This window comes from Ochotona curzoniae, unplaced genomic scaffold (genome assembly GCF_017591425.1).
Source record: "Ochotona curzoniae isolate NIBS_2020 unplaced genomic scaffold, NIBS_Ocur_1.0 contig_50, whole genome shotgun sequence".
Taxonomy (NCBI): domain Eukaryota; kingdom Metazoa; phylum Chordata; class Mammalia; order Lagomorpha; family Ochotonidae; genus Ochotona; species Ochotona curzoniae.
In genome coordinates, this window is record NW_024466446.1 from 6,408,044 (window position 1) to 6,696,401 (window position 288,358).

Genomic DNA, 288,358 nt, shown 5'->3' on the forward strand with positions numbered 1-288,358 from the left:
AGCCAGCAGCCAGGAACTTCTTCCTGGGTCTCCCACACGGTGCAGGGTCCCAAGGCTTTGGGCCGTCCTCCACTGCTGTCCCAGGCCACAAGCAGGGAGCTGGATGGGAATTGAAGCTGCTGGGATTAGAACTAGCGTAAATATGGGATCCTAGCACATTCAAGGCAAGGATTTCAGCTGCTAGGCCACTGTGCTGGGCCCTTCATTGAATTTCTATAAATCAAGAACACATCATGGTCATCCCTGATACCCTCTCTAATTTACAGCTGTATTACAGGTTCCCCTTCTGTGCTATGTATTTCTTATCGTACATCAACCAGCACCACATTATTGTAGACATTCATAGATTGCAGCGGATACATAGATTGAGAAGGACCTAGCACTCCTTTACAACTGTAATTATATGAAGTGTCCAGTGCCTATTATCTTTCTTGAAGACCTTGTCAACCATCATCATTGTCATTCCAGCAACTAGCACAAGGGGGGGTGTGTGTTGAATTTAAAATTTATTCTAAATTAATATGGAAGGTGCCTTTTCACCAGACTAGAGACAGCCAGTCAGGAGGATATTAAGTGGCCAGGTGGATGTGAAGATATTGAGCATCAGTTGAGAAGGGTAGAAATAATTTTTATAAGGAATAACTCAATTTTCATAAAATTTTAAAATGTTTAGGTAGCAAAGAATATAATGAGCCAAGTTTTGCCTTTCATTCTATGAATTTAATACTAATAATGCTAATAGATTTAGTTGGGGATTTTGTTTGTTTTGTATGCCAAAATTGAAGTAAACATGTTGTCTTTACAGCTTTGTTTTTTAACTACAGTGCTGATACAAATGGTCTTTATGAAAAGTGAAAAGAGGGCCCGGCGCGGTGGCGCAAGTGGTTAAACGTCCTCGCCTTGCACGCCCGGGATCCCATATGGGTGCCGGTTCTAATCCCTGCGGCCCCGCTTCCCTTCCAGCTCCCTGCCTGTGGCCCGGGAAAGCAGTCGAGGACGGCCCAAAGCTTTGGGACCCTGCACCCGCGTGGGAGACCCGGAAGAGGCTCCTGGCTTCAGATCGGCATAGCATCGGCCGTTGCGCTCACTTGGGGAGTGAATCATCGGATGGAAGATCTTCCTCTCTGTCTCTCCTCTCTGTATATCCGCCTTTCCAATAACATAAAAAAAAAAAAAAAAGAAAAGTGAAAAGAGAGAAAACCTCTGGATGTCCTCCAGGTGAATAGTCAGAGTTGATTTCTCTGAACTTGAATCAGTCCTGCAGGTGCCACAGGTGCCTGGGCTCTCAGCATGTGCCTGCCTTCCTTGGAGAGACAGTCATCCAGGGGTTTCCCTAGATCCGGGCTTGTGCTCAAAGCTGTGTGTAGAACAGGTGCCTCTTGGGAAAACCTGTAATTTTAACTGGACCAATTTTGTGCGTGAGAATTTTCTTCCCTAAACGTGGTAAGCTTTCTCAGCTAAAATGCCAGCCAACTTTCTTGAATTCTCATGGAGGACGATCCAGTTAATGGAAGTGCTTCCTTCCAAGACTCTCGGGGCTTCTTTCTGTAGGAGTTGTAGTTCTGATGTTTACCACTTACGTGTTTATAGATTTGGGCAGATTCTTGTTGATTTCTAGGCAGTAAATTCCCTTGGCTTGTTTTCTGAAACTTTACTCAATAAGGTGTTGATTTTATTCAGGCAGTATTTGAAGTTGGAGCGCAAGTCTTTGAAACCCAAGTTTCAAACTGTTTTCAGGTTACAAGATGCTTATTTAATTTGAGAACATTCATTTGAACTGTTGGTGATTCAGGAGACTTTCTTAACTTTTCATGCCATCAGTTGGGTTTTTTCAAAGTGACTTTTGATTGGTAATCTGGAGGTTCTCATTGTTTTTATTTTTATCTTTTTTCACTTTTTTAAAAAAAATTATTTTTATTGGAAAGTCAGATATACAGAGAGGAAGAGAGACAGAAAGATCTTCCATCCAGTGATTCACTCCCCAAATGGCTGCTTTGGGCTGTTCTCGACTGCGTTCCCAGGTCACAAGCAGGGAGCTGGATGGGAAGCAGGGCTGCTGGGATTAGAACTGCTGCCCATATGGGATCCCAGAGCATGCAAGGCCAAGACTTCAGCACCACGCCCTCTTCACTTCAAAATTGCCATCAACTATGTCATCTCAAAAGAAGGCAGGTACCCTTTCCAGTATGGTTTCATAGATTGGATGTGCGCGCGTGTGTGTTTGCGCGTGCACATGTGGTATTGCTTTGCAAAAAAAAAAAAATTAGACCTTCTGATCCTTTCAATTTCTTTTTTGTGCTTATGAGAAGAATTTGGGAGTCCTAAGGAGCTAAATTGCTATAGGAACATTTCAGGCAATACAGCAGCAACAGCCAAACTCTACAATAGCTTTTACATAAGTCCTTCTACGACTTTATAGTTTAACAAAATTCTTGTCATGATAATATTGAACCTTGAGGTGAAATGTAATTAAAAAATGCATTATGAAGGTACTTCAAAAGGTTTAGGGGGAAATGGAATTGAAAGATATTTTAGTCCAGAAGTTTTGAAATCTATGCATATTTTTAAAATGATACTTATTTCCCACAAACATCTTGAAGACCCTTCATATGTGTATTGCTTCAAGAGAAGGTCTTCACAGTGGATTATTCTAGTATAGAATTTTAGAACAGAAAGATATCGCTGATCTCTTCTTGATGGGCTGTACACATTCATCAGCTTTTTGTCTTCAGCCTGTAGAGGTGTCTTGTGTGAGCACTACTCCATAGCAGACTCACCTGCAACATTTCTGAATACAGTTCATTCCGGTTAAAAAAGATTGATTATTCAACAGTCTTGACAGCAACATTCCCCTTATTGGCCAAATTTTGATTAAGAGTCAGATGGCCATAAAACATCCAAGTCTGTTTCTCAAGAACATAACAGCATAAATGTATTAGCATTACCATTGGTACAGGTGGTATTTGTTGCAATGTTTATTGACAGTGTTAACATTATAATTTCCTTACTCGATTAGTTCTGCTAGTTGCTATAGTAAGAAATTCAGTATTGGCCAATGATTAGAAGTGTGGGTTGCTGTTACAGCATTCCAAAGCAAAAGATGTTTATAATTAATGTCAAGCAAAAGTATTAGGGAAATCATTTGAGCATTTCTCAGGTGCCTTGCTGGATCTTAGGGTGAGTAGGGTGGTGGTGACTGTTCTGTAGAGGCTTTCTCATAGGCAGGTGGAGCATTGGGAACCTGTGAGAATGAGAAAGAGTACAAGCTTGGCAACAGTGACTATGTTTTTGAGGAGGGGTTACATAAAAGCTGCATATCATGTGCATACTTCTGTAAGCGTTCATATCTACTTTCCACTCATTACAGTAATTGTTAAGTTTCACAGATGTCCCCGTTGAATCTTTATTGAGACAAAGGAGAGAAAAATATGATCCAAACCTCAAAAGCTTGTTTAGCCCCTGAATTATCCATGTCCAAAGTCCCAAACCCTGACAGATTCATAAGTGCTGGTCAAAGATACCAATTAAACATTGCCTCTTGGCCACACGGATCCTTGCAGTTGTTTCCAAAAGGCATGGTGATAACTGTGAGTCTGCCAAGCCTTTGTCTGGTCCTTCTAATTTCAGGAGTACTTTCTCCATTTTAAGTTACAGAGTGGCCCAGAAAAATCAGGTCACTTGCCCACGGTCACACGCAGCTAGTGACTCACAAGATAAGAATCAGATATGACAATGTGATTCAAGGCAGGACTCAACCGTTATGCATCTGCACTGGCATTGTCCAGCAGAGATGTAACACAGACATTGGACCTGGCTGGTAAACTGCCAGTTGGGATATGCTTGTCTCACATGCAGAGGGCCAGTGATTTGACCATCCAACGGCTGGCTGGGATTTATTGTCATATCAGAGTGCCTGGACTTGATGCGTGCCTCAGACCCTTCGTTCCAACTAATAAAGACCCTAGGAACCAGAGTGATGGCACAACTAGGTTCCTCCCACTTGGACTGATGGATTCTGGCTTTGACCCCTGCCTGTTGCAGCTGAACCAGCTAGTGGGAGGTGAACTAACAGGTAGGAATAGGCTCAATGTCTTTATTTTTACCTCAAAAATTTTTAAGATTTTTTAAAATGTCTAATAGCTGCTCCTAAAGACTAAAAAGAAATAAGTAAAATTAATACAATATTTCACTCAGTATGTTGATATAATCTTATATATAAAATTCGTTAATGAAATATCTATATTATTTCCCATATACAGTATTACTACAGCACATCTTAATTTATGATTATGATAATTCAAAGCAACATGTGTCCAGTGGTTACATAATGCATGAACATAACTCTCCATGTAAAATGAACTTAAGAAATGATGCTGTATGCAGAGCCAAGTTCTTCCTCTAGAACATAGAAGCTGGGTGTTCATTATTAACCCTGGAAAACTGAATGTGAGAGGACACAATTTAAAAAAATCTTTGTTTCTAAAAATAGTATTTATTGACTTCTTACTGCAGCAAAGTGTACATAACATCAAATGTGTTATGTAACCATTTGAAGTACATAATTCTGTAGCATTGACTACATTCATGTCATTCTTGCTTTTTAATTGGAGATAATTGTATTGAATTGCATTTAAAGCCACCATACAAGAAAACTTCTAGAATGAAGGTTCTCAACCTACCAGACGTTCACAATTTTTCTCTTGAAAGACCAGGTTGCTGTCCTGACGTCCAGGCTGTTCGTGTGGGACTGTTCTTTTTACGGTCCTTTGAAGACCAACTTGAAGGCTTTTGTCCTGAAATGTAAGTTCATAAATGTGAGTTGGCCGGCAGAAATAACAGTCCAGTAATGGGGAGGGGGGGTAACCCATCCTTTGTCGGTGGAATTTTAATCTAGGTTCTTCCATTTGTTTACCATGTGTCCTCAGGCTAGTCACCTTCTCGCCCAGTCCCAGGTTTTGCTTCTGTTTTAAGAAGATAACCTCTCGGAGTTGTTGTGGGGACTGAAGGTGAAGTGCAGTACCTGGCACCCATAGTTAGTATTTTGAAGGGAAGGGGAACAGTACTTCTACAACAAGAGCCTCTTGTAAGAGTATCCTTCAAAAATGAAGGGTGAATGCTTTCCCTCAGACATCGAGGGTGCCTGTTGCCAGAAGACTTGTGTTGCAAGAAATATTAAGAGTAGCTGTTAGATGAAAAACATATAGGTCAGAAATGCAGATCTACATAAATGAACAAGTGAAGGTAAAAGAAACTTGCCTTTGTTAATCTAGCAGGCAGTTTGTTAAAAAATAACAGCAACAGTGTAAGCATGCTCATACTCTTGCGGGCATTGCAGCAATGATGTAAGGGAAAGGACAGGATTATCATCATGGGCGACTCACACTCCTTGTGAACTGGCAGTGTAACTTGAAAGTGGGCTTGGTTTAGTGGTCAATATACTTATACAAACTCAAGAGAAAACTGCTTTCAACATTTATTAAAAAAAAAGAAACATAGTCAAGATAAAAGAGAAAATCAAAGCATAAAAAATGTTCTGTTAGGACCAAAAAAAGTGAAAACCAAATTTAGGAATTAAAAAATAACAAAAGCACTAACAAATACAATAAATACCAACTTATAGATGTTGGTTGAACAGCAGTGATTATCAGAGCGGATCACAAAACAGATTGAAGAACTATGTGTTGTCTACAAGAAAGACACTTTGAAAGACAAGTTTACAAATAAATGCAAGAGGAAATGTAAAATGTGTACAAACTGCAAGGATTTCCCTTTTTTGCACCAAAACAAATACTATTTATAACTTACCTAAACAGCAACTAGTTCAAGAAAATAATAAAGGTATGACATTGGCTTGAGAAAAGTCCTTATCAGGGCAACACGAATTCTGCTAAATTTGAAGCAAAGTCAAAATGAAATGTATAGTAATGCTTGGATGGAAAAATGGCAGCATCACTGAAGTTTATGAAGTTTAAAGGGACGGTACCTCGTAAAAATCAGTGTGTGAATTACTAACATATTTGAAGGAGTGACCCAGCAATGTTGAGGATGAAACTTACAACAGCACATCATCCACATGAATCCGCAAGGAAAAAAAATTAGGGCTCTTTTTCATGCCCCAGTTGAGAGAGGATCGGTGATTAACAACAGAAATAATAGACACCCCTACTGCCAGCTCAGCTGCTTCTATGATGCCAGCATTACCTGGATTCCAAACAGAAAGGAGAGCAATAAAAATTACAAAATTACAACATCTCTGATGAACATAAATGCAAAGATTTTTAATGAAATATTTGCAAGTCTAGTCCAAGAATGTATCAAAGCAATCATTCACCATAACCATATGGGACTCCAGAGATTCAGGAACGGTTCGTCATATGCAAATTGATACACCGCATCAGCAGAAGGAAGGGTAAAAATCATGTGATCATCTCAAAAAAACAAACAAGAAGCATTCAGTAAAAGAAAACAAAAAACCAAAAAGTGGGATTTCACTCCAGCTAGAATGACTGTCAAAAACAAATGTTAGGATACGGTGAAAAGAGAACTTCTATACATTGCTGTTTGGAATATAAATAAGTGCAACCATTATGAAGAACAGTATGGCAGTTTCTCAAAAAGCTAAAAACATCTGGTATACAATTCAGTATTCTAAGTATGTATCTAAATAAACTGCAGTCTGCATGGGCGATACCTGTACTCACTGCACATCTCATATGTTGCTCTACTCGCAATAGTCAAGATATGGAATCACTCTGGGTGCCCATCAGTCAATGAATGGAAAAGAAAATATGGTATATATACGCAATGAAACATTATTTGGCCAAAAACTGTATGCAATTCTAATATTTACAGCAATTTACATGGAAGAGATTAAGTGAAATAAGCCAGACAGAAACATAAATATGTTCTCTCTCTTCTGCAAGTTTTGAAAAATTAGTCCATCTGAAGTGAGAGATTGGAAAATGGAGAAGGAAGAAAGAGAAGGGTGGCAAAGCAGGTACTGAAGCAAAGATCAGCCAGGAGTCACAGGTTCTAATATTTCATAGCATAGTTAAGCTACCATAAGATTACATACCGTACAAAAAAGGACAACCAAAGGAGCTAGTCAACCCAAACAGAACAGGTAAGGCAATGGAAAAACTAGTTACTATCTGGTTAGTTCACATGCTATGTATGTGTTGAAATATTTTACTACTCCATAAAAAAATGTCTATCATAAAAAAATAAGTCAATAATGTATGGCTTTTTAAAACAAAAAGTACCAGTGCCAGGCGAGTTAACTGATGGATTCTACCAAATGCTGAAGGAAGAAACTGTGCTAATTCTGTAAATTCACTTGCAGATAATAGAAAGAGGGGAGACTTCCTCAATTATGCTGTGAGGGCAGCATTATCCTAACACACAAAAACCAGACAAAGACAGGTTTGATCAATCTCTCTCACAAAAATAGCTGCAGAAAACGTCTCTCCCCTCCTAAGCTTTGGTGAACTCCGGAGAGGCATCAGGGACAGACCCTCCTGCCCAACTTCCTAAGCCAGTTGTGTCCACTCAGCAGCGCCCCCTGCTTTCCCGGAACCGTCCGCGCACTGCAGAGCGTGGTCAGTGGGTGCGGCAGCCCACAAGCCGGCTCTTCTGGCAAGAGACATGAGAGATCGCCCGCCCCTCCTGGCAGCGAAGAAAAGAATCCAGAGTTGCATTTCTCCTTTTGCCATCTCAATAGACTACTGCCATCCCCAAATGAAATGCTTGCTCAATGTGGAATAGGACTTCACATCTTTTGGGAAAAGCCTTCCCCACCCCCGGCCACCCCTCACATTTCATTAACCTGGAATGCTTTCAGGTCAGGAATGAGAACAACAGAGAATTGCAACGTTCTTTCCTTCTGTTGCTCACTAGAGAGGATGGTTTGTACGCTCATGTGCTGAAATGCTTCTTGGCTTTGAAGTAGAGTTACTAAAGCCTGATGTTATAGTTTATGGACTAAACTGAAGCGTCCCACTCATGGGAGATCCTGGTGCCCAAAGACTGGATTGCCATTGGGTTAGCTTCCTGCTGGTGTGGGTAAAGGAAGAACGTTCAACAACCGCACGGAACCCCCACCCCCAAGGAGGAGGGAGACTGAGCAGGATGGGTGCTTGGTGCAGTGATGAAGTCTCTGCTTGGGACCCCCACATTCCTTAGAGGGGTGCCTGCTCAAGTCCCAGCTCCTCTGCTTTGAATCCAGCTTCCTGAAAATGTGTGCTCTGGAGCAAATGTCAGGGCAGTGATGACTCAAACGCCTGGGTTCCTGTACCCCATACAGGAGGCCTGGCTGGATTCTGGATCCAGCCCTGGCTGTTGTGAACAAATGGAATAAACCAGTGAATAGAATGTTTCTTTCTCCCTTCTCCCCTTTTCTTTCTCCCCTTTGTATCTTCCCTTCAAAAAATAATTAAGTAGAAATATAAAACAAATAATTTATACTGGTGATAGGATTGTTTTCTCATTGCGCCCATTTCTAGAGGCGTGTTGGATATCCTGGGCTGTATAGTGTAAGCACAAGAACTTGGAATTCCCAGGTAACCAGAGAAGGAAGGCGTGAAAAGGCAAGGCAGGAGGAGTAGGCACCAAGTGGATAACAGAACTAGCCAGAATTTTCCAAAAGATTGGTAAGGTCCAAGGCGTCTGCTATACTGCTATTTGCTGCACAAGGAACCTCAATCCTTCCACTGGCCCTCACAGACCATCAGTGCTCAGCCACACGCAACCTTCAGGTGGGTTCCCAAGGCTGCTGTGAGGAGAACCAATGAGACAAGGAGAGTTCCTCCTTAAGTTTCCTCCCTGGCAGAGAGGTAGAGGAAGAGCTACAAGAAGTACGGAGAAGTGCAAGATGCATCCTTAATAGGAATCAGAGCTACAGACGGTGGTGAGCACTGTATCCCAAGCTCCAGAAAATCAGAGAAAGGAATGGAAAGGAGAACCCTGGATCTACAAAGCTTCCAGCAGTGGGAACTACCAACCGTCAAGGTTCTGTATCCATTTCTTCTTCTGCAATACCAGCAGCCAACGAGCAGTAAAACTGCCAGGATCACCGTGAGTATGCCAATTCCCGCCGCCCTGGTCCAAGAGACAGACAAAGTTGGAATGAAACATCAGTCATTCTCCGTGTGTGAACCTTGCTGGCCCAGAGCCCCTGAGTCATGCCCTACCCTCCAGCTCCAATTAGACAGAGACAAATTCTTATCTAGAAGCCTCTCGGGTGTGTACCCACAGGGGTACTGCTCACTGACCTTGCCAGGCACCCAGTTCCAGCCACAGGAATTGCCAAATAACCTGATCTTTGTGTGGATAGAGTATTTACTGAGTCCGCAGTATCCTTTCTCCTAATTAGTTGGTTGTAACGACAACAACAACAAAAAGTATTTTCCCCAATTCAGCTCACCCAAAAGGAAATGGAAATTAACATTGACTGAACTGCTGCCACCAGGTGCTGTGCTGTATATTCTGCATGCATTAGCATCCTTAATTCTCACAGCAATCGTATAAACTGAGCAGCACCTATGCCCCCATCTCACAGATGAGGGAATAGATGCAGCAGTTACATTTCTTGCCCACAGTCACACAGAGCTAACTCAAGACAGAGCTAGGATTAGACCTGGCCCCAAGCATGCTTTTTCAAGTATGTATGATTTATTTAAAATTTAAAGTTTTAAAAGCAGGGTCCGATGTAGTCACCTAATGGTTAAAGTCCTCACCTCACATACGTCAGGATCCCATATGTTCACCTGTTCGTGTTTCAGCTGCTCCACTTCCCACTCTGCTCCCTGCCTGTAGCCTGGGAAAGCAGTCAAGAACATCCCAAAGCCTTGGATCCTGCACCTGCGTAGCAGACCCGGAAGAAGCTCCTGCCTCCGGGCTTCAGATCGACTCATCTCCGGCCATTGCGGCCATTTGGGGAGTGAATCATTGGACAGAAGATCTTTGTCTCTGTCTCTCCTCTCTGTAAATCTGCCTTCCTCATAAAAATAAATCTTAAAACAGTTTTAAAGGCAGAGTGACTGAGAACGAGGCCTCCCACCCACTGGTTCACTCCAATGCTTGCAACAGCCGGGACTGGGCCATTTTGTGCCTAGAACTCTATTTGGGTCTCCCATTTGAACCCAATGACTGAGCCATCATCTATTGCCTCTCAGGATGCTTTTGCAGGAAGCCGAATCACACTCAGGGCAGCCAGTACTCAAACCATCACGCTTGTTTGGGAAATGGGCAACTCACGTGGTAGCTTAACCTACTGTGCCACAATGCCCACCCACATATGCTTCATTTCATCTTCACTGTAATTTCCGGAAAGAATATGACATTCATTGTGCAGCTGACATGAGACTGGTAAAATTCACAAGTTTTCACTGCAAGAAAGTGCCAAAAGCGGCATTCACAGCAAGGAACACTCCCTCGACACCAGCAAGTGAGCACTGCAGTGTGAGCCAGACCCAGGCCTCCAATGGCCCAGGCAGTGTTTTCCCTTCAGGAGTACTCTTCCGACAGTAAAGGAGCCTCAGAGGATGTTCAAACGGCTCTTGTGACTGCGGGCAGCTGATTCCATCCCCCGTCGGCCTGTGCTGCAATTTCACCCTGCGGTCTCTCCTTGAACATCCTGACAAACAGAACCCTGTTCCAGCTCCTTACAGGCAGTCACGTTGCACTCGCAACCACCCAAATGACCCAGAGTACAAAGCACGAGAGCATGCCAGACACACCCAAAGAATCCACTGTCCAGGACAGCAAGGCCCCTCGGAGTTCACCCAAACGCCAACTGGAACGGGCTGCCTCTATGCCAAAGGCCAACAGAGGCACAAACCTGGTTCCTGCCATCCATGTGGCTCTGAGATGGAGTTCCTGGCTCCTGGCTTTAGCCTAGCATGATCCTGGCTACTGCAGCCATGTGGGATGCCGGCACTGCAGGCTGTAGCTTAAGCCACCGTGCCACAATGCCAGCCGGACCAGTTTCTTTCAGCTCCATGTTCTGATGACACCCTCCTTTCTGTCTAGGCCTCACAGCTTGAGGTCACTTCTGGGTCTTTACCTCTTCAATCCTTGTGCCTTTTTATCCAGCTCCTTACACGAACATCAAAACACTTCGCTTATTTCTGTCCCCCTGACTGGACCCAAAGGTAACTTGGTTTAGGTCATGCATAGAATCTTACCGCTGGGTTTCCCAGCTGGGAGGAAAGGCAAAGAGTAACTCAATTTTCAGCCTATGAGCTAAATAACTTCTGACCTTAAACAAAGAGTAGTTCAGGCCCCAGCTTCACTCTGAGAGATGCGAACTTCTGCCCTAGCCACTCCCAAGGTAGGTCAGTGCAGACGCTTGCCTCTGTTGGCCTGTAGCGTAGAGCTGCGTAACACGGACCTTGGAGGCAAGCAGATCTGGGTGTGATCACCACCACCACCGTGTCCGGCTACACACCGCTTGACTTCTCAAGGCCTTTCCTCATTTACTGCATGGCCAGGAAGACCCCACCAAGAGTGAATGTCACGGTGTGGAAGGCGAGACAAGATAATCAACGGTCCTAGCCCCTCTTCCCGTTCTTCTGTTGGCAGGGCACAGAGGTCGTGGCACCCTACCTTCCACCAAGGAGACAAAGGCAGTACCCAAGAGCGTGCAGCTGATGAGCCTTGCACACTTTACTCTTGTACATGCGAGAGAAATAAGGGCCTGTTGAGCTATCCCATGGGCGTCAGGAAATCCCACAGGGCCTTCTGAGAAAAAAAAACCCCAGCACGAAGTCAGCACCTTCGCTGAGTTCTACGTCTTGCTGGATCCTCTCCTGGCTCCCAGTAGAGACTCCCCATAACTCTTTGCAAAGGGTTCCAAACAGAGCACAGACAAGATGGTCCAAAGGGCAGCTCCTTGCTGTCCTGTTGGCATCCGCACTGGCAGGGAGAATGTGCCTGCAGCTTTGATGTGCCCTCTCTAGCAATGGCATCTTCATGCCTGACTCCCCGCTCCGGATGGTGCAAGAACAATGTTTGCGATTAGCAAAGCACCTAGCACATCTGTAAATTCGGTAAACATTCGGAAATGTTCCATCACACGACACTGACATGTAACCAACTCACAAGAACAAACTGCTCTTCTTTTCAGATAAAGTGATGATACAAAGGCTGTGATACCATCTTCACTCGGGGGTCAGTCTGCAGGGGGGTGTCACCCACACCTGCCTTCATCCTCACTGACTCTTGGACAACATTTTTCATGGCCTGCGGACCACCCAGGAGCCTGACTAGGGAAGACAAGACCATGCTTGAGTTAAAGAGGCATCTGGATCGGAGACAGCCATCTTTGCTTGCTTGTTTTTTCAAACTGGAAGCTTACCATGAAGGCCCAAAAGCCAAGAATGCAGGAAAAAAAAAATGGTAAGACTCAGCTTTTTACCATCCTTATCCCCTGCCTGCTTGGCCTCAGAAGAGCCCTTGAAAGACCACGGGGATCCCTCACGCTGTTATAGGCTTTCAGCTGTCTACAGAGTGTGACAAACATGAAGCAGTGGGGTAGACAGTCATGTGTTAGGGTACACCAGCAGTCTGTGGCAGCAAACAGCAAACTGGGAACACCTCTGGTCTGGGTAGAACTTACTCTTCCACTGTGATGTGTGCGTGACCATGCCCCTTCCTGGAGTAGCTGTAGATGAAGTGAGCCTCTTTCGTTGGCATCATGAGGGGTCAGGGCAGAGGACACCTGTCAGAAGGGGGCACATGGGCATGATTTAGCACAACCCAAGCGTTTTTGCTCATCTTATCCCAAAGACCCGCATGCATTCTCACCAGAGGGGAGCCACGCTCAGCTAAGACTGGATTCCCTGTGAATTATTTGCACCTAGTTTCCACTAGTTTCATGAGTTTGAGAAGCAGCTCTGCTTTCTTGCCGTTTTCTGCTACCTGGAAATCAAACTTGAAGAAGCAGCTGCCAACCAAAAAGAAGACTTTCAAATTGACTTAGTATTTGATTTCAGTTTGACTCTATACCCTAATCTTGTATGGAAAAAAAAACATTAAAAATGGATTTTTGTTTATTCGCTGCCTTCCTTGACCCAGGGCAACAGTGAATAATCCAAGAGTTATTTCTCCTCATAAGTATTATTTTATATATATATATACATATATATTTATTTGTTTGTTTTTATCGGAAAGGCAGATCTACAGGGAGACAGAGAAAGAAAGATTTCCATCTGCTGGTTCTTTCCAAAAGGTCACAATGGCCAGAACTTAACTGATCTGAAACTAGGAGCCCAGGAGCGTCTGTGGGTCTCCCATGTGGGTGAGGGACCCAAGGCTTCGAGTCATCCTTAACTGCTCTTCTACGCCATAAACAGGGTGCTGGCTGAGAAAGTGGAGCTGTGAGACCTGAACTGGTGCCATTATGGAATGCTGGCATTTGCAGGCAGAGGGTTTGGCCCATTGAGCCTTTATAGTGGCCCTCTATTATTGATCTCAGGACAAACCGCCGCCCATGATAACGTAACATGTAGCTTGAGCCTCACCATGAGTGCCTGAAGCAAGGTGGCCAACCACCGCATCCTCACTCCCACTTGCCAACAAAGGAAGCCAGCCCTGGCAGGTGCCTGGCTTGCCCATAAACCTCACACCCAACATCAGCCCAGAAAGCCTTGGAGCAGCTTACGTCTTACGATTTGTTTTCCTCTCTCCTGTAACCAATTTCTATTTCTCTAGAGCTCAAGCTCTATGGCTAGGATTTAAGGGAAAAAAAGATGAACTATAGCACCTGCAAATGGCCATGGCCATGATCCAAGTGTGCCCATTAAAAACCAACCAGGTACGCCCCGGTGAATTTCAAAGGTGGGAGCCTCCTGCACCCAGCTCGGATTTCAGACGACAGGGACGAGTGAAAGAGCCGACTGGGAATTTCACTAGGCAACCCCTTTCCTCAGGGGGTGGAAAAGGGCTTGATTGGTGCCATCTGCCCTTCCCGGCGGTAAAAAAGAAATGATGGTTGAATTCGCTATGTGTCTCGGGTAGAGTGAACTCAGTCACAGACAAGAAGCGCAAGTCAACTGGACATTCAATTACTTGTGTCCATTTCCGCCTCAAACTTTTTTTTGCCCTTGCAAATGGCGAAGGGCCAGCAAAGCCCCCCGCTGCTCATCCCACTCCAGAGACCGCCCTTGAGGCGGCGGGAGAACGCGCCTAACCCCAACAGGACGCGTCTCACCTGCGCCCTGAACACTCACCTCGCTTCCTGGCGCTACCGGAGGCCCCCGAAGAGGGTCTCCAAGGAGGAGCGCCACGCCCCCCACCCAAAGTTAGAGGCTTAAAAACATCGCGGGGGAGCGGGGTGGGGACGTCCTGGGCAATCGAGTGTTCACGACCACGGGCCGAGAATCCCCTGACGCTGCTCTGTAACAGCAGGACCCGCTTAGCATAAGAAATAAACACGCTTACCTTCCCTGATGGCAACACTGCGCAGCCGACGACCCGTGCGTGCGTGGTGTGTGTGTGTGTGTGTGTGTGTGTGAGAGAGAGAGAGAGAGAGAGAGAGAGAGAGAGACCTCTTAATCTAGTTTTTCCTTGGTCTCGAGTCCCATGATAGTCATGGGGTTGGATTCCTGACAGGGTCTGTGATTGCTTAATTGGCATGAAAGAGACCAAACTCATTCCTCGCTGGGGGGGAGCGGGGGGATCACTGTGACCTGTGTTTTTCCTAATCCCAGGGCTTGGCGGAAGTCATTTATTTAAAAAGCTGGTCTTTCCTTCATAGAGTTGCCATAGGAAATGGAGACTGGCCAGCGGAATTTGAATTTCAAAACAATGAACAAATGTTCAGTATAATCGTGTCTCCGTGCAACATTTTAATGCTAAAAATCCACAAGACACTCTTACACTAAAAATAAATAAATGTTTCATTTATGTGAAACCCAGAGTTAACTGGGTTCCCAGTATTCTTCCTCATCTCCACCTCAAGGGGTAGAAACAGCCCTTGGGCCCTAGCATGCTGGGTCAAATGTTTAATCCTCCCCCTGCAAGCGCTGTGATCCCATTTGAGCGCTGGTTCATATCCCAGCTGCTCCACTTCCCATGCAGACCCCTGCTGCCGCCTGGGAAAGCAGTGAAGGATGGCTCAAATCCTTGGGCCCGTGCAACAGGGAAGCTCCTGGCTCCTGGCTTCAGATGGGCTCTCAGCTCCGGCTGTTGCTGCCATCTGGGGATGGAAAGTCTCTCTTTGTACATCTGCCTTTCCAACTAAAATAAACAAATCTTAGAAAATAAGATAAAACCTCACATTTGATCTGGAAGCCACTCCGAATTTGCTCCTGGCTGGGTTTCCTCTCCCTGTCTTCCAGTGGCCTCCGTACCACCAGGCTCTCCCTGACCTCTCAACCCTTCCATGTTCCCCAGCCAGACTAACAGCAGGAGCTGTTCCAGCCAGCCCCACATTGTGTCTGTTCAAGCCGTGTGCCCTTTGGCCCATCACAGACTTCGGGAAGCTACGGTGAGTGCATCCAGAAGAGAAGGCCAGTGGGCTCCTGCGTTCACCGTGGGAGCTAAAGGAGATAACGCGTAGGAGACCGTGGTAGCCAGAGCAGAGCATGCCTAGCTTAGGGTGGACGTTGCTAGGAGGCCGTCTCCCCTACTCCTCGGACCCTGCGCTGTGGGGCTGCAGCCACGTCCCCTGCCTTTGCCGGCCGCTGAATGGTTCTCTGCTGCCGCCTAGTGGGAACCGGGGAGGATGGCTGTGATCCTTTGCAGGACACGGATGAGCGTTTGTGCTTCCACACCCCCAGACATTACTGTAAACCGGGATTCATGCTGCTGCCCCTTTTGCAGGGAAAACGAAACAAATAGAGGCACTTGTTGAGGTAGCAGAGAAGTCTTCCCCGTCTCTGCTGCTCCTGAAGACGGGCTGGGAGCAGGACTGTCCTGTGCTCTCCAGGACTCCTGTTGGAGAGGGAGGCGGCCAGGGGCTCCCTGACCACACTCCCGTCCAGCCGCTTACCCTCATGACCCTCATGTCGGAACGCCCCCTGATGCTGGAGTCCCAGAAGGGTAGGCTTACATCTCTCTGTCTCTGGATCAAGGAAAAGCCGGGCTGGCTTGACTTTTCCTTCCTGTGGTGCATGCATACGCCAGAGTGGGTGTGGGTTGGCTGGCAGAGGCTGGCACTGGGGCTAATTCTGTCAAGGTAAACTGCAGAACCACCTGGAGAGTGCAGGATCCAGGAGTGAGAGTGGGCCCAGTAGGGAAAGAGTGGGCACCTTCCACTTGGGTTGCCACTCCAACTGGCGAGCGTGAGAACCAGGGGTACCCGCCGGGATGTGTGTGGGCTGGGTTATTTGGTTGGTTGGGTTGAACCAGGTTTCACTGCCCATTGATACATATAAGAGCTGAATGGGATGTGGGACAGACTGGACCAGTCAGCTGTACATACTGGCAAGCAGAGGAACCAGGGCAGGTGGCAGGCCTGGTGGGGGTTCCTGCAGATCACTCTGGCTAGGCTGCAGCTGCCACTGGTGTATGTGAGCCGAGTGTGTGGTGGGCAGGATTGGACTAGGCTGCAACACCCGTTGGTTTGTGTAGAAGACAGGGCTGGAAACAGAACTGACCCAGCAATTGCAACCAGCAGCATATGCATAAGCTGACTGGGGCGAGGAACTGCGTCACATCCTGTGTGGGCAAGCACAGCATCTGGTGTGGGATCACCTCAGATGAAGTTTCTTTGGGGATCCCCCCAACTGAATCACTGGCATTAGAACCCCAGTCATGGAGAGAATTGCAGGGTCCGTGTTCTGACCACGGAGTGCATGTGTCAGAGCTGGGCCTCCCGGTGGCTTGGGTGAGCGGTGGCATATTGAAATGCACAGAGAGGATATGGCAGTACGCTGGAGCCTGCAGAGGACACCTGCCACCATGACGGAAGGTGGAGTAAATAGATCATCCCGATCAAGTGTTGGCAGTGAATACCTGGGCAAATAGAGACTGAGTCAACCGGTGCATTCTAAAGAGATTTCATTGTACTTGGAGTGGCAAGACTGGCAGTAATTCAGAACTGTTGAACTATCGAAACCTCTTAAGCAGGATCTTCAGAGCATGCCCCATATCGGGGACCATGGGGTGGTGTCGGCTGGCTGTCCTCCATCCCAGGGTGCAGAGGTGTTTGGGAGGGTGGGTGTGGCTTCTCTCCTTATCTTCCCCTTTCCCCCAGATACAGGAAGGAAAAAAAGACAATGTGGAAATATTGGTCTCACCCACCTTCCTGTAGCCCGTGACCCTTCGCACCCTAATTAACTAAGTAAAAATCATCAAAAAAATTTTTTTAATTATCTTAATAAAAAGAAAGCGGAACAATCAAGACATAAACAAACACCCATATAAGTGCTGGTGTTGCTGTAGGCAGTGGCCTCACCCACTACACCACAGCGTGGGTCCAAAATTACTTTTTAAAAATTTATTCTAGGGCCCAGCGTGGTAGCCTAGTAGCTAAAATCTTTGCATTGCATGCACCAGGATCCCTAATGGGCACAGATTTTAATCCTGGCGGCCCTGCTTCCCCTCTATCTCCCTGCTTGTGGCCTGGGAAAGTAGTTGAGAATGGCCCAAAGCTTTGGGACCCTGCACCCATGTCGGAGATTTTGGCTGTTACTGCGCAAATCCGAAGCTGGAGCTCTTCCGGGTCCAAAGCTTTGGGATCCTCCACCCATATCAGAGACCTGAAAGAAGTTCTTGGCACAATGCTAGGCAAAAGGTCAGGCCCTTATTCCTGAACATTTTTTTTCCATTGAAAACTCCAGTTCCTGCCTGTGCTGCTTGCCCCGGTCTTTTCCAGGTGTGTGACACGGGCAAGAACCACACAAACCCATCTTTTGCACTGTCATTCCTGGCACGGCACCTCTGCTCTGGTCACCTGACTCCCTGGAGACATTAGGGAGCTGATGTCTCAGGTTGCCATCTTGCCTTTCAAATTTAAAAAAAAAAATTTGGGGGGCCCAGCACCATGGCCTAGCAGCTAAAGTCCTCGCCTTGAATGCATCGGGATCTTATATGGGCACCGGTTCTAATCCCGGCAGCTCCACTTCCCATCCAGGTCCCTGCTTGTGGTCTGGGAAAGCAGTCGAGGAAGGCCCAGTGCTTTGGGACCCTGCACCCATGTGGGAGACCCAGAAGAAGTTCCTGGCTCCTGGCTTCGGATCAGCGCAGCACCACCAGCTGTTGTGCTCACTTGGGGAGTGAATCATTGAACAGAAGATCTTCCTCTCTGTCACTCCTCCTCTCTGTGTATCTAACTTTGTAATGAAAAATAAAATAAATCTTAAAAAAATTAAAATAGAAAACTTGGAAAATGCAAAAAAGTTTTTTAAATTACTACTAATTTCAGAACCAGATATAATACTTGCTAATATTCCATTGTTTTTCTTCTAAGTTCACTTGCAAATGCATTTTCTTTTTTTAAAAGATTTATTTATTTATTTATTTATTTTTTTTTTTTTAAAGATTTATTTTTATTATGTTTTCATTGGAAAGGCGGATATACAGAGAGGAGAGACAGAGAGGAAGATCTTCCGTCCGATGATTCACTCCCCAAGTGAGCGCAACGGGCCGATACTATGCCGATCCGAAGCCAGGAGTCTCTTCCGGGTCTCCCACGCGGGTGCAGGGTCCCAAAGCTTTGGGCCATCCTCGACTGCTTTCCCGGGCCACAGGCAGGGAGCTGGAAGGGAAGCGGGGCTGCCGGGATTAGAACCGGCGCCCATATGGGATCCCGGGCGTGCAAGGCGAGGACCTTTAACCACTTGCGCCACCGCGCCAGGCCCAAGATTTATTTATTTTTATTACAAAGTCAGATATACAGAGAGGAGGAGAGACAGAGAGGAAGATCTTCCATCTGATGATTCACTCCCCAGGTGACAGTGCAGCGGCCGATGCTATGCCGATCCGAAGCCAGGAGCCTCTTCCGGGTCTCCCACACGGGTGCAGGGTCCGAAGGCTTTGGGCCGTCCTCGACTGCTTTCCCAGGCCACAGGCAGGGAGCTGGATGGGAAGTGGAGCTGCCGGGATTAGAACCAGTGCTCGTATGGGATCCCGGTGTGTTCAAGGCGAGGACTTTAGCCGCTAGGCCACACCGAACTGGGCACCGCTGTGTATATAATGTTTTCTTGTTTCTGTCTAGAACGAGATACTTTGGCATGCTAATCATTTTTACCGGCTGCATCATGTTTAATCCAGCAGACGTACCATGATGGACTGCCTCAGTTCTGCATGGCCGGCTAGCTATGCGCCATCACTTTAATAACTACAGATTTTTTTTTTCTTCTTATCAGTTTTCCCCATGAGACAAGTCTGGGAAGAAACAATATGGGGTCAGAGGTGGATCTTGTGTGCTCTCTGCAAAAGCTTAATATCCTGGAGAGAGGGGTTGCCTGTTCATTTGATACTCTGTCACCAAGCTGGGCTCAGCAGCCACACACACACAATAGTAGCACCTTGCAATTGCCCACTTGGTAGTAGCTCCTTGCTAACACAAACATCAACGTCATCACTGACAAAATGTTAAAAATCAAAAGGGTCCCCAAAGTCAGGATATTTTTAGAACATGTGGACCAATGGCGCAAGTCTCACCAGAGAAAGGTCCCTGTCTGCTTCTCTCCCTCCTCCTCCTCATTCCTTCACGCCTAATGTGCAGCTGGCACAGAGTGGGAGCTGGAAAGACGCAGAGACCAGGAACACAGCTCCTGACTCACTGTGCCCACTGCCAGCGAACTTCATGCCCAAAATACTGACAGTATTTGTACTCCATGTGTATGGGCTGTATTTATAAACTTCATTTGAGCTTATTTAACATCTGAGAAGTCTTTTTCCAAGTTTTAACTATTACGGAAGGGGAGGGGCAGCTCTGTGGCCTAGAGGTTAAGTTGCTGCCTTGCAGTGCCAGCATCCCCTTGGGACACCGGTTCAAGTCCTGGTTGCTCTACTTCTGATCCAGCTCCCTGCCTGGTGGCCTAGGAAAGCAGCAGAGGATAGCCCAAGTCCTTGGAACCCTGCTCCCACATCGGAGCCCTGGGAGAAGCTCCAGGTCCCGAGTTTCAGCCCAGTTCAGCCCAGTCTTGGTTGTGGCCATATGGGAGTCAACCAGTGGTTGAAATCTCTCTTTAACTTTGCCTTTCACAGAAGTAAAATAAACCTTTAAAACATGATTATGCATTAAGATCCGCATACAAAGAGTGTATAATTCTCCAAAGACATAGCTAAGGTCGTATTTCCGTTTAGTTGGATGCGAAGGTTTGTTTGCGAGCAACCTGCATGTCTCCAAGCGTAGCCGTGTGGACTTTGAGTTAATAAGTAGTGGCCACACAGTAACTGCAGTGCCTCTGTGTGCTGGGCACCAGCGACCTGGGCAGGCCTTGCTTCTAAGAGGATGTGTGCTTCTCACGCAGAGACCGTGGAAGGCTTCAGAGTCTTGTGAGAGCAAATGCCGAGCACCTGTGCTGATGTTTGCCGCTGCCCCGCCTTCAGACACACCGCTAATTGGTCACAGGTGTTTCCCATGGAGCCCGCACCCATCCCCAGAGTCCTCTTGGTAGAAGATGTAGTCCACCTGCCCCCTTCTCAGCTGGGGGAGAGAGACACGCCAAGGATGCTGAAGCTTCTACCGAGGACACAGCCCCCAGGTATGTCGTTTCAGTTCCTCTCAGCCTCTCTGTTCACGCTCATGTATCAAGAGAATGGTGGCTTGAGGGTCTGCCCCAGCTCTGAGGGGCAACGGGCTTGAAGGTTTCCGAGTCTAGACCCTTCTAAGATAAAGCCGGAGTTCCCAGAGGTCACAAAAACACAATGCAGTCTCGTTGTGCCTAGGCTTTGTCCCTCCTGCTAATAAGGAGAAGGAAATGAGAAAAGGAAGCATCCAGAAGGTTCAAGTTGTACAGTTGAGCACTGGGGAAGGGTTAGGCGGCTGGGCCCCGTGGGCAAGCGAGGGCCACTTCTGTGGTCATTCACGGCGTAGATGAGCTCTGGGCTTTGAGAGGGTCAAGTGCAGAGCCAGGCCCGTGGAAGGCTTCCTCAGGGACCAGCCCGACTTCCAGGGCCCAGGGAGCTGGGTCTCGCTGCGTTCCCATCTGTCTCCACTGAGTGTGGCCACTTGGAGCAGAAGGGGTGTGGCTTGCTAAATGCCCCTGGGGTATCAGTCACTGCAACACCACACCATTGTGTCTGCTGCTTTCCTGTGTCTATCACAGTTAGTGAATGTGTTCAAAGATACATGATCGTTAGGATGTGGTTGTGGTCATCCTTGGATGCTGCTCAAAGTTAGAACTTTCTGTCCTGGGAAAGCCAAGAGTCAGAGTGCCAGAACAATGGAAGCACGCGACCGAGAAGAGTAGCTTGTTCTTATCTCATACCCATATGGGATAATGGCCTTGAAGGCAGCAGCTTAACCTTTTATATATATAAATGTGTGCGCATGTGTGTGTAGGTAGATGTAGGTGTGTAGGTGTGTGTATGTATACAGGGAGAAAAAGATACAGAGAGAAAGGTCTTTCATTACTGGTGCTCTCCCCAAATGGCTGCAGTCGCTGAAGCTGAGCTGATCCAAATTCAGAAGCCTGGAACTTCTGGGTCTTGCATGTGGGTGCAGGGTTCCAAGGCTTTGGGTCATTCTCTGCTGCTTTCCCAGGCCACAAGAAGGAGCTGGATGGGAAGTGGAGCAGCCAGGACACCAAATGGCACCCATACAGGTACCTGGGCTTGCAAGATGAGGATTTAGCTGTGCCTGGCAGCAGCTTAATCTGGTGTGCCACAGCACTGCCAGCTAGATTAGCATCTCCATCAGGTCAGGGACTGGAATCTATTAAATCTTGGATCTTGAGCACCTAGATCAATTCCTCATGCCTGGAACATAGGAGAGACAGATTGAACCTCTTGTTCATTTTTCAAATGACCACAACAACTGGAGCTGAGCCAATCTGAAGCTAGGAGCTTCTTCTGGGTCTCCCACGTGCGTGCAGGATCCCAAGGACTTGAGTCATCTTCCATTGTTTTCCCAGGCCACAAGGGGGAGCCGGATGGGAAATGGAGCAGCCAGGACACAAACCAATGCCCTCATGGGATGCCAGTAAGGCAGGGGATTAACTTGCTGAGCCACCGCAGTGGCCCAAAACTTACAGCTTTGATGTAGATATTGAAACAGATCACCAACAAGGAACAATGGCCTTTGGGGAGGGGAGCTAGAGGGAGGCCATTCCGCTGAGTCCTTCAGAGTCCAGCCTCTTATCATGAAATCACTGCAGTTCCTTAAAGCTTTGTGGAGATCCAGAAATGTGCAATGCCAACACAGACGAGTCATTGACAAATCGTGGTGACTTGTGCCACATTTACGAAAGACTTATTGTTTGAGAGGCAAAGCTGCAGAGACAGGAAGGGAAAGAGGGAGAGAGAGAGCGATCTGCTCTTTGCTGGTTCACTCCCTAAATGGCCATACCAAAGCCAGGAGCTTCATCTGGGTCCCCAACATGGGAGACAGAGCTCCAAACACCTGGGCCATCTTCCTCTGCTTTCCCAGACTGTTAGCAGGGAACTGCATTGGACTCCGAACAGCCAGGGTGTGAATTGGTGACAATATGGGATGCTGGCACCACATGAGGCAGTTTTGCTTGCTATGCCAACATGCTGGCCCTGGAGACATTTTTCTTTATCTTCTTAAATAAGGAACTGCAATAATTCCCCTTGACCCATCAACAAGTGATTGCAAATGCATTGGCTTCTTAACAAGGGTGTCTTGAGGAAATAGTCGGGGAGACGAGAGCTCTGAAACCCACACCCTTCCCTGTTGTGAGTTCCAGAGACCTCCTTCACCCCTCGTGACCCTGCATCACCCCCACTGCTTTCCCAGAATTTTTTTTAAGGTCTTATTTATTTTTATTGGAAAGGCAAATATACAGAGAGGAGGAGAGACAGAGAGGAAAACCTTCTGTTCAATAGTTCACTCCCCAGGTGGCCGCAACAGCTAGAGCTGCACCAATCCAAAGCCAGGAGCCAGAAGCTTCTTCCAGGTCTCCCACATGGGTGCAGGGTCCCAAAGTTGGGCCATCCTCGACTACTTTTCCAGGCCCACAAGCAGGGAGCTGGATGGGAAGTAGGGCAAGCGGGACACGAACTGCCATCTACGTGGGATTTCAGCACATTCAAGGCAAGGAATTTAAGCCACTAGGCTACTATGCCAGGCCCACTCCCAGCATTTGTCAATATCCTTCTCTGGCTTTCTTGCTGCTTTCACTTTTCAATCCTGGGATTACAATTCTGGGATTCAATCCTTGGGATTACACTAGGGCCTGCTCAGGTCATTTGGGATCATCTCTCCCTTTCAAGGTTCTTAAGTTACACCTGACAGTCCCCTGGGCTGGGTAAGCAGTAGCATGTGGGTTAGAGCAGGACCCTGGCAAGGAGCCCGCTCTCTGTGACTCCCCTGCAAATCCGGTGCAATCACTGGCTGGGTGGCCTTTGATCTCCTTTCTCTAAGCCAAGATCAGGCATCCATGATACAGGATTAATCCAGGCCCTGTTTGGTAAGCATGCTTCCTGTCTGCCCAGGGAACAGGTAAGAAAGTTTCAAAGGTTGCAGACAAATGGAATTCAGTAACTGTATCCAGGTGCAAGCATTTTTTATTTTTGTAGTTGATGTGTAGTTTTTCATAATCTGCCTTCTGCATTAGTGCTTAGAAGTTTCCCCCAGACTCATCGTTTCTAAGAGCAGGAGAATGATGAAATTTTTAGTGGAAACAAAAACCAATCTGGAGGCAGTCTGCCATCACGCGCATCTCGGCGGCCCTGCGTGTGATCTGTGCTCATCGTTAGCGTGGCCACTTTGGTGATGGGAGATTCTTCAAAAGAAAATGGCTCAATTGGCTAATCCTCCCCCTGCAAGCACTAGGATCCCATAAGGTCACCAGTTTGTGTCCTGGCTACACTGCTTCTCATCCAGCTCCCTGCATGCAGTGGAGGATGGCCCAAAGCCTTGGGACCTCGTGCCCACATGGAAGACCTGGAGGAAGCTCCTGGCTTTGGGTTAGCTCAGCCCTGGCTGTTGGCCATCTGGGGAGCAAACCAGCAATGGAGGATTTTTCTCTCTGTCTTTCCTTCACTCTGTAAATCTGTCTTTCCAATAAAAATAAATCTTTTTTTTTTTTTTTTTTTAAAAAGACAGTAACTACATGTCCTGATTAATGGAGTCTGTTGGACACTGGAAACCAATGTTTTCAAGTTAGGGTTTGTTTTTGTAAAAGAATCAGAAAAATCCCCTATTTCCCAAATCAATGAATTCAACAGCAAACTCAATTTTCCCAGAGTCCTTTCGCGGCTTCCCCTGTTAGCTCTTGGTAGCTGAGGACTGCCCACGATCCGGTGACCAGGCGGGACTTGAGCAGGGTCCCACACTGCTGAGCACACATGGGCATTGCCATTTGGTGGGAGAGGAACTGACAGCATCCCCGAAAGACAGGATCTCCTGCACCTGAAGATGGCCCAAAGCCAGAAACCAGGTGTTGGCCCTCCAACCAGAGAAGTCCTTTGTTGCTCTGAGAAGAGAATAATCGTCATGCCTGTTGGACAAGGCAACAGACTGATGTGGGCCCTGGGAAGAGATGTGTCGAATGTGGGACAAGGCCCGTGGTGAGGGAGGTGAGGTGGATCGCCCTACTTCCCATGCCTCGGGAGGCCTTGGGGGACGTAGAAATGGGAGTCCGTATTAGTCACAGGTGGCTGATGCTCCGCAGGGCCGTTGACCCAATGGATTATATTGGCACAAGGTTTGGCAGCATCAGACAGCTTCCCTGTCTTCAAGTCCAAGGGTAATTCCACGGAAGGGCCAAGAGAGGCTTCATTATCTGTGATTTTGTACGTGAGTTGGTTTCTTTAAGGTGGCACTGCCAACTGGTGGCGGACAGATGAACCCAGATCTGTTTGCCACTGGGAGTCTTACTCCACTTTTGCCTTCTTCCCTGGAAAACTGACTCTTCCTCCCTGGCCTCAGCAGTGGCATGGATGTGAACGATTCTATTTGTTCCCTGGCCTTATCTGGAAGCTGTCCCTATGTCCAAATATAGCCCCTGGCTTCACAAGGGGTGGGCAGTTAGCTAGTGATAAAGTGGTGGCACAGGTATTCTGGGTGAGTCTGTTAAGAGGCTGGTCTGCGCCCTCCCACCTCAGTCCTCCCCTGGCCAGAGTCCTGGGCAGCATACACACACAACCCACTCAAGAAATACTCATTAATGCTGCTCCTAGGCCTGCTGCTCCTCCCAGTGACTGCTTCTCTTGGCTGTCTGTGCTGTACACAGCCTGCGGCCAGAATCACAGAGTGGCTTCAATTGCTTCTCCCCTTGGGGAGAAGGTTCTCCAGGTTGACTCAAGTTTCCTTCTTCCCTTACCTAACCTGACGACCTCCCACATTCGGTCCCTGCTTTTCATCAGCAGGGAATCCACGCAAGACAGAAACCAAAGTGCTTGGCATGCCCTGCACTGGTCGTCATCCTCCTGTCCTCTCTTGGGCATAACCAGAGAGCCAGTTTGAGTTCTTGCCTTTATTCAGAGAGTCTGTGGCAGGAATAAGAGCAGGTGTTGGGGCATCCCTGTCAGACGCCACTTCCCATTCAGCTTCCTGCAGATGGGCACCGTGGAGGTAGCAGATAATATGCCTCGAGTGGCTGGGCCTTTGCTTAACTAGAATAGGTGACCTGCGTTGAATTCCTGACCTTGGCACAGCCAAGCCCCAGCTGTAGAGTTTAAAGAACTGGCACATGGAAGATCTCTGTCTTAAAACAAATGTTCAAGGATTCTTTTTTTGAAGTTTTACTTTATCTGAAGGGTGAATTTTACAGAGAAGAGGAGAGTCCAAGAAAGTCTTCTGTCTGCTCGTTCACTCCCCCAAATGGCTGCAGTGGCTGGAGCTTAGCTCGTCTGAAGCCAGGAGCCATGAGATTCTTTTGGGTCTCCCAAATGGGTACAGGGGGCCAAAGACTTGAGCCATCCTCTGCTACCTTCACAGGCTATACTAGAGAGCTAGATCAGAAGTGGAACCGCTGGGACATGAATTGGCATCCATATGGGTTGCCAGTACCACAAGGTGGAGGATTAGGTCTACTATGCCACCACACCAGTCCCAAAGATAGATGATAGATAAATATTTAAGACATTGTCACAAAAGAAAGGTACATAAGGAGGGCTGTGGTTAAAGCCCCAGGCAGAAAAATCCAGATAAGGGTCCAGTTGTGTGGGAAAGAGAGAAAATAGCTAGAGTGAATTTTTCAAATTTTTCATTCTTGCTCTGTGTGTCACCATGCACTGTGTCACCATAGTTAATATTTAAAAAAAAATTCAAATAATTGTCAAATGCTCTCACAAGTCAGGGGCATTCAAGTTTAAGAGTAAACAATCCTTAAAAAAAATATTTTTCAAACCAACCACAAAACACAGTTGCCTATGGAGACAGCAAAAACACAGTTGCCTATGGAAAACAACAACAACAAAAGCTCAGCAGGTGTTAGCCTCAGAGAGAATGGTCAGGCCCTGCGCTGTTCTGAGTGGTGGCCAGCCAGAGCGTGGGGGTACACTTCCCCCGGTAACTGTTAGCAGGAAACACAGCTCAACCACTGGTGGGGCTGGCCCACAGCCTGTATGCCTGCGGCCAAGGGACGCGTGTCCCCAAGCAGCTGTAACTCACGGTAGACCAGTTAGGAAGAATGTGGTGGTTGTTGATTTTTATCTCTGAAGCAAACGGTGGGTGTCCCTGCGAGAACAGGGGCTGACCTTGCTAGAAGATGTTGAGTGTTAACTGGGATTAGCTGGATGGTTTCCCACCAGACAGAAGCAGTTGACAAATCCACCTCCTATTACAGCAGAAAGCAGGGGAGGGGCGGGGAGGGCAGGGTCCCAGGGCAAGGTCTTTGCTGGAGGAGATGCTGGCAGAGACCCGGATGGGCTTTTGCAAGATCATTGGTGTAGCCATTTCTGCTTGCAGCTGCTTGGAGTGGAATGGAATTTCCAGTGCAGGACAGCCAGTGGCCAGTCAGACCTGAGGCTAAGCATGAAGAGCAGGAAGACGGCAGGAAGGAAGCCTGGGGCTCTCGGATGCCACTGTTATCCAGGACAGCAGGTTTGATTTGAAGGATGAAAGTCTTTTCTTTACTCTTGCGTCAGTTGAATTCCACCTCGCCGGAAATGCCAGCTCCCAGGCTGTGGAAATGACCCCCATTCACAAGAATCCACACTTGCTGTGTGGGCTGTAGGGTTGAGCAACGTTCCTGGGTTTGGTGTCATGGTGGGTTGGTTCCAGACCAAGCAGGGATACTGGCCCTTCCCTGCCTCCCTCCTTCCCTTGCAGGACATATAAGAGTAAATATAGCTGGCTCCACATCCCCAAGTTTGGCTCACAGTCTAGGATGGTGGGATGGGCTTGGCACTCAACACTTTGGTTGCACTGCCTCAGCATGTTCCATACCAGACATTTTACAGGATGGGTGTGCTGGGAGAGAATCCATCCCCCAAGTGTTCAGGTCCTCATCAGCGGAGGTGTCAGAAAGGGTCTTGCTGCTCTCTGATCCTGTGCGATGAACTAGGGCAGCAGGCAGCAGCGGTGGATGTGGGAAAGCATTTGCTGAGAAAGAGAGAGAGAGAGGTGTGGCTGACCGGATTTGATTGGTCCTAGCACCATCAACTTTTCCCCCTGTGAAGTCTAGAGAGAAGAATTACACCTGAACCCTGATTCTCCCTCGGGTCAGTCTTTGATCTTGGATCCAAGTGAATCCTTGGGGACCCACGTGAGTCCTTGGTCAGAGACTTTAGACCCACACTCAGGTGAGCAGCGTCCAGTTAGCTGACCTGTTGGGTTTGGATCAAGCCATAAGCTGTCCTTTGCAAATGAACTTCCCACGGAGCAGAGCAGAAGGTGCCCAACCAACCTTTGTCCCAGATTCCTCTGTGTGCCACCCCGCCCCTGCCCTGCACCCCACCTCTGCGCTGCACCCAGTCCTGTGCTGCAACCCCACCCCTGCCCTGCACCCAGTCTTGTGCTGCACCCTGCCCCTGCCCTGCACCCAATCCTGTGCTGCACCCCGCCCCTGCCCTGCACTCCACCTCTGCCCTGCACCCAGTCCTGTGCAGCACCCCGCCTCTGCACTGCACCCCTTCCAGCCGGCTTTGACTGTCGCAGGTGGAACTCAGGCTTTGCCTCTGTCCCCAGACCTCACCCTCCTAACAACCTTGATTGCTGCTTTTTCTTTTCTATTATTTGTGTCAGGAAATGGTTTGTGCACACTCCATTCTGTCCCCTCAATAAATCACAACCACTTTGCTCATGGAAGGGCACTTTTGGGTAACAGTAATAGCAAGATAGAAACCTATGTGTCATGTGGATTTTGGATGCTGAGGTTTTCCAGCCTTGTGGGAGAACCTTAGGATAAAACCTGACCCCTAGGAGGATCCTGGGAGGAAACTGGCTCCTTAACTTCAGGTAGTGTGGTAATCTTTCCTTTTCCTGAAGAACGGGCACCTCCCCCACAATTGTACTGATTGATTTCCTTAAAGGAAAAAAAGAGAGAAAATCCTAATTTAGCACTTAAAACTGTTGCACAGGATGGCGAGTGTAATCTCGGTTCTTATCTCACATGTAATAATTCTCATGCAGACAGGGACAGTGAGCACAGCACGAAGTATTTAAGTGAAAAACATCCTGCTACAGGAGTCGGGAAGGGAGTGCCAAAGAAGGGATGCCTGGGAAACGTAAAAAAAAAAAAAATTTTTTTTTTAAATTTTCATTTGAAAGGCGGAATTACAGAGCCAAGGAGAGACCTCTAGAGATTTTGCATGAATTGGTTCACTCCCCAAGTGGCTACAATAGCTAGAGATGGGCTGATCGAAAGCTGGGAGCTTCTTCTGGGTCTTCCACATGGGTGCAGGGGCCCAAGGACTTGAGCCAGGTTCCAGTGCTTTCCCAGGCCACAAGCAGGGAGCTGGATGGGAAGTGGGGCCTCCGGGATACAAGCTGGTGCCTGCATGCAGGTGAAGGCTTACCCTGCCATGTCATGGCACTGACCCAACTTGGTCTACTCATACAGGAACTCTGCCCCTTCTCATCCGGATAGGAGCTGCTCTCCTTGCCAGTTAGCTGAACTCCTCAGAGAATTGCCTGAATCAGAAGCTACTAGAATCCAAGGCATTTGCTAACCTCACCATGATTTATAACAGCAGCATCAGGGTAAAAAATTGCTTTTCTGTGACTGAGGCTGAGGAACCTGAGTGTTTTCTGCTCTTGTGGTTTCTGCCTTGCTTGCTTGGGGCGGGGGAGTGCTGTGTGAACTCCAGGACTGACAGTCCGCGTGACACCCGACAGGTCACGCAGGCAGTGCACTCCTCAGGAAGGAGGCCCCTGGTGTCAGATAAGACTTGCTCATTAACCCACAGCCCAGCAGTTTGTACTATTTAAAAGTTGCTTGCTTCAAACCCACCAATAGAAGCCTGCCAACCTGCTCTTTTTTAAAGTCAACAGTTAAACTCACCAATCATGACTATATAATTATGTGGACTTGGCCTGAAGTGTATAAAAACCCTGTGTTGTTCAGCCTCATGGCAGCTACTGCTACTGCTGCTGCTGCTGCTGTCCTGTCCCCAGTCCCACTGGGTGATAGCTGGGGGCCTAGGCTAGTTTAAATAAGCCACACTTATGCATTTGCATCGACTCCTGATGATTTTGGGGGAATCTCAAAATCTGGGTACAACAAGCCTATGTAGTTAAACTGTCTAAGCTGTGAATAATGTATAGTAAACTATTTTTTAGTGAAGGTGAAACACGACAGAAGTTAGCTGGGGGGTTGTTACTGTGGTGCAGCAGTTTAAACTGCCACCTGTCATGCCAACTTCTAATCCCATTTCCTGCCAATGTACAATATCCCAAGTGCATTGGCCCCTGTCACCATGTGGAATTCTGGGCTCACAACTCGGGCCTGGGCTTTTAGGGGAGTGAACCAGCAGATGGAAGATTTCTCCTTCTGTCTCTGTCACTCTGCCTTTTAAATCAATACATTTTGGGCCTATCTGGTAGCCTAGCAACTAAAGTCCTCACCTTGTACACCCTGGACCCCATGTGAGTGCTGGTTCTAATCCTGGTGACCCCACTTCCCATCCAACTCCCTGATTTTGGCCTGGGAAAGTAGTCAAGGACGACCCAAAGCCTTGGGACCCTGCACCCGCATGGGAGACCCTGAGAAGGCTCCTGGCTCCTGGCTCCTGGCTTTGGTTCAGCTCAGCTCTGGCCATTGTGGCCACTTGGGAAGTGAATCATTGGATGGAAAATCTTCCTCTCTGTCTCTCCTCTTTTCTCTATGTGACTTTCCAATAAAAATAAAATAAATCTTTTAAAAAATTAATACTTCTTTTTAAAAAATTAGCCACCTTAAAAGTGAACAAGGTAGTGGTTCAGTTAGTATGTTACAGTGCCGTGCAAACCTCTACTTGTTTCAGAACGCTTTCATCAGACCAAAATCAAATCCTGTGCCTGGTGAGTCGCTGATTCCATTCTCCCTCCCTGCCCCGGCTCCCCCTAATGTCACCTGTCTGTGGAGACCCCCACCGTCCCCTGGGGGGTGGATCTATTCTGCATGCTTTATACCAAGCAAGACCAGACAGTGTACAGCTTTTTGTATCTGATTTCTTTCACTTAGCATAGTGTTTCACAATATTCCTGCTGTGGGCTGGCTGTCGCAATGCCTCATTCCTTTTTATGTCTGAATGTGTATCTTATTTTACAAAACACAGAGGGTGAGCCCTTGGCGCAGTGGCCTTAAGACACCTGTTGGGATGTCCCCACGCTCCACGGCCAAGTCCAGCTTCCTGCTAACGCTCACACCAGGAGGAAGGGGGTGACAATGCCAGTCCTCGGCTCCCTTCCAAGCAAGTGCAGACCAGATTGAGTTCTGGATTCTTAACTTTGGTTTCAGCCAGTCCCAGCTGTGGTGGGCATTTGGGGAGTAAACCAGAGGATGAAAAGTCTCACGCTTTCTGTCCCTTAATTACTGTCCTAAAATGACTGCAGCAAGACATCAAGGTTTTTATAAGATCTCCCATAAAGAAGGTAGTAAGAGCTATTTACCTGTGTGGGCGGATGAAGCAGAGCAAAGCAGCAACTCATACTTAACAATTCAACATTGTCCTTTGAAGACCCAAGGCCAATCTCCCTCGGGCATGTGTTGTAAGTTGCCTTTCAACAACTTTGAATCAGGTGGCTATAACAGAGCCAGGCATGCACTGTCTTCAACCCACAGCCAGCTAATACCTTGAGAAGAAGGTCCCCGCCACAGAGGAGCAGTATGTGTTAAGCTCTTCCAAGTCTCCTGGTTTAGGGCAGCCCAATGACCCTATTAACTCCATCTCCCAGATGCGGAAGCTGAGGTCAGGTGGTTCCCTAGGTGTCACATGGTGGGTTAGCTGTAGATTCATACTTGCCAAGGCTCCATGCTCTGAAATGGCACACAGCCTGCTGCAACCCTGTATTCCTACATGAGTTGCTGATGTGTGGTACTACGCAGTTCTTGTGGTCATCGAGGGCCAGGAAGAAGATGGCTGTGTGGTTCTGCCTCAGTTGGCCTTTGTTCCTTTTTTAGACGTGTGGACCTGGCACGGGAGGCCTTTGACGGTTAATTCTATCAGTCAGCTGCTTGGTACTATAATGAAAGACTCGAGACAACTAACTTGATGAAGGGAAGGGGCTGATCTTGGCTTGTGATTCTGGATAGTTCTTGTCCAAGACTGAAATGGGTCCTGGTGTGTTCGCCTTCCAGGGAGTTGCTCACACAGGAGCACTGAGCAGCCTTTGTGGCAAGTGTATTGTCAGTCTTTGTGGTCTTTTATAAGGCTGGCAAGACCCAGTCATGAGGGTACCGTGTCTTTGACTCAGTCGCAACTAACCTCTTCCCAGAGGCCCTGCTTCCAAGAGCTGTGATTCTGCTAAGTCCCGCCCTCTTTGTACCATTAACCTATGGCTTTGAGTTCAGAGGCCAAGTTGTCTTCGGATTCCAGCATTCATGTGCATAAGGAATTACAGGTCAGGCTCTATGTCCAGATGCAGACACTGCAAGATGGCTTGTTTATCCTAAAGCAGGTTCCCCTGGGGGTTCTGTGTCCCCCTTTGAGAAGAGACTTGCCATTTCAAACGAAATTGCCTCTTTTGTCTTTGGGGCAGAAGCTATTTTGGGCCAGCAAAGAGCCTTAAAGAAGGTCAGGCAGCTTGCAAGCAAAGTGCACCTGACACAGGACAAGCCTGTGGGAGCGGGTCATGGGGCTGCATGAAGAGACAGCTGCTCCAGGCCGGACTCAGGAACAGCCCGGGGCCTCTGGGTGCCTTATCCTATTTGTGGCGTTTTGGCGATGTACACACTGATGAATGTTTCAGTGCAATCCAACCACTGGGCTTCTGCAGGGAGCCAGTCCACGTTAGACTGCTGAATCATCCCCTCGGTCCCAGCTCACCTGCCCCTTCAGCCCCACGATGCCCACTTGGAACATGCAGCAAAGGAAGGAACAGAAAGCTCAACTTCCCAAGGCATTTAAAACTGCATGCACCAATTTGTTGTCCCACAACACAGCTGGCTGTCAAGAGAGATAAAACTGCCCAACCGCCAATTTTGTATTAGTTCAGCAACGGATGAGTTCCTCAATCTTTTTTTAAAAAAATTATTTTATGTAAGGGATAAAGACAGAGGCAGGAGTGGGGATGAGAGAGATTTTTTTTTAAGTCACTGGTTCACTCCCCAGAATGCTGCAATAGCCAGGGCTGGGGGCTGGACCAGTTTGAAGCCAGGGGCCTGTTTAGGCCTCCCAGTTAGGTGCAGGGGCCTAGGCTCTTGGGCCACACTCTGCTGCTTTCTCGGATGCATGAGAAAGGAGTGGATTGAGAGTGGAGTGGCCAGGACATTAACCAGTGCCCATATGGAAGGCTGGTGTTTCCAGGCAGCAGCTTAAGTGCCCCAGTTCCTGCCCTAACGTCCCAAATCTTTACCCTAAACTTCTTGGTCTAGAAATGTGCTAGGGGGATCATGGACTAGAGAAGAGCTTTCTTTTAAATGTGGAAAAGGTTCTGTTTTCATTTCAAAGAGGTCCTCTACGTGCTCGTCTACGCCACCCCAGGAAATGGGAACTCGGTACAGATTTCACGTGTGGGTGCCACGAAACCAATCCCTTGAGCCAAGGGCTCTGCCCCCACCCCCAGGGTCTGCATGAGCCGGAGCTTGGTTTTGAACCCAGGCATTCAGATGTGGCTGTGTCTTCAGCGGTGTCTTAACTCCCAAGGGCAAATGCCTGCCCTGGATCTGAGGCTCTGAAAGGTGGAAAACAGTGAAATGAGTGGCTAGGGAGAAGTGCCACCAAGAGGTGGCAAGGATATTTTTTTCAGATTTATTTATTTTTTTATTGCAAAGTCAGATATACAGAGAGGAGGAGAGACAGAGAGGAAGATCTTCAGTCCGATGATTCACTCCCCAAGTGACCGCAACGGCTGGTGCTGCACTGATCCAAAGCCAGGAACTTCCTCCATGTCTCCCATGTGGGTGCAGGGTCCCAAGGCTTTGGGCCGTCCTCGACTGCTTTCCCAGGCCACAGCAGGGAGCTGGATGGGAAATGGGGCTGCCAGGATTAGAACCGGTGCCCATATGGGATTCTGGTTTTTCAAGGCAAGGACTTTAGGCGCTGCCACCATGCCGGGATCGCAAATATATTTTAAAAGATTACTTTATTTTACTTGAAAATCAAAGTTAAAGGGAGAGGGGATCTTCCACCTACTGATTCACTCCCCAAATGACTGCGATGGCTATAGCTAAGTTAATCTGCAGCCAGGAGTTTCTGTTGGGTTTCCTACATGGGTACACAGTCTCAAGGCCCTGGAGCATCTTCTGCTGCCTTCACAGGCCATAAGCAGAGCTGGATCAGAAGTGCAGCAGCCAGGACTTGAACGGGCACCCATTTGGGATGTCACAGGTAGAGGATTAGCTTGCTATGCCACTGTGCCAACCCCTCCTTTCATATATTTATGCATGTGATATATCTGCAGTGGCAGGAAGCTGGAGTCGGGAGTCAGTTCTGGAAATTGAATCCAGGTTCTTCTATGTGGAACGCAGATAGATGAACCCCAGGGCTCTGTGCCTACTGCTCACTGTCCTTTCAGTCAAAGAGTTCTTGTCCATTTTGCGTCTCTGCATTGCAGGCACTTTTCTGATGTCAGCACTCACACGGAATGCTGACATGGCGGATGTGGCCTTACCTCTTAGGCCAGCCGCTGCAAAAGCCATTTTTAGCTAGACACAGGTTCTTCCAAAAGAACAAGGAGAAAAGCGGATTCTTCCAACAGTGCAGCTGGACTGTCCTAACTCCCTGTGTCTGATAACAGAAACCCGAGGCCCCCGGAGACGTCCAACCAGAGTTTGAAGAGCGCCTGTGAGAGGTTTGCCGTTGCCCTCTCCCTCCGCTCCCAAAGACTGCTCAGCTCCAGGTGGGGGACACTAACGCACATGCAGATTCATCAGATGTGGTCTGAGTGCCTCTTTGGAGGATCCTCTGCTGCCAACGTGCCAGCTCCTAGGCTGCCCGGCTCACTGGAGTTACTCCTTGTAGCTGGCACAGTCACCAGCTTCCAAATGTTGTAGTTAGGAAGACCATTGGTGAACAGCCCCTGGGGCCCTCACTTCAGCTTTTAGGGATCCAAAGCAAAAAGAAAGTCCTTTGAAACTGGGCAGAGGCTTCACCCTGGTCCTTTAAGGAGATTTGAGTATCAACCTTACGGTATTTATCTAAGATCTCTTTTGTACCTGGAATCCTCACTCCTGCTTTTTTTTAGTCTTATGACTTGCGCTGTTTGCCGTTACCACCTCTTTCCATCTTGTGCAACTGCTTCGGACTCTCCTCTCACCTGATTTGCTTTCCATGTTCCATGATAGCAGGTGGAAGGTATTGCTGTGCCACCTTCCGTCCCAGAGGGCTTCACCAAGCGCTCTAGTAGGCCCTCTTCCAAAGGTGGCGATGCATAGCCTGTGGCTTTTTCTTTCTTTCTTTCTTTCTCTTTTTTTTTAAGATTTGTTTTATTTTTGTTGGAAAGGCTGACTTACAGAGAGAAGGAGTGAGACAAAGATACTCTAGCCGTTAGTTCACTGCCCAAATGGCTGCAAGGGCCAAAGCTGAGCCAATTCAAAGCCAGGAGCCAGGATTTTCTTCTTTGTGGTCTCCCAAGTGGGTGCAGGGTCCTAAGGACTTGAGCCATCCTCCACTGCTTTCCCAGGCCACAGGCAGGGAGCTGGATGGGAAGTGGAGCACTGGGACACAAGCTGGTGCTGTTAGGAAATGCTCACACTTGCAGATGAAGGATTTGCCTGTTGAGCCACCGTGTCAGCCCCTGTGGCGTTATTTTAAGTGACATTAGCTACAGAATGACCAGCAAGGGAGTCAGAACCTTGCAGTTCACCCTAGTCTTGACTACTCGCATGTCCTTCCCATCCTCCTTGGCCAGGTCATTGGAGACACGGCTGGACAGAGGGGACTTGGGACATCTCTCTGGCCAGCGGTCGGTCTAGCTGTCATTTTTTAGTGAGCCTTTCCCATCATGCCATCTTTGACAGTGATCGGACATATGGGAGACACAGAACATGTGTCCCTTCTCTGTGGTTTTCCTCCCACACAAGCAAAGCTACCAAGAGGCTCCAGAAACTCCGTAGGCTAGACTTGCATTGGACTACTTAGTGTGGGTGGGGCTGGTTCCGCCCAGGCTGAGTGATTCTACAAAACATCACTTAGAACAGCAAAACCACACCAGGCTCCTTCTGAGCCACAGGCCCCTGGGCGGCTGCCTGCTTCCGTGGTCTCATCTCCCCTCGGCTCTGTCTGCCTTAAACACACGGCTAACCCAGAGTGCTTCTACATATCCTGGCTCATTTCCCTCCGCCTGGGACATTCTCTCCGGGGCTTAGACAGCCCTGATCCTCATTTGGCTCAGGTCAGGTGCTTCATCTCTCTACAGGTCTTTCCTGAGCACCCTAATTAAATAGCAGCCACTTTCATTTTCTGTTCCTTAATTGGTCCACAGAGTGCTCGACCCATCTGAGGCTGCCCCGGTACACAGTCGTCTCTCATCTCCTTGTCAGCATGCCAGCTCCGTGAGGGCCGCAGCGTTGGTTTTCTTGTTGCTTCTCCACCTAGGAATGTGTGATGATCTTGTCCAGAAAGTGCTTTTTAATCTCCTCTGCAAAGCATTGTGAAAGACAAGGCCCGGCAGTTTTCTCGGGGATTCACATGTGCAGATCTCTTAGCTCAGCTGGCTGATCTGCGTGTAGCTCTTTAAGGAATTATCTCAGTTGTATCATATAAGACCACCTGGACACTGTGGGATTGTTAACGTGTTCTGAAAAGGGCCAGTGCCTGACATCTCCCTGACCGTGACAATCAGGCTGTTTGTTCTCAGGCGGTCCATGGCCTCTGCTAAGCCATTAGAGATGCTTCTCACCCCATCAGCCGTTCAGAAAAAGCCGTTCCACCTTATCGCACCCCCTAAGAGCCACTATCTGTCACTGCTCTTTCTGGTACCCCCGCCCCATCCAAGCAAGCAATGATGAAACAAGTACAGCATCGGGTGAGATACGTATGCCCGTCTCTTAGGTCCCATGAGTGGAAATTTCCATGTCCATATTTTAAATTCCTTTATTTGAAAGGTAGAATAAAGGAAACACATGTTTTCCATCTATTGGGTCAATCGGCTGCAAGCAGCCAGAGCGGGGCCAGACCAAAGGCAGGAGTCGGGAGCTTCTGGATCTCCCATGTGGGTGGTAGGGATTCAGGCACTTGGGCCATCCTCTGCTGTTTGCTCGGGTGCATTAGCAGGGAGCTGGGGTCGAAGTGGAGCAGCTGCCACACAAACTGGTGCCCATATGAGCTGCCAGCATCCCAAGTGGCAGGATTATACATTATGCCACATTGCTGGCCTCTCAGCATCTTGAATTCTCTTAAAGATGGGGTTTATGGGAAAGGAACAGCAAGAGATTTGGCTCTTTTTTTTTTTTTTAAAGATTGATTTATTTTTATTGGAAAGGCAGATTTATGAGAGCAGAGACAGAAAGGTCTTCCGTTTGCTGGTTCACTCCCCACATGGCCACAGCAGCTGGAGCTGAATCTGTAAACAGGGAACTGGACGGGAAGTGGAGCAGCCAGGAAACACATCGGCGCCTATACGGACGCCGGGGCTTGAAGGTGGCGGGTTAGTCAGTTGAGCTATCGTGCCAGCCCTGAGGGCTGATTCTAATTAAGGGATAATATCTATTCACTCTAGGTACAAAGCTAGGGATGAATAAATAAGACAGGCACTTTCCTTGATGACAAGGAGTTAATAGTTCAAGGGGTCTTATGGGACTAAGAGTCACGCTATAAAATGTTTTCCATTATTATCCCATCAAGAAACACTTATTAGCTACATACTGTATGTCACATTACATGTTTAGGGAATAAAATCTTGACCCAGACCAGGCACAGCTCCGGTCTAGTGAGGAAGAGTGTTAAGTGGCACACACGATGCCATGAAAACCTACACTCAGGGAACGTGGGCTTTTTAATGGGTTGAGGAGATTCAATCAAATTAAGAGATTCTGAATTAAGTACCACTTAAACTGAGATTTGAAAGGGGAGGAGCAATTAGCTAGCCAATGAGAGGAAGGAGGAACCTTCTGGATCACTGAAAAAGCAGGTTTTGTTGCAAAGGGCAACAAGAGGTCTTTGGACCAAGAGGAGTTGGAGGATGTTAGCTGAGCTGGAGGGGAAGGCACGGGCAGACGGACAGGGCCTTGTATGCAGTCCCAGATCCCACTGCCTGCTTTTCCATTTGGTCCCCAGGTAGGGTCATGCTGAGACGGTTCAGCAAGCAGGTGATCCCACTAAAACCAAGGCCTGGACTCACCACCCCGGGGCACACGGATGGAAGCAGAATTCGCATCTCCAGAGTGGCACGTGGCTGTGCCGGAGTCCCTGAAGTTAAGATTTAAATTCTCCACCCGCTATCTCTCGATTTTTTGGCTTTCATGTGGGAATGAGACAGTATTTCTTTTTGCAGGGTTCTTGCGAGATTTAAATGAGAAAATGTGTCCTAGCGCTTACTGTTACGCTTGGCCAGTAAGAGATACTGGATCACCAATAGTTAACCACTCCTGTCTCCGTTTGGCTTGATAAAGTTATCTCACAAGGTTATTAAGATCTGATTTCGTTCATGTGGAAGCAATAGGCTGAGGCTCTGGGCCAGGGCTCTAGTTTTTCAGAGCCCGTTCTGCTGGCAGTCAAGACAATTAGGTATGCCGGCCTCTCCATCCGCTTGATCGGACCCCGCGAAGAAGCACCTGCACCTGAGTTCCTGGAAAAGCGATTTAGCACTTTTTGCTCTGGGTCACTTTTTGGTTTTGGCTGGTTGACCATATTTCCATGAGGGGGAGGTGCGAGACTCTGTGTGTCAGACCAGCCCTGTGGAGGTGCAGAGGGCAAACCCACCACGCCCAGCCTGGGCTGGCCTTGCTAATAGGCAAGCCCAGAGCAGGCGGGGTAGGTGGTGGTGGTGTTGGTGGTGGTGATGGTGGGAGGGGAGGACGGGCCAATGAGAACAAGTTTGGCCCTTCGCAGTTTCCGTCCGCGCCCTAGGAGGCGCTGAGGCGGCGGCCGGGAGCCGCGGCGGGCTGGAGGCGGTTGGCGGCGGCTGGTGGCCATGGAGCGGGGCTCGGAGTCGGCGGCCGTGAGGCGGCACCGCGTCGGAGGGGAGCGCCGGGAGGGCCCGGAGCGGCCGGCGGAGGCGGCGTGCGGCGGCGCGAGGCCGCGGAAGGGGAGCCCGGGCGGCGGCGGTGGCGGCGGCGGCGGTGGCGGCGCCCGTGGCGCGGGGCTGTCCGAGGCGCGCGCTGCGCTCGGGCTGGCGCTCTACCTGCTGGTGCTGCGGGCGCTCGTGCAGCTGTCGCTGCGGCAGCTCGTGCTGCGCGGGGCCGGAGGTGGCGGCGCGGAGTTCGACGCGAGCCAAGCCAGGTACGCTGCGCTCCGAGCGGCTGCGGGGCCCACCCGGCACGGGCTCCGGCATCCACCTGTGTGTGCGCCGCGGGGTCGGCGGGGGAGCCGCAGCACGTGCGGTGGCGTGGGGGTGCGGGGACGGGGTGCAGGGGGAGCTGCCCACACGGCAGGTGTTGTGGCTACGTGCCCAGTCACCTGGGTCACCCTCACTGGGACCTTCCCTCCCTCCCCCGACTCCCACCTCGAACGCCCCCCCCACCGCACCCCACCCCAGCAGTTTGCGGGGCAGCTCGTACTTTTTGGTGCGCGCGGGCCTCCTCTTGGCTTCCCCAAGGACAGGGAGACTTAGGTTAGCGCAGGGTCGGCGGCTGCAGTAGCGCTTCCCGAAAGTGCGCTCCAAGGCAGACGGCCTCTTGATAGCTTTGCACGCAATTCCAGAAAGTCCTCTGTTCCCCCCGGGATAGCGTCAGACCTGAGTTTTTAAAGTCTTTTTAGCTGTGCCAGACAGGGCAAGCTTTATACCTCATCTATGTCCAAGCTAGCAGAAAAATGGGCTCTACAGCGTGTGTGTGTGTGTGTGTGTGTGTGTGTGAGCGCTTAACTTTTTTTTTTTGAAGGCAAAGAACGGAAAGTTTATTTTCTCAAGGGCTTTTGCAACACACCCTGGCCATCCTCCCGTCTCCCAGCTTCCAACGCAATGGCAAAAACCAAAACCCAAACCAAAAGCCCCTACCCAAAAAGCGGCGCCATGGGGTCTTCTGTTTGTTTTCCCTGGCGGTAGAATTGGTCATGTCTTGAATGGAAGTTACTAGGCTCCCTGTGCCTGCTCGAGGGCTGAGTCCGATCCTCACCATCAAAAGCTTTTGTTTGACCTCTTGTTTGTGGTTCCTGCTGCCTTGAGCCCTTAACTCAGAATCGGCTGCGCTCAGGAATGTAGCCCAGCGACCTGGATCTCCAGTATGCTTGCAGCATCACATCCTTTGAATACGACCCCTGGTGTTTATGTTGATTTTAAGTTTTGTTTTTATGGGAAAGACAGATTCAGAGACTGAAAGGAAGAGAGAGCTCTTCCATCCACTTGATTTCCTCCCCAGATTGTCACAGTGACAGGAGTCTCCTCCTCCTATACGGGTGCAGGGTCCCAAGGCTTTGGGTCATCCTCCACTGCTTTCCCAGGGCCACAAGCAGGAAGCTGGATGGGAAGTGAAGCACCTGCAGGTGGAGGATTAGCCATGCCCCTGACTTATTTGTTTGTTTTTGAGATTTATTTTTGTTTGAAAATGTAGAATGAGTTCGAGAGAAAGATCTTCTGTCCACTGGTTTTCTCCCCAAATGGTTGTAGCAGCTGTTCCCAAGCCAGGACACACTTTTTGGTCCCCTGTGGAATTGGGCCATCCTCTGTTGCTTTCCTAGGCTGTAAGCAAGTAACTGGATGGGAGATGGAGCAGCTGGGACTTGAACCCACATGGAACGCTGGCACCTCAGGCAGAAACTTAACTTGATATGCCACAGCACTGATGCCTATGTTGGTTTGTTAAGATTGGGAGAAACAGGATTTTATGAGTGGAAAGAGCTCTTAATGAGATGAAGGACAGTTGGGCCTGGCAAGAGGGCTCAGTGGCTAACTCCTTGCCTTGCATCGCCAGGATCCCAGTGGGTGCTGGTTTTTGTCCCAGCTGCTCCGCATCCCTTCCAGCTCCCTGCTGTGGTCTGGGAAAGCAGAAGATGGCCCAAAGCATTGGGACCCTGCACTTGCATGGGAGACCTGGAAGAAGCGCCTGGCTTTGGATTGGCTTGGCTCCAACGCCGATGGGGCCACTTGGGCAGTGAACCAGCGGATGCAAAAGCCTTAGTCTGTCTCATTCTTTCTGTGGATCGCCTCTTCAGTAGACATCTATTAAAAAAGAGAAGGAAGGTAGAATAAAATGGTTAAAGGCAGTCTTTTTTTGAAATGTTTGTGTGTTTGAAAGACACAGACAGATGAGAGAATGAACTAACTTCCATCTGCCAGGGCTGGGCCAGGCTGAAGCCACTTCTCCCAGGTGGGTGCAGGGACCCCAGCACTTGAGCCATCTTGCCCTGCTTTCCCTGATGGGTTGGCAGGGGTCTGCATTGGAAGTAGAACACCTGGGACTCGAACCAGCACCGTACGGGGAGCCCAGTGTTACAGGTGGGAGCTTAACTCCATGTGATGTCACCCACCCCAGGCTTTTTAAAGGAGACGTGGAAGAACTGAGCTCAGTGGAGGGGGAGGAACACAGGTGTGCGTGGTAGTAACGGGGCTCGTGTGCTATACGTTGCTAAGCCGTCATCGCCATCCTTATCTTCCTTGCTCGCAGGAATTACCTTGAACACATAACGGCGATCGGCCCCAGGACCACGGGGAGTCCCGAGAATGAAGTCCAGACGGTTGGCTACCTGCTGGAGCAGATCCGCCGGATCGAAGCTCAGAGCCACAGCCTGCACAGGATCTCGGTGGATGTGCAGCGGCCCACGGGCTCCTTCAGCCTGGACTTCCTGGGAGGCTTCACGAGCTACTATGACAACATCACCAACGTGGTGGTGAAGCTGGAACCCAGAGCCGGCGCCCAGCACGCCGTCCTGGCCAACTGTCATTTTGACTCGGTGGCCAACTCACCAGGTGGGACCTCCTTAGGAATTAGAAGTCGTCATAGCCTAGAGAGTTTATTTTTAAACATTCATATGTGTACATACGCACACGTACATATAAATTTGAAAAACAGAATGGCAGCGGGAGAGAAAGGTATCTTTTTATCTGCTGGTTCACTCCCCACATGCTCACACCAGCTAGGTCTGGACGACACCAATCCAGAAGGCAGAAACCCCACCCAGGTTTCCCCCAGGAGCGGCCGTGACCTGAGCACTTGGACCTGTTCTGTTTGGAAAGGTTTATTGATTTATTGGCTTATTTGCTAGGCAGTGTTACAGAGGGATGGGTTCTATCTGCTGGGTCTTTCCCCAAATGGCTACAACAGTCAGTCCTGGCTGAAGCCAGGAGCCAGCGGCTTCTTCCCGATCTCCCCTGTGGATGCAGGGACCCGAGCACTTGGGCCTTCCTGCTGCTGTCCCATGCCACAAAGCAGGGAGCTGGATGGGGAGTGGAACAGCCGGGATGGTGCCAGTGCCAAGGTAGAGGATTAGCGTGCTATGCCACTGCATTGTTTCCAACCCAGAAGGCTTACGAACATAACCCCAAGCTGCTTGCACAATTGTGGGGACTGGTTACACGGAGAAACCTCCTCCTTAAAAAACAAAACAAAACAAAAAAACGGTAGAGAGAAAGAAAAAGCTCTTGGGTCCCTGGCTCACTCAGATTGGCCGCAGTAGCCGGGTCTGACCCAGGCTGGATGCGGCAGCCAGTGTGTCCTGATGTCCCACATGTGAGGCAGGGACTCAGACCTCTGTTATCTGCCCTCCCCGGTGCGTTTGCTTCCAGTCCAGCCTGGAAGTGGAGCAGCATGGGGTTGGCATTGCAGAGTCACCACTGGCTGCAATTCCGTTATCCCGGGTGGGTGCCGGTTGGAGTCCTGTCTGCTCTGCCTCTTACCCAGCTCTCAGCTGATGTGCCTGGGAACGGAGCCACAGGTGGCTCCCGGGCCCCTGCACCCGTGAGGGAGAGCAGGTTAAAGCTGTTGACTGCCAGCTTTGGATCGACTCCGTCTGGCCATTGCAGCTGTTGGGGAGTGAACAACTGGTGGAAGAGCGATAGCTCTCTCTCTCTCTCTCTCTCTCTCTCTCTTTCTCTTTCTTTCTTTCTGTCTCCCTCCCTCTCTCTCTCCCTCTCTCCCTCTAACTCTGCCTTTCTAGTAAATTTTTTTTTAAAGGAAGTGGGAAGTGGAGGAGTTAGTACTGAGCTAATCCCAGTTTACATACCGTTTCTCATTGTGATGGAAGAGGCAGGATGAGAAGGCCATACCAGTGAAGGGTCTAGCCTTTTGGTATTCTTTCTTTTTTCTTTTTTTTATTGATTTTCATTGAAAGGGCAGATTGACAGAGAGAGGAGGAGAGACAGATCTTCCATCCACTGCTTCACTCCCCGAGTGGCCATAACAGCTTGAGCTCAGCTGATCCCAAACCAGGAGTCCGGAGCTACTTCTGGGTCTCCCATGTGAGCTCGGACTTGAACCATTCCCCATCAGGCCACAGGCAGGGAGCTGGATTGCAAGTGGAGCAGCCAGGACACAAATTGGTGCCGACGTGAGATGCTGTGCTTGGAGCTGGAGGATCAGCCAGTTGAGCCAACATGCCGGCTCCTAAGTATTCTGTTAAGTGCTTTATTTGTTAACATGAATGCCAGCAACCCACTGAGCGAGCAGGGAGTGTGTATGGCCCTGTGTCCTGGCGTCAGGCCGTGTGCTCCCAAGGTGTTTACTCAGCTGGGTGTTGTACTAGGCCCAGGGCTATCGGATGAATCACAGCCCCTGCCTTCAAGGCATGCGTGCTCTGGAGGACTTTGCTTCCAGCAGTTTCTGTTGACTTGTGAAGCGAGGGGTTGTAGTTCACTGGGAGTACCGTACTGTGCTGTTGGGGCCGAATTAGAAAGCCTGATGTTTGGGGCAGTGGGGGCAGTGTCAGAGCACAGGGCATGTCTGTGAAGTGAATGAAACTGCCTGCATTGAGCTTTTGTCTGTTCAAATCTGCATATTCCTCCCCAGCGTGTTTTCAGTAGCTAGAGATTGTAAGCAGGACGGAATAGGACATTGCGGCCTGTGGCGTGCGGTGGTAGAGCCGGGGAGGCCCCGAGATGGCAGCCCGCTCAGCCCCTGTCGGGACAGAGGAGTGAATGTCCCTGACCACCAGCGCTCTGAGACGGGTCGGGTGCTGATCCTCCCTGGCGGACACCTCCTGCAGGTCCAGCCGGAGGGGAGAGGCTTGGAGTGCTCTGCGGGTGCTTAGCCTCTTGTCTCGGTTCTCACTTGAAATGGAGAAAAGTCCTCGTTTTTTTTCTCAGCAGTGTTGCTTAGGGGAATCACTAGAAGGGCCCCCCGGAGCAGCACCTGGCAGGGGGGTTTGCTCTCCCCTCCCGGTCTTGCTGTGAGCTGTCATTTGGTTGTGATTCTGCAGAACTGCTGGAATGCACACCAGGCCCGTCCAAGTAGTACCAGTACTTCCAGGTTACATGGAGGCAACCACGTTATCTAAAATGAGAAGTACAGTTGGTTGTCTTGATACGGTGCTATTAGAATGTCTTTAGTTAGAAAGCTTGAGTGTTTGGAAAGCAGAGTTGGAGGGAGAGAGAGCCAGGGATACCCTGTCAGTTGGTTCGCTTCCTGAATGGCCGAGGTAGCCAGGACTGGGCCAGGCTAACGCCAGGAATCGGGAGGTACATCCTGGTCTTTTACGTTGGATGGTAAGGGCCCTAGTACTGGCGCCATCTTCCTCTGCCTCCCCAGGAACGCTAGCAGGAAGCTGAGTTGGAAGCAGGGCAGCTGGGACTTGCACCTCCGATGTGGGATGCTGGCATTTGTTATATAAAAACTCAGCCCTGTGTGTGCTGGCGGGGGAGTGGGGAGGACTGGTGATCTTTATGTCCCTCTTAAAGTAGGACAGCGTTTCTCTGTATCACATTGCTTGAATTCTGGAAGGGCAAAGAGGAATGTTATGTAGTTATCAGAGAGGGGGGCGGGGGGAGAAAATTTTTCCTCTGCCCTTCATCACTAGCGGGGATCAAGAAGAGGACAGCTAGCTCATGTTTAAAGGTTTATTTTATTTATTTGAAAAGCAGAGTTACACACAGAGAGAGAAACATGATCTTCCACCTGCTGATTCACTCGCCAGGTGGCCACAATGGCCAGAGCCAAGCCAAAGGAAGCAGGAGGCAAGGGTGTCTTCCGTGTCTCCCCCATAATGGTGGGGTCCAGGGTTAAGGGCCATCTGCTGCTGCTCTTCTGGGTGCGTTAGCGAAGAGCTGCAGCTGGGACTCGAGCCATGTGGGATGTCAGTGTAGCACGTGGCAGCTTAACCCTCTACCCCACAGCGTCAGTCCCCAGAAGTGCGTGGGTTTTTTTTTTTTTTGGCATGTGCACTTAAGTGTACAAGGGTGATAACTCAGGAGGAATGGGTACATCTCGAAAAAGGAAGTTTAGACTCAAACTCCCTCTAAGCGCAACTCCTTTTTGGAGAAATTACAAAGGGAAAAGAACCTTGAGTCCAGGGTGGCACACCGCAGGAAAGCCAATACAGGGCAGGTGAAGGTGAAGTGTGTCCTGTAGATTCTTGCTGTACCGTCTCCAGTCCGGCAAGGGTCCACAGTTGTCTTAGGTGTTCAGCCTTTGTCCTGGCTTGCAGGGAAGGAGAGAGGGAGGGACCATTCCCGAATTCGTATACTCGCTCTGGGTGCACACCAGTGGTGGGGTGAGAGGTTAAGGCAGGGGAGAGCTTTTCTTGTAGTTTCTCAGTTCTCAGTTGCTTTTGGCTCAAAATTGAGGATTAGTATTGTGTTACCCTTTTAAAGGTATTATGCAAAATGTTACAAGTTGCACAAGTAGTGTCTAACAATAAAGGCGGGGCATTTGAAACCAATTTTTTTTTTTTTAAGATTATTTTATTGGAAAGTTAGATATACAGAGAGGAAGATCTTCCGTCCGATGATTCACTCCCCAAGTGAGCGCAACGGTTGATGCTATGCCGATCCGAAGCCAGGATCCAGGAACTTCTTCCGGGTCTCCCTCACGGGTGCAATGTCCCAAAGCTTTGTGCTGTCCTTGACTGCTTTCCCAGGCCACAAGCAGGGAGCTGGATGGGAAGTGGAGCTGCCGGGATTAGAACCGGTGCCCATATGGGATCCTGGCACGTTCAAGGCGAGGACTTTAGCTGCTAGTCCACGCTGCCGGGCCCCAATTTTTTTTTTTTTAAATTTAAAAGGCATTGTTATAGGGGAGAGAGGGAGACAGATCTTCCATCTGTTGGTTCAACAGCTTCTACAGCCAAATCTGGGTCAGTCTGAAACCCAGAGCTGCTTCTGGGTCGCCCACGTGGGTGCAGGACCTCGAGAACTCGGGCTAGCCAGGTGTTCGCTGGGAGCGTGATGGGCCTGGGGGTAGCTGGGACTCGGAGCCCAGCTCACGTGGGATGCTGGCCCCACAGAGGGTGGCTTGACTTGGCTGCACCATAGCGCCACTCCGTTAGCTAAGATTTTATGAGTGCCCATATCTGCAGTTTACTGGAAGCTTCTGTCATTGGTTGGTTATTACAAACAGTGCTTCAGTGGTGCAGGGATTAAATTGCAGCTCGTATTGGTGACATGCAGAGAGCCAGTTTGAGACCCAACTGGTTTACTTCCTAACTGGCTGTCTGCTCATGTACCTGGGAAAGTTCCAGAAGGTGCCACGGCCCCTGACTTCAGGTTCATCCAGACCCGGTCAGTGTGGCTATTTTGGGGAGTGAAGCAGCAGGTAGAAGATGTGGGTCTCTCTGTCACTCTTTAAGTAAATTTAAGAAGTCTTTTTTTTTTTTTTCATGAATGCATCAAGTAGGCTTGCATGACTGTCCCTTCAGTGAATGAACTAATTGAAGCATGGGCATTTTTGCAGTGTGTCTGAGGACTCAGGAATGGTTAGTAAGGTGACCTGCAGAGGAGGCCGCCTCGGCTGTGGGGTTCCAGGGGCGGCTTCAATCTCCAGGTTAGTTCTGGATGCCAGGGCTGTGGCTCAGCCACCCGGCCCTTCCAGATGCCATCCTGGGATTGGCTTCCCTTTCTTCAAGGCATCTGACCCTTGTTTTAGTTCTCTTCACAGCTGCTAGGGTCATTAAAAAAGGGACGTAAATGGATAACTTCTTTTTTTTTTAAGATTTATGTTTTATTGGAAAGGCAGATATACAGAGAGGAGGAAAGACAGAGGAAGATCTTCAGTGTGATGGTTCACTCCCCAAGTGAGCACAACGGCTGGTACTGCACTGATCCAAAGCCAGGATTCAGGAGCTTCCCGTGGGACTTGCCATGCCAGCTGGTTCATCGGTGGGACACACTGTAGCTGGGGCCCAGCCGTGCTTCTGGTCCGCTTCTGAGTGAGTTGGCAGGCACAGCCACTGCAGGGATCCCTGCCCTTGTGGCTGGGTTCGCTGGCTGGCATGGCTGTCCTCACCCAGCGACGGACCGGGTTATGCTGCTCGACACGCAGGCCTTGCGCTGCTGCCCTGCCCTGCAGAGCGCCTGTGGGCATTGTGGACTCTGACCCGCAAGCCTGTTTCCCCGACCCGCAGGTGCCAGCGACGACGCGGTGAGCTGCTCCGTGATGCTGGAGGCCCTGCGGGTCCTGGCAACGTCCGCCGAAGCCTTACGCCACGCTGTCGTGTTTCTTTTTAACGGAGCCGAGGAAAACGTCCTTCAGGTAAGAACTGTCCTGTTTGAAATGCCAGGCTTGATTTTTCTCAGGAGCACGATAATCGCTGATGGTATGCGTTGATGCGCTTTGAGGGCCTGCTGCCATTGGTACACAGAGGAAATACTGCAGGACTCTGAGCACTCCTTAGCCGCTCAAGTGTTGGGAAGAAAGACAGATGGGCTTGGCAGTGCCTCATGCCCCCCGGGGGCACCTTGGTGGTGTGGCTAATCCTCAGGTTTGCCCTGGCTGTGAGGGATGATCTGGGGCAGGCACCCAGCATGAACGGCCAGCCCACTGGGCCTGTGGCCTGGGCCCTTTCTTTTGCACAGCCTTATCACTCAGGAAGCGCTCGTGTGTTCCTCACTAGTGTTGCTCCAAGCTTGTTTGGCACTGTCCTGGTAGTTGGGTGCCGGTCCTCTCAGCCGGCTGCACACAGCCGTTATTGTGTGGAAAGGGACGAGGACGTGTCGGGCACGGCCTTTGTGAGACTGTCACTTCTGTGTCGCTTCAGCAAGCAGCAGCGTTGGCTGTTTAAGCTCGTTTCTTCCGTGTTTGCTTTCCTTCCCGTCAAGGCCAGCCATGGTTTCATCACTCAGCACCCCTGGGCCAGCCTCATCCGTGCCTTCATCAACCTGGAGGCAGCAGGTGTCGGCGGGAAGGAACTTGTGTTCCAGACAGGTACGTGGGGCAGTGGGTTGTGTGTTTAATGTTGTCCTCTTTATGATGAAAGTATCAAGTTGTTATACTTGTGTAGTCTCATTAATGAGCATCCTTTTATTTTTAAAAGAGTGATCTGTTTTACTTAGAGAAAAGGAGGGACGTCAGGACCCCATCCGCTGGTTTGCTCCGCGTGTGGCTGCACTGGCTGGGACTGGTGAGGCTGAGTCTGAGTTAGGAACTCCTTCTGGGTCTGTCCTGTGGGTGCCAGGGGCCTGGGTGCCTGGGCCATTTCAAGACACGTGACCAGGAAGTGAAACAGCTGGGACTCTGACCAGCACTGTCAGCCTGCGTCCCAGCTTGCGCCTTGGCCCCTGTGCCGCAGCGTGTGTCTCTTACCTCTGAATCAAGAGAGTGTAACTTGCTTAAGGTTTCCCACATGGCTGTCCGGCTGCAGGACGTGGGCCGTCTTGCTGTTTTGTTTTCCCAGGCACATTAGCAGGAAACTGGATAAGAAGCAGGATAGCTGATACTCCAGCTGCTTGTCTTCATATGGATGCCGGTGGCACAAGTGGCAGCTTAACACACTGTGCCACAGCCCTGTTCCCGGAGATTTTGTTTTCTTAACTCCCAACCAGATCGTTCTAACTTTTGGATCTATTTCGGATAATCGTGACGAATAATTTTAAAGGACCATCACTTCATGAGCTACAGGGAGAAAATTTATCTTGAGGCAGTTAAGATTATCACTAAATTAAGTTGAATGTCAGAAAACATTAGTAACTTTTAATCAGGCAGGAAAAGTTTTAATTGATAAATACCAGAGTTCCTGACGTCTTTGAGACGATCCCAGGCTCCTGGATGTGAAGTCGCGGTGCAGTGGATGCTGACATGGGAAGCTTGGGACCATGGCCCTCTTCTGTTAGATTCTGGTAGTGCGTTGTGTGCAGGGCTGTGGCATTTGCCAGTGGCTTGTTCAAAGACTCGTTTATTGGGATGGCAGGGTAGCAGAGATTGGGGGATCATTCATGCCCTGGTTTCCTCCCTCCGTGGCCACGATGGTCAGCGCTGGGCCTGTATCCACGTGTCCCATACGAGTGGTTGGGTCCCAAGCCTTTGGGCCGTCTCTGCTGTATCCCGGGCGCATTACCAGGGAACTGGATCAGAGCTGGAGCAGCTGGTACCAATATATGAAGCTATATTAGATGCTACATGTGTTTTTAAAAATGTTTAGTATTGTATTTTGATTTTCTCCAACTTATTTTAAACATTTTCTTTAAAGAATAGTGTACATGTTATGTCAGCTAATGCTGCTTTTAAAAAGGTTTATTTGGGGTCTGGTGCGGTAGCCTAGTGACCAAAGTCCTTGCCTTGCACATGCCAGGATCCCCTGTTAGCACCGGTTCATGTTCTGGCTGTTCTGTTTCCCTTCCAGCTCCCTGCCTGTGGCCTGGGAAAGCAGTCGAGGATGGCCCGAAGCCTTGGGACCCTGCACCCACATGGGAGTCCTGGGACCCAGGAGCTCAACCCTGGTCTCTCCAGCTGGGTGTCAGGGCGCCCGATGCCTGGTCCCTTTGCAGGTGCATTAGCTGGGTGGAGGGGGAGCAGCTCGCACTCCGGCTGGCTCCCTGAAGGCCTGTGCCCAGATGGCAGCCTAAATGCCCCCCGGTGAGGCTTTGAGGGTCGCAAGGTGGCGCAGTCCGAGCAGCCGGCGAGGACAGGCAAGGCGCTGGCCTGTCACAAGATGCTGGCCTGTTTCCTGCGGAGCAGCGGCTGTAACGGGGCACGCGAGAGTCGGTCTCTCTTGCATGTCTGTGTGGATTTTTCCTGTTGGAAGCATGTTATAGATGTTACACATTTATTTTTATTGAAAATGTCCTTTTAAGGAGTTACGAAGAGTAAAGGCGAGAGAGAGAGAAATTCCTTTGGCTGGTTCATTCCTCCCTAGGGCCGCAGCTGGGTGTCAGGGAATTCACCCATATCTTCCATCTAGTGGGTGCCAGGGGCCCAACACTGGGCGCATCTTCTGCTGCTCTTGCCAGGCCGTTGGCAGGAAGCTGGGTCAAAGTGGAGGCGGCCGGGACAGGAACCAGCACCCATGTGAGGGGCAGGGGCCGCAGGTGCCCGTGTGAGGGGCAGGTGCCCGTGTGAGGGGCAGGGGCCGCAGGTGCCCGTGTGCGGGGCTGGCCTCTGCGTGCTGGGTCACGCCGCTGGCTCCCGTTCAGGAAGGCTGAAACACATTTATTTAGGGTTGGTCAGTTCCAGCCCCGGTTAGTTCCTTTATTTATCAAATACTTCCTTTGGCTAGGTCTGTCTAGCCCAGAGTCTGTACTCTTCAAGTTCAAGCGAATGTAGTTGTGGATAAAAATTTTACAGTTGCAGAAACTTCAGCAAGAGCACGTTGTCCGCTGTGTGGAGGGTCTTTGCCGGTGAGACCGCGCTGGGTTTGACTCCAAGAGGGTGGGCTGAGTGTGGGCTGAGTGAGAGCTTATTGTATGGATTAAAAGCCAGCGCTGCCAGAGCGAGTCCCTTGCACGTTTTATGGTTTTCTATCATGTTTAAAGTTGGATGGTTCATTTGTTGCTTCAATCACAAAATGAAAAGCAGACATTAGCAGTAGATAGACAATTTAAATATTTATTCTGAAATAAAATCCTGGGGTAGGTGTGGGTGAATGGGTTAAGGCCTGACCAGGACAGCATCCCACGTCAAGTGGCTGACACGGAGCCCCTGCCCATCCTGGCGAGTGCACAGGCTCGGGGACAGCAGGTGAGAGGCCACATGCTGGGAGACCTGCCACCCTGTGGGAGGCGTGCTGGGCGCCAGCTTCTGCCCCCGGGGTGTCACTGGTGTCAATGGAGCAGACTGGCAGATGATGGAAGAGCTCTTTATCTCGTTATGCCTTCCAAAGAAAAATGAATAATAAGTTTTAAGAGATAAAATTCCATGTTTCCAAAAAAATTTTTTTTTTCTGGAGGAGCATCCTGCAAAAGATTTGGAGACACTGTCGGTATCTTTCCCCTTTCTTGGAATTTGGTTCCCGTTTTCCTGTTTGAGAGCTCACTGTTGGGTTTCAGCTTCACTCCCGAGAACTTTCTGGCACTCCGATCCCTGCCAGGGCTCCGAGGCGTCTCCTGCCCGCTCTTGGTACTGTCTGCCAAAGACTGGCTTTCCCCGGGGACGTGGCTTCCACAGGGTCTCCTTGTTGGCCTCCGAGAGGAAGGAGAAGAGCCCTGCTCCTGTGTGTGGGGTTGTGTGTACGGGCCTTGTGCTGGCAGCTTTGTGACGGGCCCTGTGTGTGCTGCACAGCGCTGGTCCTGTTCTAGAGGGGTGTGCAGTTAGAGCTTTGTGTGCGTTGCAGCTTCTTGTCATGGCAGACATGCTCATTGGGGGAATTTTTGGAGGGGTAAGCATGCAACCTAATTTTTAAGAAGGGCTGGCAAGAAGAACTTGGCTCACCAGCCTGGTGATTTCATGAGCCAGGGAAGGCCTGCTTTAGTCATTTAGTAATTGCGAAGGTCTTAATAAAAATCTAAGTGTAGGGGGGCCAGTGTTGTGGCATAGTCTGTTAAACGGCCCTTCGCAACACGGGCATCCCGTGCTGGAGTGCCCTGTGAGTCCTGCGTGCTCTGCCTCCCGCCCGCCTCCCTGCTGACGGGCATGGGGAGGCAGGAGAGGATGGCCCGAGCACGCCACTCACGTGGCAGGGCCAGGCGCAGTTCCTAGCTCCCGGGTCCTGCCCGGTCCAGCCCTCGGTTGCTGTCACCATTTGGGGACGGAGAAAGTGGATGGAAGGTTGCTTTTTGTATTATTCTGCCTTTCAAATACACGAAAATTAAAAAAAAAATGTTTTCTCAAAAGTCCCATGTTGTAAAATATAAATGGATTGTGCTAGTAGTCCATTTGGAAGGCGTTCGGTTAGCTCCAAACTTGAGCTTCAGACAGACAGCCGGGTCACAGGGTTTTTCTTATGAAGATGACCATTCCCCTGTGAGCCCCACCACGGGGCAACCCGGGCAACAGCTTACACCTTCCTGGAAGCTTTTTCCCTTTCTTTGTGTGTATATTAGTATGTGTGCAAATGCATAGAAAAGGAATCATATTCCTGCTACTTTACAACCTTTTTTAGAATGCATTATTACAGGGCCCAGCGCGGTGGCGCAAGTGGGATGCCTTGCATGCCCGGGATCCCATATGGGCACCGGTTCTAATCCCGGCAGCCCCGCTTCCCTTCCAGCTCCCTGCCTGTGGCCCGGGAAAGCAGTCGAGGACGGCCCAAAGCTTTGGGAACCTGCATCCGCGTGGGAGACCCGGAAGAGGCTCCTGGCTTCGGATTGGCTCAGCTCCAGCCGTTGTGGCTGCCTGGGGAGTGAATCATCGGACGGAAGATCTTCCTCTCTGTCTCTCCTCTCTGTCCAAAAAATCATATCTTTTATTGATGTAATACACCTTTCCCACGTTCTGCCAGTTCTCAAGTCTGTTTTTATGCCCTTAGCATACCATCCATTTTAATACAGCTTTATAATATACCTCTTCTGGTGATATATATATATTTAAAAATTTTATAATGCAGTTTCATAGGCTCAGGGATTTCCTCTCCCCCTCTCTAACTCCTTTCACCCCACTGATTCTCCTATTTTATTACAATAGTATGACCCTTCAAAGCAGTCATTGTCCATCATTCTGTTTAAGTATCCTGATGTTATCGGTATGGGCAGTGGCCGAGTCCAGCCTAGTGTTAGAATGTCCAACAGTTCCATTGGGAGTCCAGCTTTGATTTGGAAGTAGAGATGCATACTGCAGTTTATTTCTCAATTAATTGATAGCTATTTTATATAAAAGCTTTGTTTGTTGTCTCTGAAAGTCTTGCACCTGTATCTGTTGCAGAACACATTAGGGATTAAGAAACTTCCACTGACCCCGGACCCGTCTTCCCCCAAACCTCCCCTGTTTGTATTTGTGATGTGTTAAAAATTCAGTGCTGTGTGTTTTAAAATACGCCCTGGGCTGGTCTGTGATCTGTTGTCGTGTTTTCGCATAGGTCCTGAGAACCCTTGGTTGGTTCAAGCTTACGTTGCAGCAGCGAAACACCCCTTCGCTTCCGTGGTGGCGCAGGAAGTTTTCCAGAGTGGCATTATTCCCTCCGATACTGACTTTCGCATCTACAGGGATTTCGGGAATATTCCAGGTATTCGTCAGTGGTCATAGGCGATGTTCCACCTTAATTTAGCAAAAGCAGGATCTCCTTGTTGAAAGTTTGTGAGTGGGTCCGGTGCAGTGGCCTAAAGGCTGGATTCCTCCCCTTGAACACGCCGGGATCCCATCTGGGCGCTGGTTCTAATCCTGGCAGTTCTGCTTCCCATCCAGCTCCCTGCTTGTGGCCTGGGAAGGCAGTTGAGGACGGCCCAAAGCTTTCGGACCATGCACTTGTGTGGGAGACCTGGAGAAGGTTCCTGGCTCCTGGCTTAAGATTGGCACAGCACTGGCTGTTGTGGTCACTTGGGGAGTCAGTGATTCGATGGAGGAGCTTCCTCTCCTCCTCTCTGTATATCTGACTTTACAATAAAAATAAATCTTAAAAAAAAAAATTGTGAATACATAGTGTTTTCTGGTTTCTCCCACTGAGCTATGTATTCTGACTCGCTGAAACAGAATTCCTCATCTTGTTTTTCAAGATTGATATCTTTAATTGAAAGGCAGAAATGCGGAGCGAACACGTGAGAGCTCCCCGCCGTCTTCTGCTTTGCTTCCCAGGTGGCTGCGGTCGCCAGGACTGGCCAGGCTGAAGGAAGCTGGGATCTGGGTTCTCTGTGAAGGCTGCCTGGCCCAAGCACTGGAACCGTCCTCTGCTGCTTTCTCGGGCACACCACAAGGAGGCTGGGTCGGAAGCAGAGCAGCTCGTCCTGCAGTGCTTCCAGTGCAAGCAGCGACCCGGCCTGCAATACTGGTCCCTAATGTTTGCTTTTCAAATACTCCACGTTAATCTAACTGCTTGCCTGTCTACAGTGGATCATCCCGCCCCCACAGTGTGATGGGCCGGGGAGGACTGTTCGGCACCTTCATTCCCAAAAGGCAGTGGTCGTTCCTCCAGGGAGCCTGCCTATCTGGCTTTGGCAACTTGCGTAGCTCCCTGGTGGTTAAGGCTTGGATTTGGCCTAGGAGGATATGGACGGTCAAGCTTTGGTTACCTCCCAGTCATTTCTGTCCCTGCCCATAGAAAGAGTGATCTCTCTTTGTATAGGCTCTCCCATTACGTATTGAATTGTATGCCACGGTTACAGATTCCGTGCAGACATGGAAGAGAATTTGGACTGTTCATAAGCGAGACCGTAATCACAGCACCGCTTTGACATTTTGGCTTTCGGGAATGTAATCCCTCGAACAGACCTAAAGCGAGGCAGGGTTTTAAAGCAAAATGACTTCCTTTTCGTTTCTTTTCTATTTGTCTTAGGAATAGACTTAGCTTTTATTGAAAACGGATACATTTATCACACCAAGTATGACACGGCGGACAGAATTCTAACAGAGTCCATTCAGAGAGCAGGTTGGTATCCCGGGTTAGCGTTCTGCACATGGTAAGACAAGACATTAGGGATGACCTACAAACCTAATAAAACAAAGACAAAAAGCTCTAACCTGTGCGATGGGGAGAAAAAACCCTCTAAGCTGCAGTATGTGACGGGAATAGGAGGGGTGAGCTGGATCTTTTAGTCTTGCAGTGTAATACGGTAGTTAAGGACGTGGGTGTATTTGTTGTCTGGAGTTGGAGAGCAAGCTGACCCCGGGTTACAGTAAGAATGCCGAGTGATGCGGGTACAGCCATCGTGGACTCTGTAGACTGGGGTGGCGCCTGGGCACAAAGCTGGGCATCCTGCCACAGTGTAGCCAACCATTGACGGTTGGTGAGGACGGGGAGAGGGCTCCGACACAGGTGTTGGGGGAGGGGGCTCCGGGACAGGTGTTGGGGGAGGGGGCTCCGGGACAGGTGTTGGGGGAGGGGGCTCCGGGACAGGTGTTGGGGGAGGGGGCTCCGGGACAGGTGTTGGGGGAGGGGGCTCCGGGACAGGTGTTGGGGGAGGGGGCTCCGGGACAGGTGTTGGGGGAGAATGGGCTGGATAAGTTGAGCGGGCTCTCCAGGGAGGTTTGGCATGGTTAGAGGAAGCATGTCTGATGTTGAGCCTTGTGAGAGAGTCAGCAGGATTTGGCCTGTCCTGGAAAAGCGGAAGTTACAATCAAGGGCCCAGCGTGCGTGGAGTCTGTGTGTCGGGGAGGCTGTTGGTGACTAGTCAGGCTAGGATGGAACTAGTGTTTCCTCAGATAGAGGGAGGTGAGACAGTGTGGAGTACATGGTGGATGACTTTAAACATCAGCATCGCTGCCAGGAGGCCTGAGGGCGCGAGGGTGGGAGAGTGAGGTGGAGACGGAGGTCTAAGTGAGTTCTGGGGAAAAGGCGTTGTCAGGCAGGTGCCAGAGCCAGTGGGAGAGACGTGGTGGGAAGGATGGGGTTATCCTAGGGGAGCAGCGGGGGCAAGGCGCATTGTGGAGCTTTGCGCTCATTGCTTCCTGGCTCGGACAGCCGACGTTTCTTACAGACCTTTGGTAAGTCTGTCTGGCCTGATGACTGCCCTCCCTGGTATCTGCAGCGTCCTTCCTGAGTGTTCTCTCCCCGGCACTGCTGCTTCTGTTGGCAACTGCCCCCCTCGGGGGGCTTTTGCTACCTCGGATCTCTCCCTCAGCCGTTTACCTGTCAGTGTCCCTGGGATGCTCCCCTGGTGTTCAAAACGCCCGAGGGCTCCAGGAGACGTTCCCACAGAGGTCCCCCCGCCCCGGCTCTCCCTGTTCATGCTGAGCTTCCTAGGAAAAGCTTGCTGTGTTGGGAAGTTCATGCGAGGCCCTCATCCCTTGGCTCACCCACTGCGTTACTGGGACCGAGCCTGGCAGTTCACACACCCTAAATAAAAGGAGCTTAGCGAGCAGCCTTGGGGTTTGCCAAGGTGAGGGCGCAGTTGGTGGCAGGGAATGGTTCTAACGAGGGGAGGGACAGAGCCCCCACGTGGACAGGAAGTGGGCCGGCGGGAGCGGAGACACTGAGGAATCTGGGAAGGCCTTAGGAGAGTAAAAAGCTGTTTTGGTTTCCATTACTTCCAACTCATTCTTTATTGAAACAGCAGATAGCTTATTTCTACCTAAATCTATGGTACGTGTAAATCATATGTAGGTGGTTTATTCAGCTTCATTGCCTTTCTCTAATAGGGGACAACATTTTAGCAGTTCTTAAATACCTGGCTACGTCCGAGATGCTGGCTGCTTCCTCGGAGTACCAACATGGGAACATGGTTTTTTTCGACGTGCTTGGCCTGTTCGTCGTTGCCTACCCGTCCCGGGTTGGCTCGATAATAAACTACATGGTGGTAATGGCTGTCGTCTTGTACCTGGGCAGGAAGTTGTTGCAGCCCAAACATAAGAGTAAGTCTTTCCCTCTAAAACTGTAAATATTGGCAGAGTTGCATGATTTGCTGAAAGTTTTGCAGTCAATATGTTTGTATTTTAAATCATAAGTGATGTTAAGAATCAAGCTTGATATATAGTAAGGAATTCCAAAGTCAGTGTAGTTTTAGTAAGATTAGATTGACCTTACACATTCCACAGCAGTACACCACAGGACCTGCTGAAGAGCAGGTTGGTAGATTCACTCTGAGTGGGTCTTCCCATTAGCAAGCCATTTCTACATTGCAGACCAAGAGCACACGGCTCTGAAGTTAGGAGTAAGTTGTTTGGGATGAAATTGATGCTTTCTGCATGAAATGTACTTGAAACATTTGGGAATCTAAATAGTTGTCATTACCAGGGGAGACATGTGGTAGGCAGGGACACAGAGAAGGGTGACGGAGCGGATTGCATGTTTGCATATCTCAGATTGCATCCGCAGGTGGGGCCAGGCCAGACCCACGCAGGGAGACAGGAGCTCGGGTGGGATCTCCCGTGGGTGGGATCTCCCATGGATGGGAGGACTCAGTAACTTGGCCATCATCTGCCACCTCTCAGGATCACACAGCGGCTAGAACTGGAAGGCAAGTGGGGGCGGGAAGCCGGGCACCCTGGTGTGGCATGTTGGCATCTTAGTGGTGCCTTAACCACTCTGCCAAATGCCTGGTTCTTTAGTGCAATTTGCATCATTTGTTCTCGTTAATTTTCCCGTGGTCTGTCTGCATCTTCCCATGTTAGCATGTTGCAGTGAAAATGCAGTGATGAAATTAAGGCTGTCCCACTTCCCTAGCAAGGAGTGCATCTAACTCCTAGAATATCCCCTTCCACAGATTCCCAGCAATGTTACATGGCTCTTACTCCATGATAGGTTTTCTGTTCTAGTGTTTATCAGCCTCAACACTAAAACTACAGATACGCTGAGAAGGCCCGTGTTGTGGCATAGTGGGTAAAGCACCTGGCTGTGATGGTCGGCAACCCATGTGGGCGCTGGTTCACGTCCCAGCCACCGTACTTCCAGTCCGGGTCCCTGCTAACATACATGGGAGAAGCAGCAGATGGCCGAGGTGTCTGGGACCCTGTACCCATGGGGGAGACCTGGCTGAAGCTCTGGACTCCTGACTCCTGGCTGCCTGAACCCTGGGTGTCATGGCTCTACAGGGAGTGAACCAGCAGATGGAAGATCTGTCTCCCTGGCTCTGTAACTGACTTTCAAATAAATCTTAGAAAAGTTAGGATAGTGATTTTGGTGATTTTGTTGTTGCCGCCTTTTCCCTGCTGGCTCTTGTGAAGGTGCTGATGGACTCGTGCTTTCCTTTCATCAGCTGGGAGCTACGCGAAGGACTTCCTGTGCGGCCTGGGCATCACGCTGGTCAGCTGGTTCACCAGCCTCGTGACCGTGCTCATCCTGGCAGTCTTCATCTCGCTCATCGGGCAGTCCCTGTCATGGTACAACCACTTCTACGTCTCCGTTTGTCTCTACGGAACCGCAGCTGTGGCCAAAATCATCTTCATACACACCCTCGCCAAGCGCTTTTACTTCACGGTGAGTGTAGGCGTGAGGGGGTGCAGGGGGCGCCGAGGGGAGAGGAAGCCGGGTTCCCTTCTGTAACGCCGTTTAGGTGTCAGCTATAAACCTGTTGGGTCAAAATAGGATTAGCGAGTAAGGTTATGGGAGAGCAGTCTGCCTCGGGCTGGGGAAGTGCATGACAGGGCCAAGGATTCCTTAATGCCACTGTTTCCACAACAGCCCAGCTGGCCCAGATACACCTGCTTTCTCAGTTTCTCCTGATAGGGACTGGAATGGAGGTGTGAAAGAGAAGTATGGTGGGCTGCTGTCTCCCTTCCCTCCAGTGGGGTGGGTCTGAAGGACCCTTCCCTGCAGGCAGGGCCCAGGGCACAGGGGGCCTTGGAGGCGAGCCAGCTATGGATGGTCACACTCCTCCTGAGCGGGTTATGTCTACAGCACGAGGCTCAGTTTGGCTTGCTCTTCTCCGATGGTAACCAGTGCTGACTGGGGCGCGGCTGGGACGGAAATGCAAAGGAAGGTTCCCATTTCCGTTGACGGGTTTCACTTGTCCGTTACACATGAGGCTGAGGGCACGATGGGAAGTGTTTCTTCGACCTTGACTTTTCAACACATCTTGTGAGGTGCTATGACCTGGCTGACCCAGCCCCTAAGAGCAGCGTCTCCTCCTCTGCGAAGTCGAGGGACTGACATGATGACAGCCACAGTGTGGAATGAAGGGTGGAGGGTACTGTGTGCACGTAGTGCTGGTTCGCCCTCTGGTCCTGGCGAAGGCAAGGAAGGGCACGGTGCTGTGTGGACGATGCGTGCAGGCTGGCCAGACGGAGAACAGGAGGATGGGCTGAGCTAGGTACTTCTGGTCAGTGCGCTGGCCAACACGAAGATGAAAAATAAGACATGCAGGCTGGGGTGGTGTGGGAGTGGGGCCGTGGAGCAGACTGGGCTGGGCTGTGGGGGAGGGATGCTGAATTGTGTGAGAGAATTCTGCTCAGTGTGTAGAATGCGTTACAGTGAGATGGGCGAGGGTACAAATAGAGAAGGGAGTGAAGACAGATTGGACAGGTGTGCTGTGATAAAGTCTGGGCTGTTAATACGGAAGCATTTTGTTGCTTCAGTTTCCGAGGCTGAGTGGCATTCAGTTTCAAATCGAATTGGCAGAATTACTCATTTTAAGCCCCAAGCCTTTTGATCAACACCTTGATTTTTACAGAAGATTTCTTTATCTGAAAGGGTTTCAGAGACACATCTTCCACGTGCTGGTTGCTTTTATGTCAGCACTGGGCCAGGCTGAAACAAGGAGGCAGGGGCTTCATGTGGGTCTCCCAGACACTGGGGCTGCCCTCTGCCACTTTCCCCGGCCGTTACTAGACGGCCAGATCGGAGACGGAGTACCTGGGTTGTGAACCAGCACCCCTGGGGCATGCTGGTGGTGCAGGCAGCAGCTCCACCCCCAACACCACAACACCAGCCAAAGATCAAGACTGCTGAACGTCTGATCTTTCATTGGCCAAAGGAGGTCGTCAGGCGAACGTGATTTAAAAAAAAAAATCACAGAAATCCTTCTGAGCTCTTGAGACGGTGTCCTTCGTAGCAAACATCCAGATACACGTGGAAATGAGAAGTCAGAAGAAGGAGGGACTGGGGCGTGCGTGTTTGCAGGTTGATATGTCTGGACTGTGATGACAACCGCATGCCCGTGTGCGGCTGGTTAAGGGTGTTGAGCCCTGCCTCCTCCTGTGACCACAGGAGAACCGCTGGACTTCAGGTCCCGAAAGAGACAGATGGAACTGTGTAATCCCAGAGCCGCGGGGCCGGGAGATACGGGCAGAGGTGCAGTTCAAGGCCAGATGGGGAGAGAAAATGGAGCTTACTCCAGATAGCTCATGCTGTTCCTCCCGTGGTCCTCTCTGAGTTGCCGTGGAACAGAAAAACTCAGGGGCTCGGGGGGAGTTTGGGGGAGGCCCCTCTCCTGTCCCAGGCAGAAGAGACTCCCAGAGGAAGGAAGTTAGCGCTTCTGCTTTTCCTCCGGCTCACCGACTCGCCTTCGGCTGGGCACTGATGGGCATTGATGATCTCACTGTCCTAGGTGGCTTTGCCAGCGCACGCGTCGTCTGCTTAAAGAGGAGACCCTCCACAGAGCTCTCCTGAGCGGTGAGGCCTGGGTGATGCTCGCTGGTCTCTCGGAGTGATGACTTGGGGATGCAACCACGTGTGTTCATCTTCTTTCTTGCAGAATGCCAGTGCCCAGTATCTGGGAGAAGTCTTTTTCGACATCTCGCTGTTTGTGCATTGCGGCTGCCTGGTAGCACTCACTTACCACGGCCTGTGCTCGGCATTCATCAGCGCCCTCTGGGTGGCCTTCCCGTTGCTCACAAAGCTTTGCGTGCACAAGGACTTGAAGCAGCATGGTAGGACGCTTTTGATCACGATCCAAGTAGAGAAAAATCCCCTACGTGACCTAAGCAGCAGCTTCCAGGCGCTGTTCCCTATGGCTTCCCACACAAATGTTTTTAACGTCTGCAGACCACTCTAGCTTTGTATTTTATATCCCATTCCGTTCTGTGTTTGAACACATACTAATAATGCATCGAATGTTGTATATTTAGGTTTCTTACTTGGATCGTATGCTGTCAGTGACGGTGGCTTGTCACCGTAGCCAACAGTGGGAGGTCAAGCACAGTCGTCTCTCACCTGTTGTGTGGGTGCCCAGGCCCACCAGTGCCGTGAGATTGGCCTGTCCCCGGGAATGTCACCAGCGTGCCTTTTCTTCCTCCCTAGGTGCCCAGGGGAAGTTCGTTGCCCTTTACCTCCTGGGGATGCTCGTCCCTTACCTGTACGCGCTCTACCTGGTCTGGGCCGTGTGTGAGATGTTCACCCCCATCCTCGGGAGGAGCGGATCGGAAATCCCGCCCGACGTCGTGCTGGCGTCCATCCTGGCTGGCTGCACCATGGTCCTCTCTTCTTACTTCGTAAGAAAAAAATGTTGCTGTTTTCTCATGTAAAGGAGTTATGAATTAGTGAGGCCAGTGTGGTGGTGTAGGAGGCTTATCTACCTGCAGCCCTGGCATCCCATATAGATACTGCTTCCCGTCTTGGCTGCTTCACATCTAGCCCAGCTCCCTGCTTGTGGCCTGGGAAAGCAGTGGAGGACGGTCCACGTCCTTGGAACCCTGAATCCATATGGGAGACCCAGAAGAGGCTCCTGGCTTACAGCTTTGGACCAGGCCAGATCTGGCTGTTACGGGCTTTGGGGCAGTGAACCAGCGGATGGATGACCTCTCTCTCTTTGCCCCCTCTCTGTAATTCTGACTTTCAGGTAAAATAAATGAATATAAAATAATTATGAATTTGAGAGAGAGGTTAGTTGACACCTGGTTCACTCCACAAAGGCCCAAGCAGGGTTGCAGGGGCTTGGTGGTCACCTGAGCCTAGCATGCGTGCGGATGGGGAGCTGGCCTTGGCAGTAGAGCTTGGACTCAGACCCAGGCTTGCTGATGCAGGGTGCCCGTGAACTGCCGGGCCCGTCTGCATTCTCACAGGAAAATGTGATGGGTTTAACCAGATGGTTTTGGAGCGAGCATTGTTCAAGTGAAGTGTTGAGTGGCCGCGCGTGTTGATGTTGCAGTTCACCTTGGTAAGAAATGGGGCTTTTGTGTGTGTAGGTGTGTGGCTGCATTTTGAATTTTTCAGGTTTTTGTGCTTTTCCATCCTCTCAAATCCCTTTTCAAATGGTCTTTCCAAGTGCCCGCGGGTGAGTTTGTAGAGTGAGGACCAGATGAGAATGGTCAGATCCTGCTTGGCAGTGCTAGTGGAGCGGGGGCCGTGTTAGAGCGCTCACGGGACCAGCGACCAGCCCTGGGGACACGTCTCTGTCACGTCACTGCCTCGTTGCCTCTGGCTGGTGGGGTGGTGCCACCCTTGCTGTGCCCAAGCATGCCTTCCCGTGCCGGCCAAGGAGAGAGTGTAACGCTGCTGGTCCTCATTTCCTTATTGTCAGCCTACCGCCCTCCTGCCCGGGGCCTCTCGGAGGCGCGAAGAGGTGGAGAAGCCCCTGGGAAGCCAGAGTGTCCGGTGCAAGAGCCTGCCAGGCGCGGTCAGCGTCTCCTTCTGGAAGGCCCTTGGGTGGCCGGTGGTGCGGCCTAGGAGCGACCACGTGCATATACGCAGCCTTGGGGACACTTCCTACCACAGGATCGGGGGCAGCTGGCCATGGCAGCCCTTCTGCATTTACAGGAATGATTGCAGCTTTAAGAGTACAGGCAGGGGTGTTACGGAAATGTTCTCTGTTCCCACAGGACTGACTTCTTTTGGATTTAATGTTGGATTTAATTTTGCTGTTGTGAGGATTAAAGGAGACAATGGCTCATCTGCAGAGTAGGTTTGAATGTAGTCAACTAAGTTATAAACTACCCCCCGCCCACCGCCGTATTGAAATTACAGTCAGTGACAGGACGCTGTGGACGCCCAGAGCGTTGGCCAAACGTGGGATCCGAATTCAGCTCTGCTCATCTCTTCTCCTCTGGCAGGGGGAGCGGTGTCAAGGGCTTAGCGAGAGGCAGACTGTGGGACCTAAACCACAGCGAGTACTTCCGGGAGCTTTTCTTATTCCATAGGGACTGACTGTACGTGTTACGCTTCCATCAAGGGGTCAGTTGCCTCGGTTCCCGGGGGGACTCTGCAGGGCGGACGGGGAGAGCAAAAATGTGCGCTGAGACAAACGGCACACACTGCCCATGGAAGAATTCCTTTTCGGTGTCCTCATTTTTTAAAGACTTTATAAAAAGTTATTTATTTGAAAGGGAGAGGCAGAGCGAGAGAGAGTCTCTCTTGCGGGTTTAGTCTCCTAACGGTTGCCTAATGGTCAGCGGGGTCTCAGACGAGCACGCTGAGCTGGGACCTGATGCAGACCCTGGTGTTGCAGAAAGTGGCTTGGCATCGCTAACCGCGTGGGCAGCACGGTGGCCCAGGGTGGTAAGATCCCGGGGAGCGAGCAGGGGCAGCCTGGGCACCTAGCCACCTTTCTGTCGCCTTCCTTCTGTAGTTAACATTTCAGTGTTTCCAGGGAGGACCCTTGTGAATTGGCAGAAGAGAAAATGTAGGCGTCAAATACGTAAATGCACCTTTCAAAAAAAAAGGATAAATTGCAGTGCAGGATGAAGTTGTAGGGCAGCTGTGGGTAGCAGCTAGCTTGAGGAGGGCAGGTGCAGGGAGCTTTTTGTTTGGGATTTCACTGGAAGAGTTTCTGCCTGAACTGCACCCGCCTTCCGGGGACAGGAAGTCAGTACCTGTAGGCTCTTTGAGGTGGGTCTGAGCGCCACCTGCAGTGTTGGGAATATTGGGAGACGGGGCCGGGGGGCACACAGGCTGGGTGAAGCACTGCTTTGCGAATGTGCTGCCCGGAGACCTAAGGTACCCAAGTGCCTGGAACTCTTTCGGTTGTTTAGGGTTTTTAAATTTTTATTGGAAAGGCAGATTTACAGAGAAAGGGGAGATACGAAGATCTTCCATCTGCTAATTCACTCTCCAAATGACTGCCATGGCCGGAGCTGAGCCGATCCACAGCCAGGAGCTGCTTCTGTGTCCCTCACGTGGTGCAGGGTCCCAGGGCTTTGGGCCGGCTCTGACTGCTTTCCCAGGCCACAGGCAGGGAGCGGGATGGGAAGCGGGGCTGCCGGGACACGAACCGTTGACTGTAGAGGATGCTGGTGCTTGCAGCTGGAGGACTGGCCACTGAACCCTCTTCTTCATATGGTACAAATGTAAGGTCTTTGGCCTGTGGTCACAGTTGTTTTGTTGGAGATTGCCATGAATGGGACAGCGCCACACTAAGGAGTGTGGACACCTTTTACCTTTACATAAGGTAAAATTATAGATATCTGCTTAGTTTTTCATTTTCATCTCAAAAATATTCCCACCTTCATGATCTTTTGTACTTTTTGGTCGCCGAGATGGAGACAGGAGGGGGAGCTGGGTCAGGTACTGTTCCTGCCTCCTGGGGGCACTTCCCGCCCCTAGGGAAGGGGCTTAGGGCTAGTCCTGTGTGTCCTGCCGGGGCCTTCCTGCGGCAGCTGCAGTGCAGGCCGGGGATGGGGCTCTGCGCGGCGGGGAAGCTGCTGCGTGCCATGCTCGGCTTTCGGCTCAGTTCTCCCGACTCCGCCTTCCTGCTGCTGTGAGCCCTGGGGACCTGGGTTCAGCTCCCAGCTCAGGCATGGCCTAAGCGGCTTTGGCTGCTGTGTGGGGAGTGAGCCAGTGGATGGGAGATCTGTCATGTGCCCGTCTGCCTATAAAGGAGATATAGTTTTTAAAAAGCAAAATATGCTCAGGGCATATTCCTAGATGCCAACTTCCAGGCTGAACCTTTTACTCTGAAAGTTCCGATTTCTGTTGATCCCGCTGGCCCTGGCAGTCTCCTGCCTGGTGCGTGTCGCCCTGCCGGGCAGTTTTTCTTCACATGCAATTCCACACGCAAAGTCTTTTTTTTTTTTTTTTAAAGATTTATTTGTTTATTGGAAAGTCAGATACACAGAGAGGAGGAGAGACAGAGAGGAAGATCTTCCATCCGGTGATTCACTCCCCAAGTGAGTGCAACGGCCGATGCTATGCCGATCTGAAGCCAGGAGCCAGGAGCCAGGAGCCTCTTCCGGGTCTCCCACACGGGTGCAGTGTCCCAAAGCTTTGGGCCGTCCTCGACTGCTTTCCCAGGCCACAAGCAGGGAGCTGGATGGGAAGTGGAGCTGCCGGGATTAGAACCGGCGCCTGATGGGATTCCAGTGTTCAAGGCGAGGACTTTAGCCGCTAGGCCACCACGCTGGGTCCCCACAGGCAAAGTCTTGAAGGTGCAGGAAAAGCCTAGTTGAGATGCTTCTAACACTTCAGCACGTCGTCAAGTTGGAGCTCTGTTTAAATAGAAATCCTTAAGCTTCAACCCTGTGATGTCCCCGCAGTGAAATGGCACGCGTTGTATCACAGGGCACCGACAGACACAGAAGTACAAGGTCATGGCTTGGCTGGTGACAGACGCACGTCTTCTGATCTCCTGTGTGGCTGAAACACAGGGAGTCAGGCCCTGACATGCAATGGAAAAAGCCTGGAAGGTGTGCTCTGTGTGCTGCATCATGTTAGCACGTGCTGGTCAGGATCCGAAGAATAAGTCAATCAGGAACGTGTTTTTGATACTGGTATGATTTTGTAACTTGTGCCGTTTTTTTCTTCCCGTCATAGATTAACTTCATCTACCTTGCCAGAAGCACCAGAAACACCATGCTTGCTCTGACCGTGGTGTGCGCCGTGACATTCCTGCTTGTTTGCAGTGGGACCTTCTTCCCGTATTGCTCCGATCCCGCCAGCCCCAAACCAAAGCGAGTGTTCCTGCAGGTGAGCGGGCCCGGGAGGTGGGCCTCTCTCGTCCACCTGCACAGCGGACTCCGCTGCCTTTCCTGCGCTTGGCCTGTCTGGGTGTGCTGAGCATGCGTGTGAGTGCGTGAGAGAGAGCGAGAGAGAATGAGTGAAGATGGTGAGGAAGACTGGTCGTGAAGGGCATCCTTGCCACCTGGGCTGTTCAGAGCTGGACCTGGAAATGCCTCCGTTACTGTTAAAATTAGCAAGCCGAAGTGTGTGGGAAGAGTGTGCCGGGGATAAAGAGCTGTTAGAGATGCCAGGGGGAAAATGCGTACTCAAGACTGTGCTGAGCCGTCGGCTGGCCACTTACACAAAAAACGGCAGCGACACTGATGTTATGTCACATTCAGAGGGACGTGCGATGATGAAAACGGTGCAGCAGAAAGGGCTGTGCGAACCTCGGAGCTTGCCTGCGCGTGCCTGTCCCGGAGCTGGTGCTGGTCATCGCTCCTGGAGGCTGGGCTGGCCAGACACCGACGGCGCGCAAGTTAGGGCTCAGGAGTTACTCATCCACTCCCACTGTTCCTTGTTGACCATCCTCAGGGCTGTTAGGTGGCTTATTTGATGGGACCTGGTTTTCTTTTTAAAGATTTATTATTGGAAAGCCATATTATAGAGAGGAGAGACAGAGAGGAAGATATCTCACACCCCAGGCAGCTACAACAGCCGGAGCTGAGCTGATCCAAAGCCAGGAGCCCGGAGCCTCTTCCAGGTCTCCCACACAGGAGCAGGGTCCCAAGGCTCTGGGTCGTCTTCAACTGCTTTCCCAGGCCATAAGCGGGGAGCTGGCTGGGAAGTGGGGCCACTGGGATTAGAACCAGCACCCGTATGGGATCCTGGCAAGTGCAAGGTAAGGACTTGAGCTGCTAGGCCACCATGGGAACTGGTTTTTTAACTGGTGAAGCGTTCAGTGAACTGAAGTTTTTAGGACAATCTGTTTCCAGTGGCATGTTAATTTTAATAATCCAGTCCATAATATTTAGGAAAAAGCCAGATTTTTAAAGAAATCCCGATGTGACTCTTTTGGGGGCGTTCTGCTTCCACCCTGTGTCTCCTTTCAAGAGCAAGGAAACTGGTTCGGTCTGCGTGCCACAGCTCCGGTTTCCCAGAGCAAAAGGAGCCGTAGAAAAGAGCTCAGCAAATGAAGCCCGCCCGGTCTTAGCTTGGAGGTGGGCAGTGGGCTGGGCCCGTCAGCTGCCATGGCCAGCCCGTGTCCTGTGGGTACTCCTCAGGGGGTTTGGGCTCTGCCGTTATCAAGCTGTCCTAAGTGATGGAGGGTACCTCTCCTTAGAATCCTGCCAGGCACCAGCCTGTCGCTGCTTGGGGATTTTGTCTGCTTAGGAAATTGCTCCATCTAACGCCTGGAAAGGAAGGCTCTGTGTGTGTGTGTGTGTGTGTGTGCGCGCGCGTGTCTGGGGTGCTTCACTTTAAAGGCTCCACTAAACTGTGACTGGAAACTTACATTCTCATAAATGTGTGTTGTAAATGCAATGCAACAGGCACGCACATAGCCCCTTAGCCCTGCAGACCGCAGGCGGCCCCTTGCCCTGGTTCCACGTCCACCTCAGTTTTCGGTCTGGTCACACTGGCTCACTGGGGCGAGTCCAGCCTGGGGATGTGGGTGAGCTGAGTGGGACGGCTGTTTGCTCATCCGTCTTAACCTGCTTACAGCACATGACTAGAACATTTCACGGCCTCGACGGGCAAGTCGTTAAGCAGGACTCAGGAATATGGATCAATGGCTTTGATTACACTGGGATGTCGCATATCACCCCGCACATCCCCGAGATCAACGACACCATCCGGGCTCCCTGTGAGGAGAGCGCGCCCCTCTGCGGCTTCCCGTGGTACCTGCCCGTGCACTTCCTCATCAGGTGGGTTGGCTGCTCTTCTGCCGCGGGGCTGGGTGGGTAGCACCGTGTTCTCTGCCGTCCGAGCACTGTGATGCTGTTTTCTCCCATCACTACAAAACTTGTGTTTCTTTAGCCGGGTAAAGCAGTCGATAGATGATTTTGTTTTGCTAAAATTTGTAAAAAAAAAAAAAAAAAAAAAAAATTATTTTTATTGGAAAGGCAGATTTACAGAAAGAGATACAGACAGAAAGGTCTTCCATCCGTGGGTTCACTCCCCAAATGGCCACAGTGGCTGGAGCTGAGCCAATCTCAATCCAGGAGCCAGGAGCCTCCGGGTCTCCCACGCGGGTGCAGGGTCCCAAGGCTTTGGGCCATCCTCCACTGCTTTCCGGGCCACAGGCAGGGAGCTGGATGGGAAGGTGGAACAGCCGGGACACGTGGGCTCCTGGTGTTGCAGGGTGAGGATTTAGCCACTGAGCCATCATGCCAGGCCCCGTTTTGGTAAAAAACTGAGACTCTTTTTCTCTCGAAAGCTGAGCAGTTAGGGCGATTCTGCCTCCCACCATCTGATACAATATCTAGCAGTTAAAAAATCAGTATCAAGTTGTTTTACCTTGGGAAGGTTTTTAAGGATTTGGCAGTGAAAGATTAGATAAAAATCGGAATGGGTAGTGAAGCGAAGGCCAGCAGGTGCCCTCCAGTTCCTGCGCTGTAGCCGTCGGTGCCACAGTCAGTCACGCGGGTTTCCGAGGCGGCGACGTCAGTGTGAGCTCATAGCCCAGGGACCCCGATCGTGCCCGTGAATTATAGTTACCAACTGATAAGGCCTCCTAAATAGTGAAGCTAACTTTCCAAATAGGAAAAACTGGTACCTTCCCGCCCCCGAAGTTTCTCCGAGAACTCCTGCTCATTTCAGACTTGTATCCAAAGAACAGACACCTTGGGATTCTGTAAAGTTGACTTTTGAAGCAACAGGTGAGTCGTGCGCCGGTCCTCTCCCCTTCTGCCGCGTGCCCGTCATGCCACGTCGCCCTCAGGAGCTCTGTGTTTCAGAGCGCAAGGAGGAAGCTTATTCTGACTTCGTAAAGCAAATGTCTTAGATGATGTTCTTCAGAGCACTTGGGAACAAGCTGACCGCGTGGCCTGGCGGAGGCTCACTTCACTGCCTTCTCTGCTGCCGAGCGCCAGCTGCCCTGGCCGTTGCTCCCCGTCTCCCTGCTCACGCTTGGGCTGTCACTGGCTCGTTTCCTTAGTTCACTAAAGCAGAAGTAAGGCAGTGAAGGCAAAGGAACAGTTACTGATTTTAGATTATCTTTTCTAATATATTCATTCAGCACTAACCAGTTTCACTCTTAAGAATCGCTTACACTCCAGCTCACAAATTTAAGTTGTATCTTCATTTTAAATTTGATAAGACTGAAAATTTCTCCGTTTTCTGGACCCCTTTCTTAAATTTAGAAATGTTTTCTTGCGACCTGCCTGGTGGCTTGCATATTAATTCTCTGCCCGCATGGCCGGCATCCCAAATGGGTGCTGGTTCCTGTTCTGACAACTCCACTTCCTGTCCAGTTTCCTGCTGATGGCCTGGGAAAGCAGGGGAAGATGCCCTCTGATTGATTCCTCAGATGCCCACTTACAGTGGCTGGGGCTAGACTGTGCCAAAGCCAGGAACCTGGGAAATGAGTCCAAGTTGCCATGAGTGACAGGGCTCCCAGCACTTGACCATGCCCGCTGCCTCCAGGGGCTGCGGTGGCCGGGCCCCAGAGCCTGGCGTTGCACCCAGGCGTTCAGGAGGGGGCATGGGCATCGTGATGGTGAGCTAACTACACGCCCAGAGCTTGTTCTGGTCTTTAATATTTCACTGTGACGTGAACCTACGCTCACTGTAAGCTTACCCAGAGTGTGCGTGCTGCTGAGCAGTGCACGTGACTGCGGGTCCTTGTCGCTTTCCTGTCACTGCTGGTGGGCTGTTGGAGCCAACTGTGAGGTGTCCCGGCCTCCTGGGTGCTCTGGCGGGAGGCGTTCACACACAGAGGAAGTGTTACTGTCGTCAGCAGTGTCACCGTATCATCAAACCAATCCGCTCTTTGTCCCTGGTCCTCTCTTTCCCCTGAAGTCTTGCTAGTACAGTTCTCACCTTTTCCTTGGCTGACTTGCCTTTCCCCGTCCACCCGTTTACTCCGTGCAGCACAGTAAGCCTCGTCATGCCTGCAGCCCAGCTGGGCGCCCGCTGCTCGCGGCCACTTCACTCCTGCCCCAGCCCGGCACCACGTGGCGGCTCGCGGGGGCCTCTGCACCCCCAGCGCCGAGACGGACGCTCTGCAGCCTTTGTGGCCGGTGAGGGAGTGAACCAGGAGATGGAAGATCTGTCCCCCGCCCTCTCTGTAACTGTCCTGAAGCCTTTTAAAACCCATAAAAATCTGGGCCCTGTCTTTATGTCGCAGCCTGACAGCTGATCTTAAGACAGGGTGGCCTCTCACCTGCTAGGTCATTCCACACCCAGGAGCCTGAGCCCTCCCTGCGGCCCCCCGCGCACTCCCCAGGCCTGCTAGCAGCCCAGCAGCCGGGCTGCCCTCTGCCCTAGGGACCGGGCACGTGGCCACCCGGGTGGGGTCCCAGCCCGCAGTGCCTGGTCCCACTCTGTCGGTTGCTGGCTGTTGATGTGCAGGGCGTCCTGACACAGCTCAGCACCTGCCACGTTTGTGGCCGCTTTGTTGGTTGCCTCTGTTCCTCTGTTTTTGTCTTGCATTTGTAGACTCATTTTAAATTTAAAAAATTTATATAAGGTGAAGTTCCATATATTTCATTTATAGGTTTAAGTGCACTATAGTTCTTACCCCAGCCTCCCTCCCAGTTCCCTAGTGTTAGGATGTCTTTGAAAGGCACAGTTAGATGGTCGGCCCTTCCTGCCTGCCTTCCTCCCAGATGGCCGGGACAGCCGCCCCAGGGAGGTCCGAGCACGGTACGGATCGGAGAAGGAGCAGGCAGGATTCCGGCCACGCTCCGTGTGGGGTGTCGGCACTGCAGACGGAGGCTGTGTCCACTACTCCACAGTGCCGGTCCCTCTTGTTTTTTTTTTACAGTGGCATACTTGCGGTTTATTTTATAACAACAAGCTTACCCATTCCTCAAAGAATTCAAGTAATAAGTAGAAAACAAACAAAAATCCCCACTGTTCCTCAGGAATATACGCGAAAATAAAGATGTCAGCTGTGCTCATCTGCATTTTTTTATATTCAAGTTACTGGAAACCAGGGAACACAGTGTCTTTTGGTGACTGGCTTATTCACTAAGCCTAATGGTTTTCTGTTGCATCCATTTTGTTGCAAAAGATAGCATTTCATTCTTTTTTATGGCTGAGTAGTAATCCAGCATGCCACAGTTTAAGATTTATTTTATTTTTACTGCAAAGGCAGACATACAGAGGGGGGAGAGAGGAAGATCTTCCGTCCGATGATTCACTCCCCAAGTGAGCGCAACGGCCGGTACTGCGCCGATCCGAAGCCAGGAGCCAGTAATCTCTTCCATTTCTCCCATGCAGGTGCAGGGTCCCAAGGCTTTGGACTGTCCCCCACTGCCCCCCCCCCCCACCCCCTCCAGGCCACAGGCAGGGAGCTGGATGGGAAGTGGTGCTGCCGGGATTAGAACCGGCGCCCATATGGGATCCCAGCAAGTTCAAGGCGAGGACTGTAGCTGCTAGGCTACCGCACCGGGCCCAGCATGCCATATTTTCTTTATCTACTTACCCATTGATGGGCATCTGGATTGATGACACATCCCGGCTCTTATGGACGGAGGTGCTATGAACACAGGGATACAGGTAGCTCTCCTATTGCTAATTTCATTTTCTACTCTCATATTTTTAGCTGAGAACTCTCCGTGCTGTCCTCCCCAATGGTTGTACAGATTCACGTTCCCCCCAAACTTCCATGCTGGCCCTTGCTGTGTTTCTGACTTTGATATGACAACATCCTTCTATCTGGACTGAGAGAAAACCTGTTACTTCATCTCCTGGGTGGAATCTTTTCCATGTGTCTGTTGGTCATTTGAATTTCATCCTTTGAAAAATGCCTGTTCATGCCCAGTGTCCATTTCTCATTTATTTATATTGGAAAGGAAGATTTCACAGAGAGACAAGAAGATCTGTTCACCCCACAAGTGGCTGCAAGGGCTGGAGCTGAGCCGGTCCAAAGCCAGGAGCTTCTTTGTGGTCTCCCACGTGGGTACAGGGTCCCAAGGCTTTGGCCTGTCTTCCACTGCTTGCCCAGGCCACAGGCAGGGAGCTGGATGGGAAGTGGAGCAGCAGGGACATGAACTGGCTCCCATATGGGATGCTGGCACGTACAGAGGATGAGCCAGTTGAGTCATCGCACCAGCTGTTTGCCCATTTCTTAACTGGATTTGTTGCTGCTGTGTTTCTTGACCTCTTTGTAGATGTTGGAGGTTAATCCTGTGTCAGTTGCACAGTAGGCAAATACTGGATGCCATCCTGCTGGCCGCCTGTCTCCTGTGCTTCCTTGCAGTGTGTGAGTTTCCTAGTTTGACTTAATCCCGTTTGTATGCCACTCTGTGCTGCCTGTGTTTCTGGGCCTTTTTGCCAGGAAGGCTTTGCCAGTGTCCTTCAGAGCTTTCCTCTGGTAATTTGGTGGTTTCGGGGTGCCCACTGCAGTCCTCCAAGCATTCTGAGTTGACTTGTGCGTGAGGGGGAGGCGAGGGCTCTGTGGACTTGCGCACCCTGGCGCAGCGCTTCCTGGACCGTTTGTTGAAGACACGGTCCCTTCTCTGGGCACCGGTTGTTTGTTAGCTCATTTATTGAAGAGCTGCTTGTAGATGTGTAAACTAATTAATTTTTTGGTTTCTATTTAGTTTTGTCTACATATCTGTTTTGATTCCAGCTGTCCTGTGGCAGGTCTTACAGTCAGCCTGATGCTGCCTCGGGCTTTGTTTTAGTTAAGCTTACTGCAGCTGTCCATGGTCTCCTCTGTTGCCATCTGTCTCTGTCCGTTGTTTTGCGAGTATTCCTCCTTCTAGTCCACAACCACGGATTCGCCTCTCATAATTTTCACCATAAAGATCTGTAACCTGCTTGGTTATATTGGTGGACTCTGCGCTACACGGGGCCGCTGTTGAGGCACAGTGGGTAAGGCTCAGGAGGCCTGCAGTGTTGGCTGCCAGTTCATGTCCTGGCTGCTCCACTTGTGCTCCAGCTTCCTGTTACTGCACCCGGGAAAGCAGTGGAGGAGGGCACAGGTATCTGGTCCCCTGCCACCCACGTGGGAGACCTGGAAGAAGCTCTGGTTTGCCCTACCCTGTGCCCGGGCGCAGTGACCCGGGGGATGGGCCAGCAGATGGAAGGTTTCTGTCCTCTCTCTCTCTGCCTCCCACGTACATTAGCAGGGGCCTTTACTGAAAGCAGCATGATGCTGGCTTTCCAAATGGCAGCTTAGCCCGCTGTACCACACTGCCTGCCCATGTGTGTTTAGCTGGATATTTAAAAATATTTTGTCTTAAACTGCTTTTTGTGGTTGCCTTAGACTTGAGCTTACAACTACTTTAAGCTCATTTTTAGATCCACTTAAAATAACAATGCTAATTCCCTTTCCGCTTCCCTTGTGTCCTCAGTCATTTGTTTCACTCGTGTGCGTGCGTGTGTGCGTGCATGCGTGTGTGTGTGCGTGTGTGCGTGTGTGTGTGTGTGTGTGTGTGTGTGTGTGTGTTTGGACACAGCACACACACTTGCTGTAATTCGCGGCTGGCTATGTTTGGGTCACCTAATCAAAAACAAAATCCCCTGAAAGTTACTCTCCACTTGTCTTGCAGAACTGCTTATCCTGTCTTGGCTTACTGGAAGTATCGTGGCTTTTCCTCCCCCCGGCTTTAGTGTATCACAGCTTATTTTTACAAGGTTAAGTTTCCTGCTTTCCAGATGGAGCTGCTCAGCTCTGTTAGCTTGGTGCAGTGGTTAAGCCGCCGTGTGGGGTGCTGCACCCCACACCGGAGAGCCCGGTCTCACGTCCTGAGCCTCCCGCACCCATGGGAGGCAGTGACGGCCTCAGATTCCAGGCTCCCGCCACTGGGGCCCAGCTCTGTCTGCTGTGGACCGCAGGGGAAGGAAGACCTCTGCTTCTCAGATAAAGTTTCAAATTTCATTTTGAGTTGTTGTTTCTGATATTTACAGTTGCAGGTAACTGTGCTACTTCTGACCTTGGTAATGTAAGTACTTCATGCTGGGAAGTATGTTCTGTGCTGTGAACACACGGAGTGTGAGGTTCACGTGAGGGCACTTGAGAAAAGTCGTGTAAAGCGGAAGTCAAGGATGCTTAGAATTCTGTAAGCCACGATGCCATTTCCCCAATGCGCATTAGTGTTCTAACCTCATTCCATTCGCCTGCTCGTGTGATTCATTCATCTTGTTCACATCCCCTGTGTCATTGTTGATTTTTTTTACTGAGAGTAGAATACCAGTATGTTTTATTGGGGTGTTGGAATGTCACCCATCTTGTCTAGTTCTGTTTCATAAAACACGTTACATGGTGCAAAGATAGTTTTTAACCGACTAATTTTAAAATGCCCATTTGAATATGTTTTCCTTGAAAAAAAAAATTTCTTTGGCTTATCAGGCTTTTACCAAAACTATTTCAACGTTGTTGAAACACTTAATACCTTTAATTCAATAAAAAGATTGTCAGATTGGTAAGCTATTTTAAAAACTAAATAAACCTAACTCACTCACTTCTGAGTGGGTTTAGATTTATCTAGTTTTTCATGACTGATACTTGGACTAGTCTTATTTGAAAGACATCTTCCATTGTCTGGTTCGCTACCTGGATGGCTGAGCTGGCCAGCTTCTGCTCCTCTCCCAGGTGTGTTAGCTGGAAACTGGGTCAGGAGGGAAGTGTCTGGGACCTGAACCAGGATTCTGGTGCCACAGGCGGCAGCTTTGTCCACCTGCTATGCCCCCACACCGAATGCTGTGAGCAGCCGAGCACCGGGGCGGTGACCTAATTAGGCTTTCTCATTTGGCGTCCCATCCTTCCCCGTTGCGGCTCTCATCACTTTGGGCGTTGAGCCTGTACCACAGGAATGCAGAAGGTATGGAGAGACTTCAGAAAACTTTGTGGGAAGTATAATTAAAACATTTATTTTTAAACAATTTTCAAGTAAAACAAGAGGGAAAGACAGGAAGTAGTAAGGTTATTTTCATGGAAAACGTGTATGAGAAATTATGCATTTTCTTAAAAAATCTGAATTGCATTGCTTTCCTGCAAGCTTTCTGAAGTGCTCAGGCATAACGTGCTACAACAGTCTGAGCCTTGGGTGGCTTGGTTGCTTTTTCAGATAATTCTTACAAGACTAACTCTTCTTCCTTCCTGCTGTCTTTTAGGACCCAGCCACATGTCATTCTACGTGCGCGCTCACAAGGGGTCCACCCTCTCGCAGTGGTCTCTGGGCAATGGCACCCCGGTCACAAGTAAAGGGGGGGACTACTTTGTCTTCTACTCCCACGGACTCCAGGCTTCCGCGTGGCAGTTCTGGATAGAAGTGCAGGTGGGAATTTTCTTGGCCAGGCTCCCAGGTGGCCCTAGCGAGCATCCACGGGTTTTGCTGTTGGCGTGCTAAGAGAGCTGCCCGTTTCTCTCCTGGCAGGGCTCGGCGGACCAGCCTGAAGGCATGGTCACTGTGGCCATCGCCGCCCACTATCTCTCCGGGGAGGACAAGAGATCGCCAGCACTGGACGCCCTGAAGGAGAAGTTTCCAGACTGGGCGTTCCCCTCCGCCTGGGTGTGCACCTACAGTGTCTATGTGTTTTGATCTTGTGACTGAGCGTGGAGCATGTGGCCAGTGGATAATTCCTGTGACACAGTCTCTCCCTGGGTCACGTGGATGTTTGTAACTCAAGTCACTGAATTTTAATGGAGAAATGTTGGAAAAACTTCGGTTAGCACTTTTCAGGGCCCAACACTGCAATGGTTAAGCTGTGGGACATACATGGCCTGCTGACACTTGACACTGCCAGTCCTCTGGCACTTAAACACACGCGGGCATCGCCACTGTCATTCTGTGACCTTCAGGACAGAAGCCCATGACCACTGCAGTAGCCACTCCTCCAGGATCAAGGACATAAACCGAGGCCATCCTTAAGGAGACAGAAGTCCTAGCCAGCCCGCGTGCTGCCTCAGGGGAAGCAGCTCTCGAGGTCTAACTGGGGGGCCCTGGGAAGGGACAGTCCTGCAGATGGGACACTGGGCCACGCAGTGGACTTTAGGCCCCAGCCTGTGCTGAGCCACCTGGCCCCGAGGGGAGCAGGCTGGGGTCACCACAAGTTGACAAGGGGTCCCCGAAACGGACTCTTTCCCTCTGAAATGTGCTCCACTTCCCTAGGGATTCTTGCAGACTTTTTAGGTTCCAAATTATTTTCTGTGCAAGTCCTTAACTTCCTCAGCACTGACCTGCCGCTCTGGTTACCATGGGGTAGAGCAGAGTGGAAGGGGGAAGGTGGGGATTTTATAAGTATTATTTTTTTTTTTCGTGGGAGTCTTCTATTTTACAAGGTTAATCCTTTAGGACGTGATGCCCTGGCTGAATTGGGGCCTTTTGTTCTCAACCGTGCCCAGTGCTTGCGTCGTCACTGACGGGGAAGATGGGCATGCGACACACGCTGATCTGGGCTCTAGCTATGATGTCAGTGGTAAACTGCTGAGCTTTCTGGATAAATTCTATGAAACGACAGGCCAGGAGATAGGTGAGAAAAAAGGCACAGCCAAAAGGGGGAAAACAAAGTTGGCATCTCCTGGGAGTCCAGGCGTTGCAGCGCGCCCTCAGGGCGCCAGGGGCAAGGGCGCAGGGCCGGGATGTGCCCGCTGGAGCCTGGGCTGCGGCAGTCACTGTCTGGTAGACGGGCTGTGCTGTTTCAGGTGTTTCAGGTGTCTGGCTTGTGCTCCTCTCCTGCCGGGTCTTGTTTGTAACCGTTAGCACAGTTGAGGGCTTAGACTCACACTTGTAAGGGAAAGGAAAGAGACCAATGAATTTGCAGACAGGCACACTGCCCCGTGGCTAACATAATCACTAGAAATTAGTACGTAGGAAAGCCACCCCCCATCTCACCTTGAGGACCTTCTGTGAGAGCTGCTGCCTGCGTGGCCTCCTTGGGAAAGGATGCTGGGACTCCTCAGCAGGGGTCACGGCTGTCCTCGGGGGGTACTTTCCTCCTCAGCATTATGGTAGTTTTGATGCTGTATAGTCAGTAACAAGCTGCTAAGCAGTCTCAGGGCTTGTTAATACACTGGCCAGTTGTCTTTAGCGCCCGAAACAGTCAGGTCGTCATAATCAGCATAGCGTTACTGCACCTTTAGGAAGCACACCATCGGAACATCGGAACACCTTCCCCGAGGGTCTTGCCCAGCTCTAACTAATGCATTATTTTCTACAGAGTTAAATACAAGTAGCACAGTACACTTTCAGGGAAAATATGAAGAATTATGATTTAAGTGCTTTTTCCTTCTGTTGAGCTAAGAATGACTGTCGCATGGAGTGCTTCCACAGTTAGCCAGGGTGCCTCCAGCCGTCCCCGCCTCGGGAAGGTGGAGGGAAGCAGACTGTCTGATCCTGGTTTGCTGCCTTGTTGAAGATTTATTGTTGCCTTACAATGTTACTGAAATAAACTTTTTACCATAAATGATTGCTCTCTCTAATGAATTAAGCAGTTAACTTGTAATGCAGAAACATGCCATACCATTTCCTGTCCACAGGGTGGCTAGCATCCCAAACCAGCCAAAGTGACACATGTTCTCTGCCTCCATCACTTTCACTACAAACTGAAGTGGTGGTACCCTTCCAGAGAAGTTTACCATATTTATACATCTTAAAGAACTTCCTTTACAACAGTGACCACCCCCCACAGAGCGTGCCTTGGAGGTGAAGCAGCTCTTCGTGGCGGACTGTAACCACAAGTATTTACGTATCTCTTTGAAACTACCGCCTTCACATTTGATTTTCAAAAATTTAACCTGTAATTTCTGCTCAGTTGCACTCTGCAGTGACGCAGTGGGGCTTACCCCAGAGGTCGTTGATTTAATGCAAAACAGTAAGGTAGTACACTCAGTAATACAGAGTAGAAGCAGGGGAGCGTCTTAACAGACGAGTAAACGCTCTCCAAAAATCCTATGAGAAACCTCAAGCTAATACGGTACTCAGCAAGCCGGCAGCTCCCCTAAAGAGCAAGAAGACACGAGGCGCGGCTGTGTCTCAACTAGTGGCTCCATCTAGCTGGGGAATTTGCCAAGTTCAAAGGGACAGGATGGATCTTGGTTGAAATAAAACGCAGCCTCAAATGTATGGCATTTTCCACCAACTCCTGCAAAGCTACAGCCATTAAGCCCGCCTGGTACTGATCTAAGGACAGCCTATGGAACGTTACACAACAAAGTACAATTAAGCAAATCCAGCGCCCGGCGCCATGGCGCAGTGGTTAAGGTCCTCGCCTTGCACGCCCGGGATCCCATATGGGCACTGGTTCTAATCCCGGCAGCTCCTGCTTCCCATCCAGCTTCCTGCCTGTGGCCCAGGAAAGCAGTCAAGGACGGCCCAAAGCTTTGGGACCCTGCACCCTGTGGGAGACCCGGAAGAGGCTCCTGACTTCCGTGCTCACTTCGGGAGTGAGAAGATCTTCCTCGCTGTCTCTCCACCTTTCCAAAAAAAAATAAAGCTTAAAAAAAAAGGAGTAAACCCAGCGCCTGGCGTGATGGCGCAGTGGTTAAGGCCCTTGCCCGGGATCCCAGATGGGCGCCGGTTCTAATCCTGGCAGCTCCTGCTTCCCATCCAGTTCCCTTCCTGTGTCCGGGAAAGCAGTTGAGCACGGCCCAGGGCTTTGGGACCCTGCACCCGCGTGGGAGACCTGGAAGAGGCTTCTGGCTTTGACCGTTGTGCTCACTTGGGGGGTGGGTGGGGGGGAACATACATCTTAACAGGTCATAGACTCATGACCCGGAGGGATTTTGTGTGGAGGTTAGGACACTTGGGATACCCTTCTCCTGTGTCCTCTGGAAGAGGCTCCTAGGCCTCAGGGAGTGAAGATCTTTCTTCCTCTGTCTCTCCTTTCTCTCTTTCTCTGTCTCTCCTTCTTTCTCTCTTTCTTTGTCTCTCCTTCTTTCTGTCTCTGTCTCGTCTCTCCTTCTGTCTCTCCACCTTTCCAATCAAAATAAAGCTTTAAAAAAAAGAAGCAAATCCAGCACCCGGCATGATGGCGCAGTGGTTAAGGTCCTCGCCTTGCACGCCCGGGATCCCATATGGGCGCCGGTTCTAATCCCGGCAGCTCCAGCTCCCTGCTTGTGGCCCGGGAAAGCAGTTAAATGTTAACATTGCCAACTCTGATTCTCCCATTACATATCTACATAGAATAAGAATTTTAAATCTCTGAATTTCGAGTTGCAACATAAGGAAAATTTAAAAAGGTAAAATTACAAAAAGTGGCTTTCAATACATATTTTTGCTGTTGCCTGATAACAAATAAACAGAAGTTTGTGCAATAATTTTTATTGCCCTTATTAAAAAAAATACAAATTACAGAAGTAGCAACAAATTTAATTACAAGCAAATGTTGACTCTCCCCTTAGATGATTTCTTTTGGTATCAACAAATAATTTACATGAATGCACTAAAATTCAAATAGTTATAGTAATATTTAAGTTCCTTGGTTAAAATTATGGCTTAAAACAATTGATGTGAAGCAAACAACATGGCAAAAATGAGTTTTTCAAAGAATTAAAAGTATCTAATAAATAGAACATGTAAACTTACCAATTTTCTTCCCTTGTGGCCTATTTATTAGTTGAAAGCCAACATTTCACAGAGGAAGGGACTCGCTCACGGCCTCCACCGCAGGAGTCACCCTGTGGGCGCTGCTCGCAGGGTGACCTCAGCGGCAGCATGGTGTGAGCTAGCCAGCTGTGTGCAGCTGTTATTAAATGAGTATCTGCAGCAAACGACAGTGATGCTGGGTCCCTCTGACGGACCGGGGCAGGAGAAGAGAGGTCAGTTTATTTTCTGGCTGGGCTGCCTGGACTCATTCAGGAAACACTGACCTTCCAGCCATTCAGGGAAAGGTGGTTTGAAGCTGACTTAAGTAACGGTAGCACCAGAAGGACCAGGTACCAATAAGACCATATTTGATCCATTAGGAGTTTTATTGTGTGAAATTATTGCACTTCTAATGTAAAAAGTAAATGACAGTCAATTCCCCCAAATCAGTAATTTTGAAGAGTTTGATGAATTATGAACCAAACAATTCAAGATAGTTTCAATTCCCTTCAAAGGAAACGGGCTAAGAACTGAATCCGGGTATTTCCTTTCCAGGGCAGCGAGAGGACCAGGCCTTGTTTCTGAACTGGAATTGCACTGTGAGAAGAGGCTTTTTTTTTTAAACATAGTGGTACGAATTTGGTCCATATCAAATATGTTGTTACAAAAATAAGTTTTTGTAAAAAATAACATTGCATTCCTTGTTCAAATTGCACAGTACAAACAAGCTATCTAAATTAATACTGTTATAAGGTAATTAGATACAGTGGAGGATATGTGACTAGTATGAACCAATTATGAAATATGCAGTTTTCACAACATGAAAACAAATTTGTCATCTACAAATACATAAAATACTTTAAAGTTTACAATGAAGGATGCATTCTTTACAGACTAATTTTTAGTAGCCGTGATAAGGTTCAGCAGTCTATTTACATAAAAGTCCATTTTATTCAATTTACAAAATCAATAAATAGTAAACTATGTTAATTTGCACAAAAATCTGTTCCATTTCATGATCAGTGTGAGCATTTTGTTATGACCAGCTGAGCCAATAAGGAGTCTGTCTTTATGAAGACCGCTCTTTTTGGGAAAGAAAAACAAGCCCTGTTGCTATAATTCTCTAAGTATTTATAGGCATGCGGAATCCAGCATAAAACCTTACAAATTATAATACAAGTGCTAAAAATATGAGTAGTGTCTTTGGATTTATTTACACCAAGAGTATTCACAAAAAGGAACAATTTTTTGATACAAAACAGTTTAGTGGTATCTACCAGCAGAATTGGTGAGAATTCCTCAGCCTGTGCCCACACTGATCTAGGAGGAACAAAGCTCGCTCCAGCGGGCACCCTCGCTCCGTGTGGACAGCCTGCACGGGTAGGACTGGGGTCTGACGGGCTGCCAACGGCAAAGGAGAACGGCTCATGCTGACACGGGCAGGGGAGCTGCCAAGCCGGGCATGGAGAACGGAACCGGAGAAGGTTTGTTTTGGTGCAGACACCCTTGGCGTTCACGTGTTATGACACTCAGTTTCCACGGCTTTTGGAGGCCCCCGCGGCGCCAAAACCAACATCCCGGAACTCCGCTTTCCACGGCCCTCGTGCGCGTCCCCGTGCTGTGCCAAGGCAGGCATCTGTTCGGGAGGGCCAAGCAGGGAGTGTAGTGAGCTCGGACCCGGTCAAGCACCTTAGCACACACAGTCAACCAGGGAAAAGCGCGAGAAGCTCTAAGCAGTCAAAAGCTCACCGGGGCCAAGCACTCCCTTAAGAGCTACCAGCCTGTGAATAAAGCCCAAATCTGCTAATGTACGTATGTACAGCATGTTGTATTTCTCCTGCAGCTTAAGAAATTTTTTATGAAAGATGCTTTATTTGATATCACATTTTTATGGAGTCGGAGATTTCTTACTTAAAATCGAATAATACTTTACGAAAGAGACTCTGAGCCCCTGCGTTCTCTTCCCCTTTAAGTCATCCGTCAGCAACTAGGACACAGTGGACTCAGCTGCTGCTAATACTGCTTGTCACACGTCGCCTCACGGTCAGGACACAGAGCAGTCGTAAGTCCCATCCTGAAAGGGCTCCTCCTGCTCTGCCCGAGCCGTGTCGTCCTCCTGGCGGCTGGCTGCACTGGTCCCCGCCGCCTCGCCCTGCGGGACGGCTCCGTGGCTGCAGGATCCCCTGCGCTCCTCGGCCCGGGGACTGGCCTGCTCCGCGGTCTTGCCTGTGGTTACTGGCTGGAAGGCGTCAGGCTCAACTTGCTCTTCCGTCATCTCACTGAGCTTCTGCAGTTGAGGCTTAATCATGTTTAAAAATGGCTTATATCCAGGGCTAAGCAGAGGGGGAGAGAAAAGCAGCTCTCATCTTCCAAATTCACAAGCCTTGGTACAGTGTTAGATCAACATCTAAGCGCGGACAGTAAAGGCAGCAGCAGGCTGTGGGAGAAGGCAGGCTGCCGAGTGGCCTGCTCAGTGCCCTGGGACTGCCACGCATGGGGCCACGACTCCAGGATCTGAGCATTAGAAGCAAACACTGACATTTTAACATCAAACACATGTGGCAACTGGAGAGAATGAGGTCCATGTAAGGGAAATCCTGACGCAGAAACCCACATCCCGCTGACAGCAGCGGGGCTGGGCTGGACCACGAGGCTTCTCCAGTCCCGTCAAGCACTCAAAATGTGAGCTTGCTAGCAGCCACCATGAAATGCTAACTTCAGACAGATTTTTCATCTTTTCAAGCCGACCTTTTCTTCAATTCCATAGAACTATAAGCCTTAAGTTCGAGACTAATTCTAAGATGATCTGCTGTGCGGCAGCCCCAACCTAGTGATGTCTTTTCATATTGCAACGTATAAACTCAACTTCACTAAAGAGACATTAATCATTCAAGTAGCTGGGTCAGGAATGACTAAAGTCAAAATTAATACATGGAAGTATTTTTATTTCTAGTTAACTTAAAACTATCAAACTTGAACAACAGAACTAAACCAGCTGAACCACAACTAAGCTGTGAGGAGAAGGGACAGATCCACCGAGGGCTAAGGGGCCCAGGGAGACCACACTTACCAATCCGTAGAGGCCCACTGGTCCACAGCACGGAGCCCCGTCTTAATGTTCTGTAACATCTCTCCATCCACCTCTGAAGACTGTATAATAGCCAGAATCTGGTTGATTACTGAGGATTCTCTCAGAATCAGGCCAATGACAATGCACCAGTCCAAACATCCGGCCTCCATGAAAATATGCAGTAAGTACCTAGAGCGGAAACACCAGGGTTGGGACTGGGAAGAAGCGAAGCTTGCATGGGGCGGCAGTGGTCCCTCTAAGCCATCTCTACGAACTCCCCGAGTCGAGACTGAGCTTGAAGATCTGAGGGACTCACCGAAGCTGGACCTGGGATTTATGAGGGCCTTTGCTTGCCAGCTCCATGGAGATGTGCTCCAGCTCGGACGGAGTCAGACTGAGCGTGGAGAAATTCTCCTCGACCACCGTCCAGTCCCCATCCACCATGGAGCTGCTTTCAGTCAAATCCGTGGCTGAACCAATACTGCATTCGTCACCTGATGAAGAATCAGCAAATCACAAACCAGGTTCATGTGGAACACACTATGTATGAATTTTGCCTAAATATTTACTTATTTATTTCAAAGAGTTACAGAGGACAGACAGATCTTCCATCGGCTGGTTCGCTCTCTAAGATGGCCACAATGACAAGCGCTGGGCTAGCACAAAGTCAGGAACTTGAGCCAAGTCTTCCTGGTGGGTGGCAGGTGCACAAACGCCTCGCCATGTCCCGCTGCTTTCCCAGCCACTGGCAGGGAGTTCAACACAGGTGGAACAGCCAGCACCAACTGGGGCCCACAGGTGATATACAGAGTAGCTTTATCTTCTATGCCACAATGCTTACCCCTCCTTTAATTTTAACTTTGAGCTGTTTTTGCAGATGTTAGCTTTACAATTTTGAACCAAAAAACACTGGATTCACTGCTGAGCTTGTGCCATTCACAGCAGTAGATGCTTGAGAGGAAGGTCGCTGGAGTCGACCAGACAGTACGTGCCTTCAGTGTCACAGTGACCATGAGCGGGCAGTGTTCTGTCTCCCACAAACGAGCTTTGATCAAGTCCTTAGATTCAGCTAAATTACAGCAAATACAGAGGAAACTGCTTTAAAACTAAGCACTTAGAAGCAATCAATAAAACTACCATGAGAAAAGATCCCCAGACACAAGTTTCTTCAATGAATGTTCTATAAGAGGTGGGGGAAGAGAAGGGTACACTCAAGAACAGATTTAAAAATGTGAATGCAATGTGTGAGCCTGATTCGGGTCTTGACTCATACTATTACAAAACCGTGACATTTGGGTGTTGGTTCAGTTGGCTAATCTCCCCTTTCAAGTGCCAGGATCCCATGTGGGCACTGGTTCACGGTCCCGACGCTCCAGGGCCCGAGATGTGCATCCGCGTGGGAGGCTAGAAGACTCCTGCCTGGGGATCAGCTCAGCTCCAGTGACGCGGCCGTCTGGGGAGTGAACGCTGGATGGAAGACCTTTCTCTCCTCTCTGGAAATCTACCTCCCCAACAAAAAGAAATCTTTTTTTCTTTTTTTAAGATTTATTTATTTATTGGAAAGTCAGATATACAGAGAGGAGGAGAGACAGAGAGGAAGATCTTCAGTCCGATGATTCACTCCCCAAGTGAGCACAATGGCTGATGCTATGCCGACCCGAAGCCAGGATCCAGAGACTTCTTCCGGGTCTCCCACACGTGTACAGGGTCCCAAGGCTCTCGGCCGTCCTCGACTGCTTTCCCAGGCCACAAGCAGGGAGCTGGATGGGAAGTGGAGCTGCCAGGATTAGAACCAGTGCCCGTATGGGATCCCGAAGTGTTCGAAGCAAGGACTTTAGCCACTAGGCCACGCCGCCGGGCCCCAACAAAAAGAAATCTTAAGAGAAAATCAGGACCTTTGAGAAACAAGCGGATGGAAGACTGACCTGTCTCCTCTCTGTAAGTGTCAAATAAAAATAAAATAAATCTTAATAAAAAAGTGTTCTTGTAGGCTAGCTATTTACAGATAAATTATGTGTACTGAATCAGGATGAATTTGTCACAAGTTGTAACAACAGAAGCTGGGTAACAATGGCTCGCTGTTTTTCTAAATGTCTGAAATCCTCTCTTTCACAAAGTGTCCTAAAAGTAGCTGACCACTTCACACCCCTTAGCAGGGCTATTCCAAAAAACAACAAACCCATACACTGGCAGGAATGTAAAAGTGGTAACGCTGCAGGGAAGGGTACGGGGATTCCTCACAAAATGACAAGAACTGCCGCTGGACTCTGACGCCTGCTCCACAGTTACTGAAAGCCGACTTCTGAGAGAGCGTCGTGCCTCAGTGTTTGTACCGGCATCCCCCAGAGACAGCCCAGATGCCCCTTGCCAGCCGCGTGGGCAAACGGGCGCAGTGTCCACGCAGTGGCTGGAGTGGCATTCCGCCTCAGAGGAAGCAAATGACGACATCATCCGAAGAACAAGCCGTCCCAAAGACAACTTCTAGAAGGTTCCTAGTCAGGTACTTCATCAGACCAGGGAGGTCGGGCAAGAACGTGGATGTAAATAAAGCTACTAAGCTGTTTAAAATGGTTAAGACAATGTTTTTATTCTAATGAGAAAAAAAAAATTCTACAAATTTTTAATGGGTAACTGATAATGGAGTCGAACTATTTTCATCCTGGTCTGCGGTAAGAATTCTCCATGTATGAATAGCATTTTATCTACTTGGGCTCAAATTGATGGCAGAGTCATCTATTGGTGTTGACCTATAATGACATTTAAACTATTTTATTTCTCTAAGGTAAACAGATCCAGTGTAGGCAGAGCCAACATGCCCGTCCTCTAGTACGCTAACTTGGCCTTGCCTCATCTTTGGACCTGCAGGCAGAGTGGAGTTCTACTCAGCAGAGCTACAGCACATGCCTTACTTTGAAAGGAACTAAAGAGGAGCTTGAAGTGACGGTTACCTTTATTGGATAAGGGTGACAGGAAGGCATCTTGCATTTGCGGCCCGTGGGATGAGGCTGTGTCCAGCTCAGGATGGCTGGGGCCGACACTGCCCAGCCAGCTCTGACTTCGCTGCATGGCAGAGATGCCAGCCTCCACGTCCAGGTTTGGAAACGGTTCAGCCGACTGAGACTTGAACAGCTGCTCTCCCACTGCAGTGAAGTTGCAAAAACAAGACAAAACACAAATGGAAAAGAGATTCAAGATGTACCTGTGGAAATTTCCAGTTTAGCTGTTGAGTCTCTCCCATTTGGCCAGCCAATGCTAATACTCAGATAATTATCCTCCTTCACCCTGAAGCCAGGAACTTAGGCTTCTACCAAAATGAACCTCACTGTAAAATCTCATCTAACAGTATCCTCATTATCTCTGAACTGAAAAGAAACAAAACTTTTATTCTGTCAGTCTTCTAAGTGGTTAGCCTTGGGCTCTAGGATGCTATCAAGTTTCCAGATGGCTTATTAAAATTTTTTGTTTAAATTTCTCATAGAAAGTAGACCAGTTTTTTTAAGATTCAAAAGGAAAAAGCAATTTTTTCTTTTGCATGAATATACAGCTTCATTTCTCTCCTCTCCTACCAGACGCTGAGGCTGTCAGAGATGCATTTTTGTTATTTTTAACGACCAGTAAAAATCACAATTTAGCTCATCGCGAGGTCACAATCGCCTAGCTCCAAAGCTCCTCTCCACAATTACGGCAGATTTTTTAAGTTCAGTCAGTCCCCAACTTGCTTATGATGTAGAATAACAAAGGTTAGGATTACGAATTAGATTTCAAAGAGTTGGGGGCGTAAGCTCTTCGCAGAATGTTGCAAATAACGCACAAAGAGTTGGCTTTGAGTTTGACCGAAGTATCGAGTAAGACTTCCCTGACTCTAACAGCAACATGTCAAGATGGGTGGAGTACAACGCAGATTTCCTCGTGCTATTACCTGTTCGGAATTTCCCACTTTTGAAAGGAGAACTGATGGAAGAGGCTGGGATGATGGGGAACGGCCACAGGAAGTCTTTGTGCAGTCTCTTCAGGGCCACCACAAAGTTATCGACCCGAGCAGCTCGCGTACGCTCCTTGCACAGCCAAGCGATGAGCTCAAAGCCCAGCTGCGCGGTGAAGCAGCCCAGGTCCTTGAGCCGCACGTCCTCTAAGAGGCGCCGGGCGTGTCTCCAGAGCATCATGTCGATGTACATGTTCTCAGCACAGTCGCTGTCTTTACTCCATCTGTAAGTATGAACACAGAGACGCTCCAGAACGGTTCCAACCGGCGGGCTGCGCCTAGCTTCCTGCAGTAACACTGGTACGTCTGAGAGAGACGGCCTCAAAAAGCTGGCCCTGCACAACTTCATGAGCACGGAACACTGGGGGCTCTACAGAGTGACTACACAGAAGAGGGGGAAATTGCGACAAAAGAAGCTGGGCCAGGAAGACAGAGATGAATAGCTGAAGAAAGAAAGAGTATGAAGGAATGGGTATCTCAAAGGATGAATGAAAGGAGGGAAGGAAATCAGATTCAAGAAACCAAGCATACAGGCCCTGGTGTGAGTGAACCAGCAGGTGCCAGATCTGCTTCTCCTTTCTTCTGTAAATCTGCCTTTGCAACAAATAAGTCCTGAAATAAAAGGAAGGGAGGAAGGAAGCAGAATGGAATCCCTCAACATGGGTTATATACATGTGGGAAAAGAAAACTGATTCTTTCAAATGGCTGCACTGCCTCGAGCCCAGCATCCCTCATGTGCATGGCCCGAGATGGCAGCACTGCCTCACTGGGGCCCGTGAGGCAGAGGAGCTCAGGAGAAGAGCCTTGTCTCTGGATAGATCTGTCTGCACTGGGAAACCGACGGCCGCTCGCCACTTGTATGGATGTTCCCGTTGCCTCTTATTTCTTCACCCGGGAAATGTGCAGCATCGGGGGGCATCTGAGTCAGCTCGGCCCCGATGCCTGGGCCCCTAGCCCCAGTCACTGCTCCCAAGTGGTGTGTGAATTCAGGGTTTGCTGGTGGCCACAGCGCCAACCGGTGCCAGGCTTCGCCCGCTGGCTGCCCCGCAGCAAGCTCTGGGCCCTTGAAGGGGCGAAATGACTGCCCAGGGATCTCACTGGATAAGGCCACTGTACTGCAGGTAAGCAAAGGGACTGAGACCTCGTGGTGTGGAGGGGAGAGACCGGAAGGTGTTCATGGGTCAGGCTGACACACTGGCCCACGTGAGTCCTGAGCAGGGCTTGTTAGCTTGGAACTTTGCTGACCACCACGTGCCAGTCCATGTGAAAGCTAGGGCTGGGGGACCGTGTAGCAGGGCTAGATCTCAGTACCAGACTGAATGTCAAAACAGGGGATGGGTCACATTAAGCAAGGTCAAAGACACTAACCAGCACATGAGAGAACCAGGTCTAGGGGAAATACAAGTTCCCCAGGTTAGCTTATGAGCTGGGGTGATGATAGCCTGAGCTAGGTGTGACCAGGGAACCTGCCAACACTCATGGGTACAGGAACCAAGATTAGTCAGGGCAGGTCCAGGCTGCAGCACCCACATGTGCATCCTAGAACTAGGTGTGGGCAGTGGGCCAGGCACAACACTCATCAGCTCATAAAAGGACGGGGGTGTGGGGTGCAGGCTATGCTGGGTGAGGGCCTGACACCTGCTGGCATGCCTGAGATCTGGGTCTGGGAGTGGGCTGAGTAGGCGAATGTGGGAAACTCCCCTAGCGGGTCACAGCTCTCACTGGTGGACATGTGGTCCAGGACTGGGGGTCAGTTAGCTGGGCAAGGTAGCTCCAACTGCTGGCAAATGTGTGGGCTGGTTTTGGAAGGGGGTGGACCTGACAGGGCCAAGCAAACCTTACCTCACTGGCAAGTGCAGAAACCAGGTTGAAGCACAGGTTATGCCAGGCTAGGCTGTCACACCTACTTGCATGAGCTGGGGATGGGAGCAGACTGAGCAGGATCAGGTCCCGACACCCACCAGCGAGAATTGGGACTGGAGGCAGGCTGGCTTAGGCCAGCCTGCAGCACCCAAGGACAAAGGCCAAGACAGATGAGGGGCTATGCCAAGCTGGGTCAGAGCAACCACTGGCACGCACAAGATCTGTGGCTGGGAACAGGCCTGGCTGGGGAACAGAGGGGATGCCCTGGCTGTGGTTCCCACTGGTGAATATGAAGGACAGAGTGGGGCTGCGTTCCGGTCTGGACATGGCTGCAGTGTCCCTTGGCCTGAGTGTGTACTAGGTCTGGGTATACCAAGCTGGGCTAGACTGCAGCACCCTCTGGTGCGCATGAGAACCAGGATAGATGCAGGACAGGCTAGGCTGGGTCACTGCCCCTGCCGAACCATGCATGAACTATGACTTGGTGTGGACCAAGCTTGGCTAGGTTGTAACACCAACAGTGAAAACCAGGACAGGTGAAAGTCAGTCAAGAAAGGCCACTGTTCCTGCTAGGGCAGGAGATGGACTGAGTAGGACCGGCCATGGACCCACCGGCGTGTTTGAGATCTGGCACTGAGAATCTGGCTGAGAATACACTATTGCCTTGTAATTGTTCATCTCCTTCCATGGCCGCACTTGCACATGATGTAGGACACGGGGGTGTGTGCACGCACGTGTGTGTGATGGTGGATGCTGGTGTGATGTGTGACTGCTTTCTCTTCCCACCAGCTGTTGTGTTAACGGTGGTGAGAGAAAGCAATCAAACACCACAATAAAAAATACTCAACAGAACACAGTTGCTTGGCTCAGCCGCTCACTGTCGGAGGACCTCAGCCCTGCGCTCACAGAGTCAGAGTGCTTTACCGTCAGGAGAGGTTAGAACTACTGCCTTCAGCGAGGCTTCTGCATTACCTGCAAATTTCTCTCTCTCTTCCTTTTAATTCAGAGGTAATCCATGGTTAGTTACAGCAGGTGTATCAAAATTGATCTCAGCAACAACAGAAAGTATGGGAGTGAACGCAAAAGCAAAGGAGAGCGTGCATGGCCCTCCCGGGAGGAAAGCAGCTGCAAATGGGTCGTAGCTATTTGCACAAGATCCAACTTATACATGGCCTGCAGTGCGTGTGTCCCGGACGCACTAAAGAAACAGCAACAACTTTTTGTTTTACCTCTTTCCAGAAGGGCCGGATGGCATACTTAGTGTCTTCTGTAAGCTGAATTTACTAGGTGCGGCATTTTCAGCTGACTGCGATAAACTGATGCTCCGGTTCCTGAAGAACTCAAATCCGCCACTAGAGCTGGGTTCCTACGGTCACACACACCGTGCAGGAAGTCAGGGAAAGGTGTCACGGGGCGCGGGACGCAGAGAACCCGCGAGGCTGAGCGACTGACCTGAGCTGTGGGGGTGGGAGGAGGTGTCTCGGACTCTCCAGAGCCGATGGCTTTAAGGAATCGGATCATGTGCCGACACAGGTCCCACTTGCCTTGTTCCAGAGCTGTGTTGAACAGGAGGGTGGCATGCTGCCTGCTGACTGCGGGGACTTCCATGTTCTAGAAACAACCAAGGGAGACAGCACTCCTTTTACTCAGCGCATCACTGGGGAGGCTAATGACCAGTTTTCACTTCTAGGGTTTCCTAAGGTCAGGGCCCGCACGTGCCGCGCTGCGGACGCTGGCTGAGAGAGAAGACTGAGGGAGCAGGAATCACCGAGGAGAAATGCAGCCAGCACCCGCTAGCAGGATTAAACCAGCCGGCTCTCACTAACTGCTGTCGACTTCCAACACGACTGGAGTGTCAACAGGACGTTGCATTCAGTGCAACCCTGCGAGTTACCTGCAAGATGATAAGGTACGAGGCGGCCGTCTCCAAATCCTGGGCCATCAAACACTCTTCAAACAAGTCCTTGGGGTTCCCGACGGCTGCAAAAAGGTAATTCCACAGGGCGTACTCGGTCTTCCTGGCGCAGTGCACCACCGTCTGCAGGAAGAGCGGGAACTCGGTGATGAATTTGGCCACGGTGGGGAGCAGGGGGTCGGGGATGGGCTCCCGTGAGGTAGCTTCTTCTTCCAGCACTTCGTGCAGCATGAGCTCGAGCACGTGCGGGAAGTAGGGCAGCGCGGCGCAGGACTGGGCCAGGAGCAAGGCCTGCTCCCCGAGGTTCCGGACGAGCAGCTGCCGCAGGAGGTGGTGGAGGTAGATCTGAGAGGTTCTCTCCACGACGCAGAAGGGAAAGAGCACCTCGGGCTGCTCCCTGCCGCTGCGCGTGTACAGAGAGTCGTAGAGCACAGTGTCGTTGACGGCACCGAGGACCAGTGCGTCCTCGAAGAGCACAGCCAGCGGGTAGATGTTGATGTGGAAGGGCAGCATGATCCTCTGGGCCAGGAAGGAGTGCGGCTTGCGCTGGTCCCTGGGGAAGAGCGGGAGCCAGACCTTCATGCCCGCCCCGCCGCAGCTCAGCCACAGGGCCTCCAGGAGGTGACGCTTCTGCTTGTCGGCCCGGCACGTCGTCCAGACGTTCTCCACCGACTGGGCCAGCACCACGGGAGGGCAGAATGGCAGCTGGGGGAGGAGAGGCGACAGTCAGCCTTTCTGTTCCTTTAACTGCGCGTGGAGCTTCTCAAATTCCTAGGGATTAGTTAATGACCTCTTTCAAGATGAAAGTTGAACAACTTTGGGGCAAAAGCAGGGACGGCTCTTTAGAGTTAGAATTAAGCACGGTACCTTTCCTCTCAAAGCATAAACAGGACAATCCCACACTCTGCCACCCGCTGTGTGTCCCTATTACAACTTCAGCTCACACCGCCTGGGCAGTAACATCTGACACATGCAACCACTTACTCTCAACAGTTCCACCTTCATAATGTCTTATACTCGGAAGCTTAAAACCAGTTCCAAGTCCTTTTGCAGCTTCTAAGGCGCCTGGCGGCAGTGCGCCGTGCACTCACCCAATGCCGTCTCCCCGTGTTCCGAACGCCGCACTCACCAGCTTCCTCTGGTTGGGGTGACTGTCCTTCTCCCGGATCTGGGGGCCTGACCTGTCCCTCTGCATCATGATGAGCTGTCCCGCAAGGTTTAGCATGATGCTCTCTGCGTCACGGGCCTAAAAGTTCAGAAAGAGAAACTGGTTTCATACTAAATCAGATATAGTTTTGGCATGTCTTTTATAAAGTTTACAGATGGAATCATGTTTAAGTGAGGCTGTACCATGCGTAGCCACGCTGCTGGGCCCTGCAGGGACGCAGGAGCTGCGCAGCGAGGGTGGAAGCGCGCTCAGCACGGTCTGCAGCCTGTGGCCAGTGCCTTCAGGTGACTGCGCGGGGGCTACATCATCTTACACAACTGAAAGGAACTTCAACAGTCCACAAAATTAATCTCCCTAGTGCAGGAAGAGAAGGTTTCCAGGATAAAGATGGAACCAGAAACACACAGGAGGAAGTGAAGGGCTTGGTGCTTTAGTTGAAGCTGCAATATAAATGAAGACGCAAGAGCTAGGACATGAGAGCTGTACACGAAAAATGAGACTCATGGGAACAGAGCAGGAATATTTTGGGAACTAAGTGGATGGTATGTTGTAAGGAGGATTTGGAAAGTCAGGTAAAGTACAACAGGAAACATATTACTATGTATGTTCTCAAATAGGAAAGTTCTGGGTCTGGCGCGGTAGCCTAATAGCTGAAGTCTTCACCTTGCATGCGCTGACATCCTATGTGGGCATCAGTTCATGTCCCAGCTGCTCCACTTCCCTTCCAGCTCCCTGCCTGTGCCCTGGGAAAGCAGTCGAGGACGGCCCAAAGCCTTGGAACCCTGCACCCGCATGGGAGACCCGGAAGAGGCTCCTGGCTCCTGACTTTGAATCAGGTCAGCTCTGGCTGTTGTGGCCACTTGGAGAGTCAACCATCGGATGGAACATCTTCCTCTCTACAGATCTTGCCTTTCCCATAAATGAATAAATAAATCTTAAAAAGGGGGGAGGGAGGTTCTTTTGGGAAAGATTTTTAAAAATCTGAATTAGGATGGGTTGCCGGGGAGGGGCGGACTTCACGGGCGTTGAAAATTTCCACCTGCAAGGTTAGAGAAACTGACTTCCCATTGATTCCTTTCATCCAGCTTAAGCATAACACACAATTTTTGAGAAATATTGCTTTGGAGGAAATCTCAGATGTCAAGTATTTTTTTACATGGAAGAAGTTAACAGCATCTTGATTTCAAGAAAAAAACAGAACGTGCTGCTCTTGTAGACACGGGTGATAGGAACAAAGTAAGGGGGCCTAGGTAAGACGCTAGAGGAGCTGGCGCCAGCGCCGAGGGATGCCGCTTAGGAAGCAGCGTGGTGTCGGGGCCCTGGGCCATCCCACACTGAGGTGCCAGCTCTGGAGCCCAGTCCCTGCTCATGCCCAGGAGGGGGCAGAGGGGGCCTGCTTCCTAGCCCTGGCTGTGGTTCCTAGCCCTGGCTGTGGTTCCTAGCCCTGGCTGTGGTTCCTAGCCCTGGCTGTGGTTCCTAGCCCTGGCTGTGGTGGGCATCTGAGGATTCGGGCAGCAGATAAAAGCTCTCTCTCTCTCTCTCAACTCTGCCTTTCAAATACAGAGGAATAGTCTAAAAAAGAAGAGAAATTTAAGAAAAACTTTTCTTTTTCCTTCACTGAATTTGAAAGACTGAGCCCGAGCTGAACACGCCAGCAGGTAAGTGTGAGGATGCGTTTCCTGGGACACAACACACGGGGGCGCAAAGGAGCCAGGGGCATCATCGGGGCTTCTGGAGGCAGTAAGAAAACAGAGAGGCAGAGCATCCCACGAACCAAGGGAGGAAAGACTCCGACAGAAGAGACGCAGACTCCGCCCGGGCTCTGCTGCTCCGTGGCTGAGGAGCTGGGAACTGTCGCCACCCTTTGGGGCTCAGCCAGGGACACAGCGGGCACCCTATCTGCGAAACAGCCAGGCAGAGACTCTTCCTCCTTTCTGCTTCCAGTCTCTGGAAAGAGATTATATACGCGGAAATGGCAAACTAAAAACTCAGAAATCTGTAACACGTGAGAAATAACCAGCAATTTGCAGGATTGAGAAAATACGGAATTTGAAATGTGTGTGGAAACGTAGGCACTCTGGTACCCGGAAAATGTGGCTAGATGGCAGAGCAAAAAGAAGAGCGTGCCGATGCAGAACGGAGGCGGATGGCCGGGGCGTGGCCTGCTCAGTGCAGCCCAGCACGTGGGCCGTGACCGGCAGAGCCCCTCGGCCGGAACCACTCCATCTCACTCTGCTGCACCGACACGACTGCCGGGAAGGGCGGCTGGAGCCAGACGCTCTCCCTCGGGAGGCGGTGTCACACACGGTCTAACTGCCACCCCGGGCACTGTCTTAACGCACTTCTTGATCTGCCCTCTGCCAAGGTACACAGGTCACCGTGCAAGGCCTCTCTGGGATGCAGTGTCAGTGACGGCAAGGGTTGCCCACTCCACCTGGAATACATGGACTCCCCCTCTGTCCCTAACATGAAGACTTCACCCGTGATGAAACGGAGAACAGCAATACAAACCTGCATATTCCCTTCATCTCGATTCACAAACACCATGATTTTGTCACACCTGTGTCATCTGTGTGAGTTAATTTCACAAAGTATTTTTAAGCAAGTTATCATTCCCGCTTACCTCCATATATTTAATTTTATAATCAAATAGGAGTATTTATATAACTAATTATACAATACAGTTAGCTATGTAAGCATATGTTTATGTAACAGTAATTATATAAGTGTATGCTTATAAAACTTACTATGTTTAATCACATTCAATATATGGGCATACGCTTATGCAACCTTGATGCTACCGCGCCAGGCCCGAGAAGCAGTTACCATTGACCCTAACACATTCCACCCACACACTCTTTACCTTCTGCAAAATAACTTTCCTTATCAAATGGGACTAACTGGTTACAGTGGCAGAACTTGCATAGAAACCGGTAACTGTATTCTGTTTTCTTGAATGAAAGAAGCTTCTAGAGTGTGCACCAGGAGGAAGCTGAAGACAGCGGTGCAAGCAGAAGCCAAGTTCTCCTTCCTAAAGGAGATGCGGGTTCCCGGACGTCACCGCGGCATGCCACAAACCACATGACTGTCCTATGCTTCAGGGTCCCAAGGCTCTGGGCCGTCCTCGACTGCTTTCCGGGCCACAAGCAGGGAACTGGATGGGAAGTGGAGCTGCCACGATACGAACTGGTGCCCATACGAGATCCTGGCACATGCAAGGCGAGGACTTAAGCCACTAGGTTTTTGCGCTAGGTTCATCTGTAGGCTTTTGAATTACTGCTCCCTCTGCTTGATCTTCTCCCTCCTGACTCAGATCATCTCTAGTTTTTTTCTAGGTTTCAACTGAAGTGGTATAGAAATCTTTTGTTTCTGTACCAGCCAATGCAGCACAAGAACAAGTGAGGATATATTTAATTAGTTGTTGAAAAACTATGCACAAGTCACTTCTGCTTAGCCTGCCGTGGTAACTGCATTTCCCCACAAGCTGTATTAGATTGTCAGCATTGTGAGCCGAACGCGACTCCCATCAGCTTACAACATCACCAACAGAGAGGCCCAGGCGGCGCTGGCAGCGGAGTGGTACCTGCTGTGGCATTTTCAGCGCGAGTCCATTCTCCGTGCTCACTGACGTCAGGGTGACAGACACCACGAGGAAAGGGTGAGGGATGTAGCGTGACATGGAGACCTCCTGCAGAACCTGAATGCCAGCGGAAGTGTGCGCACTGCAAAAACAAGAGACAGCACACAAGTGAAGGCTCCCGCTGCTCACAGGCTCACTCCTGATACGGACAGGATCAGCATCTTATGCTTTACGGACGATCTGCATCTCTGCTACCTACCGTCTCCTGCAGATGTTTCAGCCACAACTGGAGAGGGTGAGGAATCCAAAGAACACATATGGGACAAGAAAGGAAGAGTAAGACGTAGGAGAGAAGATTAAAACAAATAAAAACCCTAACGCAGCTGTCAAGAGTGGAGATATTTAACGGGAAAAAAAAACCCTAGCTGATCCAGAGAGGACGAGGGTTCCATCACTAAAGCTGACACGTCTGAAGTGTTAACGCTGTGCTAGTTTCCAGTCACTGAGCTACTACAGCCACCGGGTACTTTATAACTGGTTCAACAAAAACAGACATACAAAAAAATATCAGAAGAAAGCAAGATTCAAGAGCTGCAGTCCAAACGATGCAAGCTGACCGGATGCCAAGAGTTCTCGGGCAACAGGTAGTAACAACAGGGTTTCGTTTCTCCCCCCTCCAGGACGGTGGAAATAAACCAAGCACAGCTTGCATTCTCCCCAGGTGCGAGGCCGTGGGGCGCCCTCCAGCCTCCCCGGTGACTCCCAAGACTAAGGCAGTCAGCACTCAGTCTGAAGTTGTGATAAAAATTCAGCCCCTGAGAGTTAAAAAACTAGGTTTTCTTTTTTTAAATTCAGTTAAGTAGCTGAAGGAGTTAGCATTTCCTTTTGTTCTGTCAGTTACTATGTAAAATCATAGTAATTAAAATTACTTGTTTTTTGACATCCAAAAAAGTATAAAGATATAGTAACTTTTTTGAAAGATTTATTTATTTTTATCGGAAAGGCAGATGTACAGAGAGGAGGAGAGATGGAGAGGAAGATCTTCCATCCGATGATTCACTCCCCAAGTGGCTGCAATGGCCGGTGCTGCACCGATCCGAAGCCAGGAGCCAGGAGCTTCCTCCATGTTTCCCACGTGGGTGCAGGGTCCCAATGCTCTGGACTATCCTTAACTGCTTTCCCAGGCCACAAGTAGGGAGCTGGATGGGAAGCAGGCTGCCAGGACCAGAACCGGTGCCCACATGGATTCCCAGGCATGTTCGAGGCGAGGACCTTAACCACTACGCTATCGTACCGGGCCCAATATAGTAACTCTTGAGAAAACACAATCTAGAGAGGCAAAATTAGAGAGGAACAAAAAAGATGACTTTCCCTCTGCTACACGCATACTCACCCATCTGATTTTCTTTCAATACTGTAAAGGCATATTGAACAGTCTGCTCGAAACACTACGACCATGTCCCGGAAGACACTAAGCAGCAACGTCTCCACTTGTGTCTTGGTTACATGAGCAAAGGCGTTGTCCAGATTTGACGTTCGTAGGTATACTCTGAGCTGAACAAAACAAAAATCAAATCAGGAAACAAGAAGGCTGCCTGGATCAGTGAGCACTTCGCACGGTGCCTTTTGTGAATCAAGTTTTTCAAGTAGGAATTCAAAGACTTATTTGAAAGTTAACTCCAAACAGGTCATGGTTCTACTTGGGCACGCCAGGCCGAATGTACGTAATATAGTCACACACAAGCAAAGGCTGAAGCGATCAAAGCTGTGAATACATCATTCTGAGCGATTCCTATTAGAACTGCGTATCTAGACCTGGCCCGACAGGAGACCAGCAACTTCTCAGAACAACCTCATCAATCAACAATCCTATGTGTAAGAAGACGGCTCTCCTTCAAAGCCCACGATGGCAGGCAGTGGGCAGATCAGGCCGCGCCTAGCAACCCACGGCCTGGAGTCTGGAGGGAGGGACACATGCGCAGCGTCTCAGGTGGGTGGGAGCAAGCCCGTTCCCTGAGCCATCACTGCCGCCTTCCGGGCTCTGCGAGGCAGGAAGTCAGAGCCAGCAGGTGGAGCCGGGAATAAAACACAGGTACTCTGGGTCCTATGCTGTGGCCTGGTGAGTTACACCTCCACAGTGAGCATCCTACAGGGTGCGAGTCCTGGCTGCTCCACTTCTGATCCAGCTCCCTGCTACCGTGCCTGTGAAGCAGCGGGGCATGGCCCAGGCAGGAGGGCCCCTGTACCCGTATGGGAGGTCAGGTAGAAGCTCCGGGCTCCTGCCTTTTGTCCAGCCCAACTTTGGCCACTGAGGCCATTGGGGGGGAAGAGTACTGTACCAAACGGAAGATCTTGTTCTGTCTCTCCTTCTCTCTGTTAATACCGCCTTTCAATCAAAAATAAATTCTACAAAAGCCCGCAAGAGTAAGTCTTACAAACTTTTCAAGTATTTTAAAATTATTGTTAAGCTCCAGAGAGAATATTTAAGACAAAACATATGGAGAAGGTTATCTTAAAAATCCCAATTGCCATCCAGAACAGTATATTCTGAATAGACAATCCTATTAGCCAAAACATGCTAAATGTGATGAAAAAAAAAAGTCTACAAGAAAATTTTTTAAAAAGATTTAATTTATTTGAAAGACAGCTGGAAAGACAGAGAAATCTCCCAATTTGCTTGTTCACTGCCCAGAGGACCTCCATAGCCAGCACTAGACCCACCAAAGCCAGGAGCCAGGAGCATCCTCCAGGTCTCCCACGTGAGTGGCGGGGTCCTAACACTGGGACCATCCCCTGATGCTTTCCTCAGGCGGCTGCAGGGCGCCAGATCGAAGACTAGCAGCCGGGACCCACACCAACACCCCTGGGGTGCTGCAGGCTTTACCCAATGACCCCACAATGCTGGGCCCCAACACAATATTTAGTACATAAAATTCATTAAAAAGTTCTCAGTAGCTTTAAAATATAAAAACCTATTACTTCTGAGAAAACAAAAAGAAGAAACCAACCCTTACCTCTTCTTGATGGTCACTTATGTTGTAACACGCGAGGACCATAAAATCATTCCACCAGGCTAAGCCGCCTGTCACAATCATATTTTGTTCCTTAAAAGGAGATTTTAAAAACGTGTTACCAGCAATTAGAAGAAAGTGCTACATCTATAAAACATCCTTAGACATACAGTAAAAGCTCATGTTATTTTTTTCATTATTTTCTACCCATTTATTGCTTCAGGCTCTTTATTCCAGTATTTCTGCAATGAAGCACACAGATCTTACAAAGTGACTGGGTACCATATGCCTCACTACTCCCATACCCAAAAGACCTGGGCTTAAATTCTAACTTTGTCATGTATGAGATGATGGACTCTGAATCCTGAGTAAAAACGCTGTCACCTGTTGGTGTTAGGTAACGGCCGACATCAGAGCAGCCTACCGCGCTTGGTAAACGCCAGCCGTCCGTTACACACCTGAGTGCTTTTCTTTCCTCCCATTTGATTCTTGTCAAAGCTAACTGTGTGGGCACACGCATGTGCGCTGTCCACATGTGTGTATCAAGGGCAGACAAGCTAGGCGTGATACTAAGCTTGGACAAACTTACTCTGATCCTAAATAATGAGCGCAATCCAGAGAGTAAAATTAAATCCTCAAATAAATTATTCTTCCTGACGTCAGCACGAGTTAAGAGCTATTTCAATACAACATCTTTTATCAGAAATTATCAAATGCTGTATCAACTCAAATATTATTCAATATAAATTTGGTTTTGTTTACTTTATTTTCCACATTGTATTTTTCTTCCATTTTGAGCCACAGGTTTTTAATTTCCAAAACACTAACCTGAGTAATGCTTCCAAAAAGTTTCCATTTTTTGGTGAGCAAGGAGTAATGTGCGAAGCCAAACTTGCCAACGACAGCAACATTCTGTCCAAGTTTATCAATAGCTGAAAACTGTCAAAAATATATATATATCAGAACTTTCTTTAAAAAACTTGTTTGTGCAAGCCTATTTTATGAGTATTACATTTATTAGCATTATGTTAGATAATTAATTGTTGACTAAGTAAATATAAAGTGCCAAGTTAAAAATCCATTTACACAGTTAAGTTTGACAATGCTACAAATATGAACAAACTAGCAATGCGCAACGGGTCAAGCGTTAACGCAGTAATCTGTTCCCTGGAGGCTTCGATCCTCGCGTGCCTCTGAAGCACATACCAGCCAAGCAAAGGTAACAACAAAACTGCGACTCACCCGGATCGGCCAATTGCTCTCTAGGTAGGTGCTGGAAATCTACAGAAAACCACAGCAGGTAAGACTTCTCAGATTATTGAAGCTTTCAGCATGAACTTATCAGCAAACGAGATTTTCATCTTTCTGCATAATGTCTAAGGTGTCTCAAGTAATGGGAATTAGAAGCAGAGCACTGGACATTTCTTTGTATACGCGAGCCGGGATTTCACATCTTACATCTCGGACATCACCTTTCTTGGTCTTCCTCCATCCGTGTGTTTGCTCATTTGCTTTAAATCCTGAACTGAGCAAGCACTGACTGGTGTCGTCAGGGACGCACCCTGTGTGAGGGCAGCTAGGAGTTCTGCATACGATTCTGGGTTGCTGAGAAGAACCCTGGGACAACCACAGCTCATAAAATTACACCCTCAGCAACAGTTTGGCTTTTAATGAAATACATTTATTACCTTTGTACCGTTTGGATTAAAAAAGAGCAATACTTTAAAAATTTACCAATATAAAAATCTGCCAGAAAAAAAAATGTGCCAGCTTTTACTGTCACTAAACAAACATCCATGCAGGGGTAATTTAAGCCATGATTTTTCTGTTTGGTGTTAAATTTACTCATCTAAGAATGCTCAACGTATTTCAGATAATAAAACCTGGACAGCAAGTAATACATACATTTTCTCATCGCGTGTGTCCCACACCTTGTGTGTGGTGCCACGTGTCAGGCATCTTCATGTGTGGCATGACCGTATCAGGCAAGCACAACTTTTAAATGTAAAAAGATGCTTCAGGATGATCAATGTAGGCTAGTAAACCACAGCTCCATCGAGACTGTGCTTCTTTCCTCTCGGTCTGCTGCTCAGTTCTCGTGAGCGCGTGGTGGGGACGGGGTGAGAACTAATAAACCCACGGGAAAGTCTTCTTTCCAAGAATAAGAAAAGCTTTAGCTTATTCAAATTTATTTTCATTTTACCAAAACATTAAAAAAAAAATAAAATAAAGGATAGCCAAATTAAAAGCCAGGTAAGGTACAATCAAAATCAGTAAGGTTGTTACATTAAAACAAATCAAGTAACAACAACGTCAAAAATCTGTATTAAATCTTAAGAAATGTATTCATATATATGTTCATATATGCATTATATAGATTATATATTATTGAAACAAATTTAAGGAATGTAAAGACTGAGTAATAAAATTATAAAATAAAGTCCAACACTTGATTTTGGGCCTGGGTCCAAAGTCAGGTAAATTTAGTGTGACCCCAACTGGACTACTCGGTCAGCTTTTGAAGATACTCCTCGACATCTGTCACTTTCCATGACATTAAATAAACTTTTTCCTATACAAATCTGTGGGAATAGATCCACATAAGATAGCCCATCATCGTTAATGAGTGGGAAAAAACCTTCCAGTTGTTGACACTACTGATGAACATAACGAGACAGCAGTATAGTCAATGGAAACAAAAATGGAAAAGAGGCCAAGAACACAGAGACGCTGAGGAGAAGCACGGCAGCTTTTAAGGTGTAAGAACGGCCTGCTCCACGTGACACCTTCCCAAGGACGAGGTCACCTGGAGACTCACCTGCACCACGTGCCAGTGCCGATGTCCAAGTAAAGTGCTTAAGCTCGGAGACTCCAGGCCTCCGTCCGCAAACAGACTCTTTTCCTGACCCAGCTTGTGCTCGGCCCGTGCTGAGGAACTCCCGGGGCTCTGGGTCTGCGAGGCCTCCCCACAGTTCAAGTACAAGCGGTCCTCTCCCTGAAGCAGTACTTGTTCTTGGTTACTCTACATGAAGAAGGAAGGGGGTAAAGAGCAAAACAAGTAAAAGTAACTCAGTATTGGGCAGAGGCAAGTAGTTTTATTACAGGAAATAAATATTTTGCAACATCATTCTCCATTAGAAAGAACAAGCAGTATTTTAACCATTACTTCCCAGTGTAAACTGATCTTTGTCTGTTTTATGATATAGTTGTAAACACGTCCAGATTTGCAAACTTCTTTGTGACCCAAAATGGCAATGATCTGAGACTGTCCCATCTGAGAAACCCCATACAGCCACTCATTCTTTACAGTTTACAAATGAGTGTCACCACAACAAAGCGTGTGTCGGTGGCAGAAAGAACACATGTCTGTTCAAGAAACACACGAGTGTGCATGATCTCCCATGTGCCCACACAGCAGCAAGAGCAGATGGGAGATGTTCCAAACACAGGGAAGGAAGAACAGAAGCCTAACTCCATAAATACCAGGTGATTACCCGGTTAATGCCAAGGACTGCGACAGGGAGGGCCCCAGACTGGCATGCTGGTGGACTGGGCTTGGGGACTTGGGCACGTGATGGGGTCCCAGGCCGGGATGGTGGCTTGGGGACCCCTGTAAGTGCTTAGGTCCCAGACGGGAGAGAGGCAGGGTCCCAGGCCAGCACATGTGCTGGAGGATCGGCCTGGGGATCCGTGCATGTGCTGTGGTTCTGGGTGGGTGGACAGGGCTCCAGGCCAGCATAGCACCCTGATGGAGGACCAAGCTTGGGAGCTCATGTGCTCACATGTGTGGGGGCTGTGGACTGATCATGGAAGGGAGTGTGGGATGTGAGGGAGGGGAGACCACGGAGGGAGTCCATTGCAAGTGAGGAATGACTTCTGGGGGACTTCGATTGACAAGGCCACTGTACCTGCAGGTAAACGAGGGGGGGCGGACTGAGCTGTTTCTGGGAGGGAAATTGGAGGACCTTTCTGAGTCAGATCAATGCACCTGCCCCTGTGGGAGACCTGAGCTGGGCTAGTTAGCATCAACTACAACTCACTGGCACACACTGAAGCTAGGGCTGGGGGCCTACCGTGAGTTGTCTCTGGTGTGGCAGAATGGGCAGGGCTGGGTCCAACTATAGCACACTGGCATGTACAGAAGCCAGGATGGGGTGAAGGCCATGCTGGGACAGGCCATCATACCTACCGATTTGCTGAAAGCAAGGGATGGGGATAGGCTGGGCAGGATTAAACTGTAGCACCCACCAACAAGAGTTAGGACTGGGGGTGGGTCAGGCCAGGCCACGCCAAGCCAGGTTGCAACATCCAATTGCCAAGGCCAAGATGGGGGCTGGGCTATGTCTGCAGGATTGGAGTAATCATTGGCACGTGCAAGATCTGTGGATCAGAGCATGCCTAGCTTGGCAGTTAAAGGGATGTCCTAGCTGGGTGGTGGTTTCCATTAGTAAGCATGATAGCTGGAATGGTGGCAGCAAACTGGGCTTTACATGGTTGTAGTATTGCTAGGTATGGGTGTGGACTGAGTCTAGGTGTGCCAGACTGCGCTAGGTTTCAGCATCGCTGATGCTCACGAAAGCCAGTGTGGGTATAGGACATGCTGGGCATGGTCTTGGCACCACAGGATCACATGACAGTTGGGTCTAGGGTTAGACTGGGTGGGACTGGGCTGTAATAGTAAGAGCCAAAATGTGTGTGGGCCAGTCAGGCAAGGCTGCTGTACCTGCTGGGACGGGGGCGGGCCAAGTCAGCTTGTGCTAAGCACCCACCAGTGTGCACAGATCTAGGACTAGGGGGTGACTTGATAGAGGAGCTTGGGGAACCCCTCTGTCAGGATGCAGTCGCTGCAGGTGACCAGAAGAACCAAGACTGGGAGCATCTTAGACCAGGCCAGGTTACAGTATTCACTAGCATAGGGGTGGATCAGATCTGGCGGCAGGCTGGACTAAGCCAGGCTTCAGCACTGGCTGGCAAATGCCGAGGTGAGGCAGACCATGCCAGTCTGAGCTGCAGCATCCATCAGCACATGTAAAACCATGTAAGGTGGGCGGGGGGAGGCAGAACCAGGTAGGGAGGCTGTGAGGGCTCCCCTGCTGGGCCACTGCATCTGCTGCTGAGTGTGAGAGCTGTGACTGGGGCAGACCAGGCTAGGCAGGGCCACAAAGCTCATTGGGCTACATGTGAGCTTGGTTGAGAGGAGAGCCAGGATGGGCTGACTATCCATGAGACAGAGTAAGCGCAGGCTGGTTTGGCTTTTCTGTAGCATTAGTTGGCAAATGCCAGGAATGGGGGCAAGTCTTATTAGGCTAGACTGTAGAACCATCTGGAAAGTGCAAAATCCAGGGGGTGGGGTGGGCCTAGTAGGGAAACTCTGGGCACTCCTCTGATGGGCTGCAGCTCCAGCTGGTGATCATGAGAACCAGGGCTGGGCACGGGCTGGCTAGAGTCAGCACCTGCCAGCCTAAGTGCGGGCTGGATAGTGGGGTTGGCTGGGTTGAGCGCAAATGCATCACCCATTGATATGCACAAAAGCCGAATGGGATGTGGGACACACCAGACCAGCCTGCTGCACACATTGCCATGCACAGGAATGGGGCTGGGAGTGGGCCTAGTGGTGATTTTTGGGGGTCACTCCATCTGAGTTGCAATTCCTGCTGGTGTGCAGGAGGGCAAAATGTGTGGTGGGCAGGGTTGGGCTGGGTCCTAACATCCATTGGTTTGCATATATGAGGTTAGGGACAGAACTGAGCAGGCAACTAGTGTGAACGTAGGTGACGTGGGTGATGGACTGAGCCAGACCCCACACTGGTTGGCATGCACAGCAGTCAGGTCTGAGGGCACCTCTGGTGAGGTTTCTGGGGGGAACGGCTCCCCCTTACTCCCACAACTGGACCACTGGACTCAGAACTCCAATCCCAAGGAAAAGCACAGGATCTGTGGTTTGACCATGGAGTGCAGGTGTCAAAATTGGGCCTCCTTGGTTACTGAAGCTGGTGCAGTGGGCAGCATGCCCAGATGCACGTAAGGGATATGACAGCTCACTGAGGCCTAGTACCATGGCAGAGGACAACTCTCCCAGGCGAGCTGTGATAGCAAGCATATGTGCAAATGGGGACTAAGGTGGGCTATGTCAGCCAATGGACCTTGGAAGGATTTTCTCATCCTTGGAGCAATGAATCTCCGGCCGGCATCAGAACTACTGAAACCACTAAGCAGTAGTACCCTTGGCCCATGCTCCATGTTGGGGACCCTGGGAAGGCATCGAGAAGCCATCCCACATTCCCGGGTACTGATGCGGTTAGGATGTTGGCTTTGGTCACTTCCCTTCTCCCCTCTCCAGATACAGGAAGAAAAAGAAAACTGGAAACATTGGTCTCATCCACTTACCCCTGTTCTGCAGCCCTTCCCTACCCATATGGGAGACCGAGACGGAACTTCTGGCTCCTGGCTTTGGTGTGGCTGGTGTAATCATCTGGGGAGTTTACTAGTGAACGCAGGATCAAGATCTCGTTCTCTTTCCCTCTCTGCCCTCTAAATAAATTAATTACTTTAAAAAAAGAACAACAGGGAAAGACATTTGGCTTGGAAATTCCTACGTCATCCGGACTCTCGGCTCCAGTGCCTGGGTTCACGTTTCCACTCCGTCTCCTGTCTCAAGCTACTGTACCCCTGGGGGTCAGCAAGTGAGGGCTCCAGTCCTTGGCTTCCTACCACGCTTCCGAAAGAACCAACCTTGACCTTCTACCTGACCTAACCTGAGCTCTTATGGGCATTTGAGGATTGAACCAGCGGATGGGAGATCTTCCTTCCAAATAAATAGAATAAACGATTTATTCGTTTAAAGCCACAAGTATCACATAAAAGACAACATGTCAATTACAGGAGTATATTCAACATGCAAGTGTCATAAAGCAGTGTTTGGAACTCCAACGTGAAAGACACTAAAGCTAACTTAGTTTTAAATACTCTTACCATACAAGGGTTCGCAGTGAGTGCGCTCTTGATGAACTGAAACAACAGAATGCTGGGCTGTTTCATTACACTCTTGAGGTCAGACTCGATCTCGCCGTGCTGAGGGCCGAAGCCGCTGATGACCCACAGGTGGTAGCCCTCTGCACCCCAGCTCTGCAGGGAGGGAGAGGGAGGAGTCAGAGCAACACAAGCTTGCTGCCGCCCCTCCCGAGCTTTCAATACCCCATTTCTGAAATAACCAGCGACAGCACTGTTAGTGGCTTCTGAAGCTGGAAAAACCGTGACAACACGGAGAATCACATATTCCATATCAGCCATCACACTGGTCTCTACCCAGAATGGTGAGAACACTACACACCATCCGCTACTATTCCATGATCTTAATCCCATGAAAACTGCACTTTACTTTGTAAATTAGCCATTTATTTGAGCTGCCCCTCAAAAAACAAACCAAAGCTCCTTTCAGAAAACAACCCAACTACCCAGGTTATCTGGAGGAACGTGGGAAAACTATTTGATTAACTTTCATTTCAACTTGGCTTTTTGCTTGATTTGCTTAGGCAAGCTCTCTGGTTTTTCAAAATCTAGATTTCTTCCTCTGTGAAATTACAATGCTCAAACACCTGTAGGCCCATCCAGGTTTAATACCGTGTAACTAGATTCTATGACAGTACTGTTTATGGTCAGTGACTTCCAATCCATGATCCAAGCAAAATGATAAATGTGGGGGGGGGGGGGGAGGGAAATTCATGAATTGTTCTCTAACTTCTAAAACTTAACAAAAGTTATGCTCTCTTTTGATAAAGTGGCACAAGGTAATTAAATTCTTATCTTGTGCCTGAAACAGCAACCGAGGGAGGCCGCTAACTAGGATTTGCACATGCTATTCAGCAATGGCAGTTACGGAAATGCTTTCCAGTTGAAAACTTGCTTTAAAACGAGGTAGGCAAAGACATAAAAAGCAGTTCTTGGTAGAAAAAGGTTGGGAACTACTATTTAGGGCAAGCATGGTGCTTAAGCACTGGAGAAACCTAAGAACCTCACTGCCGCTCACTTCACATCACTGCACACAGGAAATGCAGGAGAAAATGTTTTGTAAAAAGGCAAATTACAACTCACTATAGAACTACGGAACTCTTGTAGACAGGTAATAAGGAAAATTTACCAAGGCTGGCTTTAATTTTCTTGCTATATTATCTCAAATTCATACACATATACATAAGCTCCAGAGAGGAAAAAAAAAAAAAAGCAAACAGCATTTCACTGTGAGGGAGCAGCCCGGGGGAGCAATGTCCGTGAGTTCCACAAACCGTGGAGGCACGCTGCGAAGACAAAGGACCCATCTTACAGTCATATCTTCACAACACAGGTAACACAAACTCAAAATAACGAAAATCACACAGCCTCTCTAGTACAAATTCCATCCAAAGCAGACAAAGTTGTGATTAAGAGAGGAAAAAAATGAAGACAATGCTAAGCATTTTATACTAAGTTTTTTTTTTTTTTTCTTTCTTACCCTGCATCCCAAACAGAAACTGCTTACCATAGAGTTGATCCTAAGGGGATCTTTTTTGATGCCATCAGACCTATAACTAAAACAGAACAGAAACTACTAGAACCTTTCAATTAAATATAATGTATGTCATATTTCACATTAGTTTTTTTTTTTTTACTAGAGAAAATAGATTATTTGGGGGTCCGGCGGCGTGGTGTGGCCTAGTGGCTAAAGTCCTCGCCTTGAACGCCTGGGATCCCATGTGGGCGCCGGTTCTAATCCTGGCACCTCCACTTCCCATCCAGCTCCCTGCTTGTGGCCTGGGAAGGCAGTCGAGGACGACCCAAGGCTTTGGGACCCTGCACTCGTGTGGGAGACCCGGAAGAGGTTCCTGGCTCCTGGCTCCTGGCTTCGGATCGGCATAGCATCAGCCGTTGCGCTCACTTGGGGAGTGAATCATTGGACAGAAGATCTTCCTCTCTGTCTCTCTCCTCCTCTCTGTATATCTGACTTTCAAATAAATAAAATAAATCTTTAAAAAAAAAAAGAAAATAGATTATTTGGAATGAACCAAACTGAGATAAAAAACATCAAAACACATGGGATATCACCAAAAAAGCAAATAATCAAAAAACAGTATGCATTGGACTATTGGAATATTTCACATTAGTTTTTAAAAACCGGATTTTGCTACCTTAAAAACCATCTTAAAAAATAAACGCAATCTTTCAAAAAAGATTAAACGACGATAATGAAAACTTGAGCAACTTGTGCTGTTAGAAATGAATGACGGTACAGAAGCACCACGCAGGCTGGTGACTTAGGGGTTTTCTCTCAGCCACATTTTCACAGTCCAACTGACATCCTGCCAGTCAGCGGTTTGATGTTCAGAGTATACGAAACGGGCAGAAACATCAACCCTCTAGCCTTATAGAAATTAACCAGGAAGACGATGAGATTTTCTACTAGTTACTTACATACACATCTCCTAACTCTTACTAGATGGCAAGCCGCTTGAAGCAGAGCCGCACGTGAGTCAGCCTCGACTCTGACACACTGCTGTATACCATCGCAGGAACGTTTCTATAGAATGCACCATGTTAAGAGGCCAGAGCTCCGTGACACAGGCCTCTATGTGCAGGAACTGTCTGGAAGGTAACAGGTAATCTCAAACTTGTCTTCATTGACTCACGCGAAATCTCCTCCAAGTGTGCAAATCAGCTGGGCTCCAAACACACTCCATAAAGAAAGGCCTCCATATTCCCAGGTAACTATGACAACACTATTATCAGGAGACCATCTGATCAATTTAACAGCTCCAGTTTTATTCCAGATGTCTGCGGAAAACAGTGACAAGGAAAAATTAAATGACTGCTTAGAAAACATTCAACATTTTATGGTCTATATATTCAAATCAAAATGCTGTAAGACAGACGCCACCCCAGAGTCAACACATCCACAGCAACATCAGGAAGATAGGGCAGGCAGCATTCTTGCGGCACCAGCCAAGGAGCATGAGAACCAGGGCTGGCCTGGTCAGGAGGGCCCCAGAATCATCCGAGTACCTTAAGAACCAGGGCTGGGGCTGACCTGGTTGGGAGGGCCCCGAATCATCTGAGTATCTTAGACTGCCATGATTCCGGGTCTCACAGCCCGGCCCCCCATGTTGTCCGGCTACCGGGCACATGGGCGGGACCAGGCCACCCCTGCTGCTGACTCCAGAGAAAGGTTGAAAAACATACCCAGATGTAAATGCAAAAACAAGACAGTCTGATTCAATAGAAGACCTCAGGTACCTCGTCAACAGATGGAAAGAAAAGTGGCGTTAACACTCCAGGCTAAGTTCCACAAAGGGCACCCACACCTAGGCCTGTGGACACCCTGAGGCAGACATGAATGACAACAGGTCTTAGAACGTCACGTCTCTGTGAGAGCAAGGAAGACTCCCTGTGAGGACAGATGAAGCATGTCACCTCTTACATGGTCACCCCAGTAAAAGCCCGGGGCATTCTCCTTCCTCCAAGGCCCCCGAGGGCATCAAGAGACCACCTGTGTGCCCAGCACTGACATAACCTGACAACAAGGGCAGCCTACCCTCAGTCCCTCGCCTCTGTAATGACCATGAAAAACCTACAAGTTTTGTTATGAAAATAAATGAATGACTGAAATAAACAGCAGGAAAGATTTATTTTGGAAAGCTATAAAAGTTGTTCTAAGTACAAAATATAACTAAAATTAAAACCTAAGTTGCCAGATTTTGGAACTTACTAAATAGTGGAAGCACTCATGGAAAGGCATTAGGAGAGGCAACAGAAATAGCAGCTGCAATGTTCAGTGACGGAAACCCAACGACACTAAAACTACTTCAAGGCCTGGAGAGAAAACCACTGTCAACCCAAAGCGTAACAAGTTACACTGCACTTAAGTCACAGGGCAGCAGAAACAAGGTTCAGACACTCCAGCCCTCCTCCTGAGTGTACCCTCACAGGAAAGTCACTCAAATAGAACTGCAAAACATGTATTCCAGGCGGGAAAGGGTCCTCAGAGGAGGTCAGGACAGCGGGGGCAATGCCGTGGCACACCGGAGGAAGCCGCCAGCGGGAAGCCTGCGTGCCGGAAGGAGTGCCCATCCAAGCTCTGTCACCTCCCTTTCCGAGCCAGCCTCCTGCCAATGCATCCTGGGAGCCAGCACATGACAGTCCAAGTGACTGTGCCTGTCACACGTGTGAAGACCTGGGTCTCCTGGCTTTGGCCTGGTCCAGACATGGCTATTGGAGGCATCTGGGAATGGCCCTGCGAATGGAAGATTATTGTGCTGTTCTGCCTTTCAAGCAGATAAAAGCACACTCACCACTGTCCCTAACCCCTCAAAAAAGTGGACAAAAGTACTGGTACACAGGTATGTATTTGGGTAACAGTAAGTCATATGAACAGTTAAATATTCAAATATTTCACACATCCAAGCTTCCCCCTCAAAACTAGCAAGACTTTTATTATAAAATTCTTTTTCTAAAGATTTATTTTTACTGGAAGGGGTGATTTATACAATGATCTTCCGTCCACTGCTTCACGCCTCAAATATCTGCAACAGGCAGCCAGAGCAGAGCCAATCGGAAGCCAGGAGCTTCTTCCGGGTCTCCCGCAAGGGTGCAGGGCCCAACGCTTTGGGCCGTCCTTGGCTTTCTTAGACATAAGCAGGGAGCTGGATGGGAAGGAGAGCAGCCAGGACACAAACTGGCACCCAAGTGGGAGCATGGCGCCTGAATGCGAGGATTGGTTAATGGCCCACTGCGCTGGGCCTTATAAAACTGGATTGCATTCACGCGGGCAACCGCCACCTTCTCACTTCCGAACAATTCACACCCGAATGATCCATATATTTACAAAAAATGTTCTTAACATAGAAATACATTTGCATCGTAGTGGAGAAGAGACTTTGCTAGGTAAGGCTCTGCTATTAATGCTCATGTTAGTTATAAAAATGATCAAACTTGTAAAACAGACTGTATCTTTGCTACATACAATCCTAGCAAGGTACAGACCTCACCTCAGAGAACAGCTCACACCTGTGCCATGTGCCTCCCACTAACCTGAACTATGGGGCCAAAAGGGAGAAGGGAGAATCCTTACATTCAAGGCTTACGACTGAGGAGGAGGAAAAAATCAATGAATTGAATAAAACATTCTATGGATGCTCAGACATCACATGAAGAATAAAACGGAATATAAGAAAGAATGGTATTCTAACTAAGTTTACAAAAAAAGATTTGGGGACCAGTGTTAAGGACACTGGAATCAAGTTAAATCACTGGTTGCAGTGCTAGTAATTCCATATTGGGCACTGGTTCAACCCCCAACTGCTCTACTTCTAATCCAGCTCCCTGCTGAAGAGCCGAGAATGAGTGGAGGGTAGCCCACGAGCTTGAGCCCTTGCCACTCATGAAAGAGACACAGATGGAGTTCCTGGTTTCATTAGAGCCGTTCGGAGAGTGAAGATGGTACATGGAAGACCCCTCCCACTCATTCACTACCGCTCTTTCAAATAAGTAAATAAATATAAACATATATAAAATCTCGAAAACAGCATGAAAGTAGTCAAGGATCGGCAGACGGTTCTTTCAAGCTAAGTAAAACTTAGCACTCTACTCCCAAGTCCAAATGCCATGCTATCACAAAGAAATGTGGGAAGATTTTTGGCAGTGGAGGGGGAATGTCGTAAAACATTCTTCAAGAGAAACACAGAAATACTGCATTTATTAGCTGAAAGTAGTTCAGCTCCAATCCGTTTTAATGTTACGTCAGCATGAAGATGGATTCTCAGGAGCTGTTAAATTAGACTTTAAATTGGATTCTGCTGTGTTAAAAAAAAAAGGGGGGGGTGGCAGTACACCACTTCTAGCTTGTGAGAAACTGCACAGGATCCCACGTGCAAACAAATTTTACTAATTAAAAATTATAGTTGAGAATGAAATGCAAATATTTTCTTTCCATTTCTCAATAATTTTGGTTGAAAACAAAATGAGGTTGCTAAGACATGGATAATAATTCTGCATCTAACTGATAAGCAACCTTCAGCACGTCTTTCAGCCCAGTATTAGTAAGAACTATACACTACGCAGAGTGGACCTAGAAGTTACAGCAAAGCTATTTATTTCCCAGACAATGTCATGACATAATGAAACATGTGGAAATTAACACGTAAGTTTATTTTGGTTTAAGGCTTTTTTATTTTAATTTGGAAATTCACCTAGTGTTTTTTGTATTGTGAGTCTCCTGTGAGCTTTCTGAAGAACTGTTACATCCTGCCTTCTAATGTGGGACACTCCAGGCCCACGCGCTCCCTTCTCATCTGCTGACCGCTGCCAGGAAGGCGCGGACGCTGCTAACGCACAGACTTCAGAGTTTCCTTATTCCTAAGACAGTCACAGGACAAACTGACGGCCAATCAGACGTGAGTGGCAGACAGGCAGAGCAGGCAAGAGGCGAGGATGCTTCTTGGAGAGACTCTGGTTTCTGACCACAAGTCAGAGGCACACTGCTCGTTCTTTCTGCGGGGCTTGCACGCAGGAGTGATGCTCGGGCCTCAGGAGCTGCCTTGTGGCCACCAAGAGGAGGTCAGGAGCAGCTCACTCATGGAATTCCCGCTCTCTGCTTATAGCACAGTAAGCTTGGTCTCCTGTACCCTGGTGATGCAGTTAACAGTCTCACTTCTAAGCACATCAGAATTTGACTAAAGGGTCCGACTAGCCTTTAGCTTTGCTTATGGCGGTGTCTCCCATGTATAGTAGGTATTCAACCATTGGTCTTCAGATGAATAAATTAAGCTGGGAGGCATAAAATAACAGAAGCCATGACATCAGGCACAGGCTGCATCAAGTCCAAACAAGGAGCAGAGCATTCAAAGTAAAGGGAAGCCAGAAAGAACTAAATAAAAAGATTCAAAGACAAAATTCCGCCTTTCTGGCTACATGGAAATTCCAGGGTCACGGAGAATCCCATTATAGTCTAGCAATAGTTGACCAACAGCAGGCATTATTTCTTTTCAAATCAATATTTGTCACAGGTGACATTTTACTGCTCCCTTATCTGTGGTTTTGTTTCCTGGGTTTCAGTTACCTTTAATTAACCACAGTCTGAAAATATTAAAGGGTAAAGAAATAAACTATTTATAAGTTTTAAGCTGTGCATGGTCCCGAGCAGCGTGATGGAATTTCATTCTGATGCCTGCTCCAGCCGTGGGCTGTAAGTCAGCCTGTTGCTTAGCATTGCCACGGTAAACTCTACCCACTCATTAGTCTCTTAGTAACTGTCTTATGTTCCCAGATCATCTATCTGTCCATTGCTCGTCTTCAAGTTATCCCTATTCTACTAACGGCCCCCCAAGCGCAGGAACAGTGATGCTGGTAAGTTAGCACAAAAATCAGACTCAAAAGTTGCTAAGATCGACACAAATAAATACTACCCGTGCTTCTGACTGAGACTAATGAAACCCAACTTCCTATGGCATAAACAAGCAGTCCAACGGTGAGCTGCTGCTGACCTCTGTTTGACCTTTCCTGTGTGCTGGCAAGCAGCTCTGAGCTCCACACACTGCCTCTGCACTTGAGGCAAACGGAAGGGGGAGCAAGGCCCACGAGACGCTTGTGAGAGCAGAAATCTTCCCAGGAGCATCCCCCTCCTCCTACCTGTGACGAAGGAAAAGGAACTCTGTTGGCTTCACCGCTGCACCTCAAAGTGCAAACGCTGCAGCTAGCGTGTGGGATGAGTGCTTTGTTCAGATGCAAAAGCCATTATCAGGAGACCCGCGCGGAGAACAGGTTCTAACCGACTGCGGAGTGAAGAACCAGACGGCAGTGGGCACGTGAGAAGGTCTCGGCAGGGATCTCACTGAACAAGTGGCATTTACTGCAGCTGAGGGATGGCCACAGATTCAGGACTAAGTTTGGACTGAACAATATAAAGAGCTCCGGAAAGATTACTAATCTCACGAAGAAGCTGCTGCCATGTTTTCAGCAGATCTGAAGGAACTGATTGATGGGACTACTATCCAAATCAAGTTTTCAGTTGTTACGAAGCTGAGCTCTTCCTGACTTACACACTCAGAACCGACCGTCCTTTATACAAACAGGAAGAAGGCATCGGCGAGCCAGACACACCCACTCTGGTGTGACGTGATGATACTGCGTGGATGATAAAGTCAGGCTCGGGGCGTGAAGGGAAGAACCTGGGTACCCTTAGAAGCTACAACAAAAGTCCTATTTCAAGAGAACACATTCATATGACTTTCACTATTCTGTTACTAGGAATGGGAATCTTATACTGTGCTTACAAATAAAATTTTAGGTGTGTATACACAGGAGAAAACACACGATACACACAGCTCGGTATTAGCCACACCTTCAGCCATCCAGTGGGAGATGGAGTCTTGAGACAGATTACCTGCAAATAAAGTGAAACTTTCATACATTACAAATGCTCAAGAGGCGCGCACTCACCAGGATACTGCTTCGCTGTTAGCTCTAATTTATGAGAGAGAAGCATGGCTCCACTGGTGTTGTCTATTGTATAAACCTGCACAGAACCACTGTGGAAACAGAACAGACTTGAGTGAAGATAAAAAAAAAAAAAAACAAAAAAAGACAAATTACAGGAACTCTTACATTCTTATGGTAAGAGTATTTAATTTTGTAAGCAATGTGCAGTCACCTCATAAATTTGAATATATCATTTATAATCTAATTTTTAATCTAGATAAACCCCAGAAATCCTTATTTAATGTGTATCAGAATTCAATAATATTCAATGTACTACTGTATATAATTTTAAAAGTTGGAATTAAATTAAAAAATTTGGAATGCCCACCAATAAGGACAAGTACCGTACGACAATGAAAAAAAGATGAATTTTAGCCACATGCATGAATGTAATAGCAAACATCTATCAAGAATCCTAGTTGTATCTAGTTAAAACAAAAACAGTAAAAATATAGCCAAGAGCAGTGCCTGTCCTGAGGCAGAGGGGCCTATCAAGGAAGATGAGCTAACAGGTGGCTTCAGGTCTGGAAAATATTATTTCTTAGGTTGGATTTCTTCCAGATCCTCCTTTTAATAAAGAACCTATTTTAATACATTTTAACTTACTTACTTTTTAATTTGTACCTCAACGTTCTACCACTTAAGAAAAACAAAACGCTCAACCTCTCTACTTGCTTCCATCCAATCAAACACCTTTAGATGTTCTATTAAGGCTTACTCATAAATTACTGTAGACATACAGTTTAGAAGGGTGTTAAGAACATCTTCTTAAAAATGAGATCTTTGGCAACAAAACTAAAAAATTCAAAAGTTTACCTTGCACAACCGAAGGCCATTAACCGGTACTTGTTATTTACCGCTACACACGTCCCATCAACAACATCCTGTGGCCAAACTCCATGAAGCTGCTATGAAGAGAGAAACAGTGAAGGCTTCAAAATGTTTTTGCCCAACCTTTCTGTAGTCCGTATTAATTCCCTGTGAACAAATGTGCAATTTCCTAAGGCTTTTAATGCTTTCATCTGCGCAGAAAATAATCCCTGAGGACAACTACCTAAGTGTTTTGTGTGAAAACATCATAGTTTAAAAGAAAGTAAAAGTGAAGCTTTTCATTAGTGGGTTCAAACATTATTCCAAATAAGCCCAGCACACTGCTGTTGAACGTATTTGTAAGACGCTAAGGAGAGATATTCATCTTCCAAACAACGAAGCTGCTCTTTCATCGTCAGAAAGACTGCAGAACAGCAAAGCCAGCTCACTCACTCACTCGTATCACTCTCATTAAACTGGCACATAATACTTAATCTCCTAGCTATGGAAAATAATATTCCTTTCCAGAAAAGATTTTTCTTTAAAATGTGTTATTTTGTTTTGATTTGAGAGAGAATGAATGAATGAATGCATATCTCATCCACTGGTTCACTCCCCAATGCCTACAACAGCCTTACTGGACTGGGATGTGGCAGGATCCTGGAACTCCCACTAGGATGGCAGGGCCAATCACTTGCTACTTCCCCAGGTGCCTGTTAACAGGAAGCTGGAATTAAGAATAGGGTTGGGACTCAAACCTAGGCACTGTAACATTGGAAATGGACAAATAGCAGCTCAAACTTACTGCACCACATACCTGCCAATGTTCCAGAGGCAATTCATAATCTGCATATTGTTTACCCTTCTCTACATTCTATTGCTTTGTAGAATAATGGTTAATAACCGCAGCGTATCTGATACACTGACCTCAGAGCAGGGTATTACTAACCCCTCAAATGAACACTTGGCTTTATGTTCTTTCTTACCTGTAAAGCACTTAGGGTAATGAAACATTAAAATTTGTAATGGTAAACTACTTAGGAACATGACCAGGGGCTGGTACATTGGCTAACTAGCTAATCCTTTAACTCCAAACACTGGAATCCCATATGGCGCCGGTTTGTGTTCCCGCTGCTCCACTTCCCATCTAGCTCCCTGCTTGCGGCCTGGGAAAGCAGAGGAGGATGGTCCAAAGCCTTGGGACCCTGTACCCGATGGAAGACCTGGACGCTCCTGGCTTCAGGCTGGCTCAGCTCCAGCTACTTTGGCCAGTTAGGGAGTGAACCAGTGGACGGAAGATCTTTCTTTATGTCCCTCCTTCTCTCTGTAAATCTGCCTTCCCAATGAAGAGAAATTTCAAGAAAAAAAAAAAACAAACAACAAACTCATCATTCAACATAAATAAGTGATGTTTTATTTGTAAGCCTATATACTATTTGATATACAAATGTAAGATTGACACAGCTCAGTTGTCTGTTACTCCATGAATGAAGGAAATTTCAGACTAAATTCTAAGACAAAGCATGTTAGTAGTTTAGTGAGCCCCAAACCTAGCAAACTACCATATAGCACATTTTATTTGAGTGATCCTCTTGGCAAATATTAGAAAATGTCATATAACAACTGATTTTTCTAAGTCTGAAATCAGCTAAATACTACATAAAACTGGAATTGAGCCAGCCACATATCATTTAACAGGAGTATGTCCTCACTGTTCAAGCATGCTAGCACCAAGCTACTATGCCTACATGTCATCAGGCCATATATTGTTGACCTGAAATTTCTTAACATAATGCTGCTGCTTTAGTAGGAGCTGTATTTTTTTGTTTGTTTGTTTTTTTACTTTTAATGAAACTAGATATTGTTTAACAGAATGGCAAAGATAGCATCATTATTTCTTTTGATTGCTGCTTGGGTCGAAACTCATTCATCTAACACATGCTTTTCATGTCCTTATTATTCATGAGGTGCTGCTGTGGCAGCTGAGGACATGGTAGCTATGGGAAGCCACCAAAACTCCCACTGGTATTCCTGAATTCCATTTGAATTAGCAGACGTATCAGTTCAAAATATATATGCTATATACTGGAAGATTGTGGGGGGAAGCAACTTCACTGAAGAAGTATGGAGGACAGGCATATGCGAAGCAGGTTTCTATAGCAAAGTGCCTTTTGAACTAAGTCGAAGAAGCTTATGTGTAGACAGGCTTGAGCGGATGGGGACAATGCAAAGCATTATGCCAGGCAAAAAATAGAACAGGAGGTCAAACACTGCAATCATTGGATGCATAAAAATACTTTAACCTTTTCTACTATGAGTTCTAACAGAGAATAAACAAAACAAAATGTACATCTCAGTAATACCACAAAGTGAGTCTAGAATTATCATTCAGGACAAGAACAAAGAGTATCTCAGAGTTCAGGATTATCGCCCCCTCTCACTATACCCTCACTCCAATTGTGCAACACACTGATATCAAGTCTCGTCTCACCATTTCCTCTCTTCTAACTAGGCGGGGGTTGGAAGGGAACTTATTTCTGCGAGGGCCAGGTGGGAGTCTGCAGCATGATTTGGGGGCCACACAAAATCACCACTCTGACGCAGACTCGCGGGCTCTCAGGTCCTACTGGCAGTGGCCTTGGTAGGGCCAGACCAAACGCTGCAAGAACTGGCTCTGCTTTAAAAAAGCTTCAAGCAAGTATCCAAATACACCGTTATTTAAAATTGCCTATTTTCATTTTCCTTTTAATTTTTTTTTATTTTTACTTTTTTAATTTTGACAATCCTTACAAATTTAATTGGGGTAAAAAAGGTTCAAGGCCTAAAGGGGGATATAGAGGAAGAAGCCCCACCCAGTTTCCCGCCCACCCTAAGTCCCAGATTTGGGGCATGCTCTGAGATACTCGATCAAGTGGTTCCAATAGTTCACCATTCATGGGTCGCTGCCAGTCTCGCCACTCCAAGCATGATGTGGTCATTGAAGAGTCCATTGATTGACACAGTCCCTTCCAGAGTCTCCATTTGCCCAGTATTTTGCTGCCAACAGATAGCTGAGGTTGTTGCTTGACTTGTCCTGTCTTTCCTTGGTTAGGACTCTGAGTCCGGTGTCTCGAATGGGGAGATCCTCGAAGAAATTTTGAGGTATTCCCAGTCGAGATTCCTGCATGTTCTAGCAGCATAGGGCCCGGCACAGTCCATTGCCCCGATCAGCTGGTGGTTGCAGTTGCTGGGTCGGTTCCGTCTCCACCCGTGTCCTCTTGCAGTCCCGCCTGGTTCTGCCCTGGACGCACTTGTCCCTCGCACATACCAGTAGGAGTTGCAGCCCAGTCAGGGCGGCCCACAGTAACCTCAACCAGGCCCACCCCCTACCCTGGCTTGCCAGTATATATGGCATACTAGCCCAGTCTGTCCCAAATACCCTTCTGTTCATATACTTGCCAACAGGTGTTGCAACCTACTTCCATCCAACCATCTCCTCCTACCGTCCCTAACGGATATTGTTGGGTGTCTGTCTAGCCACCCCAGCCCCTGTCCTAGTTCCCATGCCCTCCCGTGGAAGGTGATGACCCACGAGGGAGGAGCCCACTATTTCCCTCCCAGGTCGCTCCCATTCCAGTTGTGCCCTCTCCAGTTGGCCCTGTGGTTCAATTCAATGTGTCTAACCCTTTGTACCAGCTTCCGCCAGCTGGTGCTACAACTAAGCCCCAACAACCCTCACCAACTCTGATTGTAGCTTGCACCAGTGGGAATAGTCAGCCCAGCCTGGTTTTCACCCAATCTGGTCCACATGAGGTGCACAGGCGCTGTGTCCCTGCCTGGTCTGGTCTACCCCCCACCCAGCTCACGCTCCTCAGTGTAAGTTGCTGTTCAGCTAGGGAACCTCCCCTTATTCTCCTGTCAGCTCTGCCTCCTCCTTCCTGGTTCTCACATGTGTTGGTTGGGTGCTGCGGCTGCATCCGGCTCAGGCTACCTCACCTTGGCATTCCAACTTGTGTGTTGCTTTTGTCACGACTGGACCTGGTTCGACCCACACTCTGTTCTGGCGATCAGATTTATCAGTGGATGACATGAACAGATTCAGCCTGGTCTGCCCCAGACCCATGCCAAATGTATGCCAGTGGGACACTTTCTATGACCTCTTGGCTGTTACCTTCCATGTTCCTTGCGCTGACCTGCAGAGTCTGTGTCCTACCAGAGGAGTTGCCTGAGCTCCTCCATCAGAACCCCTCCATGTGCCAGGTTTCGCGCATGTCAGTGGGTCCATGTGCCAGTTCGCCTCTTGTCCTAGCAGGAACAGTGGCCTTTCCTAACTGGCCATCATCCCATTCTGGTTCTTGCTGTAGAGTGTTTCAGCCCAGCCACGGTCGTCCATGCCCCCATATAGCTCGTATATGGCTCAGTTGAGGTTGGGACCTAGCCTAGTCCGTCCCACATCCACCCTGGTACTCCAAAGCACCAGAAGGTGTTATTGTCTGGCCCAGCTCGGTACATCTTTTTCCAATCCACATTTGTGTCAAGGGAGACGACAACTGTATCCAGACCCTGCCGCAGCCCCATCCACCTGTCATGACCCCTGCCTTAGACACCATGGCTCAACTCTGTGCTTAATGTGGACCAGTTGGAGCCAAAACCAAGCTGGGCATGTCCTGTGTTGCACCCTGTGTTCCAGTCATGCTAGTGGACTAAGGTTTGCTTAGTCTGAACATTCAGCTCTCAGTCCCACACTTACATTAAGGTTTCATGTCCCGGTTCCTGGGAATCACCAGAAATTAGTGTCTCACCTACACTAACGCTGGTCTTACTTTTGGGTGTCCCAAAGCAGCTATTTCATATCATCAAAAACCCCAGAGCTCGCCGCTGGGCGGCCAGCAGGCAGAGCCTGGCACCACTTGGTGCACTGGCCACCCAAGGCCTGGGCCTCTGCCCCCGTCTTGCGACGGGGGTTGTGGCTGAGACCCCAGCAGGGTTCCGTCCGGCAGAGGCGCCCCCACCAAGTGCCACCTTGATGGGGGTTTAAACCCGCCCCTTGTCCTGAGACTAGACCCGCCCTACCTGTCCTGCCGCCAGCTATTGGCAGGCGGGGACAGGGGAGAGCCAGGATTTTACCCCCAGCCCCCAGCCATCCCCTGCGGGTACTTACCCACGAGGGGGCTTTAGGTGCTCCCGGGCCAGGAGAAGGCCTGGGCCTCTGCCCCTGTCTTGTGACGGGGGCTGTGGCTGAGACCCTGGCAGGGTTCCGTCCGGCAGAGGCGCCCCCACCAAGTGCCCTTCCTTTTAATTTTAAAATAATACCCCTTTGTACCTTTCTACTTACATTCGAATGACTGAGATCTGCTGCTGTTTTTGCACAAAGCCTACTTTGTTCTTCCCCAGTGAAGACTCAGCACCACACTCAGCTCACTGGACCCCTGGTTTTTCCTGTCCTGGCAATTCTTCACTGGCTTATTAGCTCCCAGAGTATTCAAGAGCTTTGAAAAATGTATTTTCTCCAGGTCTCGTGCTCCTCGGCAGCAGATGTTATCTTAATTACACAGTTTCAGTTAATTCCAAACAGAGGATAGTATTATCTAATATTTTAACACACCTGTTAAATACTTTAGTGCATTTCTGAATCATCAGTTAACATGAGGGAATTAAAATGTTTGTGGAAAATTGAATACAAAATCAGTTTATTTTGCTCTCTCTCTATAAATTTATCTTTTCCATTCATGACTTATTAATATCCACCTGCTTTTCGCTGCTTTAAAAAAACTCTTTATTACTACCTAGTAATAAAAGCTGAGAACACCTCCTGCATGTTAAGATACTTGATGTGTTTGGTATACAAAAATTAATACATGTGTACATTTATGAATGTGTGTACATGAATTACTAATCGTTGTACAGAACAACTCCCAGTGGGAGGAAAAGATTCAGGAAAGGAAAAAGAACTGTAACCTACTATATGATCCGGTTATTGATAACAGGGTTTATGTATTAATAAAGATAACAATCGGCAGTAATCTAAAACCACGAAGTTATGGGAATGTGAGATAATATTTAAGAAGTGTGGTGTGAACAGGTTAAGGGAGGTAAAGGGTCATTTTCTATAGAAAGAAGTTAAATAGAGTCTAAAAACAAAAAAAGATGGCAGTTAATACAAATAGCAAAATAAAAAAAAAGGAATTGTCTCTAAGAATGGAAACTGAACATGAGGAAAGTAGGAAGGAGGCAGGAACCATGATCTTTCTCAACAGGCCTGATGTGATATTCGACTTGTACTATTTTTAAATATATCTCGAGCAAAAAGACTGTAAGAAAACTAAGAAAAGCAAATATTCAAAATGAGCCATACCTCTGCAGTGAATCTACTTGACACTGGTGTAATAAATCCAACTTTGCCATCATTAAACACAACAGCAAACCCATCCAGCGTGGCGCAATATTCCATGTCTCTGATGTATACATCTGCAAAGCCCAGATATGAACCTACTGATGAAAAAATAAGCACATGAAACGGGATTATAGGTGAAGTATTTTCTCACTTAGCAAGTATCTTTACTGAAAGGCAAAAGGACAGAGCCTATGCACTGGTTACTCCCCAGCTGGCTACTATGGCTGGTATTGTACTAAGTTTTAAGTCAGGAAGTCAGCTCGAGTCTCCCAGGTACGTGGCGGGAACCCAATTACTTGAGCCACCCGAGTCTGCATCAACAGGAAGCTGGAAGCAGAAGTGTAAGTGGGAACTGAGCCCACGTCATCCAAGGTGGGATGTGGACACTTAACCACCGAGGCTGGTGCCTCTCCCACTTCTACTTACAAACACTGTAAAGAGAGATTGAAAGGCAGAAGCAACTATCTGGTAAGCCTAAACAATTAAAACACTCTTTCTTACTAAATCTTTGTATCTGTCTCCATGTAACTGAATCTACAGGAAAAAAAAAAAATCATCCACAGAAAACCTTTTTTAGACCAATAAGCATTTCTACTTATGCATTTAAAAATTACTGGTTAACAAATAATTTATACATTGATGATGCACAGCTTGACCTCAACAAACTCACATAGCATGTACTAATGAAATTGGTGTAGTTCGTAATTATTAGGCCCCCAAACGCTGTCTGTCCATAAACTATAGCAGCTACATGGTGAACCACACTCCTCTCACTGTGCTGTGGGACACTGCATCTTTTTAATTTCACCTATTATTCCATTTTTTATGCCCATTATTCCAGCTCCCTTCACCTCTCTTACTTTTCCCATTTTCTAGTATTTTATATTAAGACAGCTTGTTTTTTTCATTGATTTCTACAGGAGAACATGTGGTATCTTTATTTCTCTGACTTACTTTACTCATCAAAATGTCCTCCAGTTCCACTTTACAGCAAATGATATCATATTACCCATTTGGATGGTTGAATAGTATTTTGTTGTGTTATATAACACTCTTTATCCATAATCTAAAAGGATGATATAAAATATTAAATAACTGGTTCTAACTCGTGTTCAAAGTGTAACTACCTCTAGATGACTGCAGATCTACTGAAAATGGCACTGTGCAAAGATTGATGGCTTTCCTCCCGTTCGTCATTCCTTCCCAATGAATAAGATGAAGAAGTCCATCAGAAGTTGCAACTAGGAGATCTTCTAGTACGGACTGCAAACTGTAGGAAAGAAAGCAACCTACGATCAATGACCTGGCAAGGTTGTAGATTCAAAACGAGTGTGATTTATAACTATTTTAGAGACTACTTACACAAGAAACATTATGAAACCATTTACAAAACAACTGCTTTTATCTGCAACTTAATATGAAACTTTATAGACATATCAACCATATATATATATATACACACACCTAATTCTGTTTTGCATAAAAGTATCTAGAAGACTGAGTCACAAACTTGCTGAATTTGATTTAAAAAGTTAGAAATACAGAGGTAGCGAATCAAAAGACAGATATTCAAGTCAGACAATAGGAAAGAAAGAGGCAGTGAGAAGCCACAAGGAAAACAGACGCAGCCAGTGACAGGTCGATGTCTGGAGCCAGAGCGCAGTGCCAATCCTCTGGCAGTGTCCAACGGACCTCCCGCTAACCACACGTGTTACTTACACACTGCAAACAAGACTAGAGTAGTTTAACAACTGAATTTAAGAAGTTTAGTTTTGATTCAAGACCTTCATGTGGCTACTGTGTTGTAAAGTACTGTTCTAGACTAAAGCATAACTCAAGTATCAATGAGTCTTACATTCCTAGTTCATTCAACAATTCTGAGACACAGAAGCAAAGTGCTGCCTTCACAGTCCCCTTCAGTCCTGAAATGGCTGCAGGAGAATGGGCCAAGGAGCCGGGGGCAGACCAGCTCTCCCAAGTCGGTGGTCAGGACGCAATTACCTGACCCAGCACCACTGCCCATCGACAGGAAGCTGGATTACCTAATGGTTTGCTTTGCTCACCTATCTGCTCCGCTCTAAGGGCAGTACTAGTTATATGTCTGTGGAAAGGAGAAAAGAACAGAGAAAGGGCAAAGGAAAACGGAACTCATAAATGAGACTGGAAACAGACTGACAGAAACAAGAAAAAGAATCCGTAGAAACTGACGCAGAAATCCAAAGAAATGAGATAGGCTCAAGAAAGGATGGTTGAGAAAAGCACACACTACACAGAAGTCCAGCACAAGGATGGAAAACGCATACGCGTGTGTCCTATTACATCTTTCATGTGTATGAAAATACGATATTTTACAAATATCTTAATCCACAATGTTGAAAATACTTTGAGTATTTAATTCTTACAGTAAATTACAATTCTTTGAAGAGCTGGCTTCAATGACTCACTCCCTAAAGATGCTGGCTCCGAAGCATTTGACCCGTTTTCTTCCCAACTATGAAGTACCAACCAATATTAAACTCGGGTGTTAAATTACTCAGGTCTCATTCTTGAATTTCACAGAAACCTTACTCAATTAGAATGCCCATTTCACATAGTTTGCTTTCAAATTATACACTTTCATTCCAAAATCATATTCACATTTCAGTGATAAAATTTATGCGCAGCATATGATGAGTAGAGTGTAAAATCCTTATTTCTATAAAGAACTTCTAGCACATGTCAAGGGAAGCAATTAAGCAGGTAGTCATTGGCTTACTGGTAATTTTTATTCATAGGAGTCAACCTAGATTTTCTCAAATTACATTCTCCCTGACCCCTTTTCCCTAACTATATGAAAATTAGCACAAAGATGACCAAGGTCTCTAGGTAAAACACTGATTTCCTTAAAAATGAATTGATAATATTTACATTACAACCAACAAAGCCATAACAGAAAAATAGCCAATCATGAAAATAAACAGGAAAATGTGTCCCATAGACAATTATAAAAATTCATCAACATTAATAGACAAACAGGCAATTCTGATGTTGAGTAAACAACTTCAATGTAACTGTGATAAACATGATAAAGAAACTATAGGAAGAGATGTAAGGATACTGCACCTCAAATATTTTGTGAAGAAACAGAATTAAAAAATAATATAAGAAAAAAAATGATAATGACAAGGCCATAGTGTAGAAGGTAAGAAGCCACTGCTTGCAGTGCCAGCAGCCCACGGGTGCCAGTTCAAGCCCTGGTTACTTCCCCTCTGACCCAGCTCCCTGCCAGCGTGCTTGGCACATCAGTGGAGCAGGATCCTAGTGCCTGGCAAGGGTACCCATGCAGGACAGCCACAAGACACAGCTAGTTTCAGACAAGCCCAGTTCTGGCCATTAAGATCATCTGTAAACTAGTGGGTGCTTTACTCCTTTCTCTGAAACTCTGCCTTTAAAATAAAATTAAATAGAGCCTTACAAAGAAAACATATTCTTTCTGTACATTTCCTGGAGACTCCTCATTAAACTGGAACCAAGCAAACTGACATGGTTGATGTCAGTTATTAAAAATACTGACTATTTCCATCAACGCTGGCATATAAGACTTGATATAAGCCATCCAAGTGCTTGCCCATCACAAAAAATGTAGCAAATATATATTAATTTTTAGTTTTGCTGGGGGATGTCAGACTGTATTAATAAGTCATCTATACTTTTTCAATCTGTACTAGCTCCTAAATATTTTATCACACTTCATTATAAAATACACAAAACCACACAAAAGTTATAACCCCAGAAAGCCTCTTCAACTACTAACTTAATGAACTTTATACCAACTATCTAGTATTCCAGATAAATGGTCCTTAAAATTTAGAAATTTGACTGAATTCTAAAGGATTTAATCAGGTTATAAAGCACTTGCTGGACATATCACATGCTGCCAGATAAAAAAGTTCAAAGCAAAGACTTTTTCCCAAATCTGTATTCCACTCAGGTCTTACCGTCAGTTTTTCCAGAACAATACATATCCTAGTATCACCATCTTCCTTTTAAAAACAAACAGTAGAATTATTTTATATGTGTTGGTATTTTTTACCCAAAAATATACTTGGAAGATCTTTAAGTTAAAAAAAGTCCTGTTTTCACAGTTGCATAATGTTTAAATTTTCCCTCAACACAATGGTAACAATATATAGCTAAACTGAAAACCAAAACGTCAACTGTGAAGATATTAAGAAAAAACAAAAACAAACAAAAAAACAAACTAAATCTAAGGCCACTTAATCTTTTTCTATGAACACATCTAAAACACATTTTTCACATTTTGGTGCTTCTGGCTACCTGGTCACAAAACCTACATTCACAGTTGGATGAGAAAGCTCAACAGTCTTTCGAGTATATTCTAGAAAGTCCGAAGGCTTTAAAAACAAAGATCTTTTCTCTTTTCCTCAGCTGTCATAATTTGTCAGTATCTTCTTGAGGAAGGAATCAGGATTATTTTATATCAAAACAACTCTAGAACCGTCTCAAAACACAAATTTCAAATTATGGTTAGCATATCAAATGTGCTTTATGATAACTTAAATAGAATGATATATATATCCATAGAATTTCGAATGTCTTATAAGATTTAATCGAGCATTTCTAAAGCCCAAAAGTTATCTTCAATGAAAGAAATAAAATCAACTTTCCTTTTTATGTTGTCATTAACCAACTACACTGTCTACTGTCATCACAAAGTGCCAAACTTGATGAAAGCCCTGTACCTCATAATGGGCGCTTGCAAGTCCAGTATCTTCCTCATGTCCAAGTTCAATGCAGGAGCACACTGTTCTTCCTTGAAATGGGGTGTCCCCTTCATTTGCGGACTTCCTCTAAAACAAACAGCAAAATATTAAAGACTTGATTCACCTCCACCTTAGCAAATGTAATCAAACTTATCAGATGTCCATTCTTTATAGTCACACATGAAAAAGAACCTTCTAAAATGTGTATGGAGTCACACACGAAAAAGAGACACACCTACAATCAAGTGCAGCAGCTGTTCTTATCAGTTGAAAATGACTGGGCTCTTTCTGAACTTGGAAAATATGAAAGAGCCTTTATACACAGTGCATGCCCCAAACAGTCCAAATGGTCATTTCATTTTTTCTAGACGCCTTGTCTTTGATTCCCATTCTTTGCTACATATCAGAGTCAGGGTGGAATTCAGAGATATTTCACTAATTAGTTGGCTACAAGTAGGAAAGTGGCTAATTGAAAAAAATCTCTGGCTGTAGCACCTTGGCTAGGTCAATGCCAAAATAACTGAGCTATGACACACTCCTGCAAAGGTCCAGAGAGCTAGTCTGGATTCTTTATCTGTACATAAGAAACAGACCACTACTCCTCAAAGCCTACGCTGGAATCTGCATTTCTCTTCTTTATAGATCATCTCTCAGTGCTGCCAACAATCAGCCTGTTGACAACACACTTCTCCCTCTTCCCTTGTACTCACCTGTGATACTGGAAATCAATTTGTCAAAACTGTTACAATTCTGTGCAAATTCTAAGCCTCACAACTTTAGAGGTTTCTAGCTGCAGAAAACGATCTCGACACGGAGAAATCTTCTGTTAACCATTTTTCATAGAGAACATTGGTGGCACTTTATTGCCACCCTGACCTGCTACTAATGTGACATCAATGTTTAACTCTTTCTATAGCTAAAGAGCCAACCTAGCTGAAACTGTATGATCCAGGCTGGCATTCCATCAGTAAGCTTACCTGATAAGACAGTCTCTACAATGATTAGGAGTAATTAATTTTTAAGTCACAGTTAAACTTCTAATCACAGACATCTTGTCATGCATTTCCTAATAATTTTTTAAGGACTTACTTGTTTTTATTAGAAAGGCAGATTTACAGAGAGAAGGAGAGATAAAGATCCCCCATCTACTACTTCACTCCCCAAGAGGTGTTGAAACAATCCAAACCCAGGAGCTTCTTCTCAAGCTCCCATGTGGGTGCAGGGTCCCAAGATCTTGAGACATTCTCTACTGCTTTCCCAGACCACAAGAAGGGAGCTGGATGGGAAGTGGGGCAGCTGGGGAAAAAACTAGCACCCATAAGGGATCCCGGTGCGTGTGAAGATTTAGCCACTGAGCCACCATTTCAAGGCCAAGATGTTCTGATTTTAAAGTTGATTTTCCGGGTGACTGTGGCCTGGCCATACAGCTGCCTTGGAGAGGGGTGCTCATGGCAGGCATTCAGGACTCCTGCTGGAAGATTCTTCTAACCTGCTTAGGTAAATAGAGCTGAGCACAATGGCTCCCCGGTGGGGAGGGACTTTCAGTGGGCTTCTAGCACGACTCTGTCCGTCCAGGAAGGATTTTTTTTTTGCCTTCCTGGTGCTGGGTACCTGTAGCCAGGCCACCTAGCTTCCCCAAGAAGGGCCAGGTACCGCAGGCAGCCCGGTAGCACACTCGCGGTTTGAAGGGTCTTGATTTACAGGGAAATGATGGGATCTCAGAGGAGGTGGTGAGAGATGACCTGTGGTTTTTATGCCCAGGTTAGGAATTACAGCTGAGGGACTTCCATGGACAAGTCCATGACATGGGTAGGTAAATAGGGGACTGACAGCTAATTGGCTTGGAGGGGAGAACAAGAGTGAGAGAAGTGGGTCTGATGGCAGAATCTGTGGGGGCAATGTGGGCTCACCCCTGTGGAACTGCAATCTGCTGGCTCGCCCAAGAGCTGAGGATGGGGTCAGGCCTTGCTGGGGAGCCAAGGGGGCACCCCAGCTGGGTTGGGTTCCCACTGGTGAGAATGACACAGGACTGAGGGCAGCAGGTGTGGCTGTACACGGCTACAGCCTGCTCCAGTGCAGGTGGAGCATCAGATTGGGCTAGACTCCAGCCCCCACTGGTACTCGTGAGGGCTAGGTTGGGTGCAGAACAGGCCAGGCTAGGTCTTGACTCCTGCTGAACTATGTGAAAGCTGTGTCTGGGCAGTAATCAGGCTGGGCTGCGATAGGCTGCAGCACCCAGCAGCAGGAGCTAGACTAGGCCAGGCTGTGCAGTTAAGACTGTGGATGCTGATGTAAGGCAAGTTATGCCAGCCTGGGCCCAGTGGGGGCCGGGTTCACAAGTCCCAGGCACAGGGGATCTCAGGGCTCGGGTAGCTTGGTTCAGGTTCTAGGGCCCACCTGAATAGCGGGAGCTCAGTTCCTGAGCCCTGGGGATGGAGGAACCAGTGGGGCTTGAGTTGCTTGGCTCCAATCCTGGGGCCTGCCTTTTGGGTGGGTGTCGGGTTCATGAGCCCCAGGGATGGGGGATCTGGCAGGACTGGGATTACCAAGCCCAGGTCCTGGGGCTTGCCTGCAAGGTGGGTTTTGGGTTCATGAGCCCCAGGGGTGGGGGATCCCGCGATGCTTAAGACACCTGGCCTGGGTCCTTGGGACTCGCCTGGCAAGAACATGTCCTACCTTAATGGAAAAGGTGAAGCAGTGCATACAGGCCCTGTTGTAAAAGGAGAACATGGCAGCATGTTTGGTGCTGCAGCAGAACAGAACTATCTGGACAACTATCCCAAATCAACAAAGACAGCAAAAAATCTTGGTGAATTAGCCAATGGACATTGGGAGGGTGACCTCATCCTTGGATCAGTGAAATCTGAAGCATTTCAGAACTATCCAAACCACCTGGACAGAACCCTGGGAATATATACACATGAGACTCTGGGCTGATATGAGGTGGTGGTTCCTCATCCCTGGGGACTGGGACAAGTGGAAAGTCATGAGTGGTTTCCCTCCCTACCCCCAGGAACAACAAGAAGAAACAGCCAATTTGGAAGGAATGAATTCACCCAATTTTCTCTAAACCTTGATCCTTCCCACTCTGATCAATCCTGTAATCATTATAAAAAATAACAAAGTTGATTTTCATTAATCAAAGTGACAGATACATAGAAGTAAAAATTCAAATAGTGCTAGAAGATTTAGGACAAAGAGAAGCACAGAATTCTCATTTCAGTGTAAACTTAAGACATAGCTAGAAAGCACTGCAGATCCTAATGAACAAACCGCCCTCAACAAAGACACTTTCAAGCCAAAATAGAGATGATGGAACAGAAATGAAATATTTGATATTATTCTTACTGATTATGCTCAATGTTGTGGTTCCCACCCCGTAAAATGTCTACCTATTACAGATAACACTTAGCTATCCGGAGTTTATTTTATAACTCATTAAGGACATGCTGCATGGGGGTATGTGACACTAACTTCTCAATCTGGGAGATGAACACGTGGGTACATATACTCCTTGTCATGGACGTATGAGAGATTCTACAATATGCAAACCAACAGACTTTCCTCGACAGTTTAAAGGTTCTTCTGCAATGTCTTTCAAGTTTTTAGGTGTGGCTGAAGCAGTTACCTGAACACTTGCTGCACCTGTATAAGTTAGTGACAATTTCACTTTTGGTCTTAGAAATTTACACATTTTTCACCTTAATCAATTAATAAGGTTCTCTTTTATCATTAACATATAATTTTCTTTTCACCATAATTCTATTTCGTACAACTAGGAAGAATTTCTAAACTGTTGCAATGCTTTTACTGAACATACTTCCGCTCTGTAATTTTCATCCCAAGAACTTTTTCAAGGCTTGAGACAGAGAGGACAAAGGTAGCTTCCACGCACTGGTTCGCTCGTCCAAATTGCAATGGCCAGTTCCAGGCCAGGCTAAGGGCAGGAGTCGGGAAGTCCATCTGGGTCTCTCAGACAGGTGGCAAGGATACAAGCACGTATGCCATCAACTGCTGTCTCCCACGATGCGAACTAGCAAAATACTGGATTGGAAGCAGAGTAGCCAGACATGAAGCTGGGATATGATGTGGGCTATGAATGTTCCTAACAGCCACTAACTAAACTGTTGCATCACAATACCACATCCCAACACTTTTCTATACCTTAAAACAGAAAAAAAAAAGAATAAAAAATGAAAGAGTTTCAAAGAGAGAGAGAGACTGATTTCCTATCTGCTGGTTCTTTCCCCAAATGGCCGCAATGCTTGGAGCTGGGCTGGTCCAGTCAGGAGCCAGGAGCTTCATCCATGTCTCTCATGGGGGGTGGCAGGTCCAAGGACTTGGGCCATCTGCTGCTGTTTTCCCAAAGATATCAGCAGATTGCTGGGTCAAGAGTGTAGCAACCGGGACTTAACACAGCATCCACATGAGATGCTGGCACTGCAGACAAAGCTTTTCTGCACAACATCACAGCATCAGCTCCAACTTTGTCTTAACATACCCTGTTTTATTTCATTAGGCAATATCTGCCTGCAGTTGTCAATTCTCATGTCACTTAGGTGTTTATCTCCTTCCTTGTAAGTCTCCTTTTCTCTGCTTCATGTCTTTCACATTGGAAGCTTTCCTAAGATGGCTACAAGCACCTGGCAATTGGTTCATATTTAGAAAGTTAACAATAAAGCTGACGACAAAGCTCAGCCTGTCTGACTCGGGCTTGTCAACTGGTGGATACGTGGTAACTCTGTGTGTGTGTGTGTGTGTGTGTGTGTGTGTTTCAAATACTAGGCTCTGTTAAGCAGGCTTTCTGGAATGGTTCAATTTCTCTAGAAAGGACGCCCCAAGCATCCCTAGGAAATCTAAAGCATGGAAAACAGTCTCGAATCAAATAGGAAAAAGCAATTTGATAAACTACTATTTAGTGCAGCAATTTTTACTTAATCCTCGTTTTCAGTATAATGTCTCACCTCTGCCCTGCTCTGTGTGCTGCTAATTTCTCAGGTTTAATCAAACAATACAGTTCCATTTCCTGTGAGGTGGAAACACAAATCTTTATTCTGATTTTTTTCCTAAAAATTTATTTTTATTGGAAAGGTAGATTTACAGAGAGAAAGAGACATAAAGACATTGTGTCTGCTGGTTCATTTCCCAAGTGGCTGCCAGCTGGAGCGGAGCTGAGCCAATCTGAAGCCATAAGCCAGGAGCTTTTTCTGGGTCACCCACGTGGGTGCAGGGTCCCAAAGCTTTGGGCCATCCTCCACCGCTTTTCCAGACCACAGGCAGGGAGCTGGGTGGGAAGTGGAGCAGCTGGGATGTGAACCAGTGCCCACATGGGATCCTGGTATTGCAAGGGAAGGATTCAGCCACTAAGCCCTTGCACCGTGACCTTTATTATGCAGATTTTCAAGTAAGACTGCTAACTGTGGCTCATCTAATTCCTAGGCCTGTCTGGGTACCTCCTGTGACCTATTCAGTCACACAAGTTTAATAGTTCTCCAAAGTCACTTTTCTCTTTCAACTTTTAGCTTAAGGATTAGAGAAATCTTTAACTTCTTTTTAAGATATTAATACTACTTCAACTTTTTGTTCTGTTAATTAAAATAATGGAAACCTCATCATTATGCTAAAACTGAAAATCTTTTTTTTTTTTTAAATATATGCTTTATTGGAGCTAATGTACAGAGATACACATTTTAAAGCCAGAGACCAGTACTGTGCTGTTGCAAGTGAAGCTGCTGTCTGTATGTGGTATCGCACGTGGGTGCTGGTTTGAGTCCTGGCTGCTCTACTTGGATCAAGTCCCTGCTACTCGCCAAGGAAAAGAAGTGGAAGATGGCCCAAGTACCTGGTCCCCTGCCTCCCACAGGGCAGCTCTGGTTGGAGCTCCTCCATTGGTCTGTCCCAGCGCTGGCCACTGCAGCCCTCTGGGGAAAGAACCAGTGTATGCAAAATAATGCTTCCTCCTTCAGCAACTCTGACTTACAAATAAATAAATCTCCCAAAAGAATTTAGAAAAAAAGAATTTTAAAGCACATTTATGTAAATCCCCATTTCTCAATGACTTAACACTGCAAAATTAGAAATAGATTTCATAGGAACATTTCCATTCTGTTTCAAATATGCTACAGTACTGTAACCAACGCAATAACAAATCCTAAAAACACAGCTGACCTGACGCTGCAGTCAATGGCTTCAATCTAGCTTCCACACAACTGAGATGCAATTACACTTAAGGAAACTGACACGGTAACTTCTGCACAAAGAAATGATGATATGAATGCTAACTAACAGACAGAGGATAAAATGACGAGGGAACAGACACTACAGGTTAGATGCTGTTAATATGATGGTCTTCACCCCTGGGCTACCCCAAGAACCCGAGGTGAACTGGCCATGACCACACGACTTACTTCAGCTCATCAAACGCGAGGGGGAGGTGTTGCACATGGAGAACTATGTAGGAACTGATCCTGGGCTCCAGACTATGCTTGTTACGGTGCATACAATAATTTCCAGTTAAGAACTTTGTTCAGTTAAAAAAAAAAGGCAGTTCTCCACATAAGTGATTTTATTAACTATGACACTCGCGAACTGAAGAGAACAATGAAGAAAGATTAAAGCTTAAGAAGCTTCCGGGAACAGCATGAGGCACAGCAGCACACGTAGAACGGAGTCCCGCAGCCGGGAGAGAGGAGTGTGCTAGCAGCATTTGAAGAATGGCGGACACTGTTCCAGATTGGACAGACAAAAATCCTAACACCCAAGCAGCTCAGCAAATTCCAAAGATAATTTAAAGAGATCTACGCTGAAATAGATCATGAATCTTGAATGTGACAAAGTGCCTCACTCTTCGCTTGCAAGGAATCTCAATAAGGTCAACAGCAAATTGTTCATCAAACCACGGATGCAACAAGACACTGGGGCGACAGTTTCAAATACTGCAAGTAATAATGTAAATCAGGCATTGCACACACACACACACACACACACACACAAACACACACACACACACACAGCCTTCAAAAAATATGGCTTTCCAGGTAAACAGAAAGATAAGGGAATTCGTCACAGGTAGACTTCATCTTGAGGAAAATACAGTAAGTTCTTCAGGCTGAATGAAGGGACAAGAGCTAATAATTCAAAACTACATGAACAAATAAGGAACACCAGCAAAGTACAAAAATAAATACAAAAATGAGAAACATTTTAATTTTCATTTAGAAATCAGTTTTCATACATGATTTTTTAAAGGTTTATTTTTTGATCGGACAGGCAGATTTACAGAGAGGAGAGATGAGAAAGATCTCCCATCCACTAGTTCGCTTCCAACGGCTCCAGCTGAACCAATCAAAAGCCAGGAGCCAGGAGCTTCCTCTAGGTGTCTCACAAGAGTACAAGGTCCCAAGGACCCGAGTCATCCTCGACTGCTTTCCCAGGACACAAGCAGGGCGCTGGATGGGAAGTGGAACAGCCGAGATGATCCAAGGTCCGCCCCCAGCCCCATCAGATCCTGGTGCTTGCAAGAGGAGGATTAGCTAATTGAGTCATCGCTTTGGGCTCCCTTTCATACGTGATTCAACACATAAAAGCATAAAGCGATATTTAACAATGTGTATTAATAGTTAAACAATTTAGAAGGACATAATTTGTGCCTAACAACATCAAAGCAGAGGCATGAAGATGCAGTATATATTTGGGATTCCAAAATCGGAGTCTCAGAATACGTGGAAGAAACACTGGCAGAACTGGAGCAAACAGTTCTACAATAATACTATGTAACTACTATATTAAAATTTATATTACAGATAACAGTTGCAGAAACCTCAGTATCCGACTTTGAATAACGGATAGGACAAGAAAGAAGTCTAGTGAAGAAACAGAATTTGAACCACAAAATGAGCCTCCGGGAACTGAGACACATGTTGAATACTGCAGCCCACTGCAGCAGGGCATTCTTCTCAGGAGGGAACAATGTCATGATAGATCCCACAACGTCTCACTAGATTTTCAAATCTGAAACTATATAGCATCATCCACCCACAACAGAGAGAAACTAGAAATCAGAACGGAACAGAAAGCATCACCAACAGGTTAAGGAAGAAATCCAAACGAAAGCTAATAAAAACAAAACAGAACTTTATAGACAAAATGAACACCGTATTTAGAAGCAAATTCAGTGTGGCTGACGTGCCACACTGAACTGCAGGATCGCAAATCAATAACCTAATGAAACCAGAGAAAAAAGCAAACTAAACTCAGTAGGTAAAGTATACACAATTTTCTGGAAGAAGTCACTTTTCCTACTATCACACAGTCAGTACGCCTGCTTTGTTGATCAGAGCGATGTGAGACTGAAGGCAGCTGACGCTGCAGCTCTCTGTGCACAGTGGCACAGGGGTAGGAGCCACACGGGGCAGAAGCTGTGGAAACCCGAATTCCTGATTCTACAGAGCACGAAGATATGCTAATTCTCATGCTGACACTCCACTACACTAGGCAAAAAATAAGGTTTTGGCACCAAGTCATACAGGGTGGGGTGAAATTCCTGTTCTGACTGGACTGAGTAGATAAACCTCATTAAAGTCTCGGGACAATGCCTGGAGTACTCAGAGGGATTATGCTAGCCCACAAAAAGGTTAACTTTATCCTTAAAAAAAATTCAAACAAGCTTTAAATGTCCAAAAAAATACCAAATAACCCAACTGCTATCCAAACAACCTTCAACATGCTTTAAAGGAAAAAACAAAAACCTGGCAATTAATAATGTAATACAATATCCAGCATCCAATCTAAAATTACTAGACACATGATATGATCCTGCAATTCTACTCCAAGGTATTTATTTACCCAAGAGATATAGGATGATGGGATAATGGAATGAAATCAGAATCTAAATATCCAGACGAGTTTCACATGTTCACTTTTTATCTTTTATATTCCCTCGTTGGTTTTATTTAAAAGAAAATGGCATTCACAGATTAATGGTGTAAAAAGTTTTAAATGATACAGGAGTACATGTGAGGATGAGCTATTTCTCGAGTATAAAGGGAAGGTAAGAGGTGAGAGCAGAAATGTTACAGAGCAGAAAAGATGCTTGACCTGAACCTGAGAACCAACTCAGGTACGTCCTTTGCAGTTTTTATAAAGAGACAGCAGGAAAAGCATGCTAAGCAAAGCAAATGCAAAGAAACAAAAGCATTAAATTATACAAGAATTGTGGGTTTAGTGTATCTAAAATATAGCTTCTACATTACCAATCTAGAGAGCTTAGACTTCATTTTGTTGGGACTGGAGAGCAGCAAATCCTTCCGGGGACAGACAGGGTTATTAGAACAGTTCTGGTATTCGATACAAAGGATAGATTTCAGTGCACAGAACAGGGACCAGAAGAGACGAATTAGCAAATCGGCTTTTTCAGCAAGCCAGGGAGAGGCCTTGAAAGTATCCAAAACAATGAGTAAGACAGATTAATCCTAGAGACTAGGAAAAGCCGTGATCAGTCCATAAAAGTCAATTATTGAATAAATATGAAAACTGAGCAAAGAATGCAAGTTTTATAACACAACTGTACAAAAGACTGGGGTGAGGACGATGAAGTTTAAAGTAGTGGCATATTTAGTTTGGTAGGAACGCAAATGAGCAACACTTAGACACAGTATATTTAAGATTGCCTTTTAAAGATGGATTTATCCCTGAAACAGAGGCCTGAAGCTCAATACAATGAGTCTAAAGAATCAGATCTTGGGGCTGGCATGTGATTAAGCCTCCACTTGGGACTATGGCAACCACTGTCACTGGTTTAAGTTCAGGTTGCTTCACTTCCGATCCAGCTGCCTGCCAACGTGCCTAGGAAAAGCAGTGGAAGACGGCCACTGCTTAGGCCCTTGCACCTATGTGGGAGACCTGGAAAAGGCTCTGGTGCCTTTGTTTCAGGCTGGCCCAACCTTGACTGTTGCAGCCATTTGGGGAATAAACCAATAGATGAAAAGTCTCCTCCCAACCATGCCTTTCAAATAAACTTTAAAAAAGCTTCGATTTGGATCTGACATATACTGTAAAGTTACAACCAGAACAAAACAGCAGGAAACACTAAAGCAACGTCCTCATGTACTAAATTTGTATGGTAACTTAGGATGCTCAAGTCACAACTTCATATTAACTCCATTTAAGCAGATGAGTAAAATGAAATTCAGAAAAACAAAATGACAAACACTGAAAATTGAATACTGAAAGCTATGAAATGCTTCGGGGAAATGCTACGTAGGAATGCAACAAGCAAATTTTGTTGTGCAAAAAATCATTTGGGACAGACTACAAAAGAAAGACTAAAAGATGACAATTCAGGATAAAATAAAGCCCAAACTAAAGCAGCATTATTGAGATAAACAAGACAATGACATGCAGTGTATATAGAAAAGGCAGAATATAGTGGACTTCTCCCACATTTACTACAGTATTATTCACAATAAGTAAGAAATGGAAATCATATGATCATTAACAAACAAAAGAAGAAAATGTGGTACATATTTCGCTCCGTCATGGACAAAATCTTGTCATCATGAACATGTGTGGAATGGGAGGTTATTATGTTAACTGAAATAAGCACATAGAGAAACAACCACTTGCTCTCACTCGTACATGAACTCTCCAAAGGAAAAAAAAAAAAGGTTATTTCACCAAGGTTGACAGGATAATAATGAATACCAAAGGATCAAAAGGAAAAACGTAGTGAAGACAGGGTTGTCAAAGACTAGCTAATGCTTCTTACATCACGGCTGAGCAGGAGTAAAGTTGGGGGATTCTACTACATGGCATAAGTACGAATATGTTAAGGTGCTATACTGCAGCCACGAGGGAGACTGGAAGAAGCTTCTGATTGGCCCAAGCCAGGCTGCTGTGGTCATTTAGTTGGGGAGTTGGGGTGGTATGTAAACCAAGGGATGCAAGATTTTGCTATCTCCTCTTTTCTCTCTGTAATCCTGTTTCTCAAATAAATCTTAGAAGAGTTTAGTTCCAGGAGTCAGTTATTGTAAAAATATCAAATCTGCCCACATAAGAATATATAGGCAAGCAAACTTTTCTTTTTCTTTTTCTGTTTAAGTCCACAACTACTCGCCGGATTACCTACGGTATTTAAAAGGCTGTACAGCTTTGGAGACTGCAGTACATGGGATGCTGGCATCTTAGAACACCTGACTCCTGCTCCATTTCTGATTCCAGCTTCCTGCCAACTAGCACCCTGAGAGGCAGGGGCTGCACAGGGCTTGGATCTCTGCCACCCTATGTGAGGATCAGACTGAATTTCCTGCTGATTTAAGCCTGGCCCTGACAGGGGTACTGTAGGCATTTGGGGAATAAACCAATGCATGTAAGGAGTCTGTATAATCTAGAGTTAGGGTTAATTCATCAACTGGTAAAAAAATTTCTTAATTTGATGAAATAGGTAACTGGATGGGAGTAGCACAGGGAGGTTTCAATTCCAATGAAGAATATATATTTAATACCTAATAATCATGCATTTTGAATTTGACTACAGAATTGTTTTGGGAATCTTAAATCTCAATAAAGTCGGTCTCTAACAACAACAACAAAGATGAAGTGGTGAAGTTAACAGTAGTGATAAAAAGGGTTTGTAAAAGCTTGCTCTCAACAATACATTATATTTATTGATATGAGATGTACTGGACACATTAAAACAAAAGCACATAAACACACTTGAAAGCTAAACACGGAAGCCAATGCATTGGCACAAGCTAATCCTCCACCTTCAGGTGCCAGCATCTCATGTGGATGTCGGTTCTTGTCCCTGGTTGCTCCACTTCCGATCCAGCTTCCTGTTTACGGTCTAGGAAAGCAGTGGAGGACGGCTCGATGCCTTGGAATCCTACAACTCTTGTGGCAGACCTGGAAGGAGCTCCTGACTCCTGGTTTTGGTTTGGCCTGGCTCTGTACATTTTGGGAGTGAATCAGTGGATGGAAGATCTTTCCATCGCTCCTCCTCCCTGTAAATCTGCCTTCCCAATAAAAATAAATCTTCAAAAAACACATAAATTATGTTTCACTTATCCCTGACAATTTCATATTTCATCTTACTGAAAGATTCAAAAGAGAAAATAAAAGGTCAAGATGTGATCTTCAGCAATTCTGTCCACTGACTCAGAATACTATCTGTAAGCATACAGAAATGAGAAATTAATTTATCAAGGAATAGCCTTTGAGATAAGGAGTCAATAAGATGTCCACCCTTGCTGAATACTGATGCCCCGCATCCATTAGCATGCCAGAACCAACACCAAATGAAAACTATGGAAGTTTATCAAGGTTTCTGATCTGTGTTCTCAGCCACACCAGTGTTTGGAGGTTAAGATTCTGTCACACTGTAGATGGAAGATGAAACACTTTACAAAAACTTGGTGATTAAACTCATAAGATTTAGAAAAGAGGAGAGAAAATACTATTTTCGTCATAGAAGAAAGGACAGTTTACTGGTCTCAATTTATGCTGCCTCCATTCTTCAGGATTATTGTACATTCCAAATCATTTCTCTTTTTCCCCATTTACCAATCCACAAATAAATCCTAAAGCAGTAGGTGGCTGGCTGGGACACAATCACAACAGAGGCAAAAATTGCCTGATATTAGGGGTGAAGGGCACAGAGTTTGGTGCCAACCTTGATGTTGAATCCTGTGCTGCCACTCACCAATGTTTAAGTATGAATTCGCGACCTCACTGCGGCAGTCTGAATCAGACCTAACTGCACGGTAGGGTTGCTGTGGGGATTAACTGAACACCAAAAACACTTAGAATAGTGTCTTGAACTACTTAAGTATTTACAAGGTACACACCGCAAAATACCCGAATGCAAAGAGAAGACTGTTCTTTCTTCAGGTCCCCAGCCTAACGTACAGAGTGAAGCAGAACAAAGTTTATGTACTGTCAGGTGCATCCCTTGTAATATTAAAATCCAGCAAAATCTTCTTTGAAATGCACAAGAATGGATCATCACACTCAGTTTTTTGTTTTTTTTTTTTAATTTTAAACCACGAAAGGAAGCTTTGTGTGGTTCATTAGGACAAATATAGTCAGATGTTAATAGGGAAAGTGGGGTTAGGAGTACATGGGAACCTCACCACTTCCCAATTTTTGTTCTGGAAATTTAGAAAGAAAAATGCTATTCTGAAACACTGTAAATACACAAATTATATTAGTGAACTCAAACAAAGAAAATAGTATTTTCGCTATCAAGAGAAAACATTTTCCCTACTCCACCCACAATAACTGAAACAAGTACATTCAATTGATTCTGCATATTTAAAGCAAGCAATGAAAGGAGTTGAAATAATTCAAAACACATAAAGAAAATTTCAGATAGTACAACAGCTCTTCAAAAGATTCAAACACGATCACTTGGAGATTCCTATCACAAAGCTGATGTTAATTTCTAAGTATATCATGAAGTCCTTAAAAGTTTATGTAACTTAAGTATAAACATATACATAAACATGTGGCTGTTCAGAAATGTTACTGAAAAAGATTCTCATTAAAATATATACACTGAAAGATTTCCAAAACAATTAATCCTTCAGCTAATATTATATTCTTACAAACACTATGTCTAGGCCCTGAAGCTTTGCGAAACCGGTGCAAGGATTTGATCTACACGAAGGCACTTTACAAAAAGCCCACGGAAGCGGGATTCATACCGCAGACATAGCGTTCAAATGCAGACCTACTGTTTCCTTGATATTGATTTTCTACAAAGGTAGACATTCATTTTCCGTAAAGGTAGCCCTATGCTTGTCAGCGCTCCGCATGGCCTTCGTTTCCCAAACTGTGCAGAAGATTTTCACTGAAACACTCTTTTGAAAGGGCTGCCTTAGCTTTATTTTTAATCATGTCAGACAAGCCAAAACTGTAATGTTTTCTGAATATAGAGAATGCAGCCAAATAAAAGAATGAAAGCCAACAAACTTACTTGGGAAACACTGGTTCATAAAGGTACTTGTCCCCTCTTGCAGATGTCATATGAAAAAACAAGATGTAGCCATTTGCCGTCTGAAAGAGAAAATGTCATTAACCATGAATGAAAAAATATGGCTAGGATTATAATCCTGAGTTTTCTCACTTACTATAAAATAATCACTCTTAAGACCTTTCCTTCAGAAAATTAGTCTAATAAGTTCATTAAAATCAACTTTAAAAGATGTGTAAAGATCTGAAAATATTTCAACAGTTCACAAAATATTAGATATTCTGATAATTGGATTATTCAGTGGCAGATAAAAGACTATTTTGCAAGACAGATCTTTTTTTAACTCTGCAAAGGTTATTGTAAGCTAATTATTCCAAACTTTTAGAGCAACAATACCACTATATAGTAATAGTAAGACAAAATGCTTGGTTACTCAAAGTTTACACAGCAGTAACTTCAGAATAGCATTTATTAAAAAACAAATCAAGCAATATATATATCTAGTGCAAAATAAAAGACTGAGTGAGAGTGTTACATATATCTTGACATCAGGATGTCATGATACACTTAAATAGAAAAAGATGGACTCGTGACTGTTGCTGGAGGATTGCACTATTATAATATGCGGGAAACACTTGCAGGAATGGGGCTGGTGAGAGGAGAATGTTTTTCTCCAACTGTTCTATTCTGCTACTGAGTTCTTCCCATTGTTCAGGCCAGTGGGCATGTACCCATCGTAGAACCAAAGAAAAGGTCAAAGGTCACCAATTCCTTCCTAGCACAACTTCATGTTTTTCAAAGGAATGACACAGTCACCACTCCAGTTTCTTCAGTAAAGCCAGGCTGTTATTAATTTTTTTCCTAACTGTAACCGTTACTATTTTTCAACATACTCAAAAACGAAAGCTCAGGGCCAGTGCAGGTTAGCTACCACCTGCCACACCAGCATCCTAGATGAGCTACTCCATTTCTGCTCCAGCTGCCAGCCTGGGAGAGGGAGAACAGGATGGCCCAAGGCTCTGGGTCTCTGCCACCCATGGATGAAGCTCTTGGCTCCTGGCTACAGCTTGGTCCAGGACAGACCGACCACTGCGGCCATTTGGAGGGTGGAAGAGCTGATGGGAAAATCTTTTCTATTCTATGATCAAAGGCTTAACCCAACACTAACCATAATATCTAACAAGTAAAAAGTAAAGACCACAGATAAGCGCTAAAAACAGCTATAACCTCATGTAATGTCTGTTTCATTCTTACACATTTCTTGTGTTCAATGTTAACTTCCACATTTCTGAGAAAACATGATGTTAGCCTTTTGGAGACTTGCTTATTTTACTAGGCATAATGGTGTCCAGTTACATTCATTTTGTAGCAAACCGCATGATTTCATTCTTTTTAATGGCTCAACAGTATTCTATAGTATATTTGTACATTTTTCAGTCTAAACTCTAATGATCCCTCATTTATTATCAGATATGTAAATTTTAAATCAAAACGTTTCCAATGAGCAACAACAACAAAAACAAGACCCGATAAAAGGAAGAGAAGGTCCACCGTAACAAGATGCGCTGATTATACACAAGCACACCAGCAAGAGCTCTACAAATGGCGAATCAGCGGTACTGGAAGGAGAAGCAATGCTATTCACAGCTGGAGACCTCAGTATCACACTTTACACAGTGGACGGAAAAGCAGAAAGAAGATCCCGAAGGAGATGAAATACTTGAGCAATACAGAATAGCTAGACCTCCCAGGCACTTACAGAATACTTCAGCAATAATGTAATACACAGACAGTGAGCTCCACCACACATCAAGTCTAATAGAGTAAGTCCTCGCAAAGTATCTCCTCTGTTACATTGCCGGAGCGGCTCTCTCCCCTTCCCTCTCTCCCTCCTTCTCCCAGATAAAGGAAGAAGAAAAATTGGAAGCACTGTCTCATCCACTCAGGGCCTCCACACCTCGACCCTTCCCACTCCAATCAGTGGTCCACATGCGCTTCCTTACTTCCCAACTACGTAAGCATCATCAGAAGAAAGGTATAAAACAAGATATCTCCTCTGACCACAACATGATAAAGGTAGAAATCAGTGACATGGAATTTGCATATAGAAATAACCGAAAAAATGAATCAAAGAGAAAATCACAGAAGTTAAAAAAAGATCTACAGATAAATGAAAACTACAATATATCAGAACTTAAGGAATACTGCTAAGAAATTTACACTAAGACCTATACTCAAAAAAGACCCACCCCAGCATGGCATGTGGAAGAAGCAGGTTAGCTGCTGAGTGTAATCCTGGCTCCCCGTTTCAGAATACTGATTCTCGTCCTGGCTGCTGCTTACAACCCAGCTCTCTGTTAACACACCTGGGCAAGCTGCAGGCGACAGCCAAGGACCCAGATTCCCACCAATCACACGAGGGACCTGGACGGAGCTCTGGACTCCTGGCTCCACCTGACTCACAGCTGGCTGCTGTGGGTGTTCGAGGGTCGATCAGGAGATGGAAGAGCCATCTGCCTTTGTGCTGTCACCACACCTTTCAAATAAATAAGTAAATGTCAGATAAATGATAGACACCTGAAATAGCCAGATAATAAAAACTAGAGAGAAGAAAGGAAACAACAAAGAACAAATAAATATCACCGACAAAAATAATCAAATAACCCCGAAAAATCAAAGAACTAACAAGCCTTCGGGTAGATTAAATAGAGAAAACTCAAATTACTAAAATCAGAAATCAAAGTATCAGTATTACTAGTAATGTTTTATAAATTAAAAAATAGTTTCAATCTACTAGGTAGACTTGTATGCACACAAATTAGGGCAGATGAAATAGACAAATTTCTACAAAGATACAATCTACCAAAACTGACTCAAGAAACAAATCTGACGGTATCTGTACACAGTGAGAAGCTCACTCATTTATCTGCCAACAAAGGAAGCTCCAACATGAGCTACACGCACTGCATGCTATCAGACAGTCAAAACATTAAGAGTGACCTTCCTGAATTCCTTCCCAAAACGGAACAGCAGGAAGCCCTTCTCAGCTGCTTCTTTAGGACCAGCACTGCCAGCAAGAATACAAACTGCAAGAAAATTACAAACCAAATTCCTCACAAGCTGAAGACAAAAATCCTCCACACTTCATGTATTATTACCAACTGGGGTTTAGTCTTAAAATGCAAGCACAGTTTCATATAAAAAAAAAATCAAAGATAATACACCCCAGTAATAATGGAAACAACCTTCCTGAAGGTTTCAATAAAACTGAGCATCTTTGTAGGCCTGATGCGGTAGCCGAGTGGCTAAAATCCTTGCCTTGCACATGCCAGGATCCCATATGGGCACCGGGTTCTTGTCCCTGCTTGTGGCCTGGGAAAGCAGTCAAGGACGGCCCAATGCTTTGGGACCCTGCACCTGCAAAGGAGACCTGGAGGAAGCTCCTGGCTCCTGGCTTCAGACAGGCTCACCTCTGGCTATGGAGGCCACTTGGGTAGTGAAGCAGCAGAGGGAAAATCTGTCTCTTCTCTCCATATATCTGACTTTCCAAGAAAAATAAACAAATCTTCTAAAAAAATTTTTGCTAATAAATAAAAAAAAAAGCATTCAAACTAGGAGCCGAACACAGTCAAGGTGACAAAGGCCATAAATGGTGAGCATGCAGCCAGCGTCATGCTCACACTGAAATGACGCTGCCATACCTAAAGGTGACGCGCAAGGTCAGAACCAGCATTCTCGCAACTTCCGCTCAATGCAGTATCAGAAACTACACAGAAATTAGGCAAGGAAATGAAATAGATGACAACTAGGAAAGGAGCATGCAACTTAGTTTGCTCCCAGACAGCATGACCTGAAGCAGCTTTCAGTACCCAAAATAAAATGAAAAGCTGCAGGATATAAACAAATATGAGAGATCCAAAAATCACATAAAATCCTGCTCTATCTCTAAACGCTTACAACGAACTCCACAAAAAGAATTAAAAGCCATTCCATTCACAATAGCATCGACAGGGAGAAAAAAAAAAAAGGCTAGACAATGAAAAGAACAAAACACGGAAGGAATTCAAAATCAGAACAGCCGGAAAGACTCTGAGTATTCCTCGACTGAAGTTCTAGCCGACAACAAAGCTTCAACGTTATATACCTGTCAAAGCATCACAGCTTCAACAGAACACCGTCAAAGTGCCAAGGATGCGGAGGGCGTCTCAGGAGCACACAGGTGGCAAAACCACCTTTAAAAGGACTGTTTCCTGTCACCAAAACAGACTGGAAAGATCCAGCAATGAGCCAGTTATGAGACTTCACGTATAGTACCGTCAAGCGCTGAGATCGACCCATGAACGAGTCATCTGAGTTGATGGGCACAGCTACCGCAGAACACTGTTAGCTTCTCCTTTCGATGCCCTTGGATACTGTAAATTAATCATCCCTAATTAAAGGTCATGAGGAAGTTTTTCTTCCACATACCTGCACTTCATAATATCAAACTGCTTCCCCAATGTCCTAAAGATGATATGGAACTATAGCTTGAATTAGCAAATTCATCTACAGACAGTTTGATGTGCACATACAATCTTACTAGCTAACCCAGAACTACAAGCATTAAGAACACGTTATTTGTCGCTCGGTTTCATTAGCTGTCATCGAACGGCTTCACTAGAGAAAAGCTTCACACACAGCATTGTCTGCTGTGTAGCTGCAGGCTGGACATTTTAAGAAACTATAAAATCTGCATCAAAAGCTATTTTTTCCAAGTTCCTGTCTACGTGGTGGAGGGTGGTAGCTGAGGTTGAGAAAGATGTCCATCTCGGCCAAGAACTAGCAGTGTTTCCACTGGGTTTACCACTAGTTCACTATGAAGCAGCCACGGACTCAGAAGATTCAGCTTTCAGGGCTGGTGCAATGAACGGCTCAACTGGCTAATCCTCCAGCTTCAAGTGCTGGCATGCCATATGGGCACAGGTGCATTTCCCAGCTGGTTTGCTTGCCACCCAGCTCCCTCCTAACGCCCCGGGGAAGCAGTGGGCGTCCTGAAGCCCTGGGACCCTGCACCCACGTGGAGACCCGAAAGAGGCTCCTGGCTCTGGATCAGCTCGGCTCCTGCCATTACGGCCGGCTGGAGAACACACCGGTGGTGGAAGATCTCTCTCTACCTCCAATTCCCTCTGCAAATCTACCATTCAAAAAAATGTTTTTAAGTGATATAGACTTTAAAAGCTTTACATCTTCACAACCTTTGCATTCATTTACTGCTTTCTCAAGTTGAAAATTTTTTTACCTGAGGTTTCTAACACATGCTATTCAAATTACTTCTGTCACTCTAGACTCAGCAATGACCACTCAAATACACATGAAACAGATAAAAGAGCTACAATTCATCAAGAAGCAAGCACACTTACTTGGAATGTACTTCCAATCTCATCTCAGTTTTCTTTTTTTAAGATTTATTTATTTTTATTGCAAAGTGAGATAGACAGAGAGAAGGAGAGACAGAGAGAAATATGTTCTGCCTGTTAATTCACTCCCCAAGCTGCTGCAACAGCTGGAGCTGAGCCTGTCTGAAGCCAGGAGCCAGGAGCTTCCTCCAGGTCTCCCACGTGGATGCAGGGTCCCAAGGCTTTGGTCCATCCTGGACTGCTTTCCCAGGCCACAAGCAGGGAGCTGGATGGGAAGCAGGGTCGCCGGGATTAGAACTGGCGTCCACTTGGTGTGAGCAATGTGAAGACTTTAGCCACTAGGCTACTGCGCCAGGCACATAAAAACTATTCTTAATCCATGGTGTATATGCCAACAGGCACCAGAGAAATTTGGAATTTGGTCATTAACAAACCAACTGCTATAAGATAAACAAAACTAAATATTTTCGACCATGTGTAGTATTTTCAGATCACTAATCTAGTCAACAACAGAGATTACAGAGTAAAAGGAGTGAATCCAGGCTGATAACCATTCTGGTGCAGTGTCCAGGCAGTATCTGGTCCAGAGACAAGTTACAACTTGCCAGAGTATTTGCTGTGGTCCTGCCAGGGCAACCCCAGGCGGACTCCACATTCAGTAAACCTACAGCAGGCTTTTTATTTTTAAGGTTGGTTTGTTGCAAAAGCCAGATAAAAATTTCCTCTGCTGGTTCACTGCCCAGATAAATGGTCACGATAGCCAAGGCTGTGCCAGGACAAAGCCGGGGGCCTGGAACTTCATTCAGGTCTCCGCGTGGCGCAGGCATGCCAGCACCCCAGCCACCTGCTGCTCCCAGGCACATCAGCAGAGAAGCAGATTGCAAGGGAAGGAGCCAGAACTCAGAACAGGACTCGGATGGGATACCTGCATTGCTTAATCTGCTTACACGTCTGCCCCAGAAGGCTGACTTTCATGGTCCGTGAATGGTGATAGCCAATGGTCCTTCACAGAAAAAAGGTTCTCCACCCCGATCTGGTGTTAAAAAGCAGTAAATAGAGACTGAGACGTTAAGTTTGTATGTCATCTCCCCAATACGCAGTACTTGTGTAATTATTAGTAAAATCTAACTCCCCAGAGCCTCAATTTACTCAGCTACCAATGAAGGATGATTATATATTTACTTCAAAGTATGAGTCTAAAAGATTAAATGAGGGGCCAACCTTGTGGTTTAATGCATTAAGCCAGCGCCTGAAATGGCAGCATCCCGTATGGGCGCCAGTTCAAGTCCCAGCTGTTCCACTTCGATTCAGCCTGCTGCTGACTTGCCTGGGAAAACAGCAGAAGACTGCCCAACTGCTTGGGACCCTGCGCCCACGTGGGAGAGTGGGAGGAAGCTCCTGGCTCCTGGCTTTGACCTGTCTTTGTCACTGAAGCCATTTAGGCAGTGAATCAAAAGACAGAAGATCTTCATTTCTCTAGCTGCAATTCTGCATTTCAAAAAAGTCGAAGTGCTCAGTGTCAGTGGTACACACTGTTCCCAGTAAAAGAGGTAGTGACATCAGTCTCAAAGATGACAATGAGAAAACACAAATTGGAAAGGTGAATTTAACCACTCGGGCACATTTAATGAAGAGAAATGCAGACATAGGTCGGAAAGAACATGAGAAGTTAGAACGGCATAAACCCAGAAGCTTTATTATTTTGCAGAATCTCCTTTGAAATGGAGAGAACTGAGAGCAGTGCTATGTTAATACAGACGAAAGCTTCAGAAAGCTGGAAGGACGAGACAGGCAAGAGAAGATCAGACGCTTGCTTCGGGATGGCAGGAGGCGGTCAACTAGAAGCACGCACGATGACGAGGCACGATTACGACCATCAGACTTAAACGCACTGTCGTGATTTCACAAGGAAACACTACGAAAGTCGAAAATTCTACTTACTGACACAGCTATCATGGTACTGTCGGGCCTCCATTCAGTCTGCTTGTAGGATCCAAACTGAGTAGATGATTTGGTGGATTCCTTGTAAGTTACAATTAACACACTGGGCTGGAAGGAAACAGTTGTATAATTATTAATATCTTATAAAATGCATATAAATAAAACAAGATCACTTACGGAATACTCTGAAAATGTTTCCAAAGTGTAATAAAAGAGTTTATCAATGCCAAACTGTCAGCTCTCAAAATTCCAAGCAAATTAACCAAAAAGAACTGTTTAAAAAGCCTCTTGGGTCTGGGGCCAGCAAAGTGGCACAGCTCAGCTCACTAATCCTCCGCCTATGTCACTTGCATCCCAAGTGGGTGTTGGTTCAACTCCTGACTGCTCTGCTTCACCATTTAGCCTCATGCTTATGGCCTGGGAAAGCAGCAGAGATGGCTCAAACTCCTGGGCCGCTGTACCCGTGTGGGAGACCCAAAAGAAGCTCCTTGCTTTGGATGGACTCAGCTCAGGCCACAGCCACTGTGTTGGGAATAAACCAGCAGAGGAAGGCTCTCCATCTTTCTCTGTATCTCTACTTCTCTATGAAAATCACATAATCAACCGATCCTAACGAACAAAAGCAATACATCGGAGCACACACGTACTGCCGTCCGACAGCGTTCAGACCAGGTATCTACATTCAAAGACGTGAACCCAAATGCACACCTCACACCTTTACTAAAATGAATAGAGCCAATTTAACTCCCGCCTGCTCTGCTCCCAATCCATCTCCCTGTTAATTCCCCCGCAGTAAGAAATGGCCCACGCCGTGGGGCCCCTGTTGCCCACAAAGGGTGATCCAGGTTGAGTTCTTGGCTCTTGACTTTGGCCTGGCCCAGCCTCAGCCATCCTTTGAAGTAAATTAAAATAATTAAAAACAACAAAAAATTAACACAGACTTAAATCTAAAATGTAGAACTATAAAATGCCTGGGAGACAACACACTAGATAAAAAAATCTACAAACTTGAGTACATGGTGATGACACTTTATAGAAAACACCATTAATACAATGCAAGAATGAGGAGGTAAACCAGAAAAACTTGTGCTCTGTGACAAACACTGTCAAGACAATGATAAAAGTCACAGCCTTACTACCTGAGGTCTCAGAAAACAAAATTCAGACCTGACATACTTGCTGCAAAATTATAGCAGAAATTCTGAAGAGAGGTTACAATAGAAAAGAGTCAATTTGTTTAAAACACATTCACAGGAATAAGTAGCTACATATTTGAATGAATTGTGCGTGTGTGTGTAAACGTATATATCTGACCATATCACTAGATGACCACTAAACTATACCTCCCAGAGGAAGACCCTACTACACATGATGACAAAACAACTCCTGGAAGTAGACAGACCTTCAGAAAGATGTCAGATGTTGCCCACCACAAGAGATACAGAACTGAGGCGTTTGAATCCAGATAAGTTAACTGCTTGCAGGAATATACAAGCATATCCACACACTTCAGAGAAACCACAAAATCAAGTTCCTACAATTCATATCAGGTATTATAAATGATACTTCAAAAATCAATAAACACATGAAAGAACAAGAAAGTTCACACTCAATAGAAAAAGCAGCCAATAAAAACTGCTAGTCATGAAAACACTAATAACATGTCCTGATTTATACAGAAGCAATGAATTCGTAACAAGATTAAGAGGAATTACCTGATCTGAAAGACACATACAAAAAAAGACTGAACAAAACTGAATAGTTGAAAAAGCTGGGTAAAACAGAACAGGAATCATAGTAAGAAAAAAAAAAGAGGAGTTCAAGAAGAGACTGGAGGGCATGTCTGGGTCAGGCTAAGACACTTATCCACATGGAGACCTGGGTTGGGCCAAACAGCATTGCCGCCACTTACTGGAGCATGCAGAAGGTGCGGCTGGTGGGCATTCTGGGCTGGTGGGCATGCCAGGCTGGGCTAGGATACAGTATCTGCCTGCGAGTGTCAGAGCAGGGGGTGGGTCATGTCACACTGGGCCATAGCACTCACCGGAATGCAAGAGAACCAGATCTGGGGGCAGATTCCACAAGGGACTTGCGGGCTCACTTCTGTGGGACTCTAAAACCTGACAGTTTGCACAGAGTGCTGGAGGTGAGTTCAGGCCAATCATGCTGGAGCACAGAACTCGCCTGACAGAAAGCAGGAGGTGAGACGGGGACAGGCTGAGCACCCACGGGCACATGCCAAGGCCAGGACTGAGGGTCATGCAAAGCAAGGGCACAGCACCTGACAGCACACGTGAGGTCCGAGGCCTGGTAGGGGAAGTTGGGAACTCCCCTGCTAGGCTGCAGATCTCACTGGAGAGCACAACAGCTGTAGCAACCACAGGCACATGCCAAGGCTAGGACTGAGGCCAGCATGCCAAGCAGGGCCGTTGCACCCACCAGCACGAATGAGATCAGGGTTGAGAACAAGCCTGGCGGGGGAACTTGGGCAACTCCCTGCCGGGCTGCAGCTCCCGGTGGAGAGCACAAGAGCCATGGCTGTGAGCAGGCCAAACCATGCAAGGCTATGGCACAACCCAGCGTGTATAGGGGCCAGGTCTGGGGCCAGGCTGGGCCGGGCCAAGCTGCAGCACCCACTGGCATATGCAAAAACAAGGACAGGATATGGGCTGTGCCACACTAGGCTAGACTACAACTTCTGTCAGGGAGAACTGAGACTGAGGGCGGGCCATGCCAGACTGAAGGCAAGAACTTAACAACGCTCACAAGACCTGGGACCAGGAACAGAGCCAGTAAAGGAACTTTTAGAACTCCCCTAAGCAGCTTCAGCTCCCACTGGTGAATGCAAGAGCCAGAGCTGGGGACAGACTAGGCTGGACAAGGCTGTGGACCCATAGACATGCCTGTGGGCTGGGCCTGGGGGCATGCGAGACTGGGCTAAGTCCCACAGAGTGCACAGGTGCTCACAAGAGACAGAATGGGTGCAGGATGGGCTGCACTAGGCTGCAGCACCCGTCAGTTCACATGAGAACCAGATCTGGGGTTAGGCCAGGCTGTGTTAGGTTGTAGCACCTAATGGTGACACCTGGAATGGGTGCAAATTGAGCAGACTAAGCCTCAGTACCCACCGGGAGTACCAGGACTGAGGGCAGGCCACTACAGACTCAAGACTGTCTTGATTCAACACACACAAGATTCTTGGCTGGGAGCAGGCTTGGTAGGAGAACCTGGAGAACTTCCCTTCTAGACCACAGCTTCCACTGGTGAGCACCAGAATGGGCTGGGGACAGGGCAGGCCAGGCTGGAGCGCAGCATTAGTCAGCACACATGTGGGCCAACCCTAGGGGCAGACCGGGCTGAGCTAGACTGCAACACACACAGGCACAAATGAAAGCCAGGGTGGAGTACAATCCAGGCCAGGCCAGGCTAGGCTGGCAACATTCACCAGCTCACATGAGGGCTGGTGCTGGGCATGGGTCCAGCCGGGCTAGTCTGATGCACATGCGGGTGAGAGCTGGGACCAGAGGCCAGACTGAGTCAGGCTGCAGCATCTGCTAGCAAATGCTAAGACTGGAACCCCAGGTAGCTCATCTAGGTCAGCAGAGGACATCAAGTGCCTCATCAGAACTTTGCTGGCCAACCTTTCCAGCAAGTGTCTGGGTCTGTATTAAGTCAACAGATCTTCCAAAGATGTTCTCAACCCTGGTGCAAAGAAACTGACATCTCAGAATTATCAAAACCAGAATACTCTTCCCCTTGATGGGGTTTCTAAAATGTCCTCAGACGGTCACCCCCCATCCCCGGGCAAGGAGTGGCCCCTCCTCTGCCCACCCTCAGCAGACACGGGAGGAAAAACACAGAACTGAAACATCTGCCCCACCCACCCTCCTTCAACCTTGACCCTGCCCCCACCTAACTGAAAGCACACACATCCCTCTTAACTATGTAAACATTAAAAATAAACATTTTTCAAAGATACGGGGTCTTTTTTGTCTGTGCTCTTCCATTTAGTATAATAGTTTACAGTTTAACCCAATGTTGGCATGTATCAGCACTTAATTCCTCTTTCTTTTTTTTTTTTTAAATTCAAAAGTCAAATTTAAAGAGAGGAGAGACAGAGAGACAAAGAGCTTCCATCTATTGGTTCACTCCCTAAGTGTCTATAATGGTCAGAGCAAACCTGAAGCCAGTAGCTTCTTCTGCGTCTCCCACAGCTGCAGAGTCCCAAGGCTTTGGGCTGTCCTCTACTGCTTTCCCAGGCCAAGCAAGAAGCTGGAAGTAGAGCAGCTGGAACAGGAACCAGCACCCATATGGGACCCAGCGTGTGCAAGGCGAGGACTTCAGCCACTAGGGTACTGTACCGGGCCCAGCACTTGATTCTTACTATGACTCAATATTATGTCCTTGCATACCCCCTATGTTTTTGCATTCACTGTTGATAGGTACTGCGACTACTGAGTGCTGCCATGACTGCTCTTTTAAGTCTTTGTTTGAACAGCGTCTGACATGCTTCTGGGTATACAGCTACAACTGCTAGCCATGCGATAAGTCTGTTTAACTTTGTAAGGAACCCTCAAATTGTTACCACTGCAGCTGTGCAGCTGTGTGTTCCCACTAACAGCGCAAGAGCCTCAACTTCTTTCATATCCTTGCCAATATTCGTCACTTTTTTTTTTCTTTTTAAATTATAGTCATCAGAATGCCACGCTAAGATGTTCCCAAAAGTCTGTGGGAAAACGGAATTGAAAGATAAGCTTTAGTGCAAAAAAGTTTTGAAATCCAGGCATAGCTGTTTCATGATAAATGTTTTGTTAACATCTGAGATTTATTTATTTGAAAATCAGACAGAAAGACCAATTGATCTGTCATATGCCAACAATGACAGCCTCAATGGCCGGAGCTGGAGAGCCCACGAGTGGGAGCGTCACCCACAAAGCCGGGCCCAGGCCACCTAACGCCAGCTGGGTTGGGAGCAGGGCAGCTAGGCCTCACACCGCGCACGCTGCAAATGCAGTCTCCTCCAGTAGCTTTCTGAAAAATCCCTTTATCTTCTGGTTTTGATTCACTTTGTCAAATGATTCATGAAGCTGAATGGTTTTCACATGTTTACTGGCCATCTGCAGTCTCTTTAGAGAAATGCTTACACAAACCCATTGTCTATTTTTAAACCACAGTTACCAACTTCTAAATATATTCTGTTCCAAGGCTTGCATTGTAAGTCCATGGCTGGAGTTCTTTCAGATGAGCATTGCAAGGACAGCACTGAGTGTGTGAGGCCATCACGTGCAGCGTCTGCATCCCTTCTGGGTACCACTTCACATGCTACTGTTCCACTTAGGATCCAGCTCTCTCCTATGGCCTGGGAAAGCAGTGGAGGCGGCCCGAGTCCTTGGGTCCTGCACGCATGTGGGAGACCCAGAAGCTCCTAGCTTCAGATCAACTCAGCTCTGGCCGTTACAGCCATTTGGGGAGTGAACTGGCAGATGGAAGATCCCCTGTTTCCCTTCTCTGTAGAAATCTTAAAAAAATATATATATTTATATATATATACAAATATATATATACACACACAGACTCTTAAGTTTGGAATGTCACTGAAAAGCCATTATTTGCTATCTTTGTAATACCTAATTCCCCTGCACCTTAAAACACATGGAATGCTCAGATCCCGGTTCACTGGGCCCTGTGCTGCACGGGTTAAACCAATACCTCAGTTGGCAGAGCACCTATCCCTTATATAAATATGATCTCATTGCTTTATAATTTTAACATCTCAGAATGTTAAATACCACAGAACTTAAACTGCTTAAAATGATTTATTCATAATTTAAACTGATAATACTACGACATATCAGTTCCTACTAAATGTTCAGCAGTGAACAGATCTGCCTACAAGAATGAGACCAAGACAAACCGGCAGGTGCTTGCAGAAGTGCAACAAGCTGACTAAGGAAAAACAAGGGAACTTTCCAGAGTGATGAAATGTTCTGACATTTTACTGGACTAGTTGCTACATAATGTATATGTTTGCCAACAATGACTTGGGTTGGGATGCGCATTATAGCATAGTTACTGGGCTTAGGGTGCCCATATCCCATCTCAGAACGTCCAGGTCTTGTTCCTTCCTGCCAGCAGCAGAGGATGGCCTACGTACAACAGCCCAGCCTGACCCACCTCTAGCTATTGTGGGCATCTGAGCAGGGGGGTGAACCAACAGATGGAAGCTTTAGCTTTCAAATAAAGAATGCTTTTTAATGTTACTTAGCACTTCACATAATACATACATTTTATCTTAAAAAGCAAATGTCATGGGCCCGGCATAATGGCTCAGTGGATAAATCCTCATCTTGCCAGGATCACACATGGGCACCGCTTCATGTCCCAGCTCCTTCACTCCCATCCAGCTCCCTGCGTGTGGCCTGGGAAAGCAGCAGAGAATGGTCCAAAGCCTTGGGATCTTCCACCCAAGTAGGGCACCCGGAAGAAGCTCCTGGCTCCTGGCTTCAGACTGGCTCAGTTCCAGCCACTGCAGCCATTTAGGGAACGAACCAGCAAACAGACGATACTTCTCTCTGTAAATCTGCCTTTCCAATAAAAACAAGTATTTTCTTAAACGTCCAAAGAAGACTATCAGGAGGAAAGCTATTATGCATGTACAGTGAGTGCTATTTAAAAAGGCAGGAAAGATCACTGCTACTGTCGCATGCAGTGTGAGTGGCAACAAGGCTTCATGTGTTAAGTTTAGGTTTACTAGGGAGCATCAAGAGGGTAGAAGCACTCCAACTACGGAGCTTAGAGGTCAGCCACTGAGACTAGAAACATCACTAGAACGGAGCCCCTGGGGAGGAGGGACAGATCAGCCGCTGAAAACTGTGTGTGCTACCTGTCTTTTGCCAAATGATACTCGGGGTTTCACCATGAAGTCATCACCTCCAACGTCACCATCTCAAATGGGTGTGGGTTCAAAGCCAAGCTGCTCCAGATGCAGCACTGTGCCCGAGGAACCACTGCAGCGGGTGGCTCCTGGGTGCACACATTCACGAGGGACACCAGGATGCATCTCCTGCTTTCAGCAAAGGGCGGCTCCGGCCACGGAGGCCACTCGGGGCCACTCGGGGACTGAACCAGCACGTGGAAAACCGCTATCTTTGGAACTCTGCATTTTAAATAAGTAAAATAAATCTTAAAAGAAAAAAAAAAGACATCATAAATGAGGCCCTAGATTTTACATGTCCATAACTGAGCTAAAATTAACTTTTTATTAAAAGGTAGTTTGCCTCAGGCTTTTTTAAGTTTCCTTATTTATGTTGGCAAGGCAGATGTACATAGAGAGATACAGAGAGAAAGATCTTCTGGCCACTGATTCACTCCCCAAGTAGCCACAATGACTGGAGCTGAGATGATCCAAAGCCAGGAGCCAGGAACCTCCTCCGGGTCTCCCTCACGGACGCAGGGTCCCAAGGCTTTGGGCCGTCCTCTACCGCTTTCCCAGGCTGCAAGCAAGGAGGTAGGATGGGAAGTGGAGCACCCAGGACACGAACTGGCACCATATGGGATCCTGGCCCTCATGCTAAACCATAGCAGGCATAAACTACCTAATTTGATTATTAGTATATTATAGTCAACTATCGATTGTCCATAACTTAGAAAGCAGATACATGGTCGTTTCAGCATCATCAAGTAGTCTCTACCAATTATAGTCATCAGTATACTCACTAACCAAACTCATGCTTTTTCCAAAGGCTCCTGGCGCTAGGAGATGGCATTATGTCTCCACACACTGACCCTCCACCTGCAGGCGCTGGCATCCCATGTGGGTGTTTGTGCTCCAGCTGTTCTGCTTGCCATCCAGCTCCCTGCTGTGGCCTGAGAAAGCACTGCAGGAATGCTCAAGTCCTTGGGACCCTGCGCCCAGAAAAGGCTCCTGGCTCCCGGCTTCAGGTCAGCTCAGCTCCAGGCACTGGGGCCATTTGGGAAGTGAGCCAGCGAACAGATTATTCTCTCTCCTTCTCTCTGTAAATCTTTAAATAAGAATAAATAAATCTAAAAAGGAAGCTAGTCAATGAGATTTGGTTATTTCCTCTCTCTTCTATATGAAATGGATATTTTAGGAATATTTTATTCCCATCTCAACAACTGTTGGATTTCTGTGGTGATATTCGAGCGTTCTTCAAGTAAGTTTTCATAAAGAAAATAATCTAATTGCTTAAACGTCAAACAAGCAAATTATATTTACAAGACTATAAAATTGGACAAGGAAGACAGTACTGGCTCTTTAGAGAAGCATTCCATATACATTCCAAGTATGCACATAACTAGACAAAGAATCAAGTTCAACTTCCTAGTTACCAAGTGTCAATTATGAGTCACAGAACCAACATATTTCCACAGCACATAATGACACCAATGACGAAGACTCTAGGACACATGGCATGTGTTTATACCAAAACCATCCAGAGTACCACACAGCTTCGAGTTCTGTTATATCCTATACTGCATATTACAGATTTCCTGTCCCAGCTCCCTGCTTGTGGTCTGGGAAAGCAGTGGCAGAAGGCCCCTGTGCCTGGGCCTCTAGAAAAAAAACACTGGAGCCCCAGGAAAAGCTCCTGATTCTGACCAGCCCAGCTCTAGCCCCATTTGTGGGAGTGAATCAACAAAATGGGAGTGCTTTCTTCCTGCTCGCTGTACCTCTGCCTCTCAAATAAAAAAATTTACACACACACACACAGAGACTAACTTTTCAAGGCAATTATGAGAACTTAATGATGTATAATAAAAAAAATTCCTAGCAGAATTACATCAGCAAGTATAATCTTCTTCCAAGGGACAAACTAAGTAATTATTTCTTTTAAATGTTCAATTAAAAATTACAACCCAACTAGCCAAATTCACTAAATTACAGCCTTTTAGATTCAGAATGACTTAACAAAAGTTAAATAGCAAAGACTTGAAGCAATGAAAGAATTGAAGACATCAGAAAATTACTTCCCCCAAAACACAACCTCAGGGCCCAATGTGGAGACTCGGTGGCTAAAATGCTTGCCTTTATGCACACTGCAATCCCATATGGACACTGGTTCATGCCCCGGTTGCTCCACTTCCCATCCAGCTCCCTGCCTGTGGCCTGGGAAAGCAGTCGAGGACAGCCCAAAGCCTTGGGACCCTGCACCCACGTGGGAGACCTGCAATAGATCCTGGCTCCTGGATTTGGATCAGCTTGGCTCTGGCTGTTGCAGCCACTAAGGGAGCGACCGAACCAGTGGAGTGAAAATCTTCTGTCTTTCCTCTGAAAATCTGATCTGCCTTTTCAATTAAAAAATATATATATTTTTTAAAAACCCCACAAAACTGAAGTGTCAGAAAAATCTCAAATATGTGGCAACTGACCAAAAGTGAAACAGCAGGTTAAATTTTCACTGTGGTCAGCACTGTGGCACAGCGGATAAAGCTGCAACCTGTGATGCCAGCATCCCTTGAGCATCACTTTGTGCCCTGGTTGCTCCATTTCTGATTCAGCTCCCTGTTACTGTGCCTGGGAAGGCAGTGGAGGATGGCCCCTGCACCCACAGGGAAGACCCAGAAGAGCTTCAGCTTTGAACAGCACTGACGGTTGCAAGCATCTGGGGGTGAGCCAGTTAATGGAAGCTCTCTTGCTATCTTCTCCTTCTTCTCTATGCCTTTCAAATATATAAAAATACGTCTCAAAAAATAAATAAATAAAACAAAACAAAAGTATCCACATGGCAAAGCACTGTCAGTAAAGACAGCACACCCACCAGGAGGCAAGCAGGGGAACCCAACAGTGCTAGCAGTCAGAGGTCGCAGATTTGTTTGGGGCAAGCAGCATACCCACATACTAGCCATTTCACAGAGAGCCAGAGAGAGAGAACAGGTAAGTTCTCCACACTTGCTTCGCTCCCTGGGAGGCAACACACATGGCAAAGAAGCCGAATGATCCTATCTGACAGGGAGGCTGCAAAGTGTACGCACAGATAAAAGCAAGGCCAGGCCAGGCTTCACATACATCACACAGCAACTCACTGGGAGGCGACGTGCAAAGAAGTCACAGAGGATCTAACAGAAAGTCAAAGCTATGGCAGACATAGCTGCTTGTGGCTGATGCTGTGCCACAGCAGGTTCAGCCTCTGCATGAAGTGCCAGCATCCTGTATGGGCACCAGTTTGAGTTCCAGAGGCTCTGCTTCTGACCCTGATCCCTGCAAATGGCTCGGGAAGGCAGCAGAGGAGGGCCTAACACCTTGGGTAGTCACATAGGAGACCCAGAAAATGCTCCTCCTTTGGAATAGCCTAGCCCCAGCTCTTGCAGCTGTTTGGGGAGTGAACCAGCAGTGGAAGCTCCGTGTCTGTCTTTACCTCTCTCTCCTTCTCTCTGTAACTCTACCTTTCAAATAAAAACAAAAATGTTTAAAAAATGTCTAACTTTATATACAATCCCAAACTCAGACACAGATTAATCAAAGCAAGACAAGAGTCTTGCTGGCTTAACACGACACCTGAAAAATAACTGACTGATCACTAAGATACACAGAACTGAAGCCTCGGAAATCAGGATAAAAGCTGAAACAACAGAGATGCTTGGTAGCAGCTGTACAATGCAAACATACCAGAGTTTGCAAATTAAGTCCAGAAATTTACTAAAAACAAAAAAGCAAAAATTGCATAATTTAAAATATATATGCACGTATAATTTTTAGAAGTAAAAAAGAAAAATCTGAAGTTGCTAAATATTCTAAAATACCAAGTTATGAGTGAAAAGTTAGAAGATACACAAAGCGAAATTGTGACCCAGATTCAAAAAAGAATCTCTTTCTGAGTGAGCCCAGAGTTGCAGACAAATGATTCAAGACAGTAAATGACAAAGACGCTGAAGAAATGAAAGCATCCAAGGAAAATAGGATAATGACGTGGCAAGTAGGGAACTGTAGGAAGTACAAGCTGTATTTAGGGGAAAAAAAAAAAAGACTACTATGAGAAATTTTGGAGCTTAAAAGTAGAATAACTAAAGTAAAAATTTCACTGATAAGTTAGACATTGATTTCAAAACAGCAGTTGAAAGAATACATGGAGGATTGCTTTAACAGTGAATGAACAGGGAGTCAAACCCCTAACTGGCAGTGGGACACAGGAAACACACCCTGGTGCGCTCCAGGCGGGGCCGGGGTGGAGAGGAGGTGTCCAGGGGCAAGTCCTGCAGATGGAGGCCTAGCCCGTGGAGTGTGAGGTCAGTAGCAGCCACGGCACGCAGGGCCCCAGAATGAGGATGCCTGAGAATGCAGCCCAAAGTGGGAGGGATGTCCCATCTAAGGCTAAATACTGGCATGGGCCCAACAGTCAACAAGTACCATCAAGAATCGTTGAAAAAGCTTTGAAGAGCGTTCAAGAGGATGTGAAGCCATTCGAAGGAGTATGCTGCGCTGCCTCCTGCTGCTGGAATGTTCAAGACATCAGCAGAGGGGTAGAGGTGGCAATGATTGACTAGCTCTGTACAAAGACTGCCTGACTCCTCCAGTGCCGTGTTTATTCTGCTCTCAAACTTCCCAAGACCCTCTCATTTGTGCTCATTTCAACCAGACGGATAAGGAGCAATCGGGACTTTTCTGATCTGACACTGTGCAACCTTTGCACAAGCCAGCCTTACACGGAGGGCAAAGCTGCCATCACACAGAGCTGGAAGACTCCTCAAATGAAAAGCAAAGGAGAAGTGCCCACAGATGGCGGGGCATGGGCAACACAAAATACCAAACCAACAGAAAAGACAACAAAGACCATCACAAAGCCAAATGATCTCTCTCATGCCACGGACTGTGTTCCCGACCAACCTGCCCCTTCTGGGGTGCCCCCTGAAGCTTCCAACTCCACTCCTCACCAGGGATGAGCCAGGCTTGCCTGACCAGCACAGGGAAGCCGAGACAGGACACTCCAGGACAGCTTCTCTTGCAATACAGTGTTCATGGGGGCAAAAATGATCTGAGCTGTGTGTTTGAGTTCGCAGCATCAAGGAGGTGAGCCTTCCCAGTTGAGCAGGAAGAGCCCTCCGCCTGCCGCCCCTCTGCTACCTCCTCCTCTCCTGCTCCAAAAGCCCTAGAAAACACCCTCTCTGTGAAGTAATTTCTTTTTGGAAGCTACGCCTTCCTGCTGTCTACATCACTTGTCAAAGCTCAAAAAAGCTTCTCTTGGATGGGGGAGAAAAGGAATCAAGAAACATAAAAAGAGTTCAATAATTTATCCATTCTAAAGAACACACAAGAAGAATGAGTGAAGAATACCTCAGATTTCCAAGAGAGAGGACAGAAAACAAAATAGTTGAAGGAATAATGGCTGCAAAAATCCTCACTTGGATGACAAATATTAAACCACAGATTCACAATCATAGCAAAAACCACACAGGAAAAAACATCTATGTATATATTACATAGATATATACACAACAGACAGAACCAAAAACAAGAAAATGCTGACAACATGGTGAAAGAACAAAACGATATCCGACTTCTTCAACAGGCCCCAGAGGTGGTGGAGACGTTCAAAATGCTGATACACACAAGTTACCACTTGAAATCAATTACAGCAAAATAGTAGGCAAAGCAAAGACATTCCTGGGTAGGCAAAGATAAGAGACAATTTGTCACTAGCAAACTTGCATTCCGAGACTATTCATGAAAACCCTCAAGAGGAAAGTAAATCATGTCGAAGAGGGTGGAAAGCAGTTGATGGAGCAGGCCTGAGAGCTACCAGCCGGCAGAGTTTTGTCTACTCCAAGGGAACCTGGGCTGCGGGAGGGGTCCCATCACAGCCTGCTAGGAGTTCCAGCAACTCAGTCAGGCGACAGTCTCAGGGACTTCTGACATTAAAGGCAGCCCCAATTCAAAGAAAACAACATACGCGGAAACAGAAAACACTGAATAAATACTCTTAATCTTTCCCTCCATAATTCTTCATTACGTTATTTTATAAAACAGCCTTTTCCAGAAACTACATTCAACTGTCTACTTCAATTTACAACATACACAAATAAAGATGTAACATCCATGACAACAACACTCGGGCGGACACCTGGAGGACAAAAGAACCACACAGAAAATCAAAAAGCCACCCTAGAATTTGAGTAACTTTATGGATGGAGCGGACCAAGTAAACACAAATTTCTCTGCCCAACAGAAATGGCATATACACTTTCCTCAAACGTACAGAGAAATTCTCAGAATTAACAGAACCATACTGAAATCCTTCGATTACACTGAAATGAAACTACAAATCAATAGGAGAAAGAAAACTGTAAAATTCAAAAATGTATGAATACCCATAGAACATACTCTGAACGAGTAAGTCAAAGGGGATTAGCAAACATCCTGAGACAAACGCATACCACGGGTAAGGGACGCGACAGGAGCACTAGGAGGGGGGACTGTGCGGCTATAAATAGGTTTAAAAAGAAAAATTCCGAGTCAACAATGTTAATTTCTACTTTTCTGAAGTATAAAAAGAACAACCAAAACCCAGCACTAAAAGAGGAAATGACTGGGACACAAAGAAAAATCTCAAATAACTAAGAACTACCGACTTTACAGAAACCAATAAAAACAGCACTGTGTAAAAAAAAAGAAATACACTAACAAGTAGTATAGAAAAGATAAAATGGACAAATGTGTAGCAGTATATATCCTCCCAAGACTGCAAAAAAAGCCAAACAAAACAGAAAACCAAGATTTCTAACTAGGAAGCAGATTGAGTCAGTAATTGCTACTTTTCAGCAAAGAAATGCCAAAACCAGCGGTTTTAGGGGTGACCTCTACCATTTAACAGCAGCCCTTTAGAGCTGCTCCAAAAGGGGCCACCATGGCGGTTCTAAAGGATAACCCTCCACCTGCTGTGCCAGGGTTCTCACTAGGCACTGGTTCAAGGCCCAAGTGCGCCACTTTCCATGCAGCTCCCTGCTTACGGTCTGGCAAGCAGCCAAGGATGGCTCAAATGCTTGGGCCTAGCTGCGGCAACGGCAGCCATCTGGGGAGTGAAGCAGAGCACCAAATCTCTTTCTCTGTAAATCTGCTTCTCACATAAAAAAGAAATCTTAAAAACAAACAACCCAGGACGAACACCTCTTACTTCATCCTGCGAGACCAGCATCACCCTGGTACCACTGCCAAGATACTACAAGAAAACTACAAATCACCACACATGAGGGAAAATCCTCCTCAATAAAATGATAGCAAACCAATTCTTTACAATTTTTTTTTTTAAATTGGAAAGTCAGATTTACAGAGAGAAGATCTTCCATCCTCTAGTTCATTCCCCAAGTGGTTGCAACGGCCGAAACTGAACTGATTCAAAGCCAGGAGCCAGGAGTCTATTCCACATCTCCCACACGGGTGCAAGGTCCCAAGGCCCTGGGCCGTCCTCCACTAAGTTTTCCCAGGCCACAAGCAGGGAGCTGGATGGGAAGTGGAGCAAACAGGACATGAGCCAGTACCCACATGGGATCCCAGTGGTTGCAGGCAAGGATTTAGCCACCAAGTCACCACATGGTGCCGGGTCCAGCAAACCAATTCTAAAGCATATTATAAGGATTACAGACCAGGACCTGGCGCGGTAACTTAGTGGCTAAAGTCCTCATCTTGCATACGCTGGGATCCCTTACGGGCGCCGGTTCTAATCCTGGCAGCCCTGCTTCCCATCAGCTCCCTGCTTGTGGCCTGGGAAAGCAGTTGAGGACTGCTAGTTGTTGGTATACGGTTTGGCAGGCCACATTCCAGGATCAGATGGTCCCACTGGCTCAGGCCAGAGAATGGCAGAGCATCGCATGGTAAGCCAGAAGGCAGAGAAAGATAAGGAGCAGGCTCTTTGCTAGGCTGAGCAGAACATACAGCTGGCCTACGGAGAACAGGAATGACTCCAGTTTGAGCTCTGCTGACAACCCCGCTGAAGTTGCTTCTTTATCTCTAGCCAAGGCGCCCTGTGCTGATTGCAGCTGCCCAAGCTGAAGCCGCGGCCTTTTCCCCCAGCGCAAGGACACCTGTTGCCTTACCTGCTCCCCCGTACCTCACATGTCAGAGTATACACCCCAGTGCTGCACAGATCAGGTGGCCATTTCCCTCTCGTAGTCACCCCTGTGTGCAAGTGGTCCCAGGCTACCTCCCTTGAGGCGGCTGGCTGTCCGTCAGACTCTTGACAATCAACTCTGTGCCTAGACCCAGAGCCTCTGGCTCTCACACGTGTCCCAGTGTCTCTGAAACTACTATTCTATACATGCTTTGTCTCTGAAGTGGAAACTCTCACCTTACAGCATCACCACGCTCTGCCCTCATTCCCTAACACAACTAGTCCAATTCGTTTCCAAAAGTCCCACCTTCTGACACCGTAACTGGATCAGGCCTCCATCCTTATCCATCAGCCATGAAAATTAACTGTTAGCCTAAGTCGTTGAGGCCTAAACATCTGCCTAAGCTTGGGAGACCAAATCCTGTTCAAACCCTAACATTCTGTTCCTGGCTCCCCATACACATGTCCTTCTCATGTTCAACAATTCTCCCTTCCACAAAAATCAAAATCTTGACTCAAGCCACCAGTAATCCCCAGGTCCAGTTACATCTGAGCCTCGATGCATACCACCTTAGCTGTGAACACATTGAAAACCAAACCAAAAATTAGAATAGAGATCAGAGGGGCTGACACTGTGGCTTAGCATGCTAATCCTCTACCTTGTGGTGCCAGCATACCATACGGGTACCAGTTTCTGTCTTGACTGCTCTACTTCCCATCCTGCTCTCTGCTTATGGCCCAAAAAAGCGGTGGAGGATGGCCCAAAGACATTGGAGACCTGGGAGAGGCTCCTGGCTCCCAGCTTTTGGATCATCCCAACTCTGGCCACTGCAGCCATTTGGGGACTGAACCAGCAAAAGACAGAAACCTTTCCATCTCTAGCTCTCCTTCTTTCTGTAAATCTGCCTTTCAGATAAAAACAAATCAATCTTTAAAAATATATATATCAGAGCAGTAATAAAACAAGCTAAAAAAATAGTATAAAACATCAATGAAATGAAGACTTGGTTTGGGGGATGATAAAATCAACAAACCTTTAGCTAGCAATGGAAAGAGGGGAGGGAATCAAGTAATTTAGAAACAAGGAGATAGTGTAACTGATAACACACGAATATAAAGGATCATAAGAAACTGCTAGGAGCAAATATAAGCCCAAAACCTGAAAAACTGGATGAAAGAGAGAAAGTTCAGGACACACAAACTGCCAAGATGCAGGATGAGAATGACATCCAATTGTAATTTTAAAATCTTCAAAAACAAACAAACAAAAAAAACGAGACTGGCTGGCTCCACTGCTGAATTCCACCAAACTTCAAAGAAAGAATCGGGGCTGGCATGCGGCTCAGGAGAGTAAGCCACCACCTGCAGCACCACCTGCAGCACCACCCGATGCACCAGGACCCCACAGGGGCGCCAGCTGGAGTCCTCTCCACTCCGCTCCCAAGCGGTAGCCGGCCACAGTCCTGGATCCCCGCCACATATGCCGCAGATCCAGATGGAGCTGGAGGCTTCCTGCGTGACCTGTCCAGTCCCACCTGTTGCAGGTATTCGGGAAGTCAATCAGAAGGTGCTCCCTCTCTTATCAGATAAATACTTTATAGAAAGGTACGAAAATGAAGAGATAATAGCAATGATTCTCAAGTTATTCCAAAAACCTTGGAGGGACGCATTCCAAACTCACAAATTCAGCATAACCCTCATCCCCCAAAACAACAAAACATATTAATCTCACTGATGAACATAAACGCAAATTTTCTCAACAAAATAAAATCTACCTGCACATCAAAGAGCACTTATTCATTAACTATCTCTCCCTCTTTCAAATAATTCTTTCATTAAAAAAATCATTCAGCACGATCACGTCGGATTTATCCCAGGGATGCAAAGACGGATCAACTAACATAAATCGATGAATGTTACTGCATTGTACAGTCATTTAAACAGATGCAAGAAACAGCATTTGATACAATTCAACATCACCTCATGAAAAAAAGAAATTTGAGCAAATGAAGTCTAGAACAAGCACACCTAAACACAACAAAGTTATATATGAAAAACCCACAGCCAATCCCATTCCAAGAAGGTGACGGGGCAGCGAGACGAGTGACAACAGGCCCTCTGCCCATGCTGGAGTATGAGCAACTCCTAACTCCAGCCCCCAGCTTCCCATCAAAGCAGGCATGTAGAGACTGGTTATGGCCCAACTGGGTTCTCCTATGACACGGAAGACCTGGAATGAATTCCCAATGTCAGCCCTGCCCCAACTCTAGCCATTGCGAACATTGTGGAGTACTTGGTCTGGCTCTACCCTTCTCAGAAAGTTTATGATTTTTTTTTTATTGGAAACGAAGATATATAAAGATCTTCTGCCCACTGATTCATTCCCCAAGTGGCTGCAACAGCCAGAGCTAAGCTGATCCGAAGCCAGGAGCTTCTTTGGGGTCTCCTATGTGGGTGCAGGGTCCCAAGCCTTTGGGCTGCCCTCAACTGCTTTCCCAGACCACAAGCAGGGAGCTGGATGGGAAGTGGAGCAGCCGGGACCAGAAACGGCACCATATGGGGTCCTGGAGCATACCAGGCAAGGACTTCAGCCACTAGACTATCACGCCGAGCCCATCACATTGTTTTTTTTTTTTTTTAAGATTCATTTTATTTTAATTGGAAAGGCAGATATACAGAGAGGAGAGACAGAGAGAAAGAACTTCCGTTCGATGATTCACTCCCCAAGTGAGCACAACGGCCGATACTATGCCTATCCGAAGCCAGGAGCCTCTTCTGGGTCTCCCACGTGGGTGCAGGGTCCCAAACCTTTGGGCCGTCCTCGACTGCTTTCCCGGGCCACAGGCAGGGAGCTGGAAGGGAAGCGGGGCTGCTGGGATTAGAACCGGCGCCCATATGGGATCCCGGGCGTGCAAGGCGAGAACCTTAACCACTTGCGCCACCGCGCCGGGCCCCACATTATTTTTTTTTTTTTTTTTAAAGATTTATTTTTATTATTTTTACATTGGAAAGGCGGATATACAGAGAGAGGAGAGAGAGAGAGAGGAAGATCTTCCGTCCGATGATTCACTCCCCAAGTGAGCGCAACGGGCCGATACTATGCCGATCCGAAGCCAGGAGCCTCTTCCGGGTCTCCCGCACGGGCGCAGGTTCCCAAAGCTTTGGGCCGTCCTCCACTGCTTTCCCAGGCCACAAGCAGGGAGCTGGAAGGGAAGCAGGGCTGCCGGGATTAGAACCGGCGCCCATATGGGATCCCGGGGTTGCAAGGCGAGGACTTAACCACTTGCGCCACCGCGCCGGGCCCCACATTATTTTTTAATAGGGAAAAATTCGAAGTGTTTTCTCCAAGATCTGAAATCAGACAACCATGTCCATTCTCATCACTCTCACTCAACATAACATTGGAAATGAGCAACTAGGTGGAAGAAAGAAAAGCCATGTGGCAAGGGCAAATGTCAAGTGATCCTATTTGTGTTTTTGATTTTGAATACAAGTATAGAAAAATCTAAAAACTACCAGCAGACTACTTTCATGAAGCTTTATTTGAGAGAAGGCAGAGAGTGAGCTGGCAAGGGTTGGTTTACTTTCTAAATGGCTGCAACAGTCAGATGCGAGCTAAAGTCAAACTCCATGCAGGTCTCCCCGAGAGTACCAGGGGCCCAAGCACTCAAGTTGTCCTGCACTGGTTAGCCCAGTGCAATAGCAAGAGCTGGGCTGTAAGTGGAGCACCTGGGACTCTCATCAGCAACGCTGTGGAATACCAGTGTTGCAGGCAGATTAACCCACTGTGCCACACTGGCCTTCAGCAGCCTATTAGAACTGCTAAACGAGTTGAGTGAAGGGGGTACCAACTTAGCACACAGGGCAAGGCAAGCAGTACAGTGGTTAAGCTGCCACCTGGGCTGCTCATACCCCCTATCAAAGTGCCTACATGGAGTGCCCGCTTCTCCACTCCGGCTGAACTCTCCTGCCAACAAGCACCCCAGACAGCACAACACAGTACTAGAGTCTCCTGGCTCCTGGTTTTGGATCAGCTCAGCTCTGGCTGTTGTGGCCACTTGGGGAGTGAACCAGCAGGTGGAAGATCTTTCTGTCCTCTCTGTGGATCTAGCTTTCCAATAAAAACAAACAAATCTGGGCCCGGCGTGATAGCGTAGTGGTTAAAGTCCTCGCCTTGCTCACACTGGGATCCCATATGGCTGCCGGTTCTAATCCTAGTGGTCCGGCTTACCATCCAGCTCCCTGCTTGTGGCCTGGAAAAGTAGTTGAGGGTGGCCCAAAGCCTTGGGACCCTGCACCTGCATGGGAGACCCCAAAGAGCTCCTGGCTCCTGGCTTCGGATTGGCTCAGCTCCAGCTATCATGACCGCTTGGGGAGTGAACCATCGGACAGAAAATCTTCCTCTCTGTCTCTCCTCCTCTCTGTATATCTGCCTTTCCAATAAACACACACTCATAAATAAATACATCTTTTTAAAAAAATTTTTTTAAATGGTGCTGGGACAATTTAATACCAACAATAGACTGGGACTTTGTCCATATTTCTGACCATATGCAAAATTACCTAAGACCTGAAACTGCTAGAAGAAAAAGGAGAAAACACTTTAAGACGAACATTTTTGCGGGGTAAAGCTTCCAAAGCAAAGGCAAGGAAAGCAAAAACAAAGGAGGACGTTTGCACACAACAAAGGGAATAACAGTGGAGAGGATCTTCGCAAGCCGCTGCGTTACTAAGGATTGTTATATGGGTATGTAGAGAACCCAAAACCACACAAAATGACCTGGATATTTCTTAGAAGAAACAGTAAATGCATGAGAAATGCTTCATTTCATTGGCCACCGGAAACATAAAACTACAATGAAATTCATCTCATGCCAATTCCAGTGGTTATTAAAAAGACAACACTTGGCAAGGACGTGCAGCAAAGGGAACTGCAATACACGGGAGCGACGCAAGGCCGCTGTGTGATCCGACCAGCCCATTTGCGAATGCGCACTCAGGGAGACGCTGCGCTCCGTGTCCACGGCAGCACCAGTCCAGTCTCAGCCACAGATCAACAGATGAGGACACGTGCTGTACCGTGCGCTGGAATACAACTCCGGGACAAGAGGGGCAAGCAGACGGAACTAGAGGACAAGGAATGCTAGAAAAGCAAAGCTGGTCTCCAAGCAGAATACTAACTACCAGTAGCTAACGAGGGTTATCAAATTGTAAAGGGATATGTATGTAGCCTTTAGTAAAGGAGAAGCCTTTGTCACAGACTGTGTTCTGCGACAATCTGGACTGTGGGCGACAGAACTGTACTTCACTCACCTTCACTTAAATGAGGCAAGTACAAAAAGTCCACGTAGAATAGGAACTCTGCAAAAAGTATGTCTGCACCAAACAAACATCTTTTCATGTTATTTAGTTTTCATTTTTATTTAACTTTCTAAAGTATTCTTACTTAAGTGGCAATTCTGTTCTATTTTTATTAGATGTCAACATTTTAAAATATCTTAATTACTAAACATTTACATGTAATAGGATCCTATATGTAACAGGATAGCCTCAATTATAAATGATTATGCTAATATCTTAATGTGGATAAGACAATAAGAATAGTCTCTGGGCCTGGTGCCATAGTGTAATGGCTAATGTCCTTGCCTTGAGCATGCTAGGATCCCATATGGGTACCGGTTCTAATCCCGGCAGCCCCGCTTCCCATCCAACTACCTGCTTGTGGCCTGGGAAAGCAGTTGAGGACAGCCCAAAGCTTGCACCTGCATGGGAGACCTGGAAGAAGTTCCTGGCTCCTGGTTTCAGAAGGGCTCAGCTCCAGCCTTTGCAGCCGCTTGGAGAATGAACCACTGGACGGAGATCCTCCTCTCTGTACACCTGCCTTTATAAAAAAAAAAAAAAAAGTCTTTGCTGTAGAGGAAGCTATGGATTGTTCAGAAAAAAATAAAGCGTGAGTGCAAAACTGATACACTATAGAAAACTTTGAAGATTCCACCAAAACCAAAGCCTGTTAAGACAAGACAGTTTAGTTGCCAAATACAAAAGGAAGTCCAGCTGGGGCAGCTCTTCCGGGAAATGTCATATCCTGGATCAAGCACAGAGTCCTGGCACCTGTTCTCCCCCTAGTGCATCCTGGGAGGCAAAAGACGATGGCCCCTGCCACCAATGGCGGAGGAATTTCTGGCTTTTGGCCCTGGCCCTTTGCTGCTGGGGGAAGACCCAGTGGGGCTGTGTCTCTTTTTCATTGTTGCTGCTTCAGGTAGATGAAAATTTAAAAATATATAAATAAAAATAAATAAAAATAAAAATAAATAAAACAAAATATTAGATACTGTTCCATGCATTAACTATCTGAAAACAATGTAAGAAAAGAACCCCAATTTTTGTTGGGGGACAGACAACCTGCAAGCTGAGGTGTCCGGTTCACCTTTCTCGGCATCCGTCTGCATTCGCCCAAAGCCGAGACGTGTGGCGCGTGTCACTGACAGGCTACGCTCAAGCACCTGCAGACCGCTCCGACTTACTCGTCTTGGAAATGCTCTCACTGCAAAGTCGGCTTTCATCCTATGTATTTGTCGGGAGGATAAGACAGCTTGTTCCAGAGAGGACTGGCTGCCTTCAGAACACATCCAGGCAGAAGCCATGATCACCCAAGGCTGACTGCAAATCAACAGGAGCTAAGAAGCAGCACGAGTTCCCAGCACAATGCTGACTGCAGCATGACCAAGGGCAGACACTCCTGCTGATCCTCAAACAGTGGGGTTCTGCACAGAGACTGGGGGGATCCATGGGAAGCTGTGTAAGCCAGGGTTCAAGGAGACCCTCCATGTGCTAGAACAACCGGTCCCCTCACCCACACAAGTGGCAGTCCTGGACCCCCTAGCCTGGGACATCCCATGCTGTGCCCATCCCTGCTTGTGGCCTGGTAGAGCAGCAAAAGACGGCCCAAAGCCTTCAGACTCTGCACCTGTGTGGGAGTCCCAGAAGAAGGTCCTGGCTCCTGGCTTTCAGTCAGCTCAGCCCTGGCTGTCACAGCTACTTGGGGAGTGAACCAGCAGATGGAAGATCTTTTTCTGTGTCTCTACTCTCTGCAGATATGCCTTTCCAATAAAAATAAATCTTAAAAAAAATACACATAGAAATAAAGCATAAACCAACAAAATAGAGAAAGAAGCCCAGAAATAAACCCACACATACATATACAGTCAACTAACCTTTGAGTTTCCAAGAATGTACAATGAAGAAAGATGGCCTTTTCAATCAACAGTGTTAAGATGAATATTCACCAACAAAAGAAAAGCGGAGCCCTGCCATGCATCACACACAAAAACTACCTCACGATGTAGTAAAACTTTCACTGTGGGGCCGCACTGGAGTGTAAGCAGTTAGGCAGCAGCCTGCAGCCCAGCACTCCACATTGATGCCACAGAGGCTTTGGGGAGGCGAACCAGTAGACAACAGGTCTAACCCTCTCCCGCTTGTAACTGCCTCTCAAATAAATAAGCCTTCAAAAATAAAAACTCTGTTGTACGAAAAAAAAAGAGGGCAAGCTCCTTGCCATTCATCCGTGTGGATGACAGCAAGAGCACGCGCAACTAAAGCAGAAACACACAAGACGACACTGGAGGAAATCTGCTACGCAGCAAAGGAACAATCCACACAACCTAAGCTTGTGTGGAAACACTTGCAAACTGTATACCTTGTGGGGAAGAACATCCAAGGCACACAAAGAACTCACGCCACTCAAAAACAAGGCAAACGACCCAACTAAACAGAAGGGAAAGGACCTATTGTTTCAAAGACTTCGGGATGGTCAGCAGGCGCTCAACACCACAAGCAGCACAGAAACGCCAATCAAAATTGCAACACATTATGAGGGCAGGTGAAGAGAGGATGGATGTTTCCAAAACCAAGTCAGTGTCAAAATCAAGTCAGTGTCGTGAGGATGTGGTGAGAAGGGATCCCCAGGACCCGACCGGCGGTACTGTTATGGGAAAACATCATGGAGATTAAAAAAAAAAAACTAAAAGTAGAACCGCCATTGGCTCCGGCAAAGCCACAGCGGAGGAACACAAAGTTTCTGCACTCCTTCAATGCTGCAGCATTAGTCAAAAGAGCCTAGACGTGAAAACATCCTGAGCACCCATCAGCACACACAGCAGAAGTGTGAGAGGACCGTGAGCCTGGCCTAGAAGGCCAAGGGCAGCTGCAGGTTCCAAGGCTTTGGGCCGTCCTCCACTGCTTTACCAAGTCACAAGCAGGGAACTGGATGGATAGTGGGGTTGCCTGGATTAGAACCGGCGCCCATAGGGGATCGCAGTGCATGCCAGGCAAGGACTATAACCACTACGCTATCGTGCCAGGCTCAAAACATACACAAATTAAAAGCCCTCCCCAAGCATACACAGTCAGATACCTGAGCCTGCTTCTCTGGACATGGAACTCACTGTTGCTTGTTTCTCCCCATCATTAGCATACATCAATAGGAGCGTAAGTTTCTACATGGGCTTACTAAAAGGTCTAATTTTTTTCCCATAAACTCAGCGTTGATTTATTCATCCCAGTTTTTATCAGCAACATGCATACAGCGATAGCTGAAGCCTTCATTTGCCACGTGAACACAACATCTGATTGGAATGCTTTTCCACATAATATGCCTCGGATCCCTTGCATGTGCTGCTTATTTATACTCTTTGAACAGATCGAAAATACTTCTGCAGGTAATGCCAGTATCTGAAGTCGTCAGTGAGTAGAAAGATGACATTCTAAGGAAGCATGTTGATGTTTACATATGTACATAGACTTAGTCACGGTCAAATCGTACATTAAGAGTAATTCTGGGATCCCTGACACATTGCAAAAACGCAATTCCTATCACACCAACACCTATGTCACGCATAAATCCTAAGCTGCTTTAAATAGCAGCTTCACCCTCAAACTGAAAGCTATGGGCCCAGCATGGTGGCTCAATGACTAACTCTTCACTGTGCAAGTGCTGGCATCCCATATAGATGCCAGCTTGTGTCCTGGCTGCTCCACTTCCCATCCAGCTCCCTGCTTGTGGCATGGGAAAGCAGCCAAGGACAGCCCAAAGCCTTGGGACCCTGCACCCACGTGGGAGACCCAGAAGAAGCTCCCAGCTCGACTTCAATAGGCTCAGCTCTAGCTGATGCAGGCATTTAGAGAGTGAATCAGCGGATGGACAATCTTTCTACCTTCCTCTCCGTAAATCTGATCTGTCTTTCCACTAAAAATAATTTCTAAAAAAATTTGCAAGTGCTTTTATAACACCCTCGGCTAGTTATACGTATCAATTTTTCCCCAAAATTTATGTTCCACATCTGCCACCCCAACCTAGCTTGTATACATACTGAATCTTTTAAAGACTCCAAAATACGCGGATGGCTAGCACTCTACCCTTGAAGATTTAAAACTCGGAAGAAAGATTAAAAGGTAGGGAAGGCAAACTTATGTCAATACATCACACTGAAACTGCCAGGTCACTTCATGCTGGAATGTTCTCTTTCTGAATCTCCAACAAAAAAAAGAGTGAAAATACAGACACCCTTATTCATAAACAAATCTACACAGCCCTTGATAGTGCTTCTCAAACCTGGGATAAAATTCCAGAGAGAGAGAGAGAACTCTCAAAAGAGTGGAATGCCAAATAGCTACTTAAGGTAAATGACAGTAACAGCAAGGAGAAAACCGAATTCGCTAAAGACTTGTAAAATGTTGCTGTCCGGGCCCAGCGCGGTGGCGCAAGTGGTTAAAGGTCCTCGCCTTGCATGCCCAGGATCCCATATGGGCGCCGGTTCTAATCCCGGCAGCCCCGCTTCCCTTCCAGCTCCCTGCCTGTGGCCCGGGAAGGCAGTCGAGGACGGCCCAAAGGTTTGGGAACCTGCACCCACGTGGGAGACCCAGAAGAGGCTCCTGGCTTCGGATTGGCATAGCATCGACCGTTGCGCTCACTTGGGGAGTGAATCATTGGACGGAAGATCTTCCTCTCTGTCTCTCCTCTCTGTATATCCGCCTTTCCAATAAAAAAAAATAATAAAAATAAATCTTTAAAAAAAAAAATGTTGCTGTCCCGACTTCAGTGTTCCAGTCTTGTAAGTAACCAATACTTTCCCTGAAACCACCAGTTCAGACTTAATGGGGTGCTCCTTCCCCAAGGCCAGTTTTCTGTTAAAAATGCAACCCCTCCCACGGGAGCCTCATTGACTCAGTTACCCTAAAACTACAAGCCGGCAGGCCGGTTACATCTTCCAGCAAGTCTCTCCATGCCCACAAACGCCCCTAAGCAACTTACAGTCTCTGACTGTCAAAAGCCCTTAGATCATCAAGCTTCACTTCAAACCGCTTGCAGCTCTAACACCTCCAAAACCAAAGCTCTCGAGCTTTCCGTGCAAACACTTTAAATGCATTCACTCTAAATTACGTGACTGTAACTGACTGAATGCCCCTTAATTTACCCAGAGGTCTTTTGCACTTTTCACAGAAGTCTGTAAACCTCAATTTTATACTATTAAGTATCCAGAGGTTGAGACACTAGAAAAATGAAAACTTTCCAGTTAAAAAATACACACCAAAAAAGCCATACCCGAGGAAGGGAAGGCCGAAGCTGGACCGGCATCTGCTTTCCACCGACCTAATCGTACAGCCCTAGGCCTTCGGGTCACCTGGCTCACACCTGATGGCTTTGCAAAGCGATCCAGTTAATGCTCAGAAGGAGTTAGCCACTCATAAATCTACACTATCTTAGGTCTCCTTAAGATGTTCCAGCGTTTCACTTCATTCTGAGCCTCTGAAGGCATCCAGTCCCTAGTCTTTGTTGACACGGGCACTCAGCAGCAGCGTCCCCTCGATCCCCACGGAAGGAGTGAGCTGTGTGTAGAATGAATAACTGAAGGAAAGGACTACGGAGTGTGTTAAGCCCAGGACATACAGAGCATCTAACCCCAAAGCTAAATCGTACGTATTCTTAAGACTCACAACATCCCTAAGAATGAAGCACATTTTTAGGGTCCTTATTAGTTACTGGCTTCCAATTTATTAAATTCCCACTTTCAGTTTGCTTTTGTCTAACATTAACTCACACATACTTTCGGAACACGTGAGACAAAACTTCAGATGAAATAATGGACTAAACTCAACATAATGTGGAATTAGGCTCTGATTATTCCTGAGACATGTGTTTTAAAGTTAACAGTTTTACAGACTTGAAGGCCAGCATATACATATAAAGGTGTATTTAAGAGCTGATATCCGGTATGCACAAACGGGCAGCTAAGCATCAGGCAGAAGTCAGCTGTGATAGAAACTTCTAACAGCCTGTTGCTACGTGTGTGTCTGAAAACTAGATCGGCCAACACTTAATGGCAAAAAACGAAAACCCAATCATGCTGATCAAACAAATATCTAAAGCCTATCACAGTTTTCCCAAGGCTTTGCAAGCAGCAGATTAAAGACATCAACGAGGCTTTCCAGGGGTAGTAACATGGGCGGGGGGGGGGGGTCCTTAACCCTTCTGATTACAATCACCTGGATATAACAAGGAAGCAGTGATACTGATTGGACCCAATTAGCTCTGAAACAAAGTTTCACCTACGGCAGCACTTGCACGGAGTCAACAAGTTTCCAATCCTCCACTTGTTTTCCTAATTATTTCCCACGCACACGGTAATTAAAAAAAAAAAAAGGCTACCAGGCCTGAAAAACCACAACGGCCCTCCCCCCTGTTTGCTTTCCAAGTCTTATTATTTCCAGGTGTCTGACCGGCGAGTAGCGCAAAGATTCCACTAGGGACTTCCGCCCCCTCCTCACCCCACCGCCATCCTCTGAAAACGGCCCGATAGAGCAGAAAGGGGGAGCAAGTCTGAAAAGTCGCGAAGGCAATTCAGGCAATTCAGACACCAGCCCTTTCGTTAAAAAATAAATAAGGAATTGCAATAAGTGCTCGAAGGCCTGTTGAAAACTCGGGTATAAAGCCCAACACCACCCCCAAAAACCCCCAAAATCCAACAACGATCTTTAGTAAAGTCGGGGAGTGGTGGGGGGAGTTAGGACACTGCCGCGACCAGCCTACTGGTGGTGGCAAGTTTTCAAGAAATCTGTTCCTCCAGGCATGCTGGAGGGACCCGGGAGAAGGTGGGGGACCGAGCGCGTGGTGGGGGGCTGCGATCCAATCGGGGAAGGCAGGGAGCCCCGAAACTCCAGATCCACCGGGCCCGAGAGAAAACGTGCCCGGAGCCCCGGCGGGGTGGGTCCCTGCTGCCAAACCCGTGCAAAGAGGAGGAGGAGTGCGGAGGAGGAGGAGGCAGGGGTGGGAAGTTGAGGGGCGTCCGGGACGGGCCCGGGGAGGATGGGAAAGAGGGGAGCACTGAGCCGAGGCAGGATCTCTACTCACCCGGCTGTACCAGATGCTGAGACGGGTCGGGGCCAGCACGGCGAAGAAAGCCCTCTGCGGGTCGGACTGGACGTGGAACGGCGCCTCGGCCGGGCTCCCCGGAGGGCAGAGCAGCCTCTTGGGCCAGCCGCTCAGGAAATACATGATCCCCGCGCACAGGCCACCGCGGCCGGGGACGCCTCAGCGGCCCCCGGCTCCTTCGGGCCCCGTCAGCGGCCCCCGGGGCCGGACGCCTGCCTCCTCCTCCACCACCACCACCACACCGCCACCGGCTCGGGGCATCTGCCCGCTGGCCTGGGCCAGGCCGGGCCGACGCGACGCGAGCTACGACGCGCGACGAAAGCAACCCGATCCCTTCCTCCTCCTCCTCCTCCTCCTTTGCCTTCGCCCCGAGCGGACAGGGCCGAGTCTCGGGGGAGGAGGCAGAGTGCGGGACCCGAGCGGGAGAGAGAGAGAGAGTGGGAGGAGCGCCGAGGTCCGCCCCGGCCACGCCCCTTCCTCGGGCCGCGCGGGCGTCAGCACGCCGCGCCGCGTGGGTGCAGGCTCGGGGAGGGCTGGGGCGCGTGCGCGTGCGCGCGCCTCGGGAGATTTCCCGCTTTCTCTCCGCCCTCCTTCGCTTGTTTTTCTCAAGTTCCTCCCTGAGCTTCAGAGACGGCTTCACGCTGCATCAGTACGCATGCGCACCGCCCCGGTTCCTCCCTTTAACTACCGGCACTTCCCATTCGGGGGAGGAAGGGGGTGGAGCGTGTCGTTCGTTAACCTCCAGGATTGGGGGAGCGGTGAAGCCGAGTGAAGCAAGAGCAAGACGATTCGGCCAGCCCTGCGTCTGTCACGACCAGATCCGACTCCGCCCCTCCGGCTCAGTGGGCGGGGCCTCCGGTGCGGGGGCGGGGGCAGGCCCGGCTCGGAGCGGACTGAGGGGGTGGTAAGAAGGGGAGCGGTGGTCACGTGAGGCTTCGTGCTTGGCTTCCCACTCCAGCCTGGGGGACGCGGCCGCAGCGCTGGGTTATCAGGGGCTTTTAACTGGATGATGGCGGGGCTGATGATGATCACCCCGGGCTGAGGGGGATATTTTTTTTCCCCACAGAATGTGAATGGGCCACCTGCTAGGGACGTGCGGGATGCTGGCCTGTCCAGTGTGCCCATGGCGAGCGTTCTTGGCCCAGAACAGGGTCTATTGTGAACATTTTATCTGTTTGTCTACCAACTCTCATGTTAGAGCCGGTCCTTTCTTCTCCGTCACCCTTCGTGCAGCAGGTGCTGCAAAAAAGTGCCACTTCGTTTTAGACACGAGCTGAACCGCTGGAGTTTAGGGAATTGATGTGGTATTTTAACTTTTGGGCCCCCCCCTTCCCCTCAGAAATCACAGGAACTTTAAAGGATTTGAGCCAATGGAAAGCTGAGTAAGAGTTAAGGAATGTTGCGGGGGAGGAGTGTAGAGTGGCAAGAGATGGTTCTAGAATAGAAAGAAGACTTGCTTCTTGAATTTCTTTTTATTCGTGGTTGGTACTTTTCCAGCTATTTGAATTTTTCAATGAAAATATTTTAGGACTTAAAGAAAAAAAAGATGACTGGTGGGCAAAGGTAACGACAAAAACAGCCAAGCAATAAAACAAAGTAATTTAATCTGCGGTTGGTGTTCATAACAAAGTATGTAACTTTCCATAATTGTTGTGAACATTGGCTGCATTCCCCCGGGGTGTTCAAAGAACTGCCTCGCCGCTGCAGCAGGCTCTCGCGATCACGTGGTGTCTCTTGGCTCCCCTTGTAGTCTCCCACCCACTTCATCTTCTCATCCCGCATGGTACAATGTTAACACAGTCGGCATAGCACACCTTGAAAACACGTGTCCGATGACATTGTGGGTAAACTGATCCAGCTCAATTGTGCCCTTAGACCAAGACGGCCGGAGAAGTTTCTGGACTTGCCAATACAACACTGGAGGAGAATCGCCAAGTTGCATCATACTTTCGTCTTAGATTCAGTTATGCAATCGGCAGGCAAGGAGAGGAAGTGAGAATGTCAGCGTGCAGCCGTGTCACTGGCCCTTTAACTGAGAAAGAGTTACTGGTCTCAGAGCTGTGGTCCTTTCTTAACCTGCCTCCTGAACCTCAGTAACTTGGGGCACTCAGGGGCGGTTTTAGGAACTTAAGAAGTAGTTTTTGTGAAACTCAGCTCTGACCACTGCCACCTGCTGACTGGACTCCACCGATCCTGCCAAGCTCCTCTGTGCCATTTAAAGTTTACAAAATAGTTTTCAATGCGAACTCGGTTCACCTCAAGCCCTCCAGGCTGATCAACTCTGGGGTGGCGGTGTTACCCTCACTTTGTTGAGGTCATGGGAGCAGAGAAGTGGGCGTGCTGCAAAATCCTGACTGGGATCCAGGGCTCTGCAGACCGATTTGCGTTAAAATGTGCTCATTGCTCTGGGCATTCAAAAGAAGGGTTAAAAAATGGAATATCTGACTTTGCACTCTGAGGGTACTGTCATTGTGACAGGAACTTTCTGGATGTTTCGTTTCCAACTACATAACACACGTTAATGTTGTGAAGTAAACCAGCAGTTCCATGCCCGAGCCCTGTCTTCTTCCTCCACCCACCACTACCTCTGTCTTCACAGTGAAGGATTGTTATGAGCTAAAACTAGGCTGCTAAACAAAACTGGTACATACTGTCATCCACCAAACAAATACAGATTTTACTGCTCAAAGAATACTCGTGAGCCCCCGCTGTAGCGTAGTGGTTAAAGCCTGAAGTGCAGGTAATCCCGAATGGGCATGGATTCTTTTTTTTTTTTTTCCTATGGGCGTGGGTTCAAGTACCCATTACTCCACTTCTGATCCAGCTCCCAGCTAATATGCCTAGGAAGGAAGTGGTGGATGGCTCAAGGGCTTGGGACCTTGTGTACATGGAGACCTGAAGAAACTCCTAGCTCCTAGCTTTGGATTGGCACATTTCTTGCTGATGTAGTATTTGCGGGAGTGAAATAGCAAATGGAAAACCTCTCTCTCCCCCTCTTTGTCTCTGTATTTTACCCCCAAACAAATAAATGCTTTTATTAAATACTGGTAAGGGTGCATGGAAAAGGTACTTTTAAACACCACTGGAATATAATTTGGTGTGTTTTTTCTAAAGCATACTTGGCATTACATGTAAAGTACAGATGTTAGAACTATGCATACTTCTGGACAACTATTTCTTCACTATAATTACCTTTTAAATGAATTCAACACCGATATGAGTTTCAGTTTTGAAAATGTACCCCACAGCATCAGTGCCACAGCAGAGCAAGCTAAGCCTCTGTCTGTGGTGCCAGCATCCCATACGGACGCCAGTTCTTGGCTCCGCTTCCAATCCAGCTTCCCGCAGTTGCCTTGGGAAGACAGCGGAAGAGGGCCCAAAGCCTTAGGCCCCCGCACCTGCACAGGAGATCCAGACAAAGCTCCCGGCTTAGGACAGGCCCAGTTTCAGCCATTGCAGCTTTATGGGAGTGAACCAGCTGATGGAAGATTTCTCTCTCTCTTCTCCTTATCTCCCTCTAACATTGCCTTTAAAATGAAAATAAGTCTTTTTACAAAAAATGTACCCCACAAAGGTGTCGCAGAAAGGAAATAATCTAAATGTCCTGAAAAAAGACAGGAAGTATTGTCCTTCATTATGCTAGGAATATTTTGTGAAAATAAATTATTTGAGTGAAGAATAATCATAGAAGTGTGTTTACATAATGGAGTAATAGTATATAAAAAGTCCATTCTTATAACACATGTATTTATACACATATACATAGGCCTAGCACTGCCCCCCCCCAAGGAAAAAAACACAAATGGAAGAAAGTGTATTGAATCTTGATTTTTTTTTCTAAAGATTTAATTTTATTGGAAAGACAGGTCAGTTTGCACAGAGAGGAGGAGAGACAAAGAGAAAGATCTTCCATCCCCTGGTTCACTCCCCAAGTGATTGCAATGGTCAGAGTTAAGCCGATCCAAAGCCAGGAGCCAAGAGCTTCTTCTGGGTCTCCCATGCAGGTGCAGGGTCCCAAGGCTTTGGGCCGTCCTCAACTGCTTTCCCAGGCCACAAGCAGGGAGCTGGATGGGAAGTGGAGCAGCTGGGACATGAACCTGTGCCCATATGAGATCCTGGCTGCTGCAAGGTGAGGATTTAGCCATTGAGCTGGGCCCTGAATTTTTGATGTTTCAAAGCACCCTGATTGTGGATGTTTTCTACATTCTTTGTTTTTGTTTGTTTGTTTTTGGTTTTTTAGACATTTTCCGGGTCCCTATAATGGATTCACGTTTTTTAATGAGAAAAAAATTAGAGTAAAATAAAATTGTTCATAGTTCTTGATGATGTGTTTGGCCTACTTTTAAAGTGCTGGCAGCCCAAAGGGGGATTGTGGAGTGAAGAGTTTTAGGCACAGTCCCAAGGCTAGTGAGAGAAGAGGCACCTGAGTTACCAGAATAAAAGCAGGCCGCGGGAACTTCCACACACGCACACATGCATGGGTTTTTCCGGACAGAGCCAAGGCTAGGTTCTGAACGTAGGACCCCCTGTAATTGGGGGTGGGGGTTTCCCCGAAAGCTTAGGATTATATCCAGTGATATCAACGATACTGCCTTAGTTTCGGCTCTTTAATACACTTTTAGCATTCAACCTTGCTAACACTCTCACCATGTGCAACGGAGGTCCTTGCCTCTTGCTGGGTTCCTGGTTCTCATCTGTCTTCTGGTTGCAAGAGTGGATCATGAATATCTCAGGTGAAACGGCCTGCTCTCTGGCTCCACGTCGTGACGCTGTGAAGGTGGCTGGAGGAGGTAGGACACACGGAATGAGACCGTCCACAAGTGGGACACTCTGTGTGATGAGTATCTGGGAGTTAGTTCGCTGTGCTCATCTCTCCTCTTTCACCCTTGCCTAAAATGTTGTTTCTTAACCCAGATGGGTTTAAGATATTACAGCACAGAAGGAAAGCGCAACTGGATTTACGTGGTGTTGGGACTGTCATGCCAACTGCAGGCTGAGTGACACACAGGTTGGACAGACTGCAAAGTCCAAGTGTGTTTGCTTGGGGTCAGAGTCTACCTCAGTGATGTCCAGATAAAGGGCCGAGAATGCGTGGACCTCACCTTCTCTCCTTGCTCTCTCCCCTCACCAGGCCTCTCTCTGTATCTGCTTCATCCGTATGCATCATGGGCTCTTGTCAGATAAAAGGGCATCTCAGTAACTATGGTCATAGGTTGAAAAACAAGTCTCTACTTTGTCTGCAATCCTGCTTGTGATTCACAGTGCTGAGCAGGAGTTGGAATTGCCTAATTAGCCATAAAGATAGGATGGCTTATTTCTTGTGTTAGTAACCTTAATGGATATTAATAAGACTCTATGAACCGAAGCACGAGCGCGCGTCAGAAAGCAAAGCAGAAATGCCTATTGTTCCTAACCGAGGGAAATGGGAAAAAAAGTCACTGATTTTCCCTGTCACTTTTTGTTGTTGTTGTTAGAAATTGAAGACTGATTGGGACTAGACTTCAGTTAGGCAAAAATTACAAATTTTCTGCTTCATCATGTCCCAGCCAGTTCTACAGTATTAAAGAAAAAAAAAATGCCATGGTGGGACTGCCATTCCAGCATCACATGTAAAGGCACCTGCTGTGTTTGATATGGGCACAGGTGCTAGCCCTGGCTGCATCGCTTCTGATCCCGCTCCCTGCTAATGTGCCTGGGAGAGCAGCAGCAGATGGCCCACCTGCTTGGACTCCCGCATCCACACGGGAGACCCTGAAGAAGCAACTGGTTCCTGGCTTACGGTCAGGCCTAGCTCCATTATTTGGGGAGTGAACCAGAAGATGGAAAACCTCTCCTTCTCTGTCTCTATGTGACTCAATAAATGAAATGCTTCATTTAAAAATACCATTCCTGTGTTTGCTAAAATGTATTGTTTATTCAAATAGGATAAGGAATAGAAGTTGGAAAGAGAAATTTTAACCCAATAACATGAAACAGTAGAGGGTTCACCATAATTCTGATCAATTACCCCTCTATTCAGACAAATCAGCCTTCATTAATGTAGACATCTTCATTATGCTATTCCTATATCTCTTGGATTTATCAGTGACCTTAGAATTAAAGTTAGTGTTCAAATAAAACAAATTTCTGTTATATAACTGTGGCTTTTATCTTATTCTTCTCCATTGTTCATAGCATATCCCATTACGTTGAATTTCTTTCTTTTTTTTTTTTAAGATTTATTAATTTTTACTGGAAAGGCAGATATACAGAAAGGAGGAGAGACAGAGAGGAAGATCCTCCGTCTGATGATTCACTCCCCAAGTGGCCACAATGGGCAGTGCTGCACTGATCCGAAGCCAGGAGCCAGGAGCTCTTTCGGGTCTCCCACGTGGGTGCAGGGTTCCAAGGCTTTGGGCCATCCTCGACTGCCCTCCCAGGCCACAAGCAGGGAGCTGGATGGGAAGCAGAGCTGCTGGAATCAGAACCGGCTCTCTTATAGGATCCTGGCCTGTGCAAGGCGAGGACTTCAGCCGCTAGGCTACTATGCCAGGCCCCCATTTTGTGTTTCAGTGTAGCACAATGTATTAGCCACATGGTTGTGGTAAAGCTGAAGTAGACAAACCTGTGCTGCCAATCACATAAAAGCATGGTATATACAATTATATAACACTGCATAATAATAAACTGTTTTTAGTGCTTTATATATTTACTGGACTCTACTTTTTACCATTATCCTAGTGTGGGCTGCACTATGTCACACCAGCCGCAGCTTCAGGCATCTCACGTTTGCCACATCCCCTGAAGGCATCAAGGGTCTGCCAAGTGACCGATCTCCACAGTGCCATTCTGTGAAAGTACACGCTGTGATGCGTGCAAGACGAGAATCACCTTGCCATGCGATTCTCGGAACACAGCCTCGTGGTTAAGCAACTCATGACTCTATTACCTTTGATAACACTGCCACATCAGAAGAGCTGAGCAAAAAGTCAAAGCTCAGGAGTCATTTATGTTCAGTTTTGGGAAAGGGAAAGACACAGGTAACTTTCAACACAGCAGCCAAGGCTGGGCCAGGCAGAAGCCAGGAGTCTTGGACTGTCTGGGTCTGCCATGTGGGTGGGCAGGGACCTGAGACCTTGAGTCACTGGCTGCTGCCTCCCAGAGTTCACACTAACGGGAAGCTGACCTGGGAAGCAGAGCTGAGATTTGCCCTGAAGCACTCCAAGGTTGGGATGCAGGCATGCCAAATGGCATTTGAACTGCTGCATCAAGCACTTGCCTCGGAGAGCAAATGATTGCATTTTTAAAGGTTTGTTTATTTATATATTTGAACGGCAGACTTACAGCAAGAAGGAGTGATAAAGGTTGAGATCTTCCTTCTGCTGGCTGTCCCCACCAAATAGCCACAACAAGCAGGTCCTGTGCTAGGCCCAAGCCAGGAGCTTCCTCCAGATCTCCCAAATAATTGCAGGGGTCCAGATGCTTGGGCCATCTTTTGCTGCTCCATTAGCAGGGAGCTGGATCAGAAATGGAGCAGCCAGGAATTCCTTTAAAATTAGCCATTTCTCCAGAACTCCCTGTGGCAAGGATCTGTGATGTGGATGGAAGAGAGAAAAAAAGAAATCACACCATCCAGAAACAATGTAGCAAGCTAAAAAGGAATCATGGAGTCAATGTATTACAACAGGAATACATTGTAACAACATCAACTCAGTGCATAGCTCAATATTGATACAACAAAAGGGAGAGACTCTCCCTGCCCTAGCCCCTTCCTAAAGACGCCCAGTGTGATATATTCCAGACTCGTATTTTCCTCCCAATTTCCTAGAATTGATTGTGCTGCAACTACCTGTTAAAATCATTGGATGCTTGAAGTATAGAAACACAGTATCCCAAGTTCTCCTCTCAAAGTATACCTTCTTAAAAAATTAATTGGAAGAGTTAGTGAGAGAAAGAGAGAGACACAGAGAGAGGTATTTTCTCTGTTGATTTACTCCCCAGATGTCTGCAATTGCCAGGGTTGGACCAGGTTGAAGCCAGCAGCTTGGTACGCCATCCAGGTGGTAGCAGGGGCCCAAGTAACTGGGGCATCCTCTGTTGCTCCTCCGATTCCATCAACAGGGATCTGGATAGGAAGTAGAGCAACCAGGACGTGAAGCAACACCCACACGAGATGCCTGCATTGCAGGTGGCAGCTGGACCCTCCATGCCACAACACTGGCCCCTGTTTCTCATTTTTTAAAACTGACTACTCAGTGTTCCATGCTAAAGAGGTATCGGAATTCATTTCATTGGGCCCTATGAATGAGAACATTTCACTTGTTTTCCATCTTTTGCAAGTAATGTTGCAATGAGCATTCCTCTACAGGCAATTTCTGCCTGTGTGGGTTATTATGTACAAAGGATAAATTCCTGGGAGTAAAACTGCTGGGCCAAACAGAATGCATTTTGACACATTGCTGCCAGGTGTCATTCTGACAAGCTATACCCTCAGCATTACAGGGAGTGCCCACTTTCCTTTCTGAAATAGCAGACTTTTTAAATAGGCAATTTGATTAGATGGAAAGCCTCGTCTACCCTTGTATTAATTTTCCACTAAGAAGAGAAAAAAATCATAAAAGTTACTTTGAAAGTCTTGAGGAGTTCAAAGGAGGAGGAAACAGCTCTTTAGGGATGAAAGGCAGGGGAATTCTCAGAGCAGGTAGTGCTTGCCTTCCCAGGCCCTGAAATAATAGCTACAATTATGAGAGTTGAGGTGGAGGCAGCGGGCCGAGCACTGCAAGGCAGAGAGAGTGTGTGAGCAAGGGTGGAGAAGGTGCAAAACCATTTCACAGGAAACCTAGTCAGTGTGGAACAGAGTAAGAACATCCTGCACAGATGGGGAACAGATCACCTGTGTTTACTGTTGGGTTCATTTAGCTGTTTGAAATGTGGTGGGGAGGGTGGGGGAGTGGAGGGGTAGGGGTTGATCATAATGACTGAGTTCAACATTGAATTGGCGTCAATTTCCTTAATGGGTCTAAAAGAAAGGCAACGCATTGTCTACATCTTAAGAGATGTATTTGTATTTTCTGGGGGGAGAAGACCAATCACCAAGTGGGTATGACTCTCCGTAAGGCCTGCCCATGCACTGTGGTTGGAGGTGGGTACAGCCCTGCTGCCCCAGGAATCCTCAGCTTGGCACTCACAGAAGCCAGCCCCTGGACACTAGGGGGAGCAATGGACTGTGCTTAGGGGGAAACTGGGAGTTTCAAAGAGAGCTAGATCGAATTTGAAGGCAAGAGAAACCATGTATTCCAACGTTACATTTTGACATCTCCGTTTTGTCTGTAAAGATCGTCTGATTTTCAACCAAGTTATGCACCCATGCAATTCCAAACACACAAAGGAAGCAGGCATGGACCTGCGTGGTGGGTGTCCTCTGTGTAGCTCCAGACCTGACCTGTGGTCCCCCAGAGGCTCATCTCTAGGGGTACCCTGCAGGGCTGCTTACCCTGCAGGGCTGGGAGTGCGATGGGTCCTGGGTCTCTGGGGGAGCCATGGCTCCGTCGCACACCCAGCGCTTTCTCCCTTTCACTCCTCTGCTGTCATGGACTGAGGTATGGCAATGATTCCATTTACTGTTGGGTGCCTTAGCCCTGTCCATGGCTTTGTAAATATTCCTGTCATTTGACACTCGTTAGCTACATCTTTGGAGAAAGCAGTATGCTTCCTGTTGGGATTCTAACAGTCACAGCTTCCCTCCTGTCCTGGTTCTGCTCCCACTCAGTTCTCCCAAAGCGACTGGTTCTTTAGGTTGTCTATATTTACACACGAGCAAGCTTAAAGAAATCCATGAAGGTATTCCTTTCCACAGCGGACTGCACACTCAGTTCTGCACCAAACGCGCAGGTTCCCCCACCCCGCCAATAATAGTAATTATATATCCTAGAGATTGCTCTATAGCAGTATTTGAAATCTTCCTGGGTTCTTTTTATGGCCATAGCATCTCTTGTTTTATAGGGGCGTAATAATGTGTTAGCTCACCTCCCAGGCAGGCATCTTGGCTGCTGTTATTGCCAATGTTACCAAAAGGAATAACCTGGTAGATAAGTTGTTTCTCCTTTTTTTTTTTTATGAATGAGGAAGAATGAAATTGAAACAGATCAAGTTGTTTGAGGTTAACACCTGGCAGAACCTACGTCATCATATGTGGAGAGCGGAGCCGCGTCTCAAAGATGGCACTTGTTGATTATTGCTTTGTGGCTCAAAGGTGGTAAACAGGTTTCGGGCAAGTTACTGAGGATTGGGCCGAGCACGCAGGGAAGCTACGTGACCTAAGTCATGATTGGTGTGCTTACCACAGGATGTGAGGAGCTGTGTATGGATTGGTTTGTGTAATGTAAAAAGGTCTGGGTGAAAAATAGTTAAGAGGAGATTCTCCCAGGCGCGCTTCAAGGCTAGAGCTAAGGCTATCGCTTCAAGGCTATGTTGTAGCTGCTATTGCTAGCGCTAGGCTGTAACTGCTTTCACTTTGCTGCAATAAATCTTACAACTGCTGTAACTGTTTTTTTCTTTGTAACTACACTTAAAGTCTTAAGCAATAAACTTTTCAAAGAATCTTTACCGTATCAGGGTCTTGCTCACGGGACGAGGGACCCCCGACAATCATAGGCATCATTTAGGAAGATGGAGCCAGAGAGAGCTGAATCTTGCTTAGGTTCCTCCCAGTAGAATCTCCTGCACATTTCCATTCTTGTCAAGTTCCCACCCTTAACGTTCATTCCCAGCACAACAGTCAGAAGCAGGGACTCCTGAACCACAAGATCACATTCTATTACTTACCATCCTTGTGGCCCTGGACAAGTCACAGTTACCCCATGCCTCTGTTTCATCATCTGAAATGTTTCTACCATCTGGCATTGCCTGAACAGTAGCCGGCTTGGCTGGCTGTTAGCAGCATCCCCTTGCCCTGGTGCTGATGGAGTCAATCTTCCTCTCAGCATCTGAACGGCACAAGAGAGCAAACTCGCGTCTCACCATCTTACTCTTTGTGTGGGTGAGATCACCAAGTCACATCATGAGAGCAAATGAGGGCAGGAAATCCGGATACCTACGGTGGATTCTAAATGAGAAGGATAAGTTATCTGAAGGTAACTTAAGCTCCTCTACAAATTTGATTTTCCTGTTCACCTGTACTTGATAGATATAGCAAGACCCGCATGTCCGTTTGCCTGCTGGAATCCTTCCCACATATCTTGCATTGCCCCAGTTGGACTCGCTGTCCATCTGCCACCCACCCTTTACCATACCTTACAGGCCTGTGTCATGTTCAGGTGGATCAATGAAAACGCTGCAGAATCAGCCTTGATGGGTCTCTTTTATCACTTAAAATGTATTATCAAGTTCTGTACATTATTTCTTCTTGATAAGCTTTCAGCTTCCTCTCCACCTCCTTAACAATGCCTTCAATTAGATTTTTTGACAAACCTAGCGGCCATTCAGAAATTAAGTTCCTCTTTCCCCTCTCTTTCCTTTTCTCTCCCTCCCTTCCCTCTGCAGGTACTTGGATGTCACACATTTATGAGGTCTTGGACTGGACCAGGGGATAGAGAAGTGACAATAGGACAAAAGGATCCTACATCTAACTTTAATCTTAACCTCATCCTAATCCTTCACTTAGGACATTTTTTGCTCCATGGGGAGAGCTGGAGTCAAGACGCAAAGCATACAATTACACGAACAATTGGTTTGGAATCAGAGGGATCTTACTCCCTGATTCGACTCCTCCTGAAAGAAAGCAATTATAAGCCTAGCCTTAATGTTTTGGAGGTTAGGACTGTCTTGTCTCAGGCATACCTTACAACCTTTGCATTAGGAATTCTCTGGAATGTGAGGACTGGATTCTTGGAGAGGAAGAGAAAAGGAGGTGGCCCGACCCCGAGGAGAGAGAGAGAACATCTGTGGCTGCCATGGGGAGGATATGGAGAATACATGTATAACAGGTTCTACATGATTGGCTGGGCCTGAGCTCTGTGCTCCCAAGAGCTCTGGGAGAATTCCTTGCAGTGGATGTGCAATCAAGAGAGAGAGGACCTTGTGAAAGCATCTTTGTAGTTTACCAAGAGAACATGGCCCCCAAGAGGCCAAAGGAGCAGCCAAGGATAGTGGCAGTAGCCCAGGAGTAAAGACCAGGTCCTCATCCACTTTTGTGGCACTATGTAAGATCTAGGATCCTAGAATAACTCCCTTTGGGGTGTGTGTGTGTGTGTGTGTGTGTGTGTGTGTGTGTGTTGTGGGAGGCAGTATTGGGCCATGGGCATGTTGCTAATTCTAGTTTCTTCCATGTAAGGCAATGAAGAGTGCTGACATCACGAGCCTATTCTAGGAAGCACTTTGAAAAGGCTGGACAGATTCATTCATTTCTTCGTGTTATCATGAACACCCCACACTCTCTCTGGCTTTTGGTTTCCTTATCTGTGCAGTGGGAGGCAGGATGTCAACCTTCCAACTCAACTCTCTCAAGTTCTAGAGTGCCTCATTCAGAGAACAGAACTGCTGGACTGATAACTTGAGATTCCTTTCTTTGTATTGCTGATATTCTCATAGAAAAATGAAAGCTTCTGAGCTTTATCTAGGTCACCTAAGGGAGGAGTTTTCATAACTCAGGCTCTTTTCCGTGAAGTCTTTCATCAGATGAAAAACAAGGTCAGCAGTAAAAGTGAGGCAATAGGGGCTGACGCAGTGGCTCAAACAGGTTAATCCTCTATGTAGAAGTACCTGTATCCAACATGGGTGCCAATTCATGTCCTGGCTGCTCACCTTTCCATCCAGCCACCTGCTTATGACGGGAAAGCAGTGGAGAATGGCCCAAGTCCTTGGGATCCTATACCTGTGTGAAAGACCCAATAGAAGCTCCTACCTCCTGATTTCAGATTGACTCAGCTCTGGCCATGGTGGCCATTTGGGGAGTGAACCAGCTGATGGAAGACCTCTCTCTCAGTCTCTCCTTCTCTTTGTAAGTTTGACTTTCTAATAAAAATTAATCTTGGGCCTGGCACATTGGCACAACTGGCTAATCCTACCCCTTCAAGTGCCTGCATCCTATATGAGTGCCAGTTCTTGTCCCGGCTGCTCCACTCCCCATCCAGCTCCCTGCTTGTGACCTGCGAAAGTAGCGGAGGATGCTTCAAAGCCTTGGGACCCTGTACCTGCATGGGAGACCCAGAAGCTCCTAGTTTCAGATTGACTCAGCTATGGCCATTGTGGCCACTTGGGAAGTGAATCAGCAGGTGCCAGTTCTTTCTCTGTCTTTCTGTAAATCTGCCTTTCCAATAAAAAAAAAAAAAAAGTCTTTAAAAATAAAATAAATAAACACATCTTTAAAAAAAAAAAAAAAGAGAGAGAAAGAGTGAAGCCAGAAACCTCAGCTGGAGGTGGCAGCAGTCGAAACAGGGTGGTGATTGAGGGGGAGGGGTTGGTGCAGAAAACCCTTCAACTCAGAGACTCTCCCTGCTAAAGGAGTAAGATTGGGAGTGGAGAGGTGAGCAAGGCTTTGTGGGCTAAGAGCCAGCTGCTTCCGTGGGTCCTTGGCAAGGTTGCTGAGAAAGAACAGGCTTTGCTGGATTTGGTATTCAACGACTCAAGTGAATATAATGAAAGTAGGGGTAAGTGGGAGAAAACCATGCCGTTTTTTAGACTGGGGAAGTGGTTTACAAGAGGAGACAATCTGGTATGCAAGAGACGGGGACTCTGCAAACAGACTAGCAGGGTCCTTTAATGACTTGGCTGCTGGCTAGCTCTGTGACTCTGGACAAGTTGCCGCGTGTGCCTCATATAGGAGGAAGGGGTAGTAATAGTAACCAGTACATAGTTGGGTTCTGTTTTTAAAAAAACGGAGTTAGTAGAACTGTACCAGTAAGAACTTTTTGTTTAGCTGCTGAGCTATTTCTGCATACCAAGCCATACATGCTGACTCACACATTTTTGATGCTGGGGCTGGTGCTGTGGTGTAGTGCGTTTAGCCTCGACCTGCGGTACCGGCATCCCATATAGGCAATGGTTTGAGTCCTGGCTGCTTCACTTCCTTTTTCAAAATTAATTATATTTGTTTTTGATGATAGTTGATTAGGGTGATAAGGGTCAAGGCAGGTGGGTGAAATCACAAATTCCACATTCTCTTTTTTTTCCTTCCTGTATCTGGGGAAAGGAAGGGGAACAAATGGAGTAGCCACACCTGGCTTCCCCAATGCCTCTGCACCCTGGGATGGAGGACAGCCACCCAATACCACCCCAGGGTCCCTAGTGTGGGGCATGCTGTGAGGGTCCTGCTCAAGAGGTTTCGATAGTTCAGCAGTTCTGAATTACTGCCAGTCTCGCCACTCCAAGCATGACAAAATGACTCCAGAATCCACTGGTTTACATAGTCCTCACCCACACACACAGTGTGGCCTTATCCATGGATGTCCCTAGGCAGTAATTCCACACCCCCAAACCCCAGAGCTTGCTGATGGGTGGCCAACAGGTGAAACGCAGCACCAGTTGGCACTCTGGCCACTGGCAAGCCCTAGGGCTGGCCCTAGGTGGACCAGAATGACTCTTAGAAGAAGGAATGTAAGTGATAATATCAAGCCCAAAGTACTAGCAAATAGCTTCCTATGGTTGGTCACTTGGCCTAATGATTAACACACGAGTTTAGATGCCCATGTACACACAGGACTCCTGGGTTCAAGTCCTGGTTCCACTCCCAATGCAAGCTTCCTGCTAATGTACATTCTGAGAGGTGGAGGGTGATGATTTAAGTGGTTGAGTTCCTGCTATCTACAGGGGAGACTTGGATGGATTTCCTGCTTCTAGCTTCAGCCTGGCCCAGTCTCAGCTGTTGAGGGCATTTGGGTAGAGGACTAGTAGATGAGAATTTCTTCTCTGTCTCTTTCTCTGTCTATCAAATTAAGATCAAACATGGATCAGTGTGGTGGCTTAGTAGGCAAATCCTCCACACACAGCACTGGTGTCTCATAGGGATGCTGGTTTTAGTTCCACTTCCCATCCAATTCCCTGCCTATGACCTGGGAAAGCGGCAAAAGGATAGTTCAAGGTCTGGGACTCTGCACCTGCGTGGGAGACCCAGAGGAAGTTCCTGGCTGTTTGGCTCAGCTCTGGCTGTTGTGGCCATTTGGGGAGTGAGCCAACAGGTGGAAGATCTGTCTCCTTTCCCTTCTGTAATGTTGACTTTTAAATAAAAATAAGTCAATCACTGAAGCAAAACAAAAACCAAACAGCTTCTTGTCTGTCTGCTGCACCGACTCTCAGACTGTGAAGATCTGGGATTAGATTATGGAAAGAGGAAAACGTGGAAACTTTTGCTGTACATTCCTACATCTGTGTGAAAGCATTTGATTTAGGTTTTGCTTTGAATAACATTTGATTCTGAAGTCACATGATAACCTACTGTATTTGAGATTCTCGGTTCCCCTTACTGGAGAACCACAGTTTTGTCTTCAGAAACTGGCCGTGAGGAGAACATTGTGATGCAGGAAAGCAAAGTGCATGTTGGGGGTTTGCAGATCACTGTAGGTCTTGGAGGAATCTCTTTCCCAGCCCCAGAGTGAAGTTCTGGATATTTTGGTTGAGGTATATTACCCCCTTGCACTTCCCTATTTTATCAACGTCATTTATAGCGGTAAACTCCCTGTAAATCCAGCACCTGAAGCATTTCACAGAATGCTGCACTATCCCAGGAAGAGAAGGGATGCACGAAATTCGGTACCCAAACTCTAGGAGTTAACAATTATGGGCAATTGCTCGCTGGTGGGCGTGGTTTAGGGCTTACTTGGCCATTGCCTGAGACACAGCTTCCAGGCCTACGTGTGACACTAACCTCTGACCTGACTAGGAGCTCAAGGGGAATACACGTGGAACATGACCGCTGACACGACTGCAAGGTCACGGGAAACAGACATGTCGTATAGCCAAGTACGGTGTCTTTGGGATGTGTGTGTGTGATGGGGGGTGTTCTGCTGGAGGATGCCCTCCTTTATAAGCCGTAACCTGTGCATAATAAAGCAGATATTCCTTGCCAGCCTGTCTCTGGTGGTTCTTGTGGCAGAAGAAAATTGTTCGCTTCCCCCTTGGTGACCTCGGGGTCTGCTGGCAGGCTAACCCCCCAGATACAATCTCACCAGCCAGGAACCCAGCTAACAGCTAAGTAATTCTTGGAAAAAAATATCCAATAAGCCCCTCCTCCCCCACTTAAATATAGTCATATTGGAACAGGCATCTGGCTTTGGAGTTTCTGAGTTTAATACCTTGCTCCGACACCTGATTTCAGCATCTGCATCTAGTGATACAGACTCTTGCAGGCAAGGGTGATGGTTCAAGTAACTGGGTCTCCATGACCCATATCAGAAATCTGGACCGGGTTCCTGGGTCTAGTCTTCGCAGCAGGGGGAAATCCCACATCAAAATATAACGTGTTCTCTGTATTCACATCATGTCTGCCACAAAACATGTGGGGTTTTTCGACATCAACAATTGATTCTCCAACTCTCCAGACACCAACCGGGCATCCTATAACTCAATCCTCTTCTGACCCTACTTCCCTAGGATTAGCACCAGGTCCCATAGGCCAAGGGCTGAGTGCTTTGGGACTGGCCCCACTTTAGATGGCAACACCAAATCCAGCTCTCTATCTTAAGACTTTGTGTTAGAAACCAATATGTACTTTTGGATATATTTATTTTTAAGGTTTATTTATTTATTTTCATTTGAAATGTAGATTTACAGAGAGAAGGCGAGACAGAAAGAGAAGTCCTTCCATCTGCTGGTTCACTCCTCAAATGGCACAACAGTCAGAGCTGAGCTGATCTGAAACCAGGAGCCAGGAGCTTCCTCCGGGTTTCCTACATGAGTGCATTCCTAGGCCACAAGTAGGGAGCTGGATCAGAAGTAGAGCAACCAGGACATGAACCAGTACCCATATGGGGTGCTGGCACCACAGGGTAGAGGATTAGCCTGTTGAGTCATGGCACTGGCCCTGGTATATGCTTTTAAATATGCTGTACAACCTCTCCAGGTAAAGTTACGGTTTTGGACATCATCACCCCTTCTCGGTCATTGTTACTTTTCTCAGTCTGTAAGTCCTATGAGCAAAGTAATATGTGCAGAATTTATTTCATCTACTTCTATATCAGAAAATGCGTGAAAATTTGGTGCTGGTGTAGTACAGTCTGTATGCTGAATCTGAGTATTTTAGGGGTGCCAGCCACAGCATCCTGGGACCTCTTTCCACTGGTAGTCATTAGAATCCTTTCAACAACAATAGGTCCCAGGAGACACTGCCCACTCAACAGCGCCATGGCAGAACCCCGAATTTCATGCTTACAGTTCAGCCGATCTACATTTAGAACTGAATGAAATCCTTTTGTGTGGATCATCTCAGTAGCGTTCCATTCCTTTCTCTTCCATTTATCTAATGAACATTTTAATCAACACTTGCTAGTTACAGACATGGTGCTAGGAGACAGAAATAAAGCAGGTGAATGAGACATGATTGTTGCTGCAAAGATGTCACAGATCATACAAAGGCAACTAGCCTAGAGGGTGTCCTTGCGTGAATTACAAAACATCATTCAGGGTGGGTGTCTGGTGCAGGAATGAAGCTACTGCTAGGAATGCCTGCACCCCACAGTGCAGTGCTTGGGTTCAAGTCCAAGATTCACGGCTGATTCTAGCTCTCTGCTAACATGCACCCTGGCGGGGCAGCAGGGGACTCAAGTTCCTGGCTTCCTGGAAGATCCAGGTTGAGCTCTGCGCTCCTGGCTTTGGCCTTAGCCCAGTCTTAGCTGTTGCTGGCAATTTGGCAGTAAATTAGTGGATGGAAGGTCCCCTTTGTCTCTCTCACCATCTTTAAAGTAAATAAATAAAAATAGCTAAATAAATTCTCTTTAAAAGAAAAAAATATCATTTCTTCCTAATGGTGAAAATAACTCTGGCTTGGCAAGGGGAGAAAAGATGTATTCAACCCCTTCTTGTTTGCTGGGCAAGGATCTTTGTATAGGACATACACTGAGCAACCCGCAGTCCCAGCCTAGGTCCCAGATACGTAGGTGGCATGCTATGACACAATAGGTTGAGCACAGAGGAGACATGGCCAATTGCTTGATAGTGGGGAAAGCCCAGGGACATCTCGTGGCAGTGGTAACATGTGAGCCGGGGCGCAGAGACGCTCATCCAGCCAGGGAGGGAAGCGAAGGGCGAACTGAAAACCCCCAAAGCCACAGGGTTGTGAAACAGCATGGTTTTGGGAATCATCAGGGATAGCCAAATGCCATCCCCAGCGTGGAGGGACGAAGGTGGAAGGGACGGCAGAGAGTGAGGCTAGAAGACACGAGGGTGATGACCTGGAACGCTGACCGCAAATCCTTCACCAGGCAATGCAGAATCTTGAACCCCACCCAGACATGCCGCGTAAGCACGTTAGTCTGAATAGCGCTCCGTTACGTGAAAGCTGATGGGAACAGGGCTGCCTTGAAGCACATTCCCTCAGCGGTGCCAAACAGTGTATTTCCCTCTATTCCGTCACGAATTTGCTGGTGAATTTACCTCCAGTGCGTCTCAGTGGTATTCACTGTGATTCCAGTTATGGTAAACTGAGGCACGAAGAATTTAACTTACCTGTGACAATCAGCAGACTGAAACAGACGGAGGAGAACGTAGACACGTAGGCACCTCTGATTTCCGTCTCCTTCTCTCTCTGCTGCTTTCTTAGTGCCCAGGCTTTGCTGAGCCTGAACATCCATGCGAGACATGGCACAGACGCGGTGGACCAAAGTTGGAAGAGATGACCAAGAAGCTTGGTATCTGAAAATCATCCTGGGGCAGCTGGGAAAAAATTATAATAAAAACACAAACAAATATAAAATAGGTTTTAGGAGAAAATAAAGGTAAATGTCATCCCTCCCGGAGCCCAGCTCCACTCTCAGCCCCTCTGCCCATTCATTCATGCAACCCTTCAATTACCGTGTGTATCTTGAACACCTGTTATGTGTGAGACACTAACATCTGTATTTTTTCTAGTAAATAGCAGAGATTCTTCTTTAAAAAAAAAAAGCGCTTATTCATTAATTTTAAAGTAAGGGAAAGAGAGAGAATTTCCCATTCGCTTGGCCACCACGGTCAGGGCTGAACCAGACCAAAGCTAAGAGCTTCACCCATGTCTCCCATGTGAGTGGTCAAACACTTGGGGTCATCTTCCACTGCTGCTCCATGCCCTAGGCAGGGAGCTGCATGGGAATTGGAGCAGCTGGGATATGAAGTGGTAGCCCTGTGAGGGGCCGGGTTTGGCAGGAAGCAGCTTAACGTGCTATGCCACAGCACTGATTTCTTCCTGCGCGCCCCAACTGTGTGCACTTCAAAAGGTTCCTTCAGATCTCCCAAGGGACCTCGCAGCCACGCTCCCCCGTGGGAGCTCCATCCCAGCGCCAGGTGGGGCAGTTCAAGCCGGAAGGAGCCTGCTGCGGGTTCTGCTCTGCTCCACCCTCTGCATGTAAGTTTCTCTTCCTCTTTGTTTCCAAGGAAAATCCTAAGGGAGAAGGGGGAAAAAAAATTGAGGTTTCAGTGTGAAAGTAAGGGGCTGGCTCTGGCTTCCTGGTTTCAGGGGGTCCCTGAGGGCTCGGCTCAGGTGTAACCCTATAAACCACCAACATACTTTCTTCTTGAGAAGATTTGATTCAGAAAAATCACTCAGAGGTGCACAGAAGGGACTTTTGAGAGAGAGCAGTGAGAGAGAAATAGCACGGTTCCTCTCAAGGGCTTCTGGGAAATCGGCAGAGAAAACTCGCGAGGCTCCATGGAGCACCGATGACAGACATTGCCATCCCAGAACAGGAGGTCCAGGGAAAGGCATGGCGGTGCCTACCTGGGCTCCAGGAATCAGTTTCCACCAGAAGGCTACCTGAAAGTGAATGTGAATGCTTACCGGAAGTAGGTAACTGCTTACAGGTCCTCCGCCCTTCCCCCTGCCAGTCTCTCACTGGTATCTGATTCCCGTGAAAGTGCCTGTGCAGGAATAGAAAGAAAGTGAGGAGAGAAACACACAATAGGGAGGTTCCATCCTCACGTTTAATCTTTGAGATGATAAAAAAAAAAATCTTACTGATAACTATCCAGGATTCATGGGAAATATAATCCAGACCTCCAAATCTATTTTTTTTTAATCTATTATTTCAGTGACTAAAGACCGCTTTCAGCAGGCCTGTGGGATGGTTAAGTAGCTCCTTTGTGTGTGAATGGAGAATTCAAAGAATTGTGGGAAATGGGAATTAAAATGCTGTGAGTCAGCATTGTGGTGCTGTGGGTTAAGCTACCGACTGCTGATGCTGGTGACCCAAATGAGATTAAAAAAAAATTCCAGCAGCTGCACTTCTCATCCAGCTACCTTCTTGAAGTGCTTGGGCCTGTGCCGCCCACACGGGACATCCTGATGGAGTTCCAGGGTATTGGCTTCGGTTTAGCCAAGCCCCTGCTGCTACTATTATTTTGGGTGTGAACCAGCAGTTAGAAGTTCTCTCTCTCTTTTTTTTTCTCTCTGTCTTTCCTTCTCTGTCACTCTGCCTTTCAAACGAAAAGATAAACTTATTTTGTTTGGAAGCCTTGAGATCCATGCCTGCATATGTGGGTCATCAAAAAGTTCATGAAGAACGGGCATCATGAAAAAAAAAATGGAATGAATTGCACAGATTTTGTCCACAGATCTTTACAGCACCCTCATCGAGAGAGGGCGCAGGAAGCAGTCACTTGTGAAGGTGAAGACCGATGGAGGGGCAAGCGGCTCAGCTCATCTTTGCAATGCCTTTGCCCTTGCGAGCGCTCTCACCGCAGCGCGAGCAGGCTCGTCGGATCTGTGCAATCGTGCCTAGCCACAAGCTATTCCCGGTGCACCAAGGTGCCGGTACAAAAGCTTTTAGGTCACTGACCCTGATTATCAAATGGATTTAGGTTGCCCTTTGCTGTGTCTTTATTTCATGTTCCTAAGCTTTAAAAAATAGAATCCTTTTTTAAAAAAATGATTTTTTTATTTGAAAGGTAGAATTATAGATAGGAGAGACAGATAAAATCTCCATCTGCTGGTTCACTCCCCAAATGGCTACAACAGCCGAAGCTGGGCTAATCAGAATACAGAAACTGGGAACTTAGCCGGGTCTTCCGCATGGGCACAGGGCCTCAAGGATTTGAGCCATCCAATGCTGTTTCTTAAGCCATAAGCAGAGAGCTGGATCTCAACTGGAACCAGCCGGGGTGCAAACTGGCACCCCGTGGGATGCTGGTCCCTATGGGATCAACCTGCCAAGCCACCACACTGACCCCCATTTCCTTCTTCCTTTTAAAACAAAATTTTACGTATTTATTTTTAAAGAACCTGATTTCAGATGGATAGCGAAGTATTCTACAAGCTTCAACTATTATGCCCAGATACAGAAAACAATATGTATTTGAGCCCTTAGCTTTATATGACAGAACTTTAAAAAGTTCACAGGAAAAAAAAAAAGAAAGAAAAGGTAAGTTTATTTTGGTGCAAAAAAATAAGTTGTATTTCATGCAGTTGTTTCATAATGCACATTTTTCATCAACTTTTTGAACACTGCACATATTAAGTATCCAGGCAAATATTTTGATTTTCCCAAACTCTAAGGGACTTCTCCCATCTACCGCCATCACTCAAAAGTTAGCTGGTTTTACCATGCTCTGACTGAAACTGTCTTTTACTACTTTTTTTCCTGTGTAGCAAGTGGCTAGGAACCTTGGCCTTTTGTTGTTTTGATAACAATTTGAGGCCAGTGTCCACTGGTAGCTGGTCATTTCTGTTTGAGTAAAGTAAGCATTTCTCTCAGCATATTTTTTGGGGGGGTTCTAAGTGTGTTTTGCTTATATAACTCCCCAAGTACATGTTCCTTTATGGGATATTGTCAAGAACTTAGGTGCCTGTTAGGATGCGTAGCTACCCACTTACTGGTCCATGGACCTCTGAAGATAGAAATCTCACCCTTTTCTTCTCATCAGTAAATTGAGGAGAAGCTCCACTTACCTGGAGAAGTTGTTGCCGGGGTCTAAGAGTTATTCCTGCAGAACCCCTCACTTGGCATTCAGACCAAGACCCTTCACTTTCTGATGAGTGAGGATGGACGGGAAAGAAGAAAGGCAAAGCTGAGTAAGAAATGTCATGGCTATCCATGTTTCACTGAAGTGCGCTCTTATAGGACTCTGCATTTTACCACGTGGAGTCACCAGGATGCTAACGACCCACGTCCTAGTGTGCCGGAGCAAGCACAGATGCTCTTATTTTTATGTTTTGAAACGTTTATTTATTTTTATTGGAAAGGCAGGTTTAGAGAAAGGAGAGACACAAGGCTCTTGCATCCGCTGATTCATATTACATACAGCCGCAATAGCTGAGCTGATCTGAAGCCAGGAGGCTTCTTCAGGGTCTCTCATGTGGGTTCAGGGTCCTAAGGCTTTGGGTCATCCTCTGCTGCTTTCCCAGGCCACAAGTAGGGAGCTGGATGGGAAGTGGCGCAGCCAGAGCACGAACTGGTGCCTATAGGGGAGGCCAGCACTTGCAGGTAGAGGATTAGCCAGTTGAGCCATCATGCCAGCCTGAATTCAGATGCTTTGTGAGCACAATCCAAGCCTCAAAAAGATAATGTGTAACAGAAATGTCTGCATTTCTCCAGCTTCTCAGGGGGTCAAACATCTCGGAACCTCATCTACTTATGTAATTCCCCACCTCTGACTTTCCTTCCCCAAGGATTTCTGTGAATTCTCATGGAAGGCTTACCACCTACCTCCCACTTGGGGCTGCAGTCATCTTGTAATTCTCCCAGAGATGGTAGAATAAGAAACATTTAACAGAATCTTATGGACAGAAATGTGGTAATCATGGAGAGATATAGCAAGACAGAACAAATATATATCAAACTGGACTCTGCCAAACACCCCGACCTCAGCGGAAGGCCATTTCTCCTTCTGCTGTCCTCTTTTTGCCACCTGGACAAGGATTACAGGAACCATGCCTGCTGTCCCCAGACCCCAAGGAAAACCATCTTAGGGTGACACTTCTACCCACAGTAAAGATAATTTATTACACAATCACTTCCTTTGGATGGTGCTTGGTATGATAAAACATGGAGCGATACATAAAACCTTGTTTCTTGGCTTTGCTTGAAAAAAATTATTATTGTTTTTATTATTTTATGACACAGTTTAATAGGCACTGGGGTCTCCCTTCCCTCTCCCCAAGTCTCCTACCCTTCCCACTGTCCCCCCCTCCAGTCTTACAGTGGATGTCTTTTGTGAATTTTCACAAGTCTGTCATGCTGCCACTGAGGTGTCTCCCAACAATGCAGATTACCAGCCATATCGCTGTGAGTCCATCCTTGTACTGCGTCCATGAGGACATACTTCTCTCTGTTCCCACCTATGAACATATTAATTTCCAGGACTCCCACGTGGGTGCACGGTCCCAAGGACTTGGGCCGTCCTCCACTGCTTTGCCAGGCCATAAGCAGGGAGCTGGATGGGAAGTGCAACAGCTGATACATGAACCTAGCACCCATATGGGATGCTGGCACTTGAAGGTGGAGGATTAATCTGTTGAGCCATGGTGCCTACCCACACCCCTTCCTCTTACTAGGACTGTCCAAGATGACTTCTATTTAATTTGTAAAGGACCTCCAGAAAAGCAGAGAATCCTCAGCAAAAATCACGGCACTTGGCTGAGAGGTGAACTTTGATTTCCCTGCAGTGCCTCCAAGGTTGCTTCCCCCACTGACTGAACAAGACAGTTTGGGCCACCTTTCTCAGAGCCTGAAGGAGGCAGCATGTTCACCAAGGCTGCTATGGGCTGCACCTGTGCCAGCCTAGGCTGTTGTGCCTAGTTTCGTCATCCAGTGATGTCTGTTCTTAGGTAGGCTGCCACCTGCAGAAAGGGTGGTGTTTTGCTATTGCTCTGTCCCTGCTGCCTAGAACGGCACCTGGCACTAGGTGAATGGTGAAACAAATGCTAGCACGGTGGATTCTTTTTCCCTTCATGGCACTTTCCCAGGATGATTCTGTACCTACCTCCCTAGAAATGGTCCTCCAAGTCCTGGTCCACTGGGCTGGAAAAGGTAACAGCTACTAAAGAACTTAAAGTCTCAAAAGAATTTGAAGTCAAAGAGATGTTCTCTCCAAAGTTGAGATAGAAAGTGGTAGGCACAGAGTTTAAACCGCTACTTAGGATCATTCCATTCCATATCCTAGAGCCTGGGTTCAGTCCCAGCGGCCCTACACTTCTGACCCAGCTTGCTGCTGATCTACCCTGGAAGGCAGGGGATCTTGGTCTAAGTGCCTGGGTTACTGCTCCCCAATGGGGGTCCCAGATGGAGCTTGTAGCTCCTGATTCCAGCCTGGCCTGGCCAGGACTACTGCAGGATCTTGAGGCAAAAACCAGTGGGTATAAGATCTGTCTGCTTTTCAAATAAAGACATTTAAAAAAATGGAAAGAACAAAAAGGCAGAGATCTGGGTGAAGTGTGTGTGTGTCAGAGGAGGGACCAGGACCTCCCAGCATGGCTGCAAGCAGGTCCACAGTCAGTCACTTATTTTGCCTCCAATGACTGAAGTCAACAGGAACTGATTCTTTGCAACAATAGTACCTTATCAACTTGCGTTAAACCCAAATCTAGAGTTTTACCCACGCCTTCTCCACTTCTGACATTGCCCAGCAGGTCAAAGGCAGGTGTTTGTCATACTTTACAAGATTCTTACTCTGTGTCATCTCCTCATTTCATCTTTAGATACAAAGAAGGCTGAAAACAGGATGTTCAGGTTTTTTTTTTAAAAAAAAAAAAGCAGCATAGAAGGATAAAATATTCAGGAAAGAATACAGGTTGATATATTTCTCAAATGCAAATGACATTGGGAAACCTGACCCATTTGATGACTCATTGACAAAAAGGTTGAAGCATTTGTTCCAATCCCAGGGACATGTTCTTTTATGGATATTACCGTGAGAATCAAGTGGAAGATCCAAGACTTCTGGGTTTGGTACATTGTGGGACCAGGTACTTCACAGAAGGGTGGGGGCTGTAAAGGAATTTATGAATCATTTCAGAAATTGATCAAACCGAGGCTCAGGGAAGTCAAGGAGGATGGAACTGGATGGCCTACACCCACTGTCTCAAGCCCCCACACCCAAGCATCGCCCCTCCACACCCAAGCATCACCCCGGCCTGCCCCTCCTGCAGACCCCTCAGCTATCTCTATAATCTAACAACAAAAAAAAAGAGTGATGCCTGAAGAAGACGGTGTTTCCGGGACCCCTCTGTTGTGTCTGGACCTGTGTCACTTCTGATTGGCCAGTGCCACTGCTGAGCAGGTGGAAGTGACAGACCCTGGGAAACTTGGCAAACTGCCTGCACCCACACAGTCCCCCCAAAACGGCATGGGCTGTTGGGATTGTCCAATGACTCCCCTCCTCTCTGCTGATCTGAAAATACAGAGTTTGAACTTCTCGCTTGCTCCCTTCTGGGAGTTCGGGCCAGAGCCCATCAGAGCAGCGTCTTCCCCAGTAGCTTTCGGCCGTGACAACCCACCAGCACACACACGGCGGCTGCTCCCTCCTCCTCCTCTCTCTCAGTGATCACACAGAAACTTAGCCGCGTTTCCGAAAGACTGGCTCCCCTGCTGTGACTTTCCTGCCCTTTGGAGGTGGGGGCGGGGCTCTTGAGGACAACTCCCCTGAGCCCTCCTGGGGGTGAAGAGGCAGCTGGGGCTGCTGCGTGCTCCTCACGAGCCCAGCTGCAGTGCAGTGAGGCGCTGTGGGTAACGTCCCAGCTAGAAGTGGAGGAAGGCAGGGTGCTGCGAGCCTAGCGCCTTTTCACACTTTCACTTGTCTTTCAGTTTCTCTTAAGATGCTCGTGAAAAACCAAGGTGAAAGTCTGCACCTGCCAAACAAGAATTGTACTAATAATATTTTTGCAAAAATAAACACACCAGGAACCCCTAGGAAAGCAGCGTAGGGGACTGTCTGATTTTCTCTAGGTAGAAATTGAAAGTTTCAAATTAAAAGACATTTTCAAAATATTTATTTTCTATTTTGATTAGAAAGTCAGATATACAGGGAGGAGGAGGGACACAGATGAAGATTTTCTGTCCAATGATTCACTCCCCAAGGAGCCACATCTACTGGAGCTGCGCTCAATCCAAAGCCAAGAGCCTGGAGCCTCTTCCAGGTTTCCCACGCGGGTGCAGGGTCCCAAGGGCTTTGTGCCGTCCTCGACTGCTTTCCCATGCCACAAGCAGGGAGCTGGATGGGAAGTGGGGCCGCCAAGATTTGAAAGGGCACCCAAATGGGATCCTGGCGTGTGAAAGGAAAGGACTCTAGCTGCTAGGCCACCACGCTGGGCCCTGAACTTTTAGATGTCCTTCCTTAACTTTAAAACATACATATTATTTGGAAAGGTAGATTCACGCAGAAAAGAAGAGACAGAAAGATCTTTCATCCACTGGTTCACTCCCCAAACAACCACAGTGGCCGGAGCTGAGTTGATCATGAGCCGGGGCCTTTTCCAGGTCTCCCACACAGGTGCAGGGGCCTAAGGATTTGTGCTGTTCTCTGTTGCTTTCCGAGGCCATTAGCAGGCAACTGGATCAGAAGTGGAGCAGCTGGGAGATGAACTTGTGCCCATATGGGATGCCAGTACTTACAGTCAGAGGATTAGCCAAATGAGCCATCTTGCCACTCCATTTCCTCAACTTCTAACAGAAGTCTGCGGAGGAATTTCTCAGAAATTATGTGAAGAAATAATAGAGATTCATGTTCCTGATAACACAGGTTGCCAGAAAAAGTGCTATTTCTAAACACCATTGTGTTTCCAGGGCCAAAATCTAGGGCTCTGATTTCCATATGCTAGAGAAAATATGTATAATAATATTTCACAAAAGTACCATAACAGGACTGCTGCAAAGGTGCAGCATGTAAAGCCACTAGCCTGCAATGCTGGCATTCCCATATGGTCCTGATGTGAGTCCTGGCTGCTCCACTTCTGATCCAGCGCCCTGCTGGCATGCTGGGGAAAGCAGCAGAGGATGGCCCAAGGCTTAGGCTCCTGCCTGTGGGAGATCTGGACGGAACCCCGGCTTCTGACTTGACCCTGGGCCAACCCTTGCCAATTGTAACCTTTCAGGGCTCAATCTCTCTTCTGTCCCTCCCACTTCATCCCTCCTTCTCTCCATAACACTGTCTTTCAAATACATACATATGTAAATATTTTAAAATATGATAATTACATTGTAACAAATGTTATAGAGAAAAGGAGAAATTACATATGACTCTACCTCTAAGAAAAACCTATTCATATGTTGGTATACTTCCTTCTAACCTTTTTTTCTTATTCCCTGTTTGTTGGTTATTTATTGAACATACTATATTGAAAGGATACTAATGCATCTGCTATCACAAGACTAACCATATCACCGCTTCATTCTGATTACACAGACATGTGGATTTTGACAAATTCATGTAAAGGCTTACTGTGTAAAAACAATGCATGGCTTTCACCAAAGGAAACTGATCATTGGGTCTTTTTGCCCCTCTAAGGTTTTTGCAGTGACTTCACATAAATAAAATAAAAGTAAAACTTTTGTTTGACAGATGATTTTAGGTTTGAAGTCATGTGAAAAATATTGTAATTAAAGTATTTTTTTTACCTGATGTTTCCTTCTCTTTAGCCTATTAGTTTCTTTTAGAAAAATCCTAGAGATGGCATCTCTAGATAAGGGTTATGAATGTAAATGTGGTTCTTGTTACACATTTTTCAAGTTTACTTCTTTCTAAACTAATGAGTGATCCCAGCGAACCTAGAGATTGATGCCTAGCTTTAGCATTCAAGGTTATAGCAAAGGCTTTAATTTTTATTTTTCAAAGATTTATTTATTTTCATTTTCAAGGTAGATATGCAGAGAGAAGAGTTAGAAAGATCTTCCATCCACTGGTTTACTCTCCAAATGGCCTCAAAGGCCAGAACTGAGCCAATCTGAAGTCAGGAGCTAGGAGACTCTTCTGGGTCTCCCATATTGGTACAGGGTCCCACGGCTTTGGGCTGTCCTCTACTGCTTTCCCAAGCCATAAGCTGGGAGCTGGATGGGAAGTGGAGCAGCTGGGACATGAACTGGTGCCCATATGGGATGCTGGTGCTTACAGGCAGAGGATTAGTCAGTTGAACCATTGCTTTGGCTCCATGGCAAATGTGTTTTTTTCAATCATATATTTGCAAAAATTCCTCTCTCCCACCCTTTACATTTTTGGAGGGATTATTTCCTTAGACAAGGTTTACAGAAATAAAATTACTTTATAAAACTGATCAGAATGGTCTCTCATCTGTTGACAAATTCTCTCTCCAAAGAATGATATTGATGAATGGAATCAGTAACAAATTATCAGTCTACCAACTTAGTAATATTTTCTGGAGTATTTATATTTTACAACTTAAAACAACCTTTGACACTATTCATTGAAAAGGTTTTAAGTCTGAACTTGTCTTCGATTGCCTGATAAGTGGAACTGTTTCGTTTTTGGAAGGGGAATTGAGACACTGGGCAGTTGTTGATGAACCAGAAGTCGGAGTATATTCCACTTCCACTACAACAACCAAACGCTGGGTGTTTACTTACTTCTTTTGCACTTCCTGCAGCTGTTCTAACACAAGATCCTATTTTTACCGGACAGAAAATTGAGCCTAAAAAGTGCTGCTTTCTTTAATTTGCTTCTCCTAAGAGAAGCCTGAACATTTAGAATAGAGTTATGGTACATATCCTTCTCCAGCTAGCCCGATCCCTTCACACCTCCCGTTAAATGTTTTGTTTTTTGTCAATTGTGATCCAAAAATGTTAGATGGAAAATTGCAGAAACAAACCATTTTCCTAAGCTTTAAATTATGGACTATTCTGATAAATACCAGGATACCTTGCCTATCCTGTGTTATCTCACTTGGGATATGAATCATCCCTTTGTCCAGCATATCCATGAGGTATGCACCTGTATTGTTACCTAGTATCTATCTTCATTATCAGATGAATGGTGCAGGATCAAGGTTTGATATGTTCCCACTTTCAAGCATTTACCAGGAGTTTTTGAATCATTCTTTGTGGGTAAGAGAGTACTACCAGATGCATAAATTATGTTATGGGGGGCAGATGAAATCTACCATTCACATACTCATAAAGTAACAGATTATTGTTGGCAAGGCGAAGTCTTATCTGAAAGGTCCAGAAAACGGATTCTGTCAGTAAGATCATCATCAAACTAAAAACAATAGAACAAAAGACTGGGTTGTGTTAACCGAAACCAAATTCCTTAAACGTTGTTCTATGATAAGAAATACTGAGGAAATTCTGGCTAAAGTTTACTTCAGAGCATCCTATTCCTGTAGAACAGTGTATATGAGAAATGAAATTATATCTAGGCGTCTCAGTAACCTCAGGATAGGGTGAAGGTGGTGGTGATGGCTGGCACAATAGTATTGGTTGGTGTCATCAAGCTGCGAGAATCTGGTGCTCTCAGCATCATTGCAGAGACAGGTCTGACAGGTAGCAGGATTTGTGGGTCAGCTGGAGGGTGACTCTGTACCACTGCGCATGCCCTGGATTCAGTGACAGGTTTTTCCCACATCGGCCAAGCTTAGCAAGACTCTAAGTACTGCTTTCACTCAGTTCCATAATATTTGTCAAGCACTGTCTACATGCCAATCCTTGCCTTGGGTTCAGGGACTACAAAAATGAAAACAAAACAAAACAAAACACCCTGAAAGCTATTCCCACCACTAGGTATCTCACAGGCTGCTGGAGGAAAATAAAACTTGCAATACCACCAACACCTATGTGATGAGAGTGTGGCTGCGTGACAGGTATAGAACTTAGAATCCTCCTATTTCCCGGTTCATTTTCCAAACACCTGGAATGGTTAACACTGGGCCAAGCCAAAGCTGGGAGTTAGGAACTCAATCCAGGTCTTCCACATGGGTGGCAGGAATTCAGGGACCTGAGCCATCACTACCGCCTCCCTAAGTCTGCACTCAGGTGGCTGGACTCAAATCCAAGCACTCTAGTGCGTATGCAAGTACCTAACTGGTGTCTTCATGGCTATGCGTAATGTCTCCACCAGGCCCGAGTTGGCTTCCACGTAAAACAGACCTAAGTCCCTAGCTCATTGGATCATATCATTTAAATGAAATGATGCATGACAGGCTATTAGAACAACATCAGCATGAAAGTTGACAACAGTGGCACTAAGGAAATCTCATAATACCAGGGATATGACATGGCAACCTAATGTTTCAAGTCCAACACAAGAGAAAACACAGTTCAGACTCTCTGAGTGCTAAAGCGTTCATATCCCAAGTCAAGTAGAGAGTCCATTCTTAGAAACGATAGGGTGACCAACTTTAAAAAAATCTTTATGTTTATTGGAAAGGAAGACTAGACTTATGAAGAGAAAGAGAGACAGAAAGATCTTCCATCTGCTGGTTCACTTCCGTGGTTGGAGCTAAGCCAATCTAAAACCAAGAGCCAAGAGTTCCTCTGAGGTCTCCCACATGGGTGCAGGGTCCCAAGGTTTGGGGCCACCCTAAGCTGCCTTCCCAGGCCACAAACAGGGAGCTGGATGGGGAGTGGAGCAGCCAGAACACAAACTAGTGCCCATATACGATGGCACATTTGGAAGTGAACGATTAGCCAGTAGAGTGAATGTGCCGGCACCAGAACTAAAATCTGTGACAATAAAGCATTAAAAACAAACAAACAAAAACAAATGTATCACATCTGAAGGGCATACGGTCAGCAACATCAGCTTCAGAAAGCCCGGTGGTGATGCATGCCTACTCCCTCATCAGAGTACTGGGTATGATTCCTGGCCCTGGCTCCTACCTCCAGCTCCCTATCAAATGCAGATGCTGACAGGTGGCCATGATGGACCCTGTGACCCATGTGGGAGACAGGAACTGTGCACCTGGCTCCTGGACTTGACCCTGGCCCAGCCCTGAGGAGGAGATGTGACTTTTGGTTTGTCTGTCTGTCTCTCAACCAAATTAAACACAATTGTAAAAGCTGGTTAAACGATATGACTCAAAGCTTGAGGTGTCTTTATACTGTTGGATGCTGTAATTCCCCTTTTAGTTTTCCATCCAAAGGAAATTCGATGTTAAATGATAGGTATTATCTGAACTTGCTTGATACAATGGGTAGAGCATGAAACTACAATTATGCAGTTTAAATAAGGAATATTTAATTGAAGGGAGTTTTCACAACGGCGTGGACTATCAAGGGGTTATTCAATATCCCAGAACCAGCAGAGAGATGTTAGTCACCCAGGATTGAATATTGGGGTGAAAGAGAGCAGGGAGTGGAAGCCCGAGGCAGACAGAGCCAGGCCGGGGTCACTGGACAGTACCTCTGGCCTTTGGTTGAGTGTTCAGCCCCCAGTGTCTGCAGAGTGTGGGAGAGCCTGGAGCATGCAGATACGCTTCTCTTGTCCCCTGGCTTCCTGCGAGGGTTCTCACTGGCTGACCCAGATAGGAGCCAGCGGACCAGGGAGCCCGTTGACAGAGTCCACACGCCTCCCAGGGATCAGAGCAGAGTGGTACGTGCTGGACAGTGCAGGCGCAGCAGCCAGAGCGTTTCAGCACTGAGAATAATCTTCATCGTTAGAGCAATGGTTCTGTAGTTGCAGTGGCTCAGCAGAATATCATGCAGCAATTAAGAATGATAATAGCCGGCACCATTTGGTGAGTTTATGGCAGACAAGAACATCTTTTATAGATCAGAAAATTGTGCCCAGTGCTGTGGCCTAGCAGCTAAAGTCCTTGCCTTGAACGTGCCCGGGGTTCCTATATGGGCACCAGTTCTAATCCTGGCAGCTCCACTTCCCTTCCAGCTCCCTGCTTGTGGCCTGGGAAAGCAGTCGAGGATGGCCTAAAGCCTTGGGACCCTACACCTGCGTAGGAGACCCAGAAGAGGTTCCTGGTTCCCGGCTTTGGATTGGCGCAGCACCGGTTGTTGCGCTCACTTGGGGAGTGAATCATTGGACAGAACATCTTCCTCTCTGTCTCTCCTCCTCTTTGGATATCTGACTTTGTAATAAAAAATAAATAAATCTTAAAAAAAATAAAGATTAGAAAATGACGTTATCCTTATAGCTATACTTACGTACAAAAATGTACGAATAGTAAAAATGGACAGCAAAAAGTGAAAGTATCTATGCTCAGATGATGAGATCATAGGTGATTTTTGTTTGTTTTTTATTCTTTTTTCAATTCCTCAAACTCTCCCAAGCGCTATTTTTTACTCCCTTAGTAAAAGGTACTTTTTAAAAAACAAAACAAAGCAAAAACGCAACCGCAACTTGGAACTCATCTAGCTCTCTTATGATTGCCATGATTCTCTTTTGAGCTGATCATATTAAGATTGTAAACAGTGAGAATAATAAGTGAAGCCACTCTGCTGGACATCCAATGGGTTTCAGAACCTGTTCTGCAAGAAGCTGTCGGCTCACACAGGGCACCGTGGGCATGACCGAATTCCATCCTCTGCCTTCCAGGAGGCCAAGGGGAAGACTGGAAGAGGGACTGGAGTGCTCATGTTGCCAAACTGAGAAATCACTTTCAGGTGGATTAAAAGAGGAGTTACAGAAAGATCTTCTATCTGCTGGTTCATTCTCCAAGTGCCTGCAATGGTCAGAGATGAGCAGAGCTGAAGCCAGGAGCCAGGAGCCTCCTCTGGGTCTCCCACACTGCAGGGTGGGGTGCAGGGTCCCAAGGCCTTGGGCCATCCCCGTCTGCTTTCCTAGGCCATCTGTGGGGAGCTGGAAGGGAAGTGGAGCAGCTGGGATTAGAACTGGCACCCATATGGGATCCTGGTGCATGCAAAGCAAGGACTTTAGCTGCTAGACTATCGTGCTGGGCCTGATACAACTTTTTATAATTTCCTCATGCAAATTATAACATAGGCTATTTTTCTTCCATGTCTAACTGATTTCACTTAACATGATAGTTTCTCACGCCATCTGTGTTGCTGCTAACAATGGAATTTCATTCTCTTTAAGGCCCGGAACAATGGCTTGATTGGTTTATCTTCTCCCTTCAAGAGTCGGGATCCCACGTGGGCACTAGTTTGTGTTTTGGTTCCTGCACTTCCCGTCCCCCTCTTTGCTTGTGGCCTGGGAAAGCAGAGAAGGATGATGCAAGGCTTTGGATGGGCTCAGGCTTTCACTTTTTCATGGCTACAGGGTATGCTGTTGTTTCTCTGTTCATTCAGTTGTAACTTGTTGACAACTTGGATGACTTGATTATAATGATGCAGTAAACATGGAAGTACAGCTCTCTCTCTCTTTCTCCATATTTATTTTTATTGGAAAGGCAGACAATACAGAGAGAAAGATCTTCTATCTGCTGGTTCATTCCCCAAGTGGCTGCAACAGCCACAGCTATGCTGATCCTAAGCCAGGAGCCAGGAGCATCTTCTGGGTCTCCCATACAGTTGCAGGGTCTTAAGACTTTGGATCATCTTCTACTGCTTTCTCAGGCTACAAGCAGAGAACTGGATGGGAAGTGGAGCAGCTGGGGCATAAACCAGTGCCCATATGGGATCCTGGCACATGCAAGGCAAGGATCTAGCCACTAGGCTGTTGCACCGGGTTCACGGATATGTCTTAAACTTACAGATTCCTTTCCTTTGGTTATACACTCAGCAGTAGAATCAACAGAGCATATGGTAGTGCTATTTCTAGTTTTCTGAGGAACCTTGGTACCATTCTCTCTAATGGCTGTACTGATTTACATTCACACCAAGAGTGTGCGGAGTTCCCCTTTCTCTGCATCCTTACCAAAATCTGTTATTTTTGCCTTTAAAAAAAACCTTGTATGTATTTATTTATTTGAAAGGCAAAGCAACAAAGACAGAGAGAGGGAGAGGGAGATAGACTTGGCTTCATTTAATAGGTGACTCCTTAAATGCTGGTAGCCACGATCTGCTACCTCCCAAGTAAAGGAGCAGCAAGCAGCATTCCACTCCTACTGGTACGGAATGTGGGGATGCCCCAGGAGGCAGCTTAACCTGCCTGTCTATTTGTATTTGATACTAACCACTCTAGCTGGGGTGAGATGATAATATCACTGTGCTTTTGATTTCGTTTCTCCGATGATTTTGAAGGCTGAGCGTTTTCTCACACACTTGTTGGTCGTGTACTGTTATCGTCTTGAGTTGTTTCAGTTCCTTAAATATGCTTCCTATGTTGGAATTTGGCTGATATCGCCTTTGAAAAAGGCTATAATGACAGAAGAAAAAGATTGGAAACCAATGGGTTAGAAAAGGGGGACCAGAAATACTCATGATGGAATGCTGAGGTCATGGTCAGTTCTCAGGTGAAAATGCTTACAGGGGAGACAGGACACACACACGGCAAAAACCACAGAAACTAACTCCGTTGTTGGAGGGCATATGGGATGCAAGTTTCTTTGGCTTCAACTTTAATCCAAATTATTCCAATGAGAACAGTTTTTGGAATACCTTTTGTCTGACTGTGAAAATGTTTGATAACTAATATTATGCTGATTCATTCTTATAATCCTCACACAGACTGCCCTACATGCTCTTGCAAATAGCAGGCAATCTATATATGTTTATAATGGATGAGTAAATGAAGGGCATTTTCATAGGAATTGCAGAAGTTTTAAATGTTTGTCTAAGAGGGAAGAAGGGAAAGAGAGAGAGAATATATGCGTTCATTGCCACCAATTGTTTTACTCCCCACATGCCTACAATGGCCAGGGTTGAGCCAGGACCACAGTTAAGAGCTGGAATTGCAAGCTAGGTTTCTACACGGATGGCGGGAGCCCCAGCTACCTGAATCATCACCACTTCAGATAAAGGTCTGCTCTAGCAGACAATGTCCCTCCCATACAGGCTGCAGAACGCCTTGACCAATAAGGCTTGTCAATGATTGCTCTCACAAGACATTGTTTTTCCTGCTACTGTTTTACTCAAGAAAGTCTCTTAATATCTCTTAGCCCTAATATCACCATCTGTAAAGTGAGGACTCTATGGCCTGATGACTAGAAGAAGAAATCTCGTATTAAAGGAAGCTTGTTCTAGGGCTCTAGCGTCGTTCTCTGTTGTACTCGGGTGTTGGGACGGATGCGGCAATTACTACCTTGAGTGTTGCTCATTACCACGCCAGACAGAAAAAGAAAACATGACCTAGCATAGGCGGACTCTTACGCCATCTTCTCAGATATGTGCACCATTCATGCCTACATGTAACTGACCAAAGCAGGTCAGCTGACCACACCTAACTGTAACTACAGAGAAGTACAATTCTATCACAGGCTCAACAGTGACACAGCACTAATGCACACCGTATTCACATAGAGAAGGAAAGAAAGGAGAGAACTCTTTAGCCACATTTCATTTTATCCAAGTGTTTTCTCTTTGATGGTCTTCAGGCGTGGGATTCATGTAGGGAGACCGATGCGTGTGGATTTCCATGAATGAGCCCCACCAGGCACTCTTGCCATGATCAAGTTTCACTTGAGTTGCTGATGAGTGAAGCAAAACCGAAGGGTCCTTTGCTTTGTTAGTGGGAAGGGAGAGTTTTCACCTGAATAAACGTTTTGTCAGAAGTAAGTTGAATGGGCATGCCCAGGCCAGTCCCCTGAATCCGTGTCCCAAGGTGAAGCTGAATCAACATTTGAATGTGGTGATGGCTCACGGGCAGAGACCACACACCCTCCTCACATGGGAGGTTTTTGGGCAGGGTGGCGTGGGCCGTGAGCTGGCCAGGCCTTTAGCAACACGAAGATATTACCCACTGTAACTTCTGGGCCATAGATCATAAGCTATTTTTAAAACCTCCAAACATTTTATTTTTATTTATTTGAACAGAGAGAGAAGGGAGCGTGTGTGTGCTGGGGGGCGGGAGGGAGGGGAATGAATGTTTGACCTTCTGGTTCACTCCCCAAATGACCACAATAGTCAGTCCTTTCCAACGCAAGAGCTGGGAATTCAATCCAGGTCTCTCCCAGGTCTGTCAGCAACCCAACTCCATGAGCAGCTATGCGTCTCCCAGGGCTGCCTCCCAGTGTCTAAAGCTGGGATCAGAAGTGAAGTCAGGATGTAAATTAGGTATTTTGTTGTGGAATGTGTGCATTGCAAGCAGCATCTTAACCATGGTACCGAAGATTTTTTTTTTAAAGATTATTTTTTAAGATTACTTTAAAGATGACTTATTTTACTTTTAAAAATTTTAGTATGTGATTTTTTTCTTAAGATTTATTAATTTTTATTGGAAAGACAGATTTACAGAAAGGAGAGAGAGATCTTCCATCCACTGGTTGACTTCTCACATGGATGCAATGGCCAGAGCTGAGTCAATCCAAAGCCAGGAGTTTAATTCTGGGTCTCCCAAGTGGGTGCAGGGGCCCAAGGCTTTGGGCTGTCCTCGACTGCCCTCCCAGGCCCAAAGCCCTCCAGGGAGCTGGATGGGAAGTGGAGCATCTGGAAAATGAACCAGTGCCTATGTGAGATCTTGGTGCTTGCAAAGTGAGGCTTTAGCCACTAGACCATTGTGCTGGGCCCCATTGCTCTCCTTTTCAATTTATCACAGAATAAACTATATGAAATGTAAACAAATGGACAAAAAGACCAATATCAACTATCCATTAATTGTTCTAATACTAATATCTCAGTTTACTATACTGGCCAGATGAGCATGAAATACAGACATATGGAAGCAGCCAGAAAAACAGAATACAATCTTGTGCTTAAGGGTGATGCAAAGTGTGTGCACAGCACAGAGAAAAACAGAGCCATGAAGGCCAGCTCAGTAGCTAATGCTCCACCTGTGACCCTGGCATCCAAATGGGCACCAGTTCATATTCTAGCTGTTCCACTTCTGATCCAGTTCCCTATTAATGGAGTGGAAAAGGAGGAGAGGATGGCTCAAGTACTTGGTTATCTGTACTCCTGTGGGATACCCAAAAGAATGGCTCCCAGCTTCAGACAGGCTGTGGCAACCACTTGGAGAATGAGCCAGTGGATGGATGATCTCTCTGACTCTCCCCTCTTTCTGTAACTCTGACTTTCAACTAAAAAGAAATAAATCTTTAATGGAAAAATAGAGACATGGGTTGGTGGAGACACTGCTACAGATTAACACTGTATAATGTTAGTGCTTAGGTGTGGGCTTTGGAGTTATTCAGTTATTCAGTTGCCATAGGAGCTTGAACAATTTTTTTTAATCTCTCCATGTTTAGTGGCATCATCTATAATGAGTAGGAGTGGTGGGGAGGAGTGGTGTGTTATTTTAAGGATAAAATGACAGGGCCCAGTGTGGTGGCCTAGTGGCTAAAGTCCTTGTCTTGAATGAGCTGGGATCTTGTATGGGTGCCGGTTCTAATCCCGGCAGCTCCACTTCCCATCCAGACCTGGGGGAAACTCCAGGCTCTGGGCTTCGGATCGGCGCAGTACTGGCTGTTGCGCTCACTTGGGGGAGTGAATCATCAAATGGAGGATCTTCCTCTCTGTCTCTAACTTTGCAAAAAATAAATAAATCTTTAAAAAAGGGGTAAAATGATAATACCCCTGAAGTATTTTGTACAGTGGCCTGGCTAAATAATAACAATAATATTAGGTATTATTGTATCTTTACACAATTCTGCGAAAAGTTTAAACTTGTAGAAGCAAGAAGTAATGTGCTATGCATCCCAAGCAGACAAGATAACACCTAAAGTCCTGGAGGCAAGACTGAGCTTGGCATGGCAAGGGTGTGATGGGCAGCTCAACTCTGGGAAAGATTTCATCAAGGTGTGGAGGAAGTTGGCTTAGTATCCCAGGAAGCAGTGTTGATCTGACCTGGATACACTGGCTCTACTCAAAGCTACCTATAGAGGTCGCCATTGAGGCCCAGCAGCTGAGGCTTCCAAGCACTGTCCAGTTCAAGCTCTGGCTGTTCCACTTTCAATGTAGTTTTCCCACTAGGGGCCCGTGAATGTAGCTGAAGGTGACCCCAGTGCCTGGACTTCTGTCACCCATGTAGATCATCAGGGTGGAGTCATTGGCTCCTGGTCTCAGGCCTGGCTATTGGGGTCATTTGAAGAGTGAGATTGTGGTTGGAAGATTTTCTTGCTTTCTTTCTCTCTCTCTTGATTGCCTTTCAAATAAAACATAAAATAAAATGTTAACAACAACAGAAAAGCCCACCCTTCCATAAATATTTTAATTCATCACTGGGTGCTGGCAAAGAAAATAGGTATGAGAGAAGTCAAACCTATGTCAGGTTTTATCTTTGTTGATACCAAACTCTGCTTTGATTTTACCAAAGCATTTAAGCTACACTCCCAGATTGACTTAGAACTTAATTCCTTTAGAAGAATAGACTGCACTGCCTGTCCTTTGTTTGGTAAAAGACTTGAGAAGCAGTGAGAGGAGAAAAAAAAAAACCTGCCAAATCAAACAAAAACCCCAAACAGTTTGTTAGCATGCAATTCTGGGGCTACAGCTTCATGCCTGAGCAAGCATTAGTCAAAACGCTGCCTTCTTGGACAACTCCAATAACCAGCAATACATGGTTACTTCTATCTTTAAGTTTGGGTGGCTCTGACAAATTGACTTGCCCCAGCCAAGTGTGTGGCCAAGACTTCCCGTCTCTTAATTCCTCTCATGGCTAATGTGGGTTAGCATGGCAAGGCCATGACGCTCAGCTATGCAGTTGGTCAAGTGCTAGTCTAGACACTGTTGGGGAAGTATTCTGTAAATGGGAATGACATTTGCCACCAGTGAACTTTAAATAGGATAGGCTGCCTTTCATATGATCAGTTGGTCTCATCTTACCAGTTGAAAGCCTTAATAGCAAAATGTGGGTCCAGCACAATGGCTCAATGCCCAAATCCTCCCCTTGTAAACACCAGGATCCCATATGGTCATTGGTTCATGTCCCAGTTGCTTCTACTTTCCATTTAGTCCCCTACCTGTGACCTGGGAAAGGAGTAGAGGATGACGCGAAGCTTTGGGTCCCTGCATCCATGCAGGAGACCTGGAAGAAGTTTCTGGCTCCTGGCTTCCTACTGGCTTAGTTCTGGCCATAGTGGTCATTTGGGGATCGAACCAGTAGATGGAAAATCTTTCTTTTGTTTCTTCTTCTCTCTATAAATATGATCTGCCTTTCCAACCAAAATAAATAAATCTAAAAAAATCATGAAAAAGAGCAAAACATGAAGTCTTTCAGAGAAGGAATTCAGCCTCAAGATTGTAACACACGAATCCCTCCCTTGTATCCAGTTTGCCGGGTTGCCCACATAAATTTCAGGCTTGCCAGTCCTCACAACCACAGGAGCCTGTTCTTTAAACTCTCCATCTTCCCTCCCATCCCTAACACCTCCGCTTCTCCTCCCTCTCTACTTTCCACCTCCCCCTACTCCTTGGCTCTGATTCTTGGCTGTGCAAGCACTGAGACTCAGAGCTGTCCTCCCTCCAACTCTGCAAATCAGAATCTTCATGTCCTGCTCTCCCTCCCTTCCAAGAGAGTGTAACCAAATGTTGGGTTGCTTGTCATTAAAGAATTAATAACTGGTAACTAAATCTACAGGGAAAAATTTGGGAAGCATCTGCTCAACTCTAACATGCTGACATTTATTTTAGGAAAAGCCACAACAATTGTGCTGAATAAGTCTTTTCCATTGCTAGGAGTCGTTCATTAGTTGTTGCATTTTGCATAACTCAGGGGGTAATGTGACATGGGATTGGAACATGTGTAATACAGAAGAATGTTCAAGATTGGGAAAGTGTGGCAATATCTAGGTACATGACAATGCTAAAAGGAAACACTGACTCATGAATGTAACTTTTTTTTTTAAACAGAGCATCTGAATCATGGTTGGCAAATATATGGCATGTGATTTCTTATTCCACACCCAAGGCAGTTTCTCTAACCATCCTGATCTTTGTCATGGTCATCTCTGAACCTCAGGCCTGTCTTTCTGGATTCAGTGTAGCTCTTCAACTTACAAATAACACAACTGAGAGGTGACAGCTCTCCGTATGACTCCATAGCTAGCTCACAGAAACACCTGCTCTCAATCTTCCAAACTTGGGTCATGACCTCTTTTTTTTTCTGTAAGAATAACTATTTCAGCCATAACACAAAGTGTATAGAATAATATTGTAAAGGCTTGAATACCTACCAAATGCAAGGGTTTGAACCCGCTGTTTACCATTGCTGTGTTAGCTTTGTATTTTTCATAAATGCTTGTAGGCTTTTCAGCTCTTTATAACTGTTTCATTCTCTCTCCCCCAGTCTTACTTTGTTTCTCTCCTCATTCTTCCTCACTCTTCTTCAACAGTCCCTTGAATGCAATGGTTTAGGGGTTTTGTGGTCATCACCCAAGCTAACACACCCCAAGGGCAATGGCACAATAGAGTATAATAATAATTCATGGCAGACGAGATTATAGAAGGCAGGACTGCACATGTCAGATGACAGCAACCCAACCCTGTCTTCCATCCTCAAATCAGGCTGCTCCTCTTTTAGAATTGTCCCGAGTCATTTCCTTTTCTATAGACCAAGGCCATAAATAGATTTTGGGAGAAGGTCGTTGGGTTCTGACAACGGAACAATTTAGGAAAACACCATATAGGCTTACATACACCCTAGGGGTTTTGTGGTAGACCTAATCCTGGCAGAAAACCGACAACAGAAGCACAGCTATGGAATCCTCCCTCTTTGCACTCTCCCAGATGGTGCAAAGCAGGGGAAGGTTGGGAAGCACATAACAGACTCAGGGGGGCTCTAAAAGAACGCAGACACCACCCACCAGGCTCCTTCCCCACACCCTCACTAACTTCCCAAATATCTTTCACCTTTGTTTACCCAACCAGGGGATTTGAATGCCTTAGCTCATGAACCAGGAATGGAGTAAGATGGATCAGAACAGAATGAATGCAGAGGGATCCTGGCAACCTCCCACCAACCAGTTCTGACCACACAGCTGCACGGCCAAAACGACATCACTCTTAGGAGGTTTGGTGGGCCTCTTGGCCCAAAAGAACAAGGAAACCATGGAAACCGCAGGAACCAAATATTCCCTTAAATACACACACACACACACACACACACCACTTTAGCATCAAGAGTTCAGCTTACTGAAGACCAGAGCTGTTTTCTTATGAGGCAAAGAAAGTCATTAAAACGTGGATGTTCAGGCTAGTCATAAGCTGTAAGTTGGAATGCCTTCATCTTGTGTCAAAATGCTGTGGTCCAATGTTGGAACTGCTCCTGCTTCTAGCTGCCTGCTGATGTCCATCCTTGGAGGCAGGAATGATGTCTAAAGGGCATGCACCTGGCTTGAGTTTTTGGCTCCTAGCTTCTGTTTTGAATATTTTGGGAGTAAACCAGAATGTGAAAGAGACTTTGAAGGAACTTGCACTGTGAGCTGTGTTTATCTTTCTTTCTCTGTTTGCCAAACAATAAATAAAATTCAAAGAGTGGAAGTGTTCCAATAAACACACACACCCCACAGTAAGATACACTCAAAGTGTCTCAGTTTCATGGATTTCGTGTGAAAATGAAAAGCCACTGGCCTGTGGTATGAGGCAAGGACTCACACTGCAGACACAAGATCTGTTAGGTAACTATGTACAAAGGTCCTTTATCTTTTCCAGAACACAGCTTTCAGGAGAGCTGCTTTCTTAGGAATATCATTGTGAATAGACAAATGAATGTGATGATGCAGGAAGGGATGGAAACAGGAAGCAGTGAGTGAAGTTGTAGGGACCTCGGGTTCCCTCTCACCTGGGTGAAGAAAAAGAACCAGATGTGGAGCAACTAGTTGGCAGGTTCTAACCAAGTTGGTCACCTGACATGGGGCATCTCCATGGCAGGAACTATCGTAAGTGCTTCGGACCTACACGTACTGGCTCATGTACCTCTTATCATTACTGTATCAGGCCGCTTGGGTCATGACCCCTATTTACTGGTGAACAGAGTAGAGAGGCTAGGAAACTTTCTCAAAGTTAGACAGTGGGGCCAGCATTCTGACATGATGGATTAAGTGACTGCCTGCAGTGCTGGCATCCCACATGGGCACTGGCTCAAATTCCACTGCTTCACTTCAGATCCAGCACCCCGCCAGCATGCCTGGAAAAGTAATTGCACTCACATGGGGGATCTGAATGAAATTCCAGGTTCCTTGTTTTGGTCTGGCCCAGCTACAGCTTTGTGGCCATTTAATGGGTGAACCAATGGATGGAAGCTCTCTCTCTCTCGCTGTCTTGCAAATATATATATATATTTTAAAGTTGGAGTCTAAGTTAACTGAGATACAACCTAAACTGGTTGCATAATCTATGTTTTCAATGACTCTGGTGTACTGATCATTTGTCTACATATATATCATCATTTTTCATTAGTTTTCTTTTTTTTTCTCCTATCTCTCCCCGCTTTTCTCATCATCACCCTCCCTCTTTCCAATAGCCCCTCAATTCAAAAATGTCTCCCCTCCCCCCCAAAGCATTCACTGTACTTAGAATCCATAGCATTAATGATCAATTTTAAGGATTAACAGCTTTCTTTTTAAAAAGTAGGATTTCATAGATATTCATGCCTTCATGTATATTACAATAGCAGAGCCTTGCCTTGTTTTGTGTAATCAAGGTTTTGGCTCTAAGGAACTGGTAAGTTTTCTAGGAAGGTGAATGACATTTGGAGGTGCAGGAGAAAGCTTTGTGAGAGAGAACTGGTTAGCGACAGGCAAGACCAAGGCTCCCAGACTGATGAGGCATGGGCTGTAGGTATCTTCACAACAAGGAGCTGTAAGGATGCCCCAGTTGAGTTGCATCATTTCAAAAGTCAGAGTTTTGCTCCATGGAGTAACTCTCCTGGAATAAACTCAACATGCTAGAAGAGCAAAACTGGGTGAAATTGTTGAGGAAGAAAATGTCAGTTGTGCTGCCTGCCTTCCGTGCCCCATTATGGTGCCATCTGAAAACCACGGATGGCTCCAGCTGAGAAGGGATGATACATCACTTCAGTGCAAGGTTTCCTTTCTAAGAGCAGAGAAAGAGAGGTCCAGACAGGTGAAGGAGTCTATTAAAGGTCATCCCAGGTAAGCCAGGAGCAGAAGCAGAACCCAGAGCTGGATCTGTCTCAGCCAACAGCCTAGACTCCACACAGGTTTATCTCCCTAACAAGAGTGGCTAGCGCTAAGGAAGGAAGAGATGGAGAAGAACCTGGCTCATAGACATATTGGATCATCTGCTTGGATCACAACATCCTCCTTCGCTTCCTGGTAGAATTTAATAAACACTTACTGCATGTCACAGTATAAGCTGAGAAGAACTGGGCCCCTCACTCTCCCCTTGCACTGTGTAAGTTCCTTCAAAGTCTCTTCCACATACAGAAACTACGCATCCCTGAACACCTTCCAAAATTGAACATCCTGCAGCACATCCATCTGCCCAAATGATAAGTATCTGGGAGGCAAGGCTTTTTGTATGAATCATCTCTGGTACTTCAAAAAGCCAAACGCAAGCTCAATGGAGGCCAACAAGGATGCATGGGCCTGCACTGTTCACACGGTCCACTTAGCTTGATTGTTTTTGTTATTAGCTGCTGTGTGGCAGAGTGCTGGCTACTCCCTGCATCTACTCATTCTTTCTTCATTAATGTTGGGGTGTTAGCGGCGACGACATTCCTGAGCCTCCCTGGCAGTGACCTTGCCAGCCATCTAAGGTAAATTTCAGTCAAGGGTATGGATCTTGTCCTTGGAACATTGGCTGTGTCTGTCACCACTCTTGTGCCTTTCTGGGGGCCGAGGCATGGACTTTCCAGTGACTCAGCTTTCACAGTTCAATAGAGACAACAGCATCCCAGAGCATCCCAGAGCAAGGTAGAGAAACTGGCTCTCTGAGTTGATGTAGCAGAACCCAGCCACTGAGCTGCTCTAAAGCATCTTCCATTTTGGAATATCACATAGAAAACAATACATTTCTGAACTGGTTGAGTCACAGTATTTTTGGGGTCTCTTCATTATGACAGATGATCTTACATCCTAATCCATATTCTCCTAAATAGTCTTGTAATAATTATGTGCTCCCTAACAAGGTTATGATGATGAAATTGGAAAAACATTTGTCTTATTCCTACCACAGTCTCATGCCATCATGAAGAACTCAGGTCTCTTGCTTGGGGTGTTGTATTTTCCCTCTGTTATTGTTCTTTCTGAGTGCTAAGTGCCATACATGCACATTTCATTTAGATATTTAAACATCCCAAGAACCCTATAGGACCTATCAGCATTGTACATCTACAAGGTCTTAGAGTAACTAAAAAGCTCTGAGACTAGTAGGTAACTGGCAAGGATTTGAAATTCATGTCTGTTTGATTTCAGAGCCCACCCTCTTTACCATCAGGTTTCCCAGGAGAGCTTCTATTCTCTGCTCTTTACAGAGTGTTTTAAAAATTATTTCCTATGCTCCAGTCCCTTTTATTTCCTAATGAGAGTGTAACTTTATTCTGTGGAGAATAAATTTTTTTCAAGAGAAAAATGACTTTTGATGGAAGGTTAGGCTGTCCAATCATGCCTTCTAGAGCTGCTGGCACATCTCCCAGAGCCTTATTTCTGTGCTGAGGATGGTGTGTGTGTGTGTGTGTGTGTGTGTGTGTGTGTGTGTGTGTGTGTTTGAAATCCACTGAATTCCAGAGAAGGCCGTAGTGGGCCACAGCACTCAATAATGGGAAGCTCCATTTATGAAAGTGAAAATACCATTGAGAAACAGAAGCAAGGAACTTGTGGGAGTATGTATGACTGTGGTTATTTTGTTGTTGGTTTTTAAGCTACAAATCAGGGCATCATTTGACTGGTCTGGCTGTCCACAGACAGTTGAGATGATGAGATTGCAGTTGTCCTTTGGCAAATGTCCATCTGGCATTTACTGAGCATGTGTAGGCTGTGTTTTTGCCTGAGTCTGGATGCAAAGAAGCCCCAGATGAACCATGCAAATACATGCAAAGTGCAACAGCAGTGGATGAAAAAGGACAAACTTTGTCACAAGGTCAACCAGCAAATAAATAAGGGAATGTTCCAAAAGAAGAAGACGAAGGGTGAAGCCACTGATCTGGTGGCACCTCAGTTAACCCTCCAGAAAGGCCGTGGAGCTGCTCAAGAGTGGGAATAAGGCTATTTCACAGGGAAGAGTGACTGAGTCAAGAAGGTACATAGTTGGAAAAGCAGCAAGCAAGCCTACCGAAGATGTGATAGAGAGGAGAGGCTGCCCAGCAGGGGAACTGTGTCAGGGGACAGCAGATGAACAAAGCTGAGACTCCTGGAAAGCAGAGTTTTTTGCGAATCCCTGCTGGTTTTCTTCCTGAGAGCTATCCTAGGAGACTAACCTGATCCAGACCCCGCAGATCTTTCTGTGCAGAGAGGGACCTTTCGCTCTATTGTTTAAAAAAAATTAGTTATTTTTTATTGGAAAGCCAGATATACAGAGAGAAAGAGAGACACAGACAAAGTTCTTCTATCCACTGATTCAACTCTGTCTGATGATTCACTCCCTAAGTGTGACTACCCACTGGGATTAGCTAAAGAGAGGAATCAGTAGCAGGTTAGAGGTTGGTAAGGGGATGTGGTCAGAGTACTACTTATATATCTTCCACACCGTGCAGTGGCTGTTGGTGGCAGTCGGGCCCACAGCTCTTAACTGGGTCAGGCGCCTCGCTGATACAGGTAAGCACTGAAGCCCCAGCAGGCTTCCCTATCCTTTGTAGTTTCTCTCTGTCTTGATTACACCATCACAACAATCCTTTTACCATCGGAGACGGACACAAGTGTGTCCCTTGTTTCTAGCCTGTAGCTTGAGCTTTAGAGCTAGGAAGAGGGAGGAAGCTCTCAAAGGGGCAATGATAGCTGAAGGACACCGCACTCCAGCACACACAGAGTGCAGGCCACTGGTCATCTGGTAGAAGCCTTCAGGCTGGTGTTGGCAGGAATACTCACACTCAGCCAGAACACTGCTGCTAGGGTTTGAGGGGGGGGGACTCACGTGGAGCCTGGCATGTAAGCACCCCCTCATCTACCTCTGGATCTTCACCACATGAGAGTCCATTTTCTGATAAGCAACTGGAACACAAGAAGAAAAGCAAGGCTTTCTTTCCTCATTCCTATAGCACTTTGCACTGAATGCCCTGAGTACTGAATAAAATGGTCAATGTCGAGCAAAAATGGTTTTCCTTTTAAAATCACTTTCTCCATCCTAGATAGACTATTTTATGTCTAGTACACATGCTGAGCTATTTGATTCTTACCATGTAACCAGCTACTTCTCCCAGACTCACAAAGAAACACTGGTGGAGCCCAACCAAAGGCACCTGGAAAAGTTGGCTTGAATTAAATGATACATTATTCTGGTACAAAAAAAAATTTTGAAATGCATGCATGATGTGTTCATAAAACACTTCTAGTGAACTTTTTTGAAGACACCCTCCTATTTGAATATGGGAGGATAAGCCACCACACTCTCTGTCTTCCAGCACTACTGTAAATTATCTCACAACTGAAGGCTGTAAGAAGGAGAGAGGATGGGTAAATACAATTACTAGTTAACTCTGCATCTCACTCTTTTTCAGTGCTCTTTCAAATACCTTTAGGAGGACACTGACTTTCCATTCACCTCATCATTTTCTCTCCTCTGAAATTAGGAGAGAAATGCAAAAAGAGAATGCATATATATAGCCAAGAGTTGAGTGTATTCATTATCTACTTTACACACACACACACAAACACACACACACACACTTCTATGCAACAATTGCTGATTGACTGCATCAGATACGGTTCCTTGTCCTCTAGTAAACTGAGAGCTAAAACAAAGGGAAAGTTAAGAGGGACAGGAAAACACAAGGGCAAGCTACCTAATAGTTTTAGACAATTATTAAAAAGCAACGTGTGTGGATACCAAGGGGCACAGGCAGCATAACCCCCTGATTTTCAGTGAGGGGAAGAGGAAATGAGGACTTGGTGTCATTAGGCAGGAGGGATTTCTTGTAAGAAATGAAATCTCAACACAGTCTTTCATGATGCAGTCATCTTGGGGAAAAATGCACTTGTGCGATGAATTATTTCTTTTTTCTTAAATTGCAGGGAGCATAGATGGGTGATTTCAGAGGTAAGAAGGCCAGATATCGGGCCTGGTGCGGTGGCGCAAGTGCTTAAGTTCCTCATCTAGCACGCCCGGGATCCCATATGGGCGCCGGTTCTAATCCCGGCAGCCCCACTTCCCTTCCAGCTCCCTGCCTGTGGCCTGGGAAAGCAGTCGAGGACAGCCCAAAGCTTTGGGACCCTGCACCCACGTGGGAGACCCGGAAGAGGCTCCTGGCTTCGGATCGACATAGTATCGGCCTGTTGCGCTCACTTGGGGAGTGAATCATCGGATGGAAGATCTTCCTCTCTGTCTCTCCTCCTCTCTGTATATCTGCCTTTCCAATAAAAACATAATAAAAATAAAAATAAATCTTTAAAAAAAAAAAAAAAGAAGGCCAGATATCAGGACTTTAGCTGAGACTTCGGCCTGGGATCTACACAGGATGGACAGTTGGGAGAGAAATGTTTGGCTGAAAGAATCCACAAAGTTTGGAGAAGGAACTAAAGGCCACATCCTACATTCTCACCAAGGTGCCACCACAGCCCATTCTCACTTGGGAAGTAAATGAAAGGAAGGGATTTTTTCAACAACATGCAGTCAGGAAGATGTAATGAGGCTGATTTCTCTGAAAAAGTTGTGAAAATGATCAACAACTCAGCCAGATTCGTCTGAAATCATTGTGTATTCTCCAGTCATTGTGCATGAATCTTGTATATATCAACTGGGTTTAGATGTTTGGGTTGCTTACAATCTTCTGTTACTGGCATATGCATCCGTCATATTAAAGAAGCAATGAAATTTCAGAAATGATTGTTGTACAGCAGCGTAAGCCGCCACCTGTAGCACCAACATTCCACACCAGTCTCCTGATCTGAATCCTTCTGAACCAGCTTGCTGCTAACACATCTGGGAAAGCAGCAGGGGAAGGCTCCCGTTCTTGGGCTCTGCAACACCAGGATGAAATTCCTGGCTCCTGATCTAGCTCTGGCTGTTGCAGTCATGTGGGGAGTGAGCCAACAGATGAAGAAAGCAAATGCATAAATATGCAAATAAATAAATCTTTACACAAAAAGATTGCTTATCTCCTATTTCAGGTGTACCAATTTTTTAATACTCGACGCTATGGTGCTGGATGCATGCACATTTGGCAATCAGTAACCCAAACAGACCTATAACAAGGACAGAGATTAATCAACAGTTAGATTCTTCAAAACCAACATAAGCCCTGGACCAGATGGCTTCACTGCAGAATTCTATCAAACGTTTCAAGAAGAACTTTCTCAATCCTCCATAAGCTATTGAAAACAATAGAAAGAGAGGCAATTCTCCCAAACTCTTCCTATGAAGCCAATATCACCTTGATAACAAAGTCAGATAGAGACATAACAGAAAAAGAGAACTATAGACCGATATCCCTGATGAACACAGGCACAAAATCCTCAACAAAATACTAGCCAACAGGATCCAACAATACTTCAGACAGATCATTCACCTGGATCAAGTGGGATTCACACCTGGCATGCAGGGATGGTTTAACATTCACAAATGAATAAATTGAAAAATTAAACCATATGATCATTTCAATAGGTGCAGAGAAGGCATTTGATAAAATCCAACACCACTTTATGGGAAAAGCCCTGAACAAGATAGTTATGGAAGGAACATTCTACAACACAGTTCAAAGCAACTTATGAGAAATATAATGCCAGTATCATATTAAGTGGGGAAAAGACTGGAAACTTCTCCACTAAGATCTGGAACTAGACAAGGATGTCCACTTTCACCACTGCTATTCAATATAGTATTGGAAGTCATTGCCAGAGCTGTTGGACAAGAAAAAAATGAAAGGAATTCAAATAGGAAATAAGGAATTGAAATGATTCCCTCTTTGCAAATGACGTGATTCCCCACATAGAAGAACCAAAATGCTCAATCAACACTCTATCGGAACTCATAAGACAATTTGGCAAGGTAACAGAATACAAAATTAATGAACAAAAATCAATGGTGCTAGTATATACAAATAACTCCAAGGCTGAGAACTTGTAAGTATATTCCCTTTTAAAATAGTGGAGAGGAGGCCCCGGCACCATGGCCTAGCAGCTAAAGTCCTTGCCTAAACGTGCCAGGAACCCATATAGGCACTGGTTCTAATCCCGGCAGCCCCACTTCCTATCCAGCTCCCTGCTTGCAGCCTGGGAAATCAGTCAAGGATGGCCCAAAGCCTTGAGACCCTGTACTGCATGAGAGACCTGGAGGAAGCTCCTGGCTCCTGCCTTTGGATCAACGCAGCTCCGGCTGTTGCAGACACTTGGGGAGATAGTCAACGGGTGGAAGAACCTCTCTGTCTCTCCTCCTCTCTGTATATCTGACTTTGCAATAAATAAATAAATAAGTCCGTATTACCAAAAGTGATATACAGATTCAACACAATCCCAACAACATTCTTCTCAGAAATTGAAAAGATGATACAAAAGTTTGTCTGGAAATACAAGAGATCATGAATAGCTAAAGCTATGCTGAAGAATTAAAATCAAGCTGGAGGAATCACAATTCCAGATCTCAAGGCATACTACAGGGCAGTGGTCATCAAGAGTCTTGTACTGCTACAGAAACAGAGCAGAAGATCAATGGACAAGAATAGAAACCCCTTAAGGGAGGCCACACATGCACAGCCAACTAATCATTGACAAGAAAACTGAAAACAGTTCAGGGGAAAAGCCTGGTCTCTTCAACAAATGCTGTTGGGACAACTGGATAGCAGCCTGCAGAAATAGGAAGCACGAGATCCACCTGTCATCCTATACAACAATCAGCAGTAAATGGATCAAGGACCTAAATGTACACGCAGAATCCTCAAACCATTAGAGGAAAACATAGGGAGTACCTTGCCAGATACAGGCATTGGTGAAGACTTCTTACGAAAGTCACCCAAATCACGGGCAATCAAAGGAAAAAATCTCCAGGGAGATTGGCCTACATTCAGAACTCTACTAACACCTACCGGCATGGATGTGGGGAGAAAGGCGTTCTCCTTCACTGTTGGTGGGAGTGTAGGCTAGTGCAACCACAGTAAATACAAACATACAGAAATCAGAATGGAGAATGCTAAGAGAACTTAAAATTGGTCTCCTATATTCCCAGACTTCCCACTTCCCACTACGTTCACAGCAGAACACTCTACAATACCAAAGACAGGGAAACAACCCAGATGTCTGTCAAAAGAGCAGTGGATAAAACACACACACACACACACACACACACACACACACACACGCACACGTGATATACCTACTCTGTGGAATACTACTCAGCCATTAAAAAGAATGAAATTCTACCATTCATGGGCCCAGCATGATGGCGCAGTGGTTAAAGGTCCTCGCCTTGCACGCCTGGGATCCCATAAGCGTGCCGTTTCTAATCCTGGCAGCCCCGTTTCCCACCCAGCTCCCTGCCTGTGGCCCAGGAAAGCAGTCGAGGACGGCCCAAAGCTTTGGGACCCTGCACCTGCATGGGAGACCCAGAAGAGGCTCCTGGCTTCGGATCGGCATAGCATCGGCTGCAGCGCTCTCTTGGGGAGTGAATCATCGGACGGAAGATCTTCCTCTCTGTCTCTCCTCTCTGTATATCCATCCGGCTTTCCAATAAAAATAAAAAAAGAAATCTTTAAAACAAAAAATAAATTGTACCATTCACAATAAAATGGTCCCAACTAGAGACCATTATGCTCAGTGAAATAAATCAACTGCAAAAGGACAAATACAATATGTTCTCTCTGATATAAGAAAACCTTCCTGCAAAATAGAGATCAATAGATATGTAGGTAAGCATGTATATAAACATATTTATCTAGAGGATCTATATAATGGACGTAAGTATACCATGAAGTTGAGACATATTGCAGTATGCATCTCTACTTCTGAATAAAAGATGGACTCCCAATGAATCTGTTAAATGTATATTCACACTAGAATGCTGGAATTTACACCTTTCTCTTTACTTGCAATGTCAGGATATACTTAAATAGCAGAATGATGGAATTGTGACTATTGCTGAGAGACTAAACTATTGCTATAACATGACTGAGAATTAAGATGGTGGAATACAGTAAGGACGCATTTAAACAGATGGAGAATCATTAGCTAGCCAGGTCAAAGCAAAGAGGGTACATTCCAGATAATAGGGAGAAGACACATTGATGACAGAGGGGCAGCTGGAAATGGATGGACATGAGAAAGCACTGGAGAAAACTATGTGGTGGTGCAGTAACCAGACACCCAGTGGCGGTCAGCAAGCAGGGAACTGAGCTCTGCCAGTGGCCAACAGCCAGATGGGAAGGGGAGTTCACTGTGATCTCAGGAGGTGAACCCAGGCAAAGAACTGCCCATCTTGCTTATTTGTTTGATTCAACCAGGAGCAGAGGCAGAGCAGAATACTCTAAACAGGCAGCACCAGAACAGGGTAAAATTCAAATCCCCAGCAGAGCTGAATCGGGTGCCATTTTGTGTAGGGACAGAAAGACTATGGGATGGGACTGCACACGCACTAAGATGGGAGCGAGTGCATTTCTGGCTCAATGCATTGTACCAACATGGCATCCCACAGGTACAACCCAAAATAGGTCCAGGTAGCCCGCAGACCTATCCATCAGCAGATCCAGAACTCCACCAGTGGCACACCAGACTCCACTTTGTACAGTGTGGCAAGGCGTTGAGCTGGAGGGACAACAGCCAGCACATGCACTGAGCTGGGAGTGACACTTAGACCTAACAGCCAGCAGGTTCTGGCAAGACCAGCACCACCATCAACCTAGTTATTTAGGACACCTTGTGTCTCCCTAATCCTGGGAGCTGCTAGAATTGGAAGTAGGAGAAAGGTTATACAGACAACAGTGCAGCCTCAGCACAGGATCACAGGAGGTGGAGAGTGCTGAGTCAGGAGTTGGGGCTACAAAGACTATCATATCCAGATGTGAGGATACAATGCAGTATGCATCTCTAGTTCCAGATTAAAGATAGACTCCCAATGAAACTATTAAATATATGCTGAAAATAGGATGCTAGACTCTCTGCCATTGTCCATGCCTGCAATGATGGGCTTACGACTGATTATGAAGAACTATACTATAGTAATAATATGGGGGAATTCAGTGCAGGCAGGGGATTTGGGGAAGAGTAAAGGGAAATCCCAGGGCCTGTGGAACTGTATCATAAGATAATAATAGTGGTAATAAAAAGGGAGGAAAAGCGAGTCTTATTGCAGGAGTTTAAAGTGCTTGGACACTTATACAGTACACAGGTATAAAACACAGATAGTATTACCAATGACGTCATTATGAACGACATGGGACTCACAGCTTGTCTCCCAAAAATCTAGAATATTGAATCCTAAGATCTGAAACATTTTTTTTTTGTCTTTGAACATGCTTAAAGGATGCTATTGTGTGACATCTGCAGAACTTTATCACATCTATCAAGGAGCTGCAATATCAACTAAGGATAAAATAGTACCTTATGACTATTCACCTTTTTCATTTCTAAAATTCCTATCAAAGTGAACATTTTAAATAGTCATTGTTGTCACGTGTCCTGTGTGTGAACTGCTTATCAGTATACTTTGTCCATCTGTAAATGGATGTCTCGGGTGTTCTTTTGCATCTGTATTAAATATTTATGTAATAAAGAATATTTAGTCATCAAACACACACACACACACACAAATACAGGGGAAAGCAGCCTGTGGGGGAGGGTGGAAGGGGGAATCCCTGAGCCTAAGAGACTATATCATGAAAAATAAAGAATTTTTAAAAATCGAATTTCCCTGATTATTAACATATATTATCAAGCTAAACATTATTCTTATAATTATTAAGCACAAAATATAAAAATGCATGTCTCTTGATGAGAGGCCTAGAACTTTCTGTTTTTGATTGGTCATGCATCTGAGGATGCACATAGCCTCTGATTAGAATGAGATTATGTGGTAGAACCTAGCGTTGATTTTATTTACTTATTTATTTATTTGTAGGCTATATCAGCCAGCCAGTTTTGCTCATGTGACTGAGTCAAGAGGAGCAGGTGCGGGTCTGTTACAGCAGTGTCATTGAATGGCACCAGGCATATGGCAAATTACTCTTTATTTTCAGCTATTAACTCTTAGCATCTTCTTTAACATCCTCAAAAGCAGAGCCTTTGATAACGTCCAGCTTGTGTAAGGGTTTATCAGACATGCCATTTCAACCTACTGCTGAGTTTCCCACTCTGCATAACACTGTGGAACACCCTGGACAGACAGACGTGTCATGGTGGGTGTAAGGCAGGCTTCTAACGAAGTGCGAAAGAGCAATTGTAAAAGAGGAAGTGTTTTAGGGGAATCCCAAGGGCCTTGCCTGGCAGGAACACTCTTAGGCTCATCAGCTTTGGGAAAAAGCACTTGGGGAAGGGCAGAACCGTTGGGGAAGGGAGGCTCACTTCCTAAAACTGCTCATCATCCACCACTTGGAAAGTCTTGATGAGCCCCATGTCCTCCAGTTGGAAGAGGACTGCTTTCAGCAGCAAATCTCTCCATACCTGAGAAATCCCTGGTGCAGGTGCAAAGACAGGTAGGGGTCCTGGCCAGGAATGAGAGGCAGCCCTGGGCTCCAAGAGCAGGGGCGGTGGGGTGGGGTTGGGAGGTGACCAACTCACATCTGGACTGGTGACAGAGATGACCTGACAATAAATCGATCTTCAACTCTGGATGGAGTTCCTGGCTCGCAATTTCAACCTGGTTCAGGCCTAGCTGTTGTAGCTATTTGCAGAATGAACCAGGGAATGGAAAACATCTCTCTTTTTGTTGCTTTTTCAAACAAATCTTAACAAAAGGTGGGGTGGGCTTTTAAAAAAATGACAAGTCTGGAATAAAGAACTAAACTACTGAAGAGTAATATAATACTCAACTTGCAAATATTCCATGGAGAAAACAGAATTTGGCAAAATTTGTCTCTTTTGACAACCCATTTCCTTTCTGGAACATATTTTCCTGCCTTCCTTCAGCCTTATTTTATTCCTGAAGTTCCTACTGCCATTGATCTTTATATCTATTTATTACAGCTACTTGATACTCAGATATAAAAAGTTACTACTGGGGCTGGCACAGTGGCAGAGCAACTAAAACAACAGCCAGGAACCACTCCATCCCATAAGGGTGTCAATTCAAGCCCTCAGAGCAGTAGTAATGGCCCTAGTCCTTGGGCTCCTGCACCTACATGGGAGACCCAGAAGATGCTCCTGCCTTCAGATTGGCCCAGTTCTGGCCATTGTGGCCATTTAGGGCTGGAACCAGCAGGTGGGAGATCTTTTTCTCTCTCTCCCTGTTTGCTCTTTTTCTAACTGTATTTCAAATAAAGAAATAAATCTTAAAAACTTATTACTAATAAGTGCAATAGGTTAGGTGGCTGCCTGTGGCATTAGCATCTCATATCGAGTACTAGTTTGAGTCCTAGCTTTTCATCAGCTCCCTGCTGATGTCCATGGAAAAGAAGTAAAAGATGGTCCCCGTCCTTGGGCTCCTGTACCTACATGGGAGACCCCACAAGAAGCTCCAGCTCCTGGCTTTGCCCTGGTACAGCCCTAGCTGTTGCATTTATTTAGGGGGTGTGGACCTAGTGGAAGATCTCTACCTCTCCATTTCTGTCACTTTGTCCATCAACTGAATAATAATAATAAAAAAATCTTTTTTAAGCTGAGCAGGTGTTTCTGTTTTCTCTGAAATAGCTATCTCCTTAAAATAACACTCCCAGGGTTTTGTTTGTTTGTTTGTTTGTTAGCTATCAATGGATTCTACTACTTGCAGCTAAAGCGAGTCCTTCACTGGGGATGCCAATCTCTCAAACCACTTGCCCTTGACCTCCAGGGTCACAGTCCCAGGTGCAGCTGCCAATGATGAAGCAGCTGACTGCCCTGCACCCCTCACTCAGCGCAATTGCGTTGGCTGGTTGATTTCCTAGATGGCCACAAGAGCAGGAGCTGGGTTGCTTTGAAGCCAGGAAACCCAGAGTTTCTTCTGGGTCTCCAATGTACCTGCAGGGCCAAGAACTTGGACCATGCTCTGCTGCTTTCCCAGGCATATATTCACAGGGAGCTAGATGAGAAGTGGAGCAGCTGGGATTCCAACTGGCATCCATAAGGGAGGCTGACATTGCAGCAGCTTTATTTGCTTCTCCACAGCACCAACCCCTACATTTTAGTTCTTGCGGGGAGGGAGCTGAGAACCTGGCACCCCCATTTTTAGGACAGGCCTGTCAATACCTTGGCATCCTCCTGAGGTTCTTTCTTCTTTTGTCCAATCCAGACTGAGCTGGGAGAGGAGTTTTGCTCTTCTGAATGTGCCTGTCCCCACTGTGCACATGACTGCCCTCCTGCACTGCTCAGTGTCCCCAGGCCAGAGCCTTGGATGGAAGCATGGTTCTCGGTAGTGTCTCTGCCTTTGTGCCTAGCATCCAGGGTCCCTTGGGATCATTTCTCACTAGACAGTTTCTGCGTAGGACTCCCCTGTCATCATGATCTGAACTCAAGAGGCAAAGTTATCTTTACAACCTATTATTGAGCCTTGATTTATTTTATGCAGAGGGTTCAATTATATCTTTCTCTGTCCGACATCACTTCAATGTAACAAGTGTGGTGATTGAGTGGGTTAGGCTGCTGCCCAGCTCCACCTGCATCCATCCCATAGTGGAGTGTCTGGAATCAACTCCCCACTGGGCTTCCAATTCTGTTTTCTGCTAATGCATACCCTGGGAGGCAACAGGTGATGGCTCATGTTCTTGGGTCCCTGCCTCCGTCACAATTCCCAGTTCCTGGCTTTGATCCAGCCTAGTTCTAGCTGTTGTGGACATTTGGGAAGGGTACCGGCAACTGGACCATCTTTCTCTCTGCCACTCTACCTTTCAAATACATAAATACAAACTTGAAAAAAAAGAGACAAACTCTTGTGAGTGCCTGAAATGTGTTCTTACTGTTAAGATATAACAGCTATCAACACAGGAGCACTTCTAATGTCCACAGAAAGCCAACACAGGGAGGCAACACTGCACTGCTCTCAGCTTGTAAGAAGATGAAACTGAAGGGTGGAAAGGTTAAACCTGGAACTGCACAGCCAGTTTCAAAAGGTTAAGCTATGTTAGGCTGATTCATTATAGGGATATCCTGTTTTCTACCAGTGAGGGGAAAGGAAAATGGAATTCCTATTTTGTGCCTCCCTAGTATGTGTCAGTATGGTGCCATGTTATCATTTAATCTTGGAAACCTGATCATGAAACATCTGAGGGCGCTTGCTGAGAGAAGTTGTCTCCAGGACACACAGGAAAGTTAAAATTCAAAGTTGGGCAGATGGTTGACTTTAAATCTGTAGTTTCTACTCAGAGAGTGCTTTCCAAAACCTGAGCACACACCATTAGGAGTTTGGGATACTAACTTTTTTTGACTTTAGCTGAAACAGAAGCAAGGTCTAATGGGAGTTGAATTGTTCAGAGAGAAATTGAGCCCTCATTCAAGTCTGTTTCAATTCTGTTATGGCACAGAATTTCCAACCAGATACCCTATTCCTTATACTGGATACTTCTTATTATCTTTTCATAAAGTGGGTAGTTTCTAGGAAGATGATAATATTTAAGTGGAATCAGTAGAATATAATAACACTGCTTTATTTTCACAGCATTGATTTTTGTTCCAATCTTTTTCTTAAGAGACATTTTTTTTTTATCAGAAATGGAGATCTCCAGGGAGAAGGAGACACAGACAGAAACATCTTCTATCCAGTGGTTCGCTCCTCAAGTAGTTGTAAAGACCAGAACTAAGTTGGTTCAAAGCCAGGAGCCAGAAATTTCTCCTGGGCCTCCCATGTGGATGCAGGTCTCAAGGCTTTGGGCCGTCCTCGACTGCTTTCCCAGGTCACAAGCAGGGAGCTGGATGGGAAGTGCAGCAGCTGAGACATGAATCAGTGCCCATGTGGGATCCTAGTGCATTCAACATGAGGATTTATACACTGAGCCATCATGCCCGGCCTGTTCCCATCTTTTACTTGATGGTGCAAATGATGTATGTGTAAAGCTTGAGAAAACTATAGAAGGATGGTTTGTTCATTGTTGGTGAAGGCTATTGATCATGAGGGAAGTGTGGGAAGATTTTGAACTAGTTCCTGAACTGTCATAGATAAGAAGAAATGCTGTTTAACTGAGCTTGCTACATGCATTTAATTTGTTCAATGCAATCACATGTTCAGCAACCAATCACACACTGTCAGCATTAGCTCTACGCAGGATTATTTCAGTATAAAGTATGACATGGGTAAAGTACAGCTTTTAGTGACAGGGCAGTCTGGACTCCAATAGGGACTGTGTCATGATCAGTTCTTTGAAGGAGAGCCATCAGTTCTGCTCTGAGTCTCAACCTGTTTAAGAGTAAACCATGCTTCAATCTACCTCTCAGTACTGCTGTGAGACATGGACAAAGTGCCATGTGTCAGGTGTTAGGCACTGGCAGGTCACATGCATGCCACACACCAGTCCCTTTCAGACCCTGTTTGCATTTTAGGGAAGTGGTTATGCACGTATGGAACGCCTGGCCACCCTGATTAGCTAGATTATTTTACTAACCAGGACAATTCCTGTTTAGCCAGATTTCCCAGGGTAAGTAACTCATGCTTTTCCTACTGCTGACTGATGGGCATGGTACATCTCACTCGTCTGGGGGTCTTCACATGCAATGCTCAGGTCGACTGGGGCTAGCGGTATCCTAGTGTCCCACACGTAGCAAGTTCCACCTAAGACTGGGTAAACACTCCACAAGGAGGCAACAAGAGAGGATGTTTCTGACCACGTGTGCTTCTCCACGCTTGATCTCAGCCAAAAGGCTAGGAAACAATGACCATGTGCACTTGTCATCAAGCTGTCCCTGGTTGGAGACCGTACCACTAGGCATCTTTCTTGTCACATAGCACATTTGGTGGAGACAAGTGCCAATTTGCCATCCATCACACATGCCTGACATGTTACAGCTTGCCTCCAACACTTGCTTCAATTCCAAGTAGAACATGTATGTGCTTTTGTACAGCAATCTATGGTGCGAGAGGGCTACTGGCAGGGTTGCACTGTAAGTGGCTCATTACCACCTGTGTCCTCTGGGCTATGGTGAGAAGAGCTCAAGGCAAACTTGTGAAAAGATGCTGAGCTTCAGGGTTTCCTGCAGGATTCCATTCTGTGGCCCTTCTGGCATATCTATGATAACCAGGTCCCAAATGACGATGCCAACAGTATTCATAATGGTAGCTTTTTGGATGGATTCTTTGTATGTTTGGAACCATCACTAAATACTTAAGTACTTTATAATAAAGACAACCATTTAATACCAAATCCACTCCTCCCTGGAAGAAATACTTATTCATCCACTGAAAATGCAATCACTCCTTTCTGCAAAGCAGGCTCAGAAATTTACTACGCCTGGCTATTCTTTTCATAATTTTTTCCATCTCCTTATCATCCTCGATGAATCATGAAACAGAGAGAGGGAAATAGGCTTGCAAGGCAGGTAAGTGGTTGGGTTTGACCGACAGTGAGCATTAGGTAAACTTTGGCTGTAGACTGCAGGGAATCTATTTAGCAAGTGTGTTTACCACACGATGCTTTCTTCTCATGAGAGAGAGGACGCCTGTGACTTCCTCTGGAACTCCCCTTAGAATACATAAAAACTCCCCCTTCTATTACCCAAGCCTTTGAAGAAAGTTTACTTCTTGCTTTTTCCAACAGGCCTGTACAGAGCACACAATGAGAGTCGTAGAATAATGCATGCTCCCTGTCAGGCAGACAGACTTTTGAAAAAATTCATAAGAGCAAAGAACAATTGGCAAGTATGAATCCTGCATCTAAGAAGCTCAGAACAACCTGAAGGCAGATGATTTTCTGTCTACTTTTGCCGTGAATTGAATCTTCTAAAATATTCAAGGCTTTGGGCTGGATTACCACCACATAAGATGAAGAGTAGGAAAGACACTGTATTTTTGGAATCCCCAAACATTCCTACCCTTCATAAATTATAGTGGCAATCAAAACATTGTGGCAAACAATCCTGTGGCAAGATTTTTCTTAAGCATGGGTGCTAATCAGATTCAGGAAGCAAGAGGCCTCAAACTTAGCTGACGCTGGAACCACCTAGGAAACTGTTTAGCCTGCTTAGTGTGGTTAGCACAACATACCTGAGGCTGGTTGTTTGGTAGAGGTTCGTCCTTCTGCTGACAGGTAGGCCCAACTCAGCATCCTGTGTCAGCATCCTGGTGCAACTGCAGGAGGGCACTGCCTGCTTGTAGAAAAGGCCAAGTACAAGAGGTGGACTATGTATACTGGCTATGTGGCACAATAGTTAAGACACCCCTTGGGACACCACCATACCAAATCAGAGTGGACAGTCTTGATTTCAACTTCTGCTTCCTGGAAATGTGAGCCCTGGGAGAAATTAGGAGTTTGGATGGTCCCTACCATCCAAGTTAGAGGCCCAGATTGAGTTCTGGACTTCTTGTCTTGGTTTGGCTCGGCCTCCACAGTTATAGGCATTTGAGAATGAGAGTTCTTTTTATCTGACTATTCAATCAACCAACTCCCCCTCTCTCTTTCTCTCTGCCCCCGTCTTTACACAAATTAAGAGAAAAGAAATCCACCAACTGCTCTCATATCAGAGTTTGTAGCATGTGAAGAAAAACCCTACCCAAATCATAGCACATATTTTCATGCCCAAATTCTATTTTGAATCTTTAAAACTGAAAAAACAATTACTAGGGGGGGCGGGCAGGGCATTAAAGGTGGGACCAGCATCAGTATTTGAAACAAATACTGGGAGCATTCAATGTTCACATAGAACTAAGACACGCGAATGGGGCAGATATAACACCTGCACATGCAATATTTCTCATCCCATCCTATTATTCAGGGTTGACCTCTGTTTCCCCTGGGAGCTTGCCAGAAGTACACAACCTCAGGCCTGACCTAGACAATCAGGACCTGCACTGAAACAACATGAAGGCCCTTCACGTGCTCATTAATGCTTGAGAAGCAGAGTTCTACCACTGGTCTGCGTTTGGACACTTACTGGGAGGTAGAGTAATGATTAGAAGTTCTTACACGCAGTGAGTCAGTCACTGAAACAACCCATTATCTCATTTGATGTTCCGAACAACTCTGCAAGGTACGAGTTACCACCTACATTCTACAGACCAGAAAGCTGAGACTTAAAGATTTGCCAAAACTTATTAAAGGTTCAAGAGTGGTAATCATGGAATTTGTGTCCATATTCATCTCTGTATACTCAATGCACACTCATTTCTGTGCATCTGGGTAGTCAGAGACACCTATACCACAACCACTAACAAGATGCAGTCGCTTCTCAGCATCACGCTAAGGAAAAGATGTTTGTTTTTTCATTTTGCATGCCACATGTTGATTAAATCAAGCTTCGACCCAGCATTGAAATCCTAGAGTTATCGGACGAAAGAGAGAACTGGAAAGTTACCATGTGTATGAAGGTAAATAGAGAATGCAAGTTTTTCTAATCCTTTTAGACCCTTTAATACACTAAAAGCATGAACAATTCGTAAACAAAGGTCTTCAAAAGATTAAAGCGGCCAACTTGAATAATGCTGGACTCTTTTTGAAATAACCTTGGGGGAACTAGGCATTTTATTTGCAATTCAGGCATCAAATAGGAGCCAGCACCTGTCACATCTCCAGGAAACACAAAACAAATTATTTGCATTACCTCCCAAGATAGCTTCCTCTTTAAACTAATTTTATACTTTTTTTTTCCATTTTATAATGATAGCTCAACCTTTTTTTTCTCAGAAATCTTAAGGAGTGTAGAATAGAGACGACCTTGTCAGGTCTTGGAGAAAATTCTAGAATTTCTGGTTAAGGAAGGGATTGCTCGTACCTGACTTGCACACCATCCCGTACAGGAGCCTGCGTGGAGACATTTCTTTCCCCAGGAAGCTTTTCTTCCACCTGCTTTTCCTCCTTCATGTCTCAGCAGACAGCAGAAGTGGTTTTGCAGTTGACCAGAGGCCGAACAGTGACGCAGAGAGCAGCCTTGCCTCGAGTGGTCTTGAGCTTCATTGTGGTTCTGCATCCTCTGGTTTCCATCCACCTGTCAGGGATGGAGAGAGAAAGAGGCAACAATAAAAAGATGACTGGGATCGTTTTTCCTTCCAAGGCACGATGCAGTGTAAAACAAATAATTGTCTTTAAATGCATATGGGTTACAAGCTATTCTTAGGTTTTGAAGTGAAAATATAAGATTAAAAGTAACTATCAAGCTAAAGGAATTAAGAGTGTGGTATTGGTAAAAGAAGACATAGATCACAGAAACAGAATATTCAAGTAAACCCACACAAATATGATCACTTCACTTTTTTTTAAAAGCTATTTTCATTTAAAAGGTAGCTTTACAGAGAGGAGAGAGAAAGATCTTCCATTCTTTGGTTTACTACTCAGATGGCCACAGCTGGGTCGTTCTGAAGCCAGGAGTTTCTTTCTGGGTCTCCCACACTGTGTGCCAGGTCCCAAGGACTTCAATCATCTTCCGCTGCTTTCTCAGCCCATGAGCAGGGAGCTGGATCAGAAGTGGAGCGTTTGGGGCTTGAATTGTTACCCATATTGGGATGCTGGCATCGCAGGTGGAGGATTAGCCTATAAACCATTGCGCTGGTTCCCAGTAATTTCTTTTATAGAAAAAAAGTGTGTGTGCAGGGGTGGGGAGGAGCAGGACAAGGGCCGTGGTACAGCAGATTGCGACACTGCTATCCTATGCCGCAGTGCTCCACTCTGATCCTGCTCCCTGCTGATGCATCCTGAGGGCAGCAGGTGAAGGCTCAAATGTTTGAGACCTGTCACCTATGTGAGACTCATAGGCAGTTCCTGGCTCCTGGCTCTTGCTGCTATTTTGGAAGTGAACTAGTGGATGGAAGATCTTTGTCTCTCTTTCTCTCTCTTAAAGAGAATGTCCTTCCCCTGTGGAAAGAGCCAGTCAGGGAATTAAAAAAAGGGGTGGGGGGGTTCTCCCTTGCTACCTTCTCAAGACAAAATGCATAAATCCCCCCAAACAAAAAGCCAGGTGTTTTTTTTCAGCAAGGAACTGCACAATCTCCGACGCTTCTTCTTAGTCCCTTTCCTCTCTGAGAATTGGAAACTGCAGTTCACATTCTAGTTTGAACCCTGGTTTCTCCTCTCTTTCTGGAAACTTGAAGCTCCTTGTCCGTTGTGCAAGGGATCTCAGCCAGAGGAAACTGCTTGCAACAGAAAGATGATGTGTTCCTTTAGCTGGCACAGCGTGTACAGTGCACAAGTAAGCAGCATATTAAAGGAGTCTTTCATTGAGAAGGGTCCCTGCTCTGTCTCCTGTGCCAGATCAGGGTGGGCACCATGTCCTCTGGTGGAAGTCCTTTCTCCAAGTCCAAAGGCACAGCCTGCAAGTTCATTTCAAGTAACCCACAGCAAGTTATGAGTCATCAATGGCACCTGCTGTTGCTTCTCAAAAGAGGAACTCGGGGTGGCTAGGCAACATACCACTTGGAATGCCAGCGTCTCATACTGAAGCGTCTGGGTCGGCATGCTGGCTCTGCTTCTCACCCAGCTGTCTGCTAATGTGCGCCCTGGGAGGCAACAGTGATGGTTCGGGTAGCTGCATTCTTGCCACCCACGTGGAAGATTCAGATTGAATTCTTGGATTACGCCTTCAAACTGGCCCGGCTTAGTTGCTGGGTGTGTGTGGGGGATTGCATAAACTGTGTAAAGATGTCGCTTTCTGTTTCTTGCACACCTTTCCACTTTGTCAATGGAATGAACATTAATAATCCAAAAGATATGGGGCCAAGATTGTGGCCCTGTGGGTTAAGCCACTTATTGTGATGTCAATATCCTGTATTGGAGCACCAGTTTGAGTCCTGGCTGTTCTGCTTCTGATCCAGCCTTCGGATAATAAACCTGGGGAGACAAGAGATGATGGTCTAAGTGGTTGGGGAACTCTCGCCCATATTGGAAACTCAGATGGAATTCTAAGGTCCTGACTTTGGCCAGGCCCAGCTCTGGCTGTTGAAGCCGTTTAGGGAGAGTATCAGCAGCTGCAAGACTGTCTTTCTCTTCATGACTTTAAAGTTAAAAAAAAAACACAACTTTTTAACAAAGATTTCTATTTAGTTGGAAGGCAGAGTTAGAAGGGAAGTGAGACAAGAGGGAGGAGAGAGGGAGAAGGAGAAGGAAGGAGGGAAGGGGAGGGAAAAGGAGAAGGGGAGCAATCTTTGATGCACTCATTCACTCCCAAATTGCTGCAAGAGCCAGGACTGGGCCAGGGCCAAAATTAAGAGGCTGGAATTCCATGAGTCTCCCTCAAGGTTGACAGGGTCCCAATCACCATGCACATTAATAGGGAGCTGGATTGGAAGCAAAGAATCAATCTGGGGCCCAGCGCGGTGGCACAAGTGGTTAAGGTCCTCGCCTTGCACGCCCGGGATCCCATAGGGGCGCCGGTTCTAATCCTGGCAGCCCCGCTTCCCTTCCAGCTCCCTGCCTGTGGCCCAGGAAAGCAGTCGAGGACGGCCCAAGGCTTTGGGACCCTGCACCCGCGTGGGAGACCCGGAAGAGGCTCCTGGCTTCGGATCGGCATAGTATCGGCCCTGTTGAGCTCACTTGGGGAGTGAATCATCGGACGGAAGATCTTCCTCTCTGTCTCTCCTCTCTGTATATCCGCCTTTCCAATAAAAACATAATAAAAATAAATAAATCTAAAAAAAAAAAGAATCAATCTGGTGCCCATGTGGGATGCCAGCATTGCAGGCAGCAGCTTAACATGTTACACCACAATGCCAGCCCCAGGAAATAAAACTTTGAAATATTTAAAAGGGGACCTCATGTGAACTTTAACAATTAGCGCAATGCCTGCAAGACACCCTTTGGAGCAAAGTAGTCCACAGGTGTCACTGTGTGTCCTTGTGCTCCAGGCCAGAAGGGAAGAGGCAAGCTGCCTGGCACACCTCTCGGAAGGCTCAAGGCTTGGCCTTCTGTATCAGTTCAGATGTGCATGGTCAGTGCCAGCCCATCTTGTCATCACTCTCACTGGAAGGTGGGGATGGAAAGGCTCATACTCCCAAGCCCTCTCAATGGCAGGCCATGCTCCCGTCACTCACTGAAGCTAGGGGTCACCCCACCCCTCTTTGCCACACACCCCCTCTCATCCTTTCTTCTTATCCATTGTCTGCAGCTGTAAATGCAACACTAGCAGCAAGAGGAACAACTCCCCTGACCATCTGAACCAGACAATCGAAAGTCTGAGGACCTCACGCAGCTCTGCGGCACCTCCTGATTGGGCGATTGGCTTGCTCCTGAAAACAGGGAAATGACTCATCCACAAATCTTTTCCGAGGTGGAGAGGCAATAGACCGTGTCAAACAGCGCAAGCGGGAAAAGAAGTTGCAGGTTGCGTGCATGCCTGAGTGAGATAAAAGCCAAGAGGAAGCAAAGCACTCCCTATCGGTCTAAACAAGCAGTGATTCTTCCCTTTTAACGGTCTTCACCAACTCGTGAGTCGCCCACACCGGAGGTCATCTGCTCTTTGGTCTCCTTCTTGACACCTGCTGGAGCTGCTAAGTCCTTGAAGGCCCGCCTTGTTTGTCAAATACACACCGTCTTCCCTAAGAGAGGCTGCAAGTCAGACACATGAGATGAGGGCTCAGTAGACCAGAGCTGCAGTCTCAACAAATACTTGCTAGTTGACTGAACTTGCTCCCTTGACTGTTGCCCTCAAGGGCGCCCATCACATGAACTACTGCTTAGTAAGCGCTTCAGCTGGGAGAACAGAAAATAGCTCTGTTGGGGAGGGGGTGGGGAGTCCCACCTTGGACCAGTTCCACTTTCTGTGCCTCCTTGCTTCAGCCTTTGCTGCCAGGCCTTCTTGTGGTGGGACCGTTGCTCCAAGGGAAATCTGTTGGAGTTACACCTTACATTAGGGCAAAAACACAGCTGCTCTGGTGCACTGGAAAGCCAGGAGGCAGTTTGGACCAGGAGAATGAATTGGTCTCAGAGGGCTTTGCTGTTGGCAACAGATCATCTTGGTGAACGAAGGAGTAGATTTGCCAAGACGAGGAACGCAAACACCAGGCAGGCCCTGTCTTTGCAGGAATGAGGGTAACCTGCATTAGGGTGATGTGGTTAGGAGTGCTCTTCTGAGGGTTTTATGTATATGTTTCTGAATGACAATTAAAACAAGTTTCTTTCAGGGCCAGTATTGTGGCACATTGGGTTTTAAGCCACTGTCTGGCATGCCAGCATTCCATATTGGAGTCCTGGTTCACATTCTGGCTGGCCCATTTCCAATATAGCTCCCTTGCTCCGAGGTGTGGCAAAGTAGTGAAATGTGGCCTGGGTCTCTGCTACTGGTGTGGGAGACCTCGGTGGAGTGCCAGCTTCCAGACTTTGGCCTGGCCCAGCCCTGACTGTCACAGCCATTTGGGGAGTGAGTCCAGGAATGAAAACACTCTTGCCCTCTGACTTTCCCTTTGTCACTCTACCTTTCAGAGAAATAAATTTTAGTTTCCTCAACAGTTTTATTGAAGCATAATTTACCCACAGAAGAGAGTTATCAATGTGTGTGTCTAAGTAAAACACAAACTTAAAAAAAAAAAAAAGCATACCATTCTGTGTCCAAGGGTCGGTGGCATGCTGGGTTGGGCTACCTTACCCATCAGTTTGCACAGGATATGGGGTTGGGTACCTAATTGACCAGGCAACTACAATCACCAGTATGTGCATATGCTGAGGTGGGTCACTGACTGAACCAGATCCTGACCTGATTGGCGCAAGCAAGACTGAGGTCTGGGGTCATCCCAGGTAAGGTTTACTGGGGGGTCTCACTCACTGGACTACTGTACTCAAAATTGCGGTCACAGGGAAAATATAGATTTGTGATCTGACCGTAGAATGCATGTATTAGGGCAGGGCCTTCTTAATTGCCGATGCCTATGCGGTGGACAGCATGCTGGGCAAGTTTTGGCAGCAAATATCTGGGTGAGTGGATGCACTAAGGCAGATTCTGTCAACTAATGGACTATGAAAGGATTTTCTCAACCTTAGAGCAATGAAACCAACAGTGTCTTGGAACTATCAAAACTACTCAAGCAATGTGGAACATTGCTTTCCACATTGGGGTTACCAAGATGACATCAACTGGCCATCTCTTATCCCTGGTGCTGATATAGGAGCAATTGGGAGCAGCTCTCTTCCTCTCCCTCATTGTCTGCCTCCACCACCCCTTCCACTCCCCCCAGTAGAGTAGAAAATGGAAGGAAAAGAGAAATTATAAGCATTTGTCCCACTCACCTTCCCCCATGCCTTGACCTTCCCCAGTGGTCCTCGTGGGCATGCATCCTTGTAAACTATGTAAATAAGAAAAATAAAATAAAACTTTAAAAATTATGCCATTCAGTGGTTTTGAGTATAGTCACACAATTTTGCAACCAACACCACTAGCTAATTTTGGGACTTTTTTTTTAACAGAGCTATTAAGAAAAGTTCCCATTTCTCCTTCATTCTCTCTCTAGCTCCCCACAACCACTAACCTGCCTTTCTCTGTCAATTGCTTATTCTGGACATTTTGTACAAATGAAATCAACATGGGGCATATTGCTATCAAGGTTGACCTAATCCAGATCAGTCCATGTTCATTTCTGTGAATGAATAATATTCCAGTGTACAATAAGCCAGGTTTTGTTTATCTAGTCAACCGTTGATGGACATTTGGGGTGTTTCCACTTAGAGGCTATCATGACTAATGCTGCTATACAAATTTCTGCAGATAACGTGACTTCAACTTTCTTGGGTATGTATGTAGGAGTGGGATTGCTGGCTAGACTGGTGACTGTATTTTAACATGTTAAGGATCTACCCAACTGTGAAGCTCTTTATCAAACATGTTGTTTGCAAATATTTTCTACTGCTCTGTGCTTTGGCTTCTCAGTTTCTTGATAGTGCTTTTTGTCAGAGCACAATTGTTTTGATCTAGTTTGGAAGCACAAGTTTTAATGAAATCTCTATTTTTTTTTTCTCTGATTGCTTGCATTTCATGTTCACACCTAAGAAACCACTGCCTAGTGCAAGGTCAAAAAGATTTACATCTATGCTTGCCTCTAAGAACTAACACTTTTAGCTATCATATTTAGGGTTTTGAAGCATCTTGAGTTAATTTTGTATAAGATATGAAGACTACAAATCATCTCTTCCAGATGTGTGTGCCTTGTTGTCTCCATACAATTTGTTGGAAAACTCTCCATTGAATTATCTTGGCACGATCAAAAAAGATCAGTTGACCATAGGTCATTGGTTTATTTTTGGACTTTGAATTCTATTTCATTGAATGGAAATTTACATATATATAAATTTGGTCAGTACCACACAATGTGAGGGCCACTGTGAACTCTTGCTATTTTATTTTAGCAAGGGAGATAGGACAGCAAGTAACAACTAGAAACAGGATCGAGTGCTTTTCACAGGGAAACACTCAAGGCACACCTTAGCTGCACAGGAAGCTTCTTCTTATCAAAAAAAAGGCACCACCTTAAGCTTCTCCAGCAGGACTGCTGTGTGCAGGCTTTCTTGATTTGAAGACAGAAGAGGATAGTAAGTGACATAGTAGCAAGCTAAGGGACTATTTGGATTTAATTTCCCCTTCTTCCTTCAGACTTAATGGGACTTTGCCCGTGTACTGCCTCCTTAAGCCAACTGAGGGACACACAGTGCCATTCTCATAACATTTAATAGTAATAACATGGACCTGAAGTCGCACTCTTGGGGCTGAGTAACTCCTTTCTCATCTTGCACATCCAGTCTCTCTCCTATCCTGTTCATTCGGCTTCGTGGATACATGTTGAATGACACTTCTTTCAGGCAACTCTTCTGCCAGCACTTAATTCAGCCTCTCGTCACTTCTCCATATTACATAGCCTTTCCTTCTCACTGCTATTTTTTACCTTGCAGTTTCACATCCCCACCACGATCCAGCCCCCATTAGTTCAAGTGCAGTTACTGCACATCTGATTCAGTAAAACATCCTATAGGCCTTCCACATCTGTGGGTAGCACTGTCATCCCTCTGGGGGTGGTGGTCTTCTGCAAGGTGCTGACAACTGGAGTGGGAGTCTACACTTGATCAGCAGCAGAACAAAGTATTCTTTGATTACTTGAGTCAAGCCATTTCTGCTCAAAACCTGATGGCTTGACAGCTAACTCAGAAAAACTAGAAATCCTTCCATCACTCAGGCAAGAGGGGGCAGTCTCTGATTTGTACTGTCTGCTTCCCAGGAGCGTGCTGTGGTCGTGCCACCTCCATAGGATCATGTTGCCATCACCCCGAGCCCTTGGCCTCTTTCCCTTCTTTCCCTTACTTAACCTGGACCCTTGGGACACAGGACTGCCCTGCTCCAATGACTTGATGTCTGCCCACAGATATGCATGGCCGCTTTCTCAGATCCTGGTGGCCTGGGTGGACACCGCCTGACACTTCGACCTTGTTAGGGCTCTTCTTGGTGATGCTGTCTCACGTCAGTCCGTGACATCACCTCCTTTCATCCTCCCCCCATTCTCAAGTCTTTTGACCCATCTCTTTTTTTTTTCTGACTTCCAACGTAGCATTCCACAGCGAACATTCCACAGAACCTAATTCCTTATTATATGATCCCCTGTCATCTTCGACCAGACACAAATATCCTTGTTGTACTTACTGCCTATGGCTTCAGCCCTTACTTCAGTAAGGCGACGCTTGCTAACACCTGTGAAAGGTAGATAGCACACAGGGTAATGTTCTGAATAGTCACATCTGATCAGGTCATTCCTATTTAAAAGTTGCATTAAGAGCTCTCACTGTTTACAAAGTCAAGCCACCCTTCACGTGGCCTGCGCACTGTGCCTGCTCTGGCCCCTCTGACCTAGGCTCCCCAGGAATCTGCAAAGCATGTATGTTTTCACAAATGCAATGTTATGGCTTCTGGCAGGATTCTAACCTTGTTTTCTCACTTTTTAAATAAAGCATTTACTTATTTGAAAGAGTTAAGATAGAGACAAAGAGACAGAAAAAGAAATCTTCCACCTGCCGGTTTACTGCCCAAATGGTTGCAATAATTAGGCCAAATGACCAGGAACCTAGAACACCATCCATGCCTCCCACAAGAGAGTACTTAGACCGTGCTCTGCCGCCTTCCCAGGCATACAGGCAGGGAGCTGGATTGGAAGGGGAGCAACCACAACTGGGACCTCTAATGATATGGCATACTGGCATCACAATCAGTAGCTTAACTCATTGTGCCAAAACCTGGGACCTATTTTTTTTCTATTTTTATTTTTGTCTCTATCTAAATTTCTGAGTTTTAGAAAATCATATTGAATCACAAACATTTTGTAAGCGGGCCCACCTTGATAGCCTAGTGAATCCTTACCTTACCTGCACCAGGATCCCATATGGGCTCAAGTTCATATACCAGCTGCTGTACATCCCATCCAGCTGCCTGCCTGTGGCCTGGGAAAGCAGTAGAGGATGGCCCAAAGCCTTGGGACCCTGTACCTGTCTGAGAGCCGGAGGAGGTTCCTGGCTCCTGTCTTCGGATCGGCTCAGCTCTGGCTGTTGTGGCCACTTGGGGAGTGAATCAGCGGAAGAAGATCATTTTCTCTGTATCTCCTTCTCTCTCTCTATCTGCCTTTCCAATAAAGAAAAAAAAATCATAAGCAAAAAAATTTTGTAAGTGACCTCGCCTGTCTGTACGTTCGGTATAAGCCTTTCCTACCTGCTCACTTCTAGCATTAGGACGGACATTCTTAGTGTGTGTGAGGTTGCTACGCTTCTGTCTCCCCGGGAGCCAGCTGTAGTTAGGGCTTCATACCTCTGTGTTGAAAAGACAAATACACTGAATGCTTGTACGCACGACAGCCCAGTATCATATTCAGGAACTGAGGCAGCTGACTGCAGTTAGCTCCTGCCTCGACATGAACCTGTACCTGCTTTCATCAAGGCACAAACTTGCGCAGCAGAGTCACTTTCAATGGAACAGGTTGCTAATGGGGTGGGGGAGAACCTTATTTCCGGAACTACTCAGAGTCTATGTTGCTACTGCGGCTCCCAGCAGGGGCTCCCAGCAGGGGCTCCCAGCAGGGGCTCCCAGCAGGGGCTCCCACCAGGGGCTGGATGGTGACCGCCTGTTTGACAAGAAGATTCTCTACAAGGTGTTCACCATAGGAAATGCTCCCACAGATAAGCAGACTCTCAGGAAAGATGAGTCGCTCTGAATAATGTCCTTGCCTTTTGGGCTCCTCAGGAGGCCATGTTTCCTGAGGCAGCAGTTTTAGAGCCATTCAAGTGAGGGAAATATGACCTCTTGTATACCCATGGAAGTTCATATGAGTTTAGAGAACTTATGTAGTGCATGACTCAAATGAACAGACTCATGACACCGACAGAGAATCCACGAGTCAGGCACTTTCATCAAGTGAACATGACGGAGAGTTTTCTTCAGTAGAAAAAAAAAAAAAACCAGAAACCACATAACCTTGAGTCTCTCCTTTTAAAACTCATTTGTGGATCCAGAGCAGTAGCCTAGTGGCTAACATTCTCGTTGTGTAGGCACTGAGATCCCATGTGGGTGCTGGTTTGTATCCCGAAGCCTTGGGATCTTGCACCTGCATGGAAGAACCCAGAAGAGGCTTCTGGCTCCTGGTTTTGGATGGCTTAACTCCTGCCATTGTAGCTGCTTGGGGAGTGAGCCAGCAGATGGAAGATCTTTCTCTCTGTTTCTCCTTCTCTCTGTAGATCTGACTTTCCAATAACTAAAACAAATAAATCTTTAATAATAGTAATAAAAACCTGTGCTTGTGTGGCTGTGCATTTCCATCTTCATAGTAACCGAAAGAGGTAGAGATTTTGTCATCATCCAGGCCCCCACTTGTGCTGGGTCCTAGGACAAAATACATGAAAAATACTTCGTAAACAATAGGGTGTGTTTCATACTCATTGTCATTATTGCTTCTGAGTGACTGAGGGTTTCTGTTCTAAAGATTGAGTGAACTCTCACACGGCACTCCTTACCCAACATTTCTGACATCCTAGGGGATACCTCCATCTCGAATCTTTTCCTAAGCCTCCCACACAAAGTCCTCAAATATCTTGAGGGTGTTTCTATCTCATATTTAATATTTCATACGCACCTTTCTCTGTACTAGTTTCAGTTCCTCTCTGTTTATTTCCAGGGAAGAACCTCTTACGTCAGCTTCTTCCATTTCCATTTTCCATGGAAACTGAGAAAGCTTCCATAAACTCTGAGGAGACATTGGTAAGTAGAAAATAAGAAAAACATCCCCAAACAGAATTTGCAAGAGTATGAAGAATCATAGCAGGAGCTAGCAGTTTTCATTTCTTGGTTGCTGTGGGCCTAGCTTCTTGCCATTTCTACTGTGTGCTGAAACGTATTTGCAAATTGACTGATAGTTGAAATGCGTCCTCCTTCAGTAGTGTGTAGAAGCTGATACTCACCTTGTGTCAAGCCCTGGTATACAGGGTATACAAAATGCATCAGATGCTTTCAAGAAAGTCCCTGCTCTATAGAACAAGTGGAGTACAGATCCAGAAGAAATATATATCAAGAATTCTAGTGTGTTAGTCCTTTGTATTACAATAACCAACATAAAGAATCAACGTAGTATAATACTTTATTCTTTGCTGAACATGCCTAGATTAATCTCATTTGGTATTTCCCACTCCCTGAAGGCCCAGGTAAGCACAGCCCAAGTTCAGCTGAAACATCTGACTTTATCTCTGTGCTGGAGATCAACTGTCTATGATAGTAACTGTAATTAGTAATGTTTTGAGATGATTGGGACGGGCCCGGCGCGGTGGCGCAAGTGGTTAAGGTCCTCGCCTTGCACGCCCGGGATCCCATAGGGGCGCCGGTTCTAATCCCGGCAGCCCCGCTTCCCTTCCAGCTCCCTGCCTGTGGCCCGGGAAAGCAGTCGAGGACGGCCCAAGGCTTTGGGAACCTGCACCCGCGTGGGAGACCCGGAAGAGGCTCCTGGCTTCAGATCGGCATAGTATCGGCCCGTTGCGCTCACTTGGGGAGTGAATCATCGGACGGAAGATCTTCCTCTCTGTCTCTCCTCTCTGTATATCCGCCTTTCCAATAAAAAAAATAATAAAAATAAATCTTTAAAGAGATGATTGGGACGTATACACCACTGGTCATGTGGATTTCACCCCAGATCCTGCTATTCCTTACTGTATCACACCTAGCTGAATTCATTTAGTTTTGCTGCCTCACAGTTCTTCTAGGCAATGGAGTTTGTAAGGGATCTTAGAGCCAGTGCCTTGCACTGAGGGGTTGGTCATTTTTCTGCTATGATTATTTCACCTGTAGCCTTAAGATGTCATCTTTCTTGATTCAATGGGGGCATTAAGTCCTCCTTGAGTCTGTTTTTTTTTTTTTTTTTAGTTCTAAGCACCAAATGTCCATTTTTTTAAATTTTTATTTTTATTATTTTTTATTGGAAAGGTGGATATACAGAGAGGAGATACAGAGAGGAAGATCTTCCGTCCGATGATTCACTCCCCAAGTGAGCCACAACGGGGCCGATACTATGCCGATCCAAAGCCAGGAGCCTCTTCCGGGTCTCCCACGTGGGTGCAGGTTCCCAAAGCTTTGGGCCGTCCTGACTGCTTTCCCAGGCCACAGGCAGGGAGCTGGAAGGGAAGCGGGGCTGCCAGGATTAGAACCGGCGCCCCTATGGGATCCCGGGCGTGCAAGGCGAGGACTTAACCACTTGCACCACCGCGCCGGGCCCCAAATGTCCATTTTTAAACAAGTTTTTATATTAGACCACATAGCCATCACAGAAAGACTCATTTAAGGGCTCCTGCCCCTTAAAGATGCTGTAGTGTCAGAAAGTCAACACACACACGAAAAAAAAAAAAAACAGTAAAACTTGTACAAAAGGAATGATAAAAATGTGAAACTGTGGAAGTTGACTAAAGAAAGGGAGGTCCTGAGGATGCTGGGAGCTGAGCTGGGCCTCTAAGCAGGGACGGGATTATCACTATCTCCAGGGCCTTGCAGATGACCTTGATGTAAAACCACAGGGAGTAAATGCTACAGGTGCATTGAGGGGGCAAGCACTGGACAAAGCTGGCTGGGAATAAGCTGGTACAAGAGAGACTGCAACAACTGAAAATAATCGTGAGAGTGCAAGAATGCTTAGAAAAGATCAGATCTGTTTTCTCGTCCAGTGTACAAGGAAGGCTAGGCAAAGGGGAAGTTGAAACGGAAGGTCAGTCGCCCAAAAGTGGGGCCACTGTACTCAACTGTATATTTGGAAAGGAGGCCTGGTGTTGGAGAAGGAAAGCAAAGGCAAACAAGGAGAAAGGCAGAAGAAACTGAGAAAATAATTGGCAACTTAGGTGCCACACGCAAGAGAAGAGTGGTATGAAGGTTGACATGATTTTAAAAGCCAGACCATCAAGACAACATTGAAGTGGGGAGAGGGGGTTAGGGAGCGAGAAACAAACAAACAAAAAATCAGTAGTTGATTTTAGAGGGAGGACATAGTTGAGTTTGGGCCATGCATTCATAATAGGAAATGTAGGTTTGGGATTGGAGACCTAATTTAGGGCTAAAGATAAAGAAGACATTTCTATCAGGGGAATGTTAGTTGATATCAGAGGCAGATGGAGAACATGAAAACAGAGAGCCAGAGGAGGAAGTCTGTACTTGGGAATGCAGCACCATGTGGAGAGCAGGACTGGGGGACCGATACAGAAGGTAAACACAAGGTGGTCAGAGAGCCAGAGAAGTCCCCCTTCAAGTCAGGGGTCCCCAAGCAGGTGTGGCTCGTGGTAGAGATCATCATACTCAAGAATGGGACCAGAGACAGCGGAGTAGCATCAATGGTGCCGGGAAGGACCTCTTTGCAGATTCCTTGCTCCTGGAATTCTGTGCTTTGAGGGCTTTGGGGTTGGGGGAGGCAGAGGTCAGCTGCAGCAGGACAGAGTACGAATGAGGTCAGATGGCAGGTGGCTCATTCCTAGGGTATCCTAAGGTTGCAACAGTTTTGTCCTGGAATGTATGTGGACACTGGTATATGAATAGAAAGGACACATAACAATCCAAAGGTCGCTGAAATGGAAACAAGTTGACTGGAGCATGGCCCACTTGATACCGCTTCCAGGCACAGTGCTAGCAGCTATTTTTTTCCAACCCACCACAATCGGCCTGCTGCACACCACACTGACACCTTTTACATTTAAAAAAACTTTTTACCATTGTTTAGATAATTGAGAGGGATCCATGCCCATGTGGGTATCTGATTAGGGCGGGGAAGAGCAGGTATGGAGGAAGTTGAGTGGGGCATGTGTTCCAGTTTTTTCTTTTCTTTTTCTCCTCCGTATGCGGGGGAGGAGGGGAAGGGGGCTGCTCCTTGTTGTTCAAACGTCAGCACCCAGTGGGGTGGGGGTGGTCATTTGATGATGCCTTAGAGGCCCCGAGATGGGGAAGAGTGTTCCAAGGGTGTTATTTTAGTGGTTTTAATCATTCTGAGAAGCTGTTAGATCTGTTGTTCCAGGGCTGAGAAAACCTTTCCAAGGTCTATTCGTGCACAAAGTCAATCTTGGTGCATCCACAGACCCAGGAACACGCTGCAAAGCTAGGTCAGGACAATTGTCCAACCTGTTCTGCTTTCCATCCTCTAATGATGCACTCCACATCCTCTGCTGACCAAGATGAGCTGGCTGCCATGTCCCCCTTGTGCATCTGGGCATGCTGACCACTGCACAGGTATCAACTGAGAAGGCCCAGATCTGATACACGCTCTCCAAGGTCAGACCACATCATTGTGATTTTCCCTGTGGCCATAGTTTGAGTCCAGTGGTCTAATTGGGGAGTCCCCCAATAAACCTCATCTGGGGTGATCTCAGACTTGACTTTTGTGTGCATCAGGCAGTGTAGAGTCATTTTCAGTCTGTCACATGCATCAGCCAAGCATATACTGGTGGATGCAGCTGCCTGGTCAGTTCAGCCCCAGCCCCATCTCTCACACGAACCCAAAGGTGCTGCAGACTAGCCCAGCCTGCCTGCCACAGGCCTGGTCCTCACACATACCAGTAGGTGCCATGGCCTCGTCAGCGCAGCCTTGAATAATCTCTAGCAACACTTTCCTTCCTTCCTTCCTTCCATCCACCCACCCTTCCTTCCTTCCTGCCTGCCTGCCTGCCTCTGCCATGGCCTAGTCTGGCCCAACCCACATCCCATCTGCCTTTCATGCACATTTATTGGTGCTACAGCTTAGCTTAGCCCCACCCTGCCCTCAGACTCAGCCCTCATGTATCCTGAGAGGCTCCACCAGTTTGTCTAGCCTGGCCCACCACCAGGGCTGGTGGTTGTGTGCTACCAGTGGAAGGTATAGACTAGCAGGGGAGTACCCATAGTTACCCTACCAGGCCTACTTCAAGCTCTGGATCTTGAGCCTGCCAGGGGCTATTGTGGTCAGGTCTTACATGTCTTAGCCCTTACCAGCTGGTGCTGTGGCCTAGCCTGGCTGGCCTGCACCCATTCTGGCACCAGAGGGTGCAGAAGTCTACCTCAGCCTGGCCCACCCCCAGTCCCAGCTCTCACACTTACCCTTGGAAGCAATGTTCCAGCAGGGCAGTTTCAGAGGTTCCCTTACTAGACCTGTTCCTAGCCCTGGATTCTTGTACATGCCAGTGGGTGCTACAGCCTGGTCTTAGATGGCCCACCTTCCAGTCTCAGCATCTGGAAGCATGTGTTGCAGCCTGACTTAGCCCAGCTTGCCTCCAAATCCAGCTCCAGTTGGCAGGTTTAACAGCCCAGCCCAGTTCAGCCCACTCCCAACAACTGCCCTTATGTGAATTTGTGGTTATTGTAGTCTGACTGGGCCTGATCTGCACCTTGTCCTGGCTCTCACTTGAACTGTGTATGCTATGGATTGGCTTAACCCACCCTGCCCCCAGACCTGGCTGACATGTGTGCTGACAGGTGCTGCAGCCCAGCCTGATCTGGCCTGCCCCCAGCTCCAGTTCTTGTGCTCACCAGCAGCAAGGAAAAACATGCTATTGAGGAGCTCTCAGGTAATGAGATGCATGGAATGCATGGAATGACCTTGATCAGAGGTCACGAATATAATCTGAACGGGGCTGAAGTTAAGGGAAGCTTTTCCAACTCCGAGATGGCAGAGTCACCTAGAAGGACAAAGGTATGAAAAGGTTAAGAAATTGGAATCTTTTAAAAAATTTATTTGCAAGGGTTCCATAGAGAGAGGAAGAGAGAGAGGAAAAAGGAGAGGGGGAATGAATTTTCTATTTGCTGGTGCACTCCCCAAGTGTGTGCAAAGGTGCACGGGCCAGAGTTGGGCCAAGCTCAAGCTAGGGACCATCTTCCATCTGGTTGCAGGAGTTCAAGCACATGGGCCATTCTCTGCTGTCTTTCCAGGTTCACTAACAAGAAGCTGGGTCAGCAGTGAAGTAGCCAGGCTTGAACTGCTACCCGGATGAGTGCCACAGACAGCAGCCTTACCCACGACACCACAAGGCTGAGCCCAGGATTGGAATTTTAAATGACATGACACTGTCTGTTCCATAAAATGTCCAAGTGCTGTTGTATGACTTGGAATTTTACTTCTAGGTATGTTTATGGCACAGTGGGTTAAGCCACTGCCTGCAGTACTGGCATTCCCCTAGGTGTGCTGGTTCAAGTTCTGGCTGTTCTGTTACCAATCCAGTTCCATTCCAATGTGCCTGGGAAGACAGCAGAAACTGGCCCAAGGACTTATGCCTCTGTCACCTGTATGGGAAACACAGATGGAATTCCAGGTTCCTGGTTTTAGCCTGGTTTAGCCCTGTCCACTATCATCATTTCAGGAATAAACGAGCAGATACAAGATCTTTTTCTCTTCTCTATCTCCCACATTCTGTCACTTTGCCTTTTGAATATATCAACTTATGTCAGTATTTTTAAAGATTGACTTTAATCTATTTTTTATTGAAAGGCAGAATGACCTTCATCTACTGGTTCACTACTCAGATGGCTGCAACAGCCAATTTAAAGCCAGGAGTCTGGAAATTTCTAGATCTCTCACACGGGTGCAAGGGTTTAAAGGGCTTTCCCAGGCACATTAGCAGGGTGCTTGAATGGAAATAGAGCAGCCAGGTCTTGAACTGGCACCCCTATGGGATGCTGGCATCACAGCCTGAGGAGTTCAGTGGCTATACCACAAAGCTGCCCCTTTTAAAAATGCACTCAAGTCTAGGAGGCCTGAGGGAAAGTGCAGGTATGACTGCTAAAGGGCACGGTGTTTCAGGTAAGGGTGAGAAAATCTTTGAAACTGCTTAGACTACTGTTTGCATAGCTCCGCCTACGCTCAAACCACAGAAAGTTATGACGGGACTGAGTGGACTGCGTGGTATCTCTGAAATGGTTGGACAACACAGAATGAGACAATGCTGCAATAAGCTGCCTGTGCATTGCGAGATTGGACTGAGCTAGGATGCCGGTCACTCATGAGCCAATGAGTTAGGAGAGCTTGACAGAAGCCTACTGGAAAGTAATTAGAAAAAAAATCAAACACACACAAAATGATGTCTCTTTAATCAAAGTGGGATGAATAGGACATGAAGAAAAATGCAGGGGCCTGATGCAGTAGCCTAGCGGCTAAAGTTCTTGCCTTGCATGTGCAGGGATCCCATCGTGGCACTGGTTCTAATCTTGGCAGCTTCGTTTCCCATCCAGCTCCCTGCTTGTGGCCTGGGAAAGCAGTCGAGGACAGCCTAAAGCTTTGGGACCCTACACCCATGTGGGAGACCTGAAAAAAGCTCCTGGCTCCTGGCTTCAGATTGGCTCAACATCCAGCCGTTGCGGACACTTGCGGAGTTACCATCTCTGTCTCTCCTCCTCTCTGTATATCTGCCTTTCCAATTAAAAAAAAAAAGGGGGTCTCTTCTTGACAAATTGCTCCAGGTCTTAAGATTGAATTCTTAAGACATGTAAGCGTACCTGAAAAAGTTTGTGAAAAAAAAAATGAGATTGAAAGGTGAATGTTGGCACATTTTTTTTTTTGAAAATGAAAATCCTCCCATAGCTTTTCTTTCTAAAATGTATTTTGCTTGAACCCTTTGATGACTCCTCGTTGCCACTCTAGGCAACCCCATTTCCTACTGGGGCATCTGGTCCTGGATGGATACACTTGTTCACAGACATTTAAAGTAGATTGAGAAGAGAATAATTTAAGTTACCTCATTTGAAAGAAAGAAAAGGAAGGAAGGAAAGGAGGAAGGAAGAAACTGGGGAGGGAGGAAGAGAAGAGAGGAAGTAGGGAGGGAGAGACAGAGAGGGAGAGGAGGAGGAGGAAGGGGAAAAGAGAGGTGGAAGGGGCGCTATAGTGCACGTGGAGTCTGGAGACCATCTCTGCCCAGGTAGTGTGGCTTTTCGAAGAGAGGCAGAAGAAAGCAGCAAAGCAGAAAGAGAGGCAGCCCTGGTCCTGAACCCAGGCCCCTCTCCAGGCTGGCTTGTGGTCCCAGCTTCAGGGTGACCAGGAATCTGGATATGATACTTGCTCCAGTACGTCTGTGTTGCCCGCAAACAGTCCTCACAGCAGCAGGGGGCACGAGCACCCCATGCCCACTGCTGATAGGGTGATGCGTGGAGAAAGGATGAAAAGCACCTGAGGACCCAGACAATCTACTTTCCCAAGTCTTCTCTTTTTCTTGTTTCTGATTCTGGGAAACCAGAGAAAGCCTAACATGGAGGCATGGTGAGGCTGGTATAGGCAGAGTGAGCCAGGCCCCGCCAGGGATGGTCAGAACAGCTACATGTTCCACAAAACAAAACAAAACAAAATAAAACCAAACTAAGATAGGCCCCTCCATCCAGAAGTCTGGGCCAACATCCCTTAGCCTTCAGACCTGGACAAGCAGATTAAGTGCTTGAACCACACTTGGACCACCTGGAGGAGATCTCAGAACTCAAACTTGGGTAAAAGAAATGTGAGGTTTCCACAAGGAGTGTTCATTTCAATGCAGTTTCTTTCTTTTTGGTTTCTTTTAGGTGAAGTGATGATTCATCTCTTCACTTGTAGTCCAAAGTGGAAAGGGGGACAACTGAATCATGTTTTGGGGTCAGATCAGTTGTTCCCAAACCTGGCTGCATATCAGAATCCCCAGGGGGAAATCTGAGAACACAGAGAGGTGCCTGGGCGCCGCCCCAGACCTCATGGTGGAAAATCTCCAAGGCGGGATGGTGGGGAGCGATGGGGAGGTGGGACCAGGAGTCGACATTTTCTGAATCTAATCAGGTGGATGACATTGGGGAAAACAATCATTGACGAGCAGTGAGTGAAAGGGAGGAAAGAAGGTGAGGACCCAATGTCCAACTGGACACTTCAAGATGTGGCTTCTGTCTGCCCCTGTTTCTTGGCGCTTCTTTTCGTTTTTGGACATGGCAGTAACTGGCTAGGCGAGTGGAGCTAAACAGAAAGTAGCCTGAGTGGTTGTCTTGTCTTGGAGGGTGGAATGGCTCCCTCAGTTTCCAATTCTTCCTCGTTGTGGGACTGGATCCTCTGGGCCCTGGTGCTCTGATGCCTCAACTAGGAACAGGGTTTTGTCCATTCTATTTCTGTAATTTTTGTAGAACACCTGGAATATTTGAATTCATAATGAAAACACGCCTGATGTTAGCCAGAAGGCTCAGAAGCAATTGAATTCATAACTAAAATAAAATTGGGTTCCTACCTCCTTTTATTCAAGTGGCAAGCTAGCAGCTTCTTTACTGGATGGCCACATTCTGAAGTTGCCAGTTAAGGCAGAAAACCAAAAGGTAAAGAAAAATTCACAAGTGTGGTCTGGCTACCTGTGAGTCTGGACTCTCAAGGTCATCTGGTTGTCGTTTCTGGTTATTCATCAACCAAAGCATGTTTATTTCTTGAACAACATGATGTTCTGGGAACTACAGATACAGAGATGCGTAAGATACCGTTTTTGCCTCAAGACTCGTGGTCAGCATAGAGAAGGCCAAATGAACTGAATTAGAGAGGGCAGTGAACGCAGGAGCAGAGAATGCCTGGTGTTTTCCAGGCTGCCCTGACAACCTGCCCATTTGTGGTTTCTGACCCATGTGTCTCCTAGCCTGAAAGGGGAGTTGGTGGTGACTGCCTGAATGGTACTAGTGACTACGTCTCTTTAAGGCATAAAGAAGGCACTAATTCTAAACTTAATGGCACAAGAATATTCCCTCATTTTATAGAAGAGGAAACAGAAGAATTAAGTACACAAGCTGTCAGTGGGAGACTAAAAGGAGTTCAAGAACGAGAGGGAGGAGGGGTCCAGTATAACAGCCTAATGGCTAAATCCTTGCCTTGCATCCGTGGGTATCCCACATGGTCCCCATTCGTATCCCAACTGCTACACTTCCCTTTCAGCTTCCTGTCTGTGGCCTGGGAAAGCAGTGGAGGACGACCCAAAGCCTTGGGACCCTGCACCCACATGGGAGACCTGGAAGAAGCTCCTGGCACCTGGCTTTGGATTGGCTCAGCTCCAGCCTTGGAGGCCACTTGAGGAGTGAACCAGCAGATGGAAGATTTTTTTCTGTTTCTCCTTCTTTCTGTAAAGCTGCCTTTCCAATAAAAATAACATAAACCTTTTAAAAAAGAGAGAGAGAAAGCAAAGGAGGAGAGTCCTGCTCTCCACTGGCATCCCTGCCATCTCCACTTCCCCCCTCCCCTTGACCCCGTCTTAGATCTCAGCACTTTGTGCTTCAAGGCAGATGACCAACAAGATGAGATCATGACCAGAGATGTTGGAATCAGATCTTGTCCAAATTGCTGTCTCATGCTTTACTACCCCAGAGGCTTTCAACCCATGACTTCCTGTCTTGAAAGTCTGTAAATAGTTAAACGAGAAAGCACTGCTTATGGGGGATGTCATGTCGATTAAATGAGTTGACACATGGAACGTACTAGAACAGGGAGCCCTACCCCATGAAAAGACAACAGACAGAATGGTCAAAAATGATTGTAAGTGAATAACTAATGTAGATTCATATCCAGAACTCATAAGAAACTCAAAACTAGAACTAGGAATACCGTATGGCCCCAAAGGAGTAAAATCATCATATCAAAGAGCTAGTTGTACTCCCATGCTCACTACAGCACTATCAGCAAGGGCTAAGATATGGAATCAACACAGATGAATCTCTACAGAAAACTGGATAAACAAAATGCGACGCACACACCATGGAATAGTATTCGGTTATAAAAGAATGAAGTCATACTACTTTTGGAAAATGGATAGAACTAGAGAACATTTGTGAAATGAAATAAGGAAGGCAAATGCTGCATGCACTTAGGTGGAAGCTAAACACAGTTGATTCTAATATAGAATAGTGGCTATGACAAGTACTGCATCACAGACAGAAGGAGTACGTACTAGCACAGTGTACTGAATTTACAATAACCTAGTATGCACTTTCTGAGCAAATAGAAGAGAGGTACTTGAGGGTTACAGTCGCTAGGTATGACTCAGTGTACATGGTATACATATACAAAATGTCATAGCGTCTTCCCATACAATTTGAAATTTCTGGTCTAGCACAATGGCCCAATGGCTAAATCCTAACCTGACAAGCACCAGGATCCCACATGGGTACCAGTTCATGTCCTGGCTGCTCCACTTTCCACCCAACTCTCTAATTATGGCCTGGGAAAGCAGTAGAAGATGGCCCAAAGCCTTGAGACCTTGTAGCCGTGTGAGAGACCCAGAAGAAACTCCTGGTTCTGGACTTCGGATCAGCTCAGTTCCAGCCATTGCGGCCTTTTGGGGAGTGAATCAGCGGATGGAAGATCTTTTTCTCGGTCTCTTTTGCTTCATAACTCTGATCTGCCTTTCCAATAAAAATAAATCTTTTAGACATTTTAAAATATTATTTTAGTCTTTTGCTATTATCTGATTCATGTAGCCAATTCAAGATTACACGATTGACACATAGATTAACTTAGCTTGTTTTTTCCCCCTCAAAATTAAAACTTTAAAAGTTTAGTATTTCCAGAGTTCAACATTGCATATTGTTAAATATTTTTCTTTGTCTTAAAGGTTTATTTGTTTTATTGGAAAATCAGATTTACAGAGAGGAAGAGAGATGGAAAGAAAGACCTTTCATCTGCTGGGTCACTCCCCAGATGGTTGCAATGGCCAGAGCTGAGTCAATCCAAAGGCAGGAGCCAGGAGCCAGGGGCTTCTTCTAGGTCTCCTATGGGGGTTCAGGGTCCCAAGGTTTTGGATTATCTTCGACTGCTTTCCCAGGCCACAGGCAGGGAGCTAGAAGGAAAGTGGAGCAGCTGGGATACAAACCTATGCCCATATGGGATTCTGGTGCTATTACACCAGGCCCAGGATAACTTGTTGTAAGCGGATCAAATAGTCTGTCACTTTCTGTCCCTGTCCAACTGAATTACTGAACTCAGAACTACAACCATGGGGAGAATTGTTGGATCTGAGGTTTGACTGTGGTGTGCATGTGTCAGGACTGGGAAATCTCAGTTGTTAAGACAGTGTGGCGGACAGCATGCCCAGATGCACGTGGCCATTAAGGCCTGCAGAGGACATCTGATATCATAGCAGAGAAATACTGGTCTCATTCACTTTTTCCCTGTTCCTTGACCCTTCCCACCTTAATCAGTGGTCCACATGGGCATGCATCCTTCTCAACTGTGTAAACATTAAGCACCTGTTCCAGCGGAGTAACGCCCATCATGAAAGCTAGTTGGACAGGAATTAGACATATATGCTTTCATGGCAATCCAGGACCCAGTTGCGGGAGGACAATTATTGCGAGCTAGCTGTCCCTGCCCACAGATTCTGACACATTCCTTGGCAAATGTGATCTTTCAGGTCAGAGCAGGGCCCATGTCAGAGAATTTACTGACCTCTTTGTTACGCCACAGGGCCAGGCCATTTCTCTGAATTTCTGCTTTTTCTAGGAAATCAAGTTAGGGAAGTTTGATTGGCTAAAAATGTCAAGTCAGTTTTAAGGAAACTCCTGCGTGAATGATGTCCAAGGGTATTTTGTACAACTCTGGAACAGATTCCCCCCTCCCTCCAAACCTTAAATGCTCTTTATCACCTGAAAGTGAACCTAAATATTTTCCTTAGAGAATAAAGCTGGGTATAGGAGAAAGCCATGAGATGGACCACATTGGGGCTTGGCTAGCTCAGGCTGGCTCCCAAGGATACATCTGGACTCCTAGCCTGGACCAGAATTGCCAAAGGTGGTCAAAAACTCCTTGGCTGAGCACCTTGATCATTTCAACAGTGGAACATTCCATCACACTGGCATGGGGTGGATGAGAGGAGTGAGGCCGGATCAGAGGTATAGTTTGCTACTTTGTTAGGAATTTCTTTTTTAAAAAATATTTATTTTTATTGGAAAGGCAGATTTACAGAGAGGAGAGATAGAGGGAAAGATATTGCATCCATTGGTTCACTCCCCAAATAGCTGCAATGGACAGAGCTGAGCCAATCCTTAGCCAGGAGGAGCCAGGAGGAGCCAGGAGGAGCCAGAAGGAGCCAGAAGGAGCCAGGAGGAGCCAGGAGAAGCCGGGAGAGTATAGCTTCTTCCAGTTTCCCACATGGATGCAGGGTCCCAAGGTCTTGGCCCATCCTTTGCTGCTTTCCCATGCTATAAGCAGGGAATAGGAGCAACCAGGACACCAACTGGCACCCATATGGGATGTCGGTGCCCACATGAGATGCTGGTGCTTAGAGGTAGAGAATTAGTCAGTAGAGCCATTGTGCCAACCTCTCCTGTTAGTGACTTCTTGACGAAGAGGAAAGCAGTTCAGTTGAATATTCTTTTCCTGAAATGCTTAGCACAAGAAGTATTCAAATTTTAAAATAGTTTGGATTTTGCAATATTTGCATTGGCTTTACCAAGTGAGCCTGTCTGATGGGAAAAATCTGAACTCCAAAATACTTCCGAATTAAAAACTTTTTGAGCATTATGCTGTTTTGGATTTGCACACTCTTGGATTTCAGATTTCCAGGTTGAGGATCTTCTCTCTGTAACATAGGCTAACACTCCCCAAAGTCTATGTCTTATCAGGACAGCACCAACTGCTTTATCTGTATTAGCCACTGAAATCTTACAGCAACCCTAGCGGATAACTACGCTCACTGTGTGTGTTTTATACAGAGGGAAACCGAGGCACAGGATGTAAACTAATTCATGCTGAGTAAATGATCTGGCTCTCTGATTTTCTCATTTGCTGCTGTTTGCCTCCTTTATCGTGACATGGCTTGCAATAATGGGCATCTGAGATTCTATTGCCAACCTGTTGCCACCCAGAGAAACAGAAGCGCGTTTGCGCCTGTGTACGTACATGTGAGGAAATGTCAGGGATGAATCTGGAAAAGCGACTGTATCCATCCTGGGCTGGTGGATCAAAGCGAAACTTTTCTGTCCCTTAAATTTGCAAATCTCCAGCCAAATACCGAAAGCTCCTGGGAAAGCTGGGCTCCTAGTAGGAGGCCTTTTACCTGACCAGCTCAGTTTAAATGTCACTCGTTCAGAGTAGCCCCTATTCCACCTACGCTGTTTCAAGTTAGTGCTTAGTTCTGGTCTCAATTAGCTAAGCCCTATATTGATGGGTAATGTTGCCCTTATTTGTTTATGATACACTTTAAATATTGCAGTTCAAAGTACTCTTTTCTTGCTAGGATATCAGCACCAATCTGATCCTGTCAGATGTTCAGCTAGAACCAACTGTCAAAGCTTTTCCATCAGGTCTGACTTGGTAACCTGGTGGCTGAAGTCCTTGCCTTGTGTGTGCCAGGATCCCGTATGGACACCAGTTCGTGTCCTGGCTGCTCTACTTTCAATCCAGCACCCTGCTTGTGGCCTCGGAAAGCAGCAGAGGATGACACAAAGCTTTGGGGATCCTGCACCTGCATGAAAGATCTAGAAGAAGCTCTTGACTCCTGGCTTTGGATCAGCCCAACCTTGGCTTTTGTGGCCACTTGGGGAGTGAATCAGCAGATATAAGATCTTTCTGTTGCTCCTTCTCTCTGTAAATCTGACTTTCTAATAGTAATAATAATAATTTTAAAAAATCTTAAAAGGATATACCTGCTTCCGTGGAGAGGTTAAGTATAAGGTAGAAGGGAAAGCCTGTGTTAAAAAAAAATCAATAAATAGAAGCTTTCCCACCATTCCCAACCTAGCTGGTAGGAAATCTCCCATTGTGATTCTCTGTTCTTCAGGCTCAACTAACTGTATGGTGACTTTCAGTTACCAGGATACCAAGCTGTAAACTTTTTTTTTTCTTTTTTTTGCTGGGACGCAGCCACACTCATATTGATTTGTATTGTGTATGGCCACTTCGGTACTCTGAGAGCAGAGTTGAAGAACGGCCGTGACAGAGACCACAGTCTGCCAAGCCTGCAGTATTTCCTATCTGGCTCTTTACAGAAATAAATACCCCACTTCCCTTGCAAAGTACTAAGGAGAAGGAAGGGTGAGGGTAGTGTGTCGTCACTGTGAAGATTTGAATGTGGTGGCCAAGTGTTCAGATTTTTTTCAGTCAGAATGAAACCACGAGAGTCCTCCTGACAGACACGTGTTTAAAAAGGGTTGAATTGGCTTCATCATAAATGCTGAGCAAATGGAAGTAAAAATGGTAAGCAGAGACCACTGTTGGGCTGTAGTTATTCTAAATGAGGCAGTTAGGGTCTGGAGCCAGCACCTGTTGTTTATCAACCAACATTCTCACCCATCTCCCGTGATGACTCCCGACATTGTTTAGGTGTCCTTCCCCACACGAACCATAGCAAGATGGTTTCACCTCTGGTTCTGGTGTGAATCTTTCTAGCTACTGTTTTATTTGTGAATCTATGACCTGATCCTGGCCAAGGACCATGAGATGTGGTCCTCCAGCTAGAAGCCATCTTGCTGATTCCTTGCACATGGAGTCAACCTACCAATAAAGTATGGCCAAGAGATGGGCAGAGATGGAACCATTCTGCCTGTACATTGCTCACTTAATGAGTTCATAGTCTTCTTCATCATTTGAGGCAATACAAACTTCCTGATCCGAAGCCAGAGAGAGCAAAGAGACAGTTATTTCACACACAAAAAAGAATGAGGACAAGAGAGTCCATGAAAGGGGATTAAGTCAATATATTAAAGCTGTAACATGGGGAAAGAGTAAAGGATGAAAGGTGGCCCTGATAGGTTTTTTTCTAGCTATGGTGGCTGGGAATGTGACAAACCACTAACAGAAATGGGGAAATGATGGGCATGGCCCAGGGTTTATTTTGGGTAACAGACATCCTAACAGGGGACCTGTTTTGCATGTTACTACATGACTCTCTACTCCTGACATGTGAACATGAACTAGGTCAAGGATGAGCTCCTTCAATGCTGTAATTGTGGGCAAACGGTATAGGAAGTCGCAGCTATACACGAGAACAATTCTAAAATTTTGTGTATTTGTATGATACTGCAAAATGCCCATGGTAGTCGTAGGGGAAGAGTTGAGAATTTTTTCTAAAGTCAAAGCATTGAACTTACAAGAGACAAAAAAATTTGTTGATGTAATCAGAAATAAGAGTTATTTTATTTCCCTTTTATTCATTTTCTTAAAATAGGATGAATCCTATGTTTAGCTGCTTTCAAAATAGTACCAAGAAAGGGAAGATGCACAACACATGAAATTGATGAGGAACATGTAGTCTCATGTTTATGGAGAGAGAAACAGAGAGAGAAGGACCGACTAAAGGTGGGTTAAGGCGGTGGCAGACGATGGAGAAGAGAGAACAGCACATGTTTTGCATATCCCAAACACTCAAAGCAGGGGTGTCATGGCAAGCAGTTGGAAAATTATCATTTCAAGCACTGCCGTGTCTGCAAGAGGCAAAATTCACACTCACTAATACTGTCTTAAAAACAAATAAGCTGGGCCTGGTGCAGGAATCTAGTGGCTAAAGTCCTTGCCTTGCATCTGCTGGGATCCCATATGGGTACCAGTTTGTTTCCCAGTTGCTCCACTTCCATCCAGCTCCCTGCTTGTGGTCTGGGAAAGCACTAGAGGACATCCCAAAACCTTGGGACCCTGCACTCACCTGGGAGATCCAAAAGAAGTTCCTGGCTCCTGAGTTTGGATTGATTCAGCTCTGGTCATTGTGGCCACTTGAGGATTGAACGAGAAGACAAAAGAGCTTTCACTCTGTATCTCCTTCTCACTTTTTGTGTATCTGACTTTCCAATAAAAGTAAATAAATAAATAAATAAATCTTAAAACAAAACAGAACAACAACTTCAAAACACCTAAAAAATACCCAAATGAACCACTCAAGAGCACTTCAACAAGTTCACAGTAAAATAGAATTTAAATCAAGGTTATTTTGACTAAAAAATTCTTGAAATTCACGCATAGGTTCTTTATAACACACCTTTCCAGGAGGACCCCTATATGGATGGATTTAAACATTGCTTTGCATCAAAATAAACTTACCTTATCATTTCAATTTCCCATGAAGTGTTTGAGGTCCCCTTGCAGAAGATAGGTACATAAAATAGATGGCGTTAGAAACATGGTTTTTGATAAATGTGAAAATGCCATGGAGCAAGAGGAATGTTCTTTACAGTAAATGATATAGGAAGAATTGCACATTCATATGAAAAAAATATATATTTCACATCAGATGCAAACATTGAATTCCAGAGGGTTACAGATGAAACAATAGGGATTTAAAGCAAACATGGGATTTAGTTAGTTTTCCATTACTATAATGAAGTGCCTGAGTCTGAGTACTTTATTAGGAAAAGGAGTTTACTTAACTCACAGTTTTGGAGGACCAAGTTCCAAACAGTATGGTGTATCTCTGGAAGGGACCCCATGACTGTGTCTCCTCGTGGTGGGGCCTACGGCAGCAGCGACACTGCAGAGGAAGATGTCACATCATGAGACAGGAAGCCAGAGCTTGGGGATGTGCCAGTCTTGTGACCTCTTCCTGGGATTCCCTCACCAAACACTCTCATCATCTCTCAACATCACTGTGCTAAGGACCGAGCTTCTAAAAAGCTTCTAAAATGTGAACACTTACAAGGGACAGACTCCAATTATTAGCAACGTTGGTGTAGTCAAGTTGGCTTAAATCTAACAAAGGCAACAAAAAAGTGCAACCTGTAGGAAAAAAAAAATTAGTAAATGGGGCTATGTCAAATTTAGAACTTCTGCTTGTCAAAAAACGGGAAAACAGAAAGTGGGAGAAGATACTCTCAATTCATACATCTGACAAAGGAGTTGTCTTTAAAATCTGTTAGGAATCCCACAAAATCAGATGACAAGAGGACAGAAAATAGTTCAAAAAGTCTGAAAAGGCAATTCACAGAAGTCCAGGGCCGATGTTCAACAAATATATGGAAAGGACTTCTACATAGTTATTAATGTAACACAAACTAAAACTACAATTGACATATCTACACACCCATAAGAACAACTAACACCAAAGAAATAAGAAATAGTAAATGTTGTTAAGAACTTAGAATAACTGGAATTCCCATTCATAGATACTAGGGATGGAAATTGATAATCACATTGAACTCCTGGCTGAGAGAAACAGAAATATACAGGTAAAGACAAAAACAAGACTGCTTCTTGAATTATTCAACTCAAGGGAACATCCTATACTGCACTCTTTTGGTGGCATTGAACTTTGAAATCTCTTCATTATGATGTCAGCATACTCTCAAGGTTTAGGTGCACAAAGTTGAACTGTGTATCCAGGGATCATAATCTACAAACAGCATGGTATTCTATAGCCCCATTTTATTCATCTGTTGAGAGAAAAAGTGTAGTACTTTCCTCATGGGTTTTTGGAAGAGAAAAATAAATCAATATACTCAAAACACACCGGACATGTTACAGTATGTAGTAACTACTAAAAAAAAAACCACAAAGAAACTTAGAAATCTTGATTAATACTATGAACTAAACCTCTTCCATGTATTCCAGTGCTTTCACACAACACCAGAACAGATGGGACTATAAACATGCAGTATTTTCATTAGAATCAACGAGATGCCAAAATACATGAGCTAATGGGCCATGGTTTGATAAATTGGAACTCCAGAGGCTGACAGCAGGAAGGTTGTGTTCTAGCTGCTCCAATTACTTTCTGGAGCTTCCGTGGTTTCTACCTATATTTTCGATAGATATTTATTTGTTTCTTGTGTTTTGTCTTGTTCCTGTGTATTATCAATAGTCCATTTCAACCATCATGTTTGCAAGGTCAGAGTCTATATCATGCCTGTGTACTTTCCAGAAGGCCTGGTGGATATAGCAGGCACTTAACAGATGTTTAATGAAAAAGGGGCCTTAATGATAGAAACCAAGCCAGGTGATTGCTTGGTCTGTCTTGTTTTTACTTTGACTAAAGAAAACACAGAAATATTTTCCTTCAGGAATCAGAGGGTACCTGCTTCTCACTTTCAAGGCATTTGTCATAACAAGGAAAGAAATAAAACATCCTTTAAATATCAAAACAAAACATGGCTTGTGCAAATGGACATTGGCTACATTATCCCTAAATTATCTACCTAATACTGCATTGATGTCAACATTTACTGACACAAACAGCCGAGAGGACTCAAAAAGGAATTGATGCCAGAATTTTAAATATGCAAATTGAAACCGAAAAGAAATCCTAGTTAATTCTGGCATCGTGAAAACCTCCACAATTTTTATCTATCAGTTTATATCTTTCTCTTGTCACAATTTTGATCTGTAATTATTTTAACTCCATAGATAGCAACATTGAACGTTTTTTTCAGCAGTTTTTTTTTTAATTTTGGAAAACAAAAATGTTAACGAGTACATGTTAAGTCACCTATAAAGGTAATAATCTGGCTTTGACCTTGACCTTAAAATAATTTGATAAAGTTTCATATATTGACACGCAAATTTACTGTAGGCTTCTTAAGCTCCAGGACTTGCTACCTGAGTAAAGAGCTTGGGTCTGGCTCATTCAATTCCAGATCATCAATGCACTCTCCATTGTGGATATTTCTCAATACAGCTAGACTGCTTTTTTCTTTCATGGTGCTCTGGGATGAACCAAATCTTCCAGAAGCGACCATCGTTTTTCTGGTTATTTTCTTTTTTTCCTGCATTTTTCTCCTAGATGCCTGGATTCCTGAATCCTTTAGCCAAGTTTTCAAGTCCTTGTAAAGAGCATTCTGTTTGATCTTGTATACATCAATGTTGGCAATTTACCCCAAGCTTGCTAAGTCAGCTATGTCCAGGAAGATGACGGACAGGTGACGCCTGTTCTCATCACGTGCCGATGCCAATGTGTCTTATCCTCATTACTGAAGCATGATGTAGCACCTTCTGTCATTGTCATGACAACAAAAGCTCTTCTAGTCAGTTTCAGTTATGTAAATGGTGTTGTCTGTGGCGTAACTTCTCTGAGATCCTTCTGTTTTTTCTCCATTGCAGAGTGCTGAGGCAAAAACAGCTTGTGCGTGTGTGGTCAAAAGCTGATGCTTGACCTCATGACAAGATGACAAGCAACCAAAGTTTCCCATCAAGAAGTAGAGACGCTAAATAAATAAATAAATAAATAAATAATAAATAAAAGAAGTGGAGACGCTGTGAGGGGAAACCTGGCTTGGGGGAATTTTGAGCGTCACCTCTGGTACCAGAACCTTGACCCAAGAAAGCTTCATCTTTCAATGACGTTAAAACTTGACCTGCAAAGGTATGTGAAACTAGGTTTGCAGACCAGATAAACCTAAGAAGGTATCATTCTTGTAAATTTCCCCAAGACCCAAATGTCTTAGATGTCTAATAGAAGCATAAAAAAAATGGTTTGGTAGATTCTACTTGTTTTTTTTTTTAAGACATATTAAACAAATAAATAGTGTCACCGAGTTTCACAAAAAACGACAGCTTCCTAATCAGAGACCATAATAAAAGTAATCATCCTCCCACATTTTAGGACCGATGGAGGGAGGCAGCCTAGTAAAAAATTAGGAGAAGGGCCCTGAAAACACATGAAAATTTACAGTAAAGTTTTCCCACCCAGGGTACAGTTTGCCACGTTACAGGATAAGCGATTTGATTGGTTTCCCATGCATCCTTTCTAGATACACATTCTTGCATTTGCATCAAACTATGCACCTTTCCTTTTCTATATGAGACTCATATCTGGACAGATGCATACCATATATGATATGCAAATTAAGTGTATATTCATCCTAAGAACTGAGTATGCAAATTCAGTGCTCATGATATATGCATTTTACACTTAATATAATGAATACACTGAACTAAGTGTGGTGTGCTGGACTCTTTCTTTTGTATCTTCTTTGTTGAACCTAACATGAATTGTGTTTTGGATATTTCTCCTGCCTCCATCAGGGAATATTCCATATTTGCCTGTGGCTGCCTATTGCCACTCTGCTCTTTGTTCTGCTGCCTCATGTATTTAGCCAGTTCTTTAATGAGGGACAGATGAGTTTTTGCCAGAGTTTTGCTACTGTGAATATAGCCGCCAGTTTGCATACATGCTAGTATTTTGCACACAGGTGGGTGCAACCATAAGGTAGATTGCTAGGAGGGCAAGTGTTGAGCCATTTTTAATTTTGATTGACATCGCCAAAATACCCTCCCCAGCAACCGTACTGATTTCTACTTGGGGACCAGATTTTTGAACAATTTCCCAATTGTTCAACCTACCCTCCTGCCAAGGAAGGAAGCTGTGTTCCAAGTCATCTTCTCCATTCTGTGGGCTACCGGGAGGGGTTGGCTTCCAATATCAAGACTTTCCACTTCCTAGTCTTTCCTACATCTGAGCATGTATTCTGTTGCTAATATCTGAGGCTAGTACTTTAGGAGAGGTTTACAGTTTTGGAGACCTGAATAACATGCTTTGGGGTAGAGGGGTGTGTGTGTGTGTGTGTGTGTGTGTGTGTGTGTGTGTGTGTGTGTGTGTGTGTGTGTGTGTGTGTGTGTGTGTTTGTTGTGAGGGGAGTGCCTGATGCTGCATTCTAATACTGGTAACACAAGGCTAACACTGGGGATAGCCTCGTGTGACCGGAGTGCTTGTGTGAGAGATCAGAGGTGAGAGAGGAAACGAGACAAGCCAGAGGAACCAAACCCACTTTGTAACAACCGCGGGAGCTGATCCAGCCCCATGGGAGTCCTGCGTTCTGGGAGACCTAAGTCACACCATGGGAACAGGAGTCACCACTCTCAGGGATCATCTCTGAATGGCACTGCCACTTCCGTCCTGATGCATGGAGGATTAGCCTTCCCACGTGTCCGTGAAGCTTTGTTTGAGAAACCCTATCTCACACACAGCACATTCTACATCATAGCATTTGTTCGCTCTTCCCCAATCTCCTATCCTTTCAGATTTGAATTGTTATTTGTTTCACTAATTTATTTCTTGTCTTCTCAGATTGTAGGCCAATGGCAAAAACCATATTGAAATTGTCTTTGAATCCCTCAGACACCACCTAGTAAAATGCTTGTTCTATAGGTGTCTAAAATTAGTAAATGTAACTCCCAGAATATTTAATGGAATATGGGGGGCCTGGCATGGCACCTTACTGGCTTAAGTCCTCACTGTGCACATATGGTTGCCAGTTCTAATCCCTGTGGCCCTCCTTCCCATCTAGCTCTCTGCTTGTGGCCTGGGAAAGCAGTCGAGGACAGCCCGTGACCCTTGGGCCCCTGCACCCACATGGGAGACCTGGAAGAAGCTCCTGGCTCCTGGCTTCGGATCAGCACAGCTCCAGCCATTGCAGTCACTTGGGGAGTGAATCATTGGACGGTAGATCTTCCTCTCTGTCTCTCTTCCTCTTGGTATGTCTGACTTTCCAATATAAAATAAATAAATAACAATTTAAAACAGTTATAAAGGAATATGGGAAATGGTAGTACATTTCAGGCATTAAATTGCACATTTGTATTGACACTCGGGCTACAAAGTGAGACAACAGAGGCAGAAGGAAGCTCCTAAGATCAAGTCTGATAGGCAGCAAAAGGCCACAAACCTACCACAACAAACTCTGCTGAACCCGTTAACCTCTTGAGGACTTTTCTGACAACGTTGGCAGCGCCAGTTGAGCCATCAGCCTCCTCGGGATCGAATGTGAGAATGTGTGGGGCTCTTGTGTCGGCCCTTACCTAGAAATGTTGCCATACAGATCGGATGATCACTCCTTCTTCAACAATCCTGTCCTTGTCCGTGTTCTCAACCCTGTCCCAGCGGGGAAAGACTAAACACAGCAGGCACTCAGATGCTCAGTGTGTTCGCAGCCTCCCTCTGGGGGAGTGATCAGTCAGCCCCACTTCCCAATCACAGTGCTTGGCTACCTCCCAGCCCCCATCAGCAACTGGCAGCACCTGCCAGGCTAGCAGACTTCCAAACCCACCCTAAGATACCCTCTTTGCCATTAAGAGAGTTCTGTGGGCTCAGTCTGAGACCTTTCTCTGTCACTCTCTAGTAAACCCAGCCCAGCTGTTGAGTCACTTCTCTCCTTTTCTGATTTTTTTTCACTGTTACACTTTTTTTTTCTTTTTCTTCCCTAGCAGGTGTTCTGTTGGCGAAGCCAAGATCCTTGCATCTGACCTTTCTATACCCTTGGTCATCCTTCAGTTTGTCTATAAGCCTAAAAGGCTGTGATGTGGGAACATGTCCTAGGGTCAAAAGTGAGAGTTCCATCATGCTGTTGCCTTCGGCTGTATTCTCCCCCTTTGTTGAGATGGGGCTTGCTGCATTTATACTGCATCAGAACTCCTCTGGCAGCCTGGAACACTGGTTCGTTATCTCCTTCTCTGTTGCTGCTCAGCATCCACTTCTGCTGCTCTCATTTCCCAGCAGCACAAACAGGGTATTATCATGCTATGCAGTTACGGATTCTCTTCCTTGAAAACTACCCAGATCCGACACACACACACATTCTTGGAAACAAGCATCATCATCTTTTGAGCACCTGATTTAGAGAAACGATCCAGTTTCTTTAAGCTGAATTTGGTGATGAGGTAATGAAACTAGAGGACACAGCAAAAGGTCCACAAGTCCTCGAATTACGAATGTTGTCATGTTGGTTTATTAAAAACCACAGGTCTGGGGGGTGGGTGGTGTGGTGGCGTAGCATGTTAAATCCATCGCTTGCAACTGCCGGCGTTTCCTACGAGCGATAGTTTGAGACCTGGTTGTGCCAGTTCCCATCCAGCTCCCTGCTAATGCATCAGGGAAGGCAGTGGAGGATGGCCCACTCTCACTCACATGTCACTTTTGTGTCACTCACATGGCAGACCCACCTGGAGTTCCAGGGTCCAGCCTGGCCATTTCCTGATTATTTTAGGCCATTTGGGAAATGAACCAGCTGGTGTATGATTCTCTTTCCCTTTGCTCTGACTCTAGCTCTCTGTCTATTCTTTCTTGGTGATTTTGCCTTTCAAATAAAATTTAAAATCATAAATAAAAAGGAAAACCCTCAGATTCTGTGACAATAATGTCTGGAATGAGACCTTCAATCCCTAGCCTGGCTCAGTTCTATGTTTCTCACTTTCTTTTCAGAGCCTAATATCTGAAATCTACCTGGCTTCACATCCACGGCTTACAAAGCCATGCGGAAATATCCAACAACAACAATAATAATAATAATAAAAGGAAGAAGAAGAAGAAAGTCTCTTAAGGAAAGCCCCTTTTTTCTATGATTTTCCTGATTTCCATACATCTTCTCTTCCACCCTCTCTTCCCCACATCTCTAGTTAATTTAAATGACAGAGTTTTAATTCTTTGGTTAGTATTGTCCCAAAAGAAACTACCAAATGAAAGAGAATGAAAGTCTTCACTAAATTATTTTCAGAAATATACTGTCGTGATGTGTTTCGTGAAAAGATGGAAGAACATTCCACATACACATGGAAACCATTAAAAAAAAAAAACAGAAAGAGGCAGTAAGTATTGCAAACAGTTGCCTTCACTGGCATTCTAAACTGAGAGTGGACTTAAAATACACAGGGAAAAAAATGGACATGCTGGTGTGCTGAGGGATAAAATAAATATGAATATTTTATTAAATTAATGCAGGTGCCAGGACCAAGAATGACAATCAAATACAGGATCAGATATTGTCTCTGCTGATGTCATTTACAATGAAATACAAGACAAAAATAAAAAATAAAGTGCTTTACAGGTCCAACACTGAGGTCTTTAGACGTGGGGTTACTGGCATGAGTCTACTTGAAGGTCTTCCTCAGGATCTCTGCTTCTCTTTCACACACAGCTGTTTGTACCTTCTTGTAGCAAAGAGCAAACAGATATGAAAGAGTCTTGTTGGAGATTCTTCCTTCACCTTTGATGTTTCAGAAAATGGCCAAGTAAAATGGCTATGAGGCAAGTTGAACTCTGGGACCTCCTGAGAAGCGTTGACTGACGTCAAATCCGTGCAAAGTGTCATCTTAGGTGAGATGGTAGTTTCATAGGTTCAAGCCCCGCTATGGGTCCTTTGGTCCTTTCCTGCCACAGTCAAGGCTGCTAGCAGTGCAGGAATACTGTTGAAATTTCCAGAAAGAATGTGTACTTCTGCAAGTACAGCAGCAAAGGGAAGCCTGTACGTAAGAGCAGTTGGGGACATGGGGAAGTCCTAGGTATAATTCTGTGACACAGAAGGAACCAAGTTTGCCCTCTGGGAATAGGTTGACTTAGTGGTACACCTTGGAGAAACCTTGGTACATAAAAACAAACCAAATCCGTACTCCATTACAGAAAAAGTGCTTGGCAAATGCTGGTTTTAACACGCACTGACTTACATGAAAGATGCTTAGAGGCTGTGGGACAAAGCACAAGACACAATTTCTGGCCACGGAGCACTTCCAATTTGTTCTGGCTGCTACATAATAAATACATTATTAAATAAATAAAATTAGCAAAGTGCATATTAGACACAAAGTGTGTTAGCGCTTAGTACTGGCAACATACACTCCAGCTATAGGCTATTCTCGGAACACATGAGCAGCAGTGGTTGCTTCTGGAAAGGGAAGCTGGCGCCCTTTGTGTGGACAGGATGGAGATTCTGCTTGGTTCTTATCGAATCCTTCGAATTTTGGATTATGCAAGATGATGAATTCAAGATTCATTAGCATTCAAGTAGGAAAGAAAGAACTGCTAATTAGGCAAAGCATGGACAATCTTTCGATTATTATATTGAAGATAAGTTAATCAAGTTTAGGTCTAATGCTAGAAAAGGAATTCAAGCACTATTTTCTTTTAAATATGGACTTCTCAGGAACTACAAATGGTCATGATTATGAAAAATACTTTAAGTATATCTCATTTTCCAGGGACACAGTGACGAACCCCGTAGAATGTCTCTTCCTCTTGGCAATCTTGCTTGAGTTTCCTTCTCGCATCACCACCCTCTCAACACTTTATGCTACGAAAAGTACACTTCATTGCACTGACACATTTTCTTATTCATCTCATTACACCATAAGATGCTATCTATGCCTTTGCTCGTAGCTGTAGATTAAGTGTCTGGTACAATATGCACTAGTCCTCGGACTGCTTTCCAACGTGATATCTACACATTGTACCCTTACAAGGACAGTGGCTATCAGCTGTGGGAATCTGAGGTCTACTGTTTACGGGCTTGAGCAAGTTACCCAATATCTCTTTCTCTTCAGCTGGAAAATGAGTAATACCACAGCGGCTACTGCAACAACAGGGCTGCTAAAGGGGTGAAATGAGGTGACGTGGGTATGGTCCACACATTTCTAAACCTGACATTTAAATGCAACAGATGCTGTGATAGACACTTCCAATTGGAAGTCTAAGAACACATTTAACTTGGTTAATCAGAGTGTTAGTGGGTTAAGCAAGGTGATATCCTAAACAAACCAATGGCTCATTCCCTATGCTTCCTAGTGATATGGGATACCAGCACCTTAGCAATACTATATATATATATATATATATTATATGTAATACTATATATATATTTGGTGGTGGTGGTGAGATTGTTCAAGCAAGCCATTAAGTAGCAAGTTTAGTTTGGTGACAAAATTTTAACAGCTACTAGAACATACTTTTCATAGAAATCATTCACAAACACACGTTTCATTCACATATGCACACAAGACCCCACAGGATCAAAATAAATAGGAATAACACATACTTCAACATTGTTGCAACTGTGAATGGCTCAGGCTGGTGGGAGATACACAGAGTTATGGGGCAGAGGCCAAGGGCCTTCTGCCAGAACTGGTCATTAAATCAGGGATTCTCAGCCCCCTTTCCTGGGATGAGGGCTCCCCCTCTTCACATGTACCTCTTGTTTCCTTAGTAGCATTGACATACCAAGGCTTCCTTGGGGCCTCTCTCACCAACCCACTATTTTTGTTTTTCATCTGGCTCTTCTTTTCCAAGATGCCATTTTCAGCGTGTGAGCCTTTGGAATCCACTCTCTTCTGCATCCCACCAGCCCACTCCTTCCTCTGGCCCTGGTGAACTCCCAAACCGCTGGCTGAGAATCCCTGCTTGGAAATCCGAAGTTTCAGGGCTGCTTTACGTCTCTTCGAATTGTGTGTCTGGAAGAGTGATGACAGGGTGTGAATGGGTGGTAGGTAAGAGGAAAAAAGAAAAAAAAAATCAAGCAAAAAAAAAAATTCTTGAGAAACCTGATTCATATTTTCCAGATCATATACCGAATTTATAGGAAAAGGCAGAGTATATTTATGCTTAATTACCCCTACTTGCTAAAGAACGGCAAGCCACTGTGGTGTGCCTGGGACTATCCTGTACTGTGGGCCTGTATTGTGGGCCTGTACTGGGCCTGTACTGTGGTGTATGTAGCAGGCCAAGCCTCTGCATGTGATGCTGGCATTTGCAATGGGAGCCTGTTTGAGCCTCAGATGCTCTACTTTTTATCCAGTTCCCTGTTAATCCACCTGGAAAAGCAGCTGAGGATGACTTAAGAACCTGTGTTAAGAGACACTTCTGAAGCTCTGAGCTCCTGGTTTAAGCCTGGCCCAGCCCTGGTCACTGTGACTATCTGAGGAACAAATCAGTGAATGGAGGATTCATTCTCATATTCATTCTTATTCTCTCGCCTCTCTTCCTCTTTCTCTGTAACTCTGCCTCTCAAATAAATAATAATAACTCTTTTTTAAAAAATGAAAGTTTGATGTCCTAAGCAAACCCTTAGTCCTGGGCAATTTGAGATTGCTGATCTTCTAGGATAAACCAATCATATACTGGATAGCATCAGCCATACAGGAATGCTCCGGGCTGCGTAACAAAACCTGACTGAGCTAGTCCAGGTCAGCTAGACTATTCCTAAACTTGGACTCACTGGGTGGTTTCCAACTACATTAAAAACAACTAGAAATCTTACTATAAGCTTCTTCTTGGTTCAATCAGGTGGCTGCAGGTTTTCTACCCTTTCATAAATGTCAACCTTTGAGGCAAAATGGATTGAGGCAGTTGGGTTAAGAGTTAATCTTCCATGATCTGTCTAGAACTTTCAAGTTTGACTTGTCATCAGTTGGGTGTTCCCGGGCACTTGCCTGGGAGAAGCTGTCTTTTACCACTTTTCCTTCCCTCTCCAAAAAATCTGTTCATACTGTGAACTTCTAGCGGCCATCACTGCAACCCCTCAGTCTGAGGTGGAAGACCTTTCGTTAGAGTGCTGAGGCAAAGAGGGGATGGCAGCATTGACAGCCAGCATTTTTTTAAAAGTAGGGACAGCTAAGTTTGCTAGGTTTGCCTTGTTTTGTTTGGCTGTTTGCTGCCTTTTCTTTCAACTCCCCAACCCTTCTGACATTCTTACCATTTCGTTTCTTGGAGTCTGTCTCTTGGACTTCACCTTTTTCCACATCCATCATTCTCACTGTAGGAAAACAGATCATTTTTATGTCCATGTAGCACAAATTTATATATATCCCACACAATGACTTGGGTTTAAACTCTAGGTTCCCTATGAAACATTTAATCCTCTAAGAAATCCAGCGGGTTTCCTTATTCTGGGACTTAATGAACCCAACAGTAAAGGGCACATGATTACGCTCCCAGATCTTCTTTGAGAATGTACTTTTATTTTTCCTTCTTTTCTTAGAGCTGGATGATATCCTGAGGTATTTTATTTAATCTATTGGGTCTCTATCCATTCCTAATGCCAACGAATCCTTTTGCTTTTCTAAGAAAACATTTAAAATGCAAAAGCTGACGACAACTGTTTCCTTGTATACGGCTCTTCCATCTCAGGGTCTGCCTGTCATTGAAGCTTGACCTTGGCATTCTGGCTAACTATCTCAGTTCTCTTCAGGCTCCTTTCTTTGGAAACAGCTCAACTCCACTCCCTCAGTTGCATCATATTCTCAGACCCACCTCCCCGACAAGCACTTGAGGGGAATTTCTCAATGACTGTTGGAATTCCCTTCCAGATTGCACTTCCCTGTCGAACACAGACACCCCCAATGCAAACCGTCACTGGATCTCTTGGTGCACTTCTCAATGTGTTATGGGGAGACATTTACGCTGAATCATCTCAAGAGGGAAGGATGTTATCTGAATACATTAATTTTTTTTCCTGGACTTTAATTGTTCCCATGGGTAAAGAGAGAATTAGGCACATGTAAATTATTTCCAAAACTATCTAACAACATCCACCCGAAATATTACAAAGTAATCTATTGTAAGAATACCACAGTTTGATGGTGGGAACTATTTTTATAAACAGGCTCAAGAGGATGGCACAGTTAACTGAAAGCTCAAATCCCACCGGGCACTTCAGCTCTTTCCTTTTGTATGTCCATGATTATATGTAGGATGGAAAGAAACTGAACGGCCTTTAGACTTCTTCAACCTCTGCACACACTGGTTCTCCCACTTCTCCCCTTGATAGTCACTCAGCAATCCCACCTAGCCTCATTGTAATTGCGCCTGAACAGTGGAATATCTTAGTGTCACCTTGCAAAGCTAAGTCAGGTTGCCCTGCCCCCTTGGGCCAGTCCTCACACCCTTGGAAAGGCTATGAAAATGTTCACTACTACTCTCCACTATAGGTGATCCTGCAAAGAGCAAAATGCACAGGAAAGGAGAAGGCAGTGGCGCACCAGCTCACACAGTGGCATAGTTAAAAGTCACTTTGCATGCATCAAAGTGGGTCCCAGAGGGGAAGGCTGACAGGAGGGCAGCACATTAGGCAGTGGTTCTCAGGCGATGGAGGTTGGGCCCTACCTGATTCTCTGTGTAGGCCAATGCCATGCTAGGTGAGCCTATTTTGTACTTGGCAGGATATTTAGCACCCCTGGTTTTGTCTGCTGAAGGCCACTGTGACAACATCATATACCTCCCCAATGCCATGCAAAAGGACCACAATGCATAAAAGAGATACCATCTTTTCTTAGACAGAGGATGACTGTCAGTGCTACACTGAGGAACAACAGGACAGCTCCCAGGATCACCACATGAGTCCTTTTATTTGGAAGCAATACTGGTGGTTCTGAAAAAAAAAAACGAAAGAAAATTAAAGATACATTTCTGATGGGAAGAGTTCAGGAGACAACTACCTTTGAAGTTTAATTAATTGTGCTTTAGGTTCATTTTCTGACTACTGAGTGGTTGGATTGATGAGATGCTTCTACTAAGACACAGCTCAGGTTCTGGGCCAGATTCTGCCACCATACATCAGGTTTTTGAGATCTCAGGTTTGAGCAGGCTGTAACAAAGATGCTAATACATTTGCTGTGAAGTTTCTAAAGTGCTCTGCAAAGTTGCTGCTCAGTTCTTAGGGCAGGGGTCACTGTGTTTCTTCTTGCCTTATTCAAATACAGAAGAAGGCAGCCTGCTATGCATGACAAAGATGGCACACATGCACAGTGGAGGTCAATGGGCACCACTAAGGACTTCTTGCCTCCCCCATCTGTGGTCAGGACCAGGGAGCCATACTTGGCATCTTTCTCTGCAGTTTGAACATCTTAAAACACCTTAATCACTGGTGTGTCTCAAGCAGTCTCTCTTGTCTACAGTCTCATGCATGGGGCACCGGGATGACAAGGCACTGGGATGCAGAGACTTGTCAGCTCCCATCTCTTGGCATTCATTCCTGCGTGGTTTAACTGTCCACTGACACCCTGGACCTCTAACAATGGAGTTCAAGTTTTGAAGCTCACACAAGCAATGAATCTAGAAGGTTTTAGTTCCCAAGGCTCATTCATACACATTTTGAGTCTCTACTATGGTTTAGATGTTAAAGATCCTCAAAGACCCATGTGTTAAAGTCTTGGTTCCTAGGCTAGCAAGAGTGGAAGGTGATAGAATCTCATTGAGGAGGGGGGCATTGGACACAGGGGTTGTACCCTTGGAAGGTAGTGCTTGAGAAAGGTTTGTTAGGGGAAGCCAACAAGCCTGGACATGTCTCTTTGCTTAACATGAGCTTGGCCATTGACCCTGGGGTCTTTACAAACCTGCATCATGCCATTTTATGAGCTAAAGAAACCTGTTATTTCATGTGTGGCTTTTCTCAGGCATTGGCGTAATGAAACACTGACTCACACAGTCCTAAAATGACTATGTGTTAGGTAAGCAGGTATTTTTACAAATCCCCAAGTTATAGATGAGGAAACAGTATCAGAGCAGGGAAGGGGGTTCTGTGCTCCCCCACAAATAAGTTGGCATCATCTTCTAAACAATAACTCACTCGTACAATTCTCCCCGAAAGCCATCTCAGTCAAGCAGCTCCCACATTTTGTAACATTTGGAAGTGGAGGGCTCTCCCTGAGCACAAGGCTATCCTGGATTATCCTTTCCTGTTGTTTGAGCTTTCTATCCAATTTTTTTTCCTGAAGCACATGGAGATTTTCTACAACGTATTTTGGAGGGGAAAAGGTGAGAAGCCCTTCTCGGAACACCGCTGGGTTTATATTCAACCTCACACTTGCCCACCTCACTTTCTCCTGCTGGTGAGATTAAAGCTTAGTTGAAGTCATCCAGGCAAGGATCTCTGCTCATTTTCGTGTAACCTTACCATGACAGGTTAGAACCCTCCTGGGACAATGAAGTGTATACAATCCTAGGAAGTTTTCCCAGGGACACACAGCCTCATGTTGCATGCACTTGGCAGACAACCTTGAATTGGAACTTCAAAGACACACAGAAAGGGAAGATCTACCTTGTTTCTGGATAAAATAGAAAACTCCATAAGAACCTAGGAAGGAGGGCACATCCCTCATATGTTAGGATTTGGATTCTAGAAACATTGCCTACAACGAGTACTCTCTGGTGCCTCCCATCTTCTATATGAAAGTGTAACTGGATTGCCTGTTTACCCACCTGAGAAGTGTGAACTGTGTCGTCTCCTATGAGCACTATAATACACATTGGGCATATTCAATGCATATTCGCCTAGTATTTATGTAACAATATGACCTGGATGAATAAGGGTAGAGAAAGAAGCGGGATGCGTTTTAAATGTATAGTGCTATTCATTCATTCTCTCATTGATCCATATACTCAACAAACTCTACATAGCCATGATGAGCAAGCATTGGCTAGGTGTGAGGGAAGAGTGTTGGCATGTTTTGCCTGACACATTCAGAATATTACCTGGGATGATCAACTCAGCTGTGTTGTTTTCCTCGGGACCTGGTCTCTGAAAAGTGCAGTAGTAAATCTCATTTGCTGTTGCGTTGACACGCAGTGTGCTGGTCACATTGAAAAACTGCTCCTCTCTGTTGGAACTGGTGAGGATGGTCTTGCCATGTAGGATTTGATGGTCACGGTTAGTCCAGATGACTTCAGCCTCTGGGTAACCCTCAGCCTGACATGTCAGTTCATGTTCAGAGGTGACTGGATCCACGGAAATTCTTTGGTTGATTTTGTGATAGGGAGCTAGATCATGAGCACAGAGAGATCGAGACTGGGGTTTAGCACAGAGCTAGACACATGGCTCAGGGTTGTTGATGCTAGAAAGGCGGGTTCTTGGAGAGGTGGGCTTAATGTTCCGATGCCCCAGCACTGGGGAGCTCCTACTAGGTAGGTCTGCCTCAAGTCTTCTGTTCAAACTTAGGCCAACAATCCTCTCGCCATAAATCTCACAGTGGTTTTCTTCCTGGTGGAAAACTAAATGTATGGATTCAAGAGAATTGTAATTTTTAAGCCAGTAGTTTTTCTACCTAGATTTAAAATATATTCTTTTATTCAAGTGTTTGTACTTTTTTTTTAATAAAGTGCTAATTTTTACACAGGTGTCATTTTTAAGACTATTTTCTTGTTGAAGAGCTATCTTCAGAAACGCAAACCCTCCATTTAGCATTGCTTTCCTAAATCGCAATAAACAGAAAATTGAATTTTCATGTCATTCACTCCTTTTTAAAATTGAGATTTGTTTTGTTTTTAGTTTGAAAAGCTGAGTTTTAGGGAGAAGGAGAGACAGAAAGAGATAATCTTCTATCTACTGGTTCACTCCCTAAATGGCTGCAATAGCTGGAGCTGAGCCAGACTGGAGCCAGGAGCTTCATCTGGGTCTCCTACATGGATGCAGGGGCCCAAGGACCTCGGCCATCTTCTGCTGCCTTCCCAGGTAAGGGCAGGGAAGCTGGTTCAGGATAGAGCTGCTTCAAAAGTCAAGCAGAAGCCAAGACATGAACTGGTGCCTATATGGAATGCTGGTGCTGCAGGTACAGGCTTAGGCTATTACAGCACGGTGCTAGCCCCATGTGTCATTTACTTTTAAGAGAGTTGTTAATACATTAATATTAATTATACTCCATAATTTATTCCTTCCCACTAGTCTTTCCCTAATAAAGTGTTTTTCCCCAGTTCTAGGACATCATATACTTATTTTTAGAACTTCCTTAATGTTTGTTTTATAAATTAATCATTTAAGTAAGACTATTCTTTAAAAAGTTTAAGAAACTGCATATTATAAAAAACATGAATACATTTCAGGATTTTTTATTTTTGCACTCAAGTTTTTTTTAAAGAATTAAAAAATACAATAGTAACGTCAGATATGCAAAGAGGAGGAGAGACAGAGAGGAAGATCTTCCATCCACTGATTCACTCCCCAAGTGGTTGCAATCTCCGGGGCTGAACTGATCCAAAACTGGGAGCCAGGAGACTCCTCAGCATCTCCAACACGGGTTCAGGGTCCCAAGGCTTTGGGCCATCCTTGACTGCTTTCTCAGGCCACATGCAGGGAGCTGGATGGGAAGTGAAGCAGCTGGGACATGAACCAGTGCTCATATGGGATCCCTGTGCATCTAAGGCAAAGACGTTAGCCACCATGCTATTGTGTCAGGCCCACACTCAAACATTTTTATACTGAATTTTTCCATGAGCTTACAGAGGTACCTTGTACAGTGTGATACAAGCGTGTGGGGTGTGCAACTACATGTAGTAAAGCATGGTTAATAACTGCACAGAATTTACAGCCACCCTGCATGGGTTCAGAAGCTCCAGCACTTACTAGCTGATTGAATTTAGACAACCTGCTTCACTTCTTTGGATTTTGGCTTATTCAACCTTCCAAAGGGAGGAAGAGTGTCATCTATCCATCACTGGATCGAAGATGCTATCTAATGAAAGAACCATTCAGATTCCAGAGAGAGCAACACATGAAAACATGGTCATCTCTGCACCTACCCAGAGTCATGTGGAGCACTTAGCCGATTCACATAGACAAAGTGCTTAGTGAAAGGCTCAACACAGGAGCGTTCATTACAAGCACTGCTCTTCTGTTTTTACTATAACTGACTTTGGTAAAGCCTGCTGATCCTCTTTGGAAAATGCTAGCAGCTTCTGATGAACAATCTTCAAAATGAGTTTTCAAAACTGTTAGGCTAATAGGGCTGGTACTATAGCAGGGAAAGCTGCTCCTCCCGGAGATGCTCACATCCCATCTGGATGCTGCGCAGTGTACCAGCTGCTCCATTTCTGGTCCAGCTCCCTGCCGGCTCAAGTGCTTGGGCCCTTGCAAGAAGCTCTTGGCTCCTGGCTTTGGCCTGGCCCAGCGTGGGCCTCTGCAATCATCTAGGAAGTGAATCAGTAGATGGAAGATCTTCCTGTCTCTCCCACTCTTATAACTCTTTCAAATAAATTTTTAAAAATCTTAAAAAACCTGAAATAGAAAAAAAGACCAATGTCCCCTCCTCCATGTGGACTGAAGTAATAAATATAAATATTCTAGAAATAGGACACCTAGAATGCACAACATGGTTGCACTTTTATGATACAGTGCACAATGTGTTTGGTGGGAATAAATGATAGAACATTTAGACAGTGCTGGAAATGTAAGGGGAGAGATGGCATTGCCAGGGAGTGACAGCCCTGCATCTTTGGTCTGCGTGGTCAAAACAGCTTTATCAGGTTTACTTGGCAACACTATCCTTGCAGTGCCTAATCCCATTTAAAGTCCTGAAGAACAAGTGGACATCTCATTGCCTGTGCCTTTAGGTTTAATGATGGAAGCAAAGTGTTTGAAATGACAGGTCAGAGGCCTGGGAATCTGGTATTTAAACCAGCCAACATGAAAGGTACGATCATACCCAAAGTGATCATGGTAAACTGAGCTAATCCCAAACTGAACCCTTTCTAATTTCAGTTTTGTAATGCTTCACCTTTTAAAATCCCGTGGTGAGTAATCTCCCTGTGGGGAAGCCATGACCACACATTTGCAGTGATGGGAAGAGAAACCCAAGGTCATTACTGTGAAATCATTTGCATATACAAGTGACTCAAGAGCTGCCCCTCTTGGACTTGTACAAAGCACATTGCCAAAGCTACACCGGTGATGCCGCCTTCATGCAAGTAAAGCTTGGCACTGACTTTGCATACCCAAAACCTGCTCACCTTTCCCAAGGTTAATCCTATTTAGGAAAAAAATTGATTCAGCAAACAGTAAAAAATTCTTACTCTGCTACACACGCACATGCACACACACCTCCACACAAAAGGACTAGATGGAATAAAACAGATCGAACTTCTTGCCCAGGCGGTGCTCACATTCTAGAAGGAAGAGACAATGATTAAAACAGAGAGGTGCCAGGGTGCAGCGTTCAGACTTTTGGTACAGCTCAATGTTCACTCCCAAGATCATTGCATAAAAATGGCAAAAAAAAAAAAGAGTGGATTGGCCATGGGATACTCATTTTAGCATTTTATAATGCAAAATTGAATGGTAAAAGAAATTAAGTCCTCGAATTTTATTGGCCATCTGCTTTGCCTCATCAAAGCCTCCTCCTTGTGAGAAAAACAAATCCAGCTTGAACAACAGCAAAGGAAGCTGTGACTCACAAGGGACAGATATTATCGAATCCAGGTTTTCTGGAAGCAATCCTTCCAGACCACAGAAACACCTGTTCCCTCTGCAGGATATTGAGAGATCATCCCTGGGATCGGATCCCCAGCCTTCTTCCTCACTGCCAACATACGCACTTCCCCACCTGTGCCAAAGCTAGCAACTCCAGTTGTTCCTGGCTTCATAACTGCGTTAATAGCCTGAAACATATTAGATGCTTGATGCTGTTGTTGGGCTGAAGGAAAACTAAAAACGCTAATCATCACCTCCCATTCTTTACTTCATTAAAGTCATGAATGCTAAAATACGTTGAGAATTAAATCTACTTTATGAGTGCCATTTTCCTGACAATCGCATGAATTAAGCCAGAATCAGAGCCCCAGTAAGAAGTCATACATTTTTCTCTAATCCCTACAAATGTCTATCTCTGTGTTTATATTGTTAACCTTTATATCGATGGTAGTTGGCCATCAATCTTGGAAAGACCAGGAGGAGATGCCCTAACTCTAGTGAAATATTCAAAGATTATCATGTGGAAAAAAGACGGAGGCAGAATTGACTCTGATAGCAGGGAGTCACTTCAGTTGGCAGTGGCAGGGGGTGGAGGATGGCAGTGTCGCCATGGGAGTAGAGGACTCTTGGGGGACATTTCTTCGTGTGCTTTGTGGAACTGCTCCCGGCTCAGATTCTTTCAGTACCCAATTCTATGAAACTCAACCATGACACAGCGGTGGCTGGCTGAGGTGCTTTCCTCAGTTGGTGCCAATCTAAAACGTTGAACTGCCTTGACCCGATGACCTATCTGTGGGTCAAGATTCAGGAATTAGCACTCACAGCTTCTCTTGAATGTTCCAAGATACCAGTGGGAGAAGTTTTCAAGATGAACACAGGCCTGGTGAACACAGTTTACACCTACACTTGATACAAAGAGTTTTGGCTTTTATACATTGCTTTCAGGGTTTTTTGAATATGAGTTTTACACTGTTTTTTTTTTTTAAATAAATCTATTTGAGTTTGCAATAGAGAGACTGAAAGAAGGAAAATGAGGCAGACCTAAGACAAAACAAAAGCAGTTGAGTTAAAAAAAAATGCTGGAGTGACACAAAACACAGTTACTATCTTTGCAAGCGATGTAAAATAATGGTAAAAGGAGAAGGGATGCTTTTGAATTTATCTTATTTCCATCTATAGTTTCTAAGTCCTTAATACTATTTTCATATTAATACAAAAGTAAAGATCAGGAATTAACTTTGCAGGAAAGTGAATAGCCTGGAGGGAAATGTGGTTCTGGGTGTTCAGCGACTTCCCAATATGAAATGCTAAAAATGCTCATTAGGGCCCTGGCTTGCACACTGAGATAGCATAAGGCTGCTGGCTTGTGTCCTGGCTGCTCTACTTCCCATCCAGCTTCCTGCCTGTGGCCTGAGAAGGCAGTCGAGGATGGCCTGAAGCCTTGGGAGCCTGCACCCACATGGGAGACCCAGAAGAAGCTCCTGGCTTTGGATTGGCTCAGCTCCAGTCATTGCAGTCACTGGAGGAACGAACCAGCAGATGGAAGATCTCTCTCTCTCTCTCTCTTTCTGTATCACCTTCTCTCTGTAAATCTGCTTTTCCAATGAAAATAAATAATTCTTAAAAATGATCATTTGATATGTGGTAGAGACCAAGTGTCAACTTTACAGAGCGGCAAGTTCTCAGTTCCTGGGTTATGTTTATACATGCCAGGTGCTTCTTTGTCTTGACCATTCTTACCATTGACTTTCAAGGTAATCCGCTTGTAGTCTGCTCCCCCGTAGCTGATCAGGCAGCAGTAAATCCCGGCGTCCTGCAGTTTCACATCTGTGATCTGAAGCGCAGCAATTCCTTCATAGAACCGATCCTCCAGCAGCCGGGCTCTCTGCCTGTAACTACCATGCTGAACCTTCGGGTCTTCCTTCCCGTGCACGAACTGAATAATTTGCTTACCCCCCTTCTCCCAGTAGACCACTAGTGAATTGAGGTCTAATGGCTTTTCTACTGGGAATTTGCATTCAATAGTCACATTGCTGCCATACTCGACCACATACTGGTCCTTGGGTACTGTGATAGTAAATGCTGAAAAGTAAGATAACCAATGTTGAGAAGATGGGGAAAATTCCTCAAAACATCAACAAAGTGACACAGGCTTACAATCATTTTATCTAGTGAGTTATATAATAATTTTATAGTAAAGAACTTACTTCCCTAAAACATATATTTTAAGCCAGTGGAATTGAAACATATTTTTAGATACTATATTTCATCCCAACATCAGAATGACAAGACTGGCTAAACAAGTTGTCCTGTAACTCATAAACATACGTCACAGTAGAAGCACTGAGATGAGAAAGGACCTAATAAAGCAAGGGAACTCTGGCTTTTTGGAGACACCCAGATGCCCTTTGGAGAACTCGCTGCCTTTTATATCCTCTGACAGGTGGAATCCAAGAGTCCTCTTCTCTCGTTGCTCTGGCAAGAGAGACGGAAGCTGGGAGATTTAGCGATTTAGGTTAAGTGTTTCCCTGACACTTTCTGGGTACAATAAAATTCTCCCTGTGAATATCCTCAACAGGAAAACCAGGTCACACAGCAACACACACTGAAGAATCTTTGTGTCATTTAAAAAGTAGAAATAACCATATAGGTCAACCCGCCTCCTTTACGTTTTTAACAGTCATCCCTAGATATTGGGTAACTGGTTAATTCTGTTGTCTTGCTTCGTCTATAATCTCTCTCTGTTTACACAATGGCACAGGTGACTTGTCAGGAAATACAAAAAGAAAAAAGCCAGTAGGCTTTCTAGTAAAGAAGTTTACATCGACTTTAAAGAGTTACATAAGTTTTCAATTCACAGTGAAGCTATTTAAAATGTAAAACCTAAGAGAAGGATTTGGTGTCTTACCGTTCAGCAAATGACAGTGGGCTATGAAGGCAAAGATGTTAAATATCCTCATCTTTCTGGAATGATCTAATTACGAAAGACACAAAAAGAAGACTGCGTCACTCCATCATTGAACACACACTATGAATGTACAGGACTTGGAAGTTTATCATGGAAATAGTCCTGATAACCAGGATATACCCGATTGGTAAGTTTGGCCACACCTTCATTGACTAGGCCAAAGTCATAAAAAAAAGACATGTAGAAAAACATGACCATAATACAAAGAAAACTGATCTTAAATGTAGTAAGGCACTGAAATAGTTTTAATGGACACTGAAAAGAAGCCCAGAAGACCATATTATACCCACAATTCTCTTAACAATTTCATTTTTCTCTGCATCGTAACATATCTAGAAGTCCTGCCCCTCATCCCCAACACACAAACTTTCGAAGCAAAGCAAATGTGACTTTCACTTCTCCCCCCTTTCAGAACTCTAGCTGTTCCCTCCCGCCGAGTCCTCAGATCACGTCCTCTCACTCTTGGAGATTTCCACTCTGGCACCTGAACCAGACCAGGCCTATCCTTCTAAAGTTCTGTTTTGGCTTTTGCTTATTCCAAATGATAAATTTTACTCCCACACTAAGCAGATTCTGCGGGCATGGCAAGGGGAGGGGAGAGTGGGAAAAAAGAAGGTTGGATTTGGCCAAGATAGGACTGGCCTGACTCACAGCAATGTTCTGCCAGAGGTCTGAGCCTAGTGCTTCAGTGTGCCCTCATGCTTAACAGCTTACTAATTCTTTCACTCAGTAAGCACTGCCCGAGTCCCAGGCACTATTTTTGGCATATGATTTTCATGTGAGATATAGCAGTGAACCGGAAAGAAAAATCATTCTTGTCACAGAGCTTCCATTCAAGGGAGTAAATGAATATTTATACTACTTTTCAGCCCATCATCTAATGAATATATTTCTCTTTCTTATCATAGATCTAAACCTTTTTGGAAAAAAAATATTAAGTATTCCTTCTAGTCTCTTCAACTTTCGTATACAAGATACAGACTCAAAAGTGATCAATTATTAATGACATATATGTACAACACAGAAGATAAAGGCTTCTAATATATAAATAGCTTCTAAAATCAATAACAAAACTCTGTGTAACCCAAGAGGAAAATGAGCAGCAGGTGCTAACTCAGTGTTCAGAGCCCAGGAATTACACAGTGAACACAGGCAAGAATGCTCAATCCTATCAACTACCAAGAAAGGAATGCACAGTGTGAGGCACCACTCTTCACCTATTATCTAGACCAAAATAATAAGAAATTCCCAATATTTAGTGTAGCAATATGGACAAGTAGGATTTCTTGCCCACTAGTGGTAGGAATGTGAAGTTACATCACCTTTTGGAGAGTGGCATCTCTACTAAAATTGTAACTGCATATGTCATAGGAACTTTTGTTCCTTTTCTAGGAATGTACATTACAAAATCAAATCATAACCCATATATCTATGTGTATATACATATCATAAATATATACCTATACATACACAGGTAGCTATTTTTATATGTATGCATGCATTATACACACACACATATACAGTGCCATCTATACTTATACATGGGGCACACACATATAATACTTATATATATACATATGCACATATATGCATATATGTGTGTATATTATACAAAGATGGCATCGTTAATGATACCCAAGGTGGGTAAGACCTAAATTGTTGAAATATAAATGTTGGTATAATCAGGTAATACAGCAGCTGTGTATGGACTGCTTGCACATAGAAAATGCAGAGCAGCGTGCATAATTCCACTTTCACTTAAAAAAAAAAGGAACATGTGAAAATTTGCATTTCTGCATTTCTTTAGACAGATGAAATGTCCGGGATGTGAACGGTGATGTTCAGGAACAAAATGAGAGGGAAACCAGGCAGCTTTTCTCCTCGGTGGTTTTAAGAGAAAGGAAGGAAGGAGAAATGGAGTTGAGATTGTAAATGGTTCCTTTATTGTCTCCCTTCAAATTTTCAAATGAGCTGATGTCTTACTTTTATCATCAGAACAAAGCAAAACTTGAGGAACCATCTTACCTTGCCAATTTGGCAAGTGGCATGATAGAAAGAATCCCAGAGACACAGCTACCTTATGAATTGAGGTTGGATAATGACATTCATGGCTATGAATAATGAAATTATTTATAAATGACTGCAAACATAATATAAATACATTATAGAAAATGAAATAAGAAGGGAGACATCAGCCAGTGTGCTACCACTCTTTCCCAGGAAGCATTTGGATATCTCTTTGGAAATATTTTTGGTTGTCAAAATTAGGTTGGAGGTGAGGAGCTGCTATTGGTGCTTTAGGGCCCAAGCCACAGGCACGAATGCCCTAGAATGTGCAGGAAAGGCTTCCAGGGCTAACACGTATCTGACCTCAAATGTCAGTTATGCAACTTGGAAAACCCTGAAGCCAGCAGGAGCATTTTAGTATGTATCTGTCCTTCAGTGCTTATCTGTGAATCCTAAACAAAACAAAACAAAACCACCAACAAAACTCTTACATTTAATGCTAACTTTTCTGTTTAAGATGACAGCACAATTTTCATTTTACTGCACGGTGATATTCATAAGCAACTTACTTTATGGTCCCCTCATATTTAAGTCCTCTAGGTTTAGGTATCAGACTATTGCCAGTTTCTAAAATAGAGTAAATATTTGCACATTTAGCAAACATCTGCTGGGTTATCATTGCCAGGACCAGACAATGGATTGCTTGGAAACAGAACTTCTGATTAAGGCTAAGAAACATTTTCCTGATTCTTAACACACACTGATATTTGGTATCCATCCATTGTATCTTCACTGAGGACTTAGTAGAATGAAATTAATTTAATAATTCTGATTTTATTACAGAAAAAAACCCCACAATTTAATTTTCATGTGTTCGGTTGCTCTTTAGTTCTTTTGTAAATTATCTCACTTTTTGGTTCTGCTTATAATACTATTTTTTGCTCAAGCAGGATAAAATTTTCATGTTAAAAAATACCCATATAAAAGGGGAAGACAAATCAAGTTATCCCCTCTTACCACTGCCAGCTGCACGACTCTTACTTGTCTCTCCTCCAGCTACTGAGCAGATGGGGACCATGTATTTGGGGAGGCCAGATCTACCCAACTGATTATTATTCTAAAAATTCTAAAAAAAATTCTAAAAATTTAAATCTGATATTATAAACACCAGTGCACTCAATGGGCAAAAGAAGGGATACTTCTAATACCACGGGGGTGTGGGGGAAGCATTGGTGCATAGATCAGAGATGTTAAATCCACACATGCATTAAACTTAATCTTGCTGGTGTTCGTGATGCCCTCGTGAAGTGGAGTCCTTGTCCTTTCATGAACTTGGATGGAAACTCTAGGAACAATAAAAGTTTATTGAAAATTGGTGGATTAGATCCAGTACGCACTTCCTCAGCAAGGTTCCATTCCCTTGGTGTGCAGCTGAGGTTAATGGGGGTGCAGAGTGGTGGGGAGCAAGGTGCAGAGGTACGGCATAAGGAAACCTGGTTTTTGATGTCCAAACCTCCAAACCCCATATCAGGGCAGTGGTGGAAGACACGAATGCTGGTGTATCCACCAGGACAGTGACACCACACAGGCCAGAGGAATGCAAAGTGGTGCAGAAATGACAAAGAAGAAGCGGGTTGATTCCCAGCGGGAGGTGGTGGAGCAGGCAAGTCCAGTGCAACACAGATTTCTCCATCTTCCAAGGATAGGATGGAGAGGAGGAAGAGTTGGTGCTGCAAGTCTCTTCTGTCAGAAGGGGAAGCACAGAGTGAGAGAAGGGGACCCGTTACACTTCACCTAAAGTCTCAAACTCCCGTAGAGGTCACAAAACCCTGTGCCCACATCTTGGGCTCAGTCACGCTTGGGCTCTGCAACATTCTCCATGCTTGGCTTCTATCTCCCATGGCATTTCCATGGCGAAGAACTGGCTCTAACTGCAGCCACACAGCTCCTGTCTACCTTCTACCATTAAAGTTGATACTCTTTTCTTTTTTTCCTTCAGAGTATCACAGTTCTCTTTAAACACTTCTCGTGACTGACTGATGCTGTCATCTGACACATCCTTTCTGGAAGGGCAACTTTCACTTTTCATCAAAAGGCCTATAGCAGACCCACTTTGACTAAGGAGTATACATCTAAGAATTTTTCTAAGAAAACAGCAATAACCCCTGGTGTTGGGTGCACCGCTAAGGGAGTATGAACCACTAGGCGTGATCTTCAGGTCCAGTTTTATGGGACTTCAGTTTTATGTATTTACCCAGTAAACTGAAAGGCAGACATTTACAAAACAAAACAAAACAAAATTTTAGAAGGTTGTTTACAGAAAAGCATCCACAGCATATATAAATGCTTTTTTCAGATTGCAAAAACAAAGTACCACACCACCAGTGAGCCAGCACCCGTGAACAACTCTGACACACATCAGCATGTCCCAAAGACATCTGGTCATCTTTGTTCCCCACCGCCCCCCCCCCCCACCCCGGCCCAGGTCTCTCCAACACAACTGCTTTTCCCCTCTCAGCCAGGCACAACCAAGAGCTGGGGTCCCGCACTCCTGGGTCCTGGGCTTGGGGAAGGAGATCATTGGCCCGGTGGGAGAGCTACGGCAGGGGGGCCCAGCGGAAACTGAGGGCTGAGGATACATCAAGGCGCCCCAGCCATTAGCCTGCAAACACATCTAGCTCAAGCTACCGAGCCTGGGACCCCACTCAGGAACACGCAGCCACGTGGAAAACTTGACACGCTCGCAACTGAATCGCACGACCAGACACGCGAAATCACCTATTCTTACTAACACGAACACATGTAACACACCTTGCAAGGCGCCCCAGACTAGCCCGGCTTCCCCGAACCTGCTTCTCTCCATC

General features: G+C 46.4%; 4 protein-coding genes across 5 annotated transcripts in view; 1 reads left to right on the forward strand and 3 right to left on the reverse strand.

Annotated features, from left to right (window-relative positions):
* Window positions 1–3,140: 3,140 nt before the first annotated feature.
* Window positions 3,141–14,495, reverse strand: MLANA (melan-A). The gene is made up of 5 exons (XM_040988878.1): window positions 14,440–14,495; window positions 12,617–12,718; window positions 9,000–9,096; window positions 4,680–4,793; window positions 3,141–3,241 (listed from the first exon to the last, which is right to left on the reverse strand). Exons 2-5 carry the CDS (start codon window positions 12,694–12,696, stop codon window positions 3,173–3,175), a joined length of 360 nt encoding a protein of 119 aa, XP_040844812.1. The 5' UTR covers window positions 12,697–12,718; window positions 14,440–14,495; the 3' UTR covers window positions 3,141–3,172.
* Window positions 14,496–38,740: 24,245 nt separating this feature from the next.
* On the forward strand, window positions 38,741–75,321 carry ERMP1 (endoplasmic reticulum metallopeptidase 1). Its single transcript, XM_040988879.1, has 15 exons — window positions 38,741–39,048; window positions 41,370–41,671; window positions 47,254–47,381; window positions 47,948–48,053; window positions 53,074–53,220; window positions 54,484–54,576; window positions 56,286–56,498; window positions 57,842–58,062; window positions 60,278–60,452; window positions 60,823–61,013; window positions 65,266–65,418; window positions 67,114–67,316; window positions 68,155–68,270; window positions 74,680–74,843; window positions 74,943–75,321. The coding sequence occupies exons 1-15, from the start codon at window positions 38,741–38,743 to the stop codon at window positions 75,105–75,107; spliced, it is 2,685 nt and encodes an 894-aa protein (XP_040844813.1). The 3' UTR covers window positions 75,108–75,321.
* A 5,690-nt stretch (window positions 75,322–81,011) lies between these two features.
* Window positions 81,012–174,279, reverse strand: RIC1 (RIC1 homolog, RAB6A GEF complex partner 1). Of its 2 annotated transcripts, XM_040988880.1 has the most exons (26): window positions 173,902–174,278; window positions 146,434–146,541; window positions 139,100–139,179; window positions 125,107–125,214; window positions 121,492–121,634; window positions 120,326–120,462; window positions 113,998–114,089; window positions 113,143–113,231; window positions 107,340–107,484; window positions 106,196–106,244; window positions 104,653–104,805; window positions 100,499–100,702; window positions 98,923–98,961; window positions 98,509–98,619; window positions 97,684–97,773; window positions 96,063–96,223; window positions 94,673–94,811; window positions 91,051–91,167; window positions 89,901–90,626; window positions 89,459–89,617; window positions 89,236–89,372; window positions 86,081–86,367; window positions 85,110–85,301; window positions 82,478–82,655; window positions 82,162–82,350; window positions 81,012–81,424 (listed from the first exon to the last, which is right to left on the reverse strand). In XM_040988880.1, exons 1-26 carry the CDS (start codon window positions 174,043–174,045, stop codon window positions 81,136–81,138), a joined length of 4,266 nt encoding a protein of 1,421 aa, XP_040844814.1. In that variant the 5' UTR covers window positions 174,046–174,278; the 3' UTR covers window positions 81,012–81,135. The 2 variants fall into 2 exon arrangements, with proteins under 2 accessions (XP_040844814.1, XP_040844815.1); XM_040988881.1 differs by lacking the exon at window positions 98,509–98,619 and having other exon boundaries at window positions 173,902–174,279.
* A 96,924-nt stretch (window positions 174,280–271,203) lies between these two features.
* The window catches only part of CD274 (CD274 molecule), a 17,200-nt gene continuing 45 nt past the window's right edge, over window positions 271,204–288,358 (reverse strand). Inside the window, exons 1-7 of the mRNA XM_040988882.1 lie at window positions 288,306–288,358; window positions 283,428–283,493; window positions 282,260–282,601; window positions 276,814–277,098; window positions 274,604–274,711; window positions 273,038–273,097; window positions 271,204–271,796 (exon numbers count right to left, since the gene is read on the reverse strand). The exon at window positions 288,306–288,358 is cut by the window's right edge and continues 45 nt beyond it. Of these exons, the coding sequence (XP_040844816.1) occupies window positions 271,774–271,796; window positions 273,038–273,097; window positions 274,604–274,711; window positions 276,814–277,098; window positions 282,260–282,601; window positions 283,428–283,493; window positions 288,306–288,357 (936 nt within the window). The 5' untranslated portion in view covers window position 288,358 and the 3' untranslated portion in view covers window positions 271,204–271,773. The remainder of the gene's footprint in view (window positions 271,797–273,037; window positions 273,098–274,603; window positions 274,712–276,813; window positions 277,099–282,259; window positions 282,602–283,427; window positions 283,494–288,305) is intronic.

What these genes read in the sequence shown, in the direction of transcription:
- MLANA (XM_040988878.1), bottom strand. Translation starts at nt 12,696, where the DNA reads ATGATGCCAACGAAAGAGGCTCACTTCATCTACAGCTACTCCAGGAAG. An exon ending in GCACACATCACAGTGGAAGA is followed by an intron (nt 9,097 to 12,616) that starts GTAAGTTCTACC and finishes CTCTTGGACCAG; the next exon opens with GGCGGCGGGAATTGGCATAC. An exon ending in AGAAAAATTGTGAACGTCTG is followed by an intron (nt 3,242 to 4,679) that starts GTAGGTTGAGAA and finishes TCATTCTCACAG; the next exon opens with GTTCCCAATGCTCCACCTGC.
- ERMP1 (XM_040988879.1), top strand. Translation starts at nt 38,741, where the DNA reads ATGGAGCGGGGCTCGGAGTCGGCGGCCGTGAGGCGGCACCGCGTCGGA. An exon ending in TTCGACGCGAGCCAAGCCAG is followed by an intron (nt 39,049 to 41,369) that starts GTACGCTGCGCT and finishes CCTTGCTCGCAG; the next exon opens with GAATTACCTTGAACACATAA. An exon ending in CAAGGACTTGAAGCAGCATG is followed by an intron (nt 60,453 to 60,822) that starts GTAGGACGCTTT and finishes CTTCCTCCCTAG; the next exon opens with GTGCCCAGGGGAAGTTCGTT.
- RIC1 (XM_040988880.1), bottom strand. Translation starts at nt 174,045, where the DNA reads ATGTATTTCCTGAGCGGCTGGCCCAAGAGGCTGCTCTGCCCTCCGGGG. An exon ending in CCCTTAGGATCAACTCTATG is followed by an intron (nt 104,806 to 106,195) that starts GTAAGCAGTTTC and finishes CCCTCCCTGCAG; the next exon opens with AGCTGGGGTGCAGAGGGCTA. An exon ending in TCCGGCCCTTCTGGAAAGAG is followed by an intron (nt 86,368 to 89,235) that starts GTAAAACAAAAA and finishes TCATACTTACAG; the next exon opens with ATGGAGTAAAGACAGCGACT.